Source organism: Urocampus carinirostris, chromosome 13 (assembly GCF_059441175.1).
Source record: "Urocampus carinirostris isolate Australia breed hairy pipefish chromosome 13, RoL_Ucar_1.0, whole genome shotgun sequence".
Lineage (NCBI taxonomy): Eukaryota > Metazoa > Chordata > Actinopteri > Syngnathiformes > Syngnathidae > Urocampus > Urocampus carinirostris.
This window is the reverse complement of record NC_142361.1, coordinates 41,632,602-41,862,636: the sequence shown is the minus strand read 5'-3', so window position 1 is coordinate 41,862,636 and position 230,035 is coordinate 41,632,602. Positions and strand designations below refer to the sequence as shown.

Here is a 230,035-nt window from a genome sequence, read left to right as displayed (position 1 = left end):
CCCTAACCCTAACCCTAACCCTAACCCTAACCCTAACCCTAACCCTAACCCTAACCCTAACCCTAACCCTAACCCTAACCCTAACCCTAACCCTAACCCTAACCCTAACCCTAACCCTAACCCTAACCCTAACCCTAACCCTAACCCTAACCCTAACCCTAACCCTAACCCTAACCCTAACCCTAACCCTAACCCTAACCCTAACCCTAACCCTAACCCTAACCCTAACCCTAACCCTAACCCTAACCCTAACCCTAACCCTAACCCTAACCCTAACCCTAACCCTAACCCTAACCCTAACCCTAACCCTAACCCTAACCCTAACCCTAACCCTAACCCTAACCCTAACCCTAACCCTAACCCTAACCCTAACCCTAACCCTAACCCTAACCCTAACCCTAACCCTAACCCTAACCCTAACCCTAACCCTAACCCTAACCCTAACCCTAACCCTAACCCTAACCCTAACCCTAACCCTAACCCTAACCCTAACCCTAACCCTAACCCTAACCCTAACCCTAACCCTAACCCTAACCCTAACCCTAACCCTAACCCTAACCCTAACCCTAACCCTAACCCTAACCCTAACCCTAACCCTAACCCTAACCCTAACCCTAACCCTAACCCTAACCCTAACCCTAACCCTAACCCTAACCCTAACCCTAACCCTAACCCTAACCCTAACCCTAACCCTAACCCTAACCCTAACCCTAACCCTAACCCTAACCCTAACCCTAACCCTAACCCTAACCCTAACCCTAACCCTAACCCTAACCCTAACCCTAACCCTAACCCTAACCCTAACCCTAACCCTAACCCTAACCCTAACCCTAACCCTAACCCTAACCCTAACCCTAACCCTAACCCTAACCCTAACCCTAACCCTAACCCTAACCCTAACCCTAACCCTAACCCTAACCCTAACCCTAACCCTAACCCTAACCCTAACCCTAACCCTAACCCTAACCCTAACCCTAACCCTAACCCTAACCCTAACCCTAACCCTAACCCTAACCCTAACCCTAACCCTAACCCTAACCCTAACCCTAACCCTAACCCTAACCCTAACCCTAACCCTAACCCTAACCCTAACCCTAACCCTAACCCTAACCCTAACCCTAACCCTAACCCTAACCCTAACCCTAACCCTAACCCTAACCCTAACCCTAACCCTAACCCTAACCCTAACCCTAACCCTAACCCTAACCCTAACCCTAACCCTAACCCTAACCCTAACCCTAACCCTAACCCTAACCCTAACCCTAACCCTAACCCTAACCCTAACCCTAACCCTAACCCTAACCCTAACCCTAACCCTAACCCTAACCCTAACCCTAACCCTAACCCTAACCCTAACCCTAACCCTAACCCTAACCCTAACCCTAACCCTAACCCTAACCCTAACCCTAACCCTAACCCTAACCCTAACCCTAACCCTAACCCTAACCCTAACCCTAACCCTAACCCTAACCCTAACCCTAACCCTAACCCTAACCCTAACCCTAACCCTAACCCTAACCCTAACCCTAACCCTAACCCTAACCCTAACCCTAACCCTAACCCTAACCCTAACCCTAACCCTAACCCTAACCCTAACCCTAACCCTAACCCTAACCCTAACCCTAACCCTAACCCTAACCCTAACCCTAACCCTAACCCTAACCCTAACCCTAACCCTAACCCTAACCCTAACCCTAACCCTAACCCTAACCCTAACCCTAACCCTAACCCTAACCCTAACCCTAACCCTAACCCTAACCCTAACCCTAACCCTAACCCTAACCCTAACCCTAACCCTAACCCTAACCCTAACCCTAACCCTAACCCTAACCCTAACCCTAACCCTAACCCTAACCCTAACCCTAACCCTAACCCTAACCCTAACCCTAACCCTAACCCTAACCCTAACCCTAACCCTAACCCTAACCCTAACCCTAACCCTAACCCTAACCCTAACCCTAACCCTAACCCTAACCCTAACCCTAACCCTAACCCTAACCCTAACCCTAACCCTAACCCTAACCCTAACCCTAACCCTAACCCTAACCCTAACCCTAACCCTAACCCTAACCCTAACCCTAACCCTAACCCTAACCCTAACCCTAACCCTAACCCTAACCCTAACCCTAACCCTAACCCTAACCCTAACCCTAACCCTAACCCTAACCCTAACCCTAACCCTAACCCTAACCCTAACCCTAACCCTAACCCTAACCCTAACCCTAACCCTAACCCTAACCCTAACCCTAACCCTAACCCTAACCCTAACCCTAACCCTAACCCTAACCCTAACCCTAACCCTAACCCTAACCCTAACCCTAACCCTAACCCTAACCCTAACCCTAACCCTAACCCTAACCCTAACCCTAACCCTAACCCTAACCCTAACCCTAACCCTAACCCTAACCCTAACCCTAACCCTAACCCTAACCCTAACCCTAACCCTAACCCTAACCCTAACCCTAACCCTAACCCTAACCCTAACCCTAACCCTAACCCTAACCCTAACCCTAACCCTAACCCTAACCCTAACCCTAACCCTAACCCTAACCCTAACCCTAACCCTAACCCTAACCCTAACCCTAACCCTAACCCTAACCCTAACCCTAACCCTAACCCTAACCCTAACCCTAACCCTAACCCTAACCCTAACCCTAACCCTAACCCTAACCCTAACCCTAACCCTAACCCTAACCCTAACCCTAACCCTAACCCTAACCCTAACCCTAACCCTAACCCTAACCCTAACCCTAACCCTAACCCTAACCCTAACCCTAACCCTAACCCTAACCCTAACCCTAACCCTAACCCTAACCCTAACCCTAACCCTAACCCTAACCCTAACCCTAACCCTAACCCTAACCCTAACCCTAACCCTAACCCTAACCCTAACCCTAACCCTAACCCTAACCCTAACCCTAACCCTAACCCTAACCCTAACCCTAACCCTAACCCTAACCCTAACCCTAACCCTAACCCTAACCCTAACCCTAACCCTAACCCTAACCCTAACCCTAACCCTAACCCTAACCCTAACCCTAACCCTAACCCTAACCCTAACCCTAACCCTAACCCTAACCCTAACCCTAACCCTAACCCTAACCCTAACCCTAACCCTAACCCTAACCCTAACCCTAACCCTAACCCTAACCCTAACCCTAACCCTAACCCTAACCCTAACCCTAACCCTAACCCTAACCCTAACCCTAACCCTAACCCTAACCCTAACCCTAACCCTAACCCTAACCCTAACCCTAACCCTAACCCTAACCCTAACCCTAACCCTAACCCTAACCCTAACCCTAACCCTAACCCTAACCCTAACCCTAACCCTAACCCTAACCCTAACCCTAACCCTAACCCTAACCCTAACCCTAACCCTAACCCTAACCCTAACCCTAACCCTAACCCTAACCCTAACCCTAACCCTAACCCTAACCCTAACCCTAACCCTAACCCTAACCCTAACCCTAACCCTAACCCTAACCCTAACCCTAACCCTAACCCTAACCCTAACCCTAACCCTAACCCTAACCCTAACCCTAACCCTAACCCTAACCCTAACCCTAACCCTAACCCTAACCCTAACCCTAACCCTAACCCTAACCCTAACCCTAACCCTAACCCTAACCCTAACCCTAACCCTAACCCTAACCCTAACCCTAACCCTAACCCTAACCCTAACCCTAACCCTAACCCTAACCCTAACCCTAACCCTAACCCTAACCCTAACCCTAACCCTAACCCTAACCCTAACCCTAACCCTAACCCTAACCCTAACCCTAACCCTAACCCTAACCCTAACCCTAACCCTAACCCTAACCCTAACCCTAACCCTAACCCTAACCCTAACCCTAACCCTAACCCTAACCCTAACCCTAACCCTAACCCTAACCCTAACCCTAACCCTAACCCTAACCCTAACCCTAACCCTAACCCTAACCCTAACCCTAACCCTAACCCTAACCCTAACCCTAACCCTAACCCTAACCCTAACCCTAACCCTAACCCTAACCCTAACCCTAACCCTAACCCTAACCCTAACCCTAACCCTAACCCTAACCCTAACCCTAACCCTAACCCTAACCCTAACCCTAACCCTAACCCTAACCCTAACCCTAACCCTAACCCTAACCCTAACCCTAACCCTAACCCTAACCCTAACCCTAACCCTAACCCTAACCCTAACCCTAACCCTAACCCTAACCCTAACCCTAACCCTAACCCTAACCCTAACCCTAACCCTAACCCTAACCCTAACCCTAACCCTAACCCTAACCCTAACCCTAACCCTAACCCTAACCCTAACCCTAACCCTAACCCTAACCCTAACCCTAACCCTAACCCTAACCCTAACCCTAACCCTAACCCTAACCCTAACCCTAACCCTAACCCTAACCCTAACCCTAACCCTAACCCTAACCCTAACCCTAACCCTAACCCTAACCCTAACCCTAACCCTAACCCTAACCCTAACCCTAACCCTAACCCTAACCCTAACCCTAACCCTAACCCTAACCCTAACCCTAACCCTAACCCTAACCCTAACCCTAACCCTAACCCTAACCCTAACCCTAACCCTAACCCTAACCCTAACCCTAACCCTAACCCTAACCCTAACCCTAACCCTAACCCTAACCCTAACCCTAACCCTAACCCTAACCCTAACCCTAACCCTAACCCTAACCCTAACCCTAACCCTAACCCTAACCCTAACCCTAACCCTAACCCTAACCCTAACCCTAACCCTAACCCTAACCCTAACCCTAACCCTAACCCTAACCCTAACCCTAACCCTAACCCTAACCCTAACCCTAACCCTAACCCTACACCCAACCCCAGCCACAGCCCCTTTCACCCAAACAGACATCCCAGAACACCCCGGAAAATTCAACAATGGACACTTACAGCGGTCAAACCAAATATAATCTTGGGAGATTCCAATCTCTCGAGGATAGAATCTTACTCCAGAGAGGACGTCCAGATCGACAGCTACCCCGGAGCAACGTTTTACCACATGGCACATCTTCTAGAAAAAACTCCACGAAACGACAAGGTACAGAGGGTCATTCTGTCGGTTGGAATAAACAACAGGGAGCAACAACCTAAGAAGACAGCTGTGAAACAACTCCAGATGATGGTGAAAAACACCAAGGCCACCTTCCCAGCAGCTGAAATCTGGATACCGCTGATCAACTACTCACAGCAACTAGAAGACCCCCATAAACTCAACCTGGAGGAAATCAATGACCACATCTCCAGGAACATGCCATGCCTACCAAAACTCCCAGAACAGGACTTCCACACCACCGGAGACGGGATCCACTGGACAGGTGAGACAGCAGACAAGATGTTAAAACACTGGCTACACAATTTAAACTAAACACCCCCACAAACCCAAATAGGGAGGGGTATAAGAACATCATCCTACTAGCTCAGAACTTCACACCTACACAAAATCAGATTAGTCTACTAGAAAAAGGATTATCGTTTGTCCCCACGGTAAATATTCGTAAGAAACAAAAGGAAATCCTAAGAGGAGAAATCCAAGATTTCCACCGAAAGCTTAAATTAGCAGCCTTCTTTGACAGGTCAGAAGATTCGGAACAAAAACATTTCATACCAAAATCTGATTGGGAACCAAGAAACAACCAAATCCCTAACATAATAACACAAGTAATTGAGGAGAACCAAAGCCTAATTAACACATTAAACCCGCAGTCTCACAGAGACAAAGATAACCTTAGCAGAGGAGAATGTGAAGCCCTCTTTCAATTAGCTAACAACAAACAGATAGTTATTAAACCAGCGGACAAGGGTAGTGCAATAGTTATCCTAGACAGAACACAATATATATATGAAGCACACAGACAATTAAACAATACGTCACATTATAAGAAATTAACAAAACCAATATACCCAGAAACAGCCCAGAAAATAGAAGATATCCTACAAACACTTCTAGAAAATGAAGATATAACTAAAAAACAAAAACGCTACCTAATAGGGGAAGAGGAAGCCAGACCCCGTAGATTTTACCTGCTACCTAAAATACACAAATCACCACTAACGTGGACTATTCCGTATGAAGTGCCGACAGGAAGACCTATTGTGTCAGACTGTGGCAGCGAATCCTACAGGATCGCGGAATACATAGACCACTTCCTCACTCCACTATCCACAAAACATAATAGCTACATTAAAGATACATATGATTTTGTAAACAAAATAAAACAGATTAAAATAACGCAGGAAACAATCTTATTTACCATAGACATAGATAGCCTCTACACAAACATTAACACGGTCGCAGGGTTAACAGCAGTAAAGCGCTGGATGGAAAAATACCCGGACGACAAACGCCCAGACACAGAACTAATACAACTCCTAGAAATTAACCTCACTAGGAACGACTTTGAATTCAACAAGGAATTCTACTTACAGATCAGTGGTACAGCCATGGGCAAAAAATTTGCACCTGCCTATGCTAACATCTACATGGCACATTGGGAGGAGACAGCTTTTGAAAAATGCGACAAACTACCCACCAATTATTTTAGGTACTTAGATGACATTTGGGGAACGTGGACACATAGCAAAGAGGAATTTCAACAATGGATAGAAATCCTCAACACACACCATAGTACAATTACGGTCAAACACTCCACAAATGACCACCAGATAGATTTTCTAGACACAACTACTTATAAGGGACCCTCATTCACCCAAACACAAACTTTAGACACAAAGGTCTTCTTTAAAGACACAGACACACATGCACTCTTACACAAAAACAGCCTTCATCCAAAGCACACCTACAGAGGCTTAATAAAATCACAGTTGCTCAGGTACCACAGGATCTGCTCGCAACGTACGGACTTTGAAAAGGCCACCCAAACCCTGTTCAAGGCACTGGGACCGAGAGGATACTCTAGATCGTTCCTCAGGCAAGTCCGTAAAACATTTTTAACCACAGGGCAACGGGACACACAAAAAATTATCCCTCTAATAAGTACGTACTCAGAATTTAGCCAAAATGCTAATAGAAAAATTAGACAAAATGTAAACCAGACACTACAGAACACAGACATAATCCAAGATTACAAAATCATCTCAGCCTTTAAAAGAAACAAAAACCTAAAAGACTACCTAGTAAAAAGTAAATTACCAGAAATCAACATAACACAAACGCAGGGCCCCACATTCTACAAAAAGGCCACCACAGTTAGGAACACCGTCACCAACACAAACTACCTAATTAAACAAACAATCACACCTACTACGGAAAACTGTATATATGTCATAAAGTGTAAACACTGTGACATTAAATATGTAGGGGAGACGGGGAATTCTATCAGATGTAGATTAGCACAACACATTTACAACATTAGGAATATTAGACAAAATAATACACATCTTGTCGCCCACTTCATTCAACATGGACTACAGGCTTTAGAAATATGGGGCCTGCAAACAAATAGCAATTGGAATCAAAAGGAAAGACGCAGGGCAGAAAGACACTGGATAGAAAGACTTAACACTCTTTTCCCAGATGGACTAAACGAACGCAGGTGAGAAACGCTCCAGCTTCCATGATGGCCAGTGCAGAGACTTGGTTTCCCAAGGACCTCCCAAAAATTTTCGGGGGGACCTTGAGAAATCAAGATTGCTTCCTAACCTAACCCTAACCCTAACCCTAACCCTAACCCTAACCCTAACCCTAACCCTAACCCTAACCCTAACCCTAACCCTAACCCTAACCCTAACCCTAACCCTAACCCTAACCCTAACCCTAACCCTAACCCTAACCCTAACCCTAACCCTAACCCTAACCCTAACCCTAACCCTAACCCTAACCCTAACCCTAACCCTAACCCTAACCCTAACCCTAACCCTAACCCTAACCCTAACCCTAACCCTAACCCTAACCCTAACCCTAACCCTAACCCTAACCCTAACCCTAACCCTAACCCTAACCCTAACCCTAACCCCTAACCCTAACCCCCTAACCCTAACCCTAACCCCCTAACCCTAACCCTAACCCTCTAACCCTAACCCTCTAACCCTAACCCCTAACCCTAACCCCTAACGGACTAAACGAACGCAGGTAAGACACACAAAAAAACGCTATATTTTCCTGTATGGCGAGTGCTAAAAAATTGGTTTCCCAAGGACCCCCAGAAAAATTTTTTTGGGGGGGACCTTGGGAAAGCAATATTGTTTCAAAAACCTAACCCTAACCCTAACCCTAACCCTAACCCTAACCCTAACCCCTAACCCCTAACCCCTAAACCCTAAACCCCAACCCCAACCCCAACCCCAACCCTAACCCTAACCCTAAGAAGAGAAATAAGGGCGGAAGAACGACTATGTAAAGGGGTCGTTAAAGCTATCTCAAAAAGAACAAAAACTTCAGCCCCTAACAAAACAAGGAGGGGAATGCCAGGTGAGCAGCCTCCCACAAAAACAGTTAGCCACACCTTCACTGGACAAAATAATACACATCTTGTCGCCCACTTCATTCAACATGGACTACAGGCTTTAGAAATATGGGGCCTGCAAACAAATAGCAATTGGAATCAAAGGGAAAGACGCAGGGCAGAAAGACACTGGATAGAAAGACTTAACACTCTTTTCCCAGATGGACTAAACGAACGCAGGTGAGAAACGCCCCAGCTTCCTGGATGGCGAGTGCAGAAACTTAGTTTCCCAAGGACCTCCCAAAAATTTTTTTGGGGGGACCTTGAGAAAGTAAGATTGCTTCCTAACCTAACCCTAACCCTTAACCCCTAACCCTAATACTAACCCTTAACCCTAACCCTAACCCCTAACATTAACCCTAACCCAAACCCTAACCCTTCAAGTGACCACAAGAGGGAGCTCAAGCGACAGCCTAGACATGGGTGCATTACTTCAAGTCACCACAAGAGGGAGCTAAAGCGATAGCCTAGACTTAGATGCATTATTTCAAGTGACCACAAGAGGGAGATAAAGCGACAGCCTAGACGTGGATGCATTATTTCAAGTGACCACAAGAGGGAGCTAAAAGGAGTTTACGCGACACCAATCCCAAATACAGAATAAGACTAACCCTTAAGCCCTAACCCTCTAAACCTAAAACCCCAAACCTAACCCCTAATCCTAACCCTAACCATCAGGGCGCGCCATATAATCATTTTCGCAAAAGAGACGTGTCTGGTTTAAAAGGCCTGACACTACTCAAGTGACCACAAGAGGGAGCTAAAGCGACAGCCTAGAAGTGGATGCATTTTTACAAGTGACCACAAGAGGGAGCTAAAAGGAGTTTAATAATAATAATAATAATTTCCTTTGTATTGTCATTCTTTGTAAGAACGAAATGTCGATACACCTGACCCGTTAAGCGACACCAATCCCAAATACAGAATAAGACTAACCCTTAACCCCTCTAACCCTTAACCCTCTAACCTTAAACCCCAAACTTAACCCTAACCCTAACCACCAGTGCGCGCCATATAATCATTTTCGCCAATGAGACGTGTCTGCATTAAGTAGCCTGACACTTTACTCAAGTGACCACAAGAGGGAGCTAAAGCGACAGCCTAGACGTGGATGCATTATTTCAAGTGACCAAAGGAGGGAGCTAAAGGGAGCTTAAGCGACACAAATCGCAAATACAGAATAGCCCTAACCCTTAACGCCTAACCCTTAACTCCAAACCCTAACCCTTAACTCCTAACCCTGACCCTCTAACCCTAAACCCTACCCCAAACCCTAAACCTAACCCACAGGGCAAGCCACATAATCATTTTCGCAAATGAGACGCGTCTGCATTAAAAGGCATGACACTTTACTCAAGTGACCACAAGAGGGAGCTAAAGTGACAGCCTAAATGTGGATGCTTTATTTCAAGTGACCACAAGAGAGCGCTAAAGCGACAGCCTAGACGTTGATGCATTATTTCAAGTGACCACAAGAGGGAGCTAAAGCGACAGCCTAGAAGTGGATGCATTATTACTAATGACCACAAGAGGGAGCTAAAGCGACAGCCTAGACGTGGATGCATTATTTCATGTGACCACAAGAGGGAGCTAAAGGGAGCTAAAGCGACACCAATCACAAATACAGAGAAACCCTAACCCAAATCCCTAAACCATAACCTTAAACCTATCACCACAACCAAAAACCTTAACCCTAACTACGGAGCCATATCCAGTACAAATAAAACCACATTACACTTACCAAGAATGACCACCAGGGCGCGCCATATCATCATTTTCGCGTTACTTAGAGTGCGCTTGTATTCTTTCTACTTTTATGCAGACAATTTTTAAGTTTGCCTGCAATTTGTGCATGTAAGCTATCATTGAGACTTTAATGTCGATACAACTTACAAAGAAGACTTTGCTTTACCTGGAAAATACACTTCTGTTCAACAAATGAAACGTGGATGCATTGAAAAGCCTGACACTTGACTCAAGTGACCACAAGAGGGAGCTAAAGCGACACCAATCGCAAATACAGAAAAGCGGCGCAGCAATACGCTAGATCAGGGGTGGGGAAACACAACTGACAAAAATTACACTAGAGTAATACTATAATACAAGAGACTACTACAGAAACACTAACAAAAATAGCACTACAGTTATACTGAAACACAAAAACACTACTACAGAATGATTACAATGGAAATGCTACAAAAATACTACCGAGAGAAATATTAAATAAATAAAACAATTATACTACTAAAAAAACAACCGAAATACTGCACAAAAAAATATAAAACAAAACAATTACTAATACAAACTTGTCAACCTGTACGTTTTTGTCATACAAAGTACATTTATTATGGATTTTAAGACGTGTGCGACGTACATGAAAATCTGTATGGAAAATTTGTCAATAATGGGTATACACTGACTATCGCGAAACAACATATCAAATCAAGTCAGTTCGCCGCGAAAGCCTCTATCCTCCGTATCGTTTTTTTTCCGTTGCAAACGAAGCGAGCGGTTTGATGCTACTGTGCGCATGCGTCTGCCACCTGGGGATTTCCCATCATGCACCAATTTGAAAAAATACGGCGTACGATTATTTTGTATTTGGTGCGGTAAAATACGACAGTTTGTATGGGCATAGAACTGTGGAGGTTGACAGGTATGCTGATATATGACAATAGAAACGTTACAAAAATACAACTACAATAATACTACAAAAGCACCACCGTTACAACAAAAATTCTACTTTCCAACCATGAAAACACAACATTAACATTATAACATTCTCCAAGTATTTCAACCGCTAGTACGAACCATCACCCCCCCCCCAAAAAAAAAATACAAAAAAATTCCAATGCCCTCCACTTTAGACAATCCACGAGCATGTGTTGTGCAATCCACAGCCAGGAGGAAAGAAAGAATCCAATTCCTACCTAGAGTAGCGCCACCTTGTTGTGGAAGTGATCAGGCGATGTCCCTCGTTGGCTCCAAGGAGTCCGGGTCGAGGTAGGTAGGTTTAGGTCTCTCTTGAGTTGTTCTGAAATAATTGTCATCAAAAGTTTGAAGTATTTTTTCATAAAGCGTGCAATGCAGTATTCAAAAAAGCATTCCTTTAATACTTCTGTAGTAGTCCGTTTGTAATATTTCTGCGTAGTGCAGTACTGTAGTTTTATTTTGTAATATTTAGTCGTGTTTTACACCAGTATTATAACACTATTTCCTTCTGTAGCATTGTTGTAGGACTTCTGTTGTAATATTTATGTACAAGTCTTTTTGTATCATTTCTGTTGTCATATTTTGTAGTATTTTCTATCGTAGAACTGTTATAGTACATCTGTAGCAATACTGTAGTTGTTTTGGTATTATTGTTGTCGTATTTTTATTTTATATCTGCAGTTGTGTTTTTATAGTATTACCGTACTTTTATTTCATAGCACTTTGTAGTGTTTTTACAGTAGTATTAAAAGACTATTTGCTCGGTATAATTATTATACTGTATATGCAGTATTTTTAGAGTTGAATTTGTTGTAATATTCATTTGTGTTCGTCTTGCCGTAGGTCGCCCACCCCCGATCCGGGTGCCCAGCACCCCTATAGCTCTAAAACTCAAATCGGCCCTGCTTCTATGAGCAACAATGTCTTACATGTCGCCCCAAGCCACTTACAAGAGGAACCTGAAATGGCGGCCAACTGTTGCGCCAAGCCACTGGCATTAACGTCGAAACTGAACAATGTGCAAAAAAATTTAAAAAAACAACGACGTTACAAAACAGAGACGACAAATATTTAAAGTAAATCTCACATGAGTTTAATGTTATCCTTTCGTTTCTACGAGCAACGTTATCGGACTGCGGGACCTGAAATGGCGGCAACGTGTCGCCCCAAGATAATCGTTCAATTGATCACATTTACAAAGAAAATAAACGACGACAATACAGAAATGTCATCTACAGAGACGACGAACATTAAAAGTCAATCTCACATGCGTTTGAAACGTTATCCGCCGTTTCTCCGAGCAACATCGTTCGTTCAAGTGCGTCACACTTGAAAGGGGAAAGAGTTTCCAAACAAACTCACCAAAAGTCGTCCTGTTGAGATTTTTTTGTGTTCTTCACGAATCGCCTAATGGAAAAAAAATCAAGTTGCATTTTTTTGGGTGACCTGCAATGGCGACTGACGAAATGCGCCGCCTAATGTAAAAAAATTCAAGTTGCAATTTTTTGGGTGACCTGCAATGGCGACTGACGAAATGCACCGCCTAATGGAAAAAAATTCAAGTTGCATTTTTTTGGGTGACCTACAATGGCGACTGACGAAATGCGCCGCTCGGACGCTCGCGTTTGAATACGAGTGGGCGCGGCAAATGAAGACGCGCTCCGAGCGAAGCGTCACGTGACCGGAAATACGAAGCCTCGTTTCCGGCCGAGCTGGTCTAACCGACCTAATATATTATTTTGTCTTCATTCGGATCATAAAAAGGACTATGTAAATACTACAGAAATACTATGATTGAAAAAAAAACAATTACAGAATATTTACGACAGAAATATTTAAAAAAAAACTACAGTAATATTTAAAAACACGAAAGAAATACAACAACAATACTAGTATGGAAATACTTCAAAAATAATTCTACAGAAATACAAAAACACTACATTTATACTATCATACCAAGGTACTGCTACAGATATATTAAAACAGAAAGACTACCAAAACATACTTCTACAGAAGTATTATGACAGAAATACTACAGAAATACAATTACAGTAATACAATACTGTAGTGGGTTGTACATAATTCACCCACGGAACTATTGTTTAGTTAGCGAGTTCCTAGGGGGACTCTTAATTCGACCGGTTCTAGCCACTCTCGTGTGTTTGTTTTGGTTATCGCAAGTTTACATGTTATTAAAGCAGCGTCCGTTGGCACCTTTGTTTGACACTCCGCCTACGACTCCCGTCTCTGCTCGCTACAATACTAAGAAAATTCTACAGCTATACCACAAAGATTCTTTTATGAGAATACTACAAAAATATGATTGCAGAAATACTATAAAATATCACTGATGTAATACTATAAAATACAACTCTTCAGAATAGTCAAAAATTTTAACAAAAATGTCCTCTTGGCTAGAAAATAATGAGTTGTTACAACATACTAACATTCATGACAGCATATTCCTATTGTCATTTGATTTTACAGCCCCTGAGACACATCGGTAATTACATGACACCCCTGCAAAAATTGTTCCCCCCTATTAGATACGCTTTTTGATCATTTTGAATTGTGTTTACCGTATACGTGACACCTAGAAATATTTTTCTTTGACATGGAAAAGGAGACTCCAAAAAGTACTAAGCCATGTGAGCGGAAACCGTGCAGTGGAAAAGAGGCTTGCAAAGACACCCTGTCATCACAAGAGCAATTGGCACGCATGCTAGTTGCCGAACAAGCTGTTTCAAAAACCTTTTTGATTTTCATGATTTGGGGCAGTCGTTTGGAACCCGCTCACTCTCCGAATGAAAGAAAAGCATCAAAAGCGTCTTGTCTGTTTGCAACAGGTGCCCGTCGTGTCGTTCTTGAACGAAACGGCTTTACCGGCCGGCTCGCCGCCAGTCGAGAGCTGATTCCCTTCTAGATGATCTCTTTTTTTTCTTTTTACATTTTTGGCTTTTTTTATTTTGCTTTCGAATATGACTAAAACGGCTTCTTTTCCGCATTCGCAGTGTTGCAGAAATGAGTTCTTTGCTGTCCCATTCCGATGCTGAGATTATTATTCAAGCCCTACTCCCGATCTCCCCAAGTCTAGCATTAAGAGCCTGCAGCTGATACAAAATGCTGCAGCGGGGCTTTTAACTAAGACAAGAAAGTTTGATCACATGACCCCAATTTTGGCTTAACAGCATTGGCTCCCTGTATGTTTAAGATGCGACTTTAAGGTTCTGCTGGTATGATACAAAATGATGCATGGACCTGCCCCCTCATATATTTCAGATTGAATCCACCCCTAGGTTCCTGCCTTTGCGCAGAAAATGCCGGTCCGCTAGTGATCCCAAGAGCCGAGAACAAATCCGCAGGTACTGGTGCCCTCTGAGATTCCATCTGCAACCTCAGTGGAACGGTTGAAATCTAGGCTTAAAACACACTTCTATTCTATAGCTTTCGAAGGACCAATATTTGGTCTCGATGATGTCTGTGTACTGTCTGTCGATGCCCTTGCATCATCCCTTTTTGCCTGGTCGTCCTGGAAGGGGGATTCGCTTATGTGCGGCCCATTCTCAAAGTTTCTTGATTTCCTCATACAGTGCTAAGGTAGAGTTTTTCCATGCCCTCATGTAGGTTTTAGATCAGGGGATAGCGTAATAATAGTCTGTTCTATGTACAGCCATTTGGGACTTCTTGTAATTAAGGGCCAAAAAAAGGAAAATGACTCGACTTGAGTTGTCAAGTGTGCAGTCAAATGGCTGACAATCCCATTTAAACTAGGAGGGTGGGCTATGACAAAAACAACATTTTGTAAGCAGGGGTCGGGAAGGTATGGCTCGCGAGCCAGATGTGGCTCTTTTCACAAGTACATCCAGCTAGGTTCACTTTTTGAACACATTTAGGCCAGGAGTGTAACTCCTTGTTTCTACCAATAGTTGCAGGAGCGGTAAGAATGGTAAGAAGTATAGTCTTAAAGGATTCTTTCCGTCTCTCTTGGCCAATGAGATTCATCAGAATACGCATGCGAGTGTGATGTCTGCCTTCTACCATGACCTGGATTTTTATCCAAGCAAAAAGTTGGCGCAAATGATCATTAAACATCCTCAAACAGCGCCAAAAAACTTTGACGCCACTGGATAACTTCCTTACTGGAGAAGGAAATCCAACAAAGCACTATATGAATTACAATAGGTAAGTTAGTTTGTCAATGTATCCTTGTCAGTCAAAGACAAAAGGACAGATAAAAGACATAAACAAAAAAGAGAAAAATAAAGAGAAAGAAAAATAAAATAAGAGAGAAATGAAATAAAGACTGAAAGAGTGAGAGACAGAGACAGGAGCTGAAAAAACTCAAAACTCACCTTTTCAGACTTGCCTATTCTTGACCATATGCCTCACACACTGCCCCTTTTAACGATAATGTATTTAATTGGCTATTTAGGACTTGCTTGTTTTACTGTCTTACTCATATGTACAGCCACCTTAGGTGTCCTGAAAGGCGCTTCGACATACAATGTGTTATTATTATTATTATAAAACTAGAAAGACAAAAAGAAAGTGTTTTTTTGTTTTGTAAAAGAAAAGTACAAAAATAATCATCCTTAAAATGAGAAAATGTACAGTATCTGCCGGCAACATCGGAATCTTTTTCGACTCGACAATCGTTTTGGACATTCAATCGAGCGTCTTCTCGGTGTGTGCGATGCTTTATTTCTATAGGTTTTTGCTTTCAAACTGGAATGAGAAAAAAAAATGGATTTTTTTTTTTCGAGGTGAAAGAAAAAAACCTCCGGTTCTCATAGTCAATCAGACAGTTGAAATTTCGACGGAAGCCCCAGTCCGGTCCGTCACGTCGGTTCGGTCCGTCGCTCACAACTCGTCTCGGGCGCTCCAGTCATCCAGTTGGGACTGAGTGACGTCCGAATTCTGGGCCCGCGGGCTGATCAGGGCCTGTTCTTGAGTCTTTCTGGAATTGGCCCGGTCCCAGTCCGTCTTACTGGTCTCATTGTTCCAGACCACCGAGGTCTCCGTGTCGCTGATGTAGCCCTCGTCCCCCGTGTAATGAGTCGGGTAAACCAGCAGGGGCTCCGCCGAGAAGGCTCGGAGGTTGCTCTCCGGGAAGTGCTTCGTATAGTCGGAACTGAAAAAAAAATTGCTTCTTAACTTTCTTGTAGCCATAGACTCTTACAGATGCGCAAGACCCTTTTAGCTAGGCTGCCATGTGCTGCAATTGTCGTCTATAGGGCCAATCTCTTTGCTACAAATACACGCCCACTCTCCTTTTCTTAATCTTACATATTTGAATCTTTAAATCTTTATAGTCCTTTCATAGTGAATAACCTGCTTTTAATCCGTACATACTTGTTCCATACTATCCACATAATATTTATCGCACGACCGTGTCCTTCTTACATAGCCATATACCGTATATAGTTTGCTACTGCACTTTTATACATAAATATTTATATTTATACGCTGCTATGCACTTCGAGTTGGATGCAAACTGCATTTTGTTGCTTTGTATTTGTGACTTGTGCAATAACAATCAAGTTGGATCTCATCTAATCTATTCTTTCCAGCTACAGACTGTCAAAAGGAAGGAACCTCATACGACGTACCCTTCGTCCCCAAAGACACCCCTTATTTTCAGATCTTTGGACGACCTAAGCCGCCTGATATACTGAACTACGTCCACGATGAACATAACCATATTTGCCTAAGGGGACCTAATATATCATTTTCAGTGATCTTACACCCTTTTTGGGCCAAATTCAAGCCCATTTCCCAATTTTTCCAGTACCAATAAGAGAAGAAACCCAGTGCAGCTCAAAAGAATGGGAGCATTAACCTCAGTTTTAAACCCTTACTTTAGCCTCAACCTTATTTCGGAACCTTATATCCGTTTAAAACCTCAACTTGCAGCTCAAACTTTAGCCCTAACCCTGTTCCAAACTGTAAATCCCAAAATTCATAATATGGAGCTCAAACCCTAGTTCTTAAGCCTACACTTACACCTTACTCTAGCTGTAACCGTAGCCCAACCCTATTTAATATCCCTAAATTCAGTTTATTACCCTAATAGGGAGCTTAAACCTTAGTTCCCGAGGCTAGCCACAATCCAATTTTGGAATCATAAAATAAGTTTAAAACCCTTATTGGAAGCTCGAACCCCTAACTCCTAACCCGAGCCCAACACTTGACCTGAGAAAGATGGCAACAGATTCTAGCATTTACAAGTAATTCACCAAAAATTCAAGAACTTTTTAAACCTTGAAAACGCAGCATTCAAATTCAAGCAAGGATTTAAAGCTCCGCACAAAACCTGCATTTTGCTTTAATTGTGATCATTTCGAATTGATTTTTAAAAAATGTAACATGTAGATGTCTGCATGTATAGTTATTCATAAATGAGAGCTATTGTCCAGGTCACCAGGATGGGCCCATTGCGGGCCCCTTGCGATTCCAAATGCTGCACGCTCCTGATCTAGATAGACAAGAGAGTGTAGGGCTTTACTCACACGGGATGTTTGTCATACATGACCGGGAGGAACTCATCGACGGGGATGACTTTGTTGAGGGGCCGGGCCCCTAGGAGCTTTCGGGCCCCCGCCAGCGACAGCATGTAGCCCAACGTCCAATAGGAATAGTCGGCCTCAGCGAGGTTGCGTACGCCCGCTACAGACTTCTCCGGACGGTCCACTTGCATGCGTTTGCGACCGATGTAACTGCACAAAATCAAATATTCCCGCATCCGTTATCCCCCATGGCATATTGCTAAGAGCCCAGGCCAGAAGAGCGCATTTTCCTCTGGCCTTGTGGCTTTTTTTTTTTTTTTGCCGTTATTTACATGTAAAATGAACCCCCACCCTTTGTCCCCACTCCCATATTGCTGCCAGTGAGGACCAGCAGAAGGCACTTTTTTCTGTCTGTGTGCTGTTCTGGCCCAGCTAAGATTGGAAATGCAGTTGTAGCCATGATCCATTACGCCTAATCCACTATTGCTGAAAGCAGGGTCGGGCAGAGCTTCAGGCTGCCGAAATGTGCCGTTGTGGCCCACCTAAAATGAACTGCATTGTTTGGGCCGTGATCCATTATTCCTAGTAGACTATTGTTGCATGGCAGCTGTTTGCCCTTAAATGAGCAGCACCTGCGGGGACACAATCTGTTATCCGCAGCCAACTATTGCTGTGAGCGAGGGCGGACAGAGGGTGTTCTAAAATGGGAGTATCGGGGGCTACTTTTCTGATTTGGGCTTATCGCATGGGGTACTGGTCCCTACTAACCGTGAAAAACAAGGGATCCAAGTATTTGCATCCTGTTAATTTGGAAAAAGCAGATGAGAGATGCCAAAAGAGGATTTCTATCAAAGAAAGGAACAAAGTGAATTCTCACATGAGATCCCAGTCCAGTCGGTTTGTGGTGACCTCCTGCAGCAAAGCCTGCAGACGGCGCTTGAAGAAAATCTCAAAGCGGAGGTCGTCCTCAATCACCAAGGACGTTCGCAATGCGCGATCGACTATCTGCAAAGTCAAAAAACTTCAGAATGCGGAAAATGATTTGTACATGTTGTGGATTTGAAGAGGAAAACAGGGAGATGAGAGTGTTCTGCCAGAAGAGCTATTCACTTCAGATTCAGATTCAGATCTACTTTATTGTCATTCTAGTACACGTGTATACAGAACGAAATGTCGATACATCTGACCCGCACAGTTTCCTTGAATGTACAGATATAAATAAAATGTTGTATTGAGTTGTAGTATTGAGTGCTAATAATATACTAAATAATTATGGCTATGTATAGTATTTTACAGTAGCGCAAATAGTGCAAGAGGAGTAGCCAACCAGATGTGCAAATTGGGCAGTCAGGTAAACAAGTCAGGTAAACAGAACAATAACACTGTAACAATAACGCTGTAAGTACAATAGTGCAGAGAAACAGATGTGCAAGGAGTGGCTAGCTATAAAGAACTGCCAGTAGTGCAAAAAGTCAAACAGAACCCACAGATGTACAGATTAGCAGCAGTTTAGATTTACTATGTGTTTCAGTGACCATTTAACATTCTAATGGCCAGGGGGACAAGACTATTGTGGAACCTGGTGGTCCTGCACCGCACACTGCAGTACCTCTTCCCAGAGGCTAGCAGAGTGAACAGTTCATGATGGGGGTGAGAGGGGTCCCTGATAATGTTCTTAGCTTGGGATAGGCAGCGCTTCTGGCCAATGTCCTGAATGGAGGGAAGAGAAGTCCCGATGATTTTCTCTGCTGTCCTCGTCACCCTCCTCACGTCTGTCAGTGAGGAAGTCCAGTAGCCTTAACAGGCTACAGGGCAAACACTTCCTGCCACTGGCAGAGACGACTCACAAAACCGGCCTTGTTCATTAAGGTCATTTGGGCATGAAATGGAGAAGATCATTCCTGGGTTTTCTGTAGCTGTGAAGCCTGATACGCATCGGTTAGAGACATTTCTCAAATTAGGCACAACGATAAAGAATCCGTCGTTTCTCTAAGAAATGACAACGTTGCCATCTCTATTCATCTCCGACTCCATTTTCCCCCACACGCTTTCTCTTTTGTTGAGTAGACATGCGCGTTTCTCGGGTCAACAATATCCTTTGTTCTTTCTTTTGATTTAATTTTCCTTGCCGTGTAAATAAATCGTAGTTCATAAGAATCAAACCGCGTGCATTATTTATTTGTGCGTCTATACTATTTTTCTATTGGACTGATCGATCATTATCCAAATAAAAAAATCTGTACCTTAAAGCTAAAAATACTAAATGTTGTGAGAATTGCTTCCTTCTTAAAATTACAGGGACAAAAAAAAAAAAAGACTATTTGGGAACTCATTCAGGTGGTAAATCGTGAGCACCACCAGCTGGCCGAATCAGTAACCACTGAGTGAAGTTCTAAAAGAATAAATGAATAGTATTTAGAGCAATTTTCTCTTCACTCCAATAGTAGAAAAATAAAGAAATTGGAAAATTAAGCATGGTTTATGATAATGAGATAGGATCGGGTGTCACCTGTACAACTAGACCACTAGAGTTTAATTGTTCATCAGGCTATTTTTACGGAGCCCGAAACACTGATTTGCATATCGCATTTTGTTTTGCATTCTGATTGTCAAAACAATCTCTTCATTTCTTCACCCGTGCCTCAATAAAAAAGTATTTTTTTCTGTTTCCGTCTTTGGCGTGAAGACAAAATTTTCTTACCTCGTTCCAGATGTCGTAATGGGAGAGGAAGCACCGGGAAACTGGAGGGGATTCGGCTAACCAACTGGCTGGAGGCATTCGAGGTGGCAACTAGATGGGCTAAGAAAAAGTTGGGCAGACGATTACATCCTTCCACAGTAGAAATCGCACTAGAAACGGCCACCGGGAGTCTGGAAGCCAGAAGAGACACAACTCCAATCTCGCAACCCGAGGACCCCTTAACATCTTTCTACACCACCAACAGATTTGCAGCCCTAACAGATTCGCCACCACCCCCACCTCCAACAAAAACAAGAAGCAACACCACGACAACTCAGAACCAGGATGAGTGGCCCCCACTGAATGAGACAAACGAACGCGAGGGGACGAGGACAACGGGGAATCCCCGGGGGCTCCCGAGATCAAGAGGAACACCAACAACTCGGAACCAAAACCAGGTAAGTAAAGACAATTTTAACTACACTGTCTCTCCTTCAGACAGATCCTGCGGTCTCCCTCGGGGACCTTCGCTGAGGGAGACACCTATCAGTCCTGTTCAGTGGCCTTCACCTAGTGGGACGGACGAGCGCGAAGGGACGAGGACAACGGGTAGGCCCAGGGGGCTCCCAAAGCCACAAGGAACACCAACAGCTCGGAACCAGACCCAGGTAAGTAAAGACAATTTTAACCACACCATCTCTCCTTCAGACAGATCCTGCGGTCTCCCTCTGGGACCTTCGCTGAGGGAGACACCTATCAGTCCTGTTCAGTGGCCTTCACCTAGTGGGACGGACGAGTGCGAAGGGACGAGGACAACGGGGAGACCCAGGGGGCTCCCAAAGCCACGAGGAACACCAACAGCTCGGAACCAGACCCAGGTAAGTGGAGACAATTTTGACCACACTGTCTCTCCTTTGGACAGATCCTGCGGTCTCCCTCGGGGACCTCCACTGAGGGAGACACCCGAGCCCGAGGGAACGAGGACGGCAGGGAGTCCCACGGGACCCCCGGAACCACAGGGAACACCACCGAGACAGGAAAATTGAAGAGGAGAAGAAACCTTTGGGCGACAAGACGACAGGTGTCCTAAGCCACTTCCACAAAGAACACAGAGGCCCACGCGAACCTCCAATCCTGTCTCTACAACCCTAACCCTAACCACACCCAACCCCAGCCACAGCCTCTTTCACCCAAACAAACATCCAAGAACACCTCGGAAGATTCAAGAATGGACACTCACAGACGTCAAACCAAATCTAATTTTGGGAGACTCCAATCTCTCGGGGATAGAATCCTACTCCAGAGAGGACCTCCAAATTGACAGCTATCCCGGAGCAACATTTTACCACATGGCACATCTTCTAGAAAAAAACTCCACGGAATTACAAGGTACAGAGGGTCATTCTGTCGGTTGGAATAAACAACAGGGAGCAACAACCTAAGAAGACAGCGGTTAAACAGCTCCAGATGATGGTAAAAAACACCAAGGCCACCCTCCCAGCAGCTGAAATCTGGATACCGCTGATCAACTACTCACAGCAACTAGAAGACCTCCATAAACTCAACCTGGAGGAAATCAATGACCACATCTCGAGGAACATGCCATGCCTCCCAAAACTCCCAGAACGGGACTTCCACACCACCGAGGACGGGATCCACTGGACAGGTAAGACGGCAGAAAATATGTTGGAACACTGGTTACACAATTTAAACTAGACACCCCCACGAACCCAAATAGGGAGGGGTATAAGAACATCATTCTACTAGCTCAGAACTTCACACCTACACAAAACCAGATTAATGTACTCGAAAAGGGCTTATCGTTCGTCCCCACGGTAGATATTAGGAGGAGGCAAAAGGAAATTCTGAGAGGTGAACTACAAGATTTCCACCGAAAGCTTAAATTAGCAGCCTTCTTCAACAAGTCAGAAGATTCAGAACAAAAACATTTCATACCAAAATCTAATTGGGAACCAAGCAACAATCAAATCCCTAACATAATAACACAAGTGATTGAGGATAACCAAAACCTAATTAACACATTAAACCCGCAGTCTCACAGAGACAAAGATAACCTTGGCAAAGGAGAATGTGAGGCTCTCTTTCAATTGGCTAACAACAAACAGATAGTTATTAAACCAGCGGACAAGGGTAGTGCAATAGTTATCCTAGACAGAACACAATATATATATGAAGCACACAGACAATTAAACAATACGTCACATTATAAGAAATTAACAAAACCAATATACCCAGAAACAGCCCAGAAAATAGAAGATATCCTACAAACACTTCTAGAAAATGAATATATAACTAAGAAACAAAAACGCTACCTAATAGGGGAAGAGAAAGCCAGACCCCGTAGATTTTACCTGCTACCTAAAATACACAAACCACCACTATCGTGGACTATTCCGTATGAAGTGCCGACAGGAAGACCAATTGTCTCAGATTGCGGCAGTGAATCCTACAGGATCGCGGAATACATAGACCACTTCCTCACTCCACTATCCACAAAACATAATAGCTACATTAAAGACACATATGATTTCGTAAACAAAATAAAACAGATTAAAATAACGCAGGACACAATCTTATTTACCATGGACATAGATAGCCTCTACACAAACATAAACACGGTCGCAGGGTTAACAGCAGTAAAGCGCTGGATGGAAAAATACCCGGACGACAAACGCCCAGACACAGAATTACTACAACTACTAGAAATTAACCTCACTAGGAATGACTTTGAATTCAACAAAGAATTCTACTTACAGATTAGTGGCACAGCCATGGGTAAAAAATTTGCACCTGCCTATGCTAACATTTACATGGCGCATTGGGAGGAAACAGCTTTTGAAAAATGCGACAAACTACCCACCAATTATTTTAGGTACTTAGATGACATTTGGGGAACATGGACACATAGCAGAGAGGAATTCAACCAATTCATAGAAATCCTCAACACACACCATAGTACAATTACGCTCAAACATTCTACAAATGACCACCAGATAGATTTTCTAGACACAACCACTTACAAGGGACCCTCATTCACTCAAACACAAACTTTAGACACTAAGGCCTTCTTTAAAGACACAGACACACATGGACTCTTACACAAAAACAGCCTTCATCCAAAACACACCTACAGAGGCTTAATAAAATCACAGTTGCTCAGATTCCACAGAATCTGCTCGCACGATACGGACTTTGAAAAGCCCACCCAAACCCTTTTCAAGGCACTGAGACCAAGAGGATACTCAAGATCTTTCCTCAGGCAGGTCCGTAAAACATTTTTAACCACAGGGCAACGAGACACACAGAAAATTATCCCACTAATTAGTACCTACTCAGAATTTAGCCAAATTGCTAATAGAAAAATTAGACAAAATATAAATCAGACACTACAGAACACAAGCATAATCCAAGATTACAAAATCATCTCAGCCTTTAAAAGAAACAAAAATCTCAAAGATTACATAGTAAAAAGTAAATTACCAGAAATCAACATAACACAAACGCAGGGCCCCACATTCTACAAACAAGCCACCACAGTTAGGAACACCGTCACCAACACAAACTACCTAATTAAACAAACAATCACACCTACTACGGAAAACTGTATATATGTCATAAAGTGTAAACACTGTGACATTAAATATATAGGAGAGACAGGAAATTCTATCAGATGTAGACTAGCACAACACATTTACAACATTAAGAACCTTAAACAAAGTAATACACATCTTGTCGCACACTTCATTCGACATGGACTACAGGCATTACAAATATGGGGCCTAGAAACAAATAGCAATTGGACTCAAAAAGACAGACGTAGGGCAGAAAAAGGCTGGATAGGAAAATTAAACACTTTCTTCCCAGATGGACTAAACGAACGCAGGTAAGACAAGAAACGCTCCAATTTCCTGAATGGCCAGCGCTAATAAGACTTGGTTTCCCAAGAACCCCCAAAATTTTTTTTTGAGGGACCTTGGGAAAGTAAGATTGCCTCAAAAACCTAACCCTAACCCTAACCCTAACCCTAACCCTATCTTTGTGTTTTTTCGACATTTTCGACATACTAACCCCTTTTTTTTTTTTCGACATTTTCGACATACAAACCCCTTTGTGTTTTTTCGACATTTTCGACATACTAACCCCTTTGTGTTTTTTCTTATTTTTCGAAATACTAACCCCTTTGGGTTTTTTCTCCATTTTCGACATACTAACCCCTTTGTGTTTTTTCGACATTTTCGACATACTAACCCCTTTGTGTTTTTTCTTATTTTTCGAAATACTAACCCCTTTGGGTTTTTTCTCCATTTTCAACATACTAACCCCTTTGTGTTTTTTCGACATTTTCGACATACTAACCCCTTTGTGTTTTTTCAGCATTTTCGACATACTAACCCCTTTGTTTTTTTTCCACATTTTCGACACACTACCCCCCCTTACGTATTTTTCGATATTTTCGACATACTAACCCCTTTGTTTTTTTTTCCACATTTTCGACACACTACCCCCCCTTACGTATTTTTCGACATACTAACCCCTTTGTTTTTTTTTCGACATTTTCGACACACTACCCCCCCTTACGTATTTTTCGATATTTTCGACATACTAACCCCTTTGTTTTTTTTTCACATTTTCGACACACTACCCCCCCTTACGTATTTTTCGATATTTTCGACATACTCACCCCTTTGAGTTTTTTCCATATTTTCGACTAACTACCCCCCCTTACGTATTTTTCGATATTTTCGACATACTCACCCCTTTGTTTTTTTTCAACATTTTCGACACACTACCCCCCCTTACGTATTTTTCGATATTTTCGACATACTAACCCCTTTGTTTTTTTTCAACATTTTCAACACACTACCCCCCCTTACGTATTTTTCCATATTTTCGACATACTAACCCCTTTGTTTTTTTTCCACATTTTCGACACACTACCCCCCCTTACGTATTTTTCCATATTTTCGACATACTAACCCCTTTGTTTTTTTTCAACATTTTCGACACACTACCCCCCCTTACGTATTTTTCGATATTTTCGACATACTAACCCCTTTGTTTTTTTTCCACATTTTCGACACACTACACCCCCTTACGTATTTTTCGATATTTTCGACATACTAACCCCTTTGTTTTTTTTCCACATTTTCGACACACTACACCCCCTTACGTATTTTTCCATATTTTCGACACACTACCCCCCCTTATGTATTTTTCCATATTTTCGACACACTACCCCCCCTTACGTATTTTTCCATATTTTCGACATACTAACCCCTTTGTTTTTTTTCAACATTTTCGACACACTACCCCCCCTTACGTATTTTTCCATATTTTCGACATACTAACCCCTTTGTTTTTTTTCCACATTTTCGACACACTACCCCCCCTTACGTATTTTTCGATATTTTCGACATACTCACCCCTTTGTTTTTTTTCCACATTTTCGACACACTACCCCCCCTTACGTATTTTTCGATATTTTCAACATACTAACCCCTTTGTTTTATCCCACATTTTCGACACACTACCCCCCCTTATGTATTTTTCCATATTTTCGACATACTAACCCCTTTGTTTTTTTTCAACATTTTCGACACACTACCCCCCCTTACGTATTTTTCGATATTTTCGACATACTAATCCCTTTGTTTTTTTTTCCATATTTTCGACACACTACCCCCCCTTACGTATTTTTCGATATTTTCGACATACTAACCCCTTTGTTTTTTTTCCACATTTTCGACACACTACCCCCCCTTACGTATTTTTCCATATTTTCGACATACTAACCCCTTTGTTTTTTTTCAACATTTTCGACACACTACCCCCCCTTACGTATTTTTCGATATTTTCGACATACTAACCCCTTTGTTTTTTTTCCACATTTTCGACACACTACCCCCCCTTACGTATTTTTCGATATTTTCGACATACTAATCCCTCTGTTTTTTTTTCCATATTTTCGACACACTACCCCCCCTTACGTATTTTTCGATATTTTCGACATACTAACCCCTTTGTTTTTTTTCCACATTTTCGACACACTCCCCCCCTTACGTATTTTTCGATATTTTCGACATACTAACCCCTTTGTTTTTTTTCCACATTTTCGACACACTACCCCCCCTTACGTATTTTTCGATATTTTCGACATACTAACCCCTTTGTTTTTTTTCAACATTTTCGACACACTACCCCCCCTTACGTATTTTTCGATATTTTCGACATACTCACCCCTTTGTTTTTTTTCAACATTTTCGACACACTACCCCCCCTTACGTTTTTTTCCATATTTTCGACATACTCACCCCTTTGAGTTTTTTCAACATTTTCGACACACTACCCCCCTTACGTTTTTTTCCATATTTTCGACATACTCACCCCTTTGAGTTTTTTCCACATTTTCGACACACTACCCCCCCTTACATATTTTTCCATATTTTCGACACACTACCCCCCCTTACGTATTTTTCCCACATTTTTGACACACTACCCCCCCTTATGTATTTTTCCATATTTTCGACATACTAACCCCTTTGTTTTTTTTCAACATTTTCGACACACTACCCCCCCTTACGTTTTTTTCCATATTTTCGACATACTCACCCCTTTGAGTTTTTTCCACATTTTCGACACACTACCCCCCCTTACGTATTTTTCCATATTTTCGACACACTACCCCCCCTTACGTATTTTTCCACATTTTCGACACACTACCCCCCCTTACGTATTTTTCCCACATTTTTGACACACTACCCCCCCTTACGTATTTTTCCATATTTTCGACATACTAATCCTTTTGTTTTTTTTTCCATATTTTCAACACACTACCCCCCCTTACGTATTTTTCGATATTTTCGACATACTAACCCCTTTGTTTTTTTTCCACATTTTCGACACACTACCCCCCCTTACGTATTTTTCGATATTTTCGACATACTAACCCCTTTGTTTTTTTTCAACATTTTCGACACACTACCCCCCCTTACGTATTTTTCGATATTTTCGACATACTAACCCCTTTGTTTTTTTTCCACATTTTCGACACACTACACCCCCTTACGTATTTTTCCATATTTTCGACACACTACCCCCCCTTATGTATTTTTCCATATTTTCGACACACTACCCCCCTTTACGTATTTTTCCATATTTTCGACATACTAACCCCTTTGTTTTTTTTTAACATTTTCGACACACTACCCCCCCTTACGTATTTTTCGATATATTCGACATACTAACCCCTTTGTTTTTTTTCCACATTTTCGACACACTACCCCCCCTTACATATTTTTCGATATTTTCGACATACTAACCCCTTTGTTTTTTTTCCACATTTTCGACACACTACCCCCCCTTACGTATTTTTCGATATTTTCGACATACTAACCCCTTTGTTTTTTTTCCACATTTTCGACACACTACCCCCCCTTACGTATTTTTCGATATTTTCGACATACTAACCCCTTTGTTTTTTTTCAACATTTTCGACACACTACCCCCCCTTACGTATTTTTCGATATTTTCGACATACTCACCCCTTTGTTTTTTTTCAACATTTTCGACACACACCCCCCCTTACGTTTTTTTCCATATTTTCGACATACTCACCCCTTTGAGTTTTTTCAACATTTTCGACACACTACCCCCCCTTACGTTTTTTTCCATATTTTCGACATACTCACCCCTTTGAGTTTTTTCCACATTTTCGACACACTACCCCCCCTTACGTATTTTTCCATATTTTCGACACACTACCCCCCCTTACGTATTTTTCCATATTTTCGACATACTAACCCCTTTGTTTTTTTTCCACATTTTCGACACACTACCCCCCCTTACGTATTTTTCGATATTTTCGACATACTCACCCCTTTGTTTTTTTTCAACATTTTCGACACACTACCCCCCCTTACGTATTTTTCCATATTTTCGACATACTAATCCTTTTGTTTTTTTTCCATATTTTCGACACACTACCCCCCCTTACGTATTTTTCGATATTTTCGACATACTAACCCCTTTGTTTTTTTTCCACATTTTCGACACACTACCCCCCCTTACGTATTTTTCGATATTTTCGACATACTAACCCCTTTGTTTTTTTTCCACATTTTCGACACACTACCCCCCCTTATGTATTTTTCCATATTTTCGACACACTACCCCCCTTTACGTATTTTCCATATTTTCGACATACTAACCCCTTTGTTTTTTTTCAACATTTTCGACACACTACCCCCCCTTACGTATTTTTCGATATTTTCGACATACTAAACCTTTGTTTTTTTTCCATATTTTCGACACACTACCCCCCCTTACGTTTTTTTCCATATTTTCGACATACTAACCCCTTTGTTTTTTTTCCACATTTTCGACACACTACCCCCCCTTACGTATTTTTCGATATTTTCGACATACTAACCCCTTTGTTTTTTTTTAACATTTTCGACACACTACCCCCCCCTTACGTATTTTTCGATATTTTCGACATACTAACCCCTTTGTTTTTTTTCCACATTTTCGACACACTACCCCCCCTTACGTATTTTTCGATATTTTCGACATACTAACCCCTTTGTTTTTTTTCCACATTTTCGACACACTACCCCCCCTTACGTATTTTTCGATATTTTCGACATACTCACCCCTTTGAGTTTTTTCCATATTTTCGACACACTACCCCCCCTTACGTATTTTTCGATATTTTCGACATACTCACCCCTTTGTTTTTTTTTAACATTTTCGACACACTACCCCCCCTTACGTATTTTTCCATATTTTCGACATACTAACCCCTTTGTTTTTTTTCCACATTTTCGACACACTACCCCCCCTTACGTATTTTTCGATATTTTCGACATACTAACCCCTTTGTTTTTTTTCCACATTTTCGACACACTACCCCCCTTACGTATTTATCGATATTTTCGACATACTAACCCCTTTGTTTTTTTTCAACATTTTCGACACACTACCCCCCCTTACGTATTTTTCGATATTTTCGACATACTAACCCCTTTGTTTTTTTTCCACATTTTCGACACACTACCCCCCCTTACGTATTTTTCCATATTTTCGACATACTAACCCCTTTGTTTTTTTTCCACATTTTCGACACACTACCCCCCCTTACGTATTTTTCCATATTTTCGACATACTAATCCTTTTGTTTTTTTTTCCATATTTTCGACACACTACCCCCCCTTACGTATTTTTCGATATTTTCGACATACTAACCCCTTTGTTTTTTTTCCACATTTTCGACACACTACCCCCCCTTATGTATTTTTCCATATTTTCGACACACTACCCCCCTTTACGTATTTTCCATATTTTCGACACACTACCCCCCCTTACGTATTTTTCCATATTTTCGACATACTAACCCCTTTGTTTTTTTTCCACATTTTCGACACACTACCCCCCCTTACGTATTTTTCGATATTTTCGACATACTAACCCCTTTGTTTTTTTTCCACATTTTCGACACACTACCCCCCCTTATGTATTTTTCCATATTTTCGACACACTACCCCCCTTTACGTATTTTCCATATTTTCGACACACTACCCCCCCTTACGTATTTTTCGATATTTTCGACATACTAACCCCTTTGTTTTTTTTTAACATTTTCGACACACTACCCCCCCCTTACGTATTTTTCGATATTTTCGACATACTAACCCCTTTGTTTTTTTTCCACATTTTCGACACACTACCCCCCCTTACGTATTTTTCCATATTTTCGACACACTACCCCCCTTATGTATTTTTCCATATTTTCGACATACTAACCCCTTTGTTTTTTTTCAACATTTTCGACACACTACCCCCCCTTACGTATTTTTCCATATTTTCGACATACTAATCCTTTTGTTTTTTTTTCCATATTTTCAACACACTACCCCCCCCTTACGTATTTTTCGATATTTTCGACATACTAACCCCTTTGTTTTTTTTCCACATTTTCGACACACTACCCCCCCTTACGTATTTTTCGATATTTTCGACATACTAACCCCTTTGTTTTTTTTCAACATTTTCGACACACTACCCCCCCTTACGTATTTTTCGATATTTTCGACATACTAACCCCTTTGTTTTTTTTCCACATTTTCGACACACTACACCCCCTTACGTATTTTTCCATATTTTCGACACACTACCCCCCCTTATGTATTTTTCCATATTTTCGACACACTACCCCCCTTTACGTATTTTTCCATATTTTCGACATACTAACCCCTTTGTTTTTTTTTAACATTTTCGACACACTACCCCCCCTTACGTATTTTTCGATATATTCGACATACTAACCCCTTTGTTTTTTTTCCACATTTTCGACACACTACCCCCCCTTACATATTTTTCGATATTTTCGACATACTAACCCCTTTGTTTTTTTTCCACATTTTCGACACACTACCCCCCCTTACGTATTTTTCGATATTTTCGACATACTAACCCCTTTGTTTTTTTTCCACATTTTCGACACACTACCCCCCCTTACGTATTTTTCGATATTTTCGACATACTAACCCCTTTGTTTTTTTTCCACATTTTCGACACACTACCCCCCCTTATGTATTTTTCCATATTTTCGACACACTACCCCCCTTTACGTATTTTTCCATATTTTCGACATACTAACCCCTTTGTTTTTTTTTAACATTTTCGACACACTACCCCCCCTTACGTATTTTTCGATATATTCGACATACTAACCCCTTTGTTTTTTTTCCACATTTTCGACACACTACCCCCCCTTACATATTTTTCGATATTTTCGACATACTAACCCCTTTGTTTTTTTTCCACATTTTCGACACACTACCCCCCCTTACGTATTTTTCGATATTTTCGACATACTAACCCCTTTGTTTTTTTTCCACATTTTCGACACACTACCCCCCCTTACGTATTTTTCGATATTTTCGACATACTAACCCCTTTGTTTTTTTTCAACATTTTCGACACACTACCCCCCCTTACGTATTTTTCGATATTTTCGACATACTCACCCCTTTGTTTTTTTTCAACATTTTCGACACACACCCCCCCTTACGTTTTTTTCCATATTTTCGACATACTCACCCCTTTGAGTTTTTTCAACATTTTCGACACACTACCCCCCCTTACGTTTTTTTCCATATTTTCGACATACTCACCCCTTTGAGTTTTTTCCACATTTTCGACACACTACCCCCCCTTACGTATTTTTCCATATTTTCGACACACTACCCCCCCTTACATATTTTTCCATATTTTCGACATACTAACCTCTTTGTTTTTTTTCCACATTTTCGACACACTACCCCCCCTTACGTATTTTTCGATATTTTCGACATACTCACCCCTTTGTTTTTTTTCAACATTTTCGACACACTACCCCCCCTTACGTATTTTTCCATATTTTCGACATACTAATCCTTTTGTTTTTTTTCCATATTTTCGACACACTACCCCCCCTTACGTATTTTTCGATATTTTCGACATACTAACCCCTTTGTTTTTTTTCCACATTTTCGACACACTACCCCCCCTTACGTATTTTTCGATATTTTCGACATACTAACCCCTTTGTTTTTTTTCCACATTTTCGACACACTACCCCCCCTTACGTATTTTTCGATATTTTCGACATACTAACCCCTTTGTTTTTTTTCCACATTTTCGACACACTACCCCCCCTTACGTATTTTTCGATATTTTCGACATACTAACCCCTTTGTTTTTTTTCAACATTTTCGACACACTACCCCCCCTTACGTATTTTTCGATATTTTCGACATACTCACCCCTTTGTTTTTTTTCAACATTTTCGACACACTACCCCCCCTTACGTTTTTTTCCATATTTTCGACATACTCACCCCTTTGAGTTTTTTCCACATTTTCGACACACTACCCCCCCTTACGTATTTTTCCATATTTTCGACACACTACCCCCCCTTACGTATTTTTCAACATTTTCGACACACTACCCCCCCTTACGTATTTTTCCCACATTTTTGACACACTACCCCCCCTTACGTATTTTTCCATATTTTCGACATACTAACCCCTTTGTTTTTTTTCCACATTTTCGACACACTACCCCCCTTACGTATTTTTCGATATTTTCGACATACTAACCCCTTTGTTTTTTTTCCACATTTTCGACACACTACCCCCCCTTACGTATTTTTCGATATTTTCGACATACTAACCCCTTTGTTTTTTTTCCACATTTTCGACACACTACCCCCCCTTACGTATTTTTCGATATTTTCGACATACTAACCCCTTTGTTTTTTTTCAACATTTTCGACACACTACCCCCCCTTACGTATTTTTCGATATTTTCGACATACTAACCCCTTTGTTTTTTTTCCACATTTTCGACACACTACACCCCCTTACGTATTTTTCCATATTTTCGACACACTACCACCCCTTATGTATTTTTCCATATTTTCGACACACTACCCCCCTTTACGTATTTTTCCATATTTTCGACATACTAACCCCTTTGTTTTTTTTTAACATTTTCGACACACTACCCCCCCTTACGTATTTTTCGATATATTCGACATACTAACCCCTTTGTTTTTTTTCCACATTTTCGACACACTACCCCCCCTTACATATTTTTCGATATTTTCGACATACTAACCCCTTTGTTTTTTTTCCACATTTTCGACACACTACCCCCCCTTACGTATTTTTCGATATTTTCGACATACTAACCCCTTTGTTTTTTTTCCACATTTTCGACACACTACCCCCCCTTACGTATTTTTCGATATTTTCGACATACTAACCCATTTGTTTTTTTTCAACATTTTCGACACACTACCCCCCCTTACGTATTTTTCGATATTTTCGACATACTCACCCCTTTGTTTTTTTTCAACATTTTCGACACACACCCCCCCTTACGTTTTTTTCCATATTTTCGACATACTCACCCCTTTGAGTTTTTTCAACATTTTCGACACACTACCCCCCCTTACGTTTTTTTCCATATTTTCGACATACTCACCCCTTTGAGTTTTTTCCACATTTTCGACACACTACCCCCCCTTACGTATTTTTCCATATTTTCGACACACTACCCCCCCTTACGTATTTTTCCATATTTTCGACATACTAACCCCTTTGTTTTTTTTCCACATTTTCGACACACTACCCCCCCTTACGTATTTTTCGATATTTTCGACATACTCACCCCTTTGTTTTTTTTCAACATTTTCGACACACTACCCCCCCTTACGTATTTTTCCATATTTTCGACATACTAATCCTTTTGTTTTTTTTCCATATTTTCGACACACTACCCCCCCTTACGTATTTTTCGATATTTTCGACATACTAACCCCTTTGTTTTTTTTCCACATTTTCGACACACTACCCCCCCTTACGTATTTTTCGATATTTTCGACATACTAACCCCTTTGTTTTTTTTCCATATTTTCGACACACTACCCCCCCTTATCTATTTTTCCATATTTTCGACACACTACCCCCCTTTACGTATTTTTCCATATTTTCGACATACTAACCCCTTTGTTTTTTTTTAACATTTTCGACACACTACCCCCCCTTACGTATTTTTCCATATTTTCGACATACTAATCCTTTTGTTTTTTTTCCACATTTTCGACACACTACCCCCCCTTACATATTTTTCGATATTTTCGACATACTAACCCCTTTGTTTTTTTTCCACATTTTCGACACACTACCCCCCCTTACGTATTTTTCGATATTTTCGACATACTAACCCCTTTGGTTTTTTTCCACATTTTCGACACACTACCCCCCCTTACGTATTTTTCGATATTTTCGACATACTAACCCCTTTGTTTTTTTTCAACATTTTCGACACACTACCCCCCCTTACGTATTTTTCGATATTTTCGACATACTCACCCCTTTGTTTTTTTTCAACATTTTCGACACACACCCCCCCTTACGTTTTTTTCCATATTTTCGACATACTCACCCCTTTGAGTTTTTTCAACATTTTCGACACACTACCCCCCCTTACGTTTTTTTCCATATTTTCGACATACTCACCCCTTTGAGTTTTTTCCACATTTTCGACACACTACCCCCCCTTACGTATTTTTCCATATTTTCGACACACTACCCCCCCTTACGTATTTTTCCATATTTTCGACATACTAACCCCTTTGTTTTTTTTCCACATTTTCGACACACTACCCCCCCTTACGTATTTTTCGATATTTTCGACATACTCACCCCTTTGTTTTTTTTCAACATTTTCGACACACTACCCCCCCTTACGTATTTTTCCATATTTTCGACATACTAATCCTTTTGTTTTTTTTCCATATTTTCGACACACTACCCCCCCTTACGTATTTTTCGATATTTTCGACATACTAACCCCTTTGTTTTTTTTCCACATTTTCGACACACTACCCCCCCTTATGTATTTTTCCATATTTTCGACACACTACCCCCCTTTACGTATTTTCCATATTTTCGACATACTAACCCCTTTGTTTTTTTTCAACATTTTCGACACACTACCCCCCCTTACGTATTTTTCGATATTTTCGACATACTAAACCTTTGTTTTTTTTCCATATTTTCGACACACTACCCCCCCTTACGTTTTTTTCCATATTTTCGACATACTAACCCCTTTGTTTTTTTTCCACATTTTCGACACACTACCCCCCCTTACGTATTTTTCGATATTTTCGACATACTAACCCCTTTGTTTTTTTTTAACATTTTCGACACACTACCCCCCCCTTACGTATTTTTCGATATTTTCCACATACTAACCCCTTTGTTTTTTTTCCACATTTTCGACACACTACCCCCCCTTACGTATTTTTCGATATTTTCGACATACTAACCCCTTTGTTTTTTTTCCACATTTTCGACACACTACCCCCCCTTACGTATTTTTCGATATTTTCGACATACTCACCCCTTTGAGTTTTTTCCATATTTTCGACACACTACCCCCCCTTACGTATTTTTCGATATTTTCGACATACTCACCCCTTTGTTTTTTTTTAACATTTTCGACACACTACCCCCCCTTACGTATTTTTCCATATTTTCGACATACTAACCCCTTTGTTTTTTTTCCACATTTTCGACACACTACCCCCCCTTACGTATTTTTCGATATTTTCGACATACTAACCCCTTTGTTTTTTTTCCACATTTTCGACACACTACCCCCCTTACGTATTTTTCGATATTTTCGACATACTAACCCCTTTGTTTTTTTTCAACATTTTCGACACACTACCCCCCCTTACGTATTTTTCGATATTTTCGACATACTAACCCCTTTGTTTTTTTTCCACATTTTCGACACACTACCCCCCCTTACGTATTTTTCGATATTTTCGACATACTAACCCCTTTGTTTTTTTTCCACATTTTCGACACACTACCCCCCCTTACGTATTTTTCCATATTTTCGACATACTAATCCTTTTGTTTTTTTTTCCATATTTTCGACACACTACCCCCCCTTACGTATTTTTCGATATTTTCGACATACTAACCCCTTTGTTTTTTTTCCACATTTTCGACACACTACCCCCCCTTATGTATTTTTCCATATTTTCGACACACTACCCCCCTTTACGTATTTTCCATATTTTCGACACACTACCCCCCCTTACGTATTTTTCCATATTTTCGACATACTAACCCCTTTGTTTTTTGTCCACATTTTCGACACACTACCCCCCCTTACGTATTTTTCGATATTTTCGACATACTAACCCCTTTGTTTTTTTTCCACATTTTCGACACACTACCCCCCCTTATGTATTTTTCCATATTTTCGACACACTACCCCCCTTTACGTATTTTCCATATTTTCGACACACTACCCCCCCTTACGTATTTTTCGATATTTTCGACATACTAACCCCTTTGTTTTTTTTTAACATTTTCGACACACTACCCCCCCCTTACGTATTTTTCGATATTTTCGACATACTAACCCCTTTGTTTTTTTTCCACATTTTCGACACACTACCCCCCCTTACGTATTTTTCCATATTTTCGACACACTACCCCCCTTATGTATTTTTCCATATTTTCGACATACTAACCCCTTTGTTTTTTTTCAACATTTTCGACACACTACCCCCCCTTACGTATTTTTCCATATTTTCGACATACTAATCCTTTTGTTTTTTTTTCCATATTTTCAACACACTACCCCCCCTTACGTATTTTTCGATATTTTCGACATACTAACCCCTTTGTTTTTTTTCCACATTTTCGACACACTACACCCCCTTACGTATTTTTCCATATTTTCGACACACTACCCCCCCTTATGTATTTTTCCATATTTTCGACACACTACCCCCCTTTACGTATTTTTCCATATTTTCGACATACTAACCCCTTTGTTTTTTTTTAACATTTTCGACACACTACCCCCCCTTACGTATTTTTCGATATATTCGACATACTAACCCCTTTGTTTTTTTTCCACATTTTCGACACACTACCCCCCCTTACATATTTTTCGATATTTTCGACATACTAACCCCTTTGTTTTTTTTCCACATTTTCAACACTACCCCCCCTTACGTATTTTTCGATATTTTCGACATACTAACCCCTTTGTTTTTTTTCCACATTTTCGACACACTACCCCCCCTTACGTATTTTTCGATATTTTCGACATACTAACCCCTTTGTTTTTTTTCAACATTTTCGACACACTACCCCCCCTTACGTATTTTTCGATATTTTCGACATACTCACCCCTTTGTTTTTTTTCAACATTTTCGACACACACCCCCCCTTACGTTTTTTTCCATATTTTCGACATACTCACCCCTTTGAGTTTTTTCAACATTTTCGACACACTACCCCCCCTTACGTTTTTTTCCATATTTTCGACATACTCACCCCTTTGAGTTTTTTCCACATTTTCGACACACTACCCCCCCTTACGTATTTTTCCATATTTTCGACACACTACCCCCCCTTACGTATTTTTCCATATTTTCGACATACTAACCCCTTTGTTTTTTTTCCACATTTTCGACACACTACCCCCCCTTACGTATTTTTCGATATTTTCGACATACTCACCCCTTTGTTTTTTTTCAACATTTTCGACACACTACCCCCCCTTACGTATTTTTCCATATTTTCGACATACTAATCCTTTTGTTTTTTTTTCATATTTTCGACACACTACCCCCCCTTACGTATTTTTCGATATTTTCGACATACTAACCCCTTTGTTTTTTTTCCACATTTTCGACACACTACCCCCCCTTACGTATTTTTCGATATTTTCGACATACTAACCCCTTTGTTTTTTTTCCACATTTTCGACACACTACCCCCCCTTATGTATTTTTCCATATTTTCGACACACTACCCCCCTTTACCTATTTTCCATATTTTCGACATACTAACCCCTTTGTTTTTTTTCAACATTTTCGACACACTACCCCCCCTTACGTATTTTTCGATATTTTCGACATACTAAACCTTTGTTTTTTTTCCATATTTTCGACACACTACCCCCCCTTACGTTTTTTTCCATATTTTCGACATACTAACCCCTTTGTTTTTTTTCCACATTTTCGACACACTACCCCCCCTTACGTATTTTTCGATATTTTCGACATACTAACCCCTTTGTTTTTTTTTAACATTTTCGACACACTACCCCCCCCTTACGTATTTTTCGATATTTTCGACATACTAACCCCTTTGTTTTTTTTCCACATTTTCGACACACTACCCCCCCTTACGTATTTTTCGATATTTTCGACATACTAACCCCTTTGTTTTTTTTCCACATTTTCGACACACTACCCCCCCTTACGTATTTTTCGATATTTTCGACATACTCACCCCTTTGAGTTTTTTCCATATTTTCGACACACTACCCCCCCTTACGTATTTTTCGATATTTTCGACATACTCACCCCTTTGTTTTTTTTTAACATTTTCGACACACTACCCCCCCTTACGTATTTTTCCATATTTTCGACATACTAACCCCTTTGTTTTTTTTCCACATTTTCGACACACTACCCCCCCTTACGTATTTTTCGATATTTTCGACATACTAACCCCTTTGTTTTTTTTCCACATTTTCGACACACTACCCCCCTTACGTATTTTTCGATATTTTCGACATACTAACCCCTTTGTTTTTTTTCAACATTTTCGACACACTACCCCCCCTTATGTATTTTTCGATATTTTCGACATACTAACCCCTTTGTTTTTTTTCCACATTTTCGACACACTACCCCCCCTTACGTATTTTTCGATATTTTCGACATACTAACCCCTTTGTTTTTTTTCCACATTTTCGACACACTACCCCCCCTTACGTATTTTTCCATATTTTCGACATACTAATCCTTTTGTTTTTTTTTCCATATTTTCGACACACTACCCCCCCTTACGTATTTTTCGATATTTTCGACATACTAACCCCTTTGTTTTTTTTCCACATTTTCGACACACTACCCCCCCTTATGTATTTTTCCATATTTTCGACACACTACCCCCCTTTACGTTTTTTCCATATTTTCGACACACTACCCCCCCTTACGTATTTTTCCATATTTTCGACATACTAACCCCTTTGTTTTTTTTCCACATTTTCGACACACTACCCCCCCTTACGTATTTTGCGATATTTTCGACATACTAACCCCTTTGTTTTTTTTCCACATTTTCGACACACTACCCCCCCTTATGTATTTTTCCATATTTTCGACACACTACCCCCCTTTACGTATTTTCCATATTTTCGACACACTACCCCCCCTTACGTATTTTTCGATATTTTCGACATACTAACCCCTTTGTTTTTTTTTAACATTTTCGACACACTACCCCCCCCTTACGTATTTTTCGATATTTTCGACATACTAACCCCTTTGTTTTTTTTCCACATTTTCGACACACTACCCCCCCTTACGTATTTTTCCATATTTTCGACACACTACCCCCCTTATGTATTTTTCCATATTTTCGACATACTAACCCCTTTGTTTTTTTTCAACATTTTCGACACACTACCCCCCCTTACGTATTTTTCCATATTTTCGACATACTAATCCTTTTGTTTTTTTTTCCATATTTTCAACACACTACCCCCCCTTACGTATTTTTCGATATTTTCGACATACTAACCCCTTTGTTTTTTTCCACATTTTCGACACACTACCCCCCCTTACGTATTTTTCGATATTTTCGACATACTAACCCCTTTGTTTTTTTTCAACATTTTCGACACACTACCCCCCCTTACGTATTTTTCGATATTTTCGACATACTAACCCCTTTGTTTTTTTTCCACATTTTCGACACACTACACCCCCTTACGTATTTTTCCATATTTTCGACACACTACCCCCCCTTATGTATTTTTCCATATTTTCGACACACTACCCCCCTTTACGTATTTTTCCATATTTTCGACATACTAACCCCTTTGTTTTTTATTAACATTTTCGACACACTACCCCCCTTACGTATTTTTCGATATATTCGACATACTAACCCCTTTGTTTTTTTTCCACATTTTCGACACACTACCCCCCCTTACGTATTTTTCGATATTTTCGACATGCTAACCCCTTTGTTTTTTTTTCCACATTTTCGACACACTACCCCCCCTTACGTATTTTTCGACATACTAACCCCTTTGTTTTTTTTCCACATTTTCGACACACTACCCCCCCTTACGTATTTTTCCATATTTTCGACATACTAACCCCTTTGTTTTTTTTCAACATTTTCGACACACTACCCCCCCTTACGTATTTTTCGATATTTTCGACATACTAATCCCTCTGTTTTTTTTTCCATATTTTCGACACACTACCCCCCCTTACGTATTTTTCGATATTTTCGACATACTAACCCCTTTGTTTTTTTTCCACATTTTCGACACACTACCCCCCCTTACGTATTTTTCGATATTTTCGACATACTAACCCCTTTGTTTTTTTTCCACATTTTCGACACACTACCCCCCCTTACGTATTTTTCGATATTTTCGACATACTAACCCCTTTGTTTTTTTTCAACATTTTCGACACACTACCCCCCCTTACGTATTTTTCGATATTTTCGACATACTAACCCCTTTGTTTTTTTTCAACATTTTCGACACACTACCCCCCCTTACGTTTTTTTCCATATTTTCGACATACTCACCCCTTTGAGTTTTTTCAACATTTTCGACACACTACCCCCCTTACGTTTTTTTCCATATTTTCGACATACTCACCCCTTTGAGTTTTTTCCACATTTTCGACACACTACCCCCCCCTTACGTATTTTTCCATATTTTCGACACACTACCCCCCCTTACGTATTTTTCCACATTTTCGACACACTACCCCCCCTTACGTATTTTTCCCACATTTTTGACACACTACCCCCCCTTATGTATTTTTCCATATTTTCGACATACTAACCCCTTTGTTTTTTTTCAACATTTTCGACACACTACCCCCCCTTACGTTTTTTTCCATATTTTCGACATACTCACCCCTTTGAGTTTTTTCCACATTTTCGACACACTACCCCCCCTTACGTATTTTTCCATATTTTCGACACACTACCCCCCCTTACGTATTTTTCCACATTTTCGACACACTACCCCCCCTTACGTATTTTTCCCACATTTTTGACACACTACCCCCCCTTACGTATTTTTCCATATTTTCGACATACTAATCCTTTTGTTTTTTTTTCCATATTTTCAACACACTACCCCCCCTTACGTATTTTTCGATATTTTCGACATACTAACCCCTTTGTTTTTTTTCCACATTTTCGACACACTACCCCCCCTTACGTATTTTTCGATATTTTCGACATACTAACCCCTTTGTTTTTTTTCAACATTTTCGACACACTACCCCCCCTTACGTATTTTTCGATATTTTCGACATACTAACCCCTTTGTTTTTTTTCCACATTTTCGACACACTACACCCCCTTACGTATTTTTCCATATTTTCGACACACTACCCCCCCTTATGTATTTTTCCATATTTTCGACACACTACCCCCCTTTACGTATTTTTCCATATTTTCGACATACTAACCCCTTTGTTTTTTTTTAACATTTTCGACACACTACCCCCCCTTACGTATTTTTCGATATATTCGACATACTAACCCCTTTGTTTTTTTTCCACATTTTCGACACACTACCCCCCCTTACATATTTTTCGATATTTTCGACATACTAACCCCTTTGTTTTTTTTCCACATTTTCGACACACTACCCCCCCTTACGTATTTTTCGATATTTTCGACATACTAACCCCTTTGTTTTTTTTCCACATTTTCGACACACTACCCCCCCTTACGTATTTTTCGATATTTTCGACATACTAACCCCTTTGTTTTTTTTCAACATTTTCGACACACTACCCCCCCTTACGTATTTTTCGATATTTTCGACATACTCACCCCTTTGTTTTTTTTCAACATTTTCGACACACACCCCCCCTTACGTTTTTTTCCATATTTTCGACATACTCACCCCTTTGAGTTTTTTCAACATTTTCGACACACTACGCCCCCTTACGTTTTTTTCCATATTTTCGACATACTCACCCCTTTGAGTTTTTTCCACATTTTCGACACACTACCCCCCCTTACGTATTTTTCCATATTTTCGACACACTACCCCCCCTTACGTATTTTTCCATATTTTCGACATACTAACCCCTTTGTTTTTTTTCCACATTTTCGACACACTACCCCCCCTTACGTATTTTTCGATATTTTCGACATACTCACCCCTTTGTTTTTTTTCAACATTTTCGACACACTACCCCCCCTTACGTATTTTTCCATATTTTCGACATACTAATCCTTTTGTTTTTTTTCCATATTTTCGACACACTACCCCCCCTTACGTATTTTTCGATATTTTCGACATATTAACCCCTTTGTTTTTTTTCCACATTTTCGACACACTACCCCCCCTTACGTATTTTTCGATATTTTCGACATACTAACCCCTTTGTTTTTTTTCCACATTTTCGACACACTACCCCCCCTTATGTATTTTTCCATATTTTCGACACACTACCCCCCTTTACGTATTTTCCATATTTTCGACATACTAACCCCTTTGTTTTTTTTCAACATTTTCGACACACTACCCCCCCTTACGTATTTTTCGATATTTTCGACATACTAAACCTTTGTTTTTTTTCCATATTTTCGACACACTACCCCCCCTTACGTTTTTTTCCATATTTTCGACATACTAACCCCTTTGTTTTTTTTCCACATTTTCGACACACTACCCCCCCTTACGTATTTTTCGATATTTTCGACATACTAACCCCTTTGTTTTTTTTTAACATTTTCGACACACTACCCCCCCCTTACGTATTTTTCGATATTTTCGACATACTAACCCCTTTGTTTTTTTTCCACATTTTCGACACACTACCCCCCCCTTACGTATTTTTCGATATTTTCGACATACTCACCCCTTTGAGTTTTTTCCATATTTTCGACACACTACCCCCCCTTACGTATTTTTCGATATTTTCGACATACTCACCCCTTTGTTTTTTTTTAACATTTTCGACACACTACCCCCCCTTACGTATTTTTCCATATTTTCGACATACTAACCCCTTTGTTTTTTTTCCACATTTTCGACACACTACCCCCCCTTACGTATTTTTCGATATTTTCGACATACTAACCCCTTTGTTTTTTTTTCCACATTTTCGACACACTACCCCCCTTACGTATTTTTCGATATTTTCGACATACTAACCCCTTTGTTTTTTTTCAACATTTTCGACACACTACCCCCCCTTACGTATTTTTCGATATTTTCGACATACTAACCCCTTTGTTTTTTTTCCACATTTTCGACACACTACCCCCCCTTACGTATTTTTCGATATTTTCGACATACTAACCCCTTTGTTTTTTTTCCACATTTTCGACATACTCACCCCTTTGAGTTTTTTCCACATTTTCGACACACTACCCCCCCTTACGTATTTTTCCATATTTTCGACACACTACCCCCCCTTACGTATTTTTCCACATTTTCGACACACTACCCCCCCTTACGTATTTTTCCCACATTTTTGACACCTACCCCCCCTTACGTATTTTTCCATATTTTCGACATACTAATCCTTTTGTTTTTTTTCCACATTTTCGACACACTACCCCCCCTTACGTATTTTTCGATATTTTCGACATACTAACCCCTTTGTTTTTTTTCCACATTTTCGACACACTACCCCCCCTTACGTATTTTTCGATATTTTCGACATACTAAACCTTTGTTTTTTTTCCATATTTTCGACACACTACCCCCCCTTACGTTTTTTTCCATATTTTCGACATACTAACCCCTTTGTTTTTTTTCCACATTTTCGACACACTACCCCCCCTTACGTATTTTTCGATATTTTCGACATACTAACCCCTTTGTTTTTTTTTTAACATTTTCGACACACTACCCCCCCCTTACGTATTTTTCGATATTTTCGACATACTAACCCCTTTGTTTTTTTTCCACATTTTCGACACACTACCCCCCCTTACGTATTTTTCGATATTTTCGACATACTAACCCCTTTGTTTTTTTTCCACATTTTCGACACACTACCCCCCCTTACGTATTTTTCGATATTTTCGACATACTCACCCCTTTGAGTTTTTTCCATATTTTCGACACACTACCCCCCCTTACGTATTTTTCGATATTTTCGACATACTCACCCCTTTGTTTTTTTTTAACATTTTCGACACACTACCCCCCCTTACGTATTTTTCCATATTTTCGACATACTAACCCCTTTGTTTTTTTTCCACATTTTCGACACACTACCCCCCCTTACGTATTTTTCGATATTTTCGACATACTAACCCCTTTGTTTTTTTTCCACATTTTCGACACACTACCCCCCTTACGTATTTTTCGATATTTTCGACATACTAACCCCTTTGTTTTTTTTCAACATTTTCGACACACTACCCCCCCTTATGTATTTTTCGATATTTTCGACATACTAACCCCTTTGTTTTTTTTCCACATTTTCGACACACTACCCCCCCTTACGTATTTTTCGATATTTTCGACATACTAACCCCTTTGTTTTTTTTCCACATTTTCGACACACTACCCCCCCTTACGTATTTTTCCATATTTTCGACATACTAATCCTTTTGTTTTTTTTTCCATATTTTCGACACACTACCCCCCCTTACGTATTTTTCGATATTTTCGACATACTAACCCCTTTGTTTTTTTTCCACATTTTCGACACACTACCCCCCCTTATGTATTTTTCCATATTTTCGACACACTACCCCCCTTTACGTTTTTTCCATATTTTCGACACACTACCCCCCCTTACGTATTTTTCCATATTTTCGACATACTAACCCCTTTGTTTTTTTTCCACATTTTCGACACACTACCCCCCCTTACGTATTTTGCGATATTTTCGACATACTAACCCCTTTGTTTTTTTTCCACATTTTCGACACACTACCCCCCCTTATGTATTTTTCCATATTTTCGACACACTACCCCCCTTTACGTATTTTCCATATTTTCGACACACTACCCCCCCTTACGTATTTTTCGATATTTTCGACATACTAACCCCTTTGTTTTTTTTTAACATTTTCGACACACTACCCCCCCCTTACGTATTTTTCGATATTTTCGACATACTAACCCCTTTGTTTTTTTTCCACATTTTCGACACACTACCCCCCCTTACGTATTTTTCCATATTTTCGACACACTACCCCCCTTATGTATTTTTCCATATTTTCGACATACTAACCCCTTTGTTTTTTTTCAACATTTTCGACACACTACCCCCCCTTACGTATTTTTCCATATTTTCGACATACTAATCCTTTTGTTTTTTTTTCCATATTTTCAACACACTACCCCCCCTTACGTATTTTTCGATATTTTCGACATACTAACCCCTTTGTTTTTTTCCACATTTTCGACACACTACCCCCCCTTACGTATTTTTCGATATTTTCGACATACTAACCCCTTTGTTTTTTTTCAACATTTTCGACACACTACCCCCCCTTACGTATTTTTCGATATTTTCGACATACTAACCCCTTTGTTTTTTTTCCACATTTTCGACACACTACACCCCCTTACGTATTTTTCCATATTTTCGACACACTACCCCCCCTTATGTATTTTTCCATATTTTCGACACACTACCCCCCTTTACGTATTTTTCCATATTTTCGACATACTAACCCCTTTGTTTTTTATTAACATTTTCGACACACTACCCCCCTTACGTATTTTTCGATATATTCGACATACTAACCCCTTTGTTTTTTTTCCACATTTTCGACACACTACCCCCCCTTACGTATTTTTCGATATTTTCGACATGCTAACCCCTTTGTTTTTTTTTCCACATTTTCGACACACTACCCCCCCTTACGTATTTTTCGACATACTAACCCCTTTGTTTTTTTTCCACATTTTCGACACACTACCCCCCCTTACGTATTTTTCCATATTTTCGACATACTAACCCCTTTGTTTTTTTTCAACATTTTCGACACACTACCCCCCCTTACGTATTTTTCGATATTTTCGACATACTAATCCCTCTGTTTTTTTTTCCATATTTTCGACACACTACCCCCCCTTACGTATTTTTCGATATTTTCGACATACTAACCCCTTTGTTTTTTTTCCACATTTTCGACACACTACCCCCCCTTACGTATTTTTCGATATTTTCGACATACTAACCCCTTTGTTTTTTTTCCACATTTTCGACACACTACCCCCCCTTACGTATTTTTCGATATTTTCGACATACTAACCCCTTTGTTTTTTTTCAACATTTTCGACACACTACCCCCCCTTACGTATTTTTCGATATTTTCGACATACTAACCCCTTTGTTTTTTTTCAACATTTTCGACACACTACCCCCCCTTACGTTTTTTTCCATATTTTCGACATACTCACCCCTTTGAGTTTTTTCAACATTTTCGACACACTACCCCCCTTACGTTTTTTTCCATATTTTCGACATACTCACCCCTTTGAGTTTTTTCCACATTTTCGACACACTACCCCCCCCTTACGTATTTTTCCATATTTTCGACACACTACCCCCCCTTACGTATTTTTCCACATTTTCGACACACTACCCCCCCTTACGTATTTTTCCCACATTTTTGACACACTACCCCCCCTTATGTATTTTTCCATATTTTCGACATACTAACCCCTTTGTTTTTTTTCAACATTTTCGACACACTACCCCCCCTTACGTTTTTTTCCATATTTTCGACATACTCACCCCTTTGAGTTTTTTCCACATTTTCGACACACTACCCCCCCTTACGTATTTTTCCATATTTTCGACACACTACCCCCCCTTACGTATTTTTCCACATTTTCGACACACTACCCCCCCTTACGTATTTTTCCCACATTTTTGACACACTACCCCCCCTTACGTATTTTTCCATATTTTCGACATACTAATCCTTTTGTTTTTTTTTCCATATTTTCAACACACTACCCCCCCTTACGTATTTTTCGATATTTTCGACATACTAACCCCTTTGTTTTTTTTCCACATTTTCGACACACTACCCCCCCTTACGTATTTTTCGATATTTTCGACATACTAACCCCTTTGTTTTTTTTCAACATTTTCGACACACTACCCCCCCTTACGTATTTTTCGATATTTTCGACATACTAACCCCTTTGTTTTTTTTCCACATTTTCGACACACTACACCCCCTTACGTATTTTTCCATATTTTCGACACACTACCCCCCCTTATGTATTTTTCCATATTTTCGACACACTACCCCCCTTTACGTATTTTTCCATATTTTCGACATACTAACCCCTTTGTTTTTTTTTAACATTTTCGACACACTACCCCCCCTTACGTATTTTTCGATATATTCGACATACTAACCCCTTTGTTTTTTTTCCACATTTTCGACACACTACCCCCCCTTACATATTTTTCGATATTTTCGACATACTAACCCCTTTGTTTTTTTTCCACATTTTCGACACACTACCCCCCCTTACGTATTTTTCGATATTTTCGACATACTAACCCCTTTGTTTTTTTTCCACATTTTCGACACACTACCCCCCCTTACGTATTTTTCGATATTTTCGACATACTAACCCCTTTGTTTTTTTTCAACATTTTCGACACACTACCCCCCCTTACGTATTTTTCGATATTTTCGACATACTCACCCCTTTGTTTTTTTTCAACATTTTCGACACACACCCCCCCTTACGTTTTTTTCCATATTTTCGACATACTCACCCCTTTGAGTTTTTTCAACATTTTCGACACACTACGCCCCCTTACGTTTTTTTCCATATTTTCGACATACTCACCCCTTTGAGTTTTTTCCACATTTTCGACACACTACCCCCCCTTACGTATTTTTCCATATTTTCGACACACTACCCCCCCTTACGTATTTTTCCATATTTTCGACATACTAACCCCTTTGTTTTTTTTCCACATTTTCGACACACTACCCCCCCTTACGTATTTTTCGATATTTTCGACATACTCACCCCTTTGTTTTTTTTCAACATTTTCGACACACTACCCCCCCTTACGTATTTTTCCATATTTTCGACATACTAATCCTTTTGTTTTTTTTCCATATTTTCGACACACTACCCCCCCTTACGTATTTTTCGATATTTTCGACATACTAACCCCTTTGTTTTTTTTCCACATTTTCGACACACTACCCCCCCTTACGTATTTTTCGATATTTTCGACATACTAACCCCTTTGTTTTTTTTCCACATTTTCGACACACTACCCCCCCTTATGTATTTTTCCATATTTTCGACACACTACCCCCCTTTACGTATTTTCCATATTTTCGACATACTAACCCCTTTGTTTTTTTTCAACATTTTCGACACACTACCCCCCCTTACGTATTTTTCGATATTTTCGACATACTAAACCTTTGTTTTTTTTCCATATTTTCGACACACTACCCCCCCTTACGTTTTTTTCCATATTTTCGACATACTAACCCCTTTGTTTTTTTTCCACATTTTCGACACACTACCCCCCCTTACGTATTTTTCGATATTTTCGACATACTAACCCCTTTGTTTTTTTTTAACATTTTCGACACACTACCCCCCCCTTACGTATTTTTCGATATTTTCGACATACTAACCCCTTTGTTTTTTTTCCACATTTTCGACACACTACCCCCCCTTACGTATTTTTCGATATTTTCGACATACTCACCCCTTTGAGTTTTTTCCATATTTTCGACACACTACCCCCCCTTACGTATTTTTCGATATTTTCGACATACTCACCCCTTTGTTTTTTTTTAACATTTTCGACACACTACCCCCCCTTACGTATTTTTCCATATTTTCGACATACTAACCCCTTTGTTTTTTTTCCACATTTTCGACACACTACCCCCCCTTACGTATTTTTCGATATTTTCGACATACTAACCCCTTTGTTTTTTTTTCCACATTTTCGACACACTACCCCCCTTACGTATTTTTCGATATTTTCGACATACTAACCCCTTTGTTTTTTTTCAACATTTTCGACACACTACCCCCCCTTACGTATTTTTCGATATTTTCGACATACTAACCCCTTTGTTTTTTTTCCACATTTTCAACACACTACCCCCCCTTACGTATTTTTCGATATTTTCGACATACTAACCCCTTTGTTTTTTTTCCACATTTTCGACATACTCACCCCTTTGAGTTTTTTCCACATTTTCGACACACTACCCCCCCTTACGTATTTTTCCATATTTTCGACACACTACCCCCCCTTACGTATTTTTCCACATTTTCGACACACTACCCCCCCTTACGTATTTTTCCCACATTTTTGACACACTACCCCCCCTTACGTATTTTTCCATATTTTCGACATACTAATCCTTTTGTTTTTTTTCCACATTTTCGACACACTACCCCCCCTTACGTATTTTTCGATATTTTCGACATACTAACCCCTTTGTTTTTTTTCCACATTTTCGACACACTACCCCCCCTTACGTATTTTTCCATATTTTCGACATACTAACCCCTTTGTTTTTTTTCAACATTTTCGACACACTACCCCCCCTTACGTATTTTTCGATATTTTCGACATACTAACCCCTTTGTTTTTTTTCCACATTTTCGACACACTACCCCCCCTTACGTATTTTTCGATATTTTCGACATACTAATCCCTCTGTTTTTTTTTCCATATTTTCGACACACTACCCCCCCTTACGTATTTTTCGATATTTTCGACATACTAACCCCTTTGTTTTTTTTCCACATTTTCGACACACTACCCCCCCTTACGTATTTTTCGATATTTTCGACATACTAACCCCTTTGTTTTTTTTCCACATTTTCGACACACTACCCCCCCTTACGTATTTTTCGATATTTTCGACATACTAACCCCTTTGTTTTTTTTCAACATTTTCGACACACTACCCCCCCTTACGTATTTTTCGATATTTTCGACATACTCACCCCTTTGTTTTTTTTCAACATTTTCGACACACTACCCCCCCTTACGTTTTTTTCCATATTTTCGACATACTCACCCCTTTGAGTTTTTTCAACATTTTCGACACACTACCCCCCTTACGTTTTTTTCCATATTTTCGACATACTCACCCCTTTGAGTTTTTTCCACATTTTCGACACACTACCCCCCCTTACGTATTTTTCCATATTTTCGACACACTACCCCCCCTTACGTATTTTTCCACATTTTCGACACACTACCCCCCCTTACGTATTTTTCCCACATTTTTGACACACTACCCCCCCTTATGTATTTTTCCATATTTTCGACATACTAACCCCTTTGTTTTTTTTCAACATTTTCGACACACTACCCCCCCTTACGTTTTTTTCCATATTTTCGACATACTCACCCCTTTGAGTTTTTTCCACATTTTCGACACACTACCCCCCCTTACGTATTTTTCCATATTTTCGACACACTACCCCCCCTTACGTATTTTTCCACATTTTCGACACACTACCCCCCCTTACGTATTTTTCCCACATTTTTGACACACTACCCCCCCTTACGTATTTTTCCATATTTTCGACATACTAATCCTTTTGTTTTTTTTTCCATATTTTCAACACACTACCCCCCCTTACGTATTTTTCGATATTTTCGACATACTAACCCCTTTGTTTTTTTTCCACATTTTCGACACACTACCCCCCCTTACGTATTTTTCGATATTTTCGACATACTAACCCCTTTGTTTTTTTTCAACATTTTCGACACACTACCCCCCCTTACGTATTTTTCGATATTTTCGACATACTAACCCCTTTGTTTTTTTTCCACATTTTCGACACACTACACCCCCTTACGTATTTTTCCATATTTTCGACACACTACCCCCCCTTATGTATTTTTCCATATTTTCGACACACTACCCCCCTTTACGTATTTTTCCATATTTTCGACATACTAACCCCTTTGTTTTTTTTTAACATTTTCGACACACTACCCCCCCTTACGTATTTTTCGATATATTCGACATACTAACCCCTTTGTTTTTTTTCCACATTTTCGACACACTACCCCCCCTTACATATTTTTCGATATTTTCGACATACTAACCCCTTTGTTTTTTTTCCACATTTTCGACACACTACCCCCCCTTACGTATTTTTCGATATTTTCGACATACTAACCCCTTTGTTTTTTTTCCACATTTTCGACACACTACCCCCCCTTACGTATTTTTCGATATTTTCGACATACTAACCCCTTTGTTTTTTTTCAACATTTTCGACACACTACCCCCCCTTACGTATTTTTCGATATTTTCGACATACTCACCCCTTTGTTTTTTTTCAACATTTTCGACACACACCCCCCCTTACGTTTTTTTCCATATTTTCGACATACTCACCCCTTTGAGTTTTTTCAACATTTTCGACACACTACCCCCCCTTACGTTTTTTTCCATATTTTCGACATACTCACCCCTTTGAGTTTTTTCCACATTTTCGACACACTACCCCCCCTTACGTATTTTTCCATATTTTCGACACACTACCCCCCCTTACGTATTTTTCCATATTTTCGACATACTAACCCCTTTGTTTTTTTTCCACATTTTCGACACACTACCCCCCCTTACGTATTTTTCGATATTTTCGACATACTCACCCCTTTGTTTTTTTTCAACATTTTCGACACACTACCCCCCCTTACGTATTTTTCCATATTTTCGACATACTAATCCTTTTGTTTTTTTTCCATATTTTCGACACACTACCCCCCCTTACGTATTTTTCGATATTTTCGACATACTAACCCCTTTGTTTTTTTTCCACATTTTCGACACACTACCCCCCCTTACGTATTTTTCGATATTTTCGACATACTAACCCCTTTGTTTTTTTTCCACATTTTCGACACACTACCCCCCCTTATGTATTTTTCCATATTTTCGACACACTACCCCCCTTTACGTATTTTCCATATTTTCGACATACTAACCCCTTTGTTTTTTTTCAACATTTTCGACACACTACCCCCCCTTACGTATTTTTCGATATTTTCGACATACTAAACCTTTGTTTTTTTTCCATATTTTCGACACACTACCCCCCCTTACGTTTTTTTCCATATTTTCGACATACTAACCCCTTTGTTTTTTTTCCACATTTTCGACACACTACCCCCCCTTACGTATTTTTCGATATTTTCGACATACTAACCCCTTTGTTTTTTTTTAACATTTTCGACACACTACCCCCCCCTTACGTATTTTTCGATATTTTCGACATACTAACCCCTTTGTTTTTTTTCCACATTTTCGACACACTACCCCCCCTTACGTATTTTTCGATATTTTCGACATACTAACCCCTTTGTTTTTTTTCCACATTTTCGACACACTACCCCCCCTTACGTATTTTTCGATATTTTCGACATACTCACCCCTTTGAGTTTTTTCCATATTTTCGACACACTACCCCCCCTTACGTATTTTTCGATATTTTCGACATACTCACCCCTTTGTTTTTTTTTAACATTTTCGACACACTACCCCCCCTTACGTATTTTTCCATATTTTCGACATACTAACCCCTTTGTTTTTTTTCCACATTTTCGACACACTACCCCCCCTTACGTATTTTTCGATATTTTCGACATACTAACCCCTTTGTTTTTTTTCCACATTTTCGACACACTACCCCCCTTACGTATTTATCGATATTTTCGACATACTAACCCCTTTGTTTTTTTTCAACATTTTCGACACACTACCCCCCCTTACGTATTTTTCGATATTTTCGACATACTAACCCCTTTGTTTTTTTTCCACATTTTCGACACACTACCCCCCCTTACGTATTTTTCCATATTTTCGACATACTAACCCCTTTGTTTTTTTTCCACATTTTCGACACACTACCCCCCCTTACGTATTTTTCCATATTTTCGACATACTAATCCTTTTGTTTTTTTTTCCATATTTTCGACACACTACCCCCCCTTACGTATTTTTCGATATTTTCGACATACTAACCCCTTTGTTTTTTTTCCACATTTTCGACACACTACCCCCCCTTATGTATTTTTCCATATTTTCGACACACTACCCCCCTTTACGTATTTTCCATATTTTCGACACACTACCCCCCCTTACGTATTTTTCCATATTTTCGACATACTAACCCCTTTGTTTTTTTTCCACATTTTCGACACACTACCCCCCCTTACGTATTTTTCGATATTTTCGACATACTAACCCCTTTGTTTTTTTTCCACATTTTCGACACACTACCCCCCCTTATGTATTTTTCCATATTTTCGACACACTACCCCCCTTTACGTATTTTCCATATTTTCGACACACTACCCCCCCTTACGTATTTTTCGATATTTTCGACATACTAACCCCTTTGTTTTTTTTTAACATTTTCGACACACTACCCCCCCCTTACGTATTTTTCGATATTTTCGACATACTAACCCCTTTGTTTTTTTTCCACATTTTCGACACACTACCCCCCCTTACGTATTTTTCCATATTTTCGACACACTACCCCCCTTATGTATTTTTCCATATTTTCGACATACTAACCCCTTTGTTTTTTTTCAACATTTTCGACACACTACCCCCCCTTACGTATTTTTCCATATTTTCGACATACTAATCCTTTTGTTTTTTTTTCCATATTTTCAACACACTACCCCCCCCTTACGTATTTTTCGATATTTTCGACATACTAACCCCTTTGTTTTTTTTCCACATTTTCGACACACTACCCCCCCTTACGTATTTTTCGATATTTTCGACATACTAACCCCTTTGTTTTTTTTCAACATTTTCGACACACTACCCCCCCTTACGTATTTTTCGATATTTTCGACATACTAACCCCTTTGTTTTTTTTCCACATTTTCGACACACTACACCCCCTTACGTATTTTTCCATATTTTCGACACACTACCCCCCCTTATGTATTTTTCCATATTTTCGACACACTACCCCCCTTTACGTATTTTTCCATATTTTCGACATACTAACCCCTTTGTTTTTTTTTAACATTTTCGACACACTACCCCCCCTTACGTATTTTTCGATATATTCGACATACTAACCCCTTTGTTTTTTTTCCACATTTTCGACACACTACCCCCCCTTACATATTTTTCGATATTTTCGACATACTAACCCCTTTGTTTTTTTTCCACATTTTCGACACACTACCCCCCCTTACGTATTTTTCGATATTTTCGACATACTAACCCCTTTGTTTTTTTTCCACATTTTCGACACACTACCCCCCCTTACGTATTTTTCGATATTTTCGACATACTAACCCCTTTGTTTTTTTTCCACATTTTCGACACACTACCCCCCCTTATGTATTTTTCCATATTTTCGACACACTACCCCCCTTTACGTATTTTTCCATATTTTCGACATACTAACCCCTTTGTTTTTTTTTAACATTTTCGACACACTACCCCCCCTTACGTATTTTTCGATATATTCGACATACTAACCCCTTTGTTTTTTTTCCACATTTTCGACACACTACCCCCCCTTACATATTTTTCGATATTTTCGACATACTAACCCCTTTGTTTTTTTTCCACATTTTCGACACACTACCCCCCCTTACGTATTTTTCGATATTTTCGACATACTAACCCCTTTGTTTTTTTTCCACATTTTCGACACACTACCCCCCCTTACGTATTTTTCGATATTTTCGACATACTAACCCCTTTGTTTTTTTTCAACATTTTCGACACACTACCCCCCCTTACGTATTTTTCGATATTTTCGACATACTCACCCCTTTGTTTTTTTTCAACATTTTCGACACACACCCCCCCTTACGTTTTTTTCCATATTTTCGACATACTCACCCCTTTGAGTTTTTTCAACATTTTCGACACACTACCCCCCCTTACGTTTTTTTCCATATTTTCGACATACTCACCCCTTTGAGTTTTTTCCACATTTTCGACACACTACCCCCCCTTACGTATTTTTCCATATTTTCGACACACTACCCCCCCTTACATATTTTTCCATATTTTCGACATACTAACCTCTTTGTTTTTTTTCCACATTTTCGACACACTACCCCCCCTTACGTATTTTTCGATATTTTCGACATACTCACCCCTTTGTTTTTTTTCAACATTTTCGACACACTACCCCCCCTTACGTATTTTTCCATATTTTCGACATACTAATCCTTTTGTTTTTTTTCCATATTTTCGACACACTACCCCCCCTTACGTATTTTTCGATATTTTCGACATACTAACCCCTTTGTTTTTTTTCCACATTTTCGACACACTACCCCCCCTTACGTATTTTTCGATATTTTCGACATACTAACCCCTTTGTTTTTTTTCCACATTTTCGACACACTACCCCCCCTTACGTATTTTTCGATATTTTCGACATACTAACCCCTTTGTTTTTTTTCCACATTTTCGACACACTACCCCCCCTTACGTATTTTTCGATATTTTCGACATACTAACCCCTTTGTTTTTTTTCAACATTTTCGACACACTACCCCCCCTTACGTATTTTTCGATATTTTCGACATACTCACCCCTTTGTTTTTTTTCAACATTTTCGACACACTACCCCCCCTTACGTTTTTTTCCATATTTTCGACATACTCACCCCTTTGAGTTTTTTCCACATTTTCGACACACTACCCCCCCTTACGTATTTTTCCATATTTTCGACACACTACCCCCCCTTACGTATTTTTCAACATTTTCGACACACTACCCCCCCTTACGTATTTTTCCCACATTTTTGACACACTACCCCCCCTTACGTATTTTTCCATATTTTCGACATACTAACCCCTTTGTTTTTTTTCCACATTTTCGACACACTACCCCCCTTACGTATTTTTCGATATTTTCGACATACTAACCCCTTTGTTTTTTTTCCACATTTTCGACACACTACCCCCCCTTACGTATTTTTCGATATTTTCGACATACTAACCCCTTTGTTTTTTTTCCACATTTTCGACACACTACCCCCCCTTACGTATTTTTCGATATTTTCGACATACTAACCCCTTTGTTTTTTTTCAACATTTTCGACACACTACCCCCCCTTACGTATTTTTCGATATTTTCGACATACTAACCCCTTTGTTTTTTTTCCACATTTTCGACACACTACACCCCCTTACGTATTTTTCCATATTTTCGACACACTACCACCCCTTATGTATTTTTCCATATTTTCGACACACTACCCCCCTTTACGTATTTTTCCATATTTTCGACATACTAACCCCTTTGTTTTTTTTTAACATTTTCGACACACTACCCCCCCTTACGTATTTTTCGATATATTCGACATACTAACCCCTTTGTTTTTTTTCCACATTTTCGACACACTACCCCCCCTTACATATTTTTCGATATTTTCGACATACTAACCCCTTTGTTTTTTTTCCACATTTTCGACACACTACCCCCCCTTACGTATTTTTCGATATTTTCGACATACTAACCCCTTTGTTTTTTTTCCACATTTTCGACACACTACCCCCCCTTACGTATTTTTCGATATTTTCGACATACTAACCCATTTGTTTTTTTTCAACATTTTCGACACACTACCCCCCCTTACGTATTTTTCGATATTTTCGACATACTCACCCCTTTGTTTTTTTTCAACATTTTCGACACACACCCCCCCTTACGTTTTTTTCCATATTTTCGACATACTCACCCCTTTGAGTTTTTTCAACATTTTCGACACACTACCCCCCCTTACGTTTTTTTCCATATTTTCGACATACTCACCCCTTTGAGTTTTTTCCACATTTTCGACACACTACCCCCCCTTACGTATTTTTCCATATTTTCGACACACTACCCCCCCTTACGTATTTTTCCATATTTTCGACATACTAACCCCTTTGTTTTTTTTCCACATTTTCGACACACTACCCCCCCTTACGTATTTTTCGATATTTTCGACATACTCACCCCTTTGTTTTTTTTCAACATTTTCGACACACTACCCCCCCTTACGTATTTTTCCATATTTTCGACATACTAATCCTTTTGTTTTTTTTCCATATTTTCGACACACTACCCCCCCTTACGTATTTTTCGATATTTTCGACATACTAACCCCTTTGTTTTTTTTCCACATTTTCGACACACTACCCCCCCTTACGTATTTTTCGATATTTTCGACATACTAACCCCTTTGTTTTTTTTCCATATTTTCGACACACTACCCCCCCTTATCTATTTTTCCATATTTTCGACACACTACCCCCCTTTACGTATTTTTCCATATTTTCGACATACTAACCCCTTTGTTTTTTTTTAACATTTTCGACACACTACCCCCCCTTACGTATTTTTCCATATTTTCGACATACTAATCCTTTTGTTTTTTTTCCACATTTTCGACACACTACCCCCCCTTACATATTTTTCGATATTTTCGACATACTAACCCCTTTGTTTTTTTTCCACATTTTCGACACACTACCCCCCCTTACGTATTTTTCGATATTTTCGACATACTAACCCCTTTGGTTTTTTTCCACATTTTCGACACACTACCCCCCCTTACGTATTTTTCGATATTTTCGACATACTAACCCCTTTGTTTTTTTTCAACATTTTCGACACACTACCCCCCCTTACGTATTTTTCGATATTTTCGACATACTCACCCCTTTGTTTTTTTTCAACATTTTCGACACACACCCCCCCTTACGTTTTTTTCCATATTTTCGACATACTCACCCCTTTGAGTTTTTTCAACATTTTCGACACACTACCCCCCCTTACGTTTTTTTCCATATTTTCGACATACTCACCCCTTTGAGTTTTTTCCACATTTTCGACACACTACCCCCCCTTACGTATTTTTCCATATTTTCGACACACTACCCCCCCTTACGTATTTTTCCATATTTTCGACATACTAACCCCTTTGTTTTTTTTCCACATTTTCGACACACTACCCCCCCTTACGTATTTTTCGATATTTTCGACATACTCACCCCTTTGTTTTTTTTCAACATTTTCGACACACTACCCCCCCTTACGTATTTTTCCATATTTTCGACATACTAATCCTTTTGTTTTTTTTCCATATTTTCGACACACTACCCCCCCTTACGTATTTTTCGATATTTTCGACATACTAACCCCTTTGTTTTTTTTCCACATTTTCGACACACTACCCCCCCTTATGTATTTTTCCATATTTTCGACACACTACCCCCCTTTACGTATTTTCCATATTTTCGACATACTAACCCCTTTGTTTTTTTTCAACATTTTCGACACACTACCCCCCCTTACGTATTTTTCGATATTTTCGACATACTAAACCTTTGTTTTTTTTCCATATTTTCGACACACTACCCCCCCTTACGTTTTTTTCCATATTTTCGACATACTAACCCCTTTGTTTTTTTTCCACATTTTCGACACACTACCCCCCCTTACGTATTTTTCGATATTTTCGACATACTAACCCCTTTGTTTTTTTTTAACATTTTCGACACACTACCCCCCCCTTACGTATTTTTCGATATTTTCCACATACTAACCCCTTTGTTTTTTTTCCACATTTTCGACACACTACCCCCCCTTACGTATTTTTCGATATTTTCGACATACTAACCCCTTTGTTTTTTTTCCACATTTTCGACACACTACCCCCCCTTACGTATTTTTCGATATTTTCGACATACTCACCCCTTTGAGTTTTTTCCATATTTTCGACACACTACCCCCCCTTACGTATTTTTCGATATTTTCGACATACTCACCCCTTTGTTTTTTTTTAACATTTTCGACACACTACCCCCCCTTACGTATTTTTCCATATTTTCGACATACTAACCCCTTTGTTTTTTTTCCACATTTTCGACACACTACCCCCCCTTACGTATTTTTCGATATTTTCGACATACTAACCCCTTTGTTTTTTTTCCACATTTTCGACACACTACCCCCCCTTACGTATTTTTCGATATTTTCGACATACTAACCCCTTTGTTTTTTTTCAACATTTTCGACACACTACCCCCCCTTACGTATTTTTCAATATTTTCGACATACTAACCCCTTTGTTTTTTTTCCACATTTTCGACACACTACCCCCCCTTACGTATTTTTCGATATTTTCGACATACTAACCCCTTTGTTTTTTTTCCACATTTTCGACACACTACCCCCCCTTACGTATTTTTCCATATTTTCGACATACTAATCCTTTTGTTTTTTTTTCCATATTTTCGACACACTACCCCCCCTTACGTATTTTTCGATATTTTCGACATACTAACCCCTTTGTTTTTTTTCCACATTTTCGACACACTACCCCCCCTTATGTATTTTTCCATATTTTCGACACACTACCCCCCTTTACGTATTTTCCATATTTTCGACACACTACCCCCCCTTACGTATTTTTCCATATTTTCGACATACTAACCCCTTTGTTTTTTGTCCACATTTTCGACACACTACCCCCCCTTACGTATTTTTCGATATTTTCGACATACTAACCCCTTTGTTTTTTTTCCACATTTTCGACACACTACCCCCCCTTATGTATTTTTCCATATTTTCGACACACTACCCCCCTTTACGTATTTTCCATATTTTCGACACACTACCCCCCCTTACGTATTTTTCGATATTTTCGACATACTAACCCCTTTGTTTTTTTTTAACATTTTCGACACACTACCCCCCCCTTACGTATTTTTCGATATTTTCGACATACTAACCCCTTTGTTTTTTTTCCACATTTTCGACACACTACCCCCCCTTACGTATTTTTCCATATTTTCGACACACTACCCCCCTTATGTATTTTTCCATATTTTCGACATACTAACCCCTTTGTTTTTTTTCAACATTTTCGACACACTACCCCCCCTTACGTATTTTTCCATATTTTCGACATACTAATCCTTTTGTTTTTTTTTCCATATTTTCAACACACTACCCCCCCTTACGTATTTTTCGATATTTTCGACATACTAACCCCTTTGTTTTTTTTCCACATTTTCGACACACTACACCCCCTTACGTATTTTTCCATATTTTCGACACACTACCCCCCCTTATGTATTTTTCCATATTTTCGACACACTACCCCCCTTTACGTATTTTTCCATATTTTCGACATACTAACCCCTTTGTTTTTTTTTAACATTTTCGACACACTACCCCCCCTTACGTATTTTTCGATATATTCGACATACTAACCCCTTTGTTTTTTTTCCACATTTTCGACACACTACCCCCCCTTACATATTTTTCGATATTTTCGACATACTAACCCCTTTGTTTTTTTTCCACATTTTCAACACTACCCCCCCTTACGTATTTTTCGATATTTTCGACATACTAACCCCTTTGTTTTTTTTCCACATTTTCGACACACTACCCCCCCTTACGTATTTTTCGATATTTTCGACATACTAACCCCTTTGTTTTTTTTCAACATTTTCGACACACTACCCCCCCTTACGTATTTTTCGATATTTTCGACATACTCACCCCTTTGTTTTTTTTCAACATTTTCGACACACACCCCCCCTTACGTTTTTTTCCATATTTTCGACATACTCACCCCTTTGAGTTTTTTCAACATTTTCGACACACTACCCCCCCTTACGTTTTTTTCCATATTTTCGACATACTCACCCCTTTGAGTTTTTTCCACATTTTCGACACACTACCCCCCCTTACGTATTTTTCCATATTTTCGACACACTACCCCCCCTTACGTATTTTTCCATATTTTCGACATACTAACCCCTTTGTTTTTTTTCCACATTTTCGACACACTACCCCCCCTTACGTATTTTTCGATATTTTCGACATACTCACCCCTTTGTTTTTTTTCAACATTTTCGACACACTACCCCCCCTTACGTATTTTTCCATATTTTCGACATACTAATCCTTTTGTTTTTTTTTCATATTTTCGACACACTACCCCCCCTTACGTATTTTTCGATATTTTCGACATACTAACCCCTTTGTTTTTTTTCCACATTTTCGACACACTACCCCCCCTTACGTATTTTTCGATATTTTCGACATACTAACCCCTTTGTTTTTTTTCCACATTTTCGACACACTACCCCCCCTTATGTATTTTTCCATATTTTCGACACACTACCCCCCTTTACCTATTTTCCATATTTTCGACATACTAACCCCTTTGTTTTTTTTCAACATTTTCGACACACTACCCCCCCTTACGTATTTTTCGATATTTTCGACATACTAAACCTTTGTTTTTTTTCCATATTTTCGACACACTACCCCCCCTTACGTTTTTTTCCATATTTTCGACATACTAACCCCTTTGTTTTTTTTCCACATTTTCGACACACTACCCCCCCTTACGTATTTTTCGATATTTTCGACATACTAACCCCTTTGTTTTTTTTTAACATTTTCGACACACTACCCCCCCCTTACGTATTTTTCGATATTTTCGACATACTAACCCCTTTGTTTTTTTTCCACATTTTCGACACACTACCCCCCCTTACGTATTTTTCGATATTTTCGACATACTAACCCCTTTGTTTTTTTTCCACATTTTCGACACACTACCCCCCCTTACGTATTTTTCGATATTTTCGACATACTCACCCCTTTGAGTTTTTTCCATATTTTCGACACACTACCCCCCCTTACGTATTTTTCGATATTTTCGACATACTCACCCCTTTGTTTTTTTTTAACATTTTCGACACACTACCCCCCCTTACGTATTTTTCCATATTTTCGACATACTAACCCCTTTGTTTTTTTTCCACATTTTCGACACACTACCCCCCCTTACGTATTTTTCGATATTTTCGACATACTAACCCCTTTGTTTTTTTTCCACATTTTCGACACACTACCCCCCTTACGTATTTTTCGATATTTTCGACATACTAACCCCTTTGTTTTTTTTCAACATTTTCGACACACTACCCCCCCTTATGTATTTTTCGATATTTTCGACATACTAACCCCTTTGTTTTTTTTCCACATTTTCGACACACTACCCCCCCTTACGTATTTTTCGATATTTTCGACATACTAACCCCTTTGTTTTTTTTCCACATTTTCGACACACTACCCCCCCTTACGTATTTTTCCATATTTTCGACATACTAATCCTTTTGTTTTTTTTTCCATATTTTCGACACACTACCCCCCCTTACGTATTTTTCGATATTTTCGACATACTAACCCCTTTGTTTTTTTTCCACATTTTCGACACACTACCCCCCCTTATGTATTTTTCCATATTTTCGACACACTACCCCCCTTTACGTTTTTTCCATATTTTCGACACACTACCCCCCCTTACGTATTTTTCCATATTTTCGACATACTAACCCCTTTGTTTTTTTTCCACATTTTCGACACACTACCCCCCCTTACGTATTTTGCGATATTTTCGACATACTAACCCCTTTGTTTTTTTTCCACATTTTCGACACACTACCCCCCCTTATGTATTTTTCCATATTTTCGACACACTACCCCCCTTTACGTATTTTCCATATTTTCGACACACTACCCCCCCTTACGTATTTTTCGATATTTTCGACATACTAACCCCTTTGTTTTTTTTTAACATTTTCGACACACTACCCCCCCCTTACGTATTTTTCGATATTTTCGACATACTAACCCCTTTGTTTTTTTTCCACATTTTCGACACACTACCCCCCCTTACGTATTTTTCCATATTTTCGACACACTACCCCCCTTATGTATTTTTCCATATTTTCGACATACTAACCCCTTTGTTTTTTTTCAACATTTTCGACACACTACCCCCCCTTACGTATTTTTCCATATTTTCGACATACTAATCCTTTTGTTTTTTTTTCCATATTTTCAACACACTACCCCCCCTTACGTATTTTTCGATATTTTCGACATACTAACCCCTTTGTTTTTTTCCACATTTTCGACACACTACCCCCCCTTACGTATTTTTCGATATTTTCGACATACTAACCCCTTTGTTTTTTTTCAACATTTTCGACACACTACCCCCCCTTACGTATTTTTCGATATTTTCGACATACTAACCCCTTTGTTTTTTTTCCACATTTTCGACACACTACACCCCCTTACGTATTTTTCCATATTTTCGACACACTACCCCCCCTTATGTATTTTTCCATATTTTCGACACACTACCCCCCTTTACGTATTTTTCCATATTTTCGACATACTAACCCCTTTGTTTTTTATTAACATTTTCGACACACTACCCCCCTTACGTATTTTTCGATATATTCGACATACTAACCCCTTTGTTTTTTTTCCACATTTTCGACACACTACCCCCCCTTACGTATTTTTCGATATTTTCGACATGCTAACCCCTTTGTTTTTTTTTCCACATTTTCGACACACTACCCCCCCTTACGTATTTTTCGACATACTAACCCCTTTGTTTTTTTTCCACATTTTCGACACACTACCCCCCCTTACGTATTTTTCCATATTTTCGACATACTAACCCCTTTGTTTTTTTTCAACATTTTCGACACACTACCCCCCCTTACGTATTTTTCGATATTTTCGACATACTAATCCCTCTGTTTTTTTTTCCATATTTTCGACACACTACCCCCCCTTACGTATTTTTCGATATTTTCGACATACTAACCCCTTTGTTTTTTTTCCACATTTTCGACACACTACCCCCCCTTACGTATTTTTCGATATTTTCGACATACTAACCCCTTTGTTTTTTTTCCACATTTTCGACACACTACCCCCCCTTACGTATTTTTCGATATTTTCGACATACTAACCCCTTTGTTTTTTTTCAACATTTTCGACACACTACCCCCCCTTACGTATTTTTCGATATTTTCGACATACTAACCCCTTTGTTTTTTTTCAACATTTTCGACACACTACCCCCCCCTTACGTTTTTTTCCATATTTTCGACATACTCACCCCTTTGAGTTTTTTCAACATTTTCGACACACTACCCCCCTTACGTTTTTTTCCATATTTTCGACATACTCACCCCTTTGAGTTTTTTCCACATTTTCGACACACTACCCCCCCCTTACGTATTTTTCCATATTTTCGACACACTACCCCCCCTTACGTATTTTTCCACATTTTCGACACACTACCCCCCCTTACGTATTTTTCCCACATTTTTGACACACTACCCCCCCTTATGTATTTTTCCATATTTTCGACATACTAACCCCTTTGTTTTTTTTCAACATTTTCGACACACTACCCCCCCTTACGTTTTTTTCCATATTTTCGACATACTCACCCCTTTGAGTTTTTTCCACATTTTCGACACACTACCCCCCCTTACGTATTTTTCCATATTTTCGACACACTACCCCCCCTTACGTATTTTTCCACATTTTCGACACACTACCCCCCCTTACGTATTTTTCCCACATTTTTGACACACTACCCCCCCTTACGTATTTTTCCATATTTTCGACATACTAATCCTTTTGTTTTTTTTTCCATATTTTCAACACACTACCCCCCCTTACGTATTTTTCGATATTTTCGACATACTAACCCCTTTGTTTTTTTTCCACATTTTCGACACACTACCCCCCCTTACGTATTTTTCGATATTTTCGACATACTAACCCCTTTGTTTTTTTTCAACATTTTCGACACACTACCCCCCCTTACGTATTTTTCGATATTTTCGACATACTAACCCCTTTGTTTTTTTTCCACATTTTCGACACACTACACCCCCTTACGTATTTTTCCATATTTTCGACACACTACCCCCCCTTATGTATTTTTCCATATTTTCGACACACTACCCCCCTTTACGTATTTTTCCATATTTTCGACATACTAACCCCTTTGTTTTTTTTTAACATTTTCGACACACTACCCCCCCTTACGTATTTTTCGATATATTCGACATACTAACCCCTTTGTTTTTTTTCCACATTTTCGACACACTACCCCCCCTTACATATTTTTCGATATTTTCGACATACTAACCCCTTTGTTTTTTTTCCACATTTTCGACACACTACCCCCCCTTACGTATTTTTCGATATTTTCGACATACTAACCCCTTTGTTTTTTTTCCACATTTTCGACACACTACCCCCCCTTACGTATTTTTCGATATTTTCGACATACTAACCCCTTTGTTTTTTTTCAACATTTTCGACACACTACCCCCCCTTACGTATTTTTCGATATTTTCGACATACTCACCCCTTTGTTTTTTTTCAACATTTTCGACACACACCCCCCCTTACGTTTTTTTCCATATTTTCGACATACTCACCCCTTTGAGTTTTTTCAACATTTTCGACACACTACGCCCCCTTACGTTTTTTTCCATATTTTCGACATACTCACCCCTTTGAGTTTTTTCCACATTTTCGACACACTACCCCCCCTTACGTATTTTTCCATATTTTCGACACACTACCCCCCCTTACGTATTTTTCCATATTTTCGACATACTAACCCCTTTGTTTTTTTTCCACATTTTCGACACACTACCCCCCCTTACGTATTTTTCGATATTTTCGACATACTCACCCCTTTGTTTTTTTTCAACATTTTCGACACACTACCCCCCCTTACGTATTTTTCCATATTTTCGACATACTAATCCTTTTGTTTTTTTTCCATATTTTCGACACACTACCCCCCCTTACGTATTTTTCGATATTTTCGACATACTAACCCCTTTGTTTTTTTTCCACATTTTCGACACACTACCCCCCCTTACGTATTTTTCGATATTTTCGACATACTAACCCCTTTGTTTTTTTTCCACATTTTCGACACACTACCCCCCCTTATGTATTTTTCCATATTTTCGACACACTACCCCCCTTTACGTATTTTCCATATTTTCGACATACTAACCCCTTTGTTTTTTTTCAACATTTTCGACACACTACCCCCCCTTACGTATTTTTCGATATTTTCGACATACTAAACCTTTGTTTTTTTTCCATATTTTCGACACACTACCCCCCCTTACGTTTTTTTCCATATTTTCGACATACTAACCCCTTTGTTTTTTTTCCACATTTTCGACACACTACCCCCCCTTACGTATTTTTCGATATTTTCGACATACTAACCCCTTTGTTTTTTTTTAACATTTTCGACACACTACCCCCCCCTTACGTATTTTTCGATATTTTCGACATACTAACCCCTTTGTTTTTTTTCCACATTTTCGACACACTACCCCCCCTTACGTATTTTTCGATATTTTCGACATACTCACCCCTTTGAGTTTTTTCCATATTTTCGACACACTACCCCCCCTTACGTATTTTTCGATATTTTCGACATACTCACCCCTTTGTTTTTTTTTAACATTTTTGACACACTACCCCCCCTTACGTATTTTTCCATATTTTCGACATACTAACCCCTTTGTTTTTTTTCCACATTTTCGACACACTACCCCCCCTTACGTATTTTTCGATATTTTCGACATACTAACCCCTTTGTTTTTTTTTCCACATTTTCGACACACTACCCCCCTTACGTATTTTTCGATATTTTCGACATACTAACCCCTTTGTTTTTTTTCAACATTTTCGACACACTACCCCCCCTTACGTATTTTTCGATATTTTCGACATACTAACCCCTTTGTTTTTTTTCCACATTTTCGACACACTACCCCCCCTTACGTATTTTTCGATATTTTCGACATACTAACCCCTTTGTTTTTTTTCCACATTTTCGACATACTCACCCCTTTGAGTTTTTTCCACATTTTCGACACACTACCCCCCCCTTACGTATTTTTCCATATTTTCGACACACTACCCCCCCTTACGTATTTTTCCACATTTTCGACACACTACCCCCCCTTACGTATTTTTCCCACATTTTTGACACACTACCCCCCCTTACGTATTTTTCCATATTTTCGACATACTAATCCTTTTGTTTTTTTTCCACATTTTCGACACACTACCCCCCCTTACGTATTTTTCGATATTTTCGACATACTAACCCCTTTGTTTTTTTTCCACATTTTCGACACACTACCCCCCCTTACGTATTTTTCCATATTTTCGACATACTAACCCCTTTGTTTTTTTTCAACATTTTCGACACACTACCCCCCCTTACGTATTTTTCGATATTTTCGACATACTAACCCCTTTGTTTTTTTTCCACATTTTCGACACACTACCCCCCCTTACGTATTTTTCGATATTTTCGACATACTAATCCCTCTGTTTTTTTTTCCATATTTTCGACACACTACCCCCCCTTACGTATTTTTCGATATTTTCGACATACTAACCCCTTTGTTTTTTTTCCACATTTTCGACACACTACCCCCCCTTACGTATTTTTCGATATTTTCGACATACTAACCCCTTTGTTTTTTTTCCACATTTTCGACACACTACCCCCCCTTACGTATTTTTCGATATTTTCGACATACTAACCCCTTTGTTTTTTTTCAACATTTTCGACACACTACCCCCCCTTACGTATTTTTCGATATTTTCGACATACTCACCCCTTTGTTTTTTTTCAACATTTTCGACACACTACCCCCCCTTACGTTTTTTTCCATATTTTCGACATACTCACCCCTTTGAGTTTTTTCAACATTTTCGACACACTACCCCCCTTACGTTTTTTTCCATATTTTCGACATACTCACCCCTTTGAGTTTTTTCCACATTTTCGACACACTACCCCCCCTTACGTATTTTTCCATATTTTCGACACACTACCCCCCCTTACGTATTTTTCCACATTTTCGACACACTACCCCCCCTTACGTATTTTTCCCACATTTTTGACACACTACCCCCCCTTATGTATTTTTCCATATTTTCGACATACTAACCCCTTTGTTTTTTTTCAACATTTTCGACACACTACCCCCCCTTACGTTTTTTTCCATATTTTCGACATACTCACCCCTTTGAGTTTTTTCCACATTTTCGACACACTACCCCCCCTTACGTATTTTTCCATATTTTCGACACACTACCCCCCCTTACGTATTTTTCCACATTTTCGACACACTACCCCCCCTTACGTATTTTTCCCACATTTTTGACACACTACCCCCCCTTACGTATTTTTCCATATTTTCGACATACTAATCCTTTTGTTTTTTTTTCCATATTTTCAACACACTACCCCCCCTTACGTATTTTTCGATATTTTCGACATACTAACCCCTTTGTTTTTTTTCCACATTTTCGACACACTACCCCCCCTTACGTATTTTTCGATATTTTCGACATACTAACCCCTTTGTTTTTTTTCAACATTTTCGACACACTACCCCCCCTTACGTATTTTTCGATATTTTCGACATACTAACCCCTTTGTTTTTTTTCCACATTTTCGACACACTACACCCCCTTACGTATTTTTCCATATTTTCGACACACTACCCCCCCTTATGTATTTTTCCATATTTTCGACACACTACCCCCCTTTACGTATTTTTCCATATTTTCGACATACTAACCCCTTTGTTTTTTTTTAACATTTTCGACACACTACCCCCCCTTACGTATTTTTCGATATATTCGACATACTAACCCCTTTGTTTTTTTTCCACATTTTCGACACACTACCCCCCCTTACATATTTTTCGATATTTTCGACATACTAACCCCTTTGTTTTTTTTCCACATTTTCGACACACTACCCCCCCTTACGTATTTTTCGATATTTTCGACATACTAACCCCTTTGTTTTTTTTCCACATTTTCGACACACTACCCCCCCTTACGTATTTTTCGATATTTTCGACATACTAACCCCTTTGTTTTTTTTCAACATTTTCGACACACTACCCCCCCCTTACGTATTTTTCGATATTTTCGACATACTCACCCCTTTGAGTTTTTTCAACATTTTCGACACACTACGCCCCCTTACGTTTTTTTCCATATTTTCGACATACTCACCCCTTTGAGTTTTTTCAACATTTTCGACACACTACGCCCCCTTACGTTTTTTTCCATATTTTCGACATACTCACCCCTTTGAGTTTTTTCCACATTTTCGACACACTACCCCCCCTTACGTATTTTTCCATATTTTCGACACACTACCCCCCCTTACGTATTTTTCGATATTTTCGACATACTCACCCCTTTGTTTTTTTTCAACATTTTCGACACACTACCCCCCCTTACGTATTTTTCCATATTTTCGACATACTAATCCTTTTGTTTTTTTTCCATATTTTCGACACACTACCCCCCCTTACGTATTTTTCGATATTTTCGACATACTAACCCCTTTGTTTTTTTTCCACATTTTCGACACACTACCCCCCCTTACGTATTTTTCGATATTTTCGACATACTAACCCCTTTGTTTTTTTTCCACATTTTCGACACACTACCCCCCCTTATGTATTTTTCCATATTTTCGACACACTACCCCCCTTTACGTATTTTCCATATTTTCGACATACTAACCCCTTTGTTTTTTTTCAACATTTTCGACACACTACCCCCCCTTACGTATTTTTCGATATTTTCGACATACTAAACCTTTGTTTTTTTTCCATATTTTCGACACACTACCCCCCCTTACGTTTTTTTCCATATTTTCGACATACTAACCCCTTTGTTTTTTTTCCACATTTTCGACACACTACCCCCCCTTACGTATTTTTCGATATTTTCGACATACTAACCCCTTTGTTTTTTTTTAACATTTTCGACACACTACCCCCCCCTTACGTATTTTTCGATATTTTCGACATACTAACCCCTTTGTTTTTTTTCCACATTTTCGACACACTACCCCCCCTTACGTATTTTTCGATATTTTCGACATACTAACCCCTTTGTTTTTTTCCACATTTTCGACACACTACCCCCCCTTACGTATTTTTCGATATTTTCGACATACTCACCCCTTTGAGTTTTTTCCATATTTTCGACACACTACCCCCCCTTACGTATTTTTCGATATTTTCGACATACTAACCCCTTTGTTTTTTTTCCACATTTTCGACACACTACCCCCCCTTACGTATTTTTCGATATTTTCGACATACTAACCCCTTTGTTTTTTTTCCACATTTTCGACACACTACCCCCCCTTATGTATTTTTCCATATTTTCGACACACTACCCCCCTTTACGTATTTTCCATATTTTCGACATACTAACCCCTTTGTTTTTTTTCAACATTTTCGACACACTACCCCCCCTTACGTATTTTTCGATATTTTCGACATACTAAACCTTTGTTTTTTTTCCATATTTTCGACACACTACCCCCCCTTACGTTTTTTTCCATATTTTCGACATACTAACCCCTTTGTTTTTTTTCCACATTTTCGACACACTACCCCCCCTTACGTATTTTTCGATATTTTCGACATACTAACCCCTTTGTTTTTTTTTAACATTTTCGACACACTACCCCCCCCTTACGTATTTTTCGATATTTTCGACATACTAACCCCTTTGTTTTTTTTCCACATTTTCGACACACTACCCCCCCTTACGTATTTTTCGATATTTTCGACATACTAACCCCTTTGTTTTTTTTCCACATTTTCGACACACTACCCCCCCTTACGTATTTTTCGATATTTTCGACATACTCACCCCTTTGAGTTTTTTCCATATTTTCGACACACTACCCCCCCTTACGTATTTTTCGATATTTTCGACATACTCACCCCTTTGTTTTTTTTTAACATTTTCGACACACTACCCCCCCTTACGTATTTTTCCATATTTTCGACATACTAACCCCTTTGTTTTTTTTCCACATTTTCGACACACTACCCCCCCTTACGTATTTTTCGATATTTTCGACATACTAACCCCTTTGTTTTTTTTTCCACATTTTCGACACACTACCCCCCTTACGTATTTTTCGATATTTTCGACATACTAACCCCTTTGTTTTTTTTCAACATTTTCGACACACTACCCCCCCTTACGTATTTTTCGATATTTTCGACATACTAACCCCTTTGTTTTTTTTCCACATTTTCGACACACTACCCCCCCTTACGTATTTTTCGATATTTTCGACATACTAAACCTTTGTTTTTTTCCATATTTTCGACACACTACCCCCCCTTACGTTTTTTTCCATATTTTCGACATACTAACCCCTTTGTTTTTTTTCCACATTTTCGACACACTACCCCCCCTTACGTATTTTTCGATATTTTCGACATACTAACCCCTTTGTTTTTTTTTAACATTTTCGACACACTACCCCCCCCTTACGTATTTTTCGATATTTTCGACATACTAACCCCTTTGTTTTTTTTCCACATTTTCGACACACTACCCCCCCTTACGTATTTTTCGATATTTTCGACATACTAACCCCTTTGTTTTTTTTCCACATTTTCGACACACTACCCCCCCTTACGTATTTTTCGATATTTTCGACATACTCACCCCTTTGAGTTTTTTCCATATTTTCGACACACTACCCCCCCTTACGTATTTTTCGATATTTTCGACATACTCACCCCTTTGGTTTTTTTTAACATTTTCGACACACTACCCCCCCTTACGTATTTTTCCATATTTTCGACATACTAACCCCTTTGTTTTTTTTCCACATTTTCGACACACTACCCCCCCTTACGTATTTTTCGATATTTTCGACATACTAACCCCTTTGTTTTTTTTTCCACATTTTCGACACACTACCCCCCTTACGTATTTTTCGATATTTTCGACATACTAACCCCTTTGTTTTTTTTCAACATTTTCGACACACTACCCCCCCTTACGTATTTTTCGATATTTTCGACATACTAACCCCTTTGTTTTTTTTCCACATTTTCGACACACTACCCCCCCTTACGTATTTTTCGATATTTTCGACATACTAACCCCTTTGTTTTTTTTCCACATTTTCGACACACTACCCCCCCTTACGTATTTTTCCATATTTTCGACATACTAATCCTTTTGTTTTTTTTCCACATTTTCGACACACTACCCCCCCTTACGTATTTTTCGATATTTTCGACATACTAACCCCTTTGTTTTTTTTCCACATTTTCGACACACTACCCCCCCTTACGTATTTTTCCATATTTTCGACATACTAACCCCTTTGTTTTTTTTCAACATTTTCGACACACTACCCCCCCTTACGTATTTTTCGATATTTTCGACATACTAACCCCTTTGTTTTTTTTCCACATTTTCGACACACTACCCCCCCTTACGTATTTTTCGATATTTTCGACATACTAATCCCTCTGTTTTTTTTTCCATATTTTCGACACACTACCCCCCCTTACGTATTTTTCGATATTTTCGACATACTAACCCCTTTGTTTTTTTTCCACATTTTCGACACACTACCCCCCCTTACGTATTTTTCGATATTTTCGACATACTAACCCCTTTGTTTTTTTTCCACATTTTCGACACACTACCCCCCCTTACGTATTTTTCGATATTTTCGACATACTAACCCCTTTGTTTTTTTTCAACATTTTCGACACACTACCCCCCCTTACGTATTTTTCGATATTTTCGACATACTCACCCCTTTGTTTTTTTTCAACATTTTCGACACACTACCCCCCCTTACGTTTTTTTCCATATTTTCGACATACTCACCCCTTTGAGTTTTTTCAACATTTTCGACACACTACCCCCCTTACGTTTTTTTCCATATTTTCGACATACTCACCCCTTTGAGTTTTTTCAACATTTTCGACACACTACCCCCCCTTACGTATTTTTCCATATTTTCGACACACTACCCCCCCTTACGTATTTTTCCACATTTTCGACACACTACCCCCCCTTACGTATTTTTCCCACATTTTTGACACACTACCCCCCCTTATGTATTTTTCCATATTTTCGACATACTAACCCCTTTGTTTTTTTTCAACATTTTCGACACACTACCCCCCCTTACGTTTTTTTCCATATTTTCGACATACTCACCCCTTTGAGTTTTTTCCACATTTTCGACACACTACCCCCCCTTACGTATTTTTCCATATTTTCGACACACTACCCCCCCTTACGTATTTTTCCACATTTTCGACACACTACCCCCCCTTACGTATTTTTCCCACATTTTTGACACACTACCCCCCCTTACGTATTTTTCCATATTTTCGACATACTAATCCTTTTGTTTTTTTTTCCATATTTTCAACACACTACCCCCCCTTACGTATTTTTCGATATTTTCGACATACTAACCCCTTTGTTTTTTTTCCACATTTTCGACACACTACCCCCCCTTACGTATTTTTCGATATTTTCGACATACTAACCCCTTTGTTTTTTTTCAACATTTTCGACACACTACCCCCCCTTACGTATTTTTCGATATTTTCGACATACTAACCCCTTTGTTTTTTTTCCACATTTTCGACACACTACACCCCCTTACGTATTTTTCCATATTTTCGACACACTACCCCCCCTTATGTATTTTTCCATATTTTCGACACACTACCCCCCTTTACGTATTTTTCCATATTTTCGACATACTAACCCCTTTGTTTTTTTTTAACATTTTCGACACACTACACCCCCTTACGTATTTTTCCATATTTTCGACACACTACCCCCCCTTATGTATTTTTCCATATTTTCGACACACTACCCCCCCTTTACGTATTTTTCCATATTTTCGACATACTAACCCCTTTGTTTTTTTTTAACATTTTCGACACACTACCCCCCCTTACGTATTTTTCGATATATTCGACATACTAACCCCTTTGTTTTTTTTCCACATTTTCGACACACTACCCCCCCTTACATATTTTTCGATATTTTCGACATACTAACCCCTTTGTTTTTTTTCCACATTTTCGACACACTACCCCCCCTTACGTATTTTTCGATATTTTCGACATACTAACCCCTTTGTTTTTTTTCCACATTTTCGACACACTACCCCCCCTTACGTATTTTTCGATATTTTCGACATACTAACCCCTTTGTTTTTTTTCAACATTTTCGACACACTACCCCCCCTTACGTATTTTTCGATATTTTCGACATACTCACCCCTTTGTTTTTTTTCAACATTTTCGACACACACCCCCCCTTACGTTTTTTTCCATATTTTCGACATACTCACCCCTTTGAGTTTTTTCCACATTTTCGACACACTACCCCCCCTTACGTATTTTTCCATATTTTCGACACACTACCCCCCCTTACGTATTTTTCCATATTTTCGACATACTAACCCCTTTGTTTTTTTTCCACATTTTCGACACACTACCCCCCCTTACGTATTTTTCGATATTTTCGACATACTCACCCCTTTGTTTTTTTTCAACATTTTCGACACACTACCCCCCCTTACGTATTTTTCCATATTTTCGACATACTAATCCTTTTGTTTTTTTTCCATATTTTCGACACACTACCCCCCCTTACGTATTTTTCGATATTTTCGACATACTAACCCCTTTGTTTTTTTTCCACATTTTCGACACACTACCCCCCCTTACGTATTTTCCATATTTTCGACATACTAACCCCTTTGTTTTTTTTCAACATTTTCGACACACTACCCCCCCTTACGTATTTTTCGATATTTTCGACATACTAAACCTTTGTTTTTTTTCCATATTTTTGACACACTACCCCCCCTTACGTTTTTTTCCATATTTTCGACATACTAACCCCTTTGTTTTTTTTCCACATTTTCGACACACTACCCCCCCTTACGTATTTTTCGATATTTTCGACATACTAACCCCTTTGTTTTTTTTTAACATTTTCGACACACTACCCCCCCCTTACGTATTTTTCGATATTTTCGACATACTAACCCCTTTGTTTTTTTTCCACATTTTCGACACACTACCCCCCCTTACGTATTTTTCGATATTTTCGACATACTAACCCCTTTGTTTTTTTTCCACATTTTCGACACACTACCCCCCCTTACGTATTTTTCGATATTTTCGACATACTCACCCCTTTGAGTTTTTTCCATATTTTCGACACACTACCCCCCCTTACGTATTTTTCGATATTTTCGACATACTCACCCCTTTGTTTTTTTTTAACATTTTCGACACACTACCCCCCCTTACGTATTTTTCCATATTTTCGACATACTAACCCCTTTGTTTTTTTTCCACATTTTCGACACACTACCCCCCCTTACGTATTTTTCGATATTTTCGACATACTAACCCCTTTGTTTTTTTTCCACATTTTCGACACACTACCCCCCTTACGTATTTTTCGATATTTTCGACATACTAACCCCTTTGTTTTTTTTCAACATTTTCGACACACTACCCCCCCTTACGTATTTTTCGATATTTTCGACATACTAACCCCTTTGTTTTTTTTCCACATTTTCGACACACTACCCCCCCTTACGTATTTTTCGATATTTTCGACATACTAACCCCTTTGTTTTTTTTCCACATTTTCGACACACTACCCCCCCTTACGTATTTTTCCATATTTTCGACATACTAATCCTTTTGTTTTTTTTTCCATATTTTCGACACACTACCCCCCCTTACGTATTTTTCGATATTTTCGACATACTAACCCCTTTGTTTTTTTTCCACATTTTCGACACACTACCCCCCCTTATGTATTTTTCCATATTTTCGACACACTACCCCCCTTTACGTATTTTCCATATTTTCGACACACTACCCCCCCTTACGTATTTTTCCATATTTTCGACATACTAACCCCTTTGTTTTTTTTCCACATTTTCGACACACTACCCCCCCTTACGTATTTTTCGATATTTTCGACATACTAACCCCTTTGTTTTTTTTCCACATTTTCGACACACTACCCCCCCTTATGTATTTTTCCATATTTTCGACACACTACCCCCCTTTACGTATTTTCCATATTTTCGACACACTACCCCCCCTTACGTATTTTTCGATATTTTCGACATACTAACCCCTTTGTTTTTTTTTAACATTTTCGACACACTACCCCCCCCTTACGTATTTTTCGATATTTTCGACATACTAACCCCTTTGTTTTTTTTCCACATTTTCGACACACTACCCCCCCTTACGTATTTTTCCATATTTTCGACACACTACCCCCCTTATGTATTTTTCCATATTTTCGACATACTAACCCCTTTGTTTTTTTTCAACATTTTCGACACACTACCCCCCCTTACGTATTTTTCCATATTTTCGACATACTAATCCTTTTGTTTTTTTTTCCATATTTTCAACACACTACCCCCCCTTACGTATTTTTCGATATTTTCGACATACTAACCCCTTTGTTTTTTTTCCACATTTTCGACACACTACCCCCCCTTACGTATTTTTCGATATTTTCGACATACTAACCCCTTTGTTTTTTTTCAACATTTTCGACACACTACCCCCCCTTACGTATTTTTCGATATTTTCGACATACTAACCCCTTTGTTTTTTTTCCACATTTTCGACACACTACACCCCCTTACGTATTTTTCCATATTTTCGACACACTACCCCCCCTTATGTATTTTTCCATATTTTCGACACACTACCCCCCTTTACGTATTTTTCCATATTTTCGACATACTAACCCCTTTGTTTTTTTTTAACATTTTCGACACACTACCCCCCCTTACGTATTTTTCGATATATTCGACATACTAACCCCTTTGTTTTTTTTCCACATTTTCGACAAACTACCCCCCCTTACATATTTTTCGATATTTTCGACATACTAACCCCTTTGTTTTTTTTCCACATTTTCGACACACTACCCCCCCTTACGTATATTTCGATATTTTCGACATACTAACCCCTTTGTTTTTTTTCCACATTTTCGACACACTACCCCCCCTTACGTATTTTTCGATATTTTCGACATACTAACCCCTTTGTTTTTTTTCAACATTTTCGACACACTACCCCCCCTTACGTATTTTTCGATATTTTCGACATACTCACCCCTTTGTTTTTTTTCAACATTTTCGACACACACCCCCCCTTACGTTTTTTTCCATATTTTCGACATACTCACCCCTTTGAGTTTTTTCAACATTTTCGACACACTACCCCCCCCTTACGTTTTTTTCCATATTTTCGACATACTCACCCCTTTGAGTTTTTTCCACATTTTCGACACACTACCCCCCCTTACGTATTTTTCCATATTTTCGACACACTACCCCCCCTTACGTATTTTTCCATATTTTCGACATACTAACCCCTTTGTTTTTTTTCCACATTTTCGACACACTACCCCCCCTTACGTATTTTTCGATATTTTCGACATACTCACCCCTTTGTTTTTTTTCAACATTTTCGACACACTACCCCCCCCTTACGTATTTTTCGATATTTTCGACATACTAACCCCTTTGTTTTTTTTCCACATTTTCGACACACTACCCCCCCTTACGTATTTTTCCATATTTTCGACACACTACCCCCCTTTACGTATTTTTCCATATTTTCGACATACTAACCCCTTTGTTTTTTTTTAACATTTTCGACACACTACCCCCCCTTACGTATTTTTCGATATTTTCGACATACTAACCCCTTTGTTTTTTTTCCACATTTTTGACACACTACCCCCTTTTACGTATTTTTCCATATTTTCGACATACTAACCCCTTTGTTTTTTTTCCACATTTTCGACACACTACCCCCCCTTATGTATTTTTCCATATTTTCGACATACTAACCCCTTTGTTTTTTTTCAACATTTTCGACACACTACCCCCCCTTACATATTTTTCGATATTTTCGACATACTCACCCCTTTGAGTTTTTTCCATATTTTCGACACACTACCCCCCCTTACGTATTTTTCGATATTTTCGACATACTAACCCCTTTGTTTTTTTTCCACATTTTCGACACACTACCCCCCCTTACGTATTTTTCCATATTTTCGACATACTAACCCCTTTGTTTTTTTTCAACATTTTCGACACACTACCCCCCCTTACGTATTTTTCGATATTTTCGACATACTAACCCCTTTGTTTTTTTTCCACATTTTCGACACACTACCCCCCCTTACGTATTTTTCGATATTTTCGACATACTAATCCCTCTGTTTTTTTTTCCATATTTTCGACACACTACCCCCCCTTACGTATTTTTCGATATTTTCGACATACTAACCCCTTTGTTTTTTTTCCACATTTTCGACACACTACCCCCCCTTACGTATTTTTCGATATTTTCGACATACTAACCCCTTTGTTTTTTTTTAACATTTTCGACACACTACCCCCCCCTTACGTATTTTTCGATATTTTCGACATACTAACCCCTTTGTTTTTTTTCCACATTTTCGACACACTACCCCCCCTTACGTATTTTTCGATATTTTCGACATACTAACCCCTTTGTTTTTTTTCCACATTTTCGACACACTACCCCCCCTTACGTATTTTTCGATATTTTCGACATACTCACCCCTTTGAGTTTTTTCCATATTTTCGACACACTACCCCCCCTTACGTATTTTTCGATATTTTCGACATACTCACCCCTTTGTTTTTTTTTAACATTTTCGACACACTACCCCCCCTTACGTATTTTTCCATATTTTCGACATACTAACCCCTTTGTTTTTTTTCCACATTTTCGACACACTACCCCCCTTACGTATTTTTCGATATTTTCGACATACTAACCCCTTTGTTTTTTTTCAACATTTTCGACACACTACCCCCCCTTACGTATTTTTCGATATTTTCGACATACTAACCCCTTTGTTTTTTTTCCACATTTTCGACACACTACCCCCCCTTACGTATTTTTCGATATTTTCGACATACTAACCCCTTTGTTTTTTTTCAACATTTTCGACACACTACCCCCCCTTACGTATTTTTCCATATTTTCGACATACTAATCCTTTTGTTTTTTTTTCCATATTTTCGACACACTACCCCCCCCTTACGTATTTTTCGATATTTTCGACATACTAACCCCTTTGTTTTTTTTCCACATTTTCGACACACTACCCCCCCTTATGTATTTTTCCATATTTTCGACACACTACCCCCCTTTACGTATTTTCCATATTTTCGACACACTACCCCCCCTTACGTATTTTTCCATATTTTCGACATACTAACCCCTTTGTTTTTTTTCCACATTTTCGACACACTACCCCCCCTTACGTATTTTTCGATATTTTCGACATACTAACCCCTTTGTTTTTTTTCCACATTTTCGACACACTACCCCCCCTTATGTATTTTTCCATATTTTCGACACACTACCCCCCTTTACGTATTTTCCATATTTTCGACACACTACCCCCCCTTACGTATTTTTCGATATTTTCGACATACTAACCCCTTTGTTTTTTTTTAACATTTTCGACACACTACCCCCCCCTTACGTATTTTTCGATATTTTCGACATACTAACCCCTTTGTTTTTTTTCCACATTTTCGACACACTACCCCCCCTTACGTATTTTTCCATATTTTCGACACACTACCCCCCTTTACGTATTTTTCCATATTTTCGACATACTAACCCCTTTGTTTTTTTTTAACATTTTCGACACACTACCCCCCCTTACGTATTTTTCGATATTTTCGACATACTAACCCCTTTGTTTTTTTTCCACATTTTTGACACACTACCCCCTTTTACGTATTTTTCCATATTTTCGACATACTAACCCCTTTGTTTTTTTTCCACATTTTCGACACACTACCCCCCCTTATGTATTTTTCCATATTTTCGACATACTAACCCCTTTGTTTTTTTTCAACATTTTCGACACACTACCCCCCCTTACATATTTTTCGATATTTTCGACATACTCACCCCTTTGAGTTTTTTCCATATTTTCGACACACTACCCCCCCTTACGTATTTTTCGATATTTTCGACATACTAACCCCTTTGTTTTTTTTCCACATTTTCGACACACTACCCCCCCTTACGTATTTTTCCATATTTTCGACATACTAACCCCTTTGTTTTTTTTCAACATTTTCGACACACTACCCCCCCTTACGTATTTTTCGATATTTTCGACATACTAATCCCTCTGTTTTTTTTTCCATATTTTCGACACACTACCCCCCCTTACGTATTTTTCGATATTTTCGACATACTAACCCCTTTGTTTTTTTTCCACATTTTCGACACACTACACCCCCTTACGTATTTTTCCATATTTTCGACACACTACCCCCCCTTATGTATTTTTCCATATTTTCGACACACTACCCCCCTTTACGTATTTTTCCATATTTTCGACATACTAACCCCTTTGTTTTTTTTTAACATTTTCGACACACTACCCCCCCTTACGTATTTTTCGATATATTCGACATACTAACCCCTTTGTTTTTTTTCCAGATTTTCGACACACTACCCCCCCTTACATATTTTTCGATATTTTCGACATACTAACCCCTTTGTTTTTTTTCCACATTTTCGACACACTACCCCCCCTTACGTATTTTTCGATATTTTCGACATACTAACCCCTTTGTTTTTTTTTCACATTTTCGACACACTACCCCCCCTTACGTATTTTTCGATATTTTCGACATACTAACCCCTTTGTTTTTTTTCAACATTTTCGACACACTACCCCCCCTTACGTATTTTTCGATATTTTCGACATACTCACCCCTTTGTTTTTTTTCAACATTTTCGACACACTACCCCCCCCTTACGTTTTTTTCCATATTTTCGACATACTCACCCCTTTGAGTTTTTTCAACATTTTCGACACACTACCCCCCCTTACGTTTTTTTCCATATTTTCGACATACTCACCCCTTTGAGTTTTTTCCACATTTTCGACACACTACCCCCCCTTACGTATTTTTCCATATTTTCGACACACTACCCCCCCTTACGTATTTTTCCATATTTTCGACATACTAACCCCTTTGTTTTTTTTCCACATTTTCGACACACTACCCCCCCTTACGTATTTTTCGATATTTTCGACATACTCACCCCTTTGTTTTTTTTCAACATTTTCGACACACTACCCCCCCTTACGTATTTTTCCATATTTTCGACATACTAATCCTTTTGTTTTTTTTTCCATATTTTCGACACACTACCCCCCCTTACGTATTTTTCGATATTTTCGACATACTAACCCCTTTGTTTTTTTTCCACATTTTCGACACACTACCCCCCCTCACGTATTTTTCGATATTTTCGACATACTAACCCCTTTGTTTTTTTTCCACATTTTCGACACACTACCCCCCCTTATGTATTTTTCCATATTTTCGACACACTACCCCCCTTTACGTATTTTCCATATTTTCGACATACTAACCCCTTTGTTTTTTTTCAACATTTTCGACACACTACCCCCCCTTACGTATTTTTCGATATTTTCGACATACTAAACCTTTGTTTTTTTTCCATATTTTCGACACACTACCCCCCCTTACGTTTTTTTCCATATTTTCGACATACTAACCCCTTTGTTTTTTTTCCACATTTTCGACACACTACCCCCCCTTACGTATTTTTCGATATTTTCGACATACTAACCCCTTTGTTTTTTTTTAACATTTTCGACACACTACCCCCCCCTTACGTATTTTTCGATATTTTCGACATACTAACCCCTTTGTTTTTTTTCCACATTTTCGACACACTACCCCCCCTTACGTATTTTTCGATATTTTCGACATACTAACCCCTTTGTTTTTTTTCCACATTTTCGACACACTACCCCCCCTTACGTATTTTTCGATATTTTCGACATACTCACCCCTTTGAGTTTTTTCCATATTTTTGACACACTACCCCCCCTTATGTATTTTTCGATATTTTCGACATACTCACCCCTTTGTTTTTTTTTAACATTTTCGACACACTACCCCCCCTTACGTATTTTTCCATATTTTCGACATACTAACCCCTTTGTTTTTTTTCCACATTTTCGACACACTACCCCCCCTTACGTATTTTTCCATATTTTCGACATACTAATCCCTCTGTTTTTTTTTCCATATTTTCGACACACTACCCCCCCTTACGTATTTTTCGATATTTTCGACATACTAACCCCTTTGTTTTTTTTCCACATTTTCGACACACTACCCCCCCTTACGTATTTTTCGATATTTTCGACATACTAACCCCTTTGTTTTTTTTCCACATTTTCGACACACTACACCCCCTTACGTATTTTTCCATATTTTCGACACACTACCCCCCCTTATGTATTTTTCCATATTTTCGACACACTACCCCCCTTTACGTATTTTTCCATATTTTCGACATACTAACCCCTTTGTTTTTTTTTAACATTTTCGACACACTACCCCCCCTTACGTATTTTTCGATATATTCGACATACTAACCCCTTTGTTTTTTTTCCACATTTTCGACACACTACCCCCCCTTACATATTTTTCGATATTTTCGACATACTAACCCCTTTGTTTTTTTTCCACATTTTCGACACACTACCCCCCCTTACGTATTTTTCGATATTTTCGACATACTAACCCCTTTGTTTTTTTTTCACATTTTCGACACACTACCCCCCCTTACGTATTTTTCGATATTTTCGACATACTAACCCCTTTGTTTTTTTTCAACATTTTCGACACACTACCCCCCCTTACGTATTTTTCGATATTTTCGACATACTCACCCCTTTGTTTTTTTTCAACATTTTCGACACACTACCCCCCCCTTACGTTTTTTTCCATATTTTCGACATACTCACCCCTTTGAGTTTTTTCAACATTTTCGACACACTACCCCCCCTTACGTTTTTTTCCATATTTTCGACATACTCACCCCTTTGAGTTTTTTCCACATTTTCGACACACTACCCCCCCTTACGTATTTTTCCATATTTTCGACACACTACCCCCCCTTACGTATTTTTCCATATTTTCGACATACTAACCCCTTTGTTTTTTTTCCACATTTTCGACACACTACCCCCCCTTACGTATTTTTCGATATTTTCGACATACTCACCCCTTTGTTTTTTTTCAACATTTTCGACACACTACCCCCCCTTACGTATTTTTCCATATTTTCGACATACTAATCCTTTTGTTTTTTTTTCCATATTTTCGACACACTACCCCCCCTTACGTATTTTTCGATATTTTCGACATACTAACCCCTTTGTTTTTTTTCCACATTTTCGACACACTCCCCCCCCTCACGTATTTTTCGATATTTTCGACATACTAACCCCTTTGTTTTTTTTCCACATTTTCGACACACTACCCCCCCTTATGTATTTTTCCATATTTTCGACACACTACCCCCCTTTACGTATTTTCCATATTTTCGACATACTAACCCCTTTGTTTTTTTTCAACATTTTCGACACACTACCCCCCCTTACGTATTTTTCGATATTTTCGACATACTAAACCTTTGTTTTTTTTCCATATTTTCGACACACTACCCCCCCTTACGTTTTTTTCCATATTTTCGACATACTAACCCCTTTGTTTTTTTTCCACATTTTCGACACACTACCCCCCCTTACGTATTTTTCGATATTTTCGACATACTAACCCCTTTGTTTTTTTTTAACATTTTCGACACACTACCCCCCCCTTACGTATTTTTCGATATTTTCGACATACTAACCCCTTTGTTTTTTTTCCACATTTTCGACACACTACCCCCCCTTACGTATTTTTCGATATTTTCGACATACTAACCCCTTTGTTTTTTTTCCACATTTTCGACACACTACCCCCCCCTTACGTATTTTTCGATATTTTCGACATACTCACCCCTTTGAGTTTTTTCCATATTTTCGACACACTACCCCCCCTTACGTATTTTTCGATATTTTCGACATACTCACCCCTTTGTTTTTTTTTAACATTTTCGACACACTACCCCCCCTTACGTATTTTTCCATATTTTCGACATACTAACCCCTTTGTTTTTTTTCCACATTTTCGACACACTACCCCCCCTTACGTATTTTTCGATATTTTCGACATACTAACCCCTTTGTTTTTTTTCCACATTTTCGACACACTACCCCCCCTTACGTATTTTTCGATATTTTCGACATACTAACCCCTTTGTTTTTTTTCAACATTTTCGACACACTACCCCCCCCTTACGTATTTTTCGATATTTTCGACATACTAACCCCTTTGTTTTTTTTCCACATTTTCGACACACTACCCCCCCTTATGTATTTTTCCATATTTTCGACACACTACCCCCCTTTACGTATTTTCCATATTTTCGACATACTAACCCCTTTGTTTTTTTTCAACATTTTCGACACACTACCCCCCCTTACGTATTTTTCGATATTTTCGACATACTAAAGCTTTGTTTTTTTTCCATATTTTCGACACACTACCCCCCCTTACGTATTTTTCGATATTTTCGACATACTCACCCCTTTGAGTTTTTTCCATATTTTCGACACACTACCCCCCCTTACGTATTTTTCGATATTTTCGACATACTCACCCCTTTGTTTTTTTTTAACATTTTCGACACACTACCCCCCCTTACGTATTTTTCCATATTTTCGACATACTAACCCCTTTGTTTTTTTTCAACATTTTCGACACACTACCCCCCCTTACGTATTTTTCCATATTTTCGACGTACTAACCCCTTTGTTTTTTTTTCCACATTTTCGACACACTACCCCCCCTTACGTATTTTTCGATATTTTCGACATACTCACCCCTTTGAGTTTTTTCCATATTTTCGACACACTACCCCCCTTTACGTATTTTTCGATATTTTCGACATACTCACCCCTTTGTTTTTTTTCAACATTTTCGACACACTACCCCCCCTTACGTATTTTTCCATATTTTCGACATACTAACCCCTTTGTTTTTTTTCAACATTTTCGACACACTACCCCCCCTTACGTATTTTTCGATATTTTCGACATACTAACCCCTTTGTTTTTTTTCCACATTTTCGACACACTACCCCCCCTTACGTATTTTTCGATATTTTCGACATACTAACCCCTTTGTTTTTTTTCAACATTTTCGACACACTACCCCCCCTTACGTTTTTTTCCATATTTTCGACATACTCACCCCTTTGAGTTTTTTCAACATTTTCGACACACTACCCCCCCTTACGTTTTTTTCCATATTTTCGACATACTCACCCCTTTGAGTTTTTTCCACATTTTCGACACACTACCCCCCCTTACGTATTTTTCCATATTTTCGACACACTACCCCCCCTTATGTATTTTTCCATATTTTCGACATACTAACCCCTTTGTTTTTTTTCAACATTTTCGACACACTACCCCCCCTTACGCATTTTTCGATATTTTCGACATACTAATCCCTTTGTTTTTTTTCAACATTTTCGACACACTACCCCCCCTTACGTATTTTTCGATATTTTCGACATACTCACCCCTTTGGTTTTTTTCAACATTTTCGACACACTACCCCCCTTACGTATTTTTCCACATTTTCGACACACTACCCCCCCTTACTTATTTTTCCCACATTTTCGACACATTACCCCCCCTTATGTATTTTTCCATATTTTCGACATACTAACCCCTTTGTTTTTTTTCAACATTTTCGACACACTACCCCCCCTTACGTATTTTTCGATATTTTCGACATACTAAACCTTTGTTTTTTTTCCATATTTTCGACACACTACCCCCCCTTACGTATTTTTCCATATTTTCGACATACTAATCCTTTTGTTTTTTTTTCCATATTTTCGACACACTACCCCCCCTTACGTATTTTTCGATTTTTTCGACATACTAACCCCTTTGTTTTTTTTCCACATTTTCGACACACTACCCCCCCTTACGTATTTTTCGATATTTTCGACATACTAACCCCTTTGTTTTTTTTCAACATTTTCGACACACTACCCCCCCTTACGTATTTTTCCATATTTTCGACATACTAATCCTTTTGTTTTTTTTTCCATATTTTCGACACACTACCCCCCCTTACGTATTTTTCGATATTTTCGACATACTAACCCCTTTGTTTTTTTTCCACATTTTCGACACACTACCCCCCCTTACGTATTTTTCGATATTTTCGACATACTAACCCCTTTGTTTTTTTTCCACATTTTCGACACACTACCCCCCCTTATGTATTTTTCCATATTTTCGACACACTACCCCCCTTTACGTATTTTCCATATTTTCGACACACTACCCCCCCTTACGTATTTTTCCATATTTTCGACATACTAACCCCTTTGTTTTTTTTCCACATTTTCGACACACTACCCCCCCTTACGTATTTTTCGATATTTTCGACATACTAACCCCTTTGTTTTTTTTCCACATTTTCGACACACTACCCCCCTTACGTATTTTTCGATATTTTCGACATACTAACCCCTTTGTTTTTTTTCAACATTTTCGACACACTACCCCCCCTTACGTATTTTTCGATATTTTCGACATACTAACCCCTTTGTTTTTTTTCCACATTTTCGACACACTACCCCCCCTTACGTATTTTTCGATATTTTCGACATACTAACCCCTTTGTTTTTTTTCCACATTTTCGACACACTACCCCCCCTTACGTATTTTTCCATATTTTCGACATACTAATCCTTTTGTTTTTTTTTCCATATTTTCGACACACTACCCCCCCTTACGTATTTTTCGATATTTTCGACATACTAACCCCTTTGTTTTTTTTCCACATTTTCGACACACTACCCCCCCTTATGTATTTTTCCATATTTTCGACACACTACCCCCCTTTACGTATTTTCCATATTTTCGACACACTACCCCCCTTTACGTATTTTTCCATATTTTCGACATACTAACCCCTTTGTTTTTTTTTAACATTTTCGACACACTACCCCCCCTTACGTATTTTTCGATATATTCGACATACTAACCCCTTTGTTTTTTTTCCACATTTTCGACACACTACCCCCCCTTACATATTTTTCGATATTTTCGACATACTAACCCCTTTGTTTTTTTTCCACATTTTCGACACACTACCCCCCCTTACGTATTTTTCGATATTTTCGACATACTAACCCCTTTGTTTTTTTTTCACATTTTCGACACACTACCCCCCCTTACGTATTTTTCGATATTTTCGACATACTAACCCCTTTGTTTTTTTTCAACATTTTCGACACACTACCCCCCCTTACGTATTTTTCGATATTTTCGACATACTCACCCCTTTGTTTTTTTTCAACATTTTCGACACACTACCCCCCCCTTACGTTTTTTTCCATATTTTCGACATACTCACCCCTTTGAGTTTTTTCAACATTTTCGACACACTACCCCCCCTTACGTTTTTTTCCATATTTTCGACATACTCACCCCTTTGAGTTTTTTCCACATTTTCGACACACTACCCCCCCCTTACGTATTTTTCCATATTTTCGACACACTACCCCCCCTTACGTATTTTTCCATATTTTCGACATACTAACCCCTTTGTTTTTTTTCCACATTTTCGACACACTACCCCCCCTTACGTATTTTTCGATATTTTCGACATACTCACCCCTTTGTTTTTTTTCAACATTTTCGACACACTACCCCCCCTTACGTATTTTTCCATATTTTCGACATACTAATCCTTTTGTTTTTTTTTCCATATTTTCGACACACTACCCCCCCTTACGTATTTTTCGATATTTTCGACATACTAACCCCTTTGTTTTTTTTCCACATTTTCGACACACTCCCCCCCCTCACGTATTTTTCGATATTTTCGACATACTAACCCCTTTGTTTTTTTTCCACATTTTCGACACACTACCCCCCCTTATGTATTTTTCCATATTTTCGACACACTACCCCCCTTTACGTATTTTCCATATTTTCGACATACTAACCCCTTTGTTTTTTTTCAACATTTTCGACACACTACCCCCCCTTACGTATTTTTCGATATTTTCGACATACTAAACCTTTGTTTTTTTTCCATATTTTCGACACACTACCCCCCCTTACGTTTTTTTCCATATTTTCGACATACTAACCCCTTTGTTTTTTTTCCACATTTTCGACACACTACCCCCCCCTTACGTATTTTTCGATATTTTCGACATACTAACCCCTTTGTTTTTTTTTAACATTTTCGACACACTACCCCCCCCTTACGTATTTTTCGATATTTTCGACATACTAACCCCTTTGTTTTTTTTCCACATTTTCGACACACTACCCCCCCTTACGTATTTTTCGATATTTTCGACATACTAACCCCTTTGTTTTTTTTCCACATTTTCGACACACTACCCCCCCTTACGTATTTTTCGATATTTTCGACATACTCACCCCTTTGAGTTTTTTCCATATTTTCGACACACTACCCCCCCTTACGTATTTTTCGATATTTTCGACATACTCACCCCTTTGTTTTTTTTTAACATTTTCGACACACTACCCCCCCTTACGTATTTTTCCATATTTTCGACATACTAACCCCTTTGTTTTTTTTCCACATTTTCGACACACTACCCCCCCTTACGTATTTTTCGATATTTTCGACATACTAACCCCTTTGTTTTTTTTCCACATTTTCGACACACTACCCCCCCTTACGTATTTTTCGATATTTTCGACATACTAACCCCTTTGTTTTTTTTCAACATTTTCGACACACTACCCCCCCCTTACGTATTTTTCGATATTTTCGACATACTAACCCCTTTGTTTTTTTTCCACATTTTCGACACACTACCCCCCCTTATGTATTTTTCCATATTTTCGACACACTACCCCCCTTTACGTATTTTCCATATTTTCGACATACTAACCCCTTTGTTTTTTTTCAACATTTTCGACACACTACCCCCCCTTACGTATTTTTCGATATTTTCGACATACTAAAGCTTTGTTTTTTTTCCATATTTTCGACACACTACCCCCCCTTACGTATTTTTCGATATTTTCGACATACTCACCCCTTTGAGTTTTTTCCATATTTTCGACACACTACCCCCCCTTACGTATTTTTCGATATTTTCGACATACTCACCCCTTTGTTTTTTTTTAACATTTTCGACACACTACCCCCCCTTACGTATTTTTCCATATTTTCGACATACTAACCCCTTTGTTTTTTTTCAACATTTTCGACACACTACCCCCCCTTACGTATTTTTCCATATTTTCGACGTACTAACCCCTTTGTTTTTTTTTCCACATTTTCGACACACTACCCCCCCTTACGTATTTTTCGATATTTTCGACATACTCACCCCTTTGAGTTTTTTCCATATTTTCGACACACTACCCCCCTTTACGTATTTTTCGATATTTTCGACATACTCACCCCTTTGTTTTTTTTCAACATTTTCGACACACTACCCCCCCTTACGTATTTTTCCATATTTTCGACATACTAACCCCTTTGTTTTTTTTCAACATTTTCGACACACTACCCCCCCTTACGTATTTTTCGATATTTTCGACATACTAACCCCTTTGTTTTTTTTCCACATTTTCGACACACTACCCCCCCTTACGTATTTTTCGATATTTTCGACATACTAACCCCTTTGTTTTTTTTCAACATTTTCGACACACTACCCCCCCTTACGTTTTTTTCCATATTTTCGACATACTCACCCCTTTGAGTTTTTTCAACATTTTCGACACACTACCCCCCCTTACGTTTTTTTCCATATTTTCGACATACTCACCCCTTTGAGTTTTTTCCACATTTTCGACACACTACCCCCCCTTACGTATTTTTCCATATTTTCGACACACTACCCCCCCTTATGTATTTTTCCATATTTTCGACATACTAACCCCTTTGTTTTTTTTCAACATTTTCGACACACTACCCCCCCTTACGCATTTTTCGATATTTTCGACATACTAATCCCTTTGTTTTTTTTCAACATTTTCGACACACTACCCCCCCTTACGTATTTTTCGATATTTTCGACATACTCACCCCTTTGGTTTTTTTCAACATTTTCGACACACTACCCCCCTTACGTATTTTTCCACATTTTCGACACACTACCCCCCCTTACTTATTTTTCCCACATTTTCGACACATTACCCCCCCTTATGTATTTTTCCATATTTTCGACATACTAACCCCTTTGTTTTTTTTCAACATTTTCGACACACTACCCCCCCTTACGTATTTTTCGATATTTTCGACATACTAAACCTTTGTTTTTTTTCCATATTTTCGACACACTACCCCCCCTTACGTATTTTTCCATATTTTCGACATACTAATCCTTTTGTTTTTTTTTCCATATTTTCGACACACTACCCCCCCTTACGTATTTTTCGATTTTTTCGACATACTAACCCCTTTGTTTTTTTTCCACATTTTCGACACACTACCCCCCCCTTACGTATTTTTCGATATTTTCGACATACTAACCCCTTTGTTTTTTTTCAACATTTTCGACACACTACCCCCCCTTACGTATTTTTCCATATTTTCGACATACTAATCCTTTTGTTTTTTTTTCCATATTTTCGACACACTACCCCCCCTTACGTATTTTTCGATATTTTCGACATACTAACCCCTTTGTTTTTTTTCCACATTTTCGACACACTACCCCCCCTTACGTATTTTTCGATATTTTCGACATACTAACCCCTTTGTTTTTTTTCCACATTTTCGACACACTACCCCCCCTTATGTATTTTTCCATATTTTCGACACACTACCCCCCTTTACGTATTTTCCATATTTTCGACACACTACCCCCCCTTACGTATTTTTCCATATTTTCGACATACTAACCCCTTTGTTTTTTTTCCACATTTTCGACACACTACCCCCCCTTACGTATTTTTCGATATTTTCGACATACTAACCCCTTTGTTTTTTTTTAACATTTTCGACACACTACCCCCCCCTTACGTATTTTTCGATATTTTCGACATACTAACCCCTTTGTTTTTTTTTCACATTTTCGACACACTACCCCCCCTTACGTATTTTTCGATATTTTCGACATACTAACCCCTTTGTTTTTTTTCCACATTTTCGACACACTACCCCCCCTTACGTATTTTTCGATATTTTCGACATACTCACCCCTTTGAGTTTTTTCCATATTTTCGACACACTACCCCCCCCTTACGTATTTTTCCATATTTTCGACATACTAATCCTTTTGTTTTTTTTTCCATATTTTCGACACACTACCCCCCCTTACGTATTTTTCGATATTTTCGACATACTAACCCCTTTGTTTTTTTTCCACATTTTCGACACACTACCCCCCCTTACGTATTTTTCGATATTTTCGACATACTAACCCCTTTGTTTTTTTTTAACATTTTCGACACACTACCCCCCCTTACGTATTTTTCCATATTTTCGACATACTAACCCCTTTGTTTTTTTTCCACATTTTCGACACACTACCCCCCCTTACGTATTTTTCGATATTTTCGACATACTCACCCCTTTGTTTTTTTACAACATTTTCGACACACTACCCCCCCTTACGTATTTTTCCATATTTTCGACATACTAATCCTTTTGTTTTTTTTTCCATATTTTCGACACACTACCCCCCCTTACGTATTTTTCGATATTTTCGACATACTAACCCCTTTGTTTTTTTTCCACATTTTCGACACACTACCCCCCCTTACGTATTTTTCGATATTTTCGACATACTAACCCCTTTGTTTTTTTTCAACATTTTCGACACACTACCCCCCCTTACGTATTTTTCGATATTTTCGACATACTAACCCCTTTGTTTTTTTTCCACATTTTCGACACACTACCCCCCCTTATGTATTTTTCCATATTTTCGACACACTACCCCCCTTTACGTATTTTCCATATTTTCGACATACTAACCCCTTTGTTTTTTTTCAACATTTTCGACACACTACCCCCCCTTACGTATTTTTCGATATTTTCGACATACTAAAGCTTTGTTTTTTTTCCATATTTTCGACACACTACCCCCCCTTACGTATTTTTCCATATTTTCGACATACTAACCCCTTTGTTTTTTTTTAACATTTTCGACACACTACCCCCCTTACGTATTTTTCGATATTTTCGACATACTAACCCCTTTGTTTTTTTTCCACATTTTCGACACACTACCCCCCCTTACGTATTTTTCGATATTTTCGACATACTAACCCCTTTGTTTTTTTTCACATTTTCGACACACTACCCCCCCTTACGTATTTTTCGATATTTTCGACATACTCACCCCTTTGAGTTTTTTCCATATTTTCGACACACTACCCCCCCTTACGTATTTTTCGATATTTTCGACATACTCACCCCTTTGTTTTTTTTTAACATTTTCGACACACTACCCCACCTTACGTATTTTTCCATATTTTCGACATACTAACCCCTTTGTTTTTTTTCAACATTTTCGACACACTACCCCCCCTTACGTATTTTTCCATATTTTCGACATACTAACCCCTTTGTTTTTTTTTCCACATTTTCGACACACTACCCCCCCTTACGTATTTTTCGATATTTTCGACATACTCACCCCTTTGAGTTTTTTCCATATTTTCGACACACTACCCCCCTTTACGTATTTTTCGATATTTTCGACATACTCACCCCTTTGTTTTTTTTCAACATTTTCGACACACTACCCCCCCTTACGTATTTTTCCATATTTTCGACATACTAACCCCTTTGTTTTTTTTCAACATTTTCGACACACTACCCCCCCTTACGTATTTTTCGATATTTTCGACATACTAACCCCTTTGTTTTTTTTTCACATTTTCGACGCACTACCCCCCCTTACGTATTTTTCGATATTTTCGACATACTAACCCCTTTGTTTCTTTTCCACATTTTCGACACACTACCCCCCCTTACGTATTTTTCGATATTTTCGACATACTAACCCCTTTGTTTTTTTTTCACATTTTCGACACACTACCCCCCCCTTACGTATTTTTCGATATTTTTGACATACTCACCCCTTTGTTTTTTTTCAAGATTTTCGACACACTACCCCCCCTTACGTTTTTTTCCATATTTTCGACATACTCACCCCTTTGAGTTTTTTCAACATTTTCGACACACTACCCCCCCTTACGTTTTTTCCCATATTTTCGACATACTCACCCCTTTGAGTTTTTTCCACATTTTCGACACACTACCCCCCCTTACGTATTTTTCCACATTTTCGACACACTACCCCCCCTTACGTATTTTTCGATATTTTCGACATACTAACCCCTTTGTTTTTTTTCCACATTTTCGACACACTACCCCCCCTTATGTATTTTTCCATATTTTCGACACACTACCCCCCTTTACGTATTTTCCATATTTTCGACACACTACCCCCCCTTACGTATTTTTCCATATTTTCGACATACTAACCCCTTTGTTTTTTTTCCACATTTTCGACACACTACCCCCCCTTACGTATTTTTCGATATTTTCGACATACTAACCCCTTTGTTTTTTTTCCACATTTTCGACACACTACCCCCCCTTACGTATTTTTCGATATTTTCGACATACTAACCCCTTTGTTTTTTTTCAACATTTTCGACACACTACCCCCCCCCTTACGTATTTTTCGATATTTTCGACATACTAACCCCTTTGTTTTTTTTCCACATTTTCGACACACTACCCCCCCTTATGTATTTTTCCATATTTTCGACACACTACCCCCCTTTACGTATTTTCCATATTTTCGACATACTAACCCCTTTGTTTTTTTTCAACATTTTCGACACACTACCCCCCCTTACGTATTTTTCGATATTTTCGACATACTAAAGCTTTGTTTTTTTTCCATATTTTCGACACACTACCCCCCCTTACGTATTTTTCGATATTTTCGACATACTCACCCCTTTGAGTTTTTTCCATATTTTCGACACACTACCCCCCCTTACGTATTTTTCGATATTTTCGACATACTCACCCCTTTGTTTTTTTTTAACATTTTCGACACACTACCCCCCCTTACGTATTTTTCCATATTTTCGACATACTAACCCCTTTGTTTTTTTTCAACATTTTCGACACACTACCCCCCCTTACGTATTTTTCCATATTTTCGACGTACTAACCCCTTTGTTTTTTTTTCCACATTTTCGACACACTACCCCCCCTTACGTATTTTTCGATATTTTCGACATACTCACCCCTTTGAGTTTTTTCCATATTTTCGACACACTACCCCCCTTTACGTATTTTTCGATATTTTCGACATACTCACCCCTTTGTTTTTTTTCAACATTTTCGACACACTACCCCCCCTTACGTATTTTTCCATATTTTCGACATACTAACCCCTTTGTTTTTTTTCAACATTTTCGACACACTACCCCCCCTTACGTATTTTTCGATATTTTCGACATACTAACCCCTTTGTTTTTTTTCCACATTTTCGACACACTACCCCCCCTTACGTATTTTTCGATATTTTCGACATACTAACCCCTTTGTTTTTTTTCAACATTTTCGACACACTACCCCCCCCTTACGTTTTTTTCCATATTTTCGACATACTCACCCCTTTGAGTTTTTTCAACATTTTCGACACACTACCCCCCCTTACGTTTTTTTCCATATTTTCGACATACTCACCCCTTTGAGTTTTTTCCACATTTTCGACACACTACCCCCCCTTACGTATTTTTCCATATTTTCGACACACTACCCCCCCTTATGTATTTTTCCATATTTTCGACATACTAACCCCTTTGTTTTTTTTCAACATTTTCGACACACTACCCCCCCTTACGCATTTTTCGATATTTTCGACATACTAATCCCTTTGTTTTTTTTCAACATTTTCGACACACTACCCCCCCTTACGTATTTTTTGATATTTTCGACATACTCACCCCTTTGGTTTTTTTCAACATTTTCGACACACTACCCCCCTTACGTATTTTTCCACATTTTCGACACACTACCCCCCCTTACTTATTTTTCCCACATTTTCGACACATTACCCCCCCTTATGTATTTTTCCATATTTTCGACATACTAACCCCTTTGTTTTTTTTCAACATTTTCGACACACTACCCCCCCTTACGTATTTTTCGATATTTTCGACATACTAAACCTTTGTTTTTTTTCCATATTTTCGACACACTACCCCCCCTTACGTATTTTTCCATATTTTCGACATACTAATCCTTTTGTTTTTTTTTCCATATTTTCGACACACTACCCCCCCTTACGTATTTTTCGATTTTTTCGACATACTAACCCCTTTGTTTTTTTTCCACATTTTCGACACACTACCCCCCCTTACGTATTTTTCGATATTTTCGACATACTAACCCCTTTGTTTTTTTTCAACATTTTCGACACACTACCCCCCCTTACGTATTTTTCCATATTTTCGACATACTAATCCTTTTGTTTTTTTTTCCATATTTTCGACACACTACCCCCCCTTACGTATTTTTCGATATTTTCGACATACTAACCCCTTTGTTTTTTTTCCACATTTTCGACACACTACCCCCCCTTACGTATTTTTCGATATTTTCGACATACTAACCCCTTTGTTTTTTTTCCACATTTTCGACACACTACCCCCCCTTATGTATTTTTCCATATTTTCGACACACTACCCCCCTTTACGTATTTTCCATATTTTCGACACACTACCCCCCCTTACGTATTTTTCCATATTTTCGACATACTAACCCCTTTGTTTTTTTTCCACATTTTCGACACACTACCCCCCCTTACGTATTTTTCGATATTTTCGACATACTAACCCCTTTGTTTTTTTTTAACATTTTCGACACACTACCCCCCCCTTACGTATTTTTCGATATTTTCGACATACTAACCCCTTTGTTTTTTTTTCACATTTTCGACACACTACCCCCCCTTACGTATTTTTCGATATTTTCGACATACTAACCCCTTTGTTTTTTTTCCACATTTTCGACACACTACCCCCCCTTACGTATTTTTCGATATTTTCGACATACTCACCCCTTTGAGTTTTTTCCATATTTTCGACACACTACCCCCCCTTACGTATTTTTCCATATTTTCGACATACTAATCCTTTTGTTTTTTTTTCCATATTTTCGACACACTACCCCCCCTTACGTATTTTTCGATATTTTCGACATACTAACCCCTTTGTTTTTTTTCCACATTTTCGACACACTACCCCCCCTTACGTATTTTTCGATATTTTCGACATACTAACCCCTTTGTTTTTTTTTAACATTTTCGACACACTACCCCCCCTTACGTATTTTTCCATATTTTCGACATACTAACCCCTTTGTTTTTTTTCCACATTTTCGACACACTACCCCCCCTTACGTATTTTTCGATATTTTCGACATACTCACCCCTTTGTTTTTTTACAACATTTTCGACACACTACCCCCCCTTACGTATTTTTCCATATTTTCGACATACTAATCCTTTTGTTTTTTTTTCCATATTTTCGACACACTACCCCCCCTTACGTATTTTTCGATATTTTCGACATACTAACCCCTTTGTTTTTTTTCCACATTTTCGACACACTACCCCCCCTTACGTATTTTTCGATATTTTCGACATACTAACCCCTTTGTTTTTTTTCAACATTTTCGACACACTACCCCCCCTTACGTATTTTTCGATATTTTCGACATACTAACCCCTTTGTTTTTTTTCCACATTTTCGACACACTACCCCCCCTTATGTATTTTTCCATATTTTCGACACACTACCCCCCTTTACGTATTTTCCATATTTTTGACATACTAACCCCTTTGTTTTTTTTCAACATTTTCGACACACTACCCCCCCTTACGTATTTTTCGATATTTTCGACATACTAAAGCTTTGTTTTTTTTCCATATTTTCGACACACTACCCCCCCTTACGTATTTTTCCATATTTTCGACATACTAACCCCTTTGTTTTTTTTTAACATTTTCGACACACTACCCCCCTTACGTATTTTTCGATATTTTCGACATACTAACCCCTTTGTTTTTTTTCACATTTTCGACACACTACCCCCCCTTACGTATTTTTCGATATTTTCGACATACTCACCCCTTTGAGTTTTTTCCATATTTTCGACACACTACCCCCCCTTACGTATTTTTCGATATTTTCGACATACTCACCCCTTTGTTTTTTTTTAACATTTTCGACACACTACCCCACCTTACGTATTTTTCCATATTTTCGACATACTAACCCCTTTGTTTTTTTTCAACATTTTCGACACACTACCCCCCCTTACGTATTTTTCCATATTTTCGACATACTAACCCCTTTGTTTTTTTTTCCACATTTTCGACACACTACCCCCCCTTACGTATTTTTCGATATTTTCGACATACTCACCCCTTTGAGTTTTTTCCATATTTTCGACACACTACCCCCCTTTACGTATTTTTCGATATTTTCGACATACTCACCCCTTTGTTTTTTTTCAACATTTTCGACACACTACCCCCCCTTACGTATTTTTCCATATTTTCGACATACTAACCCCTTTGTTTTTTTTCAACATTTTCGACACACTACCCCCCCTTACGTATTTTTCGATATTTTCGACATACTAACCCCTTTGTTTTTTTTTCACATTTTCGACACACTACCCCCCCTTACGTATTTTTCGATATTTTCGACATACTAACCCCTTTGTTTCTTTTCCACATTTTCGACACACTACCCCCCCTTACGTATTTTTCGATATTTTCGACATACTAACCCCTTTGTTTTTTTTTCACATTTTCGACACACTACCCCCCCCTTACGTATTTTTCGATATTTTCGACATACTCACCCCTTTGTTTTTTTTCAAGATTTTCGACACACTACCCCCCCTTACGTTTTTTTCCATATTTTCGACATACTCACCCCTTTGAGTTTTTTCAACATTTTCGACACACTACCCCCCCTTACGTTTTTTCCCATATTTTCGACATACTCACCCCTTTGAGTTTTTTCCACATTTTCGACACACTACCCCCCCTTACGTATTTTTCCATATTTTCGACACACTACCCCCCCTTATGTATTTTTCCATATTTTCGACATACTAACCCCTTTGTTTTTTTTCAACATTTTCGACACACTACCCCCCCTTACGCATTTTTCGATATTTTCGACATACTCACCCCTTTGGTTTTTTTCAACATTTTCGACACACTACCCCCCTTACGTATTTTTCCACATTTTCGACACACTACCCCCCCCTTACTTATTTTTCCCACATTTTCGACACATTACCCCCCCTTATGTATTTTTCCATATTTTCGACATACTAACCCCTTTGTTTTTTTTCAACAGTTTCGACACATTACCCCCCCTTACGTATTTTTCGATATTTTCGACATACTAACCCCTTTGTTTTTTTTCAACATTTTCGACACACTACCCCCCCCTTACGTATTTTTCGATATTTTCGACATACTAACCCCTTTGTTTTTTTTCCACATTTTCGACACACTACCCCCCTTATGTATTTTTCCATATTTTCGACACACTACCCCCCTTTACGTATTTTCCATATTTTCGACATACTAACCCCTTTGTTTTTTTTCAACATTTTCGACACACTACCCCCCCTTACGTATTTTTCGATATTTTCGACATACTAAACCTTTGTTTTTTTCCATATTTTCGACACACTACCCCCCCTTACGTATTTTTCCATATTTTCGACATACTAACCCCTTTGTTTTTTTTTAACATTTTCGACACACTACCCCTCTTACGTATTTTTCGATATTTTCGACATACTAACCCCTTTGTTTTTTTTCCACATTTTCGACACACTACCCCCCCTTACGTATTTTTCGATATTTTCGACATACTAACCCCTTTGTTTTTTTTCCACATTTTCGACACACTACCCCCCCTTACGTATTTTTCCATATTTTCGACATACTAACCCCTTTGTTTTTTTTCAACATTTTCGACACACTACCCCCCCTTACGTATTTTTCGATATTTTCGACATACTAACCCCTTTGTTTTTTTTCCACATTTTCGACACACTACCCCCCCATACGTATTTTTCGATATTTTCGACATACTAACCCCTTTGTTTTTTTTCCATATTTTCGACACACTACCCCCCTTTACGTATTTTCCATATTTTCGACATACTAACCCCTTTGTTTTTTTTCAACATTTTCGACACACTACCCCCCCTTACGTATTTTTCGATATTTTCGACATACTAACCCCTTTGTTTTTTTTTAACATTTTCGACACACTACCCCCCCTTACGTATTTTTCCATATTTTCGACATACTAACCCCTTTGTTTTTTTTTAACATTTTCGACACACTACCCCCCCTTACGTATTTTTCGATATTTTCGACATACTAACCCCTTTGTTTTTTTTCCACATTTTCGACACACTACCCCCCCTTACGTATTTTTCGATATTTTCGACATACTCACCCCTTTGAGTTTTTTCCATATTTTCGACACACTACCCCCCCTTACGTATTTTTCGATATTTTCGACATACTCACCCCTTTGTTTTTTTTTAACATTTTCGACACACTACCCCCCCTTACGTATTTTTCCATATTTTCGACATACTAACCCCTTTGTTTTTTTTCAACATTTTCGACACACTACCCCCCCTTACGTATTTTTCCATATTTTCGACATACTAACCCCTTTGTTTTTTTTTCCACATTTTCGACACACTACCCCCCCTTACGTATTTTTCGATATTTTCGACATACTCACCCCTTTGAGTTTTTTCCATATTTTCGACACACTACCCCCCTTTACGTATTTTTCGATATTTTCGACATACTCACCCCTTTGTTTTTTTTCAACATTTTCGACACACTACCCCCCCTTACGTATTTTTCCATATTTTCGACATACTAACCCCTTTGTTTTTTTTCAACATTTTCGACACACTACCCCCCCTTACGTATTTTTCGATATTTTCGACATACTAACCCCTTTGTTTTTTTTCCACATTTTCGACACACTACCCCCCCTTACGTATTTTTCGATATTTTCGACATACTAACCCCTTTGTTTTTTTTCAACATTTTCGACACACTACCCCCCCTTACGTTTTTTTCCATATTTTCGACATACTCACCCCTTTGAGTTTTTTCAACATTTTCGACACACTACCCCCCCTTACGTTTTTTTCCATATTTTCGACATACTCACCCCTTTGAGTTTTTTCCACATTTTCGACACACTACCCCCCCTTACGTATTTTTCCATATTTTCGACACACTACCCCCCCTTATGTATTTTTCCATATTTTCGACATACTAACCCCTTTGTTTTTTTTCAACATTTTCGACACACTACCCCCCCTTACGCATTTTTCGATATTTTCGACATACTAATCCCTTTGTTTTTTTTCAACATTTTCGACACACTACCCCCCCTTACGTATTTTTCGATATTTTCGACATACTCACCCCTTTGGTTTTTTTCAACATTTTCGACACACTACCCCCCTTACGTATTTTTCCACATTTTCGACACACTACCCCCCCTTACTTATTTTTCCCACATTTTCGACACATTACCCCCCCTTATGTATTTTTCCATATTTTCGACATACTAACCCCTTTGTTTTTTTTCAACATTTTCGACACACTACCCCCCCTTACGTATTTTTCGATATTTTCGACATACTAAACCTTTGTTTTTTTTCCATATTTTCGACACACTACCCCCCCTTACGTATTTTTCCATATTTTCGACATACTAATCCTTTTGTTTTTTTTTCCATATTTTCGACACACTACCCCCCCCTTACGTATTTTTCGATTTTTTCGACATACTAACCCCTTTGTTTTTTTTCCACATTTTCGACACACTACCCCCCCTTACGTATTTTTCGATATTTTCGACATACTAACCCCTTTGTTTTTTTTCAACATTTTCGACACACTACCCCCCCTTACGTATTTTTCCATATTTTCGACATACTAATCCTTTTGTTTTTTTTTCCATATTTTCGACACACTACCCCCCCTTACGTATTTTTCGATATTTTCGACATACTAACCCCTTTGTTTTTTTTCCACATTTTCGACACACTACCCCCCCTTACGTATTTTTCGATATTTTCGACATACTAACCCCTTTGTTTTTTTTCCACATTTTCGACACACTACCCCCCCTTATGTATTTTTCCATATTTTCGACACACTACCCCCCTTTACGTATTTTCCATATTTTCGACACACTACCCCCCCTTACGTATTTTTCCATATTTTCGACATACTAACCCCTTTGTTTTTTTTCCACATTTTCGACACACTACCCCCCCTTACGTATTTTTCGATATTTTCGACATACTAACCCCTTTGTTTTTTTTTAACATTTTCGACACACTACCCCCCCCCTTACGTATTTTTCGATATTTTCGACATACTAACCCCTTTGTTTTTTTTTCACATTTTCGACACACTACCCCCCCTTACGTATTTTTCGATATTTTCGACATACTAACCCCTTTGTTTTTTTTCCACATTTTCGACACACTACCCCCCCTTACGTATTTTTCGATATTTTCGACATACTCACCCCTTTGAGTTTTTTCCATATTTTCGACACACTACCCCCCCTTACGTATTTTTCCATATTTTCGACATACTAATCCTTTTGTTTTTTTTTCCATATTTTCGACACACTACCCCCCCTTACGTATTTTTCGATATTTTCGACATACTAACCCCTTTGTTTTTTTTCCACATTTTCGACACACTACCCCCCCTTACGTATTTTTCGATATTTTCGACATACTAACCCCTTTGTTTTTTTTTAACATTTTCGACACACTACCCCCCCTTACGTATTTTTCCATATTTTCGACATACTAACCCCTTTGTTTTTTTTCCACATTTTCGACACACTACCCCCCCTTACGTATTTTTCGATATTTTCGACATACTCACCCCTTTGTTTTTTTACAACATTTTCGACACACTACCCCCCCTTACGTATTTTTCCATATTTTCGACATACTAATCCTTTTGTTTTTTTTTCCATATTTTCGACACACTACCCCCCCTTACGTATTTTTCGATATTTTCGACATACTAACCCCTTTGTTTTTTTTCCACATTTTCGACACACTACCCCCCCTTACGTATTTTTCGATATTTTCGACATACTAATCCCTTTGTTTTTTTTCAACATTTTCGACACACTACCCCCCCTTACGTATTTTTCGATATTTTCGACATACTAACCCCTTTGTTTTTTTTCCACATTTTCGACACACTACCCCCCCTTATGTATTTTTCCATATTTTCGACACACTACCCCCCTTTACGTATTTTCCATATTTTCGACATACTAACCCCTTTGTTTTTTTTTAACATTTTCGACACACTACCCCCTTTACGTATTTTTCGATATTTTCGACATACTAACCCCTTTGTTTTTTTTCCACATTTTCGACACACTACCCCCCCTTACGTATTTTTCGATATTTTCGACATACTAAAGCTTTGTTTTTTTTCCATATTTTCGACACACTACCCCCCCTTACGTATTTTTCCATATTTTCGACATACTAACCCCTTTGTTTTTTTTTAACATTTTCGACACACTACCCCCCTTACGTATTTTTCGATATTTTCGACATACTAACCCCTTTGTTTTTTTTCCACATTTTCGACACACTACCCCCCCTTACGTATTTTTCGATATTTTCGACATACTAACCCCTTTGTTTTTTTTCACATTTTCGACACACTACCCCCCCTTACGTATTTTTCGATATTTTCGACATACTCACCCCTTTGAGTTTTTTCCATATTTTCGACACACTACCCCCCCTTACGTATTTTTCGATATTTTCGACATACTCACCCCTTTGTTTTTTTTTAACATTTTCGACACACTACCCCCCCTTACGTATTTTTCCATATTTTCGACATACTAACCCCTTTGTTTTTTTTCAACATTTTCGACACACTACCCCCCCTTACGTATTTTTCCATATTTTCGACATACTAACCCCTTTGTTTTTTTTTCCACATTTTCGACACACTACCCCCCCTTACGTATTTTTCGATATTTTCGACATACTCACCCCTTTGAGTTTTTTCCATATTTTCGACACACTACCCCCCTTTACGTATTTTTCGATATTTTCGACATACTCACCCCTTTGTTTTTTTTCAACATTTTCGACACACTACCCCCCCTTACGTATTTTTCCATATTTTCGACATACTAACCCCTTTGTTTTTTTTCAACATTTTCGACACACTACCCCCCCTTACGTATTTTTCGATATTTTCGACATACTAACCCCTTTGTTTTTTTTCCACATTTTCGACACACTACCCCCCCTTACGTATTTTTCGATATTTTCGACATACTAACCCCTTTGTTTCTTTTCCACATTTTCGACACACTACCCCCCCTTACGTATTTTTCGATATTTTCGACATACTAACCCCTTTGTTTTTTTTTCACATTTTCGACACACTACCCCCCCCCTTACGTATTTTTCCATATTTTCGACATACTAACCCCTTTGTTTTTTTTCAACATTTTCGACACACTACCCCCCCTTACGTATTTTTCGATATTTTCGACATACTAACCCCTTTGTTTTTTTTCCACATTTTCGACACACTACCCCCCCTTACGTATTTTTCGATATTTTCGACATACTAACCCCTTTGTTTCTTTTCCACATTTTCGACACACTACCCCCCCTTACGTATTTTTCGATATTTTCGACATACTAACCCCTTTGTTTTTTTTCAAGATTTTCGACACACTACCCCCCCTTACGTTTTTTTCCATATTTTCGACATACTCACCCCTTTGAGTTTTTTCAACATTTTCGACACACTACCCCCCCTTACGTTTTTTTCCATATTTTCGACATACTCACCCCTTTGAGTTTTTTCCACATTTTCGACACACTACCCCCCCTTACGTATTTTTCCATATTTTCGACACACTACCCCCCCTTATGTATTTTTCCATATTTTCGACATACTAACCCCTTTGTTTTTTTTCAACATTTTCGACACACTACCCCCCCTTACGCATTTTTCGATATTTTCGACATACTCACCCCTTTGGTTTTTTTTCACATTTTCGACACACTACCCCCCCCTTACGTATTTTTCGATATTTTCGACATACTAACCCCTTTGTTTTTTTTTCACATTTTCGACACACTACCCCCCCCTTACGTATTTTTCGATATTTTCGACATACTCACCCCTTTGTTTTTTTTCAACATTTTCGACACACTACCCCCCCTTACGTTTTTTTCCATATTTTCGACATACTCACCCCTTTGAGTTTTTTCAACATTTTCGACACACTACCCCCCCTTACGTTTTTTTCCATATTTTCGACATACTCACCCCTTTGAGTTTTTTCCACATTTTCGACACACTACCCCCCCTTACGTATTTTTCCATATTTTCGACACACTACCCCCCCTTATGTATTTTTCCATATTTTCGACATACTAACCCCTTTGTTTTTTTTCAACATTTTCGACACACTACCCCCCCTTACGCATTTTTCGATATTTTCGACATACTCACCCCTTTGGTTTTTTTCAACATTTTCGACACACTACCCCCCTTACGTATTTTTCCACATTTTCGACACACTACCCCCCCTTACTTATTTTTCCCACATTTTCGACACATTACCCCCCCTTATGTATTTTTCCATATTTTCGACATACTAATCCTTTTGTTTTTTTTTCCATATTTTCGACACACTACCCCCCCTTACGTATTTTTCGATATTTTCGACATACTAACCCCTTTGTTTTTTTTCAACATTTTCGACACACTACCCCCCCCTTACGTATTTTTCGATATTTTCGACATACTAACCCCTTTGTTTTTTTTCCACATTTTCGACACACTACCCCCCTTATGTATTTTTCCATATTTTCGACACACTACCCCCCTTATGTATTTTTCCATATTTTCGACACACTACCCCCCCTTACGTATTTTTCGATATTTTCGACATACTAACCCCTTTGTTTTTTTTCAACATTTTCGACACACTACCCCCCCCTTACGTATTTTTCGATATTTTCGACATACTAACCCCTTTGTTTTTTTTCAACATTTTCGACACATTACCCCCCCTTACGTATTTTTCCATATTTTCGACATACTAATCCTTTTGTTTTTTTTTCCATATTTTCGACACACTACCCCCCTTATGTATTTTTCCATATTTTCGACACACTACCCCCCCTTACGTATTTTTCGATATTTTCGACATACTAACCCCTTTGTTTTTTTTCAACATTTTCGACACACTACCCCCCCCTTACGTATTTTTCGATATTTTCGACATACTAACCCCTTTGTTTTTTTTCCACATTTTCGACACACTACCCCCCTTATGTATTTTTCCATATTTTCGACACACTACCCCCCTTTACGTATTTTCCATATTTTCGACATACTAACCCCTTTGTTTTTTTTCAACATTTTCGACACACTACCCCCCCTTACGTATTTTTCGATATTTTCAACATACTAAACCTTTGTTTTTTTTCCATATTTTCGACACACTACCCCCCCTTACGTATTTTTCCATATTTTCGACATACTAACCCCTTGGTTTTTTTTTAACATTTTCGACACACTACCCCCCTTACGTATTTTTCGATATTTTCGACATACTAACCCCTTTGTTTTTTTTCCACATTTTCGACACACTACCCCCCCTTACGTATTTTTCGATATTTTCGACATACTAACCCCTTTGTTTTTTTTCCACATTTTCGACACACTACCCCCCCTTACGTATTTTTCGATATTTTCGACATACTAACCCCTTTGTTTTTTTTTCACATTTTCGACACACTACCCCCCCCTTACGTATTTTTCGATATTTTCGACATACTCACCCCTTTGTTTTTTTTCAACATTTTCGACACACTACCCCCCCTTACGTATTTTTCCATATTTTCGACATACTAACCCCTTTGTTTTTTTTCAACATTTTCGACACACTACCCCCCCTTACGTATTTTTCGATATTTTCGACATACTAACCCCTTTGTTTTTTTTCCACATTTTCGACACACTACCCCCCCATACGTATTTTTCGATATTTTCGACATACTAACCCCTTTGTTTTTTTTTAACATTTTCGACACACTACCCCCCCCATACGTATTTTTCGATATTTTCGACATACTAACCCCTTTGTTTTTTTTCCACATTTTCGACACACTACCCCCCCTTACGTATTTTTCGATATTTTCGACATACTAACCCCTTTGTTTTTTTTCCACATTTTCGACACACTACCCCCCCTTACGTATTTTTCGATATTTTCGACATACTAACCCCTTTGTTTTTTTTCACATTTTCGACACACTACCCCCCCTTACGTATTTTTCGATATTTTCGACATACTCACCCCTTTGAGTTTTTTCCATATTTTCGAAACACTACCCCCCCTTACGTATTTTTCGATATTTTCGACATACTCACCCCTTTGTTTTTTTTTAACATTTTCGACACACTACCCCCCCTTACGTATTTTTCCATATTTTCGACATACTAACCCCTTTGTTTTTTTTCAACATTTTCAACACACTACCCCCCCTTACGTATTTTTCCATATTTTCGACACACTACCCCCCTTTACGTATTTTTCCATATTTTCGACATACTAACCCCTTTGTTTTTTTTTAACATTTTCGACACACTACCCCCCCTTACGTATTTTTCGATATTTTCGACATACTAACCCCTTTGTTTTTTTTCCCACATTTTCGACACACTACCCCCCTTACGTATTTTTCGATATTTTCGACATACTAACCCCTTTGTTTTTTTTCCCACATTTTCGACACACTACCCCCCCATACGTATTTTTCGATATTTTCGACATACTAACCCCTTTGTTTTTTTTCCACATTTTCGACACACTACCCCCCCTTACGTATTTTTCGATATTTTCGACATACTAATCCCTCTGTTTTTTTTTCCATATTTTCGACACACTACCCCCCCTTACGTATTTTTCCATATTTTCGACATACTAACCCCTTTGTTTTTTTTCCCACATTTTCGACACACTACCCCCCCTTACGTATTTTTCGATATTTTCGACATACTAATCCCTCTGTTTTTTTTTCCATATTTTCGACACACTACCCCCCCTTACGTATTTTTCGATATTTTCGACATACTAACCCCTTTGTTTTTTTTCCCACATTTTCGACACACTACCCCCCTTACGTATTTTTCGATATTTTCGACATACTCACCCCTTTGTTTTTTTTTAACATTTTCGACACACTACCCCCCCTTACGTATTTTTCCATATTTTCGACATACTAATCCCTCTGTTTTTTTTTCCATATTTTCGACACACTACCCCCCCTTACGTATTTTTCCATATTTTCGACATACTAACCCCTTTGTTTTTTTTCAACATTTTCGACACACTACCCCCTCTTACGTATTTTTCGATATTTTCGACATACTAACCCCTTTGTTTTTTTTCCACATTTTTGACACACTACCCCCCCTTACGTATTTTTCCATATTTTCGACATACTAACCCCTTTGTTTTTTTTCCACATTTTCGACACACTACCCCCCCTTACGTATTTTTCGATATTTTCGACATACTAACCCCTTTGTTTTTTTTCCACATTTTCGACACACTAACCCCTTTGTTTTTTTCGACATTTTCGACATACTAACCCCTTTGGGTTTTTTCGACATTTTTGACATACTAACCCCTTTGGGTTTTTTCGACATACTAACTCCTTTGTGTTTTTTAGACATTTTCGACATACTAACCCCTTTGTAATTTTTCGACATTTTCGACATACTAACCCCTTTGTGTTTTTTCTTATTTTTCAACATACTAACCCCTTTGTGTTTTTTCGACATTTTCGACATACTAACCCCTTTGTGTTTTTTCGACATTTTCGACATACTAACCCCTTTGTGTTTTTTCGACATTTTCGACACACTAACCCCTTTGTTTTTTTCGACATTTTCGACATACTAACTCTTTGGGTTTTTTCGACATTTTTGACATACTAACCCCTTTGTGTTTTTTCTTATTTTTCAACATACTAACCCCTTTGTGTTTTTTCGACATTTTCGACATACTAACCCCTTTGTGTTTTTTCGACATTTTCGACATACTAACTCCTTTGTGTTTTTTAGACATTTTCGACATACTAACTCCTTTGTGTTTTTTGGACATTTTCGACATACTAACTCCTTTGTGTTTTTTAGACATTTTCGACATACTAACCCCTTTGTGTTTTTTCGACATTTTCGACATACTAACCCATTTGTAATTTTTCGACATTTTCGACATACTAACCCCTTTGTAATTTTTCGACATTTTCGACATACTAACCCCTTTGTGTTTTTTCGACATTTTCGACATACTAACCCCTTTGTAATTTTTCGACATTTTCGACATACTAACCCCTTTGTGTTTTTTCTTATTTTTCAACATACTAACCCCTTTGTGTTTTTTCGACATTTTCGACATACTAACCCCTTTGTGTTTTTTCGACATTTTCGACACACTAACCCCTTTGTTTTTTTCGACATTTTCGACATACTAACCCCTTTGGGTTTTTTCGACATTTTCGACATACTAACCCCTTTGTGTTTTTTCGACATTTTCGACATACTAACCCCTTTGTGTTTTTTCGACATTTTCGACATACTAACTCCTTTGTGTTTTTTAGACATTTTCGACATACTAACTCCTTTGTGTTTTTTAGACATTTTCGACATACTAACTCCTTTGTGTTTTTTAGACATTTTCGACATACTAACCCCTTTGTGTTTTTTCGACATTTTCGACATACTAACCCATTTGTAATTTTTCGACATTTTCGACATACTAACCCCTTTGTAATTTTTCGACATTTTCGACATACTAACCCCTTTGTGTTTTTTCGACATTTTCGACATACTAACTCCTTTGTGTTTTTTAGACATTTTCGACATACTAACCCCTTTGTAATTTTTCGACATTTTCGACATACTAACCCCTTTGTGTTTTTTCGCCATTTTCGACATACTAACCCCTTTGTGTTTTTTCGACATTTTCGACATACTAACCCCTTTGTAATTTTTCGACATTTTCGACATACTAACCCCTTTGTGTTTTTTCGACATTTTCGACATACTAACCCCTTTGTGTTTTTTCGACATTTTCGACATACTAACCCCTTTGTGTTTTTTCGACATTTTCGACACACTAACCCCTTTGTTTTTTTCGACATTTTCGACATACTAACCCCTTTGGGTTTTTTCGACATTTTCGACATACTAACCCCTTTGTGTTTTTTCGACATTTTCGACATACTAACCCCTTTGTGTTTTTTCGACATTTTCGACATACTAACTCCTTTGTGTTTTTTAGACATTTTCGACATACTAACTCCTTTGTGTTTTTTAGACATTTTCGACATACTAACTCCTTTGTGTTTTTTAGACATTTTCGACATACTAACCCCTTTGTGTTTTTTCGACATTTTCGACATACTAACCCATTTGTAATTTTTCGACATTTTCGACATACTAACCCCTTTGTAATTTTTCGACATTTTCGACATACTAACCCCTTTGTGTTTTTTCGACATTTTCGACATACTAACCCCTTTGTTTTTTTCGACATTTTCGACATACTAACCCCTTTGGGTTTTTTCGACATTTTCGACATACTAACTCCTTTGTGTTTTTTAGACATTTTCGACATACTAACCCCTTTGTATTTTTTCGACATTTTCGACATACTAACCCCTTTGTGTTTTTTCGCCATTTTCGACATACTAACCCCTTTTTGTTTTTTCGACATTTTCGACATACTAACCCCTTTGTAATTTTTCGACATTTTCGACATACTAACCCCTTTGTGTTTTTTCGACATTTTCGACATACTAACCCATTTGTAATTTTTCGACATTTTCGACATACTAACCCCTTTGTTTTTTTCGACATTTTCGACATACTAACCCCTTTGGGTTTTTTCGACATTTTTGACATACTAACCCCTTTGTGTTTTTTCTTATTTTTCAACATACTAACCCCTTTGTGTTTTTTCGACATTTTCGACATACTAACCCCTTTGTGTTTTTTCGACATTTTCGACATACTAACTCCTTTGTGTTTTTTAGACATTTTCGACATACTAACTCCTTTGTGTTTTTTGGACATTTTCGACATACTAACTCCTTTGTGTTTTTTAGACATTTTCGACATACTAACCCCTTTGTGTTTTTTCGACATTTTCGACATACTAACCCATTTGTAATTTTTCGACATTTTCGACATACTAACCCCTTTGTAATTTTTCGACATTTTCGACATACTAACCCCTTTGTGTTTTTTCGACATTTTCGACATACTAACCCCTTTGTAATTTTTCGACATTTTCGACATACTAACCCCTTTGTGTTTTTTCTTATTTTTCAACATACTAACCCCTTTGTGTTTTTTCGACATTTTCGACATACTAACCCCTTTGGGTTTTTTCGACATTTTCGACATACTAACCCCTTTGTGTTTTTTCGACATTTTCGACATACTAACCCCTTTGTGTTTTTTCGACATTTTCGACATACTAACTCCTTTGTGTTTTTTAGACATTTTCGACATACTAACTCCTTTGTGTTTTTTAGACATTTTCGACATACTAACTCCTTTGTGTTTTTTAGACATTTTCGACATACTAACCCCTTTGTGTTTTTTCGACATTTTCGACATACTAACCCATTTGTAATTTTTCGACATTTTCGACATACTAACCCCTTTGTAATTTTTCGACATTTTCGACATATTAACCCCTTTGTGTTTTTTCGACATTTTCGACATACTAACCCCTTTGTTTTTTTCGACATTTTCGACATACTAACCCCTTTGGGTTTTTTCGACATTTTCGACATACTAACTCCTTTGTGTTTTTTAGACATTTTCGACATACTAACCCCTTTGTAATTTTTCGACATTTTCGACATACTAACCCCTTTGTGTTTTTTCGACATTTTCGACATACTAACCCTTTTGTGTTTTTTCTTATTTTTCGACATACTAACCCCTTTGTGTTTTTTCGCCATTTTCGACATACTAACCCCTTTTTGTTTTTTCGACATTTTCGACATACTAACCCCTTTGTAATTTTTCGACATTTTCGACATACTAACCCCTTTGTGTTTTTTCGACATTTTCGACATACTAACCCATTTGTAATTTTTCGACATTTTCGACATACTAACCCCTTTGTGTTTTTTCGACATTTTCGACATACTAACCCCTTTGTGTTTTTTCGACATTTTCGACATACTAACCCCTTTGTGTTTTTTCGACATTTTCGACATACTAACCCCTTTGTGTTTTTTTGACATTTTCGACATACTAACCCCTTTGGGTTTTTTCGCCATTTTCGACATACTAACCCCTTTGTGTTTTTTCTTATTTTTCAACATACTAACCCCTTTGTGTTTTTTTGACATTTTCGACATACTAACCCCTTTGTGTTTTTTCGACATTTTCGACATACTAACCCCTTTGTGTTTTTTCGACATTTTCGACATACTAACCCATTTGTGTTTTTACGACATTTTCGACATACTAACCCCTTTGTCTTTTTTCTTATTTTTCAACATACTAACCTCTTTGTGTTTTTTCGACATTTTCGACATATTAACCCATTTGTAATTTTTAGACATTTTTAACATACTAACCCCTTTGTGTTTTTTCGCCATTTTCAACATACTAACCCCTTTATGTTTTTTCGACGCTTTCGACATATTAACCCCTTTGTGTTTTTTCGACATTTTCGACATACTAACCCCTTTGGGTTTTTTCGACATTTTCGACATACTAACTCCTTTGTGTTTTTTAGACATTTTCGACATACTAACCTCTTTGTAATTTTTCGACATTTTCGACATACTAACCCCTTTGTGTTTTTTCTTATTTTTCAACATACTAACCCCTTTGGGTTTTTTCGCCATTTTCGACATACTAACCCCTTTGTGTTTTTTCTTATTTTTCAACATACTAACCCCTTTGTGTTTTTTCGACATTTTCGACATACTAACCCCTTTGTGTTTTTTCTTATTTTTCAACATACTAACCTCTTTGTGTTTTTTAGACATTTTCGACATACTAACCCCTTTGTAATTTTTCGACATTTTCGACATACTAACCCCTTTGTGTTTTTTCTTATTTCTCAACATACTAACCCCTTTGTGTTTTTTCGACATTTTCGACATACTAACCCCTTTGTGTTTTTTCGACATTTTCGACATACTAACCCCTTTGTGTTTTTTCGACATTTTCGACACACTAACCCCTTTGTTTTTTTCGACATTTTCGACATACTAACCCCTTTGGGTTTTTTCGACATTTTCGACATACTAACCCATTTGTGTTTTTTCGACATTTTCGACATACTAACCCCTTTGTGTTTTTTCGACATTTTCGACATACTAACTCCTTTGTGTTTTTTAGACATTTTCGACATACTAACCCCTTTGTGTTTTTTCGACATTTTCGACATACTAACCCATTTGTAATTTTTCGACATTTTCGACATACTAACCCCTTTGTAAGTTTTCGACATTTTCGACATACTAACCCCTTTGTGTTTTTTCGACATTTTCGACATACTAACCCCTTTGTAATTTTTCGACATTTTCGACATACTAACCACTTTGTGTTTTTTCTTATTTTTCAACATACTAACCCCTTTGTGTTTTTTCGACATTTTCGACATACTAACCCCTTTGTGTTTTTTCGACATTTTCGACATACTAACCCCTTTGTGTTTTTTCGACATTTTCGACACACTAACCCCTTTGTTTTTTTCGACATTTTCGACATACTAACCCCTTTGGGTTTTTTCGACATTTTCGACATACTAACCCCTTTGTGTTTTTTCGACATTTTCGACATACTAACCCCTTTGTGTTTTTTCGACATTTTCGACATACTAACTCCTTTGTGTTTTTTAGACATTTTCGACATACTAACTCCTTTGTGTTTTTTAGACATTTTCGACATACTAACTCCTTTGTGTTTTTTAGACATTTTCGACATACTAACCCCTTTGTGTTTTTTCGACATTTTCGACATACTAACCCATTTGTAATTTTTCGACATTTTCGACATACTAACCGCTTTGTAATTTTTCGACATTTTCGACATACTAACCCCTTTGTGTTTTTTCGACATTTTCGACATACTAACCCCTTTGTTTTTTTCGACATTTTCGACTTACTAACCCCTTTGGGTTTTTTCGACATTTTCGACATACTAACTCCTTTGTGTTTTTTAGACATTTTCGACATACTAACCCCTTTGTAATTTTTCGACATTTTCGACATACTAACCCTTTTGTGTTTTTTCGACATTTTCGACATACTAACCCCTTTGTGTTTTTTCGCCATTTTCGACATACTAACCCCTCTTTGTTTTTTCAACATTTTCGACATACTAACCCCTTTGTAATTTTTCGACATTTTCGACATACTAACCCCTTTTTGTTTTTTCGACATTTTCGACATACTAACCCCTTTGTGTTTTTTCGACATTTTCGACATACTAACCCATTTGTAATTTTTCGACATTTTCGACATACTAACCCCTTTGTGTTTTTTCGACATTTTCGACATACTAACCCCTTTGTGTTTTTTCGACATTTTCAACATACTAACCCCTTTGTGTTTTTTCGACATTTTCGACATACTAACCCCTTTGTGTTTTTTCTTATTTTTCAACATACTAACCCCTTTGTGTTTTTTCGCCATTTTCGACATACTAACCCCTTTGTGTTTTTTTGACATTTTCGACATACTAACCCCTTTGTGTTTTTTCGACATTTTCGACATACTAACCCCTTTGTGTTTTTTCGACATTTTCGACATACTAACTCCTTTGTGTTTTTTAGACATTTTTGACATACTAACCCCTTTGTGTTTTTTCTTATTTTTCAACATACTAACCCCTTTGTGTTTTTTTGACATTTTCGACATACTAACCCCTTTGTGTTTTTTCGACATTTTCGACATACTAACCCCTTTGTGTTTTTTCGACATTTTCGACATACTAACCCCTTTGTGTTTTTACGACATTTTCGACATACTAACCCCTTTGTCTTTTTTCTTATTTTTCAACATACTAACCTCTTTGTGTTTTTTCGACATTTTCGACATACTAACCCCTTTGTGTTTTTTCTTATTTTTCAACATACTAACCTCTTTGTGTTTTTTCGACATTTTCGACATATTAACCCATTTGTAATTTTTAGACATTTTCAACATACTAACTCCTTTGTGTTTTTTCGACATTTTTGACATACTAACCCCTTTGTGTTTTTTCGCCATTTTCAACATACTAACCCCTTTATGTTTTTTCGACGCTTTCGACATATTAACCCCTTTGTGTTTTTTCGACATTTTCGACATACTAACCCCTTTGTGTTTTTTCGACATTTTCGACATACTAACCCCTTTGTGTTTTTTCGACATTTTCGACATACTAACCCCTTTGTTTTTTTCGACATTTTCGATATACTAACCCCTTTGGGTTTTTTCGACATTTTCGACATACTAACTCCTTTGTGTTTTTTAGACATTTTCGACATACTAACCTCTTTGTAATTTTTCGACATTTTCGACATACTAACCCCTTTGTGTTTTTTCTTATTTTTCAACATACAAACCCCTTTGGGTTTTTTCGCCATTTTCGACATACTAACCCCTTTGTGTTTTTTCTTATTTTTCAACATACTAACCCCTTTGTGTTTTTTCGACATTTTCGACATACTAACCCCTTTGTGTTTTTTCTTATTTTTCAACATACTAACCTCTTTGTGTTTTTTAGACATTTTCGACATACTAACCCCTTTGTAATTTTTCGACATTTTCGACATACTAACCCCTTTGTGTTTTTTCGACATTTTCGACATACTAACCCCTTTGTGTTTTTTCGACATTTTCGACACACTAACCCCTTTGTTTTTTTCGACATTTTCGACATACTAACCCCTTTGGGTTTTTTCGACATTTTCGACATACTAACTCCTTTGTGTTTTTTAGACATTTTCGACATACTAACTCCTTTGTGTTTTTTAGACATTTTCGACATACTAACCCCTTTGTAATTTTTCGACATTTTCGACATACTAACCCTTTTGTGTTTTTTCGACATTTTCGACATACTAACCCCTTTGTGTTTTTTCGCCATTTTCGACATACTAACCCCTCTTTGTTTTTTCAACATTTTCGACATACTAACCCCTTTGTAATTTTTCGACATTTTCGACATACTAACCCCTTTTTGTTTTTTCGACATTTTCGACATACTAACCCCTTTGTGTTTTTTCGACATTTTCGACATACTAACCCATTTGTAATTTTTCGACATTTTCGACATACTAACCCCTTTGTGTTTTTTCGACATTTTCGACATACTAACCCCTTTGTGTTTTTTCGACATTTTCGACATACTAACCCCTTTGTGTTTTTTCTTATTTTTCAACATACTAACCCCTTTGTGTTTTTTCGCCATTTTCGACATACTAACCCCTTTGTGTTTTTTTGACATTTTCGACATACTAACCCCTTTGTGTTTTTTCGACATTTTCGACATACTAACCCCTTTGTGTTTTTTCGACATTTTCGACATACTAACTCCTTTGTGTTTTTTAGACATTTTCGACATACTAACCCCTTTGTGTTTTTTCTTATTTTTCAACATACTAACCCCTTTGTGTTTTTTTGACATTTTCGACATACTAACCCCTTTGTGTTTTTTCGACATTTTCGACATACTAACCCCTTTGTGTTTTTTCGACATTTTCGACATACTAACCCCTTTGTGTTTTTACGACATTTTCGACATACTAACCCCTTTGTGTTTTTTCTTATTTTTCAACATACTAACCTCTTTGTGTTTTTTCGACATTTTCGACATATTAACCCATTTGTAATTTTTAGACATTTTCAACATACTAACTCCTTTGTGTTTTTTCGACATTTTTGACATACTAACCCCTTTGTGTTTTTTCGCCATTTTCACCATACTAACCCCTTTATGTTTTTTCGACGCTTTCGACATATTAACCCCTTTGTGTTTTTTCGACATTTTCGACATACTAACCCCTTTGTGTTTTTTCGACATTTTCGACATACTAACCCCTTTGTGTTTTTTCGACATTTTCGACATACTAACCCCTTTGTTTTTTTCGACATTTTCGATATACAAACCCCTTTGGGTTTTTTCGACATTTTCGACATACTAACTCCTTTGTGTTTTTTAGACATTTTCGACATACTAACCCCTTTGTGTTTTTTCGACATTTTCGACATACTAACCCCTTTGTGTTTTTTCTTATTTTTCAACATACTAACCCCTTTGTGTTTTTTCGACATTTTCGACATACTAACCCCTTTGTGTTTTTTCGACATTTTCGACATACTAACCCCTTTGTGTTTTTTCGCCATTTTCGACATACTAACCCCTTTGTGTTTTTTTGACATTTTCGACATAATAACCCCTTTGTGTTTTTTCGACATTTTCGACATACTAACCCCTTTGTGTTTTTTCGACATTTTCGACATACTAACCCCTTTGTGTTTTTTCGACATTTTCGACATACTAACCCCTTTGTGTTTTTTCGACAATTTCGACGTACTAACCCCTTTGTGTTTTTTCAACATTTTCGACATACTAACCCCTTTGTGTTTTTTCAACATTTTCGACATACTAACCCCTTTGTGTTTTTTCGACATTTTCGACATACTAACCCCTTTGTGTTTTTTCGACATTTTCGACATACTAACTCCTTTGTGTTTTTTAGACATTTTCGACATACTAACCCCTTTGTGTTTTTTCTTATTTTTCAACATACTAACCCCTTTGGGTTTTTTCGCCATTTTCGACATACTAACCCCTTTGTGTTTTTTCTTATTTTTCAACATACTAACCCCTTTGTGTTTTTTTGACATTTTCGACATACTAACCCCTTTGTGTTTTTTCGACATTTTCGACATACTAACCCCTTTGTGTTTTTTCGACATTTTCGACATACTAACCCCTTTGTGTTTTTACGACATTTTCGACATACTAACCCCTTTGTCTTTTTTCTTATTTTTCAACATACTAACCTCTTTGTGTTTTTTCGACATTTTCGACATATTAACCCATTTGTAATTTTTAGACATTTTCAACATACTAACCCCTTTGTGTTTTTTCGACATTTTTGACATACTAACCCCTTTGTGTTTTTTCGCCATTTTCAACATACTAACCCCTTTATGTTTTTTCGACGCTTTCGACATATTAACCCCTTTGTGTTTTTTCGACATTTTCGATATACTAACCCCTTTGGGTTTTTTCGACATTTTCGACATACTAACTAGTTTGTGTTTTTTAGACATTTTCGACATACTAACCTCTTTGTAATTTTTCGACATTTTCGACATACTAACCCCTTTGTGTTTTTTCTTATTTTTCAACATACTAACCCCTTTGTGTTTTTTCGACATTTTCGACATACTAACCCCTTTGTGTTTTTTCTTATTTTTCAACATACTAACCTCTTTGTGTTTTTTAGACATTTTCGACATACTAACCCCTTTGTAATTTTTCGACATTTTCGACATACTAACCCCTTTGTGTTTTTTCTTATTTCTCAACATACTAACCCCTTTGTGTTTTTTCGACATTTTCGACATACTAACCCCTTTGTGTTTTTTCGACATTTTCGACATACTAACCCCTTTGGGTTTTTTCGACATTTTCGACATACTAACCCCTTTGTGTTTTTTCGACATTTTCGACATACTAACCCCTTTGTGTTTTTTCGACATTTTCGACATACTAACTCCTTTGTGTTTTTTAGACATTTTCGACATACTAACTCCTTTGTGTTTTTTAGACATTTTCGACATACTAACTCCTTTGTGTTTTTTAGACATTTCGACATACTAACCCCTTTGTGTTTTTTCGACATTTTCGACATACTAACCCATTTGTAATTTTTCGACATTTTCGACATACTAACCCCTTTGTGTTTTTTCGACATTTTCGACATACTAACCCCTTTGTGTTTTTTCGACATTTTCGACATACTAACCCCTTTGTGTTTTTTCGACATTTTCGACATACTAACCCCTTTGTGTTTTTACGACATTTTCGACATACTAACCCCTTTGTCTTTTTTCTTATTTTTCAACATACTAACCCCTTTGTGTTTTTTCGACATTTTTGACATACTAACCCCTTTGTGTTTTTTCGCCATTTTCAACATACTAACCCCTTTATGTTTTTTCGACGCTTTCGACATATTAACCCCTTTGTGTTTTTTCGACATTTTCGACATACTAACCCCTTTGTGTTTTTTCGACATTTTTGACATACTAACCCCTTTGTGTTTTTTCGACATTTTCGACATACTAACCCCTTTGTTTTTTTCGACATTTTCGACATACTAACCCCTTTGGGTTTTTTCTACATTTTCGACATACTAACTCCTTTGTGTTTTTTAGACATTTTCGACATACTAACCTCTTTGTAATTTTTCGACATTTTCGACATACTAACCCCTTTGTGTTTTTTCTTATTTTTCAACATACTAACCCCTTTGTGTTTTTTCGACATTTTCGACATACTAACCCCTTTGTGTTTTTTCTTATTTTTCAACATACTAACCTCTTTGTGTTTTTTCGACATTTTCGACATATTAACCCATTTGTAATTTTTAGACATTTTCGACATACTAACCCCTTTGTGTTTTTTCGACATTTTTGACATACTAACCCCTTTATGTTTTTTCGACATTTTCGACATACTAACTCCTTTGTGTTTTTTAGACATTTTCGACATACTAACCCATTTGTAATTTTTCGACATTTTTGACATACTAACCCCTTTGTGTTTTTTCGCCATTTTCAACATACTAACCCCTTTGTGTTTTTTCGATGCTTTCGACACATTAACCCCTTTGTGTTTTTTCGACATTTTCGACATACTAACCCCTTTGTGTTTTTTCTTATTTTTCGACATACTAACCCCTTTGTAATTTTTCGACATTTTCGACATACTAACCCCTTTGTGTTTTTTTGACATTTTCGACATACTAACCCATTTGTAATTTTTCGCCATTTTCAACATACTAACCCCTTTGTGTTTTTTCGACGCTTTCGACATATTAACCCCTTTGTGTTTTTTCGACATTTTCGACATACTAACCCCTTTGTGTTTTTTCGACATTTTCGACATACTAACCCCTTTGTGTTTTTTCTTATTTTTCAACATACTAACCCCTTTGGGTTTTTTCGCCATTTTCGACATACTAACCCCTTTGTGTTTTTTCTTATTTTTCAACATACTAACCCCTTTGTGTTTTTTTGACATTTTCGACATACTAACCCCTTTGTGTTTTTTCGACATTTTCGACATACTAACCCCTTTGTGTTTTTTCGACATTTTCGACATACTAACCCCTTTGTGTTTTTACGACATTTTCGACATACTAACCCCTTTGTCTTTTTTCTTATTTTTCAACATACTAACCTCTTTGTGTTTTTTCGACATTTTCGACATATTAACCCCTTTGTTTTTTTCGACATTTTCGATATACTAACCCCTTTGGGTTTTTTCGACATTTTCGACATACTAACCCCTTTGTGTTTTTTCGACATTTTCGACATACTAACCCCTTTGTGTTTTTTCGACATTTTCGACATACTAACCCCTTTGTGTTTTTTCGCCATTTTCGACATACTAACCCCTTTGTGTTTTTTTGACATTTTCGACATAATAACCCCTTTGTGTTTTTTCGACATTTTCGACATACTAACCCCTTTGTGTTTTTTCGACATTTTCGACATACTAACCCCTTTGTGTTTTTTCGACATTTTCGACATACTAACCCCTTTGTGTTTTTTCGACAATTTCGACGTACTAACCCCTTTGTGTTTTTTCAACATTTTCGACATACTAACCCCTTTGTGTTTTTTCAACATTTTCGACATACTAACCCCTTTGTGTTTTTTCGACATTTTCGACATACTAACCCCTTTGTGTTTTTTCGACATTTTCGACATACTAACTCCTTTGTGTTTTTTAGACATTTTCGACATACTAACCCCTTTGTGTTTTTTCTTATTTTTCAACATACTAACCCCTTTGGGTTTTTTCGCCATTTTCGACATACTAACCCCTTTGTGTTTTTTCTTATTTTTCAACATACTAACCCCTTTGTGTTTTTTTGACATTTTCGACATACTAACCCCTTTGTGTTTTTTCGACATTTTCGACATACTAACCCCTTTGTGTTTTTTCGACATTTTCGACATACTAACCCCTTTGTGTTTTTACGACATTTTCGACATACTAACCCCTTTGTCTTTTTTCTTATTTTTCAACATACTAACCTCTTTGTGTTTTTTCGACATTTTCGACATATTAACCCATTTGTAATTTTTAGACATTTTCAACATACTAACCCCTTTGTGTTTTTTCGACATTTTTGACATACTAACCCCTTTGTGTTTTTTCGCCATTTTCAACATACTAACCCCTTTATGTTTTTTCGACGCTTTCGACATATTAACCCCTTTGTGTTTTTTCGACATTTTCGATATACTAACCCCTTTGGGTTTTTTCGACATTTTCGACATACTAACTAGTTTGTGTTTTTTAGACATTTTCGACATACTAACCTCTTTGTAATTTTTCGACATTTTCGACATACTAACCCCTTTGTGTTTTTTCTTATTTTTCAACATACTAACCCCTTTGTGTTTTTTCGACATTTTCGACATACTAACCCCTTTGTGTTTTTTCTTATTTTTCAACATACTAACCTCTTTGTGTTTTTTAGACATTTTCGACATACTAACCCCTTTGTAATTTTTCGACATTTTCGACATACTAACCCCTTTGTGTTTTTTCTTATTTCTCAACATACTAACCCCTTTGTGTTTTTTCGACATTTTCGACATACTAACCCCTTTGTGTTTTTTCGACATTTTCGACATACTAACCCCTTTGGGTTTTTTCGACATTTTCGACATACTAACCCCTTTGTGTTTTTTCGACATTTTCGACATACTAACCCCTTTGTGTTTTTTCGACATTTTCGACATACTAACTCCTTTGTGTTTTTTAGACATTTTCGACATACTAACTCCTTTGTGTTTTTTAGACATTTTCGACATACTAACTCCTTTGTGTTTTTTAGACATTTCGACATACTAACCCCTTTGTGTTTTTTCGACATTTTCGACATACTAACCCATTTGTAATTTTTCGACATTTTCGACATACTAACCCCTTTGTGTTTTTTCGACATTTTCGACATACTAACCCCTTTGTGTTTTTTCGACATTTTCGACATACTAACCCCTTTGTGTTTTTTCGACATTTTCGACATACTAACGCCTTTGTGTTTTTACGACATTTTCGACATACTAACCCCTTTGTCTTTTTTCTTATTTTTCAACATACTAACCCCTTTGTGTTTTTTCGACATTTTTGACATACTAACCCCTTTGTGTTTTTTCGCCATTTTCAACATACTAACCCCTTTATGTTTTTTCGACGCTTTCGACATATTAACCCCTTTGTGTTTTTTCGACATTTTCGACATACTAACCCCTTTGTGTTTTTTCGACATTTTTGACATACTAACCCCTTTGTGTTTTTTCGACATTTTCGACATACTAACCCCTTTGTTTTTTTCGACATTTTCGACATACTAACCCCTTTGGGTTTTTTCTACATTTTCGACATACTAACTCCTTTGTGTTTTTTAGACATTTTCGACATACTAACCTCTTTGTAATTTTTCGACATTTTCGACATACTAACCCCTTTGTGTTTTTTCTTATTTTTCAACATACTAACCCCTTTGTGTTTTTTCGACATTTTCGACATACTAACCCCTTTGTGTTTTTTCTTATTTTTCAACATACTAACCTCTTTGTGTTTTTTCGACATTTTCGACATATTAACCCATTTGTAATTTTTAGACATTTTCGACATACTAACCCCTTTGTGTTTTTTCGACATTTTTGACATACTAACCCCTTTATGTTTTTTCGACATTTTCGACATACTAACTCCTTTGTGTTTTTTAGACATTTTCGACATACTAACCCATTTGTAATTTTTCGACATTTTTGACATACTAACCCCTTTGTGTTTTTTCGCCATTTTCAACATACTAACCCCTTTGTGTTTTTTCGATGCTTTCGACACATTAACCCCTTTGTGTTTTTTCGACATTTTCGACATACTAACCCCTTTGTGTTTTTTCTTATTTTTCGACATACTAACCCCTTTGTAATTTTTCGACATTTTCGACATACTAACCCCTTTGTGTTTTTTTGACATTTTCGACATACTAACCCATTTGTAATTTTTCGCCATTTTCAACATACTAACCCCTTTGTGTTTTTTCGACGCTTTCGACATATTAACCCCTTTGTGTTTTTTCGACATTTTCGACATACTAACCCCTTTGTGTTTTTTCGACATTTTCGACATACTAACCCCTTTGTGTTTTTTCTTATTTTTCAACATACTAACCCCTTTGGGTTTTTTCGCCATTTTCGACATACTAACCCCTTTGTGTTTTTTCTTATTTTTCAACATACTAACCCCTTTGTGTTTTTTTGACATTTTCGACATACTAACCCCTTTGTGTTTTTTCGACATTTTCGACATACTAACCCCTTTGTGTTTTTTCGACATTTTCGACATACTAACCCCTTTGTGTTTTTACGACATTTTCGACATACTAACCCCTTTGTCTTTTTTCTTATTTTTCAACATACTAACCTCTTTGTGTTTTTTCGACATTTTCGACATATTAACCCCTTTGTTTTTTTCGACATTTTCGATATACTAACCCCTTTGGGTTTTTTCGACATTTTCGACATACTAACTCCTTTGTGTTTTTTAGACATTTTCGACATACTAACCTCTTTGTAATTTTTCGACATTTTCGACATACTAACCCCTTTTTGTTTTTTCAACATTTTCGACATACTAATCCCTTTGTGTTTTTTCTTATTTTTCAACATACTAACCCCTTTGGGTTTTTTCGCCATTTTCGACATACTAACCCCTTTGTGTTTTTTCTTATTTTTCAACATACTAACCCCTTTGTGTTTTTTCGACATTTTCGACATACTAACCCCTTTGTGTTTTTTCTTATTTTTCAACAAACTAACCTCTTTGTGTTTTTTAGACATTTTCGACATACTAACCCCTTTGTAATTTTTCGACATTTTCGACATACTAACCCCTTTGTGTTTTTTCTTATTTCTCAACATACTAACCCATTTGTGTTTTTTCGACATTTTCGACATACTAACCCCTTTGTGTTTTTTCGACATTTTCGACATACTAACCCCTTTGTGTTTTTTCGACATTTTCGACACACTAACCCCTTTGTTTTTTTCGACATTTTCGACATACTAACCCCTTTGGGTTTTTTCGACATTTTCGACATACTAACCCCTTTGTGTTTTTTCGACATTTTCGACATACTAACTCCTTTGTGTTTTTTAGACATTTTCGACATACTAACTCCTTTGTGTTTTTTAGACATTTTCGACATACTAACCCCTTTGTGTTTTTTCGACATTTTCGACATACTAACCCATTTGTAATTTTTCGACATTTTCGACATACTAACCCCTTTGTAATTTTTCGACATTTTCGACATACTAACCCCTTTGTGTTTTTTCGACATTTTCGACATACTAACCCCTTTGTGTTTTTTCGACATTTTCGACATACTAACCCCTTTGTGTTTTTTCGACATTTTCGACATACTAACCCCTTTGTGTTTTTACGACATTTTCGACATACTAACCCCTTTGTCTTTTTTCTTATTTTTCAACATACTAACCTCTTTGTGTTTTTTCGACATTTTCGACATATTAACCCATTTGTAATTTTTAGACATTTTCAACATACTAACCCCTTTGTGTTTTTTCGACATTTTTGACATACTAACCCCTTTGTGTTTTTTCTCCATTTTCAACATACTAACCCCTTTATGTTTTTTCGACGCTTTCGACATATTAACCCCTTTGTGTTTTTTCGACATTTTCGACATACTAACCCCTTTGTGTTTTTTCGACATTTTTGACATACTAACCCCTTTGTGTTTTTTCGACATTTTCGACATACTAACTCCTTTGTGTTTTTTAGACATTTTCGACATACTAACCCATTTGTAATTTTTCGACATTTTCGACATACTAACCCCTTTGTGTTTTTTCGCCATTTTCAACATACTAACCCCTTTGTGTTTTTTCGATGCTTTCGACACATTAACCCCTTTGTGTTTTTTCGACAATTTCGACATACTAACCCCTTTGTGTTTTTTCGACATTTTCGACATACTAACCCCTTTGTGTTTTTTCTTATTTTTCGACATACTAACCCCTTTGTAATTTTTCGACATTTTCGACATACTAACCCCTTTTTGTTTTTTCAACATTTTCGACATACTAATCCCTTTGTGTTTTTTCGACATTTTCGACATACTAACCCCTCTTTGTGTTTTTTCGACATTTTCGACATACTAACCCCTTTGTAATTTTTCGACATTTTCGACATACTAACCCCTTTGTGTTTTTTTGACATTTTCGACATACTAACCCATTTGTAATTTTTCGCCATTTTCAACATACTAACCAATTTGTGTTTTTTCGACGCTTTCGACATATTAACCCCTTTGTGTTTTTTCGACATTTTCGACATACTAACCCCTTTGTGTTTTTTCGACATTTTCGACATACTAACCCCTTTGTTTTTTTCGACATTTTCGATATACTAACCCCTTTGGGTTTTTTCGACATTTTCGACATACTAACTCCTTTGTGTTTTTTAGACATTTTCGACATACTAACCTCTTTGTAATTTTTCGACATTTTCGACATACTAACCCCTTTGTGTTTTTTCTTATTTTTCAACATACTAACCCCTTTGGGTTTTTTCGCCATTTTCGACATACTAACCCCTTTGTGTTTTTTCTTATTTTTCAACATACTAACCCCTTTGTGTTTTTTCGACATTTTCGACATACTAACCCCTTTGTGTTTTTTCTTATTTTTCAACATACTAACCTCTTTGTGTTTTTTAGACATTTTCGACATACTAACCCATTTGTAATTTTTCGACATTTTCGACATACTAACCCCTTTGTAATTTTTCGACATTTTCGACATACTAACCCCTTTGTGTTTTTTCGACATTTTCGACATACTAACCCCTTTGTGTTTTTTCGACATTTTCGACATACTAACCCCTTTGTGTTTTTTCGACATTTTCGACATACTAACCCCTTTGTGTTTTTACGACATTTTCGACATACTAACCCCTTTGTCTTTTTTCTTATTTTTCAACATACTAACCTCTTTGTGTTTTTTCGACATTTTCGACATATTAACCCATTTGTAATTTTTAGACATTTTCAACATACTAACCCCTTTGTGTTTTTTCGACATTTTCGACATACTAACCCCTTTATGTTTTTTCGACGCTTTCGACATATTAACCCCTTTGTGTTTTTTCGACATTTTCGACATACTAACCCCTTTGTGTTTTTTCGACATTTTTGACATACTAACCCCTTTGTGTTTTTTCGACATTTTCGACATACTAACCCCTTTGTTTTTTTCGACATTTTCGACATACTAACCCCTTTGTGTTTTTTCGACATTTTCGACATACTAACTCCTTTGTGTTTTTTAGACATTTTCGACATACTAACCCCTTTGTAATTTTTCGACATTTTCGACATACTAACCCCTTTGTGTTTTTTCTTATTTTTCAACATACTAACCCCTTTGGGTTTTTTCGCCATTTTCGACATACTAACCCCTTTGTGTTTTTTCTTAATTTTCAACATACTAACCCCTTTGTGTTTTTTCGACATTTTCGACATATTAACCCATTTGTAATTTTTAGACATTTTCGACATACTAACCCCTCTTTGTTTTTTCAACATTTTCGACATACTAACCCCTTTGTGTTTTTTCGACATTTTCGACATACTAACCCCTTTGTGTTTTTTCTTAATTTTCAACATACTAACCCCTTTGTGTTTTTTCGACATTTTCGACATATTAACCCATTTGTAATTTTTAGACATTTTCGACATACTAACCCCTTTGTGTTTTTTCGACATTTTTGACATACTAACCCCTTTATGTTTTTTCGACATTTTCGACATACTAACTCCTTTGTGTTTTTTAGACATTTTCGACATACTAACCCATTTGTAATTTTTCGACATTTTCGACATACTAACCCCTTTGTGTTTTTTCGCCATTTTCAACATACTAACCCCTTTGTGTTTTTTCGATGCTTTCGACATATTAACCCCTTTGTGTTTTTTCGACAATTTCGACATACTAACCCCTTTGTGTTTTTTCGACATTTTCGACATACTAACCCCTTTGTGTTTTTTCTTATTTTTCGACATACTAACCCCTTTGTAATTTTTCGACATTTTCGACATACTAACCCCTTTTTGTTTTTTCAACATTTTCGACATACTAATCCCTTTGTGTTTTTTCGACATTTTCGACATACTAACCCCTCTTTGTGTTTTTTCGACATTTTCGACATACTAACCCCTTTGTAATTTTTCGACATTTTCGACATACTAACCCCTTTGTGTTTTTTTGACATTTTCGACATACTAACCCCTTTGTGTTTTTTCGACATTTTCGACATACTAACCCATTTGTAATTTTTCGACATTTTCGACATACTAACCCCTTTGTGTTTTTTCGCCATTTTCGACATACTAACCCCTCTTTGTTTTTTCAACATTTTCGACATACTAACCCCTTTGTAATTTTTCGACATTTTCGACATACTAACCCCTTTGTGTTTTTTCTTATTTTTCAACATACTAACCCCTTTGTGTTTTTTCGACATTTTCGACATACTAACCCATTTGTAATTTTTAGACATTTTCGACATACTAACCCCTTTGTGTTTTTTCGACATTTTTGACATACTAACCCCTTTATGTTTTTTCGACATTTTCGACATACTAACTCCTTTGTGTTTTTTAGACATTTTCGACATACTAACCCATTTGTAATTTTTCGACATTTTCGACATACTAACCCCTTTGTGTTTTTTCGCCATTTTCAACATACTAACCCCTTTGTGTTTTTTCGATGCTTTCGACACATTAACCCCTTTGTGTTTTTTCGACAATTTCGACATACTAACCCCTTTGTGTTTTTTCGACATTTTCGACATACTAACCCCTTTGTGTTTTTTCTTATTTTTCGACATACTAACCCCTTTGTAATTTTTCGACATTTTCGACATACTAACCCCTTTTTGTTTTTTCAACATTTTCGACATACTAATCCCTTTGTGTTTTTTCGACATTTTCGACATACTAACCCCTCTTTGTGTTTTTTCGACATTTTCGACATACTAACCCCTTTGTAATTTTTCGACATTTTCGACATACTAACCCCTTTGTGTTTTTTTGACATTTTCGACATACTAACCCATTTGTAATTTTTCGCCATTTTCAACATACTAACCAATTTGTGTTTTTTCGACGCTTTCGACATATTAACCCCTTTGTGTTTTTTCGACATTTTCGACATACTAACCCCTTTGTGTTTTTTCGACATTTTCGACATACTAACCCCTTTGTTTTTTTCGACATTTTCGATATACTAACCCCTTTGGGTTTTTTCGACATTTTCGACATACTAACTCCTTTGTGTTTTTTAGACATTTTCGACATACTAACCTCTTTGTAATTTTTCGACATTTTCGACATACTAACCCCTTTGTGTTTTTTCTTATTTTTCAACATACTAACCCCTTTGGGTTTTTTCGCCATTTTCGACATACTAACCCCTTTGTGTTTTTTCTTATTTTTCAACATACTAACCCCTTTGTGTTTTTTCGACATTTTCGACATACTAACCCCTTTGTGTTTTTTCTTATTTTTCAACATACTAACCTCTTTGTGTTTTTTAGACATTTTCGACATACTAACCCATTTGTAATTTTTCGACATTTTCGACATACTAACCCCTTTGTAATTTTTCGACATTTTCGACATACTAACCCCTTTGTGTTTTTTCGACATTTTCGACATACTAACCCCTTTGTGTTTTTTCGACATTTTCGACATACTAACCCCTTTGTGTTTTTTCGACATTTTCGACATACTAACCCCTTTGTGTTTTTACGACATTTTCGACATACTAACCCCTTTGTCTTTTTTCTTATTTTTCAACATACTAACCTCTTTGTGTTTTTTCGACATTTTCGACATATTAACCCATTTGTAATTTTTAGACATTTTCAACATACTAACCCCTTTGTGTTTTTTCGACATTTTCGACATACTAACCCCTTTATGTTTTTTCGACGCTTTCGACATATTAACCCCTTTGTGTTTTTTCGACATTTTCGACATACTAACCCCTTTGTGTTTTTTCGACATTTTTGACATACTAACCCCTTTGTGTTTTTTCGACATTTTCGACATACTAACCCCTTTGTTTTTTTCGACATTTTCGACATACTAACCCCTTTGTGTTTTTTCGACATTTTCGACATACTAACTCCTTTGTGTTTTTTAGACATTTTCGACATACTAACCCCTTTGTAATTTTTCGACATTTTCGACATACTAACCCCTTTGTGTTTTTTCTTATTTTTCAACATACTAACCCCTTTGGGTTTTTTCGCCATTTTCGACATACTAACCCCTTTGTGTTTTTTCTTATTTTTCAACATACTAACCCCTTTGTGTTTTTTCGACATTTTCGACATACTAACCCCTTTGTGTTTTTTCTTAATTTTCAACATACTAACCCCTTTGTGTTTTTTCGACATTTTCGACATATTAACCCATTTGTAATTTTTAGACATTTTCGACATACTAACCCCTTTGTGTTTTTTCGACATTTTTGACATACTAACCCCTTTATGTTTTTTCGACATTTTCAACATACTAACCCCTTTGTGTTTTTTCGATGCTTTCGACATATTAACCCCTTTGTGTTTTTTCGACAATTTCGACATACTAACCCCTTTGTGTTTTTTCGACATTTTCGACATACTAACCCCTTTGTGTTTTTTCTTATTTTTCGACATACTAACCCCTTTGTAATTTTTCGACATTTTCGACATACTAACCCCTTTTTGTTTTTTCAACATTTTCGACATACTAATCCCTTTGTGTTTTTTCGACATTTTCGACATACTAACCCCTCTTTGTGTTTTTTCGACATTTTCGACATACTAACCCCTTTGTAATTTTTCGACATTTTCGACATACTAACCCCTTTGTGTTTTTTTGACATTTTCGACATACTAACCCCTTTGTGTTTTTTCGACATTTTCGACATACTAACCCATTTGTAATTTTTCGACATTTTCGACATACTAACCCCTTTGTGTTTTTTCGCCATTTTCGACATACTAACCCCTCTTTGTTTTTTCAACATTTTCGACATACTAACCCCTTTGTAATTTTTCGACATTTTCGACATACTAACCCCTTTTTGTTTTTTCGACATTTTCGACATACTAACCCCTTTGTGTTTTTTCGACATTTTCGACATACTAACTCATTTGTAATTTTTCGACATTTTCGACATACTAACCCCTTTGTGTTTTTTCTTATTTTTCAACATACTAACCCCTTTGGGTTTTTTCGCCATTTTCGACATACTAACCCCTTTGTGTTTTTTCTTATTTTTCAACATACTAACCCCTTTGTGTTTTTTCGACATTTTCGACATACTAACCCCTTTGTGTTTTTTCTTATTTTTCAACATACTAACCTCTTTGTGTTTTTTAGACATTTTCGACATACTAACCCATTTGTAATTTTTCGACATTTTCGACATACTAACCCCTTTGTGTTTTTTCGACATTTTCGACATACTAACCCCTTTGTGTTTTTTCGACATTTTCGACATACTAACCCCTTTGTGTTTTTTCGACATTTTCGACATACTAACCCCTTTGTGTTTTTACGACATTTTCGACATACTAACCCCTTTGTCTTTTTTCTTATTTTTCAACATACTAACCTCTTTGTGTTTTTTCGACATTTTCGACATACTAACCCCTTTATGTTTTTTCGACGCTTTCGACATATTAACCCCTTTGTGTTTTTTCGACATTTTCGACATACTAACCCCTTTGTGTTTTTTCGACATTTTTGACATACTAACCCCTTTGTGTTTTTTCGACATTTTCGACATACTAACCCCTTTGTTTTTTTCGACATTTTCGACATACTAACTCCTTTGTGTTTTTTAGACATTTTCGACATACTAACCCCTTTGTAATTTTTCGACATTTTCGACATACTAACCCCTTTGTGTTTTTTCTTATTTTTCAACATACTAACCCCTTTGGGTTTTTTCGCCATTTTCGACATACTAACCCCTTTGTGTTTTTTCTTATTTTTCAACATACTAACCCCTTTGTGTTTTTTCGACATTTTCGACATACTAACCCCTTTGTGTTTTTTCTTATTTTTCAACATACTAACCCCTTTGTGTTTTTTCGACATTTTCGACATATTAACCCATTTGTAATTTTTAGACATTTTCGACATACTAACCCCTTTGTGTTTTTTCGACATTTTTGACATACTAACCCCTTTATGTTTTTTCGACATTTTCGACATACTAACTCCTTTGTGTTTTTTAGACATTTTCGACATACTAACCCATTTGTAATTTTTCGACATTTTCGACATACTAACCCCTTTGTGTTTTTTCGCCATTTTCAACATACTAACCCCTTTGTGTTTTTTCTATGCTTTCGACATATTAACCCCTTTGTGTTTTTTCGACAATTTCGACATACTAACCCCTTTGTGTTTTTTCGACATTTTCGACATACTAACCCCTTTGTGTTTTTTCTTATTTTTCGACATACTAACCCCTTTGTAATTTTTCGACATTTTCGACATACTAACCCCTTTTTGTTTTTTCAACATTTTCGACATACTAATCCCTTTGTGTTTTTTCGACATTTTCGACATACTAACCCCTTTGTAATTTTTCGACATTTTCGACATACTAACCCCTTTGTGTTTTTTTGACATTTTCGACATACTAACCCCTTTGTGTTTTTTCGACATTTTCGACATACTAACCCATTTGTAATTTTTCGACATTTTCGACATACTAACCCCTTTGTGTTTTTTCGCCATTTTCGACATACTAACCCCTCTTTGTTTTTTCAACATTTTCGACATACTAACCCCTTTGTAATTTTTCGACATTTTCGACATACTAACCCCTTTTTGTTTTTTCGACATTTTCGACATACTAACCCCTTTGTGTTTTTTCGACATTTTCGACATACTAACTCATTTGTAATTTTTCGACATTTTCGACATACTAACCCCTTTGTGTTTTTTCGACATTTTCGACATACTAACCCCTTTGTGTTTTTTCGACATTTTCAACATACTAACCCCTTTGTGTTTTTTCGACATTTTCGACATACTAACCCCTTTGTGTTTTTTCGACATTTTCGACATACTAACCCCTTTGTGTTTTTTCGACATTTTCAACATACTAACCCCTTTGTGTTTTTTCGCCATTTTCGACATACTAACCCCTTTGTGTTTTTTTGACATTTTCGACATACTAACCCCTTTGTGTTTTTTCGACATTTTCGACATACTAACCCCTTTGTGTTTTTTCGACATTTTCGACATACTAACTCCTTTGTGTTTTTTAGACATTTTCGACATACTAACCCCTTTGTGTTTTTTCTTATTTTTCAACATACTAACCCCTTTGTGTTTTTTTGACATTTTCGACATACTAACCCCTTTGTGTTTTTTCGACATTTTCGACATACTAACCCCTTTGTGTTTTTTCGACATTTTCGACATACTAACCCCTTTGTGTTTTTTCTTATTTTTCAACATACTAACCTCTTTGTGTTTTTTCGACATTTTCGACATATTAACCCATTTGTAATTTTTAGACATTTTCAACATACTAACTCCTTTGTGTTTTTTCGACATTTTTGACATACTAACCCCTTTGTGTTTTTTCGCCATTTTCAACATACTAACCCCTTTATGTTTTTTCGACGCTTTCGACATATTAACCCCTTTGTGTTTTTTCGACATTTTCGACATACTAACCCCTTTGTGTTTTTTCGACATTTTCGACATACTAACCCCTTTGTGTTTTTTCGACATTTTCGACATACTAACCCCTTTGTTTTTTTCGACATTTTCGATATACTAACCCCTTTGGGTTTTTTCGACATTTTCGACATACTAACTCCTTTGTGTTTTTTAGACATTTTCGACATACTAACCTCTTTGTAATTTTTCGACATTTTCGACATACTAACCCCTTTGTGTTTTTTCTTATTTTTCAACATACTAACCCCTTTGGGTTTTTTCGCCATTTTCGACATACTAACCCCTTTGTGTTTTTTCTTATTTTTCAACATACTAACCCCTTTGTGTTTTTTCGACATTTTCGACATACTAACCCCTTTGTGTTTTTTCTTATTTTTCAACATACTAACCTCTTTGTGTTTTTTAGACATTTTCGACATACTAACCCCTTTGTAATTTTTCGACATTTTCGACATACTAACCCCTTTGTGTTTTTTCGACATTTTCGACATACTAACCCCTTTGTGTTTTTTCGACATTTTCGACACACTAACCCCTTTGTTTTTTTCGACATTTTCGACATACTAACCCCTTTGGGTTTTTTCGACATTTTCGACATACTAACCCCTTTGTGTTTTTTCTTATTTTTCAACATACTAACCTCTTTGTGTTTTTTAGACATTTTCGACATACTAACCCCTTTGTAATTTTTCGACATTTTCGACATACTAACCCCTTTGTGTTTTTTCTTATTTCTCAACATACTAACCCCTTTGTGTTTTTTCGACATTTTCGACATACTAACCCCTTTGTGTTTTTTCGACATTTTCGACATACTAACCCCTTTGTGTTTTTTCGACATTTTCGACACACTAACCCCTTTGTTTTTTTCGACATTTTCGACATACTAACCCCTTTGGGTTTTTTCGACATTTTCGACATACTAACCCCTTTGTGTTTTTTCGACATTTTCGACATACTAACCCCTTTGTGTTTTTTCGACATTTTCGACATACTAACTCCTTTGTGTTTTTTAGACATTTTCGACATACTAACTCCTTTGTGTTTTTTAGACATTTTCGACATACTAACTCCTTTGTGTTTTTTAGACAATTTCGACATACTAACCCCTTTGTGTTTTTTCGACATTTTCGACATACTAACCCATTTGTAATTTTTCGACATTTTCGACATACTAACCCCTTTGTAATTTTTCGACATTTTCGACATACTAACCCCTTTGTGTTTTTTCGACATTTTCGACATACTAACCCCTTTGTGTTTTTTCGACATTTTCGACATACTAACCCCTTTGTCTTTTTTCTTATTTTTCAACATACTAACCTCTTTGTGTTTTTTCGACATTTTCGACATATTAACCCATTTGTAATTTTTAGACATTTTCAACATACTAACCCCTTTGTGTTTTTTCGACATTTTTGACATACTAACCCCTTTGTGTTTTTTCGCCATTTTCAACATACTAACCCCTTTATGTTTTTTCGACGCTTTCGACATATTAACCCCTTTGTGTTTTTTCGACATTTTCGACATACTAACCCCTTTGTGTTTTTTCGACATTTTTGACATACTAACCCCTTTGTGTTTTTTCGACATTTTCGACATACTAACCCCTTTGTTTTTTTCGACATTTTCGACATACTAACCCCTTTGGGTTTTTTCTACATTTTCGACATACTAACTCCTTTGTGTTTTTTAGACATTTTCGACATACTAACCCCTTTGTAATTTTTCGACATTTTCGACATACTAACCCCTTTGTGTTTTTTCTTATTTTTCAACATACTAACCCCTTTGGGTTTTTTCGCCATTTTCGACATACTAACCCCTTTGTGTTTTTTCTTATTTTTCAACATACTAACCCCTTTGTGTTTTTTCGACATTTTCGACATACTAACCCCTTTGTGTTTTTTCTTATTTTTCAACATACTAACCTCTTTGTGTTTTTTCGACATTTTCGACATATTAACCCATTTGTAATTTTTAGACATTTTCGACATACTAACCCCTTTGTGTTTTTTCGACATTTTTGACATACTAACCCCTTTATGTTTTTTCGACATTTTCGACATACTAACTCCTTTGTGTTTTTTAGACATTTTCGACATACTAACCCATTTGTAATTTTTCGACATTTTCGACATACTAACCCCTTTGTGTTTTTTCGCCATTTTCAACATACTAACCCCTTTGTGTTTTTTCGATGCTTTCGACATATTAACCCCTTTGTGTTTTTTCGACAATTTCGACATACTAACCCCTTTGTGTTTTTTCGACATTTTCGACATACTAACCCCTTTGTGTTTTTTCTTATTTTTCGACATACTAACCCCTTTGTAATTTTTCGACATTTTCGACATACTAACCCCTTTTTGTTTTTTCAACATTTTCGACATACTAATCCCTTTGTGTTTTTTCGACATTTTCGACATACTAACCCCTTTGTAATTTTTCGACATTGTCGACATACTAACCCCTTTGTGTTTTTTTGACATTTTCGACATACTAACCCCTTTGTGTTTTTTCGACATTTTCGACATACTAACCCATTTGTAATTTTTCGACATTTTCGACATACTAACCCCTTTGTGTTTTTTCGCCATTTTCGACATACTAACCCCTCTTTGTTTTTTCAACATTTTCGACATACTAACCCCTTTGTAATTTTTCGACATTTTCGACATACTAACCCCTTTTTGTTTTTTCGACATTTTCGACATACTAACCCCTTTGTGTTTTTTCGACATTTTCGACATACTAACCCATTTGTAATTTTTCGACATTTTCGACATACTAACCCCTTTGTGTTTTTTCGACATTTTCGACATAATAACCCCTTTGTGTTTTTTCGACATTTTCAACATACTAACCCCTTTGTGTTTTTTCGACATTTTCGACATACTAACCCCTTTGTGTTTTTTCTTATTTTTCAACATACTAACCCCTTTGTGTTTTTTCGCCATTTTCGACATACTAACCCCTTTGTGTTTTTTTGACATTTTCGACATACTAACCCCTTTGTGTTTTTTCGACATTTTCGACATACTAACCCCTTTGTGTTTTTTCGACATTTTCGACATACTAACTCCTTTGTGTTTTTTAGACATTTTCGACATACTAACCCCTTTGTGTTTTTTCTTATTTTTCAACATACTAACCCCTTTGTGTTTTTTTGACATTTTCGACATACTAACCCCTTTGTGTTTTTTCGACATTTTCGACATACTAACCCCTTTGTGTTTTTTCGACATTTTCGACATACTAACTCCTTTGTGTTTTTTAGACATTTTCGACATACTAACTCCTTTGTGTTTTTTAGACATTTTCGACATACTAACCCCTTTGTGTTTTTTCGACATTTTCGACATACTAACCCATTTGTAATTTTTCGACATTTTCGACATACTAACCCCTTTGTAATTTTTCGACATTTTCGACATACTAACCCCTTTGTGTTTTTTCGACATTTTCGACATACTAACCCCTTTGTGTTTTTTCGACATTTTCGACATACTAACCCCTTTGTGTTTTTTCGACATTTTCGACATACTAACCCCTTTGTGTTTTTACGACATTTTCGACATACTAACCCCTTTGTCTTTTTTCTTATTTTTCAACATACTAACCTCTTTGTGTTTTTTCGACATTTTCGACATATTAACCCATTTGTAATTTTTAGACATTTTCAACATACTAACCCCTTTGTGTTTTTTCGACATTTTTGACATACTAACCCCTTTGTGTTTTTTCGCCATTTTCAACATACTAACCCCTTTATGTTTTTTCGACGCTTTCGACATATTAACCCCTTTGTGTTTTTTCGACATTTTCGACATACTAACCCCTTTGTGTTTTTTCGACATTTTTGACATACTAACCCCTTTGTGTTTTTTCGACATTTTCGACATACTAACCCCTTTGTTTTTTTCGACATTTTCGACATACTAACCCCTTTGGGTTTTTTCTACATTTTCGACATACTAACTCCTTTGTGTTTTTTAGACATTTTCGACATACTAACCCCTTTGTAATTTTTCGACATTTTCGACATACTAACCCCTTTGTGTTTTTTCTTATTTTTCAACATACTAACCCCTTTGGGTTTTTTCGCCATTTTCGACATACTAACCCCTTTGTGTTTTTTCTTATTTTTCAACATACTAACCCCTTTGTGTTTTTTCGACATTTTCGACATACTAACCCCTTTGTGTTTTTTCTTATTTTTCAACATACTAACCTCTTTGTGTTTTTTCGACATTTTCGACATATTAACCCATTCGTAATTTTTAGACATTTTCGACATACTAACCCCTTTGTGTTTTTTCGACATTTTTGACATACTAACCCCTTTATGTTTTTTCGACATTTTCGACATACTAACTCCTTTGTGTTTTTTAGACATTTTCGACATACTAACCCATTTGTAATTTTTCGACATTTTCGACATACTAACCCCTTTGTGTTTTTTCGCCATTTTCAACATACTAACCCCTTTGTGTTTTTTCGATGCTTTCGACATATTAACCCCTTTGTGTTTTTTCGACAATTTCGACATACTAACCCCTTTGTGTTTTTTCGACATTTTCGACATACTAACCCCTTTGTGTTTTTTCTTATTTTTCGACATACTAACCCCTTTGTAATTTTTCGACATTTTCGACATACTAACCCCTTTTTGTTTTTTCAACATTTTCGACATACTAATCCCTTTGTTTTTTCGACATTTTCGACATACTAACCCCTCTTTGTGTTTTTTCGACATTTTCGACATACTAACCCCCTTGTAATTTTTCGACATTTTCGACATACTAACCCCTTTGTGTTTTTTTGACATTTTCGACATACTAACCCCTTTGTGTTTTTTCGCCATTTTCGACATACTAACCCATTTGTAATTTTTCGACATTTTCGACATACTAACCCCTTTGTGTTTTTTCGCCATTTTCGACATACTAACCCCTCTTTGTTTTTTCAACATTTTCGACATACTAACCCCTTTGTAATTTTTCGACATTTTCGACATACTAACCCCTTTTTGTTTTTTCGACATTTTCGACATACTAACCCCTTTGTGTTTTTTCGACATTTTCGACATACTAACCCATTTGTAATTTTTCGACATTTTCGACATACTAACCCCTTTGTGTTTTTTCGACATTTTCGACATACTAACCCCTTTGTGTTTTTTCGACATTTTCAACATACTAACCCCTTTGTGTTTTTTCGACATTTTCGACATACTAACCCCTTTGTGTTTTTTCTTATTTTTCAACATACTAACCCCTTTGTGTTTTTTCGCCATTTTCGACATACTAACCCCTTTGTGTTTTTTTGACATTTTCGACATACTAACCCCTTTGTACTTTTTCGACATTTTCGACATACTAACCCCTTTGTGTTTTTTCGACATTTTCGACATACTAACCCCTTTGTGTTTTTTCGACATTTTCAACATACTAACCCCTTTGTGTTTTTTCGACATTTTCGACATACTAACCCCTTTGTGTTTTTTCTTATTTTTCAACATACTAACCCCTTTGTGTTTTTTCGCCATTTTCGACATACTAACCCCTTTGTGTTTTTTAGACATTTTCGACATACTAACCCATTTGTAATTTTTCGACATTTTCGACATACTAACCCCTTTGTGTTTTTTCGCCATTTTCAACATACTAACCCCTTTGTGTTTTTTCGATGCTTTCGACATATTAACCCCTTTGTGTTTTTTCGACAATTTCGACATACTAACCCCTTTGTGTTTTTTCGACATTTTCGACATACTAACCCCTTTGTGTTTTTTCTTATTTTTCGACATACTAACCCCTTTGTAATTTTTCGACATTTTCGACATACTAACCCCTTTGTGTTTTTTCGCCATTTTCGACATACTAACCCCTCTTTGTTTTTTCAACATTTTCGACATACTAACCCCTTTGTAATTTTTCGACATTTTCGACATACTAACCCCTTTTTGTTTTTTCGACATTTTCGACATACTAACCCCTTTGTGTTTTTTCGACATTTTCGACATACTAACTCATTTGTAATTTTTCGACATTTTCGACATACTAACCCCTTTGTGTTTTTTCGACATTTTCGACATACTAACCCCTTTGTGTTTTTTCGACATTTTCAACATACTAACCCCTTTGTGTTTTTTCGACATTTTCGACATACTAACCCCTTTGTGTTTTTTCTTATTTTTTAACATACTAACCCCTTTGTGTTTTTTCGCCATTTTCGACATACTAACCCCTTTGTGTTTTTTTGACATTTTCGACATACTAACCCCTTTGTGTTTTTTCGACATTTTCGACATACTAACCCCTTTGTGTTTTTTCGACATTTTCGACATACTAACTCCTTTGTGTTTTTTAGACATTTTCGACATACTAACCCCTTTGTGTTTTTTCTTATTTTTCAACATACTAACCCCTTTGTGTTTTTTTGACATTTTCGACATACTAACCCCTTTGTGTTTTTTCGACATTTTCGACATACTAACCCCTTTGTGTTTTTTCGACATTTTCGACATACTAACCCCTTTGTGTTTTTTCTTATTTTTCAACATACTAACCTCTTTGTGTTTTTTCGACATTTTCGACATATTAACCCATTTGTAATTTTTAGACATTTTCAACATACTAACTCCTTTGTGTTTTTTCGACATTTTTGACATACTAACCCCTTTGTGTTTTTTCGCCATTTTCAACATACTAACCCCTTTATGTTTTTTCGACGCTTTCGACATATTAACCCCTTTGTGTTTTTTCGACATTTTCGACATACTAACCCCTTTGTGTTTTTTCGACATTTTCGACATACTAACCCCTTTGTGTTTTTTCGACATTTTCGACATACTAACCCCTTTGTTTTTTTCGACATTTTCGATATACTAACCCCTTTGGGTTTTTTCGACATTTTCGACATACTAACTCCTTTGTGTTTTTTAGACATTTTCGACATACTAACCTCTTTGTAATTTTTCGACATTTTCGACATACTAACCCCTTTGTGTTTTTTCTTATTTTTCAACATACTAACCCCTTTGGGTTTTTTCGCCATTTTCGACATACTAACCCCTTTGTGTTTTTTCTTATTTTTCAACATACTAACCCCTTTGTGTTTTTTCGACATTTTCGACATACTAACCCCTTTGTGTTTTTTCTTATTTTTCAACATACTAACCTCTTTGTGTTTTTTAGACATTTTCGACATACTAACCCCTTTGTAATTTTTCGACATTTTCGACATACTAACCCCTTTGTGTTTTTTCGACATTTTCGACATACTAACCCCTTTGTGTTTTTTCGACATTTTCGACACACTAACCCCTTTGTTTTTTTCGACATTTTCGACATACTAACCCCTTTGGGTTTTTTCGACATTTTCGACATACTAACCCCTTTGTGTTTTTTCTTATTTTTCAACATACTAACCTCTTTGTGTTTTTTAGACATTTTCGACATACTAACCCCTTTGTAATTTTTCGACATTTTCGACATACTAACCCCTTTGTGTTTTTTCTTATTTCTCAACATACTAACCCCTTTGTGTTTTTTCGACATTTTCGACATACTAACCCCTTTGTGTTTTTTCGACATTTTCGACATACTAACCCCTTTGTGTTTTTTCGACATTTTCGACACACTAACCCCTTTGTTTTTTTCGACATTTTCGACATACTAACCCCTTTGGGTTTTTTCGACATTTTCGACATACTAACCCCTTTGTGTTTTTTCGACATTTTCGACATACTAACCCCTTTGTGTTTTTTCGACATTTTCGACATACTAACTCCTTTGTGTTTTTTAGACATTTTCGACATACTAACTCCTTTGTGTTTTTTAGACATTTTCGACATACTAACTCCTTTGTGTTTTTTAGACATTTTCGACATACTAACCCCTTTGTGTTTTTTCGACATTTTCGACATACTAACCCATTTGTAATTTTTCGACATTTTCGACATACTAACCCCTTTGTAATTTTTCGACATTTTCGACATACTAACCCCTTTGTGTTTTTTCGACATTTTCGACATACTAACCCCTTTGTGTTTTTTCGACATTTTCGACATACTAACCCCTTTGTCTTTTTTCTTATTTTTCAACATACTAACCTCTTTGTGTTTTTTCGACATTTTCGACATATTAACCCATTTGTAATTTTTAGACATTTTCAACATACTAACCCCTTTGTGTTTTTTCGACATTTTTGACATACTAACCCCTTTGTGTTTTTTCGCCATTTTCAACATACTAACCCCTTTATGTTTTTTCGACGCTTTCGACATATTAACCCCTTTGTGTTTTTTCGACATTTTCGACATACTAACCCCTTTGTGTTTTTTCGACATTTTTGACATACTAACCCCTTTGTGTTTTTTCGACATTTTCGACATACTAACCCCTTTGTTTTTTTCGACATTTTCGACATACTAACCCCTTTGGGTTTTTTCTACATTTTCGACATACTAACTCCTTTGTGTTTTTTAGACATTTTCGACATACTAACCCCTTTGTAATTTTTCGACATTTTCGACATACTAACCCCTTTGTGTTTTTTCTTATTTTTCAACATACTAACCCCTTTGGGTTTTTTCGCCATTTTCGACATACTAACCCCTTTGTGTTTTTTCTTATTTTTCAACATACTAACCCCTTTGTGTTTTTTCGACATTTTCGACATACTAACCCCTTTGTGTTTTTTCTTATTTTTCAACATACTAACCTCTTTGTGTTTTTTCGACATTTTCGACATATTAACCCATTTGTAATTTTTAGACATTTTCGACATACTAACCCCTTTGTGTTTTTTCGACATTTTTGACATACTAACCCCTTTATGTTTTTTCGACATTTTCGACATACTAACTCCTTTGTGTTTTTTAGACATTTTCGACATACTAACCCATTAGTAATTTTTCGACATTTTCGACATACTAACCCCTTTGTGTTTTTTCGCCATTTTCAACATACTAACCCCTTTGTGTTTTTTCGATGCTTTCGACATATTAACCCCTTTGTGTTTTTTCGACAATTTCGACATACTAACCCCTTTGTGTTTTTTCGACATTTTCGACATACTAACCCCTTTGTAATTTTTCGACATTTTCGACATACTAACCCCTTTTTGTTTTTTCAACATTTTCGACATACTAATCCCTTTGTGTTTTTTCGACATTTTCGACATACTAACCCCTTTGTAATTTTTCGACATTGTCGACATACTAACCCCTTTGTGTTTTTTTGACATTTTCGACATACTAACCCCTTTGTGTTTTTTCGACATTTTCGACATACTAACCCATTTGTAATTTTTCGACATTTTCGACATACTAACCCCTTTGTGTTTTTTCGCCATTTTCGACATACTAACCCCTCTTTGTTTTTTCAACATTTTCGACATACTAACCCCTTTGTAATTTTTCGACATTTTCGACATACTAACCCCTTTTTGTTTTTTCGACATTTTCGACATACTAACCCCTTTGTGTTTTTTCGACATTTTCGACATACTAACCCATTTGTAATTTTTCGACATTTTCGACATACTAACCCCTTTGTGTTTTTTCGACATTTTCGACATACTAACCCCTTTGTGTTTTTTCGACATTTTCAACATACTAACCCCTTTGTGTTTTTTCGACATTTTCGACATACTAACCCCTTTGTGTTTTTTCTTATTTTTCAACATACTAACCCCTTTGTGTTTTTTCGCCATTTTCGACATACTAACCCCTTTGTGTTTTTTTGACATTTTCGACATACTAACCCCTTTGTGTTTTTTCGACATTTTCGACATACTAACCCCTTTGTGTTTTTTCGACATTTTCGACATACTAACTCCTTTGTGTTTTTTAGACATTTTCGACATACTAACCCCTTTGTGTTTTTTCTTATTTTTCAACATACTAACCCCTTTGTGTTTTTTTGACATTTTCGACATACTAACCCCTTTGTGTTTTTTCGACATTTTCGACATACTAACCCCTTTGTGTTTTTTCGACATTTTCGACATACTAACTCCTTTGTGTTTTTTAGACATTTTCGACATACTAACTCCTTTGTGTTTTTTAGACATTTTCGACATACTAACCCCTTTGTGTTTTTTCGACATTTTCGACATACTAACCCATTTGTAATTTTTCGTCATTTTCGACATACTAACCCCTTTGTAATTTTTCGACATTTTCGACATACTAACCCCTTTGTGTTTTTTCGACATTTTCGACATACTAACCCCTTTGTGTTTTTTCGACATTTTCGACATACTAACCCCTTTGTGTTTTTTCGACATTTTCGACATACTAACCCCTTTGTGTTTTTACGACATTTTCGACATACTAACCCCTTTGTCTTTTTTCTTATTTTTCAACATACTAACCTCTTTGTGTTTTTTCGACATTTTCGACATATTAACCCATTTGTAATTTTTAGACATTTTCAACATACTAACCCCTTTGTGTTTTTTCGACATTTTTGACATACTAACCCCTTTGTGTTTTTTCGCCATTTTCAACATACTAACCCCTTTATGTTTTTTCGACGCTTTCGACATATTAACCCCTTTGTGTTTTTTCGACATTTTCGACATACTAACCCCTTTGTGTTTTTTCGACATTTTTGACATACTAACCCCTTTGTGTTTTTTCGACATTTTCGACATACTAACCCCTTTGTTTTTTTCGACATTTTCGACATACTAACCCCTTTGGGTTTTTTCTACATTTTCGACATACTAACTCCTTTGTGTTTTTTAGACATTTTCGACATACTAACCCCTTTGTAATTTTTCGACATTTTCGACATACTAACCCCTTTGTGTTTTTTCTTATTTTTCAACATACTAACCCCTTTGGGTTTTTTCGCCATTTTCGACATACTAACCCCTTTGTGTTTTTTCTTATTTTTCAACATACTAACCCCTTTGTGTTTTTTCGACATTTTCGACATACTAACCCCTTTGTGTTTTTTCTTATTTTTCAACATACTAACCTCTTTGTGTTTTTTCGACATTTTCGACATATTAACCCATTTGTAATTTTTAGACATTTTCGACATACTAACCCCTTTGTGTTTTTTCGACATTTTTGACATACTAACCCCTTTATGTTTTTTCGACATTTTCGACATACTAACTCCTTTGTGTTTTTTAGACATTTTTGACATACTAACCCATTTGTAATTTTTCGACATTTTCGACATACTAACCCCTTTGTGTTTTTTCGATGCTTTCGACATATTAACCCCTTTGTGTTTTTTCGACAATTTCGACATACTAACCCCTTTGTGTTTTTTCGACATTTTCGACATACTAACCCCTTTGTGTTTTTTCTTATTTTTCGACATACTAACCCCTTTGTAATTTTTCGACATTTTCGACATACTAACCCCTTTTTGTTTTTTCAACATTTTCGACATACTAATCCCTTTGTGTTTTTTCGACATTTTCGACATACTAACCCCTCTTTGTGTTTTTTCGACATTTTCGACATACTAACCCCCTTGTAATTTTTCGACATTTTCGACATACTAACCCCTTTGTGTTTTTTTGACATTTTCGACATACTAACCCCTTTGTGTTTTTTCGCCATTTTCGACATACTAACCCATTTGTAATTTTTCGACATTTTCGACATACTAACCCCTTTGTGTTTTTTCGCCATTTTCGACATACTAACCCCTCTTTGTTTTTTCAACATTTTCGACATACTAACCCCTTTGTAATTTTTCGACATTTTCGACATACTAACCCCTTTTTGTTTTTTCGACATTTTCGACATACTAACCCCTTTGTGTTTTTTCGACATTTTCGACATACTAACCCATTTGTAATTTTTCGACATTTTCGACATACTAACCCCTTTGTGTTTTTTCGACATTTTCGACATACTAACCCCTTTGTGTTTTTTCGACATTTTCAACATACTAACCCCTTTGTGTTTTTTCGACATTTTCGACATACTAACCCCTTTGTGTTTTTTCTTATTTTTCAACATACTAACCCCTTTGTGTTTTTTCGCCATTTTCGACATACTAACCCCTTTGTGTTTTTTTGACATTTTCGACATACTAACCCCTTTGTACTTTTTCGACATTTTCGACATACTAACCCCTTTGTGTTTTTTCGACATTTTCGACATACTAACCCCTTTGTGTTTTTTCTTATTTTTCAACATACTAACCCCTTTGTGTTTTTTTGACATTTTCGACATACTAACCCCTTTGTGTTTTTTCGACATTTTCGACATACTAACCCCTTTGTGTTTTTTCGACATTTTCGACATACTAACCCCTTTGTCTTTTTTCTTATTTTTCAACATACTAACCTCTTTGTGTTTTTTCGACATTTTCGACATACTAACCCCTTTGTGTTTTTTCTTATTTTTCAACATACTAACCTCTTTGTGTTTTTTCGACATTTTCGACATATTAACCCATTTGTAATTTTTAGACATTTTCAACATACTAACTCCTTTGTGTTTTTTCGACATTTTTGACATACTAACCCCTTTGTGTTTTTTCGCCATTTTCAACATACTAACCCCTTTATGTTTTTTCGACGCTTTCGACATATTAACCCCTTTGTGTTTTTTCGACATTTTCGACATACTAACCCCTTTGTGTTTTTTCGACATTTTCGACATACTAACCCCTTTGTGTTTTTTTGACATTTTCGACATACTAACCCCTTTGTTTTTTTCGACATTTTCGATATACTAACCCCTTTGGGTTTTTTCGACATTTTCGACATACTAACTCCTTTGTGTTTTTTAGACATTTTCGACATACTAACCTCTTTGTAATTTTTCGACATTTTCGACATACTAACCCCTTTGTGTTTTTTCTTATTTTTCAACATACTAACCCCTTTGGGTTTTTTCGCCATTTTCGACATACTAACCCCTTTGTGTTTTTTCTTATTTTTCAACATACTAACCCCTTTGTGTTTTTTCGACATTTTCGACATACTAACCCCTTTGTGTTTTTTCTTATTTTTCAACATACTAACCTCTTTGTGTTTTTTAGACATTTTCGACATACTAACCCCTTTGTAATTTTTCGACATTTTCGACATACTAACCCCTTTGTGTTTTTTCGACATTTTCGACATACTAACCCCTTTGTGTTTTTTCGACATTTTCGACACACTAACCCCTTTGTTTTTTTCGACATTTTCGACATACTAACCCCTTTGGGTTTTTTCGACATTTTCGACATACTAACTCCTTTGTGTTTTTTAGACATTTTCGACATACTAACTCCTTTGTGTTTTTTAGACATTTTCGACATACTAACTCCTTTGTGTTTTTTAGACATTTTCGACATACTAACCCCTTTGTGTTTTTTCGACATTTTCGACATACTAACCCATTTGTAATTTTTCGACATTTTCGACATACTAACCCCTTTGTAATTTTTCGACATTTTCGACATACTAACCCCTTTGTGTTTTTTCGACATTTTCGACATACTAACCCCTTTGTAATTTTTCGACATTTTCGACATACTAACCCCTTTGTAATTTTTCGACATTTTCGACATACTAACCACTTTGTGTTTTTTCTTATTTTTCAACATACTAACCCCTTTGTGTTTTTTCGACATTTTCGACATACTAACCCCTTTGTGTTTTTTCGACATTTTCGACATACTAACCCCTTTGTGTTTTTTCGACATTTTCGACACACTAACCCCTTTGTTTTTTTCGACATTTTCGACATACTAACCCCTTTGGGTTTTTTCGACATTTTCGACATACTAACCCCTTTGTGTTTTTTCGACATTTTCGACATACTAACCCCTTTGTGTTTTTTCGACATTTTCGACATACTAACTCCTTTGTGTTTTTTCGACATTTTCGACATACTAACTCCTTTGTGTTTTTTAGACATTTTCGACATACTAACTCCTTTGTGTTTTTTAGACATTTTCGACATACTAACTCCTTTGTGTTTTTTAGACATTTTCGACATACTAACCCCTTTGTGTTTTTTCGACATTTTCGACATACTAACCCATTTGTAATTTTTCGACATTTTCGACATACTAACCCCTTTGTTTTTTTCGACATTTTCGACATACTAACCCCTTTGGGTTTTTTCGACATTTTCGACATACTACCTCCTTTGTGTTTTTTAGACATTTTCGACATACTAACCCCTTTGTAATTTTTCGACATTTTCGACATACTAACCCCTTTGTGTTTTTTCGACATTTTCGACATACTAACCCCTTTGTGTTTTTTCGCCATTTTCGACATACTAACCCCTTTTTGTTTTTTCAACATTTTCGACATACTAACCCCTTTGTAATTTTTCGACATTTTCGACATACTAACCCCTTTTTGTTTTTTCGACATTTTCGACATACTAACCCCTTTGTAATTTTTCGTCATTTTCGACATACTAACCCATTTGTGTTTTTACGACATTTTCGACATACTAACCCCTTTGTCTTTTTTCTTATTTTTCAACATACTAACCTCTTTGTGTTTTTTAGACATTTTCGACATACTAACTCCTTTGTGTTTTTTAGACATTTTCGACATACTAACCCCTTTGTGTTTTTTCGACATTTTCGACATACTAACCCATTTGTAATTTTTCGACATTTTCGACATACTAACCCCTTTGTGTTTTTTCGCCATTTTCGACATACTAACCCCTCTTTGTTTTTTCAACATTTTCGACATACTAACCCCTTTGTAATTTTTCGACATTTTCGACATACTAACCCCTTTTTGTTTTTTCGACATTTTCGACATACTAACCCCTTTGTGTTTTTTCGACATTTTCGACATACTAACCCCTTTGTAATTTTTCGACATTTTCGACATACTAACCCCTTTGTGTTTTTTCGACATTTTCGACATACTAACCCCTTTGTGTTTTTTCGACATTTTCGACATACTAACCCCTTTGTGTTTTTTCGACATTTTCGACATACTAACCCCTTTGTGTTTTTTCGACATTTTCGACACACTAACCCCTTTGTTTTTTTCGACATTTTCGACATACTAACCCCTTTGGGTTTTTTCGACATTTTCGACATACTAACCCCTTTTTGTTTTTTCAACATTTTCGACATACTAATCCCTTTGTGTTTTTTCGACATTTTCGACATACTAACCCCTTTGTAATTTTTCGACATTGTCGACATACTAACCCCTTTGTGTTTTTTTGACATTTTCGACATACTAACCCCTTTGTGTTTTTTCGACATTTTCGACATACTAACCCATTTGTAATTTTTCGACATTTTCGACATACTAACCCCTTTGTGTTTTTTCGCCATTTTCGACATACTAACCCCTCTTTGTTTTTTCAACATTTTCGACATACTAACCCCTTTGTAATTTTTCGACATTTTCGACATACTAACCCCTTTTTGTTTTTTCGACATTTTCGACATACTAACCCCTTTGTGTTTTTTCGACATTTTCGACATACTAACCCATTTGTAATTTTTCGACATTTTCGACATACTAACCCCTTTGTGTTTTTTCGACATTTTCGACATACTAACCCCTTTGTGTTTTTTCGACATTTTCAACATACTAACCCCTTTGTGTTTTTTCGACATTTTCGACATACTAACCCCTTTGTGTTTTTTCTTATTTTTCAACATACTAACCCCTTTGTGTTTTTTCGCCATTTTCGACATACTAACCCCTTTGTGTTTTTTTGACATTTTCGACATACTAACCCCTTTGTGTTTTTTCGACATTTTCGACATACTAACCCCTTTGTGTTTTTTCGACATTTTCGACATACTAACTCCTTTGTGTTTTTTAGACATTTTCGACATACTAACCCCTTTGTGTTTTTTCTTATTTTTCAACATACTAACCCCTTTGTGTTTTTTTGACATTTTCGACATACTAACCCCTTTGTGTTTTTTCGACATTTTCGACATACTAACCCCTTTGTGTTTTTTCGACATTTTCGACATACTAACTCCTTTGTGTTTTTTAGACATTTTCGACATACTAACTCCTTTGTGTTTTTTAGACATTTTCGACATACTAACCCCTTTGTGTTTTTTCGACATTTTCGACATACTAACCCATTTGTAATTTTTCGTCATTTTCGACATACTAACCCCTTTGTAATTTTTCGACATTTTCGACATACTAACCCCTTTGTGTTTTTTCGACATTTTCGACATACTAACCCCTTTGTGTTTTTTCGACATTTTCGACATACTAACCCCTTTGTGTTTTTTCGACATTTTCGACATACTAACCCCTTTGTGTTTTTACGACATTTTCGACATACTAACCCCTTTGTCTTTTTTCTTATTTTTCAACATACTAACCTCTTTGTGTTTTTTCGACATTTTCGACATATTAACCCATTTGTAATTTTTAGACATTTTCAACATACTAACCCCTTTGTGTTTTTTCGACATTTTTGACATACTAACCCCTTTGTGTTTTTTCGCCATTTTCAACATACTAACCCCTTTATGTTTTTTCGACGCTTTCGACATATTAACCCCTTTGTGTTTTTTCGACATTTTCGACATACTAACCCCTTTGTGTTTTTTCGACATTTTTGACATACTAACCCCTTTGTGTTTTTTCGACATTTTCGACATACTAACCCCTTTGTTTTTTTCGACATTTTCGACATACTAACCCCTTTGGGTTTTTTCTACATTTTCGACATACTAACTCCTTTGTGTTTTTTAGACATTTTCGACATACTAACCCCTTTGTAATTTTTCGACATTTTCGATATACTAACCCCTTTGTGTTTTTTCTTATTTTTCAACATACTAACCCCTTTGGGTTTTTTCGCCATTTTCGACATACTAACCCCTTTGTGTTTTTTCTTATTTTTCAACATACTAACCCCTTTGTGTTTTTTCGACATTTTCGACATACTAACCCCTTTGTGTTTTTTCTTATTTTTCAACATACTAACCTCTTTGTGTTTTTTCGACATTTTCGACATATTAACCCATTTGTAATTTTTAGACATTTTCGACATACTAACCCCTTTGTGTTTTTTCGACATTTTTGACATACTAACCCCTTTATGTTTTTTCGACATTTTCGACATACTAACTCCTTTGTGTTTTTTAGACATTTTCGACATACTAACCCATTTGTAATTTTTCGACATTTTCGACATACTAACCCCTTTGTGTTTTTTCGATGCTTTCGACATATTAACCCCTTTGTGTTTTTTCGACATTTTCGACATACTAACCCCTTTGTGTTTTTTCTTATTTTTCAACATACTAACCCCTTTGTGTTTTTTCGCCATTTTCGACATACTAACCCCTTTGTGTTTTTTTGACATTTTCGACATACTAACCCCTTTGTGTTTTTTCGACATTTTCGACATACTAACCCCTTTGTGTTTTTTCGACATTTTCGACATACTAACTCCTTTGTGTTTTTTAGACATTTTCGACATACTAACCCCTTTGTGTTTTTTCTTATTTTTCAACATACTAACCCCTTTGTGTTTTTTTGACATTTTCGACATACTAACCCCTTTGTGTTTTTTCGACATTTTCGACATACTAACCCCTTTGTGTTTTTTCGACATTTTCGACATACTAACTCCTTTGTGTTTTTTAGACATTTTCGACATACTAACTCCTTTGTGTTTTTTAGACATTTTCGACATACTAACCCCTTTGTGTTTTTTCGACATTTTCGACATACTAACCCATTTGTAATTTTTCGTCATTTTCGACATACTAACCCCTTTGTAATTTTTCGACATTTTCGACATACTAACCCCTTTGTGTTTTTTCGACATTTTCGACATACTAACCCCTTTGTGTTTTTTCGACATTTTCGACATACTAACCCCTTTGTGTTTTTTCGACATTTTCGACATACTAACCCCTTTGTGTTTTTACGACATTTTCGACATACTAACCCCTTTGTCTTTTTTCTTATTTTTCAACATACTAACCTCTTTGTGTTTTTTCGACATTTTCGACATATTAACCCATTTGTAATTTTTAGACATTTTCAACATACTAACCCCTTTGTGTTTTTTCGACATTTTTGACATACTAACCCCTTTGTGTTTTTTCGCCATTTTCAACATACTAACCCCTTTATGTTTTTTCGACGCTTTCGACATATTAACCCCTTTGTGTTTTTTCGACATTTTCGACATACTAACCCCTTTGTGTTTTTTCGACATTTTTGACATACTAACCCCTTTGTGTTTTTTCGACATTTTCGACATACTAACCCCTTTGTTTTTTTCGACATTTTCGACATACTAACCCCTTTGGGTTTTTTCTACATTTTCGACATACTAACTCCTTTGTGTTTTTTAGACATTTTCGACATACTAACCCCTTTGTAATTTTTCGACATTTTCGACATACTAACCCCTTTGTGTTTTTTCTTATTTTTCAACATACTAACCCCTTTGGGTTTTTTCGCCATTTTCGACATACTAACCCCTTTGTGTTTTTTCTTATTTTTCAACATACTAACCCCTTTGTGTTTTTTCGACATTTTCGACATACTAACCCCTTTGTGTTTTTTCTTATTTTTCAACATACTAACCTCTTTGTGTTTTTTCGACATTTTCGACATATTAACCCATTTGTAATTTTTAGACATTTTCGACATACTAACCCCTTTGTGTTTTTTCGACATTTTTGACATACTAACCCCTTTATGTTTTTTCGACATTTTCGACATACTAACTCCTTTGTGTTTTTTAGACATTTTCGACATACTAACCCATTTGTAATTTTTCGACATTTTCGACATACTAACCCCTTTGTGTTTTTTCGATGCTTTCGACATATTAACCCCTTTGTGTTTTTTCGACAATTTCGACATACTAACCCCTTTGTGTTTTTTCGACATTTTCGACATACTAACCCCTTTGTGTTTTTTCTTATTTTTCGACATACTAACCCCTTTGTAATTTTTCGACATTTTCGACATACTAACCCCTTTTTGTTTTTTCAACATTTTCGACATACTAATCCCTTTGTGTTTTTTCGACATTTTCGACATACTAACCCCTCTTTGTGTTTTTTCGACATTTTCGACATACTAACCCCCTTGTAATTTTTCGACATTTTCGACATACTAACCCCTTTGTGTTTTTTTGACATTTTCGACATACTAACCCCTTTGTGTTTTTTCGCCATTTTCGACATACTAACCCATTTGTAATTTTTCGACATTTTCGACATACTAACCCCTTTGTGTTTTTTCGCCATTTTCGACATACTAACCCCTCTTTGTTTTTTCAACATTTTCGACATACTAACCCCTTTGTAATTTTTCGACATTTTCGACATACTAACCCCTTTTTGTTTTTTCGACATTTTCGACATACTAACCCCTTTGTGTTTTTTCGACATTTTCGACATACTAACCCATTTGTAATTTTTCGACATTTTCGACATACTAACCCCTTTGTGTTTTTTCGACATTTTCGACATACTAACCCCTTTGTGTTTTTTCGACATTTTCAACATACTAACCCCTTTGTGTTTTTTCGACATTTTCGACATACTAACCCCTTTGTGTTTTTTCTTATTTTTCAACATACTAACCCCTTTGTGTTTTTTCGCCATTTTCGACATACTAACCCCTTTGTGTTTTTTTGACATTTTCGACATACTAACCCCTTTGTACTTTTTCGACATTTTCGACATACTAACCCCTTTGTGTTTTTTCGACATTTTCGACATACTAACCCCTTTGTGTTTTTTCTTATTTTTCAACATACTAACCCCTTTGTGTTTTTTTGACATTTTCGACATACTAACCCCTTTGTGTTTTTTCGACATTTTCGACATACTAACCCCTTTGTGTTTTTTCGACATTTTCGACATACTAACCCCTTTGTCTTTTTTCTTATTTTTCAACATACTAACCTCTTTGTGTTTTTTCGACATTTTCGACATACTAACCCCTTTGTGTTTTTTCTTATTTTTCAACATACTAACCTCTTTGTGTTTTTTCGACATTTTCGACATATTAACCCATTTGTAATTTTTAGACATTTTCAACATACTAACTCCTTTGTGTTTTTTCGACATTTTTGACATACTAACCCCTTTGTGTTTTTTCGCCATTTTCAACATACTAACCCCTTTATGTTTTTTCGACGCTTTCGACATATTAACCCCTTTGTGTTTTTTCGACATTTTCGACATACTAACCCCTTTGTGTTTTTTCGACATTTTCGACATACTAACCCCTTTGTGTTTTTTCGACATTTTCGACATACTAACCCCTTTGTTTTTTTCGACATTTTCGATATACTAACCCCTTTGGGTTTTTTCGACATTTTCGACATACTAACCCCTTTGTTTTTTTCGACATTTTCGATATACTAACCCCTTTGGGTTTTTTCGACATTTTCGACATACTAACTCCTTTGTGTTTTTTAGACATTTTCGACATACTAACCTCTTTGTAATTTTTCGACATTTTCGACATACTAACCCCTTTGTGTTTTTTCTTATTTTTCAACATACTAACCCCTTTGTGTTTTTTCGACATTTTCGACATACTAACCCCTTTGTGTTTTTTCTTATTTTTCAACATACTAACCTCTTTGTGTTTTTTAGACATTTTCGACATACTAACCCCTTTGTAATTTTTCGACATTTTCGACATACTAACCCCTTTGTGTTTTTTCGACATTTTCGACATACTAACCCCTTTGTGTTTTTTCGACATTTTCGACACACTAACCCCTTTGTTTTTTTCGACATTTTCGACATACTAACCCCTTTGGGTTTTTTCGACATTTTCGACATACTAACTCCTTTGTGTTTTTTAGACATTTTCGACATACTAACTCCTTTGTGTTTTTTAGACATTTTCGACATACTAACTCCTTTGTGTTTTTTAGACATTTTCGACATACTAACCCCTTTGTGTTTTTTCGACATTTTCGACATACTAACCCATTTGTAATTTTTCGACATTTTCGACATACTAACCCCTTTGTAATTTTTCGACATTTTCGACATACTAACCCCTTTGTGTTTTTTCGACATTTTCGACATACTAACCCCTTTGTAATTTTTCGACATTTTCGACATACTAACCACTTTGTGTTTTTTCTTATTTTTCAACATACTAACCCCTTTGTGTTTTTTCGACATTTTCGACATACTAACCCCTTTGTGTTTTTTCGACATTTTCGACATACTAACCCCTTTGTGTTTTTTCGACATTTTCGACACACTAACCCCTTTGTTTTTTTCGACATTTTCGACATACTAACCCCTTTGGGTTTTTTCGACATTTTCGACATACTAACCCCTTTGTGTTTTTTCGACATTTTCGACATACTAACCCCTTTGTGTTTTTTCGACATTTTCGACATACTAACTCCTTTGTGTTTTTTCGACATTTTCGACATACTAACTCCTTTGTGTTTTTTAGACATTTTCGACATACTAACTCCTTTGTGTTTTTTAGACATTTTCGACATACTAACTCCTTTGTGTTTTTTAGACATTTTCGACATACTAACCCCTTTGTGTTTTTTCGACATTTTCGACATACTAACCCATTTGTAATTTTTCGACATTTTCGACATACTAACCCCTTTGTTTTTTTCGACATTTTCGACATACTAACCCCTTTGGGTTTTTTCGACATTTTCGACATACTACCTCCTTTGTGTTTTTTAGACATTTTCGACATACTAACCCCTTTGTAATTTTTCGACATTTTCGACATACTAACCCCTTTGTGTTTTTTCGACATTTTCGACATACTAACCCCTTTGTGTTTTTTCGCCATTTTCGACATACTAACCCCTTTTTGTTTTTTCAACATTTTCGACATACTAACCCCTTTGTAATTTTTCGACATTTTCGACATACTAACCCCTTTTTGTTTTTTCGACATTTTCGACATACTAACCCCTTTGTAATTTTTCGTCATTTTCGACATACTAACCCATTTGTGTTTTTACGACATTTTCGACATACTAACCCCTTTGTCTTTTTTCTTATTTTTCAACATACTAACCTCTTTGTGTTTTTTAGACATTTTCGACATACTAACTCCTTTGTGTTTTTTAGACATTTTCGACATACTAACCCCTTTGTGTTTTTTCGACATTTTCGACATACTAACCCATTTGTAATTTTTCGACATTTTCGACATACTAACCCCTTTGTAATTTTTCGACATTTTCGACATACTAACCCCTTTGTGTTTTTTCGACATTTTCGACATACTAACCCCTTTGTAATTTTTCGACATTTTCGACATACTAACCACTTTGTGTTTTTTCTTATTTTTCAACATACTAACCCCTTTGTGTTTTTTCGACATTTTCGACATACTAACCCCTTTGTGTTTTTTCGACATTTTCGACATACTAACCCCTTTGTGTTTTTTCGACATTTTCGACACACTAACCCCTTTGTTTTTTTCGACATTTTCGACATACTAACCCCTTTGGGTTTTTTCGACATTTTCGACATACTAACCCCTTTGTGTTTTTTCGACATTTTCGACATACTAACCCCTTTGTGTTTTTTCGACATTTTCGACATACTAACTCCTTTGTGTTTTTTAGACATTTTCGACATACTAACTCCTTTGTGTTTTTTAGACATTTTCGACATACTAACTCCTTTGTGTTTTTTAGACATTTTCGACATACTAACCCCTTTGTGTTTTTTCGACATTTTCGACATACTAACCCATTTGTAATTTTTCGACATTTTCGACATACTAACCCCTTTGTAATTTTTCGACATTTTCGACATACTAACCCCTTTGTGTTTTTTCGACATTTTCGACATACTAACCCCTTTGTTTTTTTCGACATTTTCGACATACTAACCCCTTTGGGTTTTTTCGACATTTTCGACATACTACCTCCTTTGTGTTTTTTAGACATTTTCGACATACTAACCCCTTTGTAATTTTTCGACATTTTCGACATACTAACCCCTTTGTGTTTTTTCGACATTTTCGACATACTAACCCCTTTGTGTTTTTTCGCCATTTTCGACATACTAACCCCTTTTTGTTTTTTCAACATTTTCGACATACTAACCCCTTTGTAATTTTTCGACATTTTCGACATACTAACCCCTTTTTGTTTTTTCGACATTTTCGACATACTAACCCCTTTGTAATTTTTCGACATTTTCGACATACTAACCCCTTTGTGTTTTTTCGACATTTTCGACATACTAACCCATTTGTAATTTTTCGACATTTTCGACATACTAACCCCTTTGTGTTTTTTCGACATTTTCGACATACTAACCCCTTTGTGTTTTTTCGACATTTTCGATATACTAACCCCTTTGTGTTTTTTCGACATTTTCGACATACTAACCCCTTTGTGTTTTTTCTTATTTTTCAACATACTAACCCCTTTGGGTTTTTTCGACATTTTCGACATACTAACCCCTTTGTGTTTTTTCTTATTTTTCAACATACTAACCCCTTTGTGTTTTTTTGACATTTTCGACATACTAACCCCTTTGTGTTTTTTCGACATTTTTGACATACTAACCCCTTTGTGTTTTTTCGACATTTTCGACATACTAACCCCTTTGTGTTTTTACGACATTTTCGACATACTAACCCCTTTGTCTTTTTTCTTATTTTTCAACATACTAACCTCTTTGTGTTTTTTCGACATTTTCGACATATTAACCCATTTGTAATTTTTAGACATTTTCAACATACTAACCCCTTTGTGTTTTTTCGACATTTTTGACATACTAACCCCTTTGTGTTTTTTCGCCATTTTCAACATACTAACCCCTTTATGTTTTTTCGACGCTTTCGACATATTAACCCCTTTGTGTTTTTTCGACATTTTCGACATACTAACCCCTTTGTGTTTTTTCGACATTTTCGACATACTAACCCCTTTGTTTTTTTCGACATTTTCGATATACTAACCCCTTTGGGTTTTTTCGACATTTTCGACATACTAACTCCTTTGTGTTTTTTAGACATTTTCGACATACTAACCTCTTTGTAATTTTTCGACATTTTCGACATACTAACCCCTTTGTGTTTTTTCTTATTTTTCAACATACTAACCCCTTTGGGTTTTTTCACCATTTTCGACATACTAACCCCTTTGTGTTTTTTCTTATTTTTCAACATACTAACCCCTTTGTGTTTTTTCGACATTTTCGACATACTAACCCCTTTGTGTTTTTTCTTATTTTTCAACATACTAACCTCTTTGTGTTTTTTAGACATTTTCGACATACTAACCCCTTTGTAATTTTTCGACATTTTCGACATACTAACCCCTTTGTGTTTTTTCTTATTTCTCAACATACTAACCCCTTTGAGTTTTTTCGACATTTTCGACATACTAACCCCTTTGTGTTTTTTCGACATTTTCGACATACTAACCCCTTTGTGTTTTTTCGACATTTTCGACACTAACCCCTTTGTTTTTTTCGACATTTTCGACATACTAACCCCTTTGGGTTTTTTCGACATTTTCGACATACTAACCCCTTTGTGTTTTTTCGACATTTTCGACATACTAACCCCTTTGTGTTTTTTCTTATTTTTCGACATACTAACCCCTTTGTAATTTTTCGACATTTTCGACATACTAACCCCTTTTTGTTTTTTCAACATTTTCGACATACTAATCCCTTTGTGTTTTTTCGACATTTTCGACATACTAACCCCTCTTTGTGTTTTTTCGACATTTTCGACATACTAACTCCTTTGTGTTTTTTAGACATTTTCGACATACTAACTCCTTTGTGTTTTTTAGACATTTTCGACATACTAACTCCTTTGTGTTTTTTAGACATTTTCGACATACTAACCCCTTTGTGTTTTTTCGACATTTTCGACATACTAACCCATTTGTAATTTTTCGACATTTTCGACATACTAACCCCTTTGTAATTTTTCGACATTTTCGACATACTAACCCCTTTGTGTTTTTTCGACATTTTCGACATACTAACCCCTTTGTAATTTTTCGACATTTTCGACATACTAACCCCTTTGTGTTTTTTCGACATTTTCGACATACTAACCCATTTGTAATTTTTCGACATTTTCGACATACTAACCCCTTTGTGTTTTTTCGACATTTTCGACATACTAACCCCTTTGTGTTTTTTCGACATTTTCGATATACTAACCCCTTTGTGTTTTTTCGACATTTTCGACATACTAACCCCTTTGTGTTTTTTCTTATTTTTCAACATACTAACCCCTTTGGGTTTTTTCGACATTTTCGACATACTAACCCCTTTGTGTTTTTTCTTATTTTTCAACATACTAACCCCTTTGTGTTTTTTTGACATTTTCGACATACTAACCCCTTTGTGTTTTTTCGACATTTTCGACATACTAACCCATTTGTAATTTTTCGACATTTTCGACATACTAACCCCTTTGTGTTTTTTCGACATTTTCGACATACTAACCCCTTTGTGTTTTTTCGACATTTTCGACATACTAACCCCTTTGTGTTTTTTCGACATTTTCGACATACTAACCCCTTTGTCTTTTTTCTTATTTTTCAACATACTAACCTCTTTGTGTTTTTTCGACATTTTCGACATATTAACCCATTTGTAATTTTTAGACATTTTCAACATACTAACCCCTTTGTGTTTTTTCGACATTTTTGACATACTAACCCCTTTGTGTTTTTTCGCCATTTTCAACATACTAACCCCTTTATGTTTTTTCGACGCTTTCGACATATTAACCCCTTTGTGTTTTTTCGACATTTTCGACATACTAACCCCTTTGTGTTTTTTCGACATTTTTGACATACTAACCCCTTTGTGTTTTTTCGACATTTTCGACATACTAACCCCTTTGTTTTTTTCGACATTTTCGACATACTAACCCCTTTGGGTTTTTTCTACATTTTCGACATACTAACTCCTTTGTGTTTTTTAGACATTTTCGACATACTAACCCCTTTGTAATTTTTCGACATTTTCGACATACTAACCCCTTTGTGTTTTTTCTTATTTTTCAACATACTAACCCCTTTGTGTTTTTTCGACATTTTCGACATACTAACCCCTTTGTGTTTTTTCTTATTTTTCAACATACTAACCTCTTTGTGTTTTTTCGACATTTTCGACATATTAACCCATTTGTAATTTTTAGACATTTTCGACATACTAACCCCTTTGTGTTTTTTCGACATTTTTGACATACTAACCCCTTTATGTTTTTTCGACATTTTCGACATACTAACTCCTTTGTGTTTTTTAGACATTTTCGACATACTAACCCATTTGTAATTTTTCGACATTTTCGACATACTAACCCCTTTGTGTTTTTTCGCCATTTTCAACATACTAACCCCTTTGTGTTTTTTCGATGCTTTCGACACATTAACCCCTTTGTGTTTTTTCGACATTTTCGACATACTAACCCCTTTGTGTTTTTTCTTATTTTTCGACATACTAACCCCTTTGTAATTTTTCGACATTTTCGACATACTAACCCCTTTTTGTTTTTTCAACATTTTCGACATACTAATCCCTTTGTGTTTTTTCGACATTTTCGACATACTAACCCCTCTTTGTGTTTTTTCGACATTTTCGACATACTAACCCCTTTGTAATTTTTCGACATTTTCGACATACTAACCCCTTTGTGTTTTTTTGACATTTTTGACATACTAACCCATTTGTAATTTTTCGCCATTTTCAACATACTAACCCCTTTGTGTTTTTTCGACGCTTTCGACATATTAACCCCTTTGTGTTTTTTCGACATTTTCGACATACTAACCCCTTTGTGTTTTTTCGACATTTTCGACATACTAACCCCTTTGTTTTTTTCGACATTTTCGATATACTAACCCCTTTGGGTTTTTTCGACATTTTCGACATACTAACCTCTTTGTAATTTTTCGACATTTTCGACATACTAACCCCTTTGTGTTTTTTCTTATTTTTCAACATACTAACCCCTTTGGGTTTTTTCGCCATTTTCGACATACTAACCCCTTTGTGTTTTTTCTTATTTTTCAACATACTAACCCCTTTGTGTTTTTTCGACATTTTCGACATACTAACCCCTTTGTGTTTTTTCTTATTTTTCAACATACTAACCTCTTTGTGTTTTTTAGACATTTTCGACATACTAACCCCTTTGTAATTTTTCGACATTTTCGACATACTAACCCCTTTGTGTTTTTTCTTATTTCTCAACATACTAACCCCTTTGTGTTTTTTCGACATTTTCGACATACTAACCCCTTTGTGTTTTTTCGACATTTTCGACACACTAACCCCTTTGTTTTTTTCGACATTTTCGACATACTAACCCCTTTGGGTTTTTTCGACATTTTCGACATACTAACCCCTTTGTGTTTTTTCGACATTTTCGACATACTAACCCCTTTGTGTTTTTTCGACATTTTCGACATACTAACTCCTTTGTGTTTTTTAGACATTTTCGACATACTAACTCCTTTGTGTTTTTTAGACATTTTCGACATACTAACTCCTTTGTGTTTTTTAGACATTTTCGACATACTAACTCCTTTGTGTTTTTTAGACATTTTCGACATACTAACCCCTTTGTGTTTTTTCGACATTTTCGACATACTAACCCCTTTGTAATTTTTCGACATTTTCGACATACTAACCCCTTTGTGTTTTTTCGACATTTTCGACATACTAACCCCTTTGTTTTTTTCGACATTTTCGACATACTAACCCCTTTGGGTTTTTTCGACATTTTCGACATACTACCTCCTTTGTGTTTTTTAGACATTTTCGACATACTAACCCCTTTGTAATTTTTCGACATTTTCGACATACTAACCCCTTTGTGTTTTTTCGACATTTTCGACATACTAACCCCTTTGTGTTTTTTCGCCATTTTCGACATACTAACCCCTATTTGTTTTTTCAACATTTTCGACATACTAACCCCTTTGTAATTTTTCGACATTTTCGACATACTAACCCCTTTTTGTTTTTTCGACATTTTCGACATACTAACCCCTTTGTAATTTTTCGACATTTTCGACATACTAACCCCTTTGTGTTTTTTCGACATTTTCGACATACTAACCCCTTTGTGTTTTTTCGACATTTTCGATATACTAACCCCTTTGTGTTTTTTCGACATTTTCGACATACTAACCCCTTTGTGTTTTTTCTTATTTTTCAACATACTAACCCCTTTGTGTTTTTTTGACATTTTCGACATACTAACCCCTTTGTGTTTTTTCGACATTTTTGACATACTAACCCCTTTGTGTTTTTTCGACATTTTCGACATACTAACCCCTTTGTGTTTTTTCTTATTTTTCAACATACTAACCCCTTTGTGTTTTTTTGACATTTTCGACATACTAACCCCTTTGTGTTTTTACGACATTTTCGACATACTAAACCTCTTTGTGTTTTTTCGACATTTTCGACATATTAACCCATTTGTAATTTTTAGACATTTTCAACATACTAACCCCTTTGTGTTTTTTCGACATTTTTGACATACTAACCCCTTTGTGTTTTTTCGCCATTTTCAACATACTAACCCCTTTATGTTTTTTCGACGCTTTCGACATATTAACCCCTTTGTGTTTTTTCGACATTTTCGACATACTAACCCCTTTGTGTTTTTTCGACATTTTCGACATACTAACCCCTTTGTTTTTTTCGACATTTTCGATATACTAACCCCTTTGGGTTTTTTCGACATTTTCGACATACTAACTCCTTTGTGTTTTTTAGACATTTTCGACATACTAACCTCTTTGTAATTTTTCGACATTTTCGACATACTAACCCCTTTGTGTTTTTTCTTATTTTTCAACATACTAACCCCTTTGGGTTTTTTCGCCATTTTCGACATACTAACCCCTTTGTGTTTTTTCTTATTTTTCAACATACTAACCCCTTTGTGTTTTTTCGACATTTTCGACATACTAACCCCTTTGTGTTTTTTCTTATTTTTCAACATACTAACCTCTTTGTGTTTTTTAGACATTTTCGACATACTAACCCCTTTGTAATTTTTCGACATTTTCGACATACTAACCCCTTTGTGTTTTTTCTTATTTCTCAACATACTAACCCCTTTGTGTTTTTTCGACATTTTCGACATACTAACCCCTTTGTGTTTTTTCGACATTTTCGACATACTAACCCCTTTGTGTTTTTTCGACATTTTCGACACTAACCCCTTTGTTTTTTTCGACATTTTCGACATACTAACCCCTTTGGGTTTTTTCGACATTTTCGACATACTAACCCCTTTGTGTTTTTTCGACATTTTCGACATACTAACCCCTTTGTGTTTTTTCGACATTTTCGACATACTAACTCCTTTGTGTTTTTTAGACATTTTCGACATACTAACTCCTTTGTGTTTTTTAGACATTTTCGACATACTAACTCCTTTGTGTTTTTTAGACATTTTCGACATACTAACCCCTTTGTGTTTTTTCGACATTTTCGACATACTAACCCATTTGTAATTTTTCGACATTTTCGACATACTAACCCCTTTGTAATTTTTCGACATTTTCGACATACTAACCCCTTTGTGTTTTTTCGACATTTTCGACATACTAACCCCTTTGTGTTTTTTCGACATTTTCGACATACTAACCCCTTTGTGTTTTTTCGACATTTTCGACATACTAACCCCTTTGTCTTTTTTCTTATTTTTCAACATACTAACCTCTTTGTGTTTTTTCGACATTTTCGACATATTAACCCATTTGTAATTTTTAGACATTTTCAACATACTAACCCCTTTGTGTTTTTTCGACATTTTTGACATACTAACCCCTTTGTGTTTTTTCGCCATTTTCAACATACTAACCCCTTTATGTTTTTTCGACGCTTTCGACATATTAACCCCTTTGTGTTTTTTCGACATTTTCGACATACTAACCCCTTTGTGTTTTTTCTTATTTTTCAACATACTAACCTCTTTGTGTTTTTTAGACATTTTCGACATACTAACCCCTTTGTAATTTTTCGACATTTTCGACATACTAACCCCTTTGTGTTTTTTCTTATTTCTCAACATACTAACCCCTTTGTGTTTTTTCGACATTTTCGACATACTAACCCCTTTGTGTTTTTTCGACATTTTCGACATACTAACCCCTTTGTGTTTTTTCGACATTTTCGACACACTAACCCCTTTGTTTTTTTCGACATTTTCGACATACTAACCCCTTTGGGTTTTTTCGACATTTTCGACATACTAACCCCTTTGTGTTTTTTCGACATTTTCGACATACTAACCCCTTTGTGTTTTTTCGACATTTTCGACATACTAACTCCTTTGTGTTTTTTAGACATTTTCGACATACTAACTCCTTTGTGTTTTTTAGACATTTTCGACATACTAACTCCTTTGTGTTTTTTAGACATTTTCGACATACTAACCCCTTTGTGTTTTTTCGACATTTTCGACATACTAACCCATTTGTAATTTTTCGACATTTTCGACATACTAACCCCTTTGTAATTTTTCGACATTTTCGACATACTAACCCCTTTGTGTTTTTTCGACATTTTCGACATACTAACCCCTTTGTGTTTTTTCGACATTTTCGACATACTAACCCCTTTGTGTTTTTTCGACATTTTCGACATACTAACCCCTTTGTGTTTTTACGACATTTTCGACATACTAACCCCTTTGTCTTTTTTCTTATTTTTCAACATACTAACCTCTTTGTGTTTTTTCGACATTTTCGACATATTAACCCATTTGTAATTTTTACACATTTTCAACATACTAACCCCTTTGTGTTTTTTCGACATTTTTGACATACTAACCCCTTTGTGTTTTTTCGCCATTTTCAACATACTAACCCCTTTATGTTTTTTCGACGCTTTCGACATATTAACCCCTTTGTGTTTTTTCGACATTTTCGACATACTAACCCCTTTGTGTTTTTTCGACATTTTTGACATACTAACCCCTTTGTGTTTTTTCGACATTTTCGACATACTAACCCCTTTGTTTTTTTCGACATTTTCGACATACTAACCCCTTTGGGTTTTTTCTACATTTTCGACATACTAACTCCTTTGTGTTTTTTAGACATTTTCGACATACTAACCCCTTTGTAATTTTTCGACATTTTCGACATACTAACCCCTTTGTGTTTTTTCTTATTTTTCAACATACTAACCCCTTTGGGTTTTTTCGCCATTTTCGACATACTAACCCCTTTGTGTTTTTTCTTATTTTTCAACATACTAACCCCTTTGTGTTTTTTCGACATTTTCGACATACTAACCCCTTTGTGTTTTTTCTTATTTTTCAACATACTAACCTCTTTGTGTTTTTTCGACATTTTCGACATATTAACCCATTTGTAATTTTTAGACATTTTCGACATACTAACCCCTTTGTGTTTTTTCGACATTTTTGACATACTAACCCCTTTATGTTTTTTCGACATTTTCGACATACTAACTCCTTTGTGTTTTTTAGACATTTTCGACATACTAACCCATTTGTAATTTTTCGACATTTTCGACATACTAACCCCTTTGTGTTTTTTCGATGCTTTCGACATATTAACCCCTTTGTGTTTTTTCGACAATTTCGACATACTAACCCCTTTGTGTTTTTTCGACATTTTCGACATACTAACCCCTTTGTGTTTTTTCTTATTTTTCGACATACTAACCCCTTTGTAATTTTTCGACATTTTAGACATACTAACCCCTTTTTGTTTTTTCAACATTTTCGACATACTAATCCCTTTGTGTTTTTTCGACATTTTCGACATACTAACCCCTCTTTGTGTTTTTTCGACATTTTCGACATACTAACCCCCTTGTAATTTTTCGACATTTTCGACATACTAACCCCTTTGTGTTTTTTTGACATTTTCGACATACTAACCCCTTTGTGTTTTTTCGCCATTTTCGACATACTAACCCATTTGTAATTTTTCGACATTTTCGACATACTAACCCCTTTGTGTTTTTTCGCCATTTTCGACATACTAACCCCTCTTTGTTTTTTCAACATTTTCGACATACTAACCCCTTTGTAATTTTTCGACATTTTCGACATACTAACCCCTTTTTGTTTTTTCGACATTTTCGACATACTAACCCCTTTGTGTTTTTTCGACATTTTCGACATACTAACCCATTTGTAATTTTTCGACATTTTCGACATACTAACCCCTTTGTGTTTTTTCGACATTTTCGACATACTAACCCCTTTGTGTTTTTTCGACATTTTCAACATACTAACCCCTTTGTGTTTTTTCGACATTTTCGACATACTAACCCCTTTGTGTTTTTTCTTATTTTTCAACATACTAACCCCTTTGTGTTTTTTCGCCATTTTCGACATACTAACCCCTTTGTGTTTTTTTGACATTTTCGACATACTAACCCCTTTGTACTTTTTCGACATTTTCGACATACTAACCCCTTTGTGTTTTTTCGACATTTTCGACATACTAACCCCTTTGTGTTTTTTCTTATTTTTCAACATACTAACCCCTTTGTGTTTTTTTGACATTTTCGACATACTAACCCCTTTGTGTTTTTTCGACATTTTCGACATACTAACCCCTTTGTGTTTTTTCGACATTTTCGACATACTAACCCCTTTGTCTTTTTTCTTATTTTTCAACATACTAACCTCTTTGTGTTTTTTCGACATTTTCGACATACTAACCCCTTTGTGTTTTTTCTTATTTTTCAACATACTAACCTCTTTGTGTTTTTTCGACATTTTCGACATATTAACCCATTTGTAATTTTTAGACATTTTCAACATACTAACTCCTTTGTGTTTTTTCGACATTTTTGACATACTAACCCCTTTGTGTTTTTTCGCCATTTTCAACATACTAACCCCTTTATGTTTTTTCGACGCTTTCGACATATTAACCCCTTTGTGTTTTTTCGACATTTTCGACATACTAACCCCTTTGTGTTTTTTCGACATTTTCGACATACTAACCCCTTTGTGTTTTTTCGACATTTTCGACATACTAACCCCTTTGTTTTTTTCGACATTTTCGATATACTAACCCCTTTGGGTTTTTTCGACATTTTCGACATACTAACTCCTTTGTGTTTTTTAGACATTTTCGACATACTAACCTCTTTGTAATTTTTCGACATTTTCGACATACTAACCCCTTTGTGTTTTTTCTTATTTTTCAACATACTAACCCCTTTGGGTTTTTTCGCCATTTTCGACATACTAACCCCTTTGTGTTTTTTCTTATTTTTCAACATACTAACCCCTTTGTGTTTTTTCGACATTTTCGACATACTAACCCCTTTGTGTTTTTTCTTATTTTTCAACATACTAACCTCTTTGTGTTTTTTAGACATTTTCGACATACTAACCCCTTTGTAATTTTTCGACATTTTCGACATACTAACCCCTTTGTGTTTTTTCGACATTTTCGACATACTAACCCCTTTGTGTTTTTTCGACATTTTCGACACACTAACCCCTTTGTTTTTTTCGACATTTTCGACATACTAACCCCTTTGGGTTTTTTCGACATTTTCGACATACTAACTCCTTTGTGTTTTTTAGACATTTTCGACATACTAACTCCTTTGTGTTTTTTAGACATTTTCGACATACTAACTCCTTTGTGTTTTTTAGACATTTTCGACATACTAACCCCTTTGTGTTTTTTCGACATTTTCGACATACTAACCCATTTGTAATTTTTCGACATTTTCGACATACTAACCCCTTTGTAATTTTTCGACATTTTCGACATACTAACCCCTTTGTGTTTTTTCGACATTTTCGACATACTAACCCCTTTGTAATTTTTCGACATTTTCGACATACTAACCACTTTGTGTTTTTTCTTATTTTTCAACATACTAACCCCTTTGTGTTTTTTCGACATTTTCGACATACTAACCCCTTTGTGTTTTTTCGACATTTTCGACATACTAACCCCTTTGTGTTTTTTCGACATTTTCGACACACTAACCCCTTTGTTTTTTTCGACATTTTCGACATACTAACCCCTTTGGGTTTTTTCGACATTTTCGACATACTAACCCCTTTGTGTTTTTTCGACATTTTCGACATACTAACCCCTTTGTGTTTTTTCGACATTTTCGACATACTAACTCCTTTGTGTTTTTTCGACATTTTCGACATACTAACTCCTTTGTGTTTTTTAGACATTTTCGACATACTAACTCCTTTGTGTTTTTTAGACATTTTCGACATACTAACTCCTTTGTGTTTTTTAGACATTTTCGACATACTAACCCCTTTGTGTTTTTTCGACATTTTCGACATACTAACCCATTTGTAATTTTTCGACATTTTCGACATACTAACCCCTTTGTTTTTTTCGACATTTTCGACATACTAACCCCTTTGGGTTTTTTCGACATTTTCGACATACTACCTCCTTTGTGTTTTTTAGACATTTTCGACATACTAACCCCTTTGTAATTTTTCGACATTTTCGACATACTAACCCCTTTGTGTTTTTTCGACATTTTCGACATACTAACCCCTTTGTGTTTTTTCGCCATTTTCGACATACTAACCCCTTTTTGTTTTTTCAACATTTTCGACATACTAACCCCTTTGTAATTTTTCGACATTTTCGACATACTAACCCCTTTTTGTTTTTTCGACATTTTCGACATACTAACCCCTTTGTAATTTTTCGACATTTTCGACATACTAACCCCTTTGTAATTTTTCGACATTTTCGACATACTAACCCCTTTGTGTTTTTTCGACATTTTCGACATACTAACCCCTTTGTAATTTTTCGACATTTTCGACATACTAACCACTTTGTGTTTTTTCTTATTTTTCAACATACTAACCCCTTTGTGTTTTTTCGACATTTTCGACATACTAACCCCTTTGTGTTTTTTCGACATTTTCGACATACTAACCCCTTTGTGTTTTTTCGACATTTTCGACACACTAACCCCTTTGTTTTTTTCGACATTTTCGACATACTAACCCCTTTGGGTTTTTTCGACATTTTCGACATACTAACCCCTTTGTGTTTTTTCGACATTTTCGACATACTAACCCCTTTGTGTTTTTTCGACATTTTCGACATACTAACTCCTTTGTGTTTTTTAGACATTTTCGACATACTAACTCCTTTGTGTTTTTTAGACATTTTCGACATACTAACTCCTTTGTGTTTTTTAGACATTTTCGACATACTAACCCCTTTGTGTTTTTTCGACATTTTCGACATACTAACCCATTTGTAATTTTTCGACATTTTCGACATACTAACCCCTTTGTAATTTTTCGACATTTTCGACATACTAACCCCTTTGTGTTTTTTCGACATTTTCGACATACTAACCCCTTTGTTTTTTTCGACATTTTCGACATACTAACCCCTTTGGGTTTTTTCGACATTTTCGACATACTACCTCCTTTGTGTTTTTTAGACATTTTCGACATACTAACCCCTTTGTAATTTTTCGACATTTTCGACATACTAACCCCTTTGTGTTTTTTCGACATTTTCGACATACTAACCCCTTTGTGTTTTTTCGCCATTTTCGACATACTAACCCCTTTTTGTTTTTTCAACATTTTCGACATACTAACCCCTTTGTAATTTTTCGACATTTTCGACATACTAACCCCTTTTTGTTTTTTCGACATTTTCGACATACTAACCCCTTTGTAATTTTTCGACATTTTCGACATACTAACCCCTTTGTGTTTTTTCGACATTTTCGACATACTAACCCATTTGTAATTTTTCGACATTTTCGACATACTAACCCCTTTGTGTTTTTTCGACATTTTCGACATACTAACCCCTTTGTGTTTTTTCGACATTTTCGATATACTAACCCCTTTGTGTTTTTTCGACATTTTCGACATACTAACCCCTTTGTGTTTTTTCTTATTTTTCAACATACTAACCCCTTTGGGTTTTTTCGACATTTTCGACATACTAACCCCTTTGTGTTTTTTCTTATTTTTCAACATACTAACCCCTTTGTGTTTTTTTGACATTTTCGACATACTAACCCCTTTGTGTTTTTTCGACATTTTTGACATACTAACCCCTTTGTGTTTTTTCGACATTTTCGACATACTAACCCCTTTGTGTTTTTACGACATTTTCGACATACTAACCCCTTTGTCTTTTTTCTTATTTTTCAACATACTAACCTCTTTGTGTTTTTTCGACATTTTCGACATATTAACCCATTTGTAATTTTTAGACATTTTCAACATACTAACCCCTTTGTGTTTTTTCGACATTTTTGACATACTAACCCCTTTGTGTTTTTTCGCCATTTTCAACATACTAACCCCTTTATGTTTTTTCGACGCTTTCGACATATTAACCCCTTTGTGTTTTTTCGACATTTTCGACATACTAACCCCTTTGTGTTTTTTCGACATTTTCGACATACTAACCCCTTTGTTTTTTTCGACATTTTCGATATACTAACCCCTTTGGGTTTTTTCGACATTTTCGACATACTAACTCCTTTGTGTTTTTTAGACATTTTCGACATACTAACCTCTTTGTAATTTTTCGACATTTTCGACATACTAACCCCTTTGTGTTTTTTCTTATTTTTCAACATACTAACCCCTTTGGGTTTTTTCACCATTTTCGACATACTAACCCCTTTGTGTTTTTTCTTATTTTTCAACATACTAACCCCTTTGTGTTTTTTCGACATTTTCGACATACTAACCCCTTTGTGTTTTTTCTTATTTTTCAACATACTAACCTCTTTGTGTTTTTTAGACATTTTCGACATACTAACCCCTTTGTAATTTTTCGACATTTTCGACATACTAACCCCTTTGTGTTTTTTCTTATTTCTCAACATACTAACCCCTTTGAGTTTTTTCGACATTTTCGACATACTAACCCCTTTGTGTTTTTTCGACATTTTCGACATACTAACCCCTTTGTGTTTTTTCGACATTTTCGACACTAACCCCTTTGTTTTTTTCGACATTTTCGACATACTAACCCCTTTGGGTTTTTTCGACATTTTCGACATACTAACCCCTTTGTGTTTTTTCGACATTTTCGACATACTAACCCCTTTGTGTTTTTTCTTATTTTTCGACATACTAACCCCTTTGTAATTTTTCGACATTTTCGACATACTAACCCCTTTTTGTTTTTTCAACATTTTCGACATACTAATCCCTTTGTGTTTTTTCGACATTTTCGACAGACTAACCCCTCTTTGTGTTTTTTCGACATTTTCGACATACTAACTCCTTTGTGTTTTTTAGACATTTTCGACATACTAACTCCTTTGTGTTTTTTAGACATTTTCGACATACTAACTCCTTTGTGTTTTTTAGACATTTTCGACATACTAACCCCTTTGTGTTTTTTCGACATTTTCGACATACTAACCCATTTGTAATTTTTCGACATTTTCGACATACTAACCCCTTTGTAATTTTTCGACATTTTCGACATACTAACCCCTTTGTGTTTTTTCGACATTTTCGACATACTAACCCCTTTGTAATTTTTCGACATTTTCGACATACTAACCCCTTTGTGTTTTTTCGACATTTTCGACATACTAACCCATTTGTAATTTTTCGACATTTTCGACATACTAACCCCTTTGTGTTTTTTCGACATTTTCGACATACTAACCCCTTTGTGTTTTTTCGACATTTTCGATATACTAACCCCTTTGTGTTTTTTCGACATTTTCGACATACTAACCCCTTTGTGTTTTTTCTTATTTTTCAACATACTAACCCCTTTGGGTTTTTTCGACATTTTCGACATACTAACCCCTTTGTGTTTTTTCTTATTTTTCAACATACTAACCCCTTTGTGTTTTTTTGACATTTTCGACATACTAACCCCTTTGTGTTTTTTCGACATTTTCGACATACTAACCCATTTGTAATTTTTCGACATTTTCGACATACTAACCCCTTTGTGTTTTTTCGACATTTTCGACATACTAACCCCTTTGTGTTTTTTCGACATTTTCGACATACTAACCCCTTTGTGTTTTTTCGACATTTTCGACATACTAACCCCTTTGTCTTTTTTCTTATTTTTCAACATACTAACCTCTTTGTGTTTTTTCGACATTTTCGACATATTAACCCATTTGTAATTTTTAGACATTTTCAACATACTAACCCCTTTGTGTTTTTTCGACATTTTTGACATACTAACCCCTTTGTGTTTTTTCGCCATTTTCAACATACTAACCCCTTTATGTTTTTTCGACGCTTTCGACATATTAACCCCTTTGTGTTTTTTCGACATTTTCGACATACTAACCCCTTTGTGTTTTTTCGACATTTTTGACATACTAACCCCTTTGTGTTTTTTCGACATTTTCGACATACTAACCCCTTTGTTTTTTTCGACATTTTCGACATACTAACCCCTTTGGGTTTTTTCTACATTTTCGACATACTAACTCCTTTGTGTTTTTTAGACATTTTCGACATACTAACCCCTTTGTAATTTTTCGACATTTTCGACATACTAACCCCTTTGTGTTTTTTCTTATTTTTCAACATACTAACCCCTTTGTGTTTTTTCGACATTTTCGACATACTAACCCCTTTGTGTTTTTTCTTATTTTTCAACATACTAACCTCTTTGTGTTTTTTCGACATTTTCGACATATTAACCCATTTGTAATTTTTAGACATTTTCGACATACTAACCCCTTTGTGTTTTTTCGACATTTTTGACATACTAACCCCTTTATGTTTTTTCGACATTTTCGACATACTAACTCCTTTGTGTTTTTTAGACATTTTCGACATACTAACCCATTTGTAATTTTTCGACATTTTCGACATACTAACCCCTTTGTGTTTTTTCGCCATTTTCAACATACTAACCCCTTTGTGTTTTTTCGACATTTTCGACATACTAACCCCTTTGTGTTTTTTCGACATTTTCGACACACTAACCCCTTTGTTTTTTTCGACATTTTCGACATACTAACCCCTTTGGGTTTTTTCGACATTTTCGACATACTAACCCCTTTGTGTTTTTTCGACATTTTCGACATACTAACCCCTTTGTGTTTTTTCGACATTTTCGACATACTAACTCCTTTGTGTTTTTTAGACATTTTCGACATACTAACTCCTTTGTGTTTTTTAGACATTTTCGACATACTAACTCCTTTGTGTTTTTTAGACATTTTCGACATACTAACCCCTTTGTGTTTTTTCGACATTTTCGACATACTAACCCCTTTGTAATTTTTCGACATTTTCGACATACTAACCCCTTTGTGTTTTTTCGACATTTTCGACATACTAACCCCTTTGTTTTTTTCGACATTTTCGACATACTAACCCCTTTGGGTTTTTTCGACATTTTCGACATACTACCTCCTTTGTGTTTTTTAGACATTTTCGACATACTAACCCCTTTGTAATTTTTCGACATTTTCGACATACTAACCCCTTTGTGTTTTTTCGACATTTTCGACATACTAACCCCTATTTGTTTTTTCAACATTTTCGACATACTAACCCCTTTGTAATTTTTCGACATTTTCGACATACTAACCCCTTTTTGTTTTTTCGACATTTTCGACATACTAACCCCTTTGTAATTTTTCGACATTTTCGACATACTAACCCCTTTGTGTTTTTTCGACATTTTCGACATACTAACCCCTTTGTGTTTTTTCGACATTTTCGATATACTAACCCCTTTGTGTTTTTTCGACATTTTCGACATACTAACCCCTTTGTGTTTTTTCTTATTTTTCAACATACTAACCCCTTTGGGTTTTTTCGACATTTTCGACATACTAACCCCTTTGTGTTTTTTCTTATTTTTCAACATACTAACCCCTTTGTGTTTTTTTGACATTTTCGACATACTAACCCCTTTGTGTTTTTTCGACATTTTTGACATACTAACCCCTTTGTGTTTTTTCGACATTTTCGACATACTAACCCCTTTGTGTTTTTTCTTATTTTTCAACATACTAACCCCTTTGTGTTTTTTTGACATTTTCGACATACTAACCCCTTTGTGTTTTTACGACATTTTCGACATACTAAACCTCTTTGTGTTTTTTCGACATTTTCGACATATTAACCCATTTGTAATTTTTAGACATTTTCAACATACTAACCCCTTTGTGTTTTTTCGACATTTTTGACATACTAACCCCTTTGTGTTTTTTCGCCATTTTCAACATACTAACCCCTTTATGTTTTTTCGACGCTTTCGACATATTAACCCCTTTGTGTTTTTTCGACATTTTCGACATACTAACCCCTTTGTGTTTTTTCGACATTTTCGACATACTAACCCCTTTGTTTTTTTCGACATTTTCGATATACTAACCCCTTTGGGTTTTTTCGACATTTTCGACATACTAACTCCTTTGTGTTTTTTAGACATTTTCGACATACTAACCTCTTTGTAATTTTTCGACATTTTCGACATACTAACCCCTTTGTGTTTTTTCTTATTTTTCAACATACTAACCCCTTTGGGTTTTTTCGCCATTTTCGACATACTAACCCCTTTGTGTTTTTTCTTATTTTTCAACATACTAACCCCTTTGTGTTTTTTCGACATTTTCGACATACTAACCCCTTTGTGTTTTTTCTTATTTTTCAACATACTAACCTCTTTGTGTTTTTTAGACATTTTCGACATACTAACCCCTTTGTAATTTTTCGACATTTTCGACATACTAACCCCTTTGTGTTTTTTCTTATTTCTCAACATACTAACCCCTTTGTGTTTTTTCGACATTTTCGACATACTAACCCCTTTGTGTTTTTTCGACATTTTCGACATACTAACCCCTTTGTGTTTTTTCGACATTTTCGACACTAACCCCTTTGTTTTTTTCGACATTTTCGACATACTAACCCCTTTGGGTTTTTTCGACATTTTCGACATACTAACCCCTTTGTGTTTTTTCGACATTTTCGACATACTAACCCCTTTGTGTTTTTTCGACATTTTCGACATACTAACTCCTTTGTGTTTTTTAGACATTTTCGACATACTAACTCCTTTGTGTTTTTTAGACATTTTCGACATACTAACTCCTTTGTGTTTTTTAGACATTTTCGACATACTAACCCCTTTGTGTTTTTTCGACATTTTCGACATACTAACCCATTTGTAATTTTTCGACATTTTCGACATACTAACCCCTTTGTAATTTTTCGACATTTTCGACATACTAACCCCTTTGTGTTTTTTCGACATTTTCGACATACTAACCCCTTTGTTTTTTCGACATTTTCGACATACTAACCCCTTTGTGTTTTTTCGACATTTTCGACATACTAACCCCTTTGTCTTTTTTCTTATTTTTCAACATACTAACCTCTTTGTGTTTTTTCGACATTTTCGACATATTAACCCATTTGTAATTTTTAGACATTTTCAACATACTAACCCCTTTGTGTTTTTTCGACATTTTTGACATACTAACCCCTTTGTGTTTTTTCGCCATTTTCAACATACTAACCCCTTTATGTTTTTTCGACGCTTTCGACATATTAACCCCTTTGTGTTTTTTCGACATTTTCGACATACTAACCCCTTTGTGTTTTTTCTTATTTTTCAACATACTAACCTCTTTGTGTTTTTTAGACATTTTCGACATACTAACCCCTTTGTAATTTTTCGACATTTTCGACATACTAACCCCTTTGTGTTTTTTCTTATTTCTCAACATACTAACCCCTTTGTGTTTTTTCGACATTTTCGACATACTAACCCCTTTGTGTTTTTTCGACATTTTCGACATACTAACCCCTTTGTGTTTTTTCGACATTTTCGACACACTAACCCCTTTGTTTTTTTCGACATTTTCGACATACTAACCCCTTTGGGTTTTTTCGACATTTTCGACATACTAACCCCTTTGTGTTTTTTCGACATTTTCGACATACTAACCCCTTTGTGTTTTTTCGACATTTTCGACATACTAACTCCTTTGTGTTTTTTAGACATTTTCGACATACTAACTCCTTTGTGTTTTTTAGACATTTTCGACATACTAACTCCTTTGTGTTTTTTAGACATTTTCGACATACTAACCCCTTTGTGTTTTTTCGACATTTTCGACATACTAACCCATTTGTAATTTTTCGACATTTTCGACATACTAACCCCTTTGTAATTTTTCGACATTTTCGACATACTAACCCCTTTGTGTTTTTTCGACATTTTCGACATACTAACCCCTTTGTGTTTTTTCGACATTTTCGACATACTAACCCCTTTGTGTTTTTTCGACATTTTCGACATACTAACCCCTTTGTGTTTTTACGACATTTTCGACATACTAACCCCTTTGTCTTTTTTCTTATTTTTCAACATACTAACCTCTTTGTGTTTTTTCGACATTTTCGACATATTAACCCATTTGTAATTTTTACACATTTTCAACATACTAACCCCTTTGTGTTTTTTCGACATTTTTGACATACTAACCCCTTTGTGTTTTTTCGCCATTTTCAACATACTAACCCCTTTATGTTTTTTCGACGCTTTCGACATATTAACCCCTTTGTGTTTTTTCGACATTTTTGACATACTAACCCCTTTGTGTTTTTTCGACATTTTCGACATACTAACCCCTTTGTTTTTTTCGACATTTTCGACATACTAACCCCTTTGGGTTTTTTCTACATTTTCGACATACTAACTCCTTTGTGTTTTTTAGACATTTTCGACATACTAACCCCTTTGTAATTTTTCGACATTTTCGACATACTAACCCCTTTGTGTTTTTTCTTATTTTTCAACATACTAACCCCTTTGTGTTTTTTCTTATTTTTCAACATACTAACCCCTTTGTGTTTTTTCGACATTTTCGACATACTAACCCCTTTGTGTTTTTTCTTATTTTTCAACATACTAACCTCTTTGTGTTTTTTCGACATTTTCGACATATTAACCCATTTGTAATTTTTAGACATTTTCGACATACTAACCCCTTTGTGTTTTTTCGACATTTTTGACATACTAACCCCTTTATGTTTTTTCGACATTTTCGACATACTAACTCCTTTGTGTTTTTTAGACATTTTCGACATACTAACCCATTTGTAATTTTTCGACATTTTCGACATACTAACCCCTTTGTGTTTTTTCGCCATTTTCAACATACTAACCCCTTTGTGTTTTTTCGATGCTTTCAACACATTAACCCCTTTGTGTTTTTTCGACAATTTCGACATACTAACCCCTTTGTGTTTTTTCGACATTTTCGACATACTAACCCCTTTGTGTTTTTTCTTATTTTTCGACATACTAACCCCTTTGTAATTTTTCGACATTTTCGACATACTAACCCCTTTTTGTTTTTTCAACATTTTCGACATACTAATCCCTTTGTGTTTTTTCGACATTTTCGACATACTAACCCCTCTTTGTGTTTTTTCGACATTTTCGACATACTAACCCATTTGTAATTTTTCGCCATTTTCAACATACTAACCCCTTTGTGTTTTTTCGACGCTTTCGACATATTAACCCCTTTGTGTTTTTTCGACATTTTCGACATACTAACCCCTTTGTGTTTTTTCGACATTTTCGACATACTAACCCCTTTGTTTTTTTCGACATTTTCGATATACTAACCCCTTTGGGTTTTTTCGACATTTTCGACATACTAACTCCTTTGTGTTTTTTAGACATTTTCGACATACTAACCGCTTTGTAATTTTTCGACATTTTCGACATACTAACCCCTTTGTGTTTTTTCTTATTTTTCAACATACTAACCCCTTTGGGTTTTTTCGCCATTTTCGACATACTAACCCCTTTGTGTTTTTTCTTATTTTTCAACATACTAACCCCTTTGTGTTTTTTCGACATTTTCGACATACTAACCCCTTTGTGTTTTTTCTTATTTTTCAACATACTAACCTCTTTGTGTTTTTTAGACATTTTCGACATACTAACCCCTTTGTAATTTTTCGACATTTTCGACATACTAACCCCTTTGTGTTTTTTCTTATTTCTCAACATACTAACCCCTTTGTGTTTTTTCGACATTTTCGACATACTAACCCCTTTGTGTTTTTTCGACATTTTCGACATACTAACCCCTTTGTGTTTTTTCGACATTTTCGACACACTAACCCCTTTGTTTTTTTCGACATTTTCGACATACTAACCCCTTTGGGTTTTTTCGACATTTTCGACATACTAACCCCTTTGTGTTTTTTCGACATTTTCGACATACTAACCCCTTTGTGTTTTTTCGACATTTTCGACATACTAACTCCTTTGTGTTTTTTAGACATTTTCGACATACTAACTCCTTTGTGTTTTTTAGACATTTTCGACATACTAACTCCTTTGTGTTTTTTAGACATTTTCGACATACTAACCCCTTTGTGTTTTTTCGACATTTTCGACATACTAACCCCTTTGTGTTTTTTCGACATTTTCGACATACTAACCCCTTTGTGTTTTTTCGACATTTTCGACATACTAACCCCTTTGTGTTTTTACGACATTTTCGACATACTAACCCCTTTGTCTTTTTTCTTATTTTTCAACATACTAACCTCTTTGTGTTTTTTCGACATTTTCGACATATTAACCCATTTGTAATTTTTAGACATTTTCAACATACTAACCCCTTTGTGTTTTTTCGACATTTTTGACATACTAACCCCTTTGTGTTTTTTCGCCATTTTCAACATACTAACCCCTTTATGTTTTTTCGACGCTTTCGACATATTAACCCCTTTGTGTTTTTTCGACATTTTCGACATACTAACCCCTTTGTGTTTTTTCGACATTTTTGACATACTAACCCCTTTGTGTTTTTTCTTATTTTTCAACATACTAACCCCTTTGTGTTTTTTCGACATTTTCGACATACTAACCCCTTTGTGTTTTTTCTTATTTTTCAACATACTAACCTCTTTGTGTTTTTTCGACATTTTCGACATACTAACCCCTTTGTGTTTTTTCTTATTTTTCAACATACTAACCTCTTTGTGTTTTTTAGACATTTTCGACATACTAACCCCTTTGTAATTTTTCGACATTTTCGACATACTAACCCCTTTGTGTTTTTTCTTATTTCTCAACATACTAACCCCTTTGTGTTTTTTCGACATTTTCGACATACTAACCCCTTTGTGTTTTTTCGACATTTTCGACATACTAACCCCTTTGTGTTTTTTCGACATTTTCGACACACTAACCCCTTTGTTTTTTTCGACATTTTCGACATACTAACCCCTTTGGGTTTTTTCGACATTTTCGACATACTAACCCCTTTGTGTTTTTTCGACATTTTCGACATACTAACCCCTTTGTGTTTTTTCGACATTTTCGACATACTAACTCCTTTGTGTTTTTTAGACATTTTCGACATACTAACTCCTTTGTGTTTTTTAGACATTTTCGACATACTAACTCCTTTGTGTTTTTTAGACATTTTCGACATACTAACCCCTTTGTGTTTTTTCGACATTTTCGACATACTAACCCATTTGTAATTTTTCGACATTTTCGACATACTAACCCCTTTGTAATTTTTCGACATTTTCGACATACTAACCCCTTTGTGTTTTTTCGACATTTTCGACATACTAACCCCTTTGTGTTTTTTCGACATTTTCGACATACTAACCCCTTTGTGTTTTTTCGACATTTTCGACATACTAACCCCTTTGTGTTTTTACGACATTTTCGACATACTAACCCCTTTGTCTTTTTTCTTATTTTTCAACATACTAACCTCTTTGTGTTTTTTCGACATTTTCGACATATTAACCCATTTGTAATTTTTACACATTTTCAACATACTAACCCCTTTGTGTTTTTTCGACATTTTTGACATACTAACCCCTTTGTGTTTTTTCGCCATTTTCAACATACTAACCCCTTTATGTTTTTTCGACGCTTTCGACATATTAACCCCTTTGTGTTTTTTCGACATTTTTGACATACTAACCCCTTTGTGTTTTTTCGACATTTTCGACATACTAACCCCTTTGTTTTTTTCGACATTTTCGACATACTAACCCCTTTGGGTTTTTTCTACATTTTCGACATACTAACTCCTTTGTGTTTTTTAGACATTTTCGACATACTAACCCCTTTGTAATTTTTCGACATTTTCGACATACTAACCCCTTTGTGTTTTTTCTTATTTTTCAACATACTAACCCCTTTGTGTTTTTTCGACATTTTCGACATACTAACCCCTTTGTGTTTTTTCTTATTTTTCAACATACTAACCTCTTTGTGTTTTTTCGACATTTTCGACATATTAACCCATTTGTAATTTTTAGACATTTTCGACATACTAACCCCTTTGTGTTTTTTCGACATTTTTGACATACTAACCCCTTTATGTTTTTTCGACATTTTCGACATACTAACTCCTTTGTGTTTTTTAGACATTTTCGACATACTAACCCATTTGTAATTTTTCGACATTTTCGACATACTAACCCCTTTGTGTTTTTTCGCCATTTTCAACATACTAACCCCTTTGTGTTTTTTCGATGCTTTCAACACATTAACCCCTTTGTGTTTTTTCGACAATTTCGACATACTAACCCCTTTGTGTTTTTTCGACATTTTCGACATACTAACCCCTTTGTGTTTTTTCTTATTTTTCGACATACTAACCCCTTTGTAATTTTTCGACATTTTCGACATACTAACCCCTTTTTGTTTTTTCAACATTTTCGACATACTAATCCCTTTGTGTTTTTTCGACATTTTCGACATACTAACCCCTCTTTGTGTTTTTTCGACATTTTCGACATACTAACCCATTTGTAATTTTTCGCCATTTTCAACATACTAACCCCTTTGTGTTTTTTCGACGCTTTCGACATATTAACCCCTTTGTGTTTTTTCGACATTTTCGACATACTAACCCCTTTGTGTTTTTTCGACATTTTCGACATACTAACCCCTTTGTTTTTTTCGACATTTTCGATATACTAACCCCTTTGGGTTTTTTCGACATTTTCGACATACTAACTCCTTTGTGTTTTTTAGACATTTTCGACATACTAACCGCTTTGTAATTTTTCGACATTTTCGACATACTAACCCCTTTGTGTTTTTTCTTATTTTTCAACATACTAACCCCTTTGGGTTTTTTCGCCATTTTCGACATACTAACCCCTTTGTGTTTTTTCTTATTTTTCAACATACTAACCCCTTTGTGTTTTTTCGACATTTTCGACATACTAACCCCTTTGTGTTTTTTCTTATTTTTCAACATACTAACCTCTTTGTGTTTTTTAGACATTTTCGACATACTAACCCCTTTGTAATTTTTCGACATTTTCGACATACTAACCCCTTTGTGTTTTTTCTTATTTCTCAACATACTAACCCCTTTGTGTTTTTTCGACATTTTCGACATACTAACCCCTTTGTGTTTTTTCGACATTTTCGACATACTAACCCCTTTGTGTTTTTTCGACATTTTCGACACACTAACCCCTTTGTTTTTTTCGACATTTTCGACATACTAACCCCTTTGGGTTTTTTCGACATTTTCGACATACTAACCCCTTTGTGTTTTTTCGACATTTTCGACATACTAACCCCTTTGTGTTTTTTCGACATTTTCGACATACTAACTCCTTTGTGTTTTTTAGACATTTTCGACATACTAACTCCTTTGTGTTTTTTAGACATTTTCGACATACTAACTCCTTTGTGTTTTTTAGACATTTTCGACATACTAACCCCTTTGTGTTTTTTCGACATTTTCGACATACTAACCCATTTGTAATTTTTCGACATTTTCGACATACTAACCCCTTTGTAATTTTTCGACATTTTCGACATACTAACCCCTTTGTGTTTTTTCGACATTTTCGACATACTAACCCCTTTGTGTTTTTTCGACATTTTCGACATACTAACCCCTTTGTGTTTTTTCGACATTTTCGACATACTAACCCCTTTGTGTTTTTACGACATTTTCGACATACTAACCCCTTTGTCTTTTTTCTTATTTTTCAACATACTAACCTCTTTGTGTTTTTTCGACATTTTCGACATATTAACCCATTTGTAATTTTTAGACATTTTCAACATACTAACCCCTTTGTGTTTTTTCGACATTTTTGACATACTAACCCCTTTGTGTTTTTTCGCCATTTTCAACATACTAACCCCTTTATGTTTTTTCGACGCTTTCGACATATTAACCCCTTTGTGTTTTTTCGACATTTTCGACATACTAACCCCTTTGTGTTTTTTCGACATTTTTGACATACTAACCCCTTTGTGTTTTTTCTTATTTTTCAACATACTAACCCCTTTGTGTTTTTTCGACATTTTCGACATACTAACCCCTTTGTGTTTTTTCTTATTTTTCAACATACTAACCTCTTTGTGTTTTTTCGACATTTTCGACATATTAACCCATTTGTAATTTTTAGACATTTTCGACATACTAACCCATTTGTAATTTTTCGACATTTTCGACATACTAACCCCTTTATGTTTTTTCGACGCTTTCGACATATTAACCCCTTTGTGTTTTTTCGACATTTTCGACATACTAACCCCTTTGTGTTTTTTCGACATTTTCGACATACTAACCCCTTTGTGTTTTTTCGACATTTTCGACATACTAACCCCTTTGTGTTTTTTCGACATTTTCGACACACTAACCCCTTTGTTTTTTTCGACATTTTCGACATACTAACCCCTTTGGGTTTTTTCGACATTTTCGACATACTAAACCCTTTGTTTTTTCGCAAATCGCAAAAAACACCTAAGAGGTTAGTGTGTCGAAAATGTCGAAAAAAAGACATCACGGGTTACCATGTCGAAAAAGTTGAAAAAAATACGTAAGTGGTTACTATGTCGAAAAATTCGAAAAAAATACCTAAGGGGTTACTATGTCGAAATATTGGGAAAAAAAGACCTAAGGGGTTAGTATGTCAAAAACGTCGAAAAAAACACGTAAGGTCTTATTATGTCGAAAATTTAGGAGAAAAAAAACCTAAGGGGTTAGTATGTCGAAAAATTGGAAAAAAAACACGTAAGGCGTTACTATGCTGAAAATTTAGAAAAAAAACACCTAAGGGGTTAGTACGTCAAAAAATTGGAAAAAAAACACGTAAGGGGTTACTTTGCCGAAAATTTAGGAAAAAAACACCTAAGGGGTTAGTATTTTTTAAAAATTGGAAAAAAAAAACTCGTGAGGGGTTATTATGTTGAAAAAGTGGAAAAAAAAACATGTAAGGGGTTACTCTATTGAAAAATTAGGGAATAAAACACCTAAGGGGTTAGTACGTCAAAAAATTGGAAAAAAAAACACGTAAGGGGTTACTATGCCGAAAATTTAGGAAAAAAACACCTAAGGGGTTAGTATTTTTTAAAAATTGGAAAAAAAAACTCGTGAGGGGTTATTATGTTGAAAAAGTGGAAAAAAAAACATGTAAGGGGTTACTCTATTGAAAAATTAGGGAATAAAACACCTAAGGGGTTAGTACGTCAAAAAATTGGAAAAAAAACACGTGAGGGGTTACTATGTAGAAAAATTCGATAAAAAACACCTAAGGGGTTAGTATGTCAAAAAATTGGAAAAAAAAACACGTAAGGGGTTACGACTTCGAAATATTAGGAAAAAAACACCTAAGGGGTTAGTATTTTTTAAAAATTGGAAAAAAAAACTCGTGAGGGGTTACTATGTAGAAAAATTCGATAAAAAACACCTAAGGGGTTAGTATGTCAAAAAATTGGAAAAAAAAAACACGTAAGGGGTTACGACTTCGAAATATTAGGAAAAAAACACCTAAGGGGTTAGTATTTTTAAAAAATTGGAAAAAAAAACACGTAAGGGGTTACTCCATAGAAAAAATAGGACAAAAAACACCTAAGGGGTTAATATGTCAAAAAAGTCGAAACAAAACACGTAAAGGTTAGTACGTCGAAAAAGTCGAAAAAAATACGTAAGGGGTTACTATGTCGAAAAATTCGAAAAAAATACCTAAGGGGTTACTATGTCGAAATATTGGGAAAAAAAGACCTAAGGGGTTAGTATGTCAAAAACGTCGAAAAAAACACGTAAGGTCTTATGTCGAAAATTTAGGAGAAAAAAAACCTAAGGGGTTAGTATGTCGAAAAATTGGAAAAAAAACACGTAAGGCGTTACTATGCTGAAAATTTAGGAAAAAAACACCTATGGGGTTAGTACGTCAAAAAATTGGAAAAAAAACACCTAAGGGGTTAGTATGTCAAAAAATTGGAAAAAAAAAACACGTAAGGGGTTACTATGTCGAAATATTAGGAAAAAAAACACCTAAGGGGTTAGTATGTCAAAAACTTGGAAAAAAAACACCTGAGGGGTTAGTATGTCAAAAAATTGGAAAAAAAACACGTAAGGGGTTACTATGTAGAAAAATTCGAAAAAAAACACCTGAGGGGTTAGTATGTCAAAAAATTGGAAAAAAAACACGTAAGAGGTTACTACAGTATGTCAAAAAATTTGAAAAAAAACACCTAAGGGGTTATTATGTCAAAAATTGGGAAAAAAACACGTAAGGGGTTACTATGTCAAAATATTAGGAAAAAAACACCTGTATAAAAATCACGTAAGGGGTAATCCATGTGGAAAAAGTCAAAAAAAAACGTAAGGGGTGAGTAAGTCGAAAACGTCGAAAAAACACAAAGGGTTTAGTACGTCCAAAATTTTGTAAAGAACACGTAAGGGCTTAGTATGTCAAAAAAGTTGGGGAAAAAAAACACGTAAGGGGTTATTTTGTCGAAAAAGTGGAAAAAAACACGTAAAGGGTTAGTATGTGGAAAAAGTGGAAAATAACGTAAGGGAAACTGGAAAGTGATCGGTTGCGCGAAGGGGAGGACGGTGCAGAACAGCTGAATATGCCTCTCACCAGGAACGTGATGCCCGACTTTCAAGACAATCAGTCCATTAATGAGTGATACGGCAACAGCATATCTCCATCCAAGAAGCCGATCATAAGCAGACTTCAGACGCGGCTCGACTTACAAACGAGTTAGGTTCCCGATGATCGTTCGTGAGTTGAATTTGTTGGTAAGTTGCTTCGGTGCTCGATTTTTTCACGGATACGGTTTATATAAGCCTATTTAAGGCTCGTATATGCAACCTGTATTGTTTTGTACTCAAATAGAAACATTTCATCAAACAAGCCGGTCTATCAAGTAGTTTAACTTTTGGTAGATGCGCTCGAAAAAGTCCTTCTCCGTGGTAGAGTGGACGAAAAAAAGCGTTTAGACCGTTTTCTCAACCGCATCGAGCTTTTTTTTGATTTCACTTTCTTTTCAAAAGAAACGGCCGGCCTCTTCTTTAGACTTTACACCGACCGTCTGGAACGGACGCACCAGATATTAAACGCTAAAAATGTCAAAGTTCTTAGTGCGGGATAGCGTCGGCGTAGAACGTAAGGTACGCGCGAATGTCAGTAGGGTGACGAATGTGGCGAGAGTCGAGTGCGTTTACAATAGACGGGTGCCGACGGATGTCGCTCTCCAAAAGACCGCGAGTGTTTTCATGAAGGAGGAGCGATCCGTTACCCGCGCAAAACCGCACGCTACGGCGCTGGGATGACCAGCAAGCGAAGGAGGGATGTTTACAAACGGACTAAGAAGAGAAAGCGGATTTTTTTTTTATTTTTTTTTAACTTCCGGGCGGATTCCGGGTGACCTCACACGACGCCACAGTTAATGTCCTGTACTCAAAGGTGCAGACGATAGGCGAGTCCAACGGCCGTAAGTAGGGTAGCGTCCGTGCAAACAAATCATTGAAATCGAGAAAATGTGAAGTTCTCCAACTTGCTCCTGCTGTTCAGCAACATCCACGTCGCTGCTGAAACGCTGCATTTTAATCTTAGATCGCAGCGTGTCCCTACAAATACAATGCACTCCATACTTTTGGCGCGATCTACCGGTAGATCGCGTCCAGTTAACGCGCACTCTTGGAGTACCGCAAACATTTTACCGGTCGAGCTAACGACGATGTGGAATATTCCAGAGTCAAAAATGGCTGCTCGTCTTGAAACGGTCCCAATATTAAAAAAAAAATGATGCAAAATGCAAAAGTTGCAGATGAATGGGTCAGGCTCGACTCTTTTGGTTTAGCAAACGTTTTGTGGCCGACGCAACGCATAGAGTTACTTTTGTCCCGTCGACGCAAGTGACCAAAGGCGGAAACCAAAGAAGCCGACAGTCTAGTTCGATTTAAACACACGTCGGTCGAGAAGAAACAACTTTTTTTATTTCCAGTGAGTTCACATACATAGAGCAAATGAAGTCGAGCGAGATAAACGACATTAAAAATAATAAGACATTAACACGTGGACAAAAAGAAACGCTCTCTTCTACAGCAGGCTACATCCGCCATTTATTGGCAAGAGGTCTTGAGCAAGTAGTGGTCTAGTGTTTTTGAGGAATCCCTCCGGATCCCTCCTCGACATGTTTGGAACAGACAAACGGAACGACAATTCCACCGATGTCCGAAACTCCTCATTTCCGATGAACGGAGCGTCTTGGATAACGTTAAAAGAGAGTTGGATGCGGCGACAAATCTTACTTGCTCCACGAGTGCAGAGTCGCGCCTATAGACATTCCTTTGACCGCCGACAAATCAGCGAGGGAAACCATTGTTAACTTAGGCCGAACAAAAAAACAAGTGTTCTTATCCGGTAATGCTGCAAAACACACACGTCAGTATCTCTTTTGAATACGGGAAATAAAACATGGAAAGTCAAGCTGTATTTTTGTTTTGAAGAGACCGCCGCGTAGCGATCCGAGCCGACGGAAAAATCTCCACTCGGAAACGGCGCTGGTATTTTGCAGTCCTTTGAATGGAGTTTCCGGGTGGGGAACCTATTCGTGAGTGGAGAACACGCACGAGTTGAACCTCATTTGGCTTCTTCGTGGTGGATGAAGCCGGACACCGGCGGGGGTCTTTGAGCGGGCTTCCGGCGGAGCCGATCGCTCCGTCGACGGCGCTCTCCGGACATTCGCGGCGGTCCGGGCGCGGGCTCGGGGCAAAGCGGGTTCCCGGGTCAATGGCAGACTTCGTTGTCGATGAGGCTGTCCTCTCCGGACTGGAAGTCCCGATGGAGTCCGTTCTCCACGTTGATGATTTCCTCGTCTTGAGACGAGCCCCGCCCGTCGTCTTCTCCGCCGCCCGATCCGCCTTCCCCGGTGTTGGGATCTTGCAGGACCTCCGCGATGTACATTTGCTGTAGAGAAAACCAAGAAACAACTCGTATGCGGTGAGTCCGTTCCGTTTTTACGATCGCAAAAGAGACGGCGTCGGACGACACTTGCTTATTTTGACTATCATAAACCCTTTACGTCATTGTCCCCGTTGGCCAATCGTGTTGCCGTTCTTGAATTTCCGCCCTTTAGGGCGGTGCGCTTCTGTCACTGAGAAGATTTTAATAACACGAGTATTTATCTAGCCTTTAGGTCAAATCCCATTTCTATGTCTAGCCAGGTAATCCAATCCCATTTTTCTGGCGTACAATAAAGAATGTAGTTCTGTTTTGAATATTGGACCCCAGCAAAGGATAATGCTTAGTTGCCAGGGTTGTTCCCTATTTTGACTTGCATGCACCGTTGGCCTCATCGTCACTATTGGCCAATCGTGATGCGCTGGATTTCAACACCCTTTAGGGCAGATCTCCTTTAGGTAAAAACTAAGGAGGTTCCGAAAAGAAAAAGGGCTCAGGGGAGAGCTGAAAGAGCAGATCGGAATTTCTTATCGGAGGGTCGGGTTATCTCCCGTTCTACCGGCGAGGTCAAAATACATCGATGTTTCTTCTTCTTCTTTCGAGTGTCGGCAGCATCGGGGTAGGATAGACGGCTTTTAGGATTCCACTAAAAAGTAGGGGATTGTAAAAGGGGAGCCCTGGATTTGAGTGGCAGGGAGTTGTTCTCATTTATCCTCATGTTGACAATGAAAACAAAACAAAGCCCGAGAAGCCTGCGGAAATAGGATGAATTCTAGTGATACATTTGCATTTCAGAGAATTAGGATGTTATTCCTGAAGGAAATCTTTTCACTTCTATCTAAATATCGTTGCTAAGATGCAAAAAAAAAAACTTTACCCCCAAAAACGTTTGAAATCACATTTAATAAAGATAGATTCGAAAGAAAGATCTTTAAAGCTCAATAATGTATTGAATATAACAAAGTCATAGAAAATCCTCATAGTTTTCTTTTCTTTTCAATATTTGATACAATAAGAAACAATACATTCACTTTATATATATTTTTTTTAAAATCTTTGTGCCCAGGCGAGTCCACCCCCTCTCCGATTCCCGCAGCCGGTATAGAGTTGACATTTACCGTGATTACGCACGGTACCGAAGGCTTAAAACGCCGCTAGCCGCTTAGCCTTAGCTCCGGCACTGCATCCACGCTAGGGCCCCCCACAACACCCCGGCGCGACAATTCTTCGGGGCAAGGAGTCGATTCTGGCAGCGCCGATAGATTTTTGTTTGAAATGGTACGTCGTCTCCATCTCGCGATGGAACGTTTTTACGATTTTATTTTTTTTAAGGGGAAACCCCTAGTTTTTTTTTTTTGATCCGACCGTAACACCGTAGCGGGTTTAAGAAAACCGTACTCGTGAAGGCAAAACCGTAGTACTTGGCAGGTACGGAACATCTCGTTTGATTGCGATTTTGTCGGTTTTAGTTCCCTTTACTGCCAATAGTAACGGGTCCCTAAAGATTTAGCAATAAGGGCGAGGAAACCGTGACGACAACCATCGAGTCAAAGAAGCAAATGACTGTGAAATACAAACATTTGGTTTCATTTAAACACTGCTTGAAGTTACAGTAATAGGTTTACAAATGTTATATGTTTAACAGTGTATTGATCTTTATTATCTACACATTTAAGTCATTAGCGTTGTTTAGGTACACCATTTTTTTTTTTAATTTTGGGTACAAAACTTCTTTTGTATATGCCTATTTTAAACCAGTTTTAGGGGTTCACTTGCGTCCTCGGCTTGAATACAGTCGTTTTGTTTTTATCGGTCGTTTCGTTTTTGGAAAAATGTGAATATATTCTACCATCTCATCTCATCGGATACATTATAGAAGCGGATTTTTGTTTTTTGTTTTCTTGATTTGGGTCACAGCTCGTGGTTAAGCCGGAACGGAGGCCCCTAAAGTCACACCGGTCGATTTAGACGGGGAGAGGCAAAAAGGACGGCAACTTACTGCAGCTTTATTGGAGTCGATAGTAGACTCTATAGCGCCGTTTTCGGTCACCTCCGATTCGTGAGCGTCGATCTACGAGACGAATGGAGACGCTGAGTCAATGCAAAGAAAAAAGTGCACGGGAGGGGCTTTGTTACCTTGTAGTTGTGAGCGCTTAAATATTTAAAATGTCCGAAGCAGACGTGCGAGAGGCAGACGGTGATGGTGATGATCAAAACAATGAAGGTGAACATGGAGATGGCGGCCGAGAAGCCTGCAGAAAATAAAATGTCGAGAAAAAAATGAGGTCGCGAGGAAGCGTTGCCCTCGGTACTCGTATGCACAAACGCTCCGTAGAAAATCTCTGCTTATTTCTCTCTCGAGAACGATATCGACTGGCCAGGTTGCACACGACGCCCGTCGTTCTTCATCTTTTAGTTTGAATACATTCGTCGGAGTGGTGCGCGCGTGCGTGCTTTATACCAGATTCTTTGTCAAATCGACAAACAGCCAATTGATCAATAGAATTGTAGCTCCTTTTACAGAGTCAACATATGGAATCCACTTGTTGAAATCTGAGGTAGGTGCAATCAACGTTCAAAAATCCTCAAATCCAATTTCCTCATAAACAGGATAAAGACACTACACCGTTCAAGAGTTGCTTCTTTCAAGCCAACAATGGCTGCACCTTTTTTGAAAGAAATCTTTGCTCCCGGCCGGCAAAACTGTTGTAGCGTGCCGGGTTCTTACGCCGTTTCATTGCCAAATTCGAGCACTTATTAAGAACTTTCACATTTTTACACTCGACCCGTACCAATTGTGTATTTGTCAGAACCACAAATATAACTGCATATGCCATTTTTCATCTTATGTGTGCATTTATCAAGGCGTGTTTTTTACATCCCAAGTAAATGGCCATTATATTAGTTTATAGGTGACGGTAATATGTAGCTTCCATTTACAGTTGTTAGAATTGAGCACCAGGAAACGCTACCTTCATTATTCGCATGGCCATAATGAGTGTCCGGAATTGGTACGTAATCCGTAGTGGCGTAAGATGCGCCTGTCTGTAGGGGGTGATGACATATCATGGGATGATGCAGTACTAGTAATGGCAGCTGCTGTATGTCACGGGAGAAAAGGAAATGCAATGGCAAAGCCAAGCCACCAGAGAGCAGTGTCATCCTCATTTGTTGAGAACCGCGGTAACCCAAATTTCAACGACTTTTTAATCCTTGAAAACGAAAAAATGAAATTCTAAGCATTTTCAAGGATTTCAGGCAGCCGTATGAACCCAGTCTTCAAAAGCGTGGTTTCCTACCCGAGCGCATGCTAGAGAAGAAAAGCAGCCAAGAGAGACAAAGGATGGGCGCGGCCACCACTTGGTTGACGGCTCCGGAATGGATCTTCTTGTCCAGTTTGGAAGGCAGGTAAGCGTAGTACATGTTGTACCTGTCCGCCAGGTGTTTCAGCAGCATGTACATCAGACCTGTCGGAGGAGGGGCAGAGTTAGGCCCCGGTGGACCCCCGCTTACATCGGCTAGCGCTAACTCACCGAAGGGCACGATGATGGGGCAGGTGATGCTGTAGGTCATGACCACGGTGAAGACGCACATCATCCAAGCGTACGCCGCTCCGAACTGGAACTCGTAAGCTTGATGCTGAGGTAGGACCACAAATTCAAGTGTTTTCTTCACGAGATGAAGCGAGAACCGGAACTCGTAAATTTGACGCCGAGGGAGGACCGGTGTTATGCGGAGAAATGCATCCCTGCCAAGATTTGCATCCCCTCGCTACTATAACCACTTTTACTTCGTTTTATCTCAATTTTATATCACTTTTCAGGAATGTCACGGGGAACATATAACCAAAACCACTTGGTCTTGCATTTGTTGGGAATGTAATACAACTTAAACCATTCCGTCTTTGAATTTGTTGTGAATGGAATCAAACGGTAATGCACACCGTATACAAATCACTTCTGTTCTTTCCATATGTCCAAACCATCTCAGATCATTTTCACCAACACTCTTAGTCACCACACCAGTCGAGTCATTCCAAATATGTTACGCAAACGGCTCATTTCAAAAACATTTAACCTAGTACGCTCATGTACTCTCAAAGATTTGAGCCATACATCACCGTTGGTACCACCACAATCCTCGCTTTGCATTCATCGGCAGATCTCTACATTTGAAAAGTCTCTTCAGCACAGCCATCGCCTTCTACCCTCCTCTAAAACGCCACCTGCTGCCGGATACCAACTAAAATACTTAAAAACAACTTTTCACCATTTAACAAAATCTCTAATCCACCTACCTCACCACCTCAGTCTCGTTTGTGTTCACCTTAAGCTTATTTCTCTGACACACCATCAAACTCTACTACCAAAGCACTCAGTCCTACAGCAGTCAAAGGGGTGAAACAAATACTATGGAGTCAAATGATTTGTGTAAAAAAACAAAAAAAAAACCTCCGGTACTTTGATTTGTTAAACAAAACGGGTTTGTTCTTTGGTTTCAACGTAGGAATGAATATTTCATAAAGGTTTTTGACTTTTGGGAGGGCGAGCGTACAGCGAGGCGTTAGCGAGCAGAAGAGAACCCACCCGCTTGACGTTCCTGCGTTCGGCGGCCGATCGCGCCAGGCAGAGTCGAATCATGTACATGAGCAGGCCGGGGATCCTCAGCAGGTCCATGGCGTTGCCGATGAACGCCGACGCGATCACGTAGTTGACGAAAAAAGCGCCGTTGTCCGGAAGGAATACGCACCTGGCAAAGAAAAGAACAGTCTTGGACCCCGTATTCCATTCACCGCCGCTCAAATGTACGCGCGCGACTTACTCGAATCGCACTTTGGCGTCTGCCAAGAATTTTTTGTCAAAAAGCCACCGGAAGAAAAGATCCAAACTAAAGACAGGAAAAACACAAACGTGAAATCAGACAACACGATGGCACACTTCGTATTGGCTAATTCGATATTATTTGCCAAAAAGGAGATTTCATTTCTCCGACAAAAGAAATGGGAATTCCGGCTTTTTTTTCCAAGAGGGGCACTTTTGGCTCGGCTCAGTAAAAAGAGCTCCCCGACAGCTATTTCATCGAATCGTCTTTATTGTTATCGATATGAAGATTGTGAAACGTGATATGCAAGAAGATTAGACACGGCACTGCGGGGTAAGCGTGTATGGAATACTTTAAACAGAAAAGATAAGACTGCCAGGATAGGTAGAAAACCTATTTGCAAAGTGGTCCTTTGAGACTGATCTACAGTACAGCAATCACTTTTGATTTCAAGAATAGTATCGCATTGCAATAGCATTGTAAACGCAGTGCGACGATAAACAGTGGAATGACTCTCAGCGGCAACAAAACATTTCCAAATCGCTTAAGGCGATATCTTACGGATATTAATGTTACTTTGTGCACGAAATGACTTCATAACGAGGTCATAAAATCTAGTCGTCTTAAAATTATAACGGCGTTTATTTTTTCACCCGATCGTTATTTTTTTTACTTTTTTATACTTAGCAATTTTAAGTCAAGCAAAACAAAATCTGAAAAATAGGAAAGGGTAATTCTCTCTTTTCCAGCAGATCGGCTCCCGTTGACTTTAAAAAGGCTGTTGACGGTGCAGACACTTTTACCAATAACACATGACAGTAATCCCTCGGCTATCGCGATTAATGGGGACCAAAACCACCCGCCAAAAGTCATCGACTTCAGAGAGTCGGCTCTTTGAGAACGTCAGACAAGAATCGGAAAGTGCAGTACCTGCTTAGACCAAGAGAGGGCAGTAGGAGCACCATAAAGATGAGGAAAGTGTAGCATTTATGCATTGTAGTTCTGTTCTCACCAGACCTGAACAAACAAAAGGAAAGGTAACGCAACGCACACAAGCAAATGGAAGGCGCCGACCGTACCGGGTCCAGTGGGCCTCAAAGAAGGCAGAGTAGTAGACGATGGTGGGAAGCAATGCCGAGAAGGACCACAGGAGGAGGGTGGGGAAAAACTGGGTGATGATCGGGTTCTGTGGGGAAAAACACACTTTCAATAGCTCGCTTTCTCAAACACAATTCATGAGTAAGGCTAGCACGTTTGTCAAAGATGTGTCCCGGGGGCTGCATGTGGCCCACAAGAAGCTTTTCTCCAGCTTCTGAGATGATCACGTTTCCCTGCTTTGATTTCTATCGTTCTGGACCGTTTTCTGATTCCTCCGTTTTCAAACATTCGTTTCTGGGAGCGCAAGTCAAATAAATGTGATGATGAAATCAAACGGAACTCTTTTTCGTATGTCGTCTGAATTGCTAATGGTCGAGCGGTTAGGATTTGACACTCACTGTTGCGACTAAAGTTTGCATCCAATGTCTTACCATGGCGGTCAGTGATATTTTTCAACCGATCGATCGGTAAAACCTTGTGTGTTATGTTTACCCCAAATTTGGGGTCTTTTATGGAAAAAACAGAAATAAATAGGTTATTTTGGGGCTTTTCAGCCACTTCAGTTAGCTTCACTAGACTTTATACAGCATTTGAGAACATTCCATCAGTTTGTAATCCAATTTTTGACTTTTCCGACAAAAAGTGAGGGAAGGCTCACGTTGAGATACTCGACAGGCTTGGTGACGTTGAACTTGTCCATGGTGGTGATAATGATGGCGGGTGTGGTGAGGAAAAAGAGGAGCAAGAAGAGGACGCAATTGATGATCAAGCAGCGGATCCACCACGAGAAGCCTCCCAATGACAGATGCTCCCTTTAAAACAAACAATTCAAAAGTGATCAGAACACAGTTGCCGCTACGGCCGCTGCGGTATCCGTGCGGCGAACGGAACGGCACTATGAGCCGGCTCTTTGATGGGAATGACCGGAGCCTGCTCCTTTTGAGATCCCGATATGTTCTTTGCCACCAAAACGGCTCGATGAGCAGACTTTAGAAGTCAATGACAGTCGTGGGCTCACTTCACTTTTTCTCTTGCGATTGGTCAACGGGTTTCTTTTAGGGATTCTGCGTTGTTGACTTGAAATGTGCCGATTAAGATAAAGGTCAATTTCTTTTGTATTTCATTTATTTTTCTTATTACATCTTTAAATATTTTTTTAATCGATTAATAAAACATCCCGAAAAACACAGCAATGAGGTCAATTAAGTTAATTGTTGCATTGCGTCTATGTTGTTGCACCGAAAAGTCAATATTTTTCATTGATATTACGGTGAATAACATAATGTCTAATTCTTAAGTCCAATCGATTCTATGAATGAATATTGAAGTCGTTTTGTGAATAATATATTGGCTAAAGCGACATTAAAAAATCCGAAGAGCTGTCTGGGAGCTGAAAGGGCCGAAACATTTTGGTGAGCTGGGCCGCGACTCGAAAAAGCCCGGAATTCCTATCGCCGTTTGTCAGGATTTCTACGTTGCTTCGTATTAGAAAGTTTAAATGAGTCAAGAAAAAGAAGTGTAGGGTGAAAAAAAATAACCGCTATTATCATTAAGAAGTAGAATAGATTTTATGAATAAATTATAAAGTCATTCGGTGTGACATTATTATTAGTATTGCATCGACTAAAGTGAGAAACGATATCCGAAGAGGCGCTTGTGGAATGGCCTCCCACTACAACAGCGTCCTTCGACGGGCTGACCAGTAAACGTTGCAGGGATCGGGCGCGTAGCTGACGGTCCAATGGCGCGTCTGGAGTTTGTCGCTGAAGGCGGAGCTTCCGGGTTCTCGACGGCAGTGGCACCCTTGACATTTGCAGGCGTTGAAGTCCTTCAGGATTCTAAATTGGTGGACACAGCACATTTTCCTCTTTTGAGTGCGAGCGGAGGACTCGAAATCAAAACGCGGAGCAAAGCTTCATTTCTGACAGTGTGAGAGCGGACTCCTTACGTGGCGGTGATGGTTTCGTTCTGAAAAGTGACAAAAGCCATTCCTAAAGGTTTCTTATTGACTTTTTCCCGCTCCTTCCTGCAGCCGTCTTTTAATTGGGCCTCCAGTTTGGTGTAATAATTCACAGCTTCTTCCTGTCGGGGAGAAAAAGATTCACGCGGGATTGGGAACGTCGGGATAGGGCTTTGGTTGGTTTAAAATAGAAACCCATGACATGGTCTACATTTTTACCTTGGATTAACAAAAAAAAAAACAGACAAAAAGAAGCAGAAAGCCTAAGCAGCATTTTGTTGTCAGATTTGTTCTTACAATTGGACAGCTCCAAAGGAGGTCGATTAGGAAGTGAGTTCCTTATTTTGACTATTGTGCACAACATTATCACTTTCAGCCAATCGTGTTGCCGTTCTTTAAATTCAATACCTGATAGGTTACAAAAAGCTGATCCGTCCTAAGTTACATAACTAGGTTACATTTATTATTATTATTTTTTTTTAAATCGACATCTTCTCCACTTATAAAGTTTCTACTTCACTCTATGGGGTGATTTTTTTGAGGTCAAGTTTTAGGTAGGGTTTTTTCATTCGCTTTTTTAGCATCTCACGTCACTGTTTTTCCATTTTGGGCGGATCTGATTATTCATATAGAAGATTAAATCAAAAGAAATAAATAGAGAGAGGACCGTTACAACAGGTTGGAATTTTCTCCTTTTGAGGGTTATTTGTACAGTCCTTTCCTGTTCTCCATGACAGTTTAGAGCCCATTGATGTATTCTCTCCTTATTGGGAGTGTCAACTAAACTTGAAACTTATTAGACCTGCTCGCAGCCTTTGATGACACAACAGCAAAGATGTCCGCAGGGTTTGGGGTTTATCATGGTGCTGACGTGCTCTTTGGCCAGCAGATCTAGGAAGAATTTCTTGCTGCGTTCCGCCTTCTTCCTATCAATAGAACGCAATATCCCTCATTTCTTTCATTAAAATATTAACAAGGGGGTCCTCCTCCTACCTTTCCGAGTTGAGATACATGAGTTTGGCCACGTTGTAACAGATGCGGGCTTCCAGCACGATGCAGTTTTTATACGCCTGCCTGCACAAAATAAATGAGAATCACATTTATTCTCTCGCCTCAAATACATAGTTGTCGAAATCGGATTGAAGGGGAAAGGCACGGCACTCGTATACTCAAATAAAGGCCGTGAGAAGCTGATGAGTTTGTTCTGTTTTTAATATCAGACAGCTGCAAAGGAGATTGCACGGGATGTCACTTTCTTGTTTGGACTATTAGGCACAGTTTACACTATTGTCATTATCAGCCAATCACGTTGTGCCACCTTATTTCCACATTCTTTTGGGTGTATCTGCTTATTGTAACCCAGGAGAGATTTAAAAAAGAAAGGGCTCAAGGGGTGTATTTTAGAAGTTTTTTGTTCAGTCCTCTCCTGCTCTAGCAATTTCAACATCAATTGATGTATTCTTCAATTTGGAGTGTCTGTTGAACTATAAACTTAACAATTAGTCCGTTCGTTTCGAGGGTATGTCTACAATCCTCTCCTGTTCTTCTGGCAAATTCAAAATTGAAAACAGAACAAACTTATCAAGCGCAATACAAAAGACGTGAGGGACAATCACAAAAGGATTGAAAGGCACTGACTCAAAATGTTGCTTGATTTCCTTTTCGTCTGCGTATTTGGAGAGACCGTTGACAAATAACGTTCTTTTGACCTGAACGGGAACAAACCGACGTTAAAATCCGTCGGAGTGGCGGCCATTTTGCCAAACCGACCAGGTCGTCTTCAGTGTAGTGCATCTTGGAGGTGTGTCTTCTCATGCTGAAGACCGTCAACAACAAGTAAAGGAAAGCAAAGATGGTGTGCAGCCACAACAGGGCGTTACTGGTGAAAGGGAAAAAAAAGGTCAATCACAAAACCATTGTAACGTATTTTGAAGATGTCTCTTGTAACACAAGTAAAGAAAGGCAAAGTTGGTGTGAAGCTAGTTAGGGGTCTTTACTGGAGAAAAATAAGACTGAAAGCAGAAGGGTTAAAAGTCAATGGAAAACCAGTCGGCCGACGATTAGTCACTTACTCCGCGTCCAGATTTGCGATGGTCGTTCTTCCAAAATTGTACGCGTTGTTTTCTGGAGGGGGGAAAAAAAAAATCGAATTTTGTTAAGTCCACTCACTATTGATGCTATTGACTGTAAAAAAAGAGCAAATTGGTTGAGTTCTGAAGAAGCCTTTTTGTACTCATTAACGGACGTCACTGACAGAGACTCTGTACGAAACGGCTCTGTAAGCCGGCTCCCCGCCAATCAGGAGCCGGCTTCCTTCAAGGCACTTGATTTTTCCACTCTCGTTTTTTTCCTATTTAAGGCGCACGTGTTTGGTCACTATGCGAGGCGTCATCTGTGTCAAGAGCAGACGACAAATGGAGGGGGAGGGGGTTTAAAAGAAAAGAGTGGAAGCAAGAAAATGAGAAAAATTTGACTTATTTATTGTAAGTTTTTTTAGAGTAGTACTCCATTATTTGCTATATGGGTATGTATATATTAGAGCAACAACAAAAATGAAGAGATGCTTGGGAGCCAAAAGAGCCAACAGCTCTTTTTCAATGGAACTACACTGTTCAGCAACATATAGAGTTGAAATATGACATCCCCTTAAGTGTCAGTTCTCTAGTTGTTTTACAGTCCATTCATTCTTTAAAGATCTTTTAAATTTCAGCGTTTCCTTTTGTGGGGGTCTCCACGGTGGTAGAGTGTGGCTATCTGACTTAAAACTCCTTCCCACTGTGACCTCTATCAGTGTGGATGGGCCTCCATCTCCTCACATGGTTAGTCTGTGCCTCGTTATCTTTTTATTCTTTTTTTTGTTGGTTTCTTTTCCCATTCTTATGTGTGATGTTGGGTGGTGAGAAAAGGGGAGGCGTGTACGTCGAATGTTTTGCCCTGCGCGTTTCTTTCGCTGTCTTAAAAGTGAAATACAAATACGTTTTGAATTGAACACTTTAGAAGGCTGAGCAGGAAGAGATTCTTTAAAAAGAGCTGGAATCACTAATTATGGAGATTGTATAATCTCCGCAATTAGTATCACGATTAACAATATTTTTCTTTATTAAATCTATTTTGTGCATGATGTTACATCATTGCTTCTATACTGATTAAAGAAAAAAAATTGCAAAGCGGCTCTTTTTGGCAAGCCTAAAGAGTGGCTGTTCTAATTAGAGCCGGGCTTGCCACGAGTAGGCTTTTTTTTCGTGAACTGAGCTGAAAGAGCCCGTTCTCTAAATAGAGACCGAATTGCCATGAGTCATCTCACTTTAGAGCGCAAAGTTTAAAGAGCCAATTGTCACCAAAAAAAAAAAGGGTTGCAATTCCCTTCAGTCAGCTCTTTTTAGTGAGCCGAAGCCAAAAAAATGGAAATGAAATCACTACTAGTTGAATTTGAAAGCGTGCGAAGAGGCAACTGACCGAGCAGGTTCCCCGAGAAATTGACGGGCAAAATAATGCCCACCGAGAGCACGCCCACAACCACGAGTAGTCCGATGATGTGACGCTGGAAGGACAAATAATGCACGGCGTCCTCGCCACACTTCTCCCTTATCTCGTCGTCCCTGCGAGGGGTAAAAAAATCCACTTTAGACCTTTGATTTTTGGGCTGACGAAGACCGGAGCGACTCACTTTATACGGAAGATGGCTGTCAGCCAGGAACAGAAGCCCTAAGACAGACAGAAAGTCATAACAATTAGGGCTGCAACAACCGATCCCTCAAATCGATTCAAATGAATGATTGCTTGCGTGGTGCAATGAATGAGTCACTCGGCGTGTTGCAGGGCCGTTGACGTCACCTTCGGTATGAAAGCAAGGTGAAGTGCCAAAGCCATTTTTTCAAAGCTAAATTCAACAAATGAAACGTGAGTGACACATACAAGGGTTTGACCAGAGTCCTCAAAAGTGCGGGAGCACTTCAAAAACAAATGCGTAAGGAACAAGCTCCGCACCACCATGATAGATGGATGAATAAATAAACGGCCAATATTCTCATTATACAAGTATAACAAAATAGGACTGCGAGTCCAAACAATTCAATAAGTAAAAATGAGACGACGATTCTGCGTTTGACGTGTGCGTTTTGGAATTGAATTGTATTGATTGTGATTAGACACGGGACTCCTGGGTAAGCGAGTAATAAAGACATTAAGGAGAAAAATAAGATCAAAGAGTTTTTAAATGAGGAAACATGACGTCACATTTGCTTGTTCGCTGACCAATAACTGTTAGATGTAATATTGGGCAATAAAAATCCAGCCGGGCGCGAACCGATCCGCGGGTATCGAAGCCCGAACCAGCCGCAGGCCGACACATTAACTAAAGAAAACCCATATTTTCATATTTCATTCTTGAGGCCCTATTTTTTTTGTGCGAGTTTTTTTTTATCATCCATCAGCCATTGTTCGGCGACCACAGACCACGTTGCTTGAACGGGGGACGGAGTTCATCGCGCCGCTCCTCCGCAAAGAAAAATCAACTATCAACAACGACCGGTGGATCATTTGAACTGAATTTCGGGTTTGGGCTGAGTTTCGGGCTCAGGCTTAAGAGCTTACCTCTCATTTCATTTCAGTTAACTCATCTTAGGCAGTGTTTATTTGAGCTGTAAACAAATTTAATTTAGGTATAATTTTAAGATTAAGCATGCAGTTTGAATTTTTTGGCAACGTCTGACTCATTGTGTCGTTGTAGATAGTACCTTGGATTTTTTTTGGGGGGGGGTTATTATTAAGCTATTTTTTAATTATATAGTATGATCAAATATTCTACCATTTTGTGCACTCTTTCTGTCCAAAACTTTAACATTTGAATAAAAGGACATTAAAAAAAGTGTTTTTAATCCGATTCATGCGTTATTAACGCAGCCACTCACATCAATGCAAGCAGGTGATTGGTGGATGGTAGGAGAGGGACGGCCGTCCTTACCGTGTCTCTTTGATCAATGTCCACCGAGCTGGAAACCGAAGTGAGGCGCTCGTAGCGATCCGGGACCTCTGTGGTTGGGACGGCGCTGGCACTGTGGGAAATTCGAGGAAACCCAAAAATTCATATTAGTGTTTTCACAACACGTTTGGCAAACGTTAAACTCGAGTTGGAGCCATAGCAGTAGAGCCAGAATTTGTCCGGCAGAATTTTTAGCTGTTCACAGCTTGTGTTAGGCCTCAAAAGGAGAGCGAGGATGGAACTGAAGCGGATCGGTGCGAGTTCAGCAGAGTGTGGAGAGAAATGTCGACGTGTTTGACACAAAACAAGGCAAGGATATTTTGGGGGCCAATTATTAGTACGGGAAACATGCTCTGCTGGAGCTCAAAGAACGGGAGCACCCGCGAGAAGCTCTCCCTCAGTCCAAAAAGAAATGAGGCGGTTATTTTGAGGTAGAAAAAGCTTGACGTAGACAGACTACACGACTGTTCAAAAGTTTGGCATCACACAGACAATTTGGGGGCTTTTTTTTATGAAAAAGTCACACTTATTTAGCAATCGAGTTGTCCAATGTCTATATTTTGCCCAAATGAATCTCTTCATTTTGCCAGTCTCGGGTATGATTTTTTTTCTTCGCCACTCTGCATTTCGGAGTCGCCTCTTCACTGGAAGTGTGGACATTGGTGTTTTGTGGCTACTTTTTAACCAAGCTGCTAGTTTTAGGACCTGTAAGGTATCTATTCCCCAAAATAGAGAACCTAATGTACTTGTCATCTTGCCACTCTTTCTACTCTGGGCTCGTTTGTGCTGTTTTCTGAAGGGATTAGGATATCTTCAGTTTATTGGCAATTCCTCACATGGAATGCCCTTCAATTCTTATAAAAAGAAAAGACTGTCAAGTTTCACACGAAAGTTTTTTTTTTTAATGTCCATTTTGAAAGTTGAATCACAGCCACAAATGTGATGCTCCAGATAGTGGACTAGCTCAAAGGAAAGTCCCTTTTAGAACATCTCTAACCAGCTCAACTGCTTTCAGTTGTGCTAACCATAGCACAAGGGTTTTCTAATCTGACGCAATTAGCAAACATAACTATTAGAAGAAGGGAGTGATGGAAATGGGCCTCCATACACCAATGTAAAATATTGCAGAAAAAAGGAAACATTTTGAAGCTAAAATAATGATTAAACACGTTAACAATGTACAGGTGTATTTCTAAATTGTTTCATCTCATCTTTATTTTTATTTATTTTTTTAAATAGTAACTTTCCTTCTAAACTAAGTAGATTTCTAAGTCTCCAAACTTTTGAAAGCGAGTGTATGTCTCACAAAGAGATTAATTTGCAGATTAGTAAGTGCAGATCTCATTAACAGGGAAGGACACCCAACGATTAAGAATAGCGGTCATTGGCGAGAAGGAAAAGGAGTCCCATGAGGACGGCGGCACCAGCTGGCCACACAGAGAACTACAAGTACCTACCACATTCACGACACGAAGAAAAACACACAGTAAACAAACAGAACATACTATTCCCGATCGTCCAGACGACTGTAACGCTGATCTTTTCTCCTGATGAATAGAGGGAAAAATATCATGCGACTAAATTTATAACCAAACTAGAAGCGCATCTGTTGTTCCAGATTATCAACCTTGCAGATTACACATACAGCTGTTGGTTATGTATGTACATAGTTCAGTTTCAAATTTGTATCGGGCGCGGCTAATAGTCCGAAAACTTGGGATTTGTTTCTTCGTAACGCACAACGCAAACACAATTTTTGGAACACGGAGGTTTGAAATGACTTTGGGCAGCTGTCCCCTCCCCATCCCACCATCTTGCTACGCTACAAACCTATATTATCATTATCGGTTTGCACACAGCTGAAAAAATAGCGTAGGAGTCAAATCTGAATGTACTGTATGCAGCTGGGAAATGTGAAGCAGCACACTAACGGGGGAGGGATTGTGTTCTTTTCACCCTCAAATTGTTTTGCTTTTGTTGCTTCATGCATATTAGAGATAACGTGACAATTCTGTGCTTCTCCTAAAACGAAAAAAAAAGACTTCTAGTCAATAGCTTAAACAAAAGCACAAGGCTAAAAAAATTTAACTATTGCACACCGGTCAGTTGCCTGTACCTGTCGAAATATCATTTAGGAAGAATTTGTGCAGCCCTGACATTTCAAACCGTCCTTTTCAGTGGAACCTTAGGCTTTAACCATGAGTTAGCGTGGTACATTTACTTATTTCAAGGCTTTCTTTTTGGGGAAATCTGCAGGAGTTTAAAGACCTCAAACTGAAATTAAACCATGCGTGTTTGGCGGTTAAAATATCCATTTTTGCACATAGCAATCCTCGTTTGTAACACAGCTCTTAAGCGTAACTTTACTAATTAGTAAATAAGATATAAAACATCGACTTCAAGTTTATTCAAATCTTCAAAAAGGTTTGCTTCGGTTAACCTCGTATTCTTTCACTTTGCTGTCGCAACGATTTTTGGGGGGTGACAAAATTTGACAAGGCAATAGGATGTTTCTGTCTGTAGCTGAATCCTTTTGGGATTAAAACATTAAATATAATAAACATTCCCATCTACAAATGATACATCATATACTTGTGTCGAGTTAGACATGTCATGTCATTTGTTATTGCAACATTTTGCAACAATTTTGGCCTGGTCATCCTGGAAGGGGGATGACCTCATGTGCGCTTCCTTCTCAAGGTTTCTCCCCTTTCCTCATCTTGAGGTTTTTGAGTTTTTCCTTGCCCTTATGTAGGTTTTAGATCAGGGGATGGTGTCATAACAGTCTGTGGTTTGCAATAATCTGTGCTCTGTGCAGCCTTTTGAGACTGTGATTAAGGGCGTCAGAAATAAACATGACTTGATTATTTCTAGCCATTTTATTCATTTTTCTTTGTACTCCTGCAGCATTTATTGTTCCCTCAAAAACGGTCAATTTTGTTTTGTTGTTTGAGCGTTTCATGCCCATTTTTGGTAATGAAGCAAGGTTCATTCAAAAGAGCAAAAATGTCTACAAGTAAACATGTCATATCTGAGTCGGATGCACTTTACCTGTCAGCGTCGGTCACCAGAGCCAGGCGGCCGTAGTCCCACGCTACTTTTCTCAGGAAAGAGAATGCCACCAGCAAGCCCTGAAAGCCAGGGCACAATTAGTCGCCGTTAGAGCGATCCTCGGCAGACAAAGAGAGAAACTGACCAGGAAGCACATGAAGTCAAGGGCCAGGACGGTGGGCACTCCGCCAAAGGGCAGGCCCTGCAGTACCGTGCTGCGAATTCGTGCAGAGTAGCAATACTCTTTAGAGGTAGCGTTGGGCGGCTGCGTTGTTGTGATGCTGGTGGCGCAGCTTAGAGGGTCTGTGCACGCTTGCGCCCCCCACAGGGACATCCCTAATAGCAGCGCTCGCATCTCTCGCTTAAACGTGGTGATGGCCTTCTGCAAAACAAAAAGGAATGCTAACTCCGTGGCATACGCACAAACACAATACTTCCCCATCAAGACATAAAGAGGCCTCGTGTCTAATGGGTCCAAATGCGGACCAAACGTACCACAAACAAAAGGGATTTTATTTTCCCCGTGTCAAATTAGATCTCCTTTTGCAACACGTCGGTCGCATATTGAATGCTTTTGGAATATTATCTCATTAGCTGCAAGACCACGAAGCGATAGCCTACAGAACAAAAATTTCAGAAATAAGATCTTTTGTAGTCATTACGTTTTGAATGTATATGTTTTCATGTTAGATAACTTTTCACAACAGCAACATTTACACCAACAGTCTCAAAATCAAATAACCTGTGCGCCGCCAGAGCTAGGGTCTGGGTGATGATTGCCCGAATGGATTTTTCCATAAAAAGAATCTGAGAAAGGCTTTACAAATAAACATGATCAAGTATAGTTTTTTTGAATTCCTTACAAAAAATAATATCTAAAAATGAAATATATTAAGAAATACAATGAAAAATCCATAATCCCCTAGGGATGCACAATGTGCATTCAGTGGTCAGTGCCTGCTGGCGGTAAAAAAAAAAAAAAAAACAGTACTGGGGGAAACCACTCTTTGGTGTATCTGATGAGGAATCGAACCTGATGACATAAATACATTGTTAATTTATATGTTGCTGTTGTATTTATAGTTTACATCGTCACAAAACGATTGTAATATTGGCCGGACATATTTGACAACATTTGTCAGTTGCTTAGTTCGAGCTAAGAAAAATACATTTCATTTCAACTTTTCATCGAAAATGAGGGGGGCGTTGTAGAAAAATAGGGTAATACAGTAAATCTAAAGCACCAGACCACTGAAAGTCAATCCATATGACGTGTTAAGGTACAGTAAGGCCAAAACAACAAGAGTGGCGTTGCAGTGCTTTTCAGCTAGCGGTTCTTCGGCTCATCCGCCGGAACACTAAGTGGTTTATCTGCTCCACGAAATGGCCCGGTGACATCACTGCAGCCGGACGCAGCCCGACAATCGGACCGACGATCCACCCAACAATGAAAGCATACACGAGGCAACCTTCAAACGGGAGCCCAGGGAGGAAGCGACACACTCCGCTTTAAGCCGGGGCTTTTCAAACCTTTTTTGGGGCGTACCTGCCATCAGTTTCCTGCCATGTGCCCCTAAAACCAGTGGTGTCAAACTCATTTAAGCTAGGGGGGGTACATGCTAGAAACTCACTCCACAAGGACAGGACTAGTAAATAAATGGCAAAAAAAGTCTGTCTTAGCTGAAGGGCTGAAAGTCTTTTGGGAGGCTCCGAATTAAATCATGATTCAGGGATGTAAGATTTGATATGATTATTGAGGGGATTTCTTTCCTAAATATTTTTCCTTCAAAGATTTTATCTCTTGAAATGTTTAGCAGTTATACATCTGTAAACAGTTTAATATAATTTCCACCACAGTTTATTTAACCGGGGGAAACTCATGGAGAGTGACAAAAATATCATTAAAAACTCATTTAAATGATTGATTTCATGTTTTAAAAGTCATGGTCTTCTTTTTAATCTTTGAATGAATGAAACGGGGGGGGGAATAACTCAAATTATGTGTCAAACAAAAAGAAGAAATCTCACTGGTGATGTTCCTCTCTCTTTCTCTAGGTGATGATCCGCTCATGACAAATAAATGCTAATTTTGTGACATATTTGGAAATATGCAAGTTTAGAAGTCATAGCCGGAGTAAAGTTTTGTGTGTATTTTGGCAGCAAACTAAAGCTTCGGTTTATTTCGGGCTGTTTATCAAATCAAGTTAATGCGTCGGGTTTAGGCGGGTTCGGGTTTATATACCAATGGGTCGGGTTGGATTTTTTTAGGCCCAATATTACCTCTACCCCGATCTAAAACCTACATGAACTCAAAAACCTCAGCATGAGGAAATGAAGAAACCTTGAGAGGGAGCCGCACATGAGGTCATCCCCCTTCCAGGATGACCAGGCTAAAATGGATGTAGCGAGGGCAGCAACAAACAATACGCAGACTTCGTCAACATGAAATCTAGTTCATACATAAGAATATAGCGTTAAATTCAGACTAAGTCACACCTGATTATAAGCTGCACCCAGTACACCTTTGAAGTAAAAAAAAAAAAAAAACATTTTTTACGTACATAAGCTCCACCAGACTATAAACAGATACAAGACAAGAGTTTTAATGACATTAGAGCCAGGGCACGTTTTTTACAGTGGAAAATGTTTGCGGCACACCACTAACCAAAACTGTTAGAAAATGACACTGAACAGGATGTTTGATTACAATAAAATGTATAATACCCCCAGTTTTTACAGCACAGACACTTGACAATCACATATTTGCAGAAAATGATTCATAAATGTTTCATAAAATTTTAAAAAGTGACATTGCTGTCTCTGACATTGGATAATTTCTCACGCACACCTGACCATTTCTCACGGCACACTAGTGTGTCGCGGCACAGCGGTTGAAAATGGCCGCCTTAACCACCCACATTCCGACGGACAAGCCGGCGGGCTGTTGGACATTTGATAAACAAATAGGTGTCTGTACGATGTCACTCGTCACTGAAAAACATCACGCACCGCATCATTGGAAGGACACCCGAAAACTATAAAGCTGAGGTGACCTACTGGCCGTCTTCAACTTCTTTGAATGTCGGCTTCATTACCAACCGTGTAAAATATTCACTCCAAAACTCACGATAATGCCGACAGATGAATAGGAATCCGCCTTAAACATTTCTGCCCGGTTGGCTGTTGCTTCTTGTTGTCCGTTTTTTGCACCACATTATTTCCGTTTACAAATAGACTTGTAAAACGATTCCCGATGTGATAGTTAGCGCTCCCCTTTTGATGGACATCTTTTCCATGATGAGGGTCTGTTCACGGTCGTTTTTATTCATGCACAAAGCGCGAGGTTACATTAGTCCCGCGTCTACCTCCTCACATATATTCCAGTAGGGCAGGGCACCCCTGGATGCCATTAGAAAAAAAATGTCTGGATCGTTGCATAAACCGCAAGGTGGAAAGCTCTGGTGAAAAAAAGTGGTGGCATATATCTGAATTTTATGGAAGTTTTAAGCCTAGTTTCAATGAGGTTCCAGATCAAATCTTAGAGGGAAGGGCATTCCGCACCACCGGGGCTTGATTGGAGAACACTCTCCAACCTGCGGTTTTCTTCTTGGCTCTTGGTATCATTAATAGACCGGCATTTTCTGAGCTTAAATATGTAACGATCGTATACATTTGCTTATTATTTTAATCAATGTTGTTTTTGTTTTTCCAAAATATTTGTTACTACTAGGAGGCAATAAATAATACACACGATCCATTTATAGCATTTCTTCCGTGTTTACCATGGACAATTGTGTCATTGTAATCCTGTGCAGTCCTTTGAGACATTTTTGTGATTAAGGGCGTCAGAAAGAAATGGGACTTGACTTGAGTGCAGTGTCTTATCTCGTTGTTATCACCGACAATAAAAGACATATCCATTTGAAGGGGCGGCGATGGCTCGGCTTGGAAAAGAAACCATCTCTGAGCTCGTTTGTCCTTAGTTTGAGCAGCTCAGATTGCCGAAGAAGATTTGGCGACGCATTAGCCGCCGCATTAGCCGCAGACGGCGCCTTATCTCTCCGCGTCATCATCAGCTGACATCGCAAAGATAGTTGCCCGAGTTCGACATTCAACTGCTCGCCTTTAGAATCCATTTCACAATCATGTTCTTTGACCCGACCACTCACTGTCATAAAAGGGGGAAAGAAATCTTACTTCTTAGTGAGCAAGCATGTTATAAGAATCCATGTCATCGGTTTGGAGCGCTCGAGAATGGAATCCGTTTCAAAGTCCCAATTGGACACCTTTACGTCGACACCGTTCCGAATGGGGACACAGAGTGTGACTAAAGCGTCTCTAAAGTGAAAAAGAGGCCGGTCAACTTACCTTTTTCTGGGCATTCGACGAGTGCTAGCGGTTAACCGCGTAGCTAGTTAGCGAGCTAGCTAGGAGCACTTAAAAGTAATCGGGAAAGCCGAAGTCTACCCAAACACATCCATTTTCTGATTGTCCGGGGGGCGTCCTCTGTCGTCAAACGCGATCGACTCAATGAGAGAGAATTTATTGTGCAGAATGCCAAAAAAGATGCGATTGTTGACAACAATCATAAGAACTTTTCGACGCAGCAACAATTGTGCGTGTGCACTTAGCCGGTCAGACAAGTCTGGAGTAGTGAGGTGTCGTTCGCGAACCAAAGAGCTCTTCGAGCCGGCTCCCGACCAATCGTGGCAGGCCGGCTTTCTTGGAGAAGCTGCAATACGGACAACGAAGAATCCAAAATAAACGAGACGAAACAGAGAAATTGGCCAACTATGGATGGATGTACTCAATTGAATAATAATAATAATAATAATAATTTCCTTGTATTGTCATTCTGTGTAACAATGTACACAGAACGAAATGTCGATTGCACCTGACCCGTTGTAGCGAGCCGATGCAGCCGCAGCCAACAGAGGGCGCCGCCGACCACTTTTTAAGTCTTAGGAATGACTCGGCCGGGGCGCGAACCACCGACCTCCCAGTCTCAAAGCGGGCGCCTTACCATCTAGGCTACTGAGCTGGTATGAATGGGGGGTTCTGTTTAGTCTGACTTTATCGGTCTAAAATTGATTTTTAAATAGTTAAGGTAGTGAATTTTATCATTTATGGCGCTAAAAAGTGAATAGATTAAATTTTCCCAGAGTTTGTGGGTTGATTGGCTATAGAGTCAAAAAATAAAAGCTATTATAACATTGTAGAATAATATTTTTTTAAATAAATTCTTGATTAATGTTGTGCTCAATTTCATATCATGTTGGCAATATTTGGATAACAGCAATAACAACTAAATCTGAAGAGCCGGCTCCTTTTAGTGAGCCGAGCCGAAAGAGTCGCTTCTCGAAAACAGCCGGGATTCCTATTTCCAGTCTTAAGTAATGCTTTGTCGTTGGCGAACGAAACGGCTTGATGCGCAGACTCTTTGAATTGAACGACGGGTGTCAGCTGCCTTAGAAATAGTGATGCGTCGTTCGCAAACGAAACAGTTCCCATCCATCACATCAAAGTGTATTTTTTTAGCACCTTTTGAACAGAAAAATGCAATTCAAAGTGCTGTACAAAAACAATTTAGAAAAAGCAACCTTAACCCTGAAAAGACCGAAATGTTAGTTATTGGTCCATCTGAATGCCGTGACTTCTTCTCAAAAACTGCTCTGAATATTGACAAAAGTAATATCACTGAGACTTAGTCAAAAATATAGATGTCATATTTGACCCCGATTTGTCCTTTCAAACACACGTTAAGAGTATGACTAGAAGAGCTTTTTTCCATCTTCGCAACATTGCTAAAATTCGCCCCATGCTGTCTCAGTCGGACGCGGAGATTATAATTCACGCGTTTGTTACCTCCCGTCTCGATGACTGCAATGCACAACTCTCCGGTCTCCCGAAGTCCAAAATCAAGAGCCTGCAGCTGTTACAAAATGCTGCAGCGAGGCTTTTAACTCAGACAAGAAAGTTGGATCACATGACACCCATTTGAGCTAACCTGCATCGGCTCCCTGTTAGCTTAAGATGTGATTTGAAGGTTCTGTTCGTATTATACAAAATCATGCATGGACTTGCTCTCTCATATCTTTCAGATTGAATTTCCCCCTATGTTCCGGTCCGGAGCCTTCGCTATGGAAATGCCGGTCTACACGTGATCCCAAGAGCCAAGAAGAGATCCGCAGGTTCGAGAGTGTTCTCCATTCGGGCCCCGGTGCTGTAGAATGCTCTTCCCCCTGAGATTCGACCTACAACCTCAGTGGAAATGTTTCAATCTAAGCTTAAAACACATCTCTATTCTATAGCATATGAATAACATATATTTTAGGTTGACAATATATGTGTATTATTTGTTATTGCAACATCGGTTGCAGCCTGGTCATCCTGGAAGGGGGATGACCTCATGTGTGGTCCCTTCTCAAGGTTTCTTCATTTTCCTCATGTTGAGGTCTCATCTCATTAGCTGCACCGCTTATCCTCAGTAGGGTCGCGGGGGTGCTGGAGCCCATCCCAGCAATCATCGGGCAGTGGACACCCTGAACTGGTTGCCAGCCAATCACAGGCCACACAGGGACAGACAACTCCCTCGCCCATTCACACCTAGGGACAATTTGGACCGGCCAATCCACCTGAAATGCATGTCTTTGGAATGTGGGAGGAAACCGGAGTGCCCGGAGGAAACCCACGCAAGCACGGGGAGAACATAAAAACTCCGCACAGGAAGTTCAGTAGCTGGATTTGAACCCACACAGGAGGTTCCCAAGACCTTAGAACTGTGCCGCACACGCGCAATCCACTGCCCCGCCGTGCTGCCTCATGTTGAGGTTTTTGAGTTTTTCCTTGCCCTCATGTAGGTTTTAGATCAGGGGATGGTGTCATAATAGTCTGTGATTTACAATAGTCTGTGAAGCTCTTTGAGACTCTTTGTGATTAAGGGCCAAACAAATAAACATGACTTGACTTGACTGAGGTTTTTGAGTTTTTCCTTGCCCTCATGTAGGTTTTAGATCAGGGGATGGTGTCATAATAGTCTGTGGTTTGCAAAGAAAATAAACATTATGACATGATTAATTCATTACAAGGAGATTCTTGAGTATAATATAGATCACTTGGGCATTTGTAATGTTTATCTTCCTTATAAGATCAAACAAAAACACAGTCAGCTGTTTTGTTTTTGGTTAAAATATTTATATTTAGGGTTTAGTTACAATTGATGTTTAAAAGTATCAGATAATACTCGGATATTAGTTTATTTTCTACACTTGAGTGGTTTGAATATTTGAACTATATTTTTTAAATAATGCGTTTTTGACCAAAACATTTCAGATTTCAGATTCAGATCTACTTTATTGTCATTCTAGTACACGTGTATACTACAACTTTACAATGAATACAAAATACGAGGAATAAAATCAAACAAACGCGCCATGGGGGGAAACGGGTAGAATGCATAAAAATACCCAAATGTTTACAAATATTATTGGTTTTATGGCCTTTTGGTTTTGGGAAAGCTTTATGGGCGAAATAAATTGCTTTACTTTGAATCGGAAGGCAACGGAATGTATTTTCCTAGCAGTGAATTTGCGCTTGTGAAAAAAATCTATAGAATTTGCTTATGATAACAGTACAGTTTCAGAGTCAGCGGATAAACGTACGTTTAACATCAAGACCTTTATAAAACATGTAAGAAACATGCACTTCGGCGCGGTAAATCCAATGAATGATTTCAAATGACATTTCTCGCAATATAGTTCTTAAATAGCAATAAGTCTATGCAAGTGAGACAATGACGTATTTCTGGAGAAATCTCAGGATGGTTGGAAGTTTCCAGTCAGCGCTACTCCCAATGTTATGCTAACAAACCCGCAAACGCCGAATACGGATTTACGTTACTCGCAATTCATTTCAACTCTTCTTATGCCAACCGAAGGTCAGAATGACTTGTAAAGCACAAATGTTTGTTTTCAAAAACGGGGAGACAGTTTGGCCAGCCACCACTGCTGTCTACAGCATCGGCTACTTGTAAATCGGTCCTAAGCTTCCATACGTTTCCCCCAAACTCCCAATGACGAAAACGGCGGGTCGTCAATAATCGAAGAGACGACTTCATTCTTAAAAGTAGCTCTCGAGTGCGTAGCTGACATTTTCAAAGCTCGTACCTGATAGCTAATGCCCACAGATGTGTATAGATATTTGACTCCTGATAACTTACCCGCAATATGCTTTAGTGTTGGATTTTGTGTTATGTTTTTGCTTTCTTTAAATGACACACGTGGCAGCTCGTTGACTTTTTCTTTAACAAAAGTATTGCATTGAAATGTGTTCCATGTCAAATTATTTGCACATTGAAAGGTATTTTGACATATATGTGTACGAGAAAAACAAATCAACGTTTTGTTTCATACAATGCAACACAGCATTGTCTCTGAGAATGCGCTGCTCAAGAAGGTCTTCATCGGCAAAGGTAACAACGTCACACCGTTCAAATCCTGCCATCAGCAACTGCCCCTGGACCTATGGCTTTCTTTCAGCTTATGCACAACATGATCCATTTTGAGGTACCTGCAAACTATGTAACTTTGTATATTTGGGCATTTCATTTCAACGAGCTGAAATGATAGTCTCTCGATAGGGTCATATACATGCCCAACCGCGGTGCATCTGGATGAACCACTAGCCCAGACATGGCTAAATTGACATTTTTTTAAAGGGCCTAATCCTCGAAGGCACTTGATTCTATTTGCAGACCCCTCTTCGTGTGTTCAGCTCGGATGAGTCTTTCCGTCAGGTTTTCTGCTTTGCTCGGAGCAACATGACTGACCTCCCTGAAATGTGACGCTGTTACTCTTGCTTTTTCAAGTTTGGTCTGTGGTGCTGCGCTGGACGCTCCAACAATCATTCACCGTGATTTTCGGCAACTCCAACAAACAGCGTGTATAAGCGAACTCCGCCATGACGTTATTTGGCGCTTTCCTAATGCTGTTGACAAGAGACCGGAGGCGTGTTCAGGAGAGTGAGTGATTGCTATCGCGAGCTATCGCTAGCTTCTGAACGGCCAGTGATTATTGAGCGCTCGCGTGCCCGAGTAATCACGGGAGAAAGACCGCTTACTTTGATTTCCAACATGGCGTCGACAGTGCAGAAGATGGAGGATCTCACCCTGACGAGTGCTGTTGGCGATGTAATATATCGTCTTACATTGCCTGGTAATGTTTGTGAACAATGCAAGACAGGTATGACCCTTCCACTGCGTTTAGGATAACCTTAACTGTGTCAATATGCGAACTGTCGCTCATATCAGCCAACTCGCTCAAAGCAAGCTGTAGAACGAAATCCATTGTACTGTCGTCGGCCATTTTGGATCAGTAAGGCAATCACAGTGAGCGATTACAAAACGTTCAGCAGTGTGCGGCAAGCGATTATCAAGAGACTACATGTCTGATCACTCTCCTGAACACGCCTCGGAAATGATTAAGCGTCCTCACTCGAACGCGGAAGTAAGTCGCGCATTGGAATTTCAACTCCTATTTGATGCGTTTGTCGCGCTTGTCGCAGACTGATGACGTCACACGTCTGACATTGGTATGGCCCGAGGAAGAAAGCGGTAGCGGAATTGATCTTTTAACCGCAATTGTTCGATCCAATCTGACATTTTAACTGCGTCCTAGCTTCCGAATCGACTCCCAGTCATTTTTAATCCTATCAGCTCAACCTTTTTTGCATATGCTCTTTAGCTAGCGTTGTTAGCACTATCCTTATCTATTGGCAGTAATGTCCCAGTTAGCAAGATGTAGCCGCGGCTTCTTGGCAACATCATTTTGTTCGATCCCTCCAAGACATTTCGGGTGAGTTTTTTGTTTTTGTTTATAAATGTTTGATAAATGCCACCCGACACGTCAATGATTTGGGTACCAAGTTATGTTAAGTCGAACGTGTGTTAACATATCGCCATAGTTCTTAATGTCATTGCATAGGATGCCTTCTCTTTACTATTATTAGTTTTTTGTTTACAACATCGTGTTTCTGCTCTTTAACTCTTTGGGAGGAGTTTGCTTTGGTCATTTAGGAGTTTCAAAGATAGAGATCAGGGAGGGCTTTTACAACACATTTGGAATTTGATATTGTGAGTTTTCTTGTTCTCCTTGTAAGCTCCAAATTAAATGAAAGGTATTCTGTTTTGGTGTATTTGTTAAGCTACAAACTTAAAAGGACAATGTGCATTATTTAATGCCTCCTATGCAATGGCCTTCGCTCGCACCAGACAACAGTGTCATCTCGTGGTCAAATATTGTACTTTGGGGGTTTAACAATTGGTCCTTCGAGCTGGATATTATACAATTTGAGTTTTTGGACAGTCCTTTCCTGTTCTCCTTGACGGTTCAAAATTCATTTGTCTTTCTCTTCTTATTTGGTGTGACTGCTAAACTGTAAACAATTGGTCTTTTGAGTTGGATATTGTACATCTTGAGAATAACCTTTTTACATGTAATCGTTTTGGGTATTTTCTTATCAGAGGTTTGAGTACTGTCGTGTTTTCCTCGCAAGTTCAAAATCAACGTACTTTCTCCTTATTTTGAGTGTCTACCAGACTCTAATCATATGAAAAAACACTGACCTGTGCATTTTGTGTGTAGCTTGTCTTGTGTCGCATGGGCCATCCAGAAGATGACCAGAGTGCGCGTGGTCGACAACAGTTCTTTAGGAAATACGCCTTACCACCGTCCTCCCAAAGTCATCCACGTTTATACCAAAAACGCCGTTGGAAAAGTGGGCGACAAAGTCTTGCTGGCCATTAAAGGACAGAAGAAAGCGGCGCTCATCGTGGGTCAGAAAATGCCCGGACGTCCCATGACGCCGCGTTTCGATTCCAATAACGTGGTTCTCATCGAGGACAACGGGAACCCCACCGGGACCAGGATCAAGGTTCCCGTTCCCACTCACTTACGCAGCAGATTGGAAAAGGACTTCTCCAAAGTACTGGCTATCGCCAGTTCTTTTGTCTGATTGGATACTTCTTCTTCGAATGACATTACAGGATGTGATCACTTTCAATAAATACGAGCTTTATCTTAAACGTATGGCGTCATGTACTTAACGAGTAAAGCAAAGGGAAGAAAAGCTATTGGACCAGTTCTAGCTTTGACCGGTGCTCAAATGGATTCAGATTAACGCAAACAAAAGCTGGTGATTTCCTGAACAATGACACCAGACAATAAACAACATTTAAAGTAAAAGAAAATTCTTATTTGGTTGATCTTATTTACAGAGCCGGTTTTATTTCTGTTTGAGTTTGATGACCGGTCATGTACTTGCTTTGGTCGATAACCTATTTAGAATCGACGTCAATCCGTTTCGTGTCAGATTTGAAAGTCACACGATAACAAATTTCAATGACAAGAAGGTTCATCAAACGAGCAAAGAAAACTCAATTCCGGTGTTTTGCGATTCAGGGAATGGCAAATCCGTGACTATCGCCGGTTCCTCGAACTTCATGAGTCCGCAGTCCAGATCAAAGGAATAATCCAATTCCTATCGCAATCTTGATGTGAAGTTCTATGATAAATCGGATCTTTTTGGGATCCTTGGTCTAGTTCGTAGATCGGAGAGATGTCCTATCGTTCAAGGAATTTTCCCAGGAGGGAGAAAAACCTGACCTTATGTCAACAAACATATTTTGAATTTTCCTGCGGGTATGAATAAAGTATCTATCTATCATAAAAAGTGCGACTAGCTCGGGTTACGAGTAGTCAGAATAACTTGTAATTGACACAAAACTTAAAAATATAAAAATACAACCGACAGACAACAAATATCAAAAGGTCATTTCAAATGTTATCATTTGTGACCACGAGAAATGTTTTCGTCATGCATCAAAAAGAAACATAAACCAAACTTTATCGAGTTCTGGTCTGGTGTCCGTTGTGACTCACACGGTCACCGGAAGGAAGAAAAGGAGAGATATGTTCTTGTTAAGAACCGCAAGTCTGTTCAGGTCCGGTACGTCGTCTATGCTGACGTGCGTGTCCTGTCTGCGGCGAGCGATGACAACGGACATGATATCGCTACTCGCTACCATGCCTTTGACGTCTTTTCTTACAAAACAGAATAACAAATCATTGGTCGCCAATTCATTTAGAAACGGAGTTAGAACTCTAATGCCGCACGATCAAATATATACTACAATGAGTTTCCTATGAAATGTCGACTTATCCTTTATTTCTTGAAAAGGGTCTTTTTAACAGGCAATTGTTTCTCGACTCGATATCGCGAAGACAATGAGCACAGCTCGAAACCGATGACGTTAATGGCGGCTTTATTGAAGGCACAACACAAAACAGCGGTGGCACATTTGAAAAAGCTAATAAAGGTGTAAGGCGTTCTGATATCGTCATCCCTGGTAAATATTAGCAAAAATTCAGGCATTTTTTTTTTGCTAGCTGCGCAAACAAAAAATCAGTGCAAAGTGAAATCTTGGGAGGAAATCCCATACAGCCCCGTTCATCATAAATGCTACCTATAGCTACTTTGTTAAAAATGTGCACTCATGTTAAGTACAACATAAAATATGACAACGTAATTACAGGGTTTGTACACCTTTTTCATGGTGAAATTCAAGCACTTTTCAAGGACTTTAAAAGCCAATTTTCAATTTCTCCGGTACCATTGAAAGAAGAAATCCAGTGCAATCCAATATTTTGCTAAGCCAAAACTATATCTGCCATTTGCAAATGACTTTTGTGTCCCGCGTGTGCAACTATCGAGACGTATGACTTTTAGATCGCCTTTTCGTATTTGTTTTTCAGAGACGATATATATTAGAGGTTGGCTCAAAATGACTGGTATGTTGCGTTCATATTCAGATGCAAAAAGTTCTTTTCCCATTACAATTTAGCAATAGGAAACGCTACCTTCATTTTTTGCACGGCCCCTCATCAATGCCCAGAATTGATCATCATTCACTAATGTTTATGGGGTCCTGTTTAGGCGCAGCATGCACTTCTCCCCAAAGGGGCGATGACGCTTCATAGGACAACGCCACACAAACTCATGTCAGCTGCCGTTGCAAAGCCAAGCCACCGGAGAGCTGCGTCTGCGTCCTTTTTAAGCAGACATCCTGAACATGGCAAACTAAAATTCAAGGATTTCAAGCACCTGTACAAATCCTGTAATTGGTCCAAAAAATATCTCGAAGCACTACCACGTCAACATCGTACTCAAATAGTGTTACTAGGACCTTTCAAAACGGGTTCTTTTCTTCCATGCGCATAGGTCGGCCCTCTGTGGTTCCGCGAGTCCTCATGCAAGAGAGATAGATAGCTGCTTACTTGTACTTTGCATAGTGGAGTGTAAATACTTGACCTCAATATGTAGCTTTGCTACTTTGCTAGGGCGGGATAAGGTTATAAGGCCGAGCGTCATAACAATCGCAACGGCCGTCCGTCTCTCCTCGTCACGTGGCCTTGTCTTCAACCGCACATGGTCAAGTAAAGCCACTAGCAAACACAACACAAATAAGAAAGTCAGATCGCACGCTTCGTTTAGCGTTTCACTCCCAACCAACTCACTTCTACGAGAGTCACTTCGGCCACTCCCGATGACTCTTTGTCGAACTCCATAAAGGACCCTGAGAGAAATCGTGTACCGTGAATGAACATCATGTTAGATGAATCAAATGGGTCACTGTCGCACGAGTCCAGAAGGTATATTTGCAATCGTATGATTACTTTGATAAGCGCGTGATGCGTTATGTTATTCTAAATGCGGCTCATGCTCATCCACATCATCGAAAGAAGTATTCGCTTCTTGTGTTCACTTGTTTCATTGTTGGGCACCTTACTTAAAAAAGTCACTCGTTCAAGTAACTAACTCCTTCCTCCTCCAAAAAACAACTGAATTACTCTATTGCAAAAGTAACTCGTTACAGTCACTATTTTCTGTTACTTTAAAAACAAGTTGTATGTCCAAAAATCTGGAATTTTCTGTTTACTTGTAGAGATAGGAATCCCGGCTCTATTTAAAGAAGCGACTTTTTTGGCTCAGCTCACTCTAAAGGCTCTTCGGGTTTGTTTTGATTGCTTTATTCCCGACAATACCGATTATTATGCAACGTTATGCACGCAATGACTTAAAATGGGGGGGATAGAAAGTAGTAAAAATACAATAACAAAAGAAAAAAGAAACATTAGAATAACTTGACATTTTGATGCGAACACAATAACACCCAAAAACACAAATCATTCAAATCTTTATAAATCTACAAAAAAAGGGGTCAAGTTAAAAAACAAATGTCACCTTTTTAAGCTCAACAAATTTAAAGTCAACCACAGCGAATTCCCCCAAAATGCATATGGACCAACCGCAAGAGAGAAAAAAACTGTTCTGACATTCTGACGGGTGGGGAGCTGGATCCTGCTGTTGGCTTCCGAGAGCCGGTGTTATGCGGAGAAATGCATCCCTGTCGAGATTTGCTTCCCCTCGCTACTACAACCACTTTTACCTGGTTTTAGCTCACTTTTACCTCACTTTTCGGGAATGTCACGGCAAACACATAACCGAAACCACTTGGTCTTGCATTTGTTGGGAATGTAATACAACTTAAACCATTCCGTCTTTGTATTTGTTGTGAATGGAATCGAACGGTAATGCACATTGTATATAAATCACTTTTGAGCAGGTTTATTTTGCCTTTTTCTATTCAAATCGCTCGTATTGAAACTGTTTTGCACTCTGCCGTAAGGCTTATTTCAGCATAATAAGCTTTACGGTAGAGTGCATAACTGTCCTCAAAAATGATTTATATACAGTGCGCATTACCGTTCGATGACATAACCCAGTTATTGACATGATCATTGGTTCATTTAGGAACTCATAACAGGGTGCCCTTAATGTTGATTAGTCATAAAAAGTAGCTTTCAGCGTGTTGTATGGATAATAGTGGCAAAAAGACATATTTCTCTAGAAGTGCATCCTAAATGTTTTCAGAAGTCAGCACGGTGTTTTGAACCTAGAGCGCATGCGTTGTGGAAAAGAGTAGCTCGACCTTTCCCTCGCTTTTTTGTAAAAAACAACGGCTCGTAGTCTGGAATTTACAGTAACTTTGAAAGGTCTGGAAAGTAGTACGCAGAAGTACTCACTGAACATGGCCTCCAGCTTGACCAAGCAGCAGATGAAGTTATCAAAGTCCACCATCTCCTTTTCTGCATAGCGGGCCACTAGAATCTCGTTCAGTTTGTTGTTGAGCTTGAAACCTTCAACAACAAAGACGTCGGTTTGCCGCCGAGTGGAGCCGTCAACAAATACGGCCGTCTTTCTACCTGCCGCTTCCACTGCCAGTCGCATCTCGTAGGAGCTCATGGCACCTGACTTGTCCAAGTCAAACTGCCGAAAAACCAGCTAGACGAAAGAGAAGACGCCTTCAGTTATGACACTGGTGAGGCACCTCACCCCTTCCTCATCACTGACCAGCCACTTTCGGATCTTGTTCCAAAGCACCTGGAACTCCACCACTCCTAAACGAGCGCTACCGTCCTTCTGATGAAAAACGAGTCAAGGCCTTTACCTGAGCAACCCACAGATACGACGCTCAATATGACCGGAAAGAGGATACGTCCATGAGGTTGACCATGGTTCTGCAGGATTCCAAGCTGAAGCCGTCCGTCTTCAGATCTTTATCTAAGACAAGAAAACCAAAGAAGGAAGTGAACTGCAGAAGCTTCCCAACATCACGGCAGCTACCGATTCATCGCGGCCGATAAACAAAACTCACGTCGTGAAACCACTCTGTTGAGGATGGTCCTCAGCTCCCGAATGGAGATCTCCATGTCCTGCGCCAAAGACCATTCAATCGCATAAGAAATGTATGTCACACGAGCAGCATTTGGTGTTTCTTCCATCTACTTTTTGCACCGCTTATCCTCAGTAATGTCGCTGGGGTGCTGGAGTCCATCCGAGCCATCTTCTGGCATCAGGCAGTGGACACCTTTGACTGGTTGCCAGCCAGTTACAGGGTTCACTCGCTCATTCACACAGAGGGACAATTTGGATCTTTCAACGAATCTGCCATGGGAGGACACGGGCAGAACGTGCAAAGTCGGCATAGGGGAGTCCGGTAGCTGAAATTAAACGCTGGACTGACAAACTGTGGGGCCGACACACTAACCACTCGGCGGCCATGCCGCCCAGCATTGGTGTTCTTGTTCGTACTTACGAGAAAATAGTGCTACCCGACATCCCTACGACTTACGATGTATGTTTTATGAAATAAAAGACGTAACGCCTGAGCAAATTGGAACGTGCGAGAAAGCGTTACCTCTCCTGCCAGCTGAGCAAACATGGACTTGAAGGACTCATCGATGTCATCTTCAGATATTTCTTCCTGAAGAGGATTCTCGGTCATTTTTGGTCTAGTTTGACCCGAGACGACTCTTAGGCATCGCTTACCTCTTCTTCCAAATCGGCGGAAATTTCGTCGTCCAGTTCTCTGCAAAAACAAGGTCGCCGTTGGGGAACGGCCGTTTTCGGAGAAGGACCTCGATCCGACACTTACTCGGTTTCCGACTGCTTCTCGGTGAAGACCCTGAGGACAAAGTCGGCTTCTTTTCCGGCCTCGAAGGTCGAGGGTACGACGACGTACTCGCCCGGAGGGAGACGGAGCCTGGTGCTCACCTCTCGCAAATTGATAAAAGTCTCCGAGCGAGCGCAGGACTGATTGGTCAGGAAGAAGTTCTTCTTCAGGTGCACGTTCTGGCAGCCTTTAAACTGAAGGAAAACAAGCATTTGGATATCTGCTCCTTACTTTATCGGTCTTAACCTTGCTTTTTCTGCCACAATATAAAGAACACCGTATCAATAACCTCGAGTGCTTTGTTATTGTGGAGAAGAAACGGACATGATCAAACCGACATAAACAAGGAGACGCGTCTCAATAGGCTAAAGCGCAGTCATAAGCAGTTCCGTTCGACTCGCAGAATTTGTACTAGCGGTAGCCGTCGAGCTTTTACGACGCCGACGCTCTCACCTCGTCCGGAACCTGCGAGGAAACGCGAAACGAAAAAAACAAAATGAGTGGAGCTCTTTGAGTAAGAATAATGGTGGCAGGGGGCGCTCTCACCTCATATAGAGCGAAGCCAATAGTGTGCATGTCTTGACCGTGGCGGCGATATCGGCGCCGGTCTTTCTGCATCAGCGCTACCAGGAAGCTACACGCTAGCTCGTTGTCATCGGGGTCGTCGTCCTCCTCGAGCAGAGTGATCTTGTACTGGGGGTTGATCCAGAAGGTGTCTGCAAACACATTCAGCGGGCGTTCAAACGAGGGGGGTCCGAGGAGAGAGAAATCGAGGCGAACGCGGGGGTCCGTGGGCCGGCAAACACGGGCCATCGACGGGGCAATCGAGGGGCGTACGTGGCAAACGCGGCTTGGCGAACCTCAAGCAGACCGGGGGCATTTGTGAGTTTGAACGGGGTGGCAAACGGGGGGCGTCCACGGGGCAGATACGGGGCAAAGACGGACGGCCGCATTGGGATAAGGCGAGACGGCTACGCACTGGGGTTGTTCCTGCATCCGCCGGCCGTGCTTCCTCTCCTCCAAGTTCCGTGAAACTTGACGGTATTCCAGTGGCTGAGCGTGTCCTCCTTCAGCGCGTCCGCCGTCAGGTTGCAAATTTCCAGACGGGAAAACTGACGCAGGAACTCGCTAAATGACATCCTGGACAAACGCAAAGAGGACATTCTCCAAAAAGCGTTCCCACCGACAGAAAAGGTAACTTCCGACCGGTCAGATAGATTCCACCCGACTCCGATTTCCGACGAAGCTGCCCGATGTTGTACGACGCGAGCTGGTTTTTTTTTTTGGTGCTTTTTTTTGGACTGAATTTGATGCTGCCTGCCAAAGAAATTCCCGCGCGTCCACCCTCAGATCTCGCTTCGAGCTGACATTCCGAACCCTGTCCCGATTTCAATTATCAGCGGTTTTGCATATCCATTTGAAAATTTGCCGAATCTGACCGGCCGGTCTGACATCCGGGGCTCGGACCACTTTTTCATGGCCAAATTTTCAAGCTCTTCTTGAGGACTTCAAAAACCAATTCCCTGATTTCTCCAGTACTATTGGAAGACGGCATTTCGATGCGAATCGTTTATTTTGCAGAGTCACAAATGGATCTGCCATTTACATATGCCATGTTTAATCTTGCGCGTGCATATGAGATTTAGATCTTGAGTAAACGGGGAATATATTTGTTTTTGAAAGAATTCTCTCCCCATACAGGTAGGTGTTGGGTCAAAATGTACAATTTACCACTGGGAAATGCTACCTGGCCCCTAATTAATGTCCATTATTGATACCTAATCCTTGCATAGTGGCCTCTTGAGGTGTCCCCTAGGGAGCTTCATAGGACAATACCATAAAGACACTAATGCCAGCCGCCGTTAATGACGAGGAACGAGGCGACGGCAAAACCGAGCCGTCGGATTGCCGCGTCGGTGTCATTTTTTTTAAGCAGATATGTAGAGAAACATGGCCACAATTTCAAACATTTACAAGCACTTGACCCAAAACGCGAGCACTTTTTAATCCTCGAAAAGACAACGTCGAAATGCAAGCGTTTTCAAGGATTTCAAACCCCGAACATACGCGCTTCACCCGTTACCCCGCATCGATTAAGATAGCGTCTTGGCGGGGGGGGGACGAGCATTAGGGCGAGTCGATGCGTGGTTAACATTATGACAGAATGCATGATGTATTATTTAGGGCCTTTCGGTCAAGCCATTAAGCCCGTTGTAAGCCGTTTTGTTCGAGCACTCGTCCGATATGGCCAAATCTACCAGAACTCTCCATCTTCCATCTGCAGATGCACTTGCTCTCTTTCGGACGGATCCACGTGCTCCCACTCGGACGAGCTGAAAACATCAAGCACAAGACGATCAAACAAAGGATTTGGATGGGGAGCGCGGACACCGAAAGGCCACCTGGCCCTCACTTGTCACTCCAGGCGCCGGTCCACTCCACCTGACCCCAAGGATTCCGAATCCGGATCAAGCGCTCCAGACCACCGCGGTAATCCAACTGCATAACACAGGATCCACAGTCGGAATCCGCCGGCGCCACCCGTCGGCGACGGCCGGGACGTACCTGCTTAAGGCCGGTGACCGAATAGGCGTGGCCCTTCACCAGCTTCTTGAAAGTCACCGCCTCCATGTCGAAAGCGCTGCTGATCTGAAAAACGCTCAAAAGTGTCACTCTTGATAAATGGATCCGGTTTTTAGGATCGTATACCTGCAAAGGAGATTGCGTACGGTAGCATTTTGACAATTGTACTGTTGTCGGTTTTTGCGCCGTTTACATCATTCTCTCTGATGTGACTCTTATTTGATCTTCACACCCAGTAGGTGGATCTTACTCAATAAATGAATTGCCCAGCTTTTAAATCAAGTCTTTTTTTTTTTTTTTGTCAAGCCCCGGCCGATCAAACATACAGCCGGAACGTTTCGTGTATGTCGGAAAAAAAGAATCAGGTCCCTAGATCGTTTCCGTCAAAAGTTTAATTTTTAAAAATCTAATTGCAACCCAATTGCCGTCTCCGGCTGCGAGAGGGCAGTGTTGAGTTTGCATAGTGTGGTGAGTTGGTCAGGTATAAATCTGCATTCGTTTAACTGTTAAACCAGTTCATTCATTTAATGCCAGGTAGATGTGTTGATTTTAAAAAAGATCCCTCGATTAAGTTAGTACCTCAGATAAAAAATTCCCTCCCCTGAGCGCTGTCTATTTACCCTGGTCATATCCCTTCGAGAGGTTTGACCGACAGCGAGACAAACACGTATACAAAAACAAAGAAAAGAAAAAAGGAAATAGTAGCAAAAAACACAAACAATTTGACCTCGGGCAACCCAAACAGCTAGTTAAGCACCTCGGCACCCAAATTGGTCATGCTTTGGTCCCTCCAGAAGAAACGGGACACGAGAAAGCGGCCGTGTCACTCGATGAGCGCTACAAGAGCATATATTCCCGAATAGGTGCGAATATCAATAAAGAGCAACACGAAGGGGCGGCATTAGCTCAGGGGGTAGAGCGCTCGTCTCGGGATCAAGAGATCGCAGGTTCGAATCCCGGCTCCTCCGTGTTACATGTCGAAACGTCCTTGGGTAAGACACCGAACCCCAATAAGCAGGTCAACGCCTTGCATGGCTGCATGGGCGCTATCGGTGTGTGAGTGTGTGTGTGAATGGATAAGTGTGAAGCACATTGTAAAGCGCTTTGGGAAGTCTTCAGTGAGTTGAAAAGCGCTATAGACCATTTAGGATTGGCCGATACTGACAAACATGTTTATATGAGTCAAAATAATGAAGAGTGAGCTCAAAATAAGAAACTCTTGCGCAATCTATTTGAAACTTATCAGAATGCGGTTCTTACGTCGATGGAGCATCCCAGCAAGGAGCCTCGGTCCAGAGCTTTTCCGATGATCTTGTAGAGATCTTTCGGAGCTTTGGCCAGTTCGTAACTTTCCGAAACGCCGCCCGTGAAGTCCTCGAAGCCTTCCGTCGTGCTTCCTCCCGACAAAGCCTCGTACGTCCCGTTTAACCTGAGGTCAAGACAAATCCCATTTCTTTGTCTTAATCGGAGAGAGTCTTTGAGGGCTGCGCAAACATCCTCTCATCGAAAGCTCTATAAGGAAAAAAGAGGATCTCCAAAAATCAAAGACCTTCAGAAGAGGGTTCAGCAGGGTTCCGACACATCTTTGGTGGCCAAATTCACACGGACTTTCGAAGCAAATATTCCAATTTCTCCGGTACTAGGAGTCCAAAAAATGTGATGCGAATCCTGTATTTTTCAGAGTCACAACTAGGACCGGCGCGTCGGCGTCATTTTTAAGCGGTCTCGTTTTATTTCTCTTCATTTAATGCACGGTGTAGCGAGTTAGAATGCCAAGAAACATGGCGACAATTTCAAGCATTTGCAAGCACTTTACCCAAAATCCAAGTACTTTTCAACCTCTAAGGAACACAAGCCTTTATAAGGATTTCAAAAACTCCTAAGAACCCTGAATCGGGCTGCAGTGGATGTTGTAAGGGCATCAATGACGATACGCAGTCAACTTTTGCTCATCGTTTGTCTTTTGGGTCACTTTTTTTTGGGGTCATTTTTTTAGGTTCATTCGTTGAGTCGTGTTTCAGGTTTTTTATGGGGAGAATTGTTTTTGATCATTTGGCGTTTTTCAGGCGTTTTTTTGTATTTTTGGTCATTTTGTACAGTCATTTTTCTGGTAGTTTTTATTTTCATCTTATGATCATTTTTATGTTTCATTTTCTTTTGATCAATTTATATTTGGTTGTTTTCAGGTCGTTTTTAGTCATCTTTTCGCTCGGTTTCCGGGTCATTTGTTGTTTTGCTTTCTTTGTTTGATCCTTTTGGATAGTTTTTCCGGTCGTTTATCGGTTGTTTCCTGGTCATTTTAAAGTCGTTTTTCAGTTACTGTCGTTTCCGAGTTGTTTTTCTTTTTTGGCGCTTGTTTACTAGGTTGTCCTTTGTTTTTGGGGCGGTTGTTTGTGTCAAGTTAAGTCCTATTTATTTGTGACGTCTGGAAGGGCTGCACAGACCACCATCCCAACATCCCCTCATCTGAAACCTGCACGAGGGCAAGGGAAAAACATTTCAATACAATTTCAGACTGACGGGGAGCCGGCGCAGGTCAGTTAAAAAGAACAAACCCTGTCCAAGTCCAATTGAAGCCAGACATGAAGAGACCAAAGAAGGGAGAACAAAATACATCTTTGACGGGAAAGGCCTGCACTTCCCTAAGTGTTGAAGATTGACACTTTGAATAATTGAAAGGAGAAGAACGTACTTAGCGTAAGCTTTCTCCAGCAGGGCGCTCCAGAATTCGTTTCCTTCGGCCGAATGAACGAACATCAGCTCGCCGTCTTTGACGGGAAGTCGGTCATCGATGACCACGTCCAACCACTCGCCGAACTGCCAAAACTTAAGAAAGAAATCTCCTTTGTCAAAAAGAAGACCCGAGTGCGGACGTCACGTGTCTATAGCGCCACCTGGAAGTGAAAAATTCCGGCGTAGTCGTCGTCAAAGGACTGTCCGTGTGGGACAACCCGATGAAGAAGCTTCTCGTTGAGGGTGAGCGAGGCGATGGCCGCCAACAGCCAGCAGTCCCCTGAAAAAAAAAAAACAAAACACACACACAAAAAGTTTCGCCGGATTGATTTCGATGTGCAGCTCTTCTAGACTTTTTGGGATTAAAGGTTGGACAAATAGACTTGATAAATGATTAAGGAAAGGACGAAAAACGGATACAAAAACCGACCAAAATGCCTAAAATACCACTGAAAAACAAGAAAAAAGAAGTAAAACAACTGAAAAAATAAATGAAAAAATATTGAAAAACAACTGAAAAATGACAAAAAAACGACCCAAAGAAATACAGAAAGCGCAAATGAGAAACAACGCCTCAGGAATAGCAACCAAAAAAACGACTGAAAAATGAAACAAAATAAAATCTGAAAAACGACCAAAAACAACCCCGAAAACCCGACCAGAATCAACAACAAAAAAAAGCAATTGAAATGTGAACCAAAAAAAGGAAAACAACTGAAAAATGACCCTAGAAAAATAACCCCCAAAAATGACCCGAAAAACGTCGGTAAAAGGGACCGGGATAAACAACTAAAAAAACGACTGAAAAATGATCAAAAAAATGATTGAAAAGCGACCCCCCCCCCCAAAAAAAAAAACAATGGAAAAAAATGATTGGACCCAAAAAATGATCAATTGGAAAATTCCCCCGTGCCCGCTGCCAAACAAAAAAAAACAGAGTGAAAAAATGACCCCAAAATGACAGCAACGTGGCTGGATAAGGACTGAAAACGACAGAAGACAAAAAACAAAAGAAAAATGAGCTGAAAAACGAGGAGAAAATATTGAAAGACAGACAGGGTTAAGTAGAAGAGGCCTTTTCCTTTCCCGAATCATCAAAGTTACAACTGTAACTGCTCCAGTTCTCTCGTGTTCTTCATGAGATGCGATGGGATTCCTTGACTCGATCCACTTTGGACGGAGTTAACTCACGAGCGCTATTTTCCTTCATCTTTTTCGAAGCCGTTCTCGTATTTCAGTGGATGCGTGCGAATTTGCATTTCGCGCCATCGACTCTTCTGGCCGAGAAAAACTTCAGCTCGCTCGTTAGCGTAAGGACGGAAAGGGACTCACCTAGCGCTCCTTGACAGATGTCGGTCCTGGTGGCGCCGCCCACGATGAACTGGGGACGACTCACAAGTTCCTTTTGGGAAACAGACACAAGGGACGCCGTGAATATGCATCCGTTTATTATTCCGAAAGTCTCGGGCACAATCGAAGTCCCCGTATCTCCTTAACTAGGAACCGTCGTAAGATAAAAGTTTTAAAGCCGATGACGTGGAGCTTTTGTGAGGCTCTTTCTTTTCAGAGCCGTTAATGGCGTCCACTCGGCCAGAAATAAAGTCTTTCGTGTGAATTTGCAAAAACGGAATCGGAAACCGTTGTTTAAATTCAGAGCGAGCCACCGGACAGGAAGCGGCATCCTAAATGTACGACGGATGGGTGCTTCTGATCATCGAGGAGAACAGTTTTTAGTCGCGAGGCGACTTTCCACAAAATCGGCAAAGTTAACGAGCATAACGCTGGCATACGGGGTACCGAGAACCCACTGGAACCGTTCCCTAAAGGGGACCCTGTCTGGTGCTATGTAGAAGAAAGCTGCAGCAGTCGGTGGAGAGACGTACCTCAGCATGCTGGAAAACGAAGAAAAAGGAAGAAAACTTCATTTCATTCATATACTTCAGGCATGTCCAAAGTCAGTCATGGCCCGTGATGACATTTTTGTCATAGAATGAATCGTTTATGTTAACCGCTGTATAAAACAAATTTGTGACAAAAACAAATTCTCCACTTGACCACCTTGCCCTTGGCTTTCTGTAACCGACTTATTGATGAAATTGCGTCTGTAAATAAAATAAAATCAAAAAAGAAGAAAGTTGACTAAATGCAGCCCCACGGTGCAGAGGTCCAGGGTTCAATTCCGGCTGCGCCCGCGTAGGTTTCCTCCCTCAAACTCCTACCGCCGCGCTTAACACGCGTACGCGCTCTGTTCCTGCATTTTCGTGGCGTGAACAAAGTTCCTCGATTCAGGAAGAGACGCGATTGAAATTCCGTAGGCTGCGTTTCCATTCCGGGCCGCGTCGCCGCCAACTCAACGAGTAGAGCGTTTCGGCCGCTACAGACTTCAACGTGTAGCTGCGGTGACGCGGAGTTACCGGTGCAAATGTATTCAGGAATCCTTTTTTCGATTTAAGACATTTGTTTATAGTATCCGATAAAGCCATGAGAAAGGGGAGAAAAAAAATCTGCGAGTAAATGCAAACTACCCATAGAAAAGTGACGGGACGGCGCGGTAAAAGAATAAAAGGGGCAATCCGACGCGATCAAAAGAAGACGGGGGGTCGGCTTTCTTACGGTGGGTCTGATCCAGGTGACTCCCCTGGTTTTTGCAGAGTGAGGGGCCAGCTCCTTGAATCCCAGCGAGGGGCCCTCGGCGGGGAAGCAGGGGTCTTGGAAAAGGCTCCCCGACTCCAGGCATTCTCGCTTGAGCGCCTCGTAGTCCTGATTGGAGAAGGGAAGCGCCCGCCCGTGGCTGCCCATGCCGTCCGCACGTAGCCTGTTGGCGTTTATGCTAGCGTAAATCCCTCCGCTAACATTCATACTGCATCCAAACGGGAGAAGGAGGGGGACACCAGAGATATTTTTAGCATCGTATGAAGAGCAAACACACAAAGTACTTGCACCGACTGGTTTTGGACTGGAAATGAGAGCCGCCGTATTTGGTGGCGGACCACGAGCAGGAAAAATGCTATTCGTGATATCGAGATAAGAAAGCCAAGGAAATAAGCAAATAAAAGAGAACATGGATTTTCATATATTTTCTGGCTCGAGGACATCACAACGGAACCTGGAAAGTAGTGGGTACGTGTCATCGGCGGACAACAAGCTCAGACTCAAAATAGTGGTGTGTCGTTCGCGAACACAACAACACTATGAACCAGCTCTTGGAAGTGAATGACAGGAGCTGGTTCCCTTCGAGAAAGTAAATAGTTTCATAAACTTCTCAGCGATTCTTCATTGTTTATTTTATAATGATTTGAATTCTGATTCCACTCTAGGCATACGTTGTTAGCAACATAACAGCTCTGTAAGCCAGCTCTTTGAAGCGAACGACGGGAGCCGACTCCTCGCGAATCCGGGGCCGTCTTTTGATCGGGGGGTCGCTTGATTCAAAGGACGGGTCTTATACCCGTTTCAATCTTGAATGACATCGGTATCTCAAAGGGAGGTACAAGACGTGCAAGAAAGCAAAATTCCATCTGCCACTCTCCCACGCGCGGAAAACAATTGACCAGCCATAGTGCAGTGTGGATTGTTTCAGTTGAGTGGATGAGTTTTGGGTTATTTGAAAAGATATACATGGCAGGACTTGCACTTTTCATGTCCATGCATGTTGAGTCTGTTATGTAAGTTGAAGGAAGCATTTGGGATTTCCTTATTGAGCTGCTTTTGGAGCATTAAAGGGAATATTATGACTAAAAGTGATTTCAATTTTGCCAGTCATTCGGGTCACGGCTCGTACTGACCGATTGATTTACAAGTCTTACGATCGGCCGCCTGTTTAACAATGACAGCTTATCAAATGTACTAAGTGCAATTCAATTCTGTGGTGCATTAGGCAACTCAAACGCTTGATTTCTCTTGAAACAGTCAAGTCTCTCGGATGCCCGTCAAATGTAAAATGGATATATATGAGTTTGAAATTCCGAATTTTGCGCACATTTTGCAATCATTGACACGTTATTCAAAAGTTTCAACGCTTTCCAGGGATGCAGAACTTTCATTTTGGAGCTTCCGAAGCCAAAATCATGCACATATCAAACAAAGAGTTTGGGAGCACAAAATACAGGACAGGAAATGAAAGAAAAGCGCAAGAGAAAAGACAAAAAGGCTAACAAAGTTAGTAGCATACACGATACCTGATGTGCAGTCAGAGCGTCTGAGACGGCATTAAAAAAAAAAGGAAAGAGGACAAATGTTATTTTGTGAGCATTTTCACACCAAACGCCATTTCCTCTTTTCCTTTATTGGGTTCAGGGTCAGTGAGTCCCTGAGGAAGTGGGCGCGGCCTTCCACCATGCACTTTAGTTAATGAACGCTCCGTGCCCTGATTTATTTATGATTTATTTTCTGGCCGGGTTGACAAATCTCAAAGGAGGAGATAAGAGCGCTCGCCGACAGCTGACTATCGCTCACTCGGCAAAAACGCCTTTCCCGATCTGTCATGATCCGGCATAACACCGCTCCCTCAGAGGGCGCCAATGGATTGGAGAATGTCCGCACTTGGCTCCAATCATTGACACCATTAGGGTCCCTGTACAAAATGACTGTGCTGACAGCAGAAGCTGCCGAATCCGTGCTCAGCGAGCATTTCGTTGCCGTTTGACGACTCTTCCGTGCCCGGGCTGTGCCCCGGATGGACTTCTTGCATTGTTCCGGCTGTGAATTTTGGATTGTGTTTCGTGCCGCCTATTTGAACTCTCCCTTCCTATGCGGAGCACTTTTCGTTTATGACCTTTACCGCCGATAAAGCCGTCAACTCCACGTTCGGGTCCGACCCAACAAATCTAACCCGATCACTGCCTTGACATTTGTGCCGCTCTCGAGCACTCAACAGGTCGACGAGCGGAGGTCAGTAGATTTGGGGAGAATGCTGATGATGTTGTCGATGTCTTAGGAAGTCCCCATTACGTTACATTGAACCACTCATCATATCTCAATAGTTTGCATTCACAACTATGAAAAAGGAAGTATTTCAAGTAAAGTAGAGGCCACAATTTTGCCCTGGAGCCCTACAAACGTTTTTTTTGTAGCCTGCAACCTATATTAGAGCCCTTTGCCCATTCAAATAAAACAAAAATCATTTTCTGTAGCGTTCTGTTAAAAAAAATAATGGAATCGTCCAAAAAGTACAAAAGCATACTCCAACACTTTTAACGTGTTTGACGACGTCTACTTTCTTTTTTCCAAATTCAAACAACAAATCTTGACAGGAGACTAACATTTATGTCCGCTTTATTGTGAAGCCAGACAAAGTCTTTGTGCGGAAATGAAGCGCGCCGACGACTGCGTTCCATTTCTGTTTTGGTCATAGTTTGTCACGCTCGCTTTTAAACAAACATATTTGCAATTTTTAATTTTTTTTTTATAGTATTTCGGAGACGGATTGTGTTTTGTGCCTCAAAATAGAGCATGCAGTCAAATCGACTACATTTTCATATCATAAGGTTGGCCTCTATGCAAAGAACATTTGGAAAGCGACGTAATTGGGGAGAAAAGATTGTAAACTGAGCTATCCTGATTTCTCTTCACAAAGTGAAAAATATGTCGATGTCCTCGGCAGATGACAAAAAATGACCTCGACGAATGTGTCTGTGGCCCCTTTTAAGAAAAAGAATTGGTTTTCTGAAAAATGATCTGTGGACAAGCTAGATTTCAATTCCCTCAATTTCAAAATGAAAGGAGAAAGAGTCCGATGTCAATCTGGTAGGGCCTCGAAAGCCCCCGTTCATCCCCTCCCCTAATGTGGCAGGAACGCTCTCGTCTCCACTGCGGGATCGATCGGCATCCCGAAACCTTCGAAAAGCCATAACAGGCCACAAAAAACAAAAAGAAATGTCAACGGTCGCCCAAAATTAAAATCTGACCGTAAATGCCAGAATTGTAATAATTGCGATTGTCGTTTTGCTGTCTTTGTTGTCAAAACAACTGTTGTCTTTTCCCCCCCGCACAGTTGGGGGAATTGAATTTCCCTAAGAGGAGCGAAAAATGAAATGGAAATCTTCTATTGACACCAAAAGACATACAGATTTCCCTCCCCCACTTTGTTTGAATTGCAAACATTTCAGAAAAGTCTCCGGGGCAGCGCTAAAGAGCCTCAGGTTGCAGACCCCTACCCCAATTGTGGGGCCCAATCCATTTCAACCAAGCCTATTTTGTGAGCAAACAGCTGAGGGCTGCAGCGGGCCTCTGGCTTTTGTTTACAAGCCGCACAAAGTCCCAAAGCTCCAGTGAGCATTCCGGAAATGTTCGGCATCGCTCGGATGATTCCGCAGGCGAGCACCTGTTCGCGAGGACGCGCCCGGGCACGCGCGTGCTTTTCTTTCCTAAAAGCCGCACGATAGCTGAGTGACGTCACCACCCCGGCACCCATGCAATGTGCTAACTCATCTTCAAACCCTCGAACGCCGCAAATGCGTTCGCTATTAGCCGCATAGCAACCACAAATACAATCCATCCATCGATCAATCAAATGAATCAATCTATGACAACTGACCAGCGCCTTGTGGGAATCGAACGTGGTCTTCCTTCCTCGGTCGCGAGCGTTTTACTGGAAGACGGGGGAAGTGGACACTAGCGCTTCGTAAACCAGGAGAGGGGGAGCGAGGGGGTGGTCGGTGTCCACCCTCTGTCTCACGCGCATGCGCAAACTCGACCCCACGGCTGAAGTGCGCCACGGAGTCCGCTGAGTCTGCTAAGGGGCTGTCAAACCCATTGCAGCTCGGAACAAAACTCTTGGGGCCAGAAGAGTAGATTAAAGAGGAAGTGAGAGACGGATAAAGAGAGAAAGAAAGAACAAACGAGGAAGAGTGGGAAGAAGATGGAGAGAGAGAAAAAGAGAGAGGCAAAAGAAAGACACAAAGAAACAAAGTGACATAGAAA

At 38.1% G+C, this 230,035-nt stretch overlaps 5 protein-coding genes across 6 annotated transcripts; 2 read left to right on the top strand and 3 right to left on the bottom strand.

Annotated features, from left to right (window-relative positions):
* Positions 1 to 16,052: 16,052 nt before the first annotated feature.
* Positions 16,053 to 20,477, bottom strand: LOC148354587 (procollagen galactosyltransferase 1-like). Its single transcript, XM_088350885.1, has 4 exons — positions 20,400 to 20,477; positions 18,576 to 18,703; positions 17,702 to 17,908; positions 16,053 to 16,323 (listed from the first exon to the last, which is right to left on the bottom strand). The coding sequence occupies exons 1-4, from the start codon at positions 20,475 to 20,477 to the stop codon at positions 16,053 to 16,055; spliced, it is 684 nt and encodes a 227-aa protein (XP_088207011.1).
* A 264-nt stretch (positions 20,478 to 20,741) lies between these two features.
* LOC148354586 (uncharacterized) lies at positions 20,742 to 183,468 on the top strand. Its single transcript, XM_088350884.1, has 7 exons — positions 20,742 to 20,836; positions 20,881 to 20,987; positions 21,087 to 21,256; positions 21,301 to 21,459; positions 21,744 to 22,044; positions 22,803 to 23,662; positions 183,406 to 183,468. Exons 1-7 carry the CDS (start codon positions 20,742 to 20,744, stop codon positions 183,466 to 183,468), a joined length of 1,755 nt encoding a protein of 584 aa, XP_088207010.1.
* An 860-nt stretch (positions 183,469 to 184,328) lies between these two features.
* On the bottom strand, positions 184,329 to 205,890 carry LOC148354585 (mechanosensitive cation channel TMEM63B-like). Of its 2 annotated transcripts, XM_088350757.1 has the most exons (24): positions 205,597 to 205,890; positions 201,374 to 201,610; positions 201,229 to 201,308; positions 199,683 to 199,724; positions 198,160 to 198,250; positions 196,864 to 196,901; positions 196,653 to 196,795; positions 195,269 to 195,320; positions 194,967 to 195,075; positions 194,835 to 194,905; positions 194,190 to 194,270; positions 193,999 to 194,122; positions 193,185 to 193,318; positions 192,937 to 193,074; positions 191,895 to 192,048; positions 191,218 to 191,324; positions 191,069 to 191,155; positions 190,139 to 190,204; positions 189,904 to 190,066; positions 188,851 to 188,956; positions 188,617 to 188,784; positions 187,454 to 187,569; positions 187,317 to 187,388; positions 184,329 to 185,323 (listed from the first exon to the last, which is right to left on the bottom strand). In XM_088350757.1, exons 2-24 carry the CDS (start codon positions 201,581 to 201,583, stop codon positions 185,144 to 185,146), a joined length of 2,532 nt encoding a protein of 843 aa, XP_088206883.1. In that variant the 5' UTR covers positions 201,584 to 201,610; positions 205,597 to 205,890; the 3' UTR covers positions 184,329 to 185,143. The 2 variants fall into 2 exon arrangements, with proteins under 2 accessions (XP_088206883.1, XP_088206884.1); XM_088350758.1 differs by lacking the exon at positions 199,683 to 199,724.
* A 4,867-nt stretch (positions 205,891 to 210,757) lies between these two features.
* On the top strand, positions 210,758 to 212,308 carry mrpl14 (mitochondrial ribosomal protein L14). The gene is made up of 2 exons (XM_088350759.1): positions 210,758 to 211,079; positions 211,869 to 212,308. The coding sequence occupies exons 1-2, from the start codon at positions 211,006 to 211,008 to the stop codon at positions 212,236 to 212,238; spliced, it is 444 nt and encodes a 147-aa protein (XP_088206885.1). The 5' UTR covers positions 210,758 to 211,005; the 3' UTR covers positions 212,239 to 212,308.
* A 1,222-nt stretch (positions 212,309 to 213,530) lies between these two features.
* Positions 213,531 to 229,795, bottom strand: LOC148354583 (calpain-1 catalytic subunit-like). The gene is made up of 23 exons (XM_088351773.1): positions 229,650 to 229,795; positions 227,293 to 227,312; positions 225,728 to 225,974; positions 224,447 to 224,516; positions 223,276 to 223,394; positions 223,074 to 223,207; positions 221,642 to 221,810; positions 220,364 to 220,447; positions 220,212 to 220,297; positions 220,057 to 220,131; positions 218,778 to 218,938; positions 218,345 to 218,514; positions 218,252 to 218,263; positions 217,781 to 217,992; positions 217,675 to 217,714; positions 217,544 to 217,609; positions 217,001 to 217,058; positions 216,842 to 216,906; positions 216,697 to 216,765; positions 216,549 to 216,627; positions 216,369 to 216,482; positions 214,800 to 214,858; positions 213,531 to 214,727 (listed from the first exon to the last, which is right to left on the bottom strand). The coding sequence occupies exons 3-23, from the start codon at positions 225,971 to 225,973 to the stop codon at positions 214,701 to 214,703; spliced, it is 2,115 nt and encodes a 704-aa protein (XP_088207899.1). The 5' UTR covers position 225,974; positions 227,293 to 227,312; positions 229,650 to 229,795; the 3' UTR covers positions 213,531 to 214,700.
* Between the last annotated feature and the right edge of the window lie 240 nt (positions 229,796 to 230,035).

Excerpts from the sequence above, each read along its gene's own strand:
- LOC148354587 (XM_088350885.1), bottom strand. The coding sequence starts at position 20,477 with ATGCCTCCAGCCAGTTGGTTAGCCGAATCCCCTCCAGTTTCCCGGTGC. Across the intron at positions 18,704-20,399 it reads ATTACGACATCTGGAACGAG|ATAGTCGATCGCGCATTGCG; the intron begins GTAAGAAAATTT and ends TTGACTTTGCAG. Across the intron at positions 17,909-18,575 it reads CGACTGGACTGGGATCTCAT|TTACATCGGTCGCAAACGCA; the intron begins GTGAGAATTCAC and ends GATTTTGTGCAG.
- mrpl14 (XM_088350759.1), top strand. The coding sequence starts at position 211,006 with ATGTCCCAGTTAGCAAGATGTAGCCGCGGCTTCTTGGCAACATCATTT. Across the intron at positions 211,080-211,868 it reads ATCCCTCCAAGACATTTCGG|CTTGTCTTGTGTCGCATGGG; the intron begins GTGAGTTTTTTG and ends TTTTGTGTGTAG.
- LOC148354585 (XM_088350757.1), bottom strand. The coding sequence starts at position 201,583 with ATGCGAGCGCTGCTATTAGGGATGTCCCTGTGGGGGGCGCAAGCGTGC. Across the intron at positions 194,906-194,966 it reads ACTACACTGAAGACGACCTG|GTCAAAAGAACGTTATTTGT; the intron begins GTCGGTTTGGCA and ends GTTCCCGTTCAG. Across the intron at positions 187,570-188,616 it reads CTTCTCTAGCATGCGCTCGG|GCTTCTCGGCCGCCATCTCC; the intron begins GTAGGAAACCAC and ends TATTTTCTGCAG.
- LOC148354583 (XM_088351773.1), bottom strand. The coding sequence starts at position 225,973 with ATGAATGTTAGCGGAGGGATTTACGCTAGCATAAACGCCAACAGGCTA. Across the intron at positions 223,208-223,275 it reads CCGGAATTTTTCACTTCCAG|TTTTGGCAGTTCGGCGAGTG; the intron begins GTGGCGCTATAG and ends TTCTTTCTTAAG. Across the intron at positions 220,298-220,363 it reads CGGTCACCGGCCTTAAGCAG|TTGGATTACCGCGGTGGTCT; the intron begins GTACGTCCCGGC and ends TGTGTTATGCAG.
- LOC148354586 (XM_088350884.1), top strand. The coding sequence starts at position 20,742 with ATGAGACAAACGAACGCGAGGGGACGAGGACAACGGGGAATCCCCGGG. Across the intron at positions 20,837-20,880 it reads CAACTCGGAACCAAAACCAG|ATCCTGCGGTCTCCCTCGGG; the intron begins GTAAGTAAAGAC and ends TCCTTCAGACAG. Across the intron at positions 21,257-21,300 it reads CAGCTCGGAACCAGACCCAG|ATCCTGCGGTCTCCCTCGGG; the intron begins GTAAGTGGAGAC and ends TCCTTTGGACAG.